Source organism: Aquarana catesbeiana, linkage group LG09 (genome assembly GCF_042186555.1).
Source record: "Aquarana catesbeiana isolate 2022-GZ linkage group LG09, ASM4218655v1, whole genome shotgun sequence".
In the NCBI taxonomy this organism is placed as follows: domain Eukaryota; kingdom Metazoa; phylum Chordata; class Amphibia; order Anura; family Ranidae; genus Aquarana; species Aquarana catesbeiana.
This window is the reverse complement of record NC_133332.1, coordinates 293,130,223-293,343,140: the sequence shown is the minus strand read 5'-3', so window position 1 is coordinate 293,343,140 and position 212,918 is coordinate 293,130,223. Positions and strand designations below refer to the sequence as shown.

Here is a 212,918-nt window from a genome sequence, read left to right as displayed (position 1 = left end):
ATTCCATCACATTCTGCAGCTGTTATCTCCCGGCCCACTCCCCAAAGCTCAGCTGTCTGGTCCTTTTTCAACACACCTGCAGCAGATCGCACTGTTGCTATCTGCATACTGTGTCTCAGGCACATCAAACGTGGCAAAAACACCAACCATTTGGGTATCACATGCTTAACAAGGCATTTAAGGTCCAACCACTCAGCCCGTTGGCAAGAGCACCTAAAAGCCACACAAAAGGGGCACAAATCTGTCCCTCCTCCTCCTTACCCACTTCAGTCTGCCCCTGCGATACCGAGTCATTACCTTTCAACAGCCTCCACTGACAGGGATGATGGTATAGCACAGGGTGTCCCAGGTCCTAGCAGCACATCTGCCAGCAGTACACCACCAGCTGTAGACTGTAGCCAGAAAATTTCTCTGCCCCATCTGCTGCAGCGAAAAAAAAAAAATACCCTGCCACCCACATGCCCAGTGTCTGAATGCAAGCTTGTCAAAGCTGTTGGCTCTCTAACTTCTGCCTTTCAGCCTGATGGATTCTGCCCCCTTCCGTGAATTTGCACAATGTGTTGTACCACAATGGCAGGTTCCCAGTCCCTACTACTTTTCACGTAAGGACATTCCATCTCTCTACCATCACATGGAAGGGAATGTTCTGGCATCGTTGGGCAAGGCAGTCAGCTGTAAAGTCCACCTTACTGCTGACACGTGGTCCAGCAAGCATGGGCAGGGACGATATATTTCGTTCACAGCACACTGGGTAACACTGCTTGCAACTCGAAAGGATGCAGGACAGGGCTTGGTGCTGCAGCTTGTTGTGCCCCCACGTCTCCATACAGCTGGTGGTGATGATGCCAGACCTGTGAGCTCTACCACCTCCTCCTCCTCTGCCACCTCCATACCCTCCTCTTCAGAATTGTCCTATGAACATCAGGTACCCCCTAAGCGTTCAAAGGGCTATTCCCAGAGTCAGGCTAAAAGGTGCCATGCAGTGTTTCAGCTGGTGTGTTTAGGGGACAGGAACCACATCAGAGCAGAGATTCTTGCAGATCTGCAAGGACAGGCCCAGAGGTGGTTCACTCCACGCCAGATGGAGCCAGGAATGGTGGTGTCGGATAATGGCTCAAACCTCCTGTCTGCCCTTAGACGGGGAAAGTTGACACATGTGCCATGCCTGGCACATGTCCTTAATTTGGTGGAATTTGGTGGTGGATTCTGCCCCCTTCCGTGAATTCACACAATGTGCTGTACCACAATGGCATGTTCCCAGTCCCTACTACTTTTCACATAAAGAAATTCCATCTCTCTACCATCACATGGAAGGGAATGTTCTGGCATCATTGTGCAAGGCAGTCAGCCGTAAAGTCCACCTTACTGCTGAAACGTGGTCCAGCAAGCATGGGCAGGGATGATATATTTCGTTCACAGCACACTGGGTAATGCTGCTTGCAACTCGAAAGGATGCAGGACCGGGCTCGGTGCTGCAGCTTGTTGTGCCCCCACGTCTCCATACAGCTGGTGGTGATAATGCCAGGCACATGACCTTAATTTGGTGGTGCAGCGTTTCCTAAGTATGTACCCAGGGTTGCAAGATGTACTACAGCAGGCCAAAAGAGTCTGTAGCCGTTTCAGGCGGTCATACACAGCCAGTGCTCGGTTGGCTGAAATTCAGCGGGAATTCCACCTGCCCGTAAACCGCCTGATTTGTGACATGCCCACCAGGTGGAACTCAACTTTGGGATGCTGCAGCAGCTATATATGCAGCAGAGGGCCGTCAACGAGTACCTGTGCCAGTATGGCATGGCAACAGGCTCAGGCTACCTCTGCTTTTTTTCCCCACGCCAATGGCTGATCATTAAGGATGCATGCACTCTATTGTCACCATTTGAGGAGGCCACAAGGATGGTGAGCAGTGACAGTGCATGCATCAGTGACACAATCCTTGTTGTGTTCCTGCTGGAGCAGACTCTGCATGGCATTATGGACAGGGCACTGGAGGCAGAGCAGCAGGAGCAAGAGGAGGACTTCCTTTCCTCTCAAGGCCAAATTTATCCAGACACCATCATTCCTATGTCACAGAACACACAGGAAGAGAGAGGGGAGGAGAATGAGGAGGAGGATCTGTCACTTCCATAGGCTTCGAAGAAGAGGAAGACATGTGTCAATCTGTAAGTGATGGCTTTCCAACCCCAGGACCCTTGGGAGTAGTACGTGGTTGGGAGGAGGAAGTTCCAGATGCTGTCATCCTGAGTGACCCAGAGGAGTCTGCTTTTCAAGCCTTGGCAAATTTGAGGAGCATGGGCAACCTCATGCTTCAAAGCCTGCAAAAGGACCCAAGAATACGTGGCATAAAGGAGAAGGATGATTACTGGTTGGCAATCCTCCTTGACCACCATTATAAGGGGAAGGTCTCAGAACGCATCCCATCCCCACAGAGTGCAGAAGATAAAATCTCTTGAGGACACGTTAAAGAGGATTTTATTGAACGTTTTTCCTGACTCCAGTAGGTTACAGTATCGTGGAAAACTTAGTTTTGAATCTTCTCTTGGTCAAGAGAGGAGCGTTGGAGAAGGCGGCCGCCTAAGTGAGGCATTTATGAAATTTTTTAGTCCTCGCCGCCCAGGGCTGTCAGCTTCCACATCCTATCGGTAGCGTCTGCATCATATGGTGGAAGATTACCTCAGGGCCAAGACAGAGATGGAGAGCTTTCCAGCTGACAATCCACTGACTTACTGGGTCATGAGAATAGACCACTGGCCAGAACTTGCCCAGTATGCTATTGAGTTGTTGGGCTTCCCTGCATCCAGCGTGCATTCAGAATGGGCATTCAGTGCTGCAGGAGGTTTTGTTACTGTTCATAGAAAGTGTCTGTCCACAGACTCCGTGGACCGTTTGACTTTTATAAAAATGAATCAGTCCTGGATAACCAGCTATGAAGTCCCTGATGCCAATGTCACTGATTAAAGCGGAGGTCCACCCTAAAAAAAAACAAAAAAACATAAAAACGCTCCTTTAAATACATTAAAAAACATTTGAAAAAAAAAATTTTTTTACTTACCAGAAATGCCTGTTGCTAGGCAGATCGTCCTAATCTGCCACTTCCTATTCTGCGGTGATTTTACGGCTGGAACACCCCTTTAAGTCTTTTTGGGATGTGGAATCTCTGCAGGACTTCGCGGCTCCCTAGCTTTGAGGGTGTTCAATCATTTCATCTGGAAGAATGTTTTTGGTATAGGTTTCATGGGCACAATTAACACCCAAAGACCAATTTTTCTGCACCTGTTTGACAGGTGCATATCATTGCAATTTTTTCAGCAAGCCCAATTCTTGCTTTCATCAAGAGTACCTCTATAGGGTTACGGTGGGAAGGCGCCACCGACACCCAAAGAACAATTTTTATGCACCCGTTACTTCTATCCAAAGTCAAAGTGACACCAGAATGTATCCAAAAAAATCTTTAATCTTGTTCCCAGTGCACTACATTGTGGCCTCTTCATACACACTGGCTCCCCAGCTGTTGCTGAACAAAATAAAGGCAGCTTGTAGGGAAAATGTCATTTTTTTTTTGGCTTTATAAATGCAATTATTGCTGCAGCAGATTGTAGACATGGTACAGATCTGCCACTTTACAGGTAGACTAAGGTAACCCCCCTGGCATTATATTGTAAGGAATTTTTCCTTTTTATGCTTTCACTTTAAAAATGAAAAAAAAATCACTGCTCATTTAAAAATTAAGTTTTTCACAAACTTTGTTTTTATTGATACATGTCCCCCAGGGCAGGACCTGGGCCCCTATAACCATTGTATGTCCAATTACTTGCATATAAGCCTAGAAAATGGGCACTTTTGATTTTTGACGTTTGAGTCCCATTGACTTTAATGGGGTTCGTTATTCGGGTCCGAACTTTCGAGGTGTTCGAAAGTTCTGGTGCGAACCGAACAGGGGTCCATTCGGCCCATCCCTACTCCGTGCCCTGCCTGTCAGTTTAGGTGGATGGCCATGTCTTGGTAGGTTTGCAGTTGTGCCATACTTTTTTCATTTTCAGATGATGGATTGAACAGTGCGTAGTCAGGTCTAGGCTGGTGTCTTAGCACTTTAGCCCTTAGGAGTCAGGTCACTCCAGGTAGGCAATAAACAGGCAACTGGAACACAGGGAACATGTCCAGCATAATTTCTGGGAACTTTGGAAGAGCTAAAGGAGGTCAAGGAATCCTGGAAATCCTGCAAAACCCAGCACGGATCTAGTGAGTACTGGAGGTCCTAGTAATCTTGGAAATCCCGGAGGACCTAGCAGGGATTCTGTGAGTACTGAAGATCCTACGAATTCTCAAAGTCACAGCTTGGATCCTATAAGATTGGGCAGGGATCCTGTGAGTATTGGAGGTCCTATGAATCCTGAAAGACCTTGCAGGGATTGGACTGGAGGTCCTAGGAATCTTGGGAGACCCAGCAAAGAATCCTGTAGGTACTGAAGGCCATAGGAATTCTGGAAGTCTCAACTGGGATCCTGTGAGTACTGGAGGTCCTAGGAATCCTTGAAGTCCCAGCAGAGATCACGTGAGTACTGGAGGTCCTAGAAATCCTGGGAGACCTGGCAGGGATCCTGTATGTACTGGAGGTCCTAGAAATCCTGGGAGACCTGGCAGGGATCCTGTATGTACTGGAGGTCCAAGAAATTCTAGGAGACCCTGCAGGGATCCTGTGGGTACTGGAGTGCTTAGGGATCCTGGAAGTCCTAGCTCCAAGCCTGTGAGTACTGGAGGTCCTAGGAGCACTGGAATACCTGCCAAGGATCCTCTGTGTACTGGAGGTCCTAGAAATCCTAGGAGACCCAGCAGAGATCCTGTGGGTACTGGAGGTCCTAGAAATCCTGGAAAACCTGGCAGGGTTCCTGTGGGTACTGGAGGTCCTAGAAATCCTGGGAGACCTGGCAGGGATCCAGTATGTACTGGAGGTCCAAGAAATCCTAGGAGACCCTGCAGGGATCCTGTGGGTACTGAAGTGCTTAGGGATCCTGGAAGTCCCAGCTCCAAGCCTGTGAGTACTGGAGGTCCTGGGAACACTGGAATACCTGCCAAGGTTCCTCTGTGTACTGGAGGTCCTAGAAATCCTGGGAGACCCAGCAGGGATCCTGTGGGTACCGGAGGTCCTAGGAACACTGGAAGCCCTGGCAGGGATCCTATGGGTACTGAAAGTCCTTTTTTTTTTTTTTGAAAGCCTATGGCGTGCATAACACACCCAAAAAACTTCACCCGGTGCCAAAAAAATGTGCACACACATAAAGAGTGAAACACAAAAAAGAGCAAATGGGTACACAAATGTGCCTTTCCCTGAATCCCACGGGGCGTTAGGCTCCAGACGGGGACAAGGGTACCTACAGTTGGTCCATCTGGCTGAAACCAGATGGACCCCATTCTCTGGAGGGCCTGCCGAAACAGACCCACACAAGTACTAGGTGAGGCTCCCCCGAAGGGAGACCCCATGAGAGAGGGTGAACTAAAGGCCATGTCCATCCCTTCCCAAGACTTTCAGGGCTGGCCTGAGGACCCGCTACCCTACTCATCACACAGTGCAACAAACCGTGTACAAACACAAAAATACAAAAAGTGACAAACATAGGCTTAATAAATAAAATAAAGTGGGGAAGGAATTAGTAAAGAGGAGAGTGAAAAAGTGACCATTGTGTGAAACAATGACCAGGCCCTCCGGCCAGGAATAAAAAATTCCTCTGGTCCCAGCCAAAAGGCCCGGCCCAAGAGGCAGGTGCTAAAAAAGCGTGTTCTATGGTGCAGTGACCGTGGTGCCTCAAATCAAAGTGACTGCCACTCACAGTGATTTTATGGCACCCCTGGACTGCCACTCCAGGGGCACATACTCCATAGGCTTTCAGGACCAACCCTGACCAACGACCCAGACCACAGCCGCCCCCATTCCAGACAGAAAGGCATGAAGTTCAGGGAGCTTGGTGAGAGCCCTTTCCCATCAGGTTCCACCGTCGCTCCCATTACTCCTTCCTAATTACATTTGGAATTACTAACCGCTCCCCCCCCCCCCCCCCGCTAGAGAGGAGCCAGTGTTCTGTCCGTAGCTAGAGCTACCGCAATCTAGGCCAGAAGGCCAGGGACCCAACCCTCTGGATCAGACCCAGATGCAGCACCCATTTCACCAGGAGCACCATTCCGGACGGCTCAGACTCGAACATGCACATGCCCCCAGTATTCTGTCGGGCAGCATGGAGTGAACCCTAGCGAAACCGTCCTTCCAGGTGCAATGACACCATTGGATTTGCATCTGCTTCTCCCCCACTCATGGGAGAAGCATAGTGCCTCCTCTGGCAACTGATAAGAACAGATACTACACTTGATCTTAGCCAAAAAGCCAAGAAGCGGTACTGAAAGTCCTAGGAGACCCGACAGGGACTCTGTGAACACTGTAACACAGTGACAACTGGAAATTTTGGATTTCCCCTCACTTTCAGTGCTACTGGAACGATTACAGTGGGTGACTATCCAGTGAGGATTGAGACAACCCTGATAGCCTGACACCCACCCTATGTCTAACTACGAAAAGTTTTTAAAAGCAGTTTAAATAAAGCAAAGCACATGCTGGTGGAGGGATAGGTATGGCATAGGGAGGAGTCCAGAGTTGGGCATTATAATTCACTGGACTCTCATCGGTCTTTCAGATTTCACTTTCTAGCTGTTTTTAATAGGTGATTGTTTGCTCTGACATATTACAATTTGAACATACAACGTCTCTGCTAGCATCTCACAGGAAGCTGGTACAGGCAGAACTAAAACGGAAGGAAGATTAGCACCACCGCAGACTTTGTAAGATGTAATAGATGAATTTAGCCATAGAAAATAGCAAGAATTGTACAAAAAGCAGCATGGACTGCAAGATATGCCACGGCCAATCAGCTGCCCAAAACAAAAGGTCAAAGGTGACAGAGATGACACATAAAGGGACCTTTTCAACATCAAAAGATTTCCACCTTACAGATAGACATAATTACCAGAAAGCAGCTCCTCCCTGCACAGTTCATCTTGTGGTTGAATAGCTCGGCCCCAAAACCACACGAGAGTAGTCAGATAGCAGCATGGTGCAGAAAGAGGACTTTTTGCTGAGGAGGGAAGCTGCACCCTGGGAGAAAAGTTCAGAGTTATTGTGGCAAGGAAGCCGCATGTAGTAACACGGATTAGACAATCTTCAGAACATTCGTCTCAGGACTTTAAAGGTGGCACCATGGGCGACAACACAAAGAAATCCAACGCCAAAAAATTTAGTGAGTATTCAATGATCTGCAGTCATTGGTTGTTTATTGCAGTGGATGTCTCGCTGACCTTTATTTCTATTACGGCTGGCTAGGTTAGTGTGAACTTCAAGAAGCTTATTTACAAGGTGGTTGACTTGATATTTGAGTAGTAGGTAGACCCTGATGAGATGAGGAAACCCCTGGGAACTTTTTATGTCTTAGGATAATCCATCAATAAGATCCCTCCATTCTATAGCAGTATTAAACCCAACATCAAAAGTTTAATATATAGGAAGCTCACCAATCCTTAACCACTTCCAGTCCGGGCCAATTCTGATATCTCTCTCCAAAACATAATTTCTTTGCTAGAAAACTATTTAAAACCCACAAGCATTATGTATATTTTTTAGGCAGAGACACTAGAGAATAAAATGATGGATGTTGAATGTTTTTGTCAGATGATATTTGCTCAGAAGGTCTCAAATGCACATTTTCTGGAAAAAATACACTTTAATGAATGTTAATGCACAAATAACATAGTATAATATCCATTTTTTTTTGTAACATATAAAAGATGATGTTATGCTGAGTAAATAGATACCTAACATGTCAAGCTTTAAAACTACATACGCCCGTGGAAGGGCACCAAACTACGGTGCATAAATATCTCCATAGGTGACACTTTAAAAGCCTTTACAGATTACAGTTTAGGGTTGCATGGGAGGTGTGGAGCTAGAATTATTGCTCTCGCTATAACATTCATGGCAATACCTCACATGTGTGGTGCGATTGCCGTTTACATAAGCGTGCAGTAGAGCTGCAAGATTAATCATAAAGAATCGAGATTTCGATTCTTTTTCCCTCGCAATCTTAACAAAGCATTTTCACGATTCTATGCAGAGTTCTCTGTTCAAGCCGACAGCTGTCAAAAAAATTAAATAGAAACAGGCAGTCTGCCAAGTTTCACAACATTCTATAGCTGAGCTAACTATGAACATTGTAACATTTTGTTCTTTAGTTTAAAGCAGGGGTAGGCAACCCCCGGCACTGGTGCCACAAGCGGCACGCAAAGCCTCTTTTGCCAGCACCCGACTCCCTCCCCATCAGCAGAGCAGTGCAGGGAAGTGTCAGTGAGACACTAATGCATTCCAGTTTCAGAATTCCCCACACTGCACCTGCACTGAGGGGGAGGCACTGTACCCCCCCACACATTGCAAAAGATGGGAAACATTGTTAGGTTTTCTAACTTGGCTGTATCTGCGATCGTCAGCTTTTGTGATGGGGAAGAGATTGGGTGCAGCTTTGCTGGGGGGGGGGGCGGATCCCTGATTCCAGGAGGATGAGGACTGTCATTGGCCACTGCTAAAGCCAAACACAGTCCTGCTAGTCCCGCCAAAATCTGGAGGAAGATGACTCGCTTGGTTGCCACGACCAAACTCAGAAAGAAGGGATTTCACTGTGATAGAGAAAACCAATCAGGTGACAGTTTGTGGAATTACTGTTGAGCTTCTGGGAACTTTGTTGAAATTATTCCTGAACCTTTGTGTCACTTACTACTGAACCCCGGCACTCTGTGTCCCTTTTAGGCCACAGCCAGAACTCAGTGCAATGAAAATCACACCCAACTTTTCCTGTAGCGCAGAGCGCCAAACTTTTTATCAGCTGCGGGAGCCCAACTTATGATCCTGCACACAGGCCCACTGCTTTCAGAGAATGCACATCCATTCCATATGTTTGTATGTGACATCACATACATCCCATACATCACATACATCCCATACATTCCATACATCCCATACATTCCATACATTCCATACATCCCATACATCCCATACATCCCATGCATCACATGCATCCCATACATCACATACATCACATAGATTACATACATCCCATACATCACATACATCACATGCATCCCATACATCCCATACATCCCATACATTTGTTGTTGGAAAATCCTATCGTATGTACAGGGCATAAGTGCATAGCTGCCAACTGTCCCGGATTTCCCGGGACATTCCCGGGACTTGGACTTCATTCCCGGATTTGTGGTGTCCCGGGAAATGTCCCGAAAAATCCGGTTCCCGTTTTTGAAACCGCCGCCGCCGCCGCCGCTAGAGGTCGGCGGCCGGCGGAGACATGTCTCCGCCGGCCGCCATTTTGTGGAAGTTCAGGAAGACGGCTGGGGGGGCTAGACGAAGCTTCTGCGTCGCCGCCCACCCCCTGCCCCGCTCTGCCTCGGCCCGCCCCGCTCCGCCTCGCCCCGCTCCGCCTCGGCCCGCCTACCCCCCTCCCCGCTGCCAGTCTGATATGGAAAGGGGCGGGGGTTCTAGGTGGGGGGGAGCGCGCGCACCGCTGTGGGACACCTGATGTGAGTGGGGGGGGCACTGGGGACACCTGATGTGAGTGGGGGGGGCACTGGGGACACCTGATGTGAGTGGGGGGGCACTGGGGACACCTGATGTGAGTGGTGGGGGGGGCACTGGGGACACCTGATGTGAGTGGGGGGGGCACTGGGGACACCTGATGTGAGTGGGGGGGGCACTGGGGACACCTGATGTGAGTGGGGGGGGCACTGGGGACACCTGATGTGAGTGGGGGGGGGGCACTGGGGACTCCTGATGTGAGTGGGGGGGGCACTGGGGACACCTGATGTGAGGGGGGGCACTGGGGACACCTGATGTGAGGGGGGGGCACTGGGGACACCTGATGTGAGTGGGGGGGGCACTGGGGACACCTGATGTGAGTGGGGGGGGCACTGGGGACACCTGATGTGAGTGGGGGGGGCACTGGGGACTCCTGATGTGAGTGGGGGGGGCACTGGGGACACCTGATGTGAGGGGGGGCACTGGGGACACCTGATGTGAGGGGGGGCACTGGGGACTCCTGATGTAAGGGGGGAGCTCCGCCGGGGACTCCTGATGTGAGGGGGAGCTCCGCCGGGGACACCTGATGTAAGGGGGAGCTCCGCCGGGAACTCCTGATTGTGAGGGGGGGCTCCGCCGGGGACACCTGATGTGAGGGGGAGCTCCGCCGGGGACTCCTGATGTGAGGGGGGGCTCCGCCGGGGACTCCTGATGTGAGGGGGGGCTCCGCCGGGGACTCCTGATGTGAGGGGGGCTCCGCCGGGGACTCCTGATGTGAGGGGGAGCTCCGCCGGGGACTCCTGATGTGAGGGGGAGCTCCGCCGGGGACTCCTGATGTGAGGGGGAGCTCCGCCGGGGACTCCTGATGTGAGGGGGGGCTCCGCCGGGGACTCCTGATGTGAGGGGGGGCTCCGCCGGGGACTCCTGATGTGAGGGGGGGCTCCGCCGGGGACTCCTGATGTGAGGGGGGGCTCCGCCGGGGACTCCTGATGTGAGGGGGGGCTCCGCCGGGGACTCCTGATGTGAGGGGGGGCTCCGCCGGGGACTCCTGGTGTGAGGGGGGCTCCGCCGGGGACTCCTGGTGTGAGGGGGGGCTCCGCCGGGGACTCCTGGTGTGAGGGGGGGCTCCGCTGGGGACATCTGAAGCAAGGACGGACGGCTGGTGGCAGGCGACGTGGCTGGTGACACGCTCAGGGATCCCACTGATTCTGCATTATGGTGAGTTGAATGATTTCATTTTATATTACAATATAATAATAGAAATAATGCGCTTCAATCATCCTGACACCATAACAACCATGGTGCCGGGATGATTGAAGTGCTAACACCAGGTGTTTGGAGTATCTTTATCTGCTGATTGTTAAACTTTCTAGAATACACATATTTCTATTGTGTAGGATCTGGGGCTGCTGTCCCGTCATTTCCCTCTCTCTCCCCCTCTCTCCCCCTCTCTCCCCCTCTCCATCCCTCATTCATTTCAGACTCTAACCACACCCTCTAGAGCCACGCCCATTTAAGCCACGCCCACAATTCCGCGTAAACCACGCCCATTTTTCGCCGCGGCGCGCTTCACGCGCCGCACTTGTCTATTTTTGCTAGGCCACGCCTGCTGACGAATGCCCCACCCCCTAATTATTGGACAGCTCCGCCTACAGCCACAAAAGTGTCCCACATTTTTTTTTTTACAATGTTGGCAACTATGTAAGTGACACTTTTTGGGGACCAGTGACACCAATATAGTGATCAGCACAGTGTACAGAGTGAATCGGTGACATATATAGAATGTACAGCACAGTGTACAGAGTGAAGCGGTGACAAGTATAGAATGTACAGCACAGTGTACAGAGTGAAGCGGTGACATATATAGAATGTACAGCACAGTGTACAGAGTGAAGCGGTGACAAGTATAGAATGTACAGCACAGTGTACAGAGTGAAGCAGTGACAAGTATAGAATGTACAGCACAGTGTACAGAGTGGATTGGTGACAAGTATAGAATGTACAGCACAGTGTACAGAGTGAAGCAGTGACAAGTATAGAATGTACAGCACAGTGTACAGAGTGAAGCGGTGACAAGTATAGAATGTACAGCACAGTGTACAGAGTGAAGCGGTGACAAGTATAGAATGTACAGCACAGTGTACAGAGTGGATTGGTGACAAGTATAGAATGTACAGCACAGTGTACAGAGTGGATTGGTGACAAGTATAGAATGTACAGAACAGTGTACAGAGTGGATTGGTGACAAGTATAGAATGTACAGCACAGTGTACAGAGTGGATTGGTGACAAGTATAGAATGTACAGCACAGTGTACAGAGTGGATTGGTGACAAGTATAGAATGTACAGAACAGTGTACAGAGTGGATTGGTGACAAGTATAGAATGTACAGCACAGTGTACAGAGTGAAGCGGTGACAAGTATAGAATGTACAGCACAGTGTACAGAGTGAAGCGGTGACAAGTATAGAATGTACAGCACAGTGTACAGAGTGGATTGGTGACAAGTATAGAATGTACAGCACAGTGTACAGAGTGGATTGGTGACAAGTATAGAATGTACAGAACAGTGTACAGAGTGAAGCGGTGACAAGTATAGAATGTACAGCACAGTGTACAGAGTGAAGCGGTGACAAGTATAGAATGTACAGCACAGTGTACAGAGTGAAGCGGTGACAAGTATAGAATGTACAGCACAGTGTACAGAGTGAAGCGGTGACAAGTATAGAATGTACAGCACAGTGTACAGAGTGAAGCGGTGACAAGTATAGAATGTACAGCACAGTGTACAGAGTGGATTGGTGTGCCATACAGAGTAGATGTACAGCTCAGGGGAGAATAGTCTCCTGGATGGGGTATATGAAAGTGATTTGATGATATACATCACAAGTATAAATCTGTTATTTTGAAGACATCTCACTCACCACCATTTATAATTAGAATATCTTGCTGTGTTCTGGACAGATAGATAAGATAGATAGTCAGGCTTTGTCTCTGATTAGTTCTCTATTTCAGATCATTTTTGAAGTACATTTGTAATATAAATGATAATAAAAGGTTGGCAGCTAATGTATGTAGACAGTAGAAAGACTGAACTGGGGGGTGATGGAGAGAATCAATGGACAGGCAAACCAGTAAAACATATTGATTGTCTCCCTTCCACACATTGGACTTTCCGCTGTGTCATGTAAAATGTGAGCTCTGCCCTGCTTTGTATTCTCTCCGGAAAGCCTCCGTGTTCTCTTAGCAATATACATGTGTAATGTAATCCCCCGGGGACATGGCTCTGATCTCATCCTCCCAGTCTCTACTATTCGATTCTGATCAAATGCAGAGCTGAACATTTCTCTGTCCTCGGCTGTAGGAAGACGACATTTTTTGTATTCACAATTTTAACCATTTGTATACCAGTGCAAAGTGCAGGCGGCGTGCGTTGTGCTGCGACCAAGGAGAATCCTGCAACACTGTCAAGGCCCCTATAGACATTGGATGGTAATCTCCATTACTTTATTGGCCTGATTTTAGTTTTTTAATATTGTTTTTACTAGTGATTTTAGCGGGACTGCGACAAATCTGACACTAATGCCCCATACACACGGTCAGATTTTCCGACGGAAAATGTTCGATGGGAGCTTGTTGTCGGAAATTCTGACCATGTGTAGGCTCCATCGGACATTTTCCATCGGAATTTCCGTCACACAAAATTCGAGATCTGGTTCTCAAATTTTCCGACAACAAAATCCGTTGTCGTAAATTCCGATCGTGTGTACACAATTTCGACACACAAAGTTCCACGCATGCTCAGAATCAAGCAGAAGAGCCGCACTGGCTATTGAACTTCATTTTTCTCAGCTCATCATACGTGTTGTACATCACTGCATTCTTGATGTTCGGAATTTCCGACCAACTTTGTGTGACCGTGTGTATGCAAGACAAGTTTGAGCCAACATCCGTCGGAAAAAAAACATGGATTTTTTTGTTGGAAAATCCTATCGTATGTACAGGGCATAAGTGACACTTTTTGGGGACCAGTGACACCAATATAGTGATCAGTGCTAAAAAAAAAAAAGCACTGTCATTGTATAAATGACACTGGCAGGGAAGGGGTTAACACCAGGGGTGATCAAAGGGTTAGGTGTGTGCCTAGGGAATGATTTCTAACTGTGGGGGGAATGCTGACACTGGTGGAAAACAGAGATCTGTGTTTCTGCTTAGCAGAAACACAAGATCTCCATTTTCCTCTCTGGCAGAACGGTGGTCTGCCTTGCTTACATAGACCGCCATTCTGCCTCTCCTCGGAACAATCCGTGGGTCTCAGCGGACCCACTGATGGGCTCCCGCCATGTCCAATCACAGTGGAAGCGGGTCTCTGGCGGGGCGCACGTGCGTGCCCCAGAGCAGGAAGAAACAATGTCGTACAGGTACGTGAATTTGCACTAAAGGGCCGCCCTGCCGCAGTAAATGTATGTGGGGCAGGCCTTAAGCAGTTAAATGTGATTTCCATTTGGGAGTATCTCATCAAAAATGACATTTTTGTTGCAGGAGATGCCCAAAATCTGACTTGTATCTTAGTGCAGACTTGTGGGAAAATCAGTAAGCCAATCACACAAGCAGTAATTGACATATCTGGGGGGGGGGGGGGTGCTCTGTAGACCCTCCACGGAGCCATATTTCATTTACAGAAAATGACAGCGGCTGCAGATTGAAAAGGAAAGGTCATTTTTAACATTTAGTTACAATACAGTTGTGCTCAAAAGTTTGCATACCCTGGCAGAAATTGTGAAACTTTGATATTAAAAATCTGACCGATCATGCCAAAAAACTGTATTTTATTTAAGTATAGCAATCACATGAAGCCATTTATTATCACATTGTTTTTTGGATTCTTTTTAAATCATAATGATAACAGAAATCACCCAAATGGCCCTGATGAAAAGTTTACATACCCTGGAATGTTTGGCCTTGGTACAGACACAGAAGGTGGCACACACAGGTTAAAATGGCAATTAAAAGGTTAATTTCCCACATTTGTGGCTTTTTTTTTTTAAATTATTTTTATTGTGTTTTATACAATACATAATATAACAAGCCACACAACATGGGCTGCAACCGGCCATAAACTTGCCGGTACACTACAGAAAAACACTACAACATAAACATTATCACAGAGTCCCCCATGTTCTATCAGATATCCTCCATGGGATGGTTACACTCTCCCCCCCCCCCCCCCGCTCTCCCAACCCCCCCCCCCCCCCCCCGCTCCATAGTGGCAAAGCCCATCCCCAACTGTGCAGTATGCAAATTCTACAACCACTCACTAATCTTATAGCCTTTCAAAACAATCATCCTTCCGTGTTACCATATCTACAAAGGATCTTGGGTTATGTCTCAGTGTGGTTAATCTGATACCGTGTCCATGGAAGCCATCCACCCCCCCACCCAAACCTTCTCAAATTTGTTCAGAGCCCCTCTGCTCAAGTATGTAGCCTTGTAAAAGGGTACTGCCTTGTTGGCCAATGTTTTCCAAGACTCCAAGGTTGGTGGCACAGAGCTCTTCCATGAAAGGATAATACGCTTTTTAGCGTAGAACAGTAACAGGGTAAGAAGGGTTCGTATGGCCCTGGTAGTGGCCAAGGGCTCCACTAAGTGTAGAAGACATACTTTGATGGACATAGGGATAGAAATTGAGGTGATCGACCTTATACAGGAGGCAATGGCTTGCCAATAAGATTTAATTAGTGGGCATTATTTGTGGCTTTTTAAATCACAATCAGTGTCTGTGTATAAATAGTCAATGAGTTTGTTAGCTCTCACATAAATGCACTAAACAGGCTAGACACTGAGCCATGAGGAGGTAGAAAAGAACAGTCAAAAGACCTGCGTAACAAGGTAATGAAACTTTACAAAGATGGAAAAGGATATAAAAAGATAGCCAAATCCTTGAATATGCCAGTCAGTACTGTTTAATCACTTAATAAGAAGTGGAAAATTTGGGGATCTCTTGAAACCAAGCCAAGGTCAGGTAGATCAAGAAAGATTTTAGCCACAACTGCCACAGGAACTGTTCGGGATACAAAGAAAAACCCCACAGGTAACCACAGGAGAAATACGGGCTGCTCTGGAAAAAGATGGTGTGGTTGTTTTTAAGGAGCACAATACAATGATACTTGAACAAAAAAGAGCTGCATGGTCAAGTTGCCAGAAAGAAGCCTTTACTGTACAAGTTCCACAAAAAAGCCTGGTTAAAATATGCCCAACAACACCTTGACATGTCTCATTGGGCTTTTTTGTGGCATTAGAGCAGTAAAGAATTCCTTCTGGCAGCTCAACCATGCAGCTCTTTTTTGTTTAAGAATTGTTGAATTGTGCTCCTTAAAAACAACCACACCGTCTTTTTGGAGAGCAGCCTGTATTTCTCTTGCGGTTACCTGTGGGTTTTTCTTTGTATCCTGAGCAATTCTTCCGCCAGTTGTGGCTGCAATCTTTCTTGGTCTACCTGACCTTGACTTGGTATCAAAATAGCCCGAATTTTCCACTTCTTAATAAGTGATTAAACAGTACCGACTGACATATTCAAGGCTTTGGATATCTTTTTATATCCTTTTCCATCTTTGTAAAGTTTAATTACCTTGTTACGCAGGTCTTTTGACTGTTCTTTTCTACCTCCTCATGGCTCAGAGTCTAGCCTGCTTAGTGCATCCAAGTGAGAGCTAACAAACTCATTGACTATTTATACACAGACACTAACTGAATGTAAGTTTACATTCCAGGGTATGTAAACTTATTATCAAGGCCATTTGGGTGATTTCTGTTATCATTATGATTTAAAAAGGATCTAAAGAAATGTGATGAGAAATGACTTCACGTGATTGCTATCCTTAAATAAAAGACAGTTTTTTTTGGCATGATCAGTCACATTTTCAATATTAATGCCAAAATTTCACATTTTCTGCCAGGGTATGCAAACTTTTGAGCACGACTGTATGACTTGTGTTGCGGTTGTTTATGCTGTATTATTATTATATTATTATTGTGCTGTTTTTTCCCCCACGAAAGTGGGGTTTCCCTTTAAGTTGGATATGAGTTGGAGTACTTCCAAGGATGCTCATTTTGGTCACTTGAAGTGCCAATGCGTACATTTGCGGTTTAGGGTGTGCGCTGCTGAGAAAAGTCGCTTCTCGTTTCTTCATTTCACAAAGCATAAGTGGGAAGGTTGAGTATAGCTCTGTTCTCACACACTCGGGTCATTGAAGGGGCTGGCATGCTTCCTTATTTCTGTCACCACCAGCCACTTTGTAGAGGAACTGCATCCAGCACGATGTGTACTCTACTTCACATATTATCACATAACTGACTTGTGTGGGTGAGGTCTCCTCAGTTCTGAAGGCCTGTCCCTAGATATGTTGTCCCCGAAAGTGCCTTTGATTCTTAGTACCTACTGTACCAGAAATCCCGTCTTTTCTTGACTGTTCCATTCAGTGCTTGCCGTTCGTTATACAGAATGTACATTCCTTAGATCAAATCAGCTGGATGTACATATTCTTCTGAAAATATGTTAAAGTGTATAACCAGTCCTTATTATTTTTAGTTGTCGATGGGTGGTGAAATCCTGTTGCAATTTACTGCTGTATGAGACAGCATCCTTCACCCTCTCAATCAACACTGACTAATTTTAACCCTTTCATGCCCTGTACACACGAGCCGAATTTCCGTCGGAAAAATTTTGGATGGTTTTTCAGACGGAATTCCGCTCAAGCTTGGCTTACATACACACGGTCACACAAAAGTTCGCTGAACTTTCGACCGTCAAGAACACGGTGATGTACAACACTATGACGAGCCGAGAAAATGAAGTTCAATGCTTCCGAGCATGCGTCGAATTGTTTCCGAGCATGCGTAGGAATTTTTGCACGTTGGAATTGGTACAGCTGATCGGAATTTCAGATCAGAACTTTTTCCGACTGAAAAATTGAGAACCTGCTCTCAATCTTTTGCTGGCTGGAATTCCGCCAGCAAAGGTCCGATGGAGCATACACACGGACGCATTTTCGGACCAAAAGCTCACGTCGGACTTTTGTTGGCGGAATTGCCGCTCATGTGTACGGGGCATTAGCCTATTTCTGACATTTGGTGTTTACAAGTTAAAATCTATATTTTTTGCTAGAAAAGTACTTAGAACCCCCAAACATTATATATATATTTTAGCAGAGAATCTAGAGAATAAAATGGCGATGTTGCAATATTTTATGTCACACGGTATTTGTGCAGCGGTGTTTTAAACGCAACGTTTTGGGAAAAAGGGACACTTTCATGATTTTTAAAAAAACAAAACAGTAAAGTTAGCCCAATTTTTTTGTATAACGTGAAAGATGATGTTATGCCGAGTAAATAGATACCAAACATGTCACGCTTTATAAGTGCATGCACTCGTGGAATGGCGACATACTACGGTACCTAAAAATCTCCTTAGGCGACGCTTTCAATTTTTTTTACGGTTACCAGGTTAGAGTTACAGAGGAGGTCTAGTGCTGGAATTATTGAACTCGCTCTGACGATCGCGGCGATACCTCACATGTTTGATTTGAACACCATTTACATATGCGGGCGTGACTTCTGTATGCGTTTTCTTTGCAGTGCGAGCTCACGGGGACTGGGGGGCGCTTTAAAAATGTTTTTTTTTTCTTATTTATTTTATTTTTATATTATTAAATTGTGTTTTTTTTTTTTAAATTGATGACTTTTATTGCTGTCACAAGGAATGTAAACATCCCTTGTGACAGTAATAGGTGGTGACAGGTACTCTTTATGGAGGGATAGGGGGTCTAAAAGGCCTCCAATCCCTCCTTTGCACTTCAAAGTATTCAGATCGCCGAAAACGGCGATTCTGAATACTGTATATTTTTTTTAATCCGGCGCCATTGGCAGCCGAGTAAACAGGAAGTGACGTAGAAGAATTGTTTTCCCCATGGGGCTTTAAAACAGCAATGTGCAAAATCAAAGAAGAAGTTCTTAATAGTTATATAAAAATATTTTGTCAAATATCATGGTTTATTAAAATGCAGTATATAGAAAGACATCTGGTACAGTAACACAAATTATATTCCCCAGTGCAGTAACAAACACATATTAATACATATTGTTACATTAATAATGTTACATGAGTAGCAAGCCCCGACGCGTTTCGACCTATATGTGGTCTCTTCAGGGGGACAGTTGGATCTAAAGAATAATTGCAAAAATAAAATTAGGATACATAAATATGTAGTTGTGCATCACTTTGATTACACCAAAATATTATGTTTTTATCGCTCAACGGTGGATTAAGTGTTCTATGATCCAGGATAGGTACTGGGGGCCAATGGAAGCACCGGAGGGCTCAGGAGGCCACCCTCAATTCCCCAGGAGAGCCATCCCGAAGGAGCTTGCAAGGAGTCACACTTTGCGCGCCCCCAGGGGAGGGAAAGAAAGGGGAGGAGCACACACCTGCAACAGATACCCAAGAATAGCCATGTATTGGTTAAAGGAAGTTTGATAGTTAGCTTAGTAATATGATGAGTGTTTCTAAATATATATATGGAGACTGATGTTGGATTGGATTATTACTATGTAAGTATATTACGGTATTATTTTCGTCCCATAAATATGATCAACAAGGTTCAATGATCATATAGTCCAACAATACAGTGATGTAGTATGTCTTTGTAATTCATGGGTAGATAAAAAGGTAAAAAAAAGGGGGGGGTGGGTGGATGTATGTGTGGAAAATGACTTAGTCAGGAAAAGTGCTTGTGTTCAAGAGGATGATGTGATGTAGGATAGTGCATGGAGTGATAGAAACGTGACATGGTGCCTGTGTGGTGCAGACTATGTGGGAACAAAAACAAGTAAAAACTAAAAACTGAAAAGTGGTGAAATCTAAAAAATTGGTGAAAACCAACCAAAGTGTAAAAGTGTATGTGTAAGGTGATGTGAGGTGCTATGTGAAGTGATGTGATCATAGCAAATGATTTACCTTATCAATGTTGTAGATCGTGTAAACTGAAGGTTGTATTGGACTTGTAAGATTGGTGCGGTAGCATCCATCCTGGCCTACATGAGATCGTAATCTGATTCTCAGGCATCCAGTCCCCTAATATACCCGAATTAGGCAAGTGGGATAATCATGTGCAGGTGCCAGCCCCAACCGCCCCCCCCCCCAAAAAAAGGCATGGCACAGGGACCGCTATAAGAGCGGCCCACGTGTGGCTCCCTCGGTGTCCCGGAAGGCCGTACGGCCCCGACCACTGTCGTCATCTCCGCCGCAATAGGCGTGACATCATGACGCAGTGCGCACGCCGGACCCAGGCATGCGCACTGCGCCAAATAATCCGGAGATGAACACGGGACGCCGCCGGCAGGGTGAGGCTCACCTTGTCAGCAAAGATGAGCAAAAAGGGGGCATGCAATAATTGTTTACATGCCCCCCATCCTGCCGGGAAGCCGAGAGGGGCCAAACTCACCCCCAGGGGGGAGAGGAGGCCCGCCCAAACCCGCCAGTTCACAGCCCTCAAAACGGAACAAAAACCTTTTCATGCCCTGTACACACGAGCCGAATTTCCGTCGGAAAAATTTTGGATGGTTTTTCCGACGGAATTCCGCTCAAGCTTGGCTTGCATACACACGGTCACACAAAAGTTCGCTAAACTTTCGACCGCCAAGAACGCGGTGACGTACAACACTACGACGAGCCGAGAAAATGAAGTTCAATGCTTCCGAGCATGCGTCGAATTGTTTCCGAGCATGCGTAGGAATTTTTGCGCGTTGGAATTGGTACAGCTGATCGGAATTTCAGATCAGAACTTTTTCCGACTGAAAAATTGAGAACCTGCTCTCAGTCTTTTGCTGGCTGGAATTCCGCCAGCAAAGGTCCGATGGAGCATACACACGGACGCATTTTCGGACCAAAAGCTCACGTCGGACTTTTGTTGGCGGAATTTCCGCTCGTGTGTACGGGGCATTAGCCTATTTCTGACATTTGGTGTTTACAAGTTAAAATCTGTATTTTTTGCTAGAAAAGTACTTAGAACCCCCAAACATTATATATATATATTTTAGCAGAGAATCTAGAGAATAAAATGGCGATGTTGCAATATTTTATGTCACACGGTATTTGTGCAGCGGTGTTTTAAACGCAACGTTTTGGGAAAAAGGGACACTTTCATGAATTTTAAAAAAACAAAACAGTAAAGTTAGCCCAATTTTTTTGTATAATGTGAAAGATGATGTTACGCCGAGTAAATAGATACCAAACATGTCACGCTTTATAAGTGCATGCACTCGTGGAATGGCGACATACTACGGTACCTAAAAATCTCCTTAGGCGACGCTTTCAATTTTTTTACGGTTACCAGGTTAGAGTTACAGAGGAGGTCTAGTGCTGGAATTATTGAACTGATGATCGCGGTAATACCTCACATGTGTGATTTGAACACCGTTTACATATGCGGGCGTGACTTCTGTATGCGTTTTCTTTGCTGCGCGAGCTCGCGGGGATGGGGGCGCTTTAAAAATGTTTTTTTTTCTTATTTATTTTATTTTTATATTATTAAATTGTGTTTTTTTTTTTTTTTTATGATGTTTTATGATATGATGATATTATTTTTTATTGATGACTTTTATTGCTGTCACAAGGAATGTAAACATCCCTTGTGACAGTAATAGGTGGTGACAGGTACTCTTTATGGAGGGATCGGGGGTCTAAAAGGCCTCCAATCCCTCCTTTGCACTTCAAAGTATTCAGATCGCCGAAAACGGCGATTCTAAATACTGTTATTTTTTTTAATCCGGCGCCATTGGCAGCCGAGTAAACAGGAAGTGACGTTGTGACGTCACTTCTGTGTTTACATTTAGGAGACTGGAACGAAGCCATTTCCAGCTTTGATTCAGTCTCTCTCTAGCCTCCAGAAGTGGCGGATCGTGGATCGGGTCTCCCGGTGGGACGGGAGGCCCGGTCAGAGCAGCGGAAGGCAGCAGGAGGGGGGGATGTCCCCTCCCGCTCCTCCAGGATAACAATCAAGCGGCTTTTAGCCGCATCGGTTGTTATCCCTGGATAGCCAATCGCCCCCACTCTAAAAAACAGTACCAGGATAATGCCTGCAGCTGCGGGCATCATCCCGGTATAACCCCCGAAAGCCAAGGCTGCATATCTGCATATGCTCGGCGGGAAGGTGTTAATCCTTATGCTACTAGCATTAGTAAATAGGAAAACATATCTGTAGTACCCTCTAGTTATTGAGTACTAGAACTGAGGGTTTTTGAAGGTGTAGGAAAAATTGGGCAGGTCTAGCTGGTGGCTAGGCCTGTTTGTTTTCATTCTGGGCTGGGAGTGGCTGAGGGAGAGAGTTGGGTGACTGACAGGTGGCATCACCATCACCTTACCCCTTCCTTCTAGAAGGTCCTGGAAGGAGAGGAGGAGAGGTGGAGCTGCCTGAGGTATCTGGGGAGCCTTGACCAATCCCCAACCTGTATTGGCAGGGGGCCAGGCCTCCTTAAATACCTGTGGTCAGCCCAGCTGAAGAGGAGTTGTCAGGTGGAAGAGATGGAGTGTGAGGTTTTGGAAGCTGTTGGGCCTACGGGGAGCTCCCCAGTCTGGGGGGGTGACCCTGGGCTGGGGCTCGGGTGCATCCAGGAGGAGTGAAGAGATCCCGGAACCAGAGGCACATGAGAGAACAAGAGAGAGGACAAAGGGAGACAACAGGCTAAGAGTCTCCAGGAGGACTACAGGTCACAGCCAGGAGGGCTGGTGAGTGAGCATAGTCGGGAGGCACACCTGAGAGAACTGGGAGATTGCAGTTTGAGAGATGGGTGCAGAACCAGTGGAGAGAGGACTGTGGAGAAGGGCAGTGGAAAGGGGTCTTTGCAGGCTGGCTGGCAGGGCCTGAAGAGCACTATCTGGGAGTGGTAGCTGAGCAGAGGACAGCTGAGCAGAGGACAGCTAGCACGTGAACTAGACATGTGCACAGCCAAAAAATTTGTTCATTTTCGTTTTCGTTTCATTAGTTTATTATTTTTTTTTCGTTTTTCGGGTCATTCGTTATGATCGCGATTCGTAAATTCGTTCATTCGTAAATTCGTAAATGCATTCATTCGTACATTCGAACATTCGTTCATTCGTACATTCGTTCATTCGTACATTCGTACATTTTTACATTTGTACATTCGTAAAATCGTACATTTGTAAATTAGAAAATTCGGAAATTTGTAAATTCGAAGTTTGAAAATCCAAAAACCCGAAAAATTCAAAAATTTGAAATAGTAACTAACTATTAAATTATAGGTATTGTAATTTCCTTTAAAATATGACTGTCAGTAAACGTAACAAATACGAATGTATCCGAAGTTACGAATTATCCAAAATGAATGCTGCATCTAAACAAATGGAACGGAACAAATTAATAATAAATAATAATAATAAAACGGTGTTATTATTATTATTTATTATTATTAATTCATTACGTTCTATTCCGTTTTTTCGGATCATTCATAACTTCGGATAAATTTGTATGTGTTACGTTCACTAAGGCCCCTTTCACACTGGGGCGGTTTGCAGGCGTTATTGCGCTAAAAATAGCGCCTGCAAACCGCCCCTAAACAGCCTCCACTGTTTGTTCAGTGTGAAAGCCCGAGGGCTTTCACACTGAAGCGGTGCGCTGGCAGGAGAAGAAAAAATCTCCTGTCAGCCGCATCTTTGGAGCAGTGAAGGAGCGGTGTATTCACCACTCCTACACCGCTCCTGCCCATTGAAATCAATGGGACGGCGCAGCTATACCGCGGTAATACCGCGGCTATAGCCATGCTATACGAGTGGATTTAACCCTTTTTCGGCTGCCAACGGGGGGTTAAAACCGCACCACTAGCGGCCGAATACCGTGGTAAAACAGCGCTAAAAATAGCGCTGTTTTACCACCAACGCCCCCTACCGCCCCAGTGTGAAAGGGGCCTAACAGCCAAATTTGAAAGGAAATTACAATACCTATAATTTAAAAGTTACTAGTAATTACTAATAGTTAAGTTATTATTAGTTAACTATTATTTCAGATTTCCGAATTTTCGAATTTACAAATTTACAAATTCACTAATTTACTAATGTACGAATGTACGAATGCCCGAATTTACGAATGTCCAATTTTATCGAATTTACGAATATTCGGAAAAAATTTGTTAAACGGGTTTTCGTTAATTCAGATATTCCCGAATTAACGAATTTGTCGAAATTCGTTAAAAAACGAATTCGGAACTAAAAGAATTGCACATGCCTAACGTGAACTATTCTACACCACAGGGGTCTGAGGTCCCTGCCCACAAAAGGCAGTTCAGTCACTTCAGTGAGGCCTGGCAGACGTAGCGTCAGACCTACCCATGTGGTGCTAGCTGATCCGGAGGAGTGTTAGTCTGCAGCAAGTAAAGTGCTGGTGGAGGAAGGGTCTGCATCAAGGGAAGTGCTAGTGGAGGAACAGTCTGCAGCAAGGGAAGTGTTGGTAGATGAACAGTCTACAGCAAGGGAAGTACTGGAGGAGGAACAGTCTACAGCAAGGGAAGTACTGGAGGAGGAACAGTCTGCAGCAAGGGAAGTACTGGAGGAGGAACAGTCTGCAGCAAGAAAAGTGCCAGTGGAGGTACAGTCTGCAGCAAGGGAAGTACTAGTGGAGGAACAGTCTGCAGCAAGTGAAGTGCTGGAGGAGGAACAGTGTGCAGCAAGGGAAGTACTGGAGGAAGAACAGTCTGCAGCAAGGGAAGTACTGGAGGAGGAACAGTCTGCAGCAAGGGAAGTACTGGAGGAGGAACAGTCTGCAGCAAGGGAAGTACTGGAGGAGGAACAGTCTGCAGCAAGAAAAGTGCCAGTGGAGGTACAGTCTGCAGCAAGGGAAGTGCCGGTGGAGGAATAGTCTGCAGCAAGTGAAGTACTGGAGGAGGAACAGTCTGCAGCAAGGGAAGTACTGGAGGAGGAACAGTCTGCAGCAAGAAAAGTGCCAGTGGAGGTACAGTCTGCAGCAAGTGAAGTACTGGAGGAGGAACAGTCTGCAGCAAGGGAAGTTTAATCCCCTCAAAAAAACAAAACAAGCTATAGACTGGTCTGTGTTACTGAGTGACTGTAAGATGGACTTTGGGCAGGGTGACGGGTGAACCGCAACTTTCAGCAACTTGTTTTAAACTTTTTTTTTTATGTTAACTTCCTGGTTTCTGGCCTAGGCAAATCATGTCATACACCCCAAAAGTGTTCAGGAGGGAAGAAGAGGATTTTCTCAGCTAAGAGCATCCTCCTGCCTGCCTGCCGGAGTTAAGGGCAGATGGATCCCAGGAAGTAAATGCTACATGAATCATCTGCCCTTACTTAGGATGGCCATTTCCAAAAAATGCTGGTGTTTTTCAAACTAATTTCTCAGCAAAATAAAGCATGGAGACACGGATGGGGGAGTTTGATTTGAATATTAAAAATGAATTAAATGGCTTTTTTGGTTTGTGGTGCTCAGATGTAGTGTAATTCCTCTTTAAAGTGTAAGCTTACCTCTACAGAAAATCTCTAAGGTGAACTTACACTGGACCCCCTGGACAGACTCCTGCCTGTCAGGTGAGAGCATTTGGGTGGCAGCGCTATTGCCCGTTTGCTCTCACACACCCCAGGTACTGGCGAACCCCCCACCGCCGCAACCCGCCATGCTTACTAGGCTCCACATGTTACATAACGCTGGAGTGACAGCCATAATTCTAACACCAGACCTCCTCCGTAACACTAAACTGATACCTATAGTAGGCTTTTGAAGCGTCGCCTATAGAAAATATAGGGTACTGAAAGTGGTGTTCTGGCCGAAATGATACTTTTTAAATAAAAATACCCCTATAATACACAAGCTTAATGTATTCTAGTAAAGTTAGTCTGTAAACTAAGGTCTGTTTTGTTAGTTTATAGGAGTAGTTTGTTATTTTATAAACTTACAGCAGGCCGTGGCCATCTTAAGTGTGGGCATCTGAAGCCAGACTGCATTTCTTCCTAGATCTCATCCTTGCAGATCTCGCACATGCTCAGTGCAGCACAAGCAGTGTAATAGGATTCAGGTCAGGTTTCCATAGCAACGGCAGTTTCAGAAGAAGTTGCCGCCCCTTCCCAGAAGGCATTGCAAACAGGAAATGATGCGATGGGCCGCGGCCAGGGAGGAGGAAGTGAAAAATGAATACAGCAGATATACAGTAAGTGCTGAGAAAAAATTTTTTAAAATATCCAATTTGTTTACAGTGCACAGTTTAGTGAGGGATGCTGAAGAGTTGTAAAAGTGGGTGGAACTCCACTTGAAGTTTGTCGCCATTTCACGGGCGCACATAAATTTAAGGTTTGGCATTTTGGGTATCTATTTACTCGGTACAACCTTGTCTTCTATATTTTACCAAAAATATGGGTCATTTATTGCATTTGTTTGCCCTAAAATTTACGTTAGTGTGTTTTTTTACTGAAATTTTACGTTTCCTAGACCTTTGCGGTAATATCGTGTGACATAAAAAATTGCAACTGCAACAATTTTATTCTCTAGGGGTGTCTGCTTTCAGAAGATGTATAATATTTGTGGGTTTTGTGTAATCTTCAGGTCTAAAATGATTTTTTTAAACATGTGTGCAAAACAATGCAAAAAATGGCTCTGGCAGCGAAAGGGTTAAAGAGATTTCCCCTCACTTCCTGTTGCGGCTGACAATGGCAGGAAATGAAGGAAATAAGGACACAGACAGCAACAAAAATCTGACGGGGATACTAGCCTTCCCCTATTCTGCCAACTAAAGACATTTTTTATCTCTGTCTTTGTTGCCCTTGGAGATTTACGCTCACTTCCTCTCTGGTAAAACCATTTCCAGCAGTGTGGAATGTGATGGGAGATCCCTGTAATGGAATCCCAGATATAATATCAGTAAAACCCTACAGGGGTTCCAACCCTTCCCATAAAAAAGCTTAGGCTGGACATACTTTAATTTTCTAAAAAACTTGGTCTTGTGTATACTGTGACATTTACTTAACCCTTTCATGACTAAGCCTATTTTTGAAATTTGGTGTTTACAAGTTAATATCCGTATTTTTTGCTAGAAAATTACTTAGAACCCCCAAACATTATATATATTTTTTTAGAAGAGAGTCTAGAGAATAAAATGGAGATTGTTGCAATATTTTTTATCACACGGTATTTGTGCAGCGGTGTTTTAAACGCAAATTTTTGGAAAAGTGACACTTTCATGAATTTTAAAAAATCCAAACAGTAAAGTTACCCCAATTTTTTTGTATAATGTGAAAGATGATGTTACGCCGAGTAAATAGATACCAAACATGTCACCCTTTATAATTCCACGCACTCGTGGAATGGCGACGAACTACGGTACCTATGAATTTCCATAGGCGACGCTTTAAAAAATTTTTACGGTTACCAGGTTTGAGCTACAGAGGAAGTCTAGGGCTAGAATTATTGCTCTCGCTCTGACGGTCGCGGCGATACCTCACATGTGTGGTTTGAACACCGTTTACATATGCGGGCGCAACTTCCGTATGCGTTTTCTTCGCTGCGCGAGCTCGCGGGGACGGGGGCGCTTTAAAAATTTTTTTTTTTATTTATTTATTTTATTTCTTTTTGTACTTTTATAAATTGTGTTTAAAATTTTTTTTTTTTTTTTTACTTTTATTGCTGTCACAAGCAATGTAAACATCCCTTGTGACAGTAATAGGTGGTGACAGGTACTCTTTATGGAGGGATGGGGGGTCTAAAAGACCCCCCATCCCTCCTTTACACTTCAAAGTATTCAGATCGCCGAAAACGGCGATTCTGAATACTGTATACTTTTTTAAATTCGGCGCCATTGGCAGCCGAGTAAACGGGAAGTGACGTCATGACGTCGCTTCCGCGTTTACAGTTAGAAGGCTGGAACGAAGCCGCTCACAGCTTCGTTCCAGCCCGCCCCCAGCCGCCGGAGATTCCCGAATGGACACCGGGCCTCCCGATCGCACGGGAGGCCCGGTAACAGCGGCGGGAGGCGGCGGGAGGGGGGGATGTCCCCTCCCGCTCCTCTGGTATAACAGCCGAGCGGCTTTTAGCCGCATCGGTTGTTATACACGGGTAGCCGATCGCCCGCTGAAAACAACGGTACCGGGATGATGCCTGCAGCTGCGGGCATCATCCTGGTATAACCCCAGAAAGCCGAGTACGCATATGTGCGTTCGGTCGGCGGGAAGGGGATATATATGTATATGTAAATGGCGGCCTCCCAATTTGTTCATTACATAAATACAGTGCTTACCAATTTGCATTACTGCACAATGATTTTGCTTTACTGCTGCTTGTCTCAATGCAAGCCGATGGGGTTGATTTACTAAAACTGGAGAGTGAAAAATCTGGTGCAGCTCTGCATGGTAGCCAATCAGAAGCTAACTTCAGCTTGTTCAATTAATATGGTTGTAAAGGCACAAGGTTCTTTACCTTCTATGCATGAAGATAAAAAACCTTCCATGTGTAGCAGACCCCCCCCCCCCATACTTACCCGATCCCCCTCTGGATCCAGCGACGTCCACAAGTGCCTTGCCTCTCCTGGCAATCACAGCCAGTGAGCCAATCAGGACACAGAGGGGGCGGGGCCAAACCGTGGCTCCGTGTGTGAATCGACATACAGAGCCGCCCCCACAGCTGCACAGAGCAGGTAAGTACAAGATGTTTGTTATTTTTAGAAAAAATAAACTAGTATAACTTTAAACTTTAAAAACTCAGGAAAGCTGATTGGTTTGTTTGCAGATCTGCACCAGATTTCGCACTCTCCGGTGTTAGTAAATCAACCCCTATAGGTCAGTCATATAACTGAAAAACAATGCACTTTCTATGTGGCTGATATACCTCAAAGTGGAACTTCACTGCATCTCAGCACCACAATCTAAAAACACTGTTTAATACATTTTTAATATTTAAAGCAAAGTCCTTCCATGTCTTCGTGCTTTATTTTGCTAAGAGGTCACTTTGAAAAACACCCCTTGGCATTTCTGGCTGTGGCCATCTTGAGTAAGGGCAGATTATTCATTTAGCATTTATTTCCTGGAATATATCTGCCTTTAGCTCAGACATTTAGGCAGGAGGGTGTGCTTAGCTAAGAAAATCCCTGCTCTCCTCCTGAAGACTCCTGGGATATATGACATCATTTGCCTAGGAAGTAACTGAAGAAATGTAAAAAAAAAGTTTAAAATAAGTAAATATTATGCAAAGGATGCATTAAGGTGAAAAAACACGAGGGTTTACAACCCCTTTAATGCATAGAATGCATTAAGATAAAAAACCTTCTACCTTTACAACCCCTTTAAGCCTACATTTTGAAATGAAAAACAACTCTGTGTATGAGGGCCCCCCCCAAGTCTGAAGTGCCCTGAGACCCCCAAGGTCCAAATCAAGCCCTGAGTATGCCAAAAGCGTCTCCTAAAATTAGGTCTACACGGTTCAAGACCTATCATAATCATATGTAAGTTGTATTTCCAACTGCAGGTACCTGGACATCGGGCCAGTTGTCCTATTTAGTGCTTTGGTGCCCAAAATCCCAGCATGCTCTGGTAAACAAATGTCTACCTTGTTTTGTTTTTAATTGGCAACTCAATGGAATTTAGTGAAGCTTAGAAGGTGGGAGGAAACATGTCCAAGAACTCAAGGTCAATCTTTGCATATCAGACACCACAGGCTTCAGAGCACCTCAGGTGCTGAATTTGGTCTATCTGGGGGACTAATCTGACATATAGGTATCTGGATGCACATGGTATTTGCTGTCAGTGGTGGTTTAGTCATGTTTTAATTTTTATTTAAAAAAAAAATAGGTAGATTTCAATTAGCCATCAGCTGTCAGCATCGCCTTTTCAGACCAAGCAATGAAGCACAACCTCTGGTATTGCACTGCAAAGCAGAAGTCACAACTTTAAAATGTAATGAACAAATATGGACGACTCCACTGTATAACTACAAGCAGCATAGATCATATTTTCACTTTGTTTTCCTTTATGGTTGTAAAATAACAGTCAATTTAGGTTACAGTCTCACCTCTATAGGTTCAGGTAGACATCTGAAAACCTACTCCAAATTACATATAGTAGGCGAGATTGAAAAAAGACACAAGTCCATCCAGTCCAACCTATGTGTGTGATTATATGTCAGTATTACATTGTATATCCTTGTATGTTCTGGTCATTCAGGTGCTTAGCTAATAGTTTTTTGATATTATTGATGTTTCCTGCTGAGACCACCGCTTGTGGAAGGGAATTCTACATCCTTGCCACCCTTACAGTATAGAACCATCTACGTAATACGAGGTTAAACCGCTTTTCTTCTAATTTTAGTGAATTGCCGTGTGTCTTATTAAATTCCCTTACACGGAAAAGTTTTATCCCTATTGTGGGGTCACCAGTACGGTATTTGTACATTGAAATCATATCCCCTCTCAAGCATCTCTTCTCCAGAGAGAATAAGTTCAGTGCTCATAACCTTGAGACTAGAGGAGAGTGAATTGTATTCAATGGAATTCTTAAAAGACAAAAGTTTATGTTTTAGATCTTTCATCTCCCTATCAAGGACTGACAATCTATTTCTCTTCCGTGTAATTAGAAAACTGAGAAACTTAGTCCCTGCCTCATTAGAATAGTTGAACCAAGGTTCAAGATCTGTGTCCCCTTGTTGGGGATGTACATTCCAACGGAGGCTTCTCCTCTAGTCTCCAGAGCCACCTGGAAAAAGAGGATAGAGACCAATGTAATAAGAAACACAAAAAATATTCCAGAGATGTGGGAGACTACAGGTTGGGATTGGTCTTTTCATGGCAGAAATCTACCACTCCAGAGAATGTAGCAGACACCTCAGTAGCCCAGCCGGGTTCCAGCAATGGACCAGCTAATTTGGGACAAGTTGCAGGATCTGTCTATAGGCCTACATTGAGAGGATCTGACCACAGAGACCAATCCCCCCATCATAGGGAAAGACACTCCAGTGTCCATACCCCCACGGGACCACACAGAGGTAGAGGGAATATTTCTTACAGAAGGGGTAACAGGGGTCACCCTAGAGGCAATCGACATAACTCTAGACCATATAATCAACCAAATTCTTATAGTCAAACCGAGCATCATCAGAGGGGCTCCCCTGAAAGACACAATGACTACCCCTCCCAGTATTATGATCAACCCTCTGTGACTACTTATAATCGCTATTCTCCCCTTCGAGAACCCTATGCCGATGGTCAGTATACATATGGTGAGAGAAGTTATGATCAATCTCCATAGAGATACAATCAGCCCAATCCCAATCCACAGACCAACCAGGTTTTTTACGAGGACCATCTTACAAGAAAGAGAGGCCTAAAACCAAGAGAGGTAGTGGTGGAGGGATACAAAACAAAAGGAAAAAGGATAAGAACATAACAGCACATGGAGTTTTTTATCTTAGTAAAAAAGCATTGACCCCGGAAGAATTAAAGGCTTTAGATAAGGGCTTAAAATTTGCACCTCCTAAAACTTGATAAATGTAGTACTTTTATAGAAGTTCACAAGTATATTAGGTAAATTATTATACAGAGATACCTAATTACCAACCCATATCGTAATCCATCAAGAGCTGCCACCTCAGGAACAAGTTCATTCAGGACTTTCAAATTCCTCTTTGTTTAATCCCCCAGCTCAAATGGCTCCGCCATTAACATGTTTAAGGAATTAGTACTTAAAGATCTTGCCACACTTCCTCCTAAAAAGATGTATAACCACACTTTTTCCAAGGCAGGTCTTAAGTCTCTGTGTGAGAGACAAGATCTTGTTATCCGTCCAGCGGCAAAGGTGGCGGTATAGTGGTGTTAGACAAAGTTGATTACAAAAAGGAAATGTATAACATCTTAAGCGATACAGAAACATATAAGGAATTACCTAATAATCCCCCGACCATTTAAAAAAATCAATTGATAGAACTTATTAATAAAGGTTTTTGATAATTTTATTCTTAATAGAAAAGAAAAAGACTTTTTAATACCTAATACATCCCGCATTCCAACCATTTATTATTTGCCTAAGGTCCACAAAAATCCACTGTGCCCTCCTGGACGTCCTATCGTGTGTGGCATAGACTCTGTCACTTCAAGAATTTGACGTTATGTGGACTTTTATCTACAACCCCTAGTGAAGAAGACCTTGTCATATCTCAAGGACACTAGAGATACCATCAAGGTGTTAGATACTATAACTATACAGGGAGATTACATCATTGCCATGGCTGATGTTGCCTCCCTGTACACATGCATTCCGCAAGATTGAGGTATAGAAGCAGTTAGCCACTTTTTAAACCAAGAGGAGACTATTACTCAAACTCAAGGTAGAAATATCATTAAATTATTGAAGTTTGCTACACAGCATAACTATTTCTGGTTCAACAGTCAATATTATTTACAGCAGAGAGGCGTGGCAATGGGGGCTAAGTTTGCCCCTAGCCTCGCTAATCTCTTCATGGCCAAATGGGAGGAGGATGTCATCTATGCCCAAGGTGGATCTAAATTGATCCTTTGGGTTAGATACATCAACGACATCCTCCCCCTATGGGATGGTGGATCAGAATCGTTGACAGATTTCTTTTCACAGTTGAACCAGAACGATCGAGGCATATCCCTAACATATGAGTATAGCAGACAGAAGGTCCATTTTTTAAATCTGGAGATAGAGATTTGTGACAGTCATTTCAAGTATAAAATGTATTTCAAATCCACCGACCGTAATGGTTTTATACTGATTGACAGTTGTCACCATCATTCATGGTTACGATCAATTCCACTGGGCCAATTTTTAGGGTTACGTAGGAATTGTACCGACCTCGATACCTTTAAATCACAGACTGCGGTTTTACTCAAGAGGTTTCTTGAGAAGGGTTATAAACAAATTGATGTTGATTCACAGATTGATAGTGTCATGGAAATTGATAGAGGAACATTGCTGATTGAAAAACCTTCCTCTGAACCGAATGACTCTTTCAAATGGTCATTAGTCACGAGATACTCTGTACAGCATAAACAAATTAGGTCTATTATAAACAAACATTGGGGTATATTGAAGAATGACCTATCTTAGGCTTTTTATTACCCGAACGTGCGAGAGTGGTATACAGAGGTGTGTCCAATTTGCAGAGCAAGTAGCACCTAACATTATCAATCCACCTGTCAGACCTTCCTTTTTCGGTAATTTGACAGGCTACTTTCCATGCAAAAGGTGTAAAGTCTGCAAATATAATGCTTGTGGCAGAAGTAAAACCACAGAGTTCAGATCCACTATTACTAATCAGTCCTACCCCATTAAAAGGTTCTGCACTTGTTCAACAAAAAATGTTGTGTATTTACTCACTTGCCCTTGTGGCAAGCAGTATGTAGGCCACACTATCAGGTCCTTTACGACCAGAGTCAGTGAACATATAACCAAAATCAAGGAGGGTAGCATTTCCCTCGCCACTATCGCCAGTTCCATAACAGAGACCCTAGTGGCACAGAGTTTTTAATTATAGATTCATACATCCCTCCCTGGAGAGGAGAAGCTATTATCAGGGGAGTTTTTCGTCTTGAGACCTACTGGATTTATGAATTACAGTCCCACTCCCCCCCAGGGAATCAATGTGGAATAGGACATTAATTCTTTTATAAACACAACTTAGAGGTTGATCAACACACCTTACTATTTATATAGAGATAATGTTCATGGGGGCATAATATCAATTTTTTAATTTTGATATTTTATTTATTCTATACCCTCAGATGACTGGGTGATGTCATCTTTTTAATATATTTGGTTGAGATTCCACTTTTTTATACATGTCTAATGATTCTACTTGTAGTATGGTTATTATTGTATAGTACTGTCATTTGATTTTCTGTTTTGCATTGTACTCAATTCTGCCAGGATTCAACCAGGTGCGTTAAAATTTTAAGTCTAAAATTTAAAATTTAATAAAATTTAGCAATTAGGATATATATTATATATTTTTTACATTTTTATCTTTACTTTTATTAACATTGACCATTCAGGTCATATATATGGTACATATATAATTATTATTATTGTTTCCATTTTTCCATATTTATCCATTCAGTTGGATATATGACTGCCATAATATATTAATTGGGCTCACCAACCAATAAAATAAAATAAAGTATATTATTTATATATGCTATTTGCATGCATATATTTTTTATATATATTTTTCATGTGTTTACATATATATATATTTTATATTCAGATGTTGTTGGCGGATGCTTTAGTTTGAATGTGTTGCGTTTTTTTACACTTTCGATTCAAACTGGGTCTCACTATTAATTATTTATTTTTAACATAGTTTTTATTAGCAATATTCTGGTCTTTGTTTATATGTTTTTCTGTTTGAATCTATGATAGATATAACGAGGCTTGAAGAGGAGCATTTCATTTCTGGCCCATGTTCACTTTTGTTATCCAGATTAATTTTAACACGCCATTTTATTCCTTTTCGGTCTTAAGATCCGCCCACACTTCATTTATTCAAAGTAAGTGAGTCTTGAAGCGCTGTAAGACCTGAAGTGGTGCGTTTCATTCTTTCTCCTTTTTTAGCTTCCGGGTTTGACCTCATTATGTCATTTGTGGCTATTCACCAGGTCCGCTCAAATCTCGGCTACCCGCGGTGTGTTCCATTTCATACGTCCGGATTTTCCCCTATACGTCACTTCCGGCTTTTTATTTATTAGGTCCGCTCCAACCCCAGCTATTCATAGCAAGGTTTGGAGCGGCCCGCGTCACTTCTGGTTTTCGTTGCAGTACATCTGGATGTTATCAAAGCGAGGCTTGCAGTGCAAACCATGCCACCATCTTTGTTTTTTATGGACATACAACTCTAATCAGGACAACCATGCACAGGTTTGTTTCCTAAAACTATGGGATATTTCATATATATATACGCAGTGGGACGACACCCCAGACGATACCTTTGTGGATGAAACGCGTCGGATCAAGCCCACTGTTCACATTGCGTCACATTACTGGATAAACAAGCACTTGTTTTACTTCTCAAAATGTGAGTGTATTTATTTATTTTTACAAATAAATTCTTTGTTATGTGGATTCACGCTATGTGCGCTTTTTATTCCTTTTTGGCCATTTATACATGAGTCCACACCACGATATATACCCTTGGAGCCTCCTTTTCTCTTATTGACTGTAGCCATTGTGACGAGAGTGGGATTGCTACATATCCAATTGTTCCATTGTCCATATCCGCTGAGGTGCTTTGACCTTTGGTGTGTAATCACCGACAAGCCTGAACGATTCATGGGGCGTAGGTCCTATTGAATCCGCACACTCCGGTAAGCCTCAGTGTTATCGGTGGTGGTGTTCCATTTTTACTCTTTATGCACTTTTAGTGGTGGTTTGAAAGTCAACGTTTGGGCCAGCAAGATTTATATACTTTAAGATATATTCATCTATCAACACTTTTTTTCACAAAGTGGACTTTTTTTGTTTGTTTTATTTCACAGCACTATTGTTCCTTATAGTTCATTTTCAGTTGTTTCCGGGGCTTTTTTTCTCAAACAATAGGTGCTGGAACTCAACCACGACCCCCAAAAAACCCTCCCCCCACACACACCCTCCAAATCACATCAAATAGTGGGTGTGGTCAGTCAAATTTCACGAACAGTAGGAGGGTCTTTAAAGGGCATTAAATAGCAGGATTGCATTACATACAGGGTGCAGAGTTCAGGTGGGTTACGCACAGAGTGCAGAGCTGTCACTTGTAAACATAGAAACCGGACTTCTTTGTATACAAGTGATTGTGCTGAACAACCCCCCACCCAAGGGTCTGAGCCAGAGGTGGTGGAGCTGAGTTCCACCAAGTTCCCCCTGAAAAAAGGCCTGGTTGTTTCATTCCATTTTTACTTTTCAAGTACTGTGATATTATTGTATTTGTTTCACCTTTGGAATTTCTGAATTTTTTCACTTGGATATTCATTTATTATCATTGTGATTTATTGTCATTATCACTATGGGTTTTTATTTATTTTAAAATACCTAGATTTTCATTTGATTCACTTCTTAATGATAATGATTAGCGCTGCGCCATTATTTTCTCACACTATTTGCAACTGTCATCTGCGGTGCTAGCAGCTGCCTTTGACAGCGTGGTATTTACCACATTTTTTTCACTGTTCAATCTATGTACTCACCCCATGGTCCATGCCAACAGACCTTAGTTTGTACAGTAAATGTTTATGGGGAACTGTGTGAAATGCTTTTGCAAAATCAAGATACACCAAAAATGCTTTTTTAAATTTTTTTCCCTCAGTAGTATCAGGAGCCCCCCTTTCACTTCCCTCGCAATTATAAAAAAGGTGAATTATCCGCCATTGCATTTATTTACAGGCCATGCGGCATCATGGCCGGGAAGTCAGATTGTGCCTGTATAGCTGTAGAATGGGCCCTGCCTGACCCTGTGATCCAGGCACACTTTGATTGGCGCTGTATTAATTGCGGTTTTCATCGCTCAGCTGCCAGCCGTCATGTCGTCCCTTTGTGTACATGGGCTGAAGCATGTATCTATTCTCAGTCTAATCACATAATTGCCTCTGATTGGCAGCCTAGCCCACTGTAGTTATACGACCCTCACTGTATCACTGATAAGTGATCAGCGCTCCTCTTTTTTGTTGGCGGTGGCTTTTGTTTTGGGTGCGGTGTCACATAATTCTCCAGCATCAATTTGCTATCTTACTGATTGCAAACATATGTAAATGGCTCCTTTTTGAAGAGTAAGTAGCCTTATCCCGGGGATATACAAATGCTAATCACTGGGTGTCTGCCTACTGAAAGAAGCCTCATTTTCATATATGGATAAGAATTTCAATTGCAAAGCTGGCTTTTAGATCAGAGTCACTCCATCCATTCCTACACGTGCCCTGCAGGATGCTTTTCCCTTCATCAACACACTTGGGCATACATTAACCACTTCAATACCAGGCACTTAGACACCTTCCCGCCCAGACCAATTTTCAGCTTTCAGCGCTGTCGCAATTTGAATGACAATTGCGCGGTCATGCTACACTGTACCCAAACAAATTTTTTATCATTTTGTTCCCACAAATAGAGCTTTCTTTTGGTGGTATTTGATCACCTCTGCGGTTTTTATTTTTTGCGCAACAAATAAAAAAAGACCGAAAATTTTGAAAAAAAACAAGTTTTTCTTTGTTTCTGTTAAAACTTTTTGTAAATAAGTACGTTTTCTTCTTCAATGACGGGTACTGATATGGCTGCACTGACGGGCACTGATACGGCGGCACTGATGGGCACCGATGAGGTGGCACCAATGAGGTGGCACTGATGAGGTGGCACTGATGGGCACTGATGATGGGCACTGATAGGCGGCACTGATGGGCACTGATAGGTGGCACTGATGGGCACTGATAGGTGGCACTGATAGGTGGCACTGGTATGCGGCACTGATGGGCACTCATAGGTGGCACGGATGGGCACTTATAGGCGGCACTGATGGGCACTCATAGGTGGCATTGATGGGCACTCGTAGGTGGCATTGATGGTTACTTATGGGTGGCACTGATAGTTGGCACAGATGGGCACGGATGGGCACTGATAGATGGGCACTGATGGGCACGGATGGGCACTGACAGGTGGCATGAACGGACACTGATGGGTGGCACTGATGGCATTTCTTGTTTGCAGTGATGCCCCTAAGGGTGGCATTGCTGGGCATCACTGCAACATAATTGTGCCAATCAGTGCCCATTTGTGGGCACTGATTGGCACAGATTTGGCACACTGGGCACATGTGGATGGCCATGGGGTACATACCTGGCCATCCACATGTTGCCCCTTCCCTGGTGGTCCTAGTGGCGATCCCTGGTGGTCCAGTGTGGTGATCTGAGGGGGGGCTGCGCTGATAAACAATCAGCACAGACCCCCCCTGCCAGGAGAGCCGCCGATCGGCTCTCCTCTACTCGCGTCTGTCAGACGCGAGTGAGGAAGAGCCGATCAACGGCTCTTCCTATTGACAGCGTGATCAGCCGTGATTGGACACGGCTGATCACGTGGTAAAGAGCCTCCGCCGGAGGCTTTTTACCAAGATCAGTGTAGCGGTGTGTCAGACTGACACACCGCTCCACCGATCGCCGCGATGCGCGCCCCCGGGGGCGCGCTGCGGCATGTTATCCTGCTGGACGTCATATGACGTCCAGTCAGGATAACACAACCACTTCCCGGACGTCAATCCGCTATAGGGCGGGCGGGAAGTGGTTAATGAGGCCAATAAGTCTTTTTAAAGTATAACTAAAGGCAATTTTTTTTCTTTTTATTGTGGACAGAATGGAGATAGATTAGAACACCTATTAGGTTTTTATTGTTGCCTGTGTCCCCATTAGGGAGATTCACCCTCTCCAGTAGTCCTGCTTACTATTATCATTGAAAGTAAAAGAAAATTGCAATTTTTGGGTTGTCCCCAGATAGGTAATAGAGGTGAAATCTTCCAATGGTGACACTAGTTCAGGTCACCTGGGGGAGCCCCAAAGGATTCCCTTAACCACTTCAGCCCTGGAAGGTTTTACCCACTTACTAACCAGGCCATTTTTTTGCGATGCGGCACCGCGTCGCTTTAACGGACAATTTCGCGGTTGTGCGATTATTGATGTCTTAATGTCTTTTTTTTCCCCCACAAATAGAGCTTTCTTTTGGGGTATTTGATCACCTCTGCAGTTTTTATTTTTTGCGCTATAAACACAAAAAAGAGCAACAATTTTGAAAAAAAAACTATATTTTTTACTTTTTGCTATAATAAATATCCAAAAAAAAAAAAAAAAAAAAATTTTTCCTCAGTTTAGGCCAATATGTTTTCTTCTACATTTTTTTGGTACAAAAAATCCCAATTAGCGTATATTGATTAGTGTGCGCAAAAGTTATCGCATCTACAAAATAGGGGATAGATTTGTGGCATTTTTAATATCTTTTTTTCTTTTTTACTAGCAGTGGCGGTGATCTGCAATTTTTAGCGGGACTGCGACATTGTGGCGGACAGATCGGACACCTTTGTCACTTTTTTGGGACTGGTGACATTTATACAGCGATCAGTGCTATAAAAATGCACTAATTAATATATAATTGACACTGGCAAGGAAGGGGTTAATACCAGGGGCGATCAAAGGGTTAAATGTTCCCTAGGGAGGTGCTTTCTAACTGTGGGGGGAGTGGACTGACAGGGAGTAGAGAGAGATCGCTGTTCCTAATCACTAGGAACAGACAATCTCTCTCTACTCTCCTGACAGAACGGGGATCTGTTTGTTTACACTGAAAGATCCTCGTTCTGCCCCTCTGTGGAATAAACGGCTCCTCCGCTAGTGTCCGACGTACAATGACAGCGATTCTCATACCTGTCGCAGTACAGCTGCGGTGCCTGGTCAGGAAGTAATTAATTTGCAGGGATTTCCTCTCACTATGGGACAGGAAGTGAAGGTAAATCTCCTCAATGGGACACAGATGGCAAAATAAATCTGAGAGGGGTTATAGCCATCCCTTACTCTATCCAAAATGAAAAAAGTTTTGCCTATTGCACACATGGGCACTGACTGGCACCATTATATAACATGTGATATCAGTGATGCCCAGCAATGCCACCCATCAGTGTCATCAGTGCCACCAATCAGTGTCATCAGTGCCACCTATCAGTGCCCATCTGTGCCACCTATCAGTGCCACCCATAAGTACCCATCAGTGCCACCCATAAGTACCCATCAGTGCCACCTACGAGTGCCCATCAGTGCTGCCTATGAGTGCCCATCAGTGCCGCCTATGAGTGTCCATCAGTGCCGCATACCAGTGCCACCTATCAGTGCCCATTAGTGCCACCTATCAGTGCCCATCATCAGTGCCCGTCACTGCCACCTCATCAATGCCACCTCATTGGTGCCACCTCATCGGTGCCCATCAGTGCTGCCTTATCAGTGCCAGTCACTGAAGAAGAAAATGTACTTATTTACAAAAAATTTTAACAGAAACAAAGAAAAACTTGTTTTTTTTCGAAATTTTTGGTCTTTTTTTATTTGTTGCTCAAAAAATAAAAACCGCAGAGGTGCTCAAATACCACCAAAAGAAAGCTCTATTTGTGGGAACAAAATTATAAAAAATTTGTTTGGGGACAGTGTTGTATGACCGCGCAATTGTCATTCAAATTGCGACAGCGATGAAAGCTGAAAATTGGCCTGGGCAGGAAGGTATCTAAGTGCCTGGTATTGAAGTGGTTAAGGTTAAACCTCTTTTCTTCTAATTGTAATGAGTGGCCATGTGTCTTGTTAAACTCCCTTCCGCAAAAAAGTTTTATCCCTATTGTGGGGTCATCAGTATGGTATTTTTAAATTGAAATCATATCCCCTCTCAAGCGTCTCTTCTCCAGAGAGAATAAGTTCAGTGCTCGCAACCTTTCCTCATAACTAATGTCCTCCAGACCCTTTATTAGCTTTGTTGCCCTTCTTTGTACTCGCTCCATTTCCAGTACATCCTTCCTGAGGACTGGTGCCCAGAACTGGACAGCATACTCTAGGTGAGGCCGGACCAGAGTCTTGTAGAGTGTGAGAATTATCGTTTTATCTCTGGAGTTGATCCCCTTTTTAATGCATGCCAATATTCTGTTTGCTTTGTTAGCAGCAGCCTGGCATTGCATGCCATTGCTGAGCCTATCATCTACTAGGACCCCCAGGTCTTTTTCCATCCTAGATTCCCCCAGAGGTTCTCCCCCCAGGGTATAGATTGCATTCATATTTTTGCCACCCAAATGCATTATTTTACATTTTTCTACATTGAACCTCATTTGCCATGTAGTCGCCCACCCCATTAATTTGTTCAGATCTTCTTGCAAGGTTTCCACATCCTGCAGAGAAGTTATTGCCCTGCTTAGCTTAGTATTGTCCGCAAATACAGAGATTGAGCTGTCTACCCCATCCTCCAGGTCATTTATGAACAAAATAAATAGGATTGGTCCCAGCACAGAACCCTGGGGAACCCCACTACCCACCCCAGACCATTCTGAGTACTCCCCATTTATCACCACCCTCTGAACACGCTCTTGTAGCCAGTTTTCAATCCATGTACTCACCCTATGGTCCATGCCAACGGACCTTATTTTGTACAGTAAATGTTTATGGGGAACTGTGTCAAATGCTTTTGCAAAATCCAGATACATCACGTCTACGGGCCTTCCTTTATCTAGATGGCAGCTCACCTCATCATAGAAGGTTAACAGATTGGTTTGGCAAGAACGATTCTTCATAAATCCATGCTGATTACTGCTAATGATACCGTTCTCATTACTAAAATCTTGTATATAGTCCCTTATCATCCCCTCCAAGAGCTTGCATACTATTGATGTTAGGCTAACTGGTCTGTAATTCCCAAGGATGTATTTCGGGCCCTTTTTAAATATTGGTGCTACATTGGCTTTTCTCCAATCCGGTGGTACCATTCCAGTCAGTAGATGTTAACATTTGATTTTGAAATGAATGTAATTTCCTGAATGAAAACCGCATTCACTGTTAGAAATTCATTCATTTAAGAATTTTCTCGTCTCTGCAGTCGAAAACAAACACTGATTTGATGCCACTAACCATTAAACAATCAAACTAACGTTCTCAGAAAGAAAAATTCTAAATTAATTTCTACAAGGCCATTTTTAGACTGCCTTGAAGGTGAATGTGCACATGAACGCTCAGGTCAGACATGGTAACACTGTTATCTGTGTATTACAGATGAAGAGAGATATTTATGTTTGCGATATATTCACATATCCTCAGTGGCTCATAACAGACTTTGTGGTTCCATCATCACAAGGAGATAAACATCTTTTTATAGTGGCCTAAGTCTCGTGTGACCGAAACCCTTTTAAGGCAGGAAGCTTATGAAAGATTCATTTTGCCATTCGGAATGTGGAACTGTCCTTTTCTTTGTGTTTTACCGCACGTCTTCTTTAGGGACCTAAGTCTGCCTATAGATGGGCAGATATTGTCATTGAGAATGACAGTAGATGAGAGGCCTGGCCGCGGGGTTGACATGCACACATACATGCAATGTCTGTAAAAAGGAAGCATACTATGCTATTCCTCATGTTTTTTTTTTTCAATGCCAGTGTACTTAATGGCACTTTGCAGAACGCTGTGTACATTGCGTTATAGATTTTAGCTTTGATCAAAATATCCAACTAGGGTAATATATTACTTATTAGTAAAAAAAATTAAGTGGATTGATCATAGGTTATCTTTACATACTGTCATTTGTAAGTTGTTTTATTTAACCACTTCAGCCCCGGAAGGTTTTACCCCCTTTCATGACCAGGCCATTTTTTGCAATACGGCACTGCGTTGCTTTAACTGACAATTGCGTGTTTGTGCGATGCTGTACCCAAATCAAACTGAAGTCCTTTTTTTTCCCCACACATAGAGGTTTTCTTTTGGTGGTATTTGATCACCTCTGCAGTTTTTATTTTTTGCGTTATAAACAAGGAAAGACTGACAATTTAAAAAAAACAAACAAAAAAAAAAAACAATATTTTTTACTTTATGCTATAAAACATATCCAATAAAAAAATTAAAAAATCAAATGTATTCATCAGTTTAGGCCAATATGTATTCTGCTGCATTTTTTTGGTAAAAAAATCCCAATAAGTTATATTGATTGCTTTGCACAAAAGTTATCGCGTCTACAAACTATGGGATATTTTTATGGAATTTTTTTTTTACTAGCAATGGCGGTGATGAGTGATTTTTAGCGGGACTGTGACATTGTGGCGGACAATTCGCACACCTGACACCTTAGACTTTTTGAGGACCAGTGACACATACAATGATCAGTGCTAAAAAAAGCACTGTCACTGTACTAATGATACTGACAGGGAAGGGGTTAACATCAGGGGCGATCAAAGAGTTAAATGTGCTTCTAGGGAGTGCTTTCTAACTGTGTGGGGGATGCTTTGACTAGAGGAAGACAAAGATCTGTGTTTCTGCTTGGCAGGAACCCAAGATCTCCATTTTTCCCTCCCACAGAACTGCGGTTCTGCCATTCTGCCTCTCCTGAGAACGATCGGTGGGTCCTGGCAGACATCGCGTCAACTGGACCTGCTGATTGGCTCCCGCTGTGTCCAATCACAGCGGGAGTGGGTGCTTCCCAGACCCCTGGGAAGTTTTTGCTTCTCTCCCCCCCCGGCACAGTCTTCTCTCCCCCCCAATAGCTGATGTGCACAGTCTTCTCTTCTCCCCCCCCCCCCAATAGCTGATGTGCACAGTCTTCTCTTCTCTCCCCCCAATAGCTGATGTGCACAGTCTTCTCTTCTCCCCCCCCCAATAGCTGATGTGCACAGTCTCCTCTTCTCCCCCCCCCCAATAGCTGATGTGCACAGTCTTCTCTTCTCTCCCCCCAATAGCTGATGTGCACAGTATTCTCTTCTCTCTCCCCCCCAGCTGATGTGCACAGTCTCCTCTTCTCCCCCCCCCCCAATAGCTGATGTGCACAGTCTTCTCTTCTCTCTCCCCCCCAGCTGATGTGCACAGTCTTCTCTTCTCTCTCCCCCCCAGCTGATGTGCACAGTCTTCTCTTCTCTTCCCCCCCCAACAGATGATGTGCACAGTCTTCTCTTCTCCCCCCCCCAACAGCTGATGTGCACAGTCTTCTCTTCTCTCTCCCCCACAACAGATGATGTGCACAGTCAGGGGCATAACTACCACCATAGTGACCCATGGGGGTGCTATGGGGCCCGCAGCCGATTGGGACCCAGTGAGGATAAGAGCACTGCCGGCACAGTCTCCCAGCCAGGGGAAGAGAGAGGAAAGGAAGAGGTGACCTGTCCGTATCAGCAGAGAGCTGAATTGCCCGATGTAAGAGCTTTCATTACAACTTCCAGTGTTCCCGGGGCTCACGTCACATAGCTCCACCTTTTGGCCCGGTGCCTTTGATAGACAGAACGCCGATCCAATGCGGGACATGTGACGTCATCAAAGGCGTCGGGCCAAGAGGTAGGGCTATGTGACGATGAGCCCCGGGAAGACGGGAAATTCAAATGAAAGCTATTACAGCAGGCAATCCCGCTCTCTGCTGATCCGGGTGGCTTGCCTCTTCCTCTGCATAGGTGGGGCTGTATGGGGCACAGGCAGACCACGCTGTATTGGGCACAGGTCACGTTGTATGGGGCACAGGTCACGCTGTATGTGGCACAGGTCACGCTGTATTGGGCACAGGTCACGCTGTATGTGGCACAGGTCACGCTGTATTGGGCACAGGTCACGCTGTATGTGGCACAGGTCACGCTGTATGTGGCACAGGTCACGCTGCATTGACATTAGGGCAGCTGTGGGGGGGGGGCTGTTTGCAGGGGGGCCCCATACAACATTTATTGCATTTTGAGTTTTTTCGAATATTATTGGTATACTTAGATTAGCGCCACATACTTTTGATTATCATCACGGTACTTTTTAGGGTGGGTGAGGCCACCTCATATGTTGGCAGCTTCTCTACTTTTGTTCCATTGCCTAGGACCCTCTGAGAGGGTGGTTGTGCGCATTAGTAATTTATTATTTTAGTCCATACAACATTTTGCTATGGGGCCCTGCTATTTCTAGTTATGCCCCTGCCCCCAGACACTATATTTAAAGGAATTTTTTATTTTTATTGTTGCACTTTAAGCATAATTAAAATCACTGCTCCTGAAAAACTATTGTTTAATAAATATTAAATAAAATTTATTGATACATGTCCTGCGGCTTCGGCCTAGTCCGCGGTGACCGGCCTCGCAGACTAGGCCGAAGCCGCGGTCTTGCCTAAAAACTCCTGCCCGCAGCTCCTCAGGACCGGTGCGGTGTCAGCGCCAGTACTGGTGGGAAAAAAAATCTAAAAAAAAATCGATTTGCTGAAAATTTGAATCGATTTGACCTCTCAACTCGATTCTAAACGATTTTTTCCAAAGCCCTATCACTAGGTCAATATACTGTAGCTGTTAGGAATGAATTTCATTCACGACAGCTCAAAACATTGCTGTCACAGAGATCATCACAAACAACGAAGTGTAAAAAAGAAAAAAAAAATAATCCCTGATCACCCCCTCCAGAATAGTACAGTGTCACTACAGTGACAATGATCTACTCTGAGACAGGCCATCATAGTTTGTAGATTCTATAACTTTAATTCAAACCAATGAATATACACTATGGCTCCATGCACACTGGACGTTAAAACAACATTATAAAAACGCCGGTAGCTTTGCAGTGAGTCTTTCAACGTTTAACGTTTTTGCAATAGCGTTTTTTTTTTGTTCAATGGATCAGAAACTTAAAAAAAAAAAACGATGGTGAGGTTTTTGAGCGTTTGGCGTTTTTTGTGGTTAGAAAAAACGGCGCGATTTTATGCCATTCAGAAAACGGCCCATAAACTCCACTGCTGATAAACATCCAAAAATGTCCATGTATGCATGGACACATAGGATAACATAGAGGGGAGTTCATGGGCTGTTAGAAAAAAAAAAAAAAGCCAAAAAAACAGCCGTTTTTTGAGCTTCAGTGTTCATGGAGCCTTACTGGGATATTTTTTTTTTTTTTTACCAAACACATGTAGCAGAATACATTTCGGCCTAAATTTATGAAGAAATTTGATCTTATTGGAAATGTTTTAAACAGGGCTTGGAAGATTGGCGGTGGGGACACCCCGTTGTTTGAGATCTCCCAAGGTACCCTATCAGGGTTGGGGTTTGGCTCCACTGTTGAGTCCCCAGACAAGGGATACCTCATAATACTGGAAGGCTTCTCTGAATTGATTGGCCATTGGTTTGAATTATAAAAAGGGTTAGTTCTCAGGCATGAGAGATATTCTGGCTATCCATGTCAACTACAAGTAAAATCGTCTATTTGACTCGTCTACCCTCGGCATTTAAGTTTATAGTGATTCATCCCATTCCACCATACTTGGTCCACTTAAAGGGGTTGTAAAGATTTGCGTTTTTTCACTTTAATGCATCCTATGCATTAAGGTGAAAAACATCCCACAATACTGGCCCCCCCAGGCCCCCCGTTTCACTTACCTGAGCCCCTAAACTTGCTTCGCCGGTCAGCCTGGCCGTTGATCGGCTAGAGTGGATGGATTGAAAGCAGCGCAGCCATTGGCTCGCGCTGCTGTCAATCACCTCCAATGACGCGGCGCGCCGGGGCCGAGTGATACAGTGAGCAGCTATAGCTGCCGGCTGTATCACGGGAGCGCGCCCGCAAGAACTAACCACCACTCGCATGAAAGGTGGTTATTTCTTGCGGGGGAGGAGCTGGAACAGCCACCGAGGGACCCCAGAAGACTAGGTTCGGGGCCACTCTGTGCAAAACGAGCTGCATAGTGGAAGTAAGTATAACATGTTTGTTATTTTAAATAATAATAAAAAAAAAAACCACAGTGAGAAAAAATATTTGTATAAATGTAGAAGTTTTATTACAGAAAAACACATATCAGAAAGAAAAATATATATAATAAAGATACATGGATACTAGTTGTGCAACGGATCGTCAACGATCCGTGATCCGAAGGGGTCAACCTTTTAAGATCGGCACACCACAGAATCCGCTGCCTCGGCTTTAGGAAAGGCCACGGCTTCGGCCTAGCTCCGGAGAGGCGGCCATCTTGGTACACCCGGCGGCGACGGTGGTAGAGATTGTGGATATTACAGCAGTGGGGGAGATGATGTGGATATTACAGTGGGGGAGATCAAGTAATTTAAAAGTGTTAATAAACAAAAAGACAAAGCTTATGTTTATTTGTCGTTTTTTTTTTTTTGCTGATCCGAAAATAATCCGATCCGTGACTCTGATCTGAGGAACGGTCCGAACCGTGAGTTTTTTGATCCATTGCACCCCTAATGGATACAGATTAAAAACCCATCAATGATAATTGCACATATCTCTCTGAACCAGATGGTTCAGAGAGCGATCTGAATACTTTAACCACTTCAGCCCCGGAAGGATTTACCCCCTTCCTGACCAGAGCACTTTTTACAATTTGGCACTGCATCGCTTTAACTGCTAACTGCGCGGTCATGCAATGCTGTACCCAAACGAAATTTGCGTCCTTTTCTTCCCACAAATAGAGCTTTCTTTTGATGGTATTTGATCACCTCTGCCGTTTTTATTTTTTGCGCTATAAACGGAAAAAGACCGAAAATTTTGAAAAAAAATGATATTTTCTACTTTTTGTTATAAAAAAAAATCCAATAAACCCAATTTTAGTCATACATTTAGGCCAAAATGTATTTGGCCACATGTCTTTGATAAAAAAAATGTCAATAAGCGTATATTTATTGGTTTGCGCAAAAGTTATAGTGTCTACAAACTAGGGTACATTTTCTGGAATTTACACAGCTTTTAGTTTATGACTGTCTGTCATTTCTTGAGGTGCTAAAATGCCAGGGCAGTAAAACCCCCCCAAATGACCCCATTTTGGAAAGTAGACACCCCAAGGAAATTGCTGAGAGGCATGTTGAGCCCATTGAATATTAATTTTTTTTGTCCCAAGTGATTGAATAATGACAAAAAAAAAAAAAAAATACAAAAAGTTGTCACTAAATGATATATTGCTCACACAGGCCATAGGCATATGTGGAATTGCACCCCAAAATACATTTAGCTGCTTCTCCTGAGTACTGGGATACCACATGTGTGGGACTTTTTGGGAGCCTAGCCGCGTACGGGGCCCCGAAAACCAATCGCCGCCTTCAGGATTTCTAAGGGTGTAAATTTTTGATTTCACTCTTCAATTTTCAAAACTTTGTGACAAAAAGTGAGGTCTGCAAAATACTCACTATACCTCTCAGCAAATAGCTTGGGGTGTCTACTTTCCAAAATATGGTCATTTGGGGGCATTCCATGGCCTCCGAAACTGTGATAGGCAGCGAAGAGTGAAATCAAAAATGTACGCTCTTAGAAAGCCTGAAGGCGGTGCTTGGTTTTCGGGGTCCCGTACACGGCTAGGCTCCCAAAAAGTATCACACATGTGGTATCCCCGTACTCAGGAGAAGCAACAGAATGTATTTTGGGGTGTAATTTCACATATTCCCATGGCATGTTTGAGCAATATATCATTTAGTGACAACTTTGTGCAAAAAAAAAAAAATTTGTCTCTTTCCCGCAACTTGTGTCACAATATAAAATATTCCATGGACTCAACATGCCTCTCAGCAAATAGCTTGGGGTGTCTACTTTCCAAAATGGGGTCATTTGGGGGGGTTTTGAACTGTCCTGGCATTTTATGCACAACATTTAGAAGCTTATGTCACACATCACCCACTCTTCTAACCACTTGAAGACAAAGCCCTTTCTGACACTTTTTGTTTACATGAAAAAATTTTTTTTTTTTTGGAAGAAAATTACTTTGAACCCCCAAACATTATATATTTTTTTAAAGCAAATGCCCTACAGATTAAAATGGTGGGTGTTTCATTTTTTTTTTTTTACACAGTATTTGCGCAGCGATTTTTCAAATGCATTTTTTGGGGAAAAAACACAGTTTTTAAAATTTTAATGCACTAAAACACACTATATTGCCCAAATGTTTGATGAAATAAAAAAGATGATCTTAGGCTGAGTACATGGATACCAAACATGACATGCTTTAAAATTGCACACAAACGTGCAGTGGCAACAAAATAAATACATTTTTAAAAGCCTTTACAGGTTACCACTTTAGATTTACAGAGGAGGTCTACTGCTAAAATTACTGCCCTCGATCTGACCTTCGCGGTGATACCTTACATGCATGGTGCAATTGCTGTTTACATTTGACGCCAGACTGACGCTTGCGTTCACCTTAGCGTGAGAGCAGGGGGGGGGGGGGGGGACAGGGGTGCTTTTTTTTTTTTTTTTTTTTTATTTATTATTTTTTTGCTTTTTTATCTTATTTTTAAACTGTTCCTTTCATTTTTTTATTTTTTTTTAATCATTTTTATTATTATCTCAGGGAATGTAAATATCCCCTATGATAGCAATAGGTAGTGACAGGTACTCTTTTTTTAAAAAATTGGGGTCTATTAGACCCTAGATCTCTCCTCTGCCCTCAAAGCATCTGACCACACCAAGATCGGTGTGATAAAATGCTTTTCCAATTTTGCAATGGCACTGTTTACATCCGTTGAAAACTAAGTCATAAAATGCTCGTAGCTTCCGGTTTCTTAGGCCATAGAGATGTTTGGAGCCACTCTGGTCTCTGATCAGCTCTATGGTCAGCTGGCTGAATCACCGGCTGCATTCTCAGGTTCCCTGTTGAGACAGGAGACCCAGAGAAAAACACGGAAGATGGTGTCATCATTCCCTCCCACTGCTTGTAAAAGCAGTCTAGAGGCTAATTAGCCGCTAGGATTGCTTTTACATGAAAGCCGACCGCTGGCTGAAAAGAATGATACCAAGATGATACCTAAACCTGCAGGCATCATTCTGGTATAACCACTCAAAGTCGTGAATGGCGTACCTGAAGACAAAAAAATGGTTAGCAATAAAACACAGTAAACGGTAAAGTATAAAAAATTGCATACATACCTTAAAAGCAAACATGATAAAACATAATAACAATAAAATATTGCAGAATAGAATACAGTAAAAAAGAGCAGAACAAGAGAGAGAGAATAGAGAGAGAACAATAAAACGACAACTATTTTATATATATATATATTTTTTTTTACACTTTTTTTTGTAACTAACTTTTATAACTGTAACCGGTTCCAGGTTCGGGTCTCTCAAAATGCGATGGCATCTTGGGAGACCCTGTGAAAGTGTGCCTAGTCTGTGCAATGCTGTACCCTACGCTAATACTCAATTAGTGAATGGTAGCGTTCAAAACATTCACCAATGCAAAGACCAGGATTGTCAGGACAGGAGGGACAATAATAGCAGGTGTCACGCCTATATCCGCGCTTGCTGCAGACACAACATCTTTTTTGGGGGGGTTCGTTGGGTAGGGGTACTCGGGAGGACATAAAAATGCCTCTCATGCAGCCGACTGCATTTGGTTGGGGATGTGAATGGGGGAAGTACGGGCGCTGCAGAAGTTTTGGGTTCCCAATTAGGATTGGCGAATGCAGCAGGAAGGGCATTATGGGCACGACGGGCCTGTGTTTGTCTTCTTTTTGGTGGCAGCGGGACACTACTTTTGCTTGCCACCTCACCAGCTTGAACTGCACTTATGGGACTCGCCACGTCACCAAGTGTTACTGCAGTGCTGGTTTGACTACGACCGGGGTGTACTAGGCCGCTGGTGCTTGCCAGTTCACCAAAATGCTACCAAAAAAACTGTTAGCGATCGCAGGGATCAGGCCTGACTCTGCGAACGCTGCAGTTATGCGTTTAGTGTTTTGTAAGTGACAGTGATCGATCGATACTGCACTTGGGTGGGCTGGGCTGGGCCGGGCGGAGGGGCAAAATGCAGGTGCTAGCAGGTATCTGGGCTGATCCCGCTAACACTGCGTTTTTGGGAACCCTAAACTGCTTGGGACGCTAGTATAGATCTGATCGCATCAGATATTGATCCGTTCAGATACTATACCACTAAGGGAGGTGTACGGTGCGTGCGTGGGTGTTAGCGGTACTGGCGCTAACCTGACGCTGACTGGGGCAATGCATATCACCACCGGGCAATCAGGGGACTAAACCTTTATTAGGTAATAAATGGCGGGTGCCCTGACACTATAAAAAATAAACGAACTAACCAGCGTCACCCATAATGGTTATACAGTGATCACTGGTGAAGGGTTAACCAGGGGGCAATCAAGGGGTTAAAACATTTATTAGGTAGTATATGGGGGTCCCTGATGCTATAAAACGCTGATGGCGAACCTAAATATTTACCTCCCTAACTAGCGTCACCAGTGACACTAAAACAGCGATCAGAAAAATGATCGCTTAGTGACACTGGCGAAGGGGGGTGATCAAGGGGTTAAAACTTTATTAGGGGGGGTTAGGGTGTACCCTAGATCTAAAGGGGGCTAACACTAACTGCCCTACCACACTAACTGTCACAAACTGACACCAATGCAGTAATCAGAAAAAAAGATCAGGGGAATGATCTGATTGGCTGGGAGCGATCGCGAGGGGGGCCACGAATGGATGGCCTCCCCCTCACCTCTCATCGCTCCCAGACAGAAGCCGACCGCCTCGGGCACGTGATTCTGCCTGCCCGTGCCATTCTGCTGACGTACATCGGCGTGAAGCGGTTGGCAAGTGGTTAGAGTGTATAGGAGGGATTTGGGGTCTTTTAGACCCCCGATTCCTCCATAAAAAGAGTACTTGTCACTGCCTATTACTGTCACAAGGGATGTTTACATTCCTTGTAACAGCAATAAAACCGATCGGAATTTTTTTTTTTTTTAAAGTGACAATGTAAAAAAAAAAAAGTTTTTTTTAAGCGCCCCCGCGTGCTCAGACAGCAAAGAAAACGCATGCGTAAGTCGCTCCTGCATATGTAAACAGTGTTCAAACCACGCCTGAGGTATCGCCGCGATCGTTAGAACAATAATTCTAGCACCAGACCTTCTCTGTACCTCTAACCTGGTAACCGTTAAATGTTTTTAAAGCGTCGCCTATGGAGATTTTTTAAGTACCGTAGTTTGTCGCCATTCCACGAGTGTGCGTAATTTCAAAAGCGTGACATGTTAGGTATCTGTTTACTCGGCGAACATCCATCTTTCACATTTTACAAAAAGGAAAAAATTGGGCTAACTTTACTGTTTTGTTTTCATAAAAGTCCCCCCCCCCCCCTAAAAAAAAAAGTGCATTTGAAAGACCGCTGCGCAAATACCATATTTTATTTTATTTTTGGGGGGGGGGAGGGGGTTCTAATTAATTTTCTAGCAAAAAAAATACAGATTTTAACTTGTAAGCAACAAGTGTCAGAAATAGCCTTTAGGCATGAAAGGGATATTTGGGGGGAGGGGTAGAACAGGCACAGACCATTCTGTATAGATGTTACAGGCATCTATAGCACACACATAGTCCATAGCGCTGTTCAAAGTGAGGAACTACAGGTCCCCCATTATAATATCATTGCTCCTGGTTACCGCTGGCTCCCATGGCACCAACATACACCATAGCGTTGTACAATTAGAGGACATACAGGTCTATGTGAGCTCCCAGTATATCATCGCTCCCTGCCGCCTTCTATAGCGCCGACACTCTCCATAGCGCAGTACAAAGCGAGACCCTACAGAGGTGATGAGATCATTAGAATATCATTGCTTCTGGTTATTACTGACCTCTATAGCACCTGCATAGACCACAGCGCTGTACAAAGGGGGGGGGAGGTCACACAGTAATTGGGCAGTCGTGTTCTTTCTAATGATTAGGCACGCCCCCTATAGCACCTGCACAGTCCATAGCGTTGTACAAAGTGAGGACATGCAGGTCTATGGGGGGGCTTCCATTATAATAGTTTTGCTTTCTATAACACCAACAGTGTCTGTAGCGCCTGTCCTGCCCCGTCCCATCCCATCCCATCCGGTGAAGCTCACCCCGATGAGGTAGACCTTGTCCAGGCTGAAGTTGGGGATGACGGTCACCATCTCCTTCTCCGCCAGGAACTCCACCTCGCAGGCGTCCATCACACAAAAAGCTCTTTTTTTTCCCGCGCTCACCTCTCCAGCCAATCACTGGCCGCGTGCGTTCCAGGGCAGGAGCGGGCTCGGCGAGGCATGGAATGCAAAAAACACGGAAGCCGGGGTTGTAAAAATGTCTCCGTCACTCACACAGCTGATGGCGGGGCATTAGCGCACAAGCGCGACTTCACTGGCCTTAATCGCGCATGCGCTGGAGATATTCGCAGTCCAGAAATATTATGGTCACGAGCGGGCGGAGGCGGAGAGATGGTTAGAACATCAACACCAGCCCCGCCCACCCCACCCCTCTAACACACCCCGAATTGCGCATGCGCAAAGTTTATGTTTATGGTCGAGAAAATTTATGGACTCAAGTGGACGGTCAGAGGCGGAGAGTTGGTGGGAGGGGGCGGGCCTTCCGTGCATAGCACTGTCTGTATACATTGTTCTGTCATCAAACACTGCAAATGTGCCCATCTCCACTGTGCCCATCAAATGCTGCAACTGTGCCCATCTGCCACTGTACCCATCAAATGCTGCAACTGTGCCCATCTGCCACTGCGCCCTTCAAACGCAACTGTGCCCATCAAACGCTGCAATTGTGCCCACCATATGCAGACACTTGTGCCCGTCGTACGCAGCCACTTGTGCCCCTAAAATGCAGCCATTAGTGCCCATCATATCACACCTTACGGGATAAATGTAATTATTTATTTACTAGTTTTTATTACCATTTTCTCAGATGACCAAGGGGCAAGGGGCCTTTTGAACCCACGGTGATATTCCTCAGTGGTAGGACGCCCCAGGGCCGATCCCAGACAGGGTGCACGGGGTGCAGTGCACCCGGGCGCCAGAGAGGTGGGGGTGCTGAAGCACCAGAGTGCTCCCCTCCCTCCTCCTCCTCTCTGTGTCCAGAGGCGGCTCCCTCCGCAGGTCACAGCCGCCGCTGTAGTTTTTGAGGCTCAAGCGGCAGCCCGTCCCCCCCTAACTCCTCCTATCAGGGGGGGTGGTTTGTCCTGGGAGGGGTCTACACCCAGGAAAGTACACCCAGGACACCAGAGGGAGAGGGCAGTGCTGGGAGAACACCATCAGAGAGAGAACCCCGCTGCCCTGCGCCACCAGAGGGAAAGCCACACAGCCTAGCGCCATCCCTGGTGGAGAAAGGAATGGAGTAATTGCAGGAATACAGATCTGGGTGCTATCCAGCGGAGTCACCACGGGGAATTCAGAGTGAGCTGACTCCTGATCAGAGGAAGCATTGCTGTATCGCTGGGTCAGGTGAGAGGGCCGATCGGCCATTATCTACTAACGTCCATAGGAACTGCAGTCTCTGACCATCTCCTGTATTATATCTGCAGTCTCTGACCATCTCCTGTACTATGTCTGCAGTCTCTGACCATCTCCTGTACCATGTCTGCAGTCTCTGACCATCTCCTGTATTATGTCTGCAGTCTCTGACCATCTCCTGTACTATGATTGCAGTCTCTGACCATCTCTTGTATCATGTCTGCATTCTCTGACCATCTCCTGTATTATGTCTGCAGTCTCTGACCATCTCCTGTATTATGTCTGTATTCTCTGACCATCTCCTGTATTATGTCTGCAGTCTCTGACCATCTCCTGTATCATGTCTACAGTCTCTGACTGTCTCTTGTATCATGTCTACAGTCTCTGACCTTCTCCTATATTATGTCTGCAGTCTCTGACCCACTCTTTTATCATGTCTGCAGTCTCTGACCATCTCCTGTATTATGTCTGCAGTCTCTGACCATCTCCTGTATTATGATTGCAGTCTCTGACCGTCACTTGTATCATGTCTGCATTCTCTGACCATCTCCTGTATTATGTCTGCAGTCTCTGACCATCTCCTGTATCATGTCTGCAGTCTCTGACCATCTCCTGTATCATGTCTACAGTCTCTGAATGTCCCTTGTATCATGTCTACAGTCTCTGACCTTCTCCTATATTATGTCTGCAGTCTCTGACCATCTCCTGTACAATGATTGCAGTCTCTGACCGTCTCTTGTATCATGTCTGCATTCTCTGACCATCTCCTGTATTATGTCTGCAGTCTCTGACCATCTCCTGTATCATGTCTACAGTCTCTGACTGTCTCTTGTATCATGTCTACAGTCTCTGACCTTCTCCTATATCATGTCTGCAGTCTCTGACCATCTCCTGTATCATGTCTGCAGTCTCTGACCATCTCCTGTATCATGTCTACAGTCTCTGAATGTCCCTTGTATCATGTCTACAGTCTCTGACCTTCTCCTATATTATGTCTGCAGTCTCTGACCATCTCCTGTACTATGATTGCAGTCTCTGACCGTCTCTTGTATCATGTCTGCATTCTCTGACCATCTCCTGTATTATGTCTGCAGTCTCTGACCATCTCCTGTATCATGTCTACAGTCTCTGACTGTCTCTTGTATCATGTCTACAGTCTCTGACCTTCTCCCATATTATGTCTGCAGTCTCTGACCGTCTCTTGTATCATGTCTGCAACCTCTGACCATCTCCTGTATTATGTCTGCAGTCTCTGACCATCTCCTTTATCATGTCTACAGTCTCTGACTGTCTCTTGTATCATGTCTACAGTCTCTGACCTTCTCCTATATTATGTCTGCAGTCTCTGACCGTCTCTTGTATCATGTCTGCAGTCTCTGACCATCTCCTGTATCATGTCTGCAATCTCTGACCATCTCTTGTATCATGTCTGTAGTCTCTTACCATCTCTTGTATCATGTCTGCAGTCTCTGACCATCTCCTGTATTATGTCTGCAGTCTCTGACCATCTCTTGTATCATGTTTGCAGTCTCTGACCATCTCCTGTATTATGTCTGCAGTCTCTGACCATCTCTTGTACCATGTCTGCAGTCTTTGACCATATTATGTCTAGGGGCTCTTTCTAACAGACAGCCCTCTGTGTGTGCATCAGAGAGACTCCCCTCCAGGTCCCATTAGTGTACTCCTCTTTCTGTATTTTCTTTATTGTTAAGAGATCATGGGAGGATCCCAAGGTAACGAAGACTTCTAAGGGGAGCATCTCTGTGTTTGAGTCATTGCCATAGAAACATTTGTAAAGGGGAGGGGTTGGTAAGATGACCACTCCCCTTTTGTGGGGGCACCAGAAATATTTATGCACCCAGGCGTCTGTGACCCTAGGATCGGCCCTGGGACGCCCTTTGTGTTCAGTCCTGGTGTTGGTCCTGTGTGTCCCCTGATGTGAAGCTCTGGCCTGTGGATCCGATCTCTGGCGGCCAACTGTTCATTCCCATTTTTCCTGAAGCTGGATGCTACCTTGATGTTGGCTCAAAAGTGATACGGTCAGAATATTTCAAATGTGCTAAACTAGGTTTTTTGCAAGTTTAATGTATATGACCATAAAATTGCTCTGTAACAGTTATGTCCGCTTACTCTGTAATTTTTGTAAAATACTTTCATATAAATACATATTTCACCATCATCCCCTGAAGAAGAGGTCTAACTACTTACAACCTTGAAACGCGTCGGACTTTCTGTCCCAGCCCATTGCTTGGACAGCTGTGTGTGGTGCCTTTTTAGTATTGTTGTATCAGATCTATATACACATCTTGTTTGCTAACATCCGACTCTACCTGCATCCATCTCTTTTATTATTGTCATGTTTTAACTTTTTGTAATAAATTTATATTTTTGAATTAATTACTGCTGGAAGACTCCTGCCCTTTAAAGTCCCACAAGAGGAAAAAATCTTTGCTTTTTGCAAAAACGCATTAAGAACACGCATGCAGAAACGCACCCGGAACAGATCTGTAGTGCGTTTTTGTGGCGCGAACACGCCCCAAGTTACAGATATACCGTATTTATCGGCACCCTAGTTTAGGAGGGAATTTCAAGGAAAAAACCTTACATTTAAATGCCCATCAATGCAGCCTTGTCAGTGTCCATCTGCAGCCTTGTCAGTGTAGCCTTGTCAGTGTCATTGCAGCCTTGTTATTGCAGCCTTATTATTGCAGCCTTCCAGTTTAAAAATGGCGCCACCGAGATACAGAGCCAGATGTCCTGTGTATCTCGGCGGCGCTCGGTGGCTCTCGGCTCCTCTCGCAGTCCTACCTAGTCCCGCCCTATGATGGACATAACACAGGTCCAATGGCGGGACTGGGAGTGACTGTGAGCGGAGCCGAGTGCCGCCGAGATACACATAGCCGAGTGTCCTCGGCTAGGCTCCGCTCCGCTCACAGTCACGCCCAGTCCCTGTGTTATGTCCATCATAGGGGCAGGACTGGGCGTGACTGTGAGCCGAGCCTAGCCGAGTACACTCGGTTATGTGTATCTCGGCGGCTCGCTCCTCCGCTCACAATCAGCGGGGGATCGGCGTAAAACACGCATCCACGATTTTCCCCTGATTTTAAGGGGAAAAAAATGCGTGTTATACGCCAATAAATACGGGTATATCTATCTATCTATCTATCTATCTATCTATCTATCTATCTATCTATCTATCTATCTATCTATCTATCATCACTTTAATATACTAGGAGTGTGTTTTATTAGCTCCCCTGTTGCTGGCAACTCCAGGTTCTGGGGTAGATCGATATCCTGAGGTCCCCCCCATGTAATCCTCCATAGCTAGTTATAAATAGCGCAGTTTGTCATTTTGTTGTGTTTTTTTTTTCCCCCTCGGATTCAAACATATCCCGGCTGATTCTCCAACATCACAATCAGAAAGGGAAGAAAAGACACAATGCAACAGTTGTGAGGAGTGCGAGCGCGCCACCCTCGCAGGATAATTCTGTAGACGCCGCGCACACATAACATTGCACAATGAGAACGCGCAGTCGGAGATGTGACGCGCTTGCCTGCGAGTGATCCGGCGTACAGAGAAACTTTTCTGTTGTCTTTTGCCATCTGCTGTTCTCATCATTAAATCTGAACACCCATCTGCTGCGCAATCTCATCTCCCCGCCGCCTCTGAATTCCCAGCGAACGCCGTCACTCGCTATAATGCGCCACCATCTTCACATGCGGCGCATTACAAATGATCTCTTAGCACTAGAATCCTGAACTACATTAACCTCTTCAGCTCTGGAAGGTTTTAACCCCCCCTTAATAACCAGGCCATTTTTTGCGATACAGCACTGCGTTATTTTAACTGACAATTGCGCGGTCGTGCGACACTGTACCCAAACAAAATTGATGTCCTTTTTTCCCACAAATAGAACTTTCTTTTGGTGGTATTTGATCACCTCTGCGTTTTTTTATTTTTTGCACTATAAACAAAACAAAAAAGCACTATTTTTTTACTTTCTGCTATAAAACACATCCAATAAAAAAAATGTAAAAAATCTAATTTCTTCATCAGTTTAGGCCAATATGTATTCTGCTATATATTTTTGGTAATACAAATCCCAATAAATGTGTAGTGATTGGTTTGCACAAAAGTTATAATGTCTACAAACTATGGGATATATTTATGCAATTTTTATTGATTGATTTATTGATTTTTCTTTTTAGTAATGGCGGCAATCAGCAACTTATACCGCTATAAGTCGCTGATCGCCACCATTACTAAAAAAAAAAAAATCAATAAAACAATCAATAAAAATTCCATAAATCTATCCCATAGTTTGTAGACGTTATAACTTTTGCGCAAATCGATCCATACACATTTATTGAGATTAGTATTACCAAAAATATGTAGCAGAATACATATTGGCCTAAACTGATGAAGAAATTAGATTTTTTTACATATTCTTATAATGACTGCGATATTGAGGAGGACAAATCAGACACTAAGTGACACTTTTTTGGGGACCTGTGACACCAATACAGTGATCCGTTCTAAACAATATGCACTGTCACTGTACTAATTACACTGGCAGGGAAGGGGTTAACATCAGGGGGTGATCAAAGGGTTACATTTGTTCCTAGGGAGTGCTTGCTAACTGTGTGGGGAAGGGGCTTGTACTGTAAGCAGTAGCAGAAACACAGGATCTCTGTCTTCTCCTGTCACACAACGGCGATCTGCCTGGTTTACATAGGCAAACTGCCATTCTGTCCGCCTTGGGAACGACGGAGACCAGGTCCAATCACAGGATTCGCCGGCGTGCGCGCCCCAGGAAGGGGGTGTTGCTGAACACAGCTATAATATATATGTATATATAGTAGCTGGGCTGCCTACCCTAAGCTGGTCTACTAATGGGAGGGTTGGAAGGGGGAAGGATGGGGGTGCAGCTGGACACAGCTATTTTATATATATATGAAGTCGGGTCTTTACCTTCTTTGGGGATAAGCGATATGTGGGCCTTTAGCATGTCTCTGGGAAAAGTTGCCTCTGCTCCAACTTTATTAAAAAATGCTACCATACGTGGGCCCAAAAGGGGAAGGAAATTTTTGTAATATTGGGTGGTGTACCCATGGGGTCCCGGGGCTTTTCCTGGTTTCATGGCACCGATGGTGTTTTGGAGTTCTTCTAGAGTGATTGGTGAATCTAGCTCCTCACTTATTTCCATGGCGATAGAGGGAATTTGAGAAGATTGTACGTAATCGTCCATAACAGTTTGGGAGGCTGGGTTGTGTGGTATGTTATATAGTTTGTCATAGAAGTCTCTAAACACATTTGATATTTGTTCTGGCAGTGTAACTTTTTGGGAATCCGGCCCTACTATGTGTGGGATGTAGGCTGCTTGTTTCTGTTCCCGAACTGCTCTGGCTAGAATCTTCCCACATTTGTCGCCGGACTCGTAAGTGGTTTGTCGGCAGCGTTTCAACGCTGCTTTGGCCTTATAATGTAGTAAGTCTGTAATTTGTTTGCGTAACGTCCCAAGTTCTATCGCTGAGGTCTGGGATGGGGCATGTCAGAGGCGGCTCTCTAATTAGGCAAATAAGGCGGTCGCCTAAGGCCTCGCGCTCATAGGGGCCCCGCAACCGCCTCATTGAAGAGCCGCCTCTGCTGACAACAATGCCACTGCGGGCGGTGTTAGGCTCCGGCCAGCAGTGGTTTAACAGGCAGAGGAGAGAGAGGACGGAGTGTGGCTCTGTCTTGAGGAGGAGGCAGGGCCAGTGCTGTGTTGTCAGGGGTAGGAGAGGGGGAGGAGAAGGGGAGGAGGTTCCAGCAACTGGAGCAAAAAGTTTCCTGCTGCTCCGGAGACGCAGATCGCGCCCCCCCCGCCCGTCACCCCCCACCACTGGAGTGCTCAGCGGAGCGGTCCCCGCACACCCGGGCTGGAGGAGGAATCTGGCATGCAGTGGGGATGACAGGAAGAGGAAGGTCCCGCGGAGGAAGTCCCACGAGCGCTGTATGGAGCAGATGGAAAGGGAGGTAGGAAACAAGAGGTGTCCGGCCGGGCCACCTCTCTCTCTCTGGGGTTGTCAATCAGTGCGGGGAGGGGGGAACTGAGGCTCCAGCTGGAGGGAGAAGCACAGCTACAATGCCACAACCCCTTCTGGTTTTTATATTCACCCCCTGTCCTGTCCCATGCACTCCACTCCCTTCCTCCTGATCATCAGTGTCACAAACAGTAAGGGCAGCTCAGTCCCACTGTGCCCACCTGTGATTGGTAGCCCCTGACCCTTCCCTCTGCCCTGCCCTTACCCCCACCTATGCGGGACTCCACTGGGGGGGGGGGTTGGGAGGTCCCAGTCCAGTTCTGATCCTCAGCCTTGGTGGGCCAGGGGCTCTGCATCCTGCGCTGGCACTGCTTGCTGATTGGCTTCTCCGCTGCTATCTCCTTCACTGACACCAGCACCGAGATAGAGAACGCAGACACCAGCACCGAGATAAAGACACTGACACCAGCACCGAGATAGAGAGCGCTGACACCAGCACCGAGATAGAGAGCGCTGACACCAGCACCGAGATAGAGAGCGCTGACACCAGCACCGAGATAGAGAGCGCTGACACCAGCACCGAGATAGAGAGCGCTGACCCCAGCACTGAGATAAGGACGCTGACCCCAGCACCGAGATAAGGACGCTGACCCCAGCACCGAGATAGAGAACACTGACCCCAGCACCGAGATAGAGAACACTGACACCAGCACCGAGATAGAGAACACTGACACCAGCACTTTAAAGCTCTTAATATATGTAATTTATACAGTTTATTTTTTTGTCGCTTGAATTATTTTTCCCATTATGGGCGTGAGTGGGGCCTCATGTCTAGGTTTTGCCTAAGGCCTCACAAATCCTAGAGCCACCTCTGGGGCATGTTTATGGCATGCTTCCACAATAGACAGGGCATCGAGGAGCTTTGTCAACTGTTCATTTCTTTCCCTCTTTATGCGCGGTCCATGTTTAATCAGTAGGCCCCTAAGGACTGCTTTATGGGCCTCCCACAAAACACCGGGGTCACATTCCTGTTGATCGTTTTCCCGAAAGTATGAGGTCAATGTTTGTGTCGCCTCAGCTAAAACTTCGGGAATCTGGAGGAGACTCTCGTTCAGTCGCCCGACCCTTGACCTAGACACGGATGTCCCGGTGAGAGTGTATGTGAGGGTGATAGGAGCATGGTCTGACCATGTGATGAGGCCTATGGATGAGTCTACCACCGAGTGTAGTTGATTATGGGGTATCAAAAAGTAGTCTATTCTGGAGCAGAGTTTGTGGGTTTGCGAATAGAAAGTATAGTCACGCTCTCTCGAGTGTTGGAGTCGCCACACGTCAACCAATTGCGCTTTATGTAGGGAGTTAGCTATGCGCTTTCTATGTGTCGGAGGTACTGAGGAGTGTCCAGAGGACGTATCCAAGGATGGGATAAGGGGGATATTAAAGTCCCCACCTAGGATCAGCTGGCCAGCCGTAAACTCCCCCAGTTTGTCTAAAATGCATGTGATAAAGGTGTCCTGATGTTCATTAGGGGCGTAAATCGACGCCAATGTGAGTGGGGTGTCGCCGACTAGCCCTCTTAAGAACACGAAACGTTCTTCCGGGTCTTTGAGCGCTGCTTGGCACTGCCATGGAAGTCTACTCGAAATTAATATAGATACTCCCTTAGTTTTGGCCGCGGGGTCCGTTGAGTGATATGCCACCGTGCTTAAAATGGGTTTCCTGGATAAAGGCAACATCAGCCCGGGAGTTCCGGAGGTCAGTTAAGAGCATCCGTCTCTTTTCTGGTATATTTAAGCCCTTCGCGTTGAGCGAGACTACTTTTATGGAATCCATCGCCCTGGCTGCCAACGGGGTAGGGAAGGGAAAAAAGTAGGGAGTGGAAGAGGGAAGAGGGGAGTAGAAAGAAGAAGTGGATACTGAGGAAGATTAGAAAGAGAAGGTCCACCCAGAAGGGGAGAGAGAGTGAGTCTCGCCCCCTATGTGAGGACGGTAGTACAGAACAGGTCACAACTCAAAGACCTGAATCTACTAAGTTAACAAGCAATGACTTGAATATACACGTCACCACCCAAAAGAGCCCTGGGGATGCGTGTGGGCCTAGTTGGGGGAGGAGTTAGATCGTGACTGGAAGAGAAAAGTCCCGACTCTCCCACCCAAGTAGGAACTTGGAAGTAATTATAGAAGCAAAATGAATATAAAATGAACAGTGATGACATAGAACATAAAACATTAAATCAAGAACTATCACTGAAGGATCACAAATACAAGTAAAGGAAACCATTAACATTTTCCCAGCCAATCTGTAACACCCTGTAACTTACTCTCCCACTACCACTCCTGTTAATGTGTCCTCAATACATCTCCGTGCCCGAACCTGCTGCAGAGGAACTCCTCTAGCACATCTGGATAAGGGATAAGGGTTATTCCCGGTGCTTCCTACTCATCCCATCTACCTCTCTTAGGGGACGCCCACCCCCCCTACATTAGGATATCCGTCAGGCTCTTCTCCCCTACTCCCCTACATACAACAGAGCCCCTCCCGTAGATGGCCCCTGCTTGGGATCTATCTAGACTAAACCGGAACCTCTCTTCTCACTGTCGGTCTCCCAATGCTTTACCCAGAATACCAGTAAAGTGTTACAGCACATATGTCCCTCCGAGTAGACACCCCACATTATGGAATGATAGGAAGTAATACTACGGATCTATGTAGTAGATTAAACAGTAACCTCAGCTTGTCTCTTAATCTTTTGGGAAGACTAGTGTTTAGCCACAAAAATAAACATCATAGTTTCTAACACCATTAGTAATATATGACCGTTGTCTACACCGTATTCAATATGAGTTCTAGCGACTGTACCAGGAGAGAGTCAACCTTCTCAGGGCATGTAGGTGGTCCGGCATCCACAACTGTCCTCCGGATAACAGTGATTTGTTTTGTGTCTCCTCTGAAATTTTACTATTCCCACCTCCGAAATCATTCTGACCATAGACAGAAAGATAAGTGTCCAGCGTATTGGTCAAGTTATTGTATTCCCACAAAATAGAAAGCAAGATGCCCGTCGTAAGTCAGGGATGTACCGGGGGAAGAGTTTGGGCGCTGTCAGTCCTAATTTAAATGATGTTTGCATCGGGGGTGGGGAACCGACTAACCATCATGCCAACTGGGCAGTACAAGGTGTAAAAAACCCGGTTGCTCGGGGGGGGGGGGGGGGGGGGGGGGGTAGGGTGGCTTGTTCCAAAACCAGTGTCTAAATGGGCGATCCACGTCAAGACCGCGTGTAGGTGAAACCCCATAGCATGTCGGGCATCAGGGGGAGACCAGGGATCCCCGGGGGGGCAAAAAGGCTCTCACTCATAGCCAGAAGGGAATTCCAGTCGAGTCCAGCTGAGGCACAGGCGGGAACAAAGGGATCCGTGGAAGGAGATCCTCCTAAACTTTGGATCCCGGGAGCAGGAGCTCACTATGAAAAAACTAGGCAGTGGGAGAGAAACCAAAAAAAAGGGTGCTATGGCGGGTATGTGTAAAGGGAGCAGATACTCACGCTTCCTTAATGTCCTCAGGAGATACTACACGGGAGCGTCGCCTATTTTCAGAGGTCTCGGAGGCAAGCCACCGCTTGGTGTGGAGTTGTTTCTACGACTCTGAAATCTCGGTATGAAGCCCAACCAGTTCGATCGGCTCCGCTGTCAAGAAATCGAACAGAGCAGGCAGCGAGTCTGGTGAGCGGAGCGTGAAGGAGCGCTGATCTTTCCGAAAAGTAACCGATAGGGGGAAGCCCCACTGGTAGGTAGCATTGTGTCTCCGTGCCAAATCCAGGAGAGGTTTCAAAAGTGCCCGGCGTTGACGCGTTGCCCTGGAGATATCTGGTAGGATTGTAAGTGCCGCTCCGTCTAGCTCCAGGTCTTGTGTTTCCCATGCCTTACATGTGATAATGTCTTTATGGGCATAATGGTGAAGCCGGCATATGACGTCCTGGGGTCTGGCGGGATCCTCCGATCTGGGACCCAGTGCCCTATGTATGCGATCAAACTCCAGACGACCTTGTATTTGGTCGCCCGCCACCCTCCGGAAAATGTCAGCCACAGTGTCTGCTAAATCCGCTGGCCCCGTTGCCTCAGGGAGGCCGCGGAGTCGTAGATTATTCCTGCGACTCCTGTCCTCCATTTCTTCCATGTGCAATTGTAAACACAGCGACATCTCAGCCTGGGACCTGTGTTGTGCTTCAAGTGCCGTGACTCTACGGTCGATCACCAACATAGAGGTCTCTCCCGCCGTGAGTCTATCAGACAAGGAATGTACCTCCTGTTTGACCGTGTGGAGCTCTTTGCGGTGCGCCGCCTCCACACGACCTATCAGGGTTTCAATGTCAGCCTTCGTTGGTAAGGCCTGAAGAATGGCCCTCAATTCCTTATCTGCTCCAAACATCAGGGGTGGCTGAGGCGACATCCGTGGATCAGTCGATAGGGATGGCGGAACGTTGGAAAAGATCTCCGGGCTTTGAGATCTTGTAGGTGAGTTTAGTTGAATGTTGTGCATAGGGCTTGAAGAATGGGAGGCATGTGCTGTCGCCATCTTGAGTTCCGGAGATCCCGACTGCAGATGTTGAAATATCCTCAGTATTTCCCCCTGTGCCGAGACTGAAGGAGTCGGTTTGTTGGTCTTTTTGTTCTTCTTTGATGTATGTTTCTTAGAAGAGAGCATTATGCAGTCAAAGGAGCTATACTAGCTGGGTGAGATAGGAGAAGGTCGGGAGCTTCACTCAAACGTGTCTCTACTCAGCCATGTCCAGACCACGCCCCCCCCCTTTTTTTTTTTTATATATATAATTGTAGTTTATATTAAAGTTTCATCCAAAAACAGTATACAATACAAGACAACTACCCCACGATTTTTTTTTTATAATTGCAGTTTTTATTAAAGTTTTGTGTAAAAACAGTATACAAAACAGGACAACTACCAGAGTTTTTTTATAAATTGTAGTTTTTATTAAAGCTTTATTTAAAAACAGTATACAAAACCGGACAACTAACCCAGTTTTTGTTTTACAAATGTAGTTTTTATTAAAGTTGTATCTAAAAACAGTGTACAAAGCAGGGCAGCTACAGCAGTTTTTAACTAGCTTTTGAAGTAAGGTGCACATGGAAGGGCTTTGCACAGCAAAAAAACAAAAGATTTCCCAGCACACTTACCAGCTAACCTGCAAATAAATCAAAAAGGCACAATCTAACACTTGGCATTAAAAACAGAGGTCTTAGTTGCATACATTTGCATATGGGGAAGCCACACTTCTTCACCAAGGCTCCTCTGGAGAGTGCGGGCCTAAGGTCTCATTCACACAAGGCGTATGAATCCATACCCCGTGTGAAGGCGGTGGGTACAGGCGCTCCGTGCATCCCCCATACAGGCAGTCACATTGCACACATTTGCAAATGTATGTGGAAGCTGCACTGCCTCGTCAAGGCTCCTCTGTACAGTGCAGTTTTTTTTTGTTTTTTTTTTTTGTATGATTATCCAGACCCCACAGTTGATGTAGAGGAAGGCGAAAAAAACCCTCATGAAGCATGGTGTAAGTTGCTCCAACAGGGAAAAAATTCCTTCCTGACCCCCGAAGGCGATCGGATTGCTCCCTGGATTATACATCTGTGGGTGGACATCACGTTTTTCAGTTTAAAACTGCTTGTTTGATGAATATTAAGAAGTAAAGTCCAAAAATGAGGAATCTTTCTTCATCTGGATCTTCTGAAGATGATATCAATGTCTTTACAGATGAACTGTCCTCTCCAAATTTCTCATGAATATATCGGTATTTACGTCCAATACAGGTAGTATACCTGGCTGCTCGGTCCCCATAGCGTAACATAAGCTGACAGCACCCTGCTGTTGGTGGGCTTGATGGTTGGCATCCTGCTGTGGGTGGCTTGCTGGTTGGGACCCTGATGTGGGTGGACTTTTTGGCTGGCACCCTGCTGTGGGTGGCTCCTCTGTACAGGGCAGTTTTTTTTTGTTTGATTTTGAATATTTGTTCATCTGGATCTTCTGAAGATGATATCAATGTCTTTACAGATGAACTGTCCTCTCCAAATTTCTCATGAATATATTGGTATATAGGTCCAATACAGGTAGTATGTCACATCAAGAGCTATTGTCCAAATATGAGGAATCTTCATCATCATGTCCATCTACCCCTTTAAGGGGACGCAGCGGCTGGACAAACACAGCCCTAATTTGACAGGTGTGCAGGAGTGGGTGAGTGGCCCTGAATGCACACAAATTAGGACCTGTGTTCCCCGGCTGCCTGGCTGCTCCGTCCCCATAGCGTAACATAGGCTGACAGCACCCTGCTGTGGGTGGGTTGCTGGCTGGCACCCTGCTGTGGGTAGACTTTGTGGCTGGCACCCTGATGTGGGTGGACTTTGTGGCTGGCACTCTGCTGTGGCTGGCTTGCTGTCTGGCACCCTGCTGCAGGTGGGCTTGCTGGCCGGCACCCTGCTGTGGGTGGACTTTGTGGCTGGCACCTTGCGAGTGCACCAAAAAAAATTTCAATGTGTCCTCACTTCCTCTCTATAGGATCACAATGTCTTCTATGAAGCTCTTGAAAAGAACTAGCTCTGGTATATTTTTTCTGAAAATTGCTTTGTCTCCCCATTGGCTTAACAAGAGGTTGGCAGCACTGGGGGCATATTTGGTTTGTCATAGCTAGTCTTAGTGTTCCTCCCTGTAGTCCCAGTATTATTCGCCCTAGGGTGGGTGGGTGTTTCCACCACATCCCCTTCTATGGCCTCTGACAGAGCCTCTCTATTTGGTGATGTTCCCTGGAGTCAATAACCTGATTGATGTTTAATTCCTGCCACTTATATACTTTGTTTTCTCTATAGTCGTTCCAATCCCTTTGGTATTTTTAATTTTTGTATGTTTGATGTCTTTATCAGCTTTAGCTAAAAACTTTTGTCTTTGAGCAGATTTTTCTTTGTATCCTGACGTATCTTTGAATGGACTAAATTTTTCTTTTAATTCAGCTATTTTTGCGGCTATTTTTTGGAGTTGGAGCAGTGTGACCGCATGCAAACGAAGGTGTGCCAGAGTCGCAGGGTCTAAGGAGCCACCTGGTCTTCAGGCCTCGCAGTCATAGGGGCCTCGCACAGCTGGCTAGTTTACCTAATTAAGAAAGATGTATATAAATAACACTGCGCTAACCCAATATGCAAAAAGCAGCTACATAGAATATGACCAATATTAAAAACACAAATACAAATAAAAATGTAGTGCTAATGATAATGACCAATGGTGGAAAACACATCAGTGATGGTGGCCATTAGAGAGGGCCCATGAATGAAGCACATGTGACGTGATATCAATTAGAATGTGATGGGAAAAATACAATAAAGTCCCAATATGTAGCCATAAACCAGACAATGAAAAGTCCCAGAATCAAGTTATTTGATCAGTTCTTGCTGAACTGGCCGTGATTCGAGGCAGGGAAGATGGTAACCCATGAAGTGGGGGAGAGGTTTACTAGAACTGGAGCACTCAGAATCTGGTGTAGCTGTGAATGGTAGACAATCAGCACATGTGCTTCATTCATGGGCCCTCTCTAATGGCCACCATCACTGATGTGTTTTCCACCATTGGTCATTATCATTAGCGCTACATTTTTATTTGTATTTTAGTTTAACTAATTACCTAAATACCTTTTTTTCCTGCCATCTTTCTTTCTTTCCTTCCATCTTTCCTTCCATCTTTCCTTCCACTTCCATCTTTCCTTCCACTTCCATCTTTCCTTCCGTCCATCTTTCCTTCCATCTTTCTTTCTTTCTTTCTCTTTCTTTCTTTCTTTTTTTCTTTTTCTTTCTTTCTTTCTCAGGCATCATATTACCTAGTTTCAGGTATTATTGTGTCCAGAGGCGGCTCCCTAATTAGGCGAAATAGGCGGTGGCCTCAGGCCTCGCAGTCATAGGGGCCTCGCACAGCTGGCTAGTTTACCTAATTAAGAAAGATGTATATAAATAACACTGCGCTAACCCAATATGCAAAAAGCAGCTACATAGAATATGACCAATATTAAAAACACAAATACAAATAAAAATGTAGCGCTAATGATAATGACCAATGGTGGAAAACACATCAGTGATGGTGGCCATTAGAGAGGGCCCATGAATGAAGCACATGTGACGTGATATCAATTAGCATGTGATGGGAAAAATACAATAAAGTCCCAATATGTAGCCATAAACCAGACAATGAAAAGTCCCAGAATCAAGTTAATTGATCAGTTCTTGCTGAACTGGCTGTGATTCGAGGCAGGGAAGATGGTAACCCATGAAGTGGGGAAGAGGTTTACTAGAACTGGAGCACTCAGAATCTGGTGCAGCTGTGAATGGTAGACAATCAGCACATGTGCTTCATTCATGGGCCCTCTCTAATGGCCACCATCACTGATGTGTTTTCCACCATTGGTCATTATCATTAGCGCTACATTTTTATTTGTATTTTAGTTTAACTAATTACCTAAATACCTTTCTTTCTTTCTTTCTTTCTTTCTTTCTTTCTTTCTTTCTTTCTTTCTTTCTTTCTTTCTTTCTTTCTTTCTTTCTTTCCTTCCATCTTTCCATCTTTCTTTCCATCAGTGGCATCAGACTGGATAGCTGGTGGTTTATCAGGCTGGTCAGTGGGTAAAGGATCAGTGGAATCAGGGTGCTGGCTGGCACCCTGCTGCGGATGGCTTGCTGGCTGGCACCCTGCTGTGGCTGGCTTGCTGGCTTGCACCATGCTGTGCATGGGCTTGCTGGCTGGCACCCTGATGTGGGCTTGCTGGCTGGCACCCTGCTGTGAGTAGGCTTTTTTGCTGCCACCCTGATGTGGGTGGCTTGCTGGCTGGCACCCTGATGTGGGTGGGCTTGCTGGCTGGCACCCTGATGTGGGTGGCTTGCTGGCTGGCACCCTGATGTGGGTGGGCTTGCTGGCTGGCACCCTGATGTAGGTGGTTTGCTTGCTGTCACACTGATGTGGGTGGGTTTTCTGGCTGGCACCCTGCTGTGGGTGGACTTTGTGGCTGGCACCCTGCCGTGGGTGGACTTTGTGGCTGGCACTCTGCTATGGCTGGCTTGCTGGCTGGCACCCTGCTGCAGGTGGGCTTGCTGGCTGGCACCCTGATGTGGGTGGACTTTGTGGCTGGCACCCTGCTTTGGGTGGACTTTGTGGCTGGCACCCTGCTGTGGGTGGACTTTGTGGCTGGCACCCTGCTGTGGGTGAGCATCTTATGGCTGGCACTCTGCTGTGGCTGGCTTGCTGGCTGGCACTCTGCTGTGGGTGGCTCCTCTGTACAGTGCAGGTTTTTTTTTGTTTGATTTTCAATCTTTGGTCATCTAGATTTTCTTTAGATGATATCAATGTCTTTACAGATGAACTGTCCTCTCCAAATTTCTCATGAATATATCGGTATATAAGTCCAATCCAGGTAGTAGGTCACATCAAGAACTATTGTCCAAATAGGAGGAATCTTCATCATCATGTCCATTCACCCCTTTAAGGGGACGCAGCGGCTGGACAAACACAGCCCTAATTTGACAGGTGTGCAGGAGTGGGTGAGTGGCCCTGAATGCACGCAAATTAGGACCTGTGTTCCCCGGCTGCCCGGCTGCTCCGTCCCCATAGCGTAACATAGGCTGACAGCACCCTGCTGTTGGTGGGCTTGCTGGCTGGCACTCTGCTGTGGGTGGCTCCTCTGTACAGTGCAGTTTTTTTTTGTTTGATTTTGAATCTTTGTTCATCTGGATCTTCTGAAGATGATATCAATGTCTTTACAGATGAACTGTCCTCTCCAAATTTCTCATGAATATATCGGTATATAGGTCAAATCCAGGTATTTTGTCACATCAAGAACTATTGTCCAAATATGAGGAATCGTCATCATCATGTCCATCCACCCCTTTAAGGGGACGCAGCGGCTGGACAAACACAGCCCTAATTTGACAGGTGTGCAGGAGTGGGTGAGTGACCCTCAATGCACACAAATTAGGACCTGTGTTCCCCGGCTGCCCGGCTGCTCCGTCCCCATAGCGTAACATAGGCTGACAGCACCCTGCTGTTGGTGGGCTTGCTGGTTGGCATCCTGCTGTGGGTGGCTTGCTGGTTGGGACCATGATGTGGGTGGGCTTGCTGGCTGGCACCCTGATATGGGTGGCTTGCTGGCTGGTACACTGATGTGGGTGGCTTGCTGGCTGGTACACTGATGTGGGTGGCTTGGTAGCTGGCACCCTGCTGGCACACACTGTCAACTAAACACTAAACACTAAAGAATACACACAAAACACACACTACACACAACACACTACACACCACACACACTACACATTATATGTTGACAGGCGTCCTCAGGACCAGTCGATGTTTAAGAATCCAGGAATGTATATTTTCTTTCCTGGAATCTCCAATGCCTTTACATCTATCTCTGATTGAGGAAGTTGACAGTTTGTTTCCATGTCCAAGGGCTGCAAAATGAAAAAACAAATATGAGATTCTGTATTCATAAATCTCTGACCTGAGTAAATATCAGAATATTGCTTAAAGCCCAATTCCAGAAACAAGTATAAATTACCCTTGCAGTATTTGTGTGTGTGTGTGTGTGGGGGGGGGGGGGGGAGGGGGGGTTTGCCTAGGGGTAGAGGAATAAGGCTTAATAATTTATTCCTTGCTTTGGACGGCCTTCATCTATGCAACCGATCCCTCACAGACCCTCTCTAAAGCTTTCCCAGCCACGGTCACATTTTTACCCCCTCACATACAACGTAGGACTGATAGGCCTGTATTGTACATGATGACACAGAGGGGTTAGGGCTAGGTCCCTCTTTCTCTGCCCCTAGAGTTTACAAGCAATAAAGCATTAGAGTGCAGGGTGGGGTGGGGGTGGTGGTTGCCTACTGCGCAATTTATTTATTTTTTGAGTTGGGCTTTAACATCAAACAACTTCTTGAATACAACCTAGAACCTTCTTCCTCTTTCCATGCAGTGGAGGAGCAGATAGGATACAAATCTAGAAGCAAACAACATGTCTGGTCCCATGCCTTCCACCACATCATGATGGTCGAAGCCAAATGTCCTAGACACCCCAGATGTTGTATTATGAACCATTGCACCTTCTCACTTCAACTATCACTCCCAGCTGTGCACCATTGGGGTTTATTTACTAAAACTGGAGAGTGCAAAACCTGGTGCAGCTCTGCATGGTAACCAATCAGCTGACCTTTTTTTTTGTCAAAGCTTTATTGAACAAGCGGAAAGTTAGAAGCTGATTGGCTACCATACACAGCTGCATCAGATTTTTCACTCTCCAGTTTTAGTAAATCATCCCCATTGTGTCTGATGCATAGAAAGTTTCAATCTTATTTACTTCTCCTGTAGAAAATGAAATATTGACTGATTAATCTGTGAGGTTTTCCTACAGGCTGGGATATGTCTGTACCCCCTTACATTAGCTGCAAGGACACAGCAATGCTCTTACAGTGTGTAACAATCTTCTTTTTGAATCCTCATCCTATAAAGATTTGTGTACTTACCTGGCATACTGAGAAAGGGGGCCGTCCTTTCCCTTGTTCCAGCGACTTCCAATCAATACGCCTCATGAATGAATGCTGTCTTATGTCTCTGCCGACTCCAAGCCTCTTGTCCGGACATTTGCATAGCAGCTATAAAAGAGAAATTAAGTTATTTTGAGTTAATTTTGCACTTTTTAGAAAAGAAAAAAAAAAAAAAAACTTTGATTACACTGCGTCTCCTCCTGGGCAGTCCTTTCACCCATTGGAGGATCATAGCATGTGAAGACATATATATATATAGCCAAATACAGGTGCTGCATGTCTACTGATATCTCATATTATATTCCAGCACAACAAATGAGTACACATTATGATGTGCCGCCATTAGATCACTTCTAACTGCCTGAGCTCTTTAGATTGGCGGTGATACTTAAAGTAGAATTACAGCCACAAGCAAAGGGATGAGATTGGATATATTTAAAGATCTTTTTTTCTTCTCATTAACATAATTTATCAGCACAGGGCGATAAAAGCAGTTTGATGAATGGAGTTGGAAAGGTATTAGAACCTCTCTGTTAGGTTGTGGTTGCTTTCTGTGTCCCCCCTTGCTGAGATTTCCGTGTCCCCAGGACAGGATATGAAACAAAATGTCCACAACAGGGACACAGACAAGATTAAAATGACGGCAGGTGATCTAATCCTCCCCACTATATTCAAAACAATAATACATGGGGGGGAGTTCTGCTTTAATAACCTCATACAATGTGCACATCAGTGATTGACCCCATGTGGCATCATCTTCTGAGCCCTCAGCCCCAGGATGAAGTATTCCCATTGGATCTTCACCATGGGATGAAGAAGCCAAACTACCCAACAATCCAGCTGACAACCAGAATTTGCAACACTCCTACATTATACCCCTAAAGCAGCAGTAGTAGGCCTAGAAACCTTCCCTGTGCCTCTTCAAAATTAGAAAATGTCTTGTACTTACTCCGTCTATGAAGTCCTTCAGGTGTGGATCCATGTCCGCGGGGTAAACAGGATCTTCGTTATTCACAACCTTCATATATGCCTCCCTGTTAGGGGCACGGAATGGCATAGTGCCGGTAGCCATCTCGTATATAACAACCCCCATTGAAAACCAGTCGGGTTCAAACTGGTAGAAGTCGCCATTGATAACCTGCCAATCAGAGAAAAGAAATCGGTTACTTAGTTCCTACAAACTTACCATCCTTTTATAGGGGAAATAATAATATGTATTCATTGAACGTGTATTCTAAGGGAGGCATTTACAAAGCATCAGTATGTCCTTACTGTGGCAATAGCGCAATTTCAATAAAAATTACATTTATAAAGCACAGCGGTGGAATTGGGACTTTTGAGTGCTATTACAGGGAATGGGTGTAAACATAAAAAAAAAACTTGAGCGAGAGCCTAGTCATGTGACTCACCCTAATCAAATCAGAGTTCTCTTTGTTATGCTAAGTATATAGAACTTCAGAGGATACCACAGGCTCTACACAGTGGCATGCATTTAATGAATGGGCCACAAAGAGAAAAAGAGAGCAGGTAGTGATATCTGCTCTCCAGTAGAAATCATTGTAACATTAACCTTGATGTAGCTTTTTACATTTTTATATGTTTACTATTTCATATGTCCATTATTATAGATATTGTAGCTAGGCTTGCTTTAAGCAAGAGAAATGGCAAAGAACAACCACTGTGCCCAACAGCTAAACCAGGAGGCAGAGCCGGCATACGCAATGGCTGCCCCCCATGGACATATATTAACCACTTAAGCCCCGGACCATTTGGCTGGCCAAAGACCAGAGCACTTTTTGCGATTCGGCACTGCGTCACTTTAACTGACTGTTGTGCGACGTGGCTCCCAAACAAAATTGACGTCCTTTTTTCCCACAAACAGAGCTTTCTTTTGGTAGTATTTGATCACCTCTGCGGTTTTTATTTTTTGCGCTATAAACAAAAAAAGAGCGACAATTTTGAAAAAAAAAAAGCAATATTTTTTACTTTTTGCTATAATAAATATCCCCCAAAAATATATAAAAAAAATACATTTTTTCCTCAGTTTAGGCCGATATGTATTCTTCTACATATTTTTGGTAAAAAAAAATCGCAATAAGCGTTTATTGATTGGTTTGCGCAAAAGTTACCGTCTACAAAATAGGGGATAGTTTTATGGCATTTTTATTAATAATTTTGCGACATTATGGCAGACACATCAGACACTTTTGGCACTATTTTGGGACCATTCACATTTATACAGCGGTCAGTGCTATAAAAATGCACTTAAATGTGACTGGCAGTGAAGGGGTTAACCACTAGGGGGCTAGGAAGGGGTTAAGTGTGTCCTAGGATAGTGTTCTAACTGTTAGGGGGCGTGGCTACAAGCGACATGTCACTGATCGCTGCTCCCGATGAGAGGGAGCAGACGAACAGTGACATGTCACTAGGAAGAATGGGGAGATGTTGTGTTTACACTGACATCTCCCCGTTCTTCAGCTCCGTGACACGATCGCAGGACAACGGCGGACTTCGAGTTCGCGGGTCCCGTGGGCACGATCACAGAGCTTGCGCGCGACCACACAGCGGCAAATTTAAAGGGACGTACCTGTACGCCCATTTGCCTGACCGTGTCATTGTGTCGACGTATATGTTCGTGCGGCGGTCGGCAAGTGGTTAACAAATTATTAAAAAAATTTTAAGAGCTCAATGATTACCAATCAGGTGATTTACATTGCAGTGTGCTGTATGCAGTCTAAAATGTTCATATTACAAGTATCAGAGGGATAGTGATCGGATTGTGATCTACTGAATAGATGAGGCCTAATGATGGGTAAACCGAGCGTGGCTTACTTCTGGCGCCATGTATCCACGTGTTCCGACTACACCCGTCACCTTCGTATTACCGAACAGATCCATTACTGCCAATCCATAGTCTGCAATACGGACATGACCTTTGTTGTCCATTAGGATGTTGCCTAACTTGATGTCTCTATGGACGATGCCACGCTTGTGGAGGAACTCCAATCCGCAGGATATTTCTGCTGCAATAAATCTATAAAAGAGAAAAAAATTAGATTATGAAGGAATTACATTTTACATTAGACTTAAGTAGAAACATTATCCATGGGCAGGGGGAGGGAGTACCTGGCTCTATCCCATTACCGGTCACACCTTTGAGGTTAGTTAGGTGACTATACGGTCAGAGTTCTGGGTATGGCATCTGCTCACCATTTCTGGTTTTATCAGATCCCAGATTCTGGAGTCTCCTTGGAGAACCCATTGGTAGGATCCAGGCCGTAAACATGCTTGTCACAGCAATAGGCATGTGACCGGTATTATAAGACCCCAAGTCTCTCCTCTGCCCTTTAAAAGCATTCACAACACCGAAATCTGTGTTTTTGAATGATTTTGATTCCTTAAAAATGTCAGGTCACAATGTCATCACATCCGGGTTACCATAGCGGAGAGCCGATCAAAGCCGATCACAGCTTTGTTCAGCTGTCTGACCAGCCAGTAGACGTGCCGGCTGGTCATCCCGGTAGGATGAGAGCGCTTGAGAAAGCTGTGGTAGGTGCCGGGAGTGGAGGAAGTCTCCTCCTGCTGCATATAAAATGAATCCAGCGGGTAGTTAGACCGCCACCTCTAAAAAACAGTACCAGGGTAATGAGGTACCGGTACATCACTGGTCCAGAAGTGTTAGCCCCTTCATGCTGGTGGTATGGATATATGTGGCCTCTAGGTGGGTGGGTCTTAATGCTGAGAGGCTGCATATATGTGTACCAGAATGTAAACAGAGCTGTCCTGAGAATGCACTCCTGGCACAATTACCGGTGGCTAAAGGAAAGCCCCCAATCGTTACATGCGATTAGGAGCTCTCTGATCATGTGACCACTGTGACAGCCAATCATGGCGGTCACATGGTCAGAAACCTCGCTCCGTCTCCCGGCATCAGAAACCTCTTAAAGAATGTTACTAGGTGACTCTGGACTGTCTCCATCTCCTTCCCCACATGGTGCAATCACTGCCCGCTTTGGGGAAACTGGGATTGCAGAATGGCATGTGTATGAACAGTCTACTTTGAACCCCAACCCTACTATGATAATATAGAGTATCTAAGCTTGGGAGAGGTGCGTTGTCCCCAATTTATGGGGGATGGAGTGACATTACTGATGTAGCTACACATTCTAATGGAGTCCAATGTAATTCTAAACTCCTAAAAGCCTGGATTGTAAAACGACATATCTTATAAAGATTGCTTTCTATTCTATTATCATTGTGGTGATGAGACTTACCTTATGATGGAAATTGGAAGAGGGGAATAGTTTCTGGTGAAATCAAACAGATCCCCTCCAGAGATGTACTCCATAGCGAAACAGGCAGAATGGCGGGTCTGAAAAGTGGTGTAAAGCTGGGTGAGGAATGGACACCCTGCCGCCATTTTCATGACCTTCAGCTCTGTTTCAATGTCGTCACGTTGATCTGGAGTCTTCGCAACTGACTTGATGGCAATGATCTTCTTGGTTGGACAATGTGTTGCCAGAAAGACCTGAATGACAGAAAAGACAAAAATCATTTGTGTTATAGGAAAGAACAGTTCTTCATTATTGGGAAAGGATGTAACTAGCATTGGGGAGGAATCAGAAGTAGTTATTGATGAAGGCTGCGAGGCTCGATGACGGACTGTCTTCTGATATCTATGACAGGGAGAGCTTTAGAGCTGCACAATTAATCATCAAGAATCGTTATCGCGATTTTTACTAAAGTGTTTCACGATTCTTTCTATGCAAAGAATTCTCTCTGCTCTTCTGAAGCCACAGCCCTCAAAAGAAAGGAAGTAACAATTTGGAATAGAATCAATGGAATAGACTGTGTGTGTGTGTAAGTGAAAAAAGTTTAACCACTTAAACACTAAACCTTTTTCTGACATTTGTTGGTTTCAAGTTAAAATCATTTTTTTTTTTTTTTTGCTAGAAAATTATTTGGAACCCCCAAACATTATATATATTTTTTTTAGTAGACACCCTAGAGCAGTGAAGGCGAACCTTGGCCCTCCAGATGTTTCGGAACTACATTTCCCATGATGCTCCACTACACTGCAGAGTGCATGAGCATCATAGGAATTGTAGTTCCAAAACATCTGGGGTGCCAAGATTTGCCATCACTGCCCTAGAGAATAAAATGGTGGTGGTTGCAATATTTTATGTCACACTGTATTTGCGCAGCGGTCTTTCAAATGCAATGAATTAAAAAAATTAAAAAAAAAATAAAAATCTAACCAGTAAAGTTAGCCCATTTTTTTTGTATAATGTGAAAGATTTGACATTGCGAGAATCGTCAGAGAATCGTGATCTTTTTATTCTAAGCAAAAAAATCGTGATTCTCATTTTGGCCAGAATCGTGCAGCTCTAGAGAGCTTTCCTAATTTTGTTTTCCCAGCTCCTCCCCTCCATAAGGCAGAGTGACATAATTAAGTCTACCAGTAGCTCAATCAGTTTTGGGTGGCTGGTACACATTGGCTAGTTACTGGGGAGGGATTTGTTTTGTGGGTGGAGCTACTAATCTAGTTATAGGTGAGAAAATTTGAACTTACCTGTCCGTATCCTCCTTCTCCGAGCAGACGGTGTAATATGAAGGTTGACTGGCTGTCCCAGCGTAGAGACCCTGCATTGACAAGTTCTATGCTCTTTCTAGTGTCACAGCTCGGGGGTGTGACAAGAGGTGGAACTTCTGCTGCTGCATTTCTCATAGGCTTTCTAGCTGGTGGGGCATTTTTCAAGATCTTTCTAATAGCTGCAACACTTTCCCTGCTCTTTCTATTGTCACAGCTCGGGGGTGTGACAAGAGGTGGGATTTCTGCTGCTACATTTCTTAGAGGCTTTCTAGCTGGTGCGGCATTTTTCATGATGTTTCTAATAGCTGCAACATTTCCCCTGCTCTTTCTAGTGTCACAGCTCGGGGGAGTGACAAGAGGTGGGATTTCTGCTGCTGCTGCATTCTTCATGGGCTTTCTTGCTAGTGCGGCATTTTTCATGATGTTTCTAATAGCTGCAACATTCATGGTGTTTTTAGTGTCACAGCTTGGGGGAGTCACTACAGATGATATTGTGTGGACTGCATCCCTATTTTTTTTCATAAAGCCATTAAATGGCTCAGGTCTTATTTTTGGAATCATATTTTCCATCATCAGTTTTCTCATTTCACTGGTTAAAAACACAGAGAAAATCAGAAACTGCCAGAGAAGAAGAAATCTCAGGAGCTCAGAACAAACAGATCTTCACTCCAAGAGAAGTCAGACTCTTCTGAGCTCCTCACAGGTGTGACTGATCAGTTTATAGCTCACTAACTGCCGATGACATCATAGGTGATATTCAAACTGGCCAATCACATCACAGGGCTGGTCACCATGGCAACTCCCCTAAGTTGGCAACAAGCCAGGATGTTATTCATAGCTGCACTGCCCAATCACATCACAGTGCTAGTTACATGACTCCTCCCCTAAGTCTCCCCTAAATTGTAAACAAGTCAGGCTGTATATTCTCATGTCAGAGATGTGAGGCTGCTGGGTCACATGACCTCAGCCAGTACATTTGTGGATTTCAACTGTCAAGTTTCAAATTTTCTCTATTCTGTGGGGGAGGGGAGGGAAGGATGGGATGACTGTTGAGATTTCAATTTCTGGAATAAACCAGTTCAATCCTGTTTTACTTCCCATTGATAAATGTCAAATTCAGATGTGTGGCAAATTACAAGAAACACGACCCCATCCATGAAATGTGCCGTCCTCATATTGACAAATTTCACAAAGATAACACACCAGAATAAGGATCAGTTTATTTATTTATTTATTTATTTATTTATTTTTACCATGTCAGCTCCAGGAGGTTTTAACCCTTTCATGACCAGAACATTTTTGCTATTTAGCACTGTGCTACTTCAATTGGCAATTGCGCCATTATGCAACACTATATACAAATGAAATTTACAGTTTTTTTCCCCACAAATAGAGCTTTATTTTGGTGGTATTTGATATCCACTGGGATGTTTTATTTTTTATTATATAAATAAAAAACAGAAGATTCAAATAAATGTAAAAAAGACCAAAACATTTTTTTTCAGTTATAAAACATATCTAGTAAAATATTTAAAAAAAAAAAAAATCTTCATAAATTTAGACCAAAATGTATTCTGCTACATGTCCTAAAAAAAAGTGTATATTGTTTTCTTATAGGGTTTACAATCTTTTTGTTAGAAAAAATAAATAAATGAAAAAAAGACCAAAAATGAAAAAAAAACAATGTTATGTTAAAAAATGTTATAAAACATATCTAATAAAATAATTTAAAAAAAATCTAACTTCTACATAAATTTAGGCCAAAATGTATTCTGGTACATGTCTTTCTTAAAAAAAAAAAAAAAAAAAAGTTTATATTAATTGGTTTCTTTGTTATAGCGTCTAGAATCTTTTTGGTAAAAAAAAAAAAATAAATAAATATTAATAAAAACAACACCAAAAATTAAAAAAAAAGGAATATTTTTTATTTTCAGTTATAAAACATATCCAATAAAATAATTTAAAAAATCTAATTTCTACATAAATTTAGGCAAAATGTATACTGGTACATGTCTTTGGTAAAAAAAAAAAAAGTTTATATTAATAGTTTTTTTTTTGTTATAGCGTCTACAATCTTTTTGGTAAAAAAAATAAAATAATGAAACACCAAAAATTTTTAAAAAAGGAATATTTTTTATTTTCAGTTAGAAAACATATCCAATAAAATAATTTAAACAATCTAATGTCTTCATCAATTTAGGTCAATATGTATTCTGCTACATATTTTTGGTAATAAAATAATCCCAATAAGCGTATATTAATTGATAATTAAAACAATTTAATTAATTAAAATTAATTGGGGCCAAAATGTATTCTGCTACATGTCTTTGGTAAATAAAAAAAAGTACATTAATTGGTTTCTTAGTTATAGCATCTGCAATCTATGGTATATACTCTAATATATTTGAAAATTGATCAGTACTAACAGCCTATTTTATTTTTTGAGGCCCTTAACCACTTTTAACCAGATTTAACCCCCCTAATGACCAGGCCATTTTTGCAATACGGCACTGTGTTACTTTAACTGACAATTGGTCGTACGACGCTGTACCCAAATAAAATTGATGTCTTTTTTTCCCCCCACAAATAGAGCTTTCTTTTGGTGGTATTTGATCACATCTGTGGTTTTTATTTTTTGGACTATAAACAAAAAAAAAGATCACAATTTATTATTTACATAATATACACGTCACAATACACAATATACAAAACAATATTTTTTTACTTTCTGCTATAAATCATATGCAAAAAATAAATTTGACCATAACAAATTGCTTCATTAATTTAGGCCAATATGTATTCTGCTATATATTTTTGGTAAAAAAAAAAAATTATGAAAAAAGACAAAAAATTTGAAAAACAATATTTTTTATTTTCGTTTATAAAACATATCTAGTAAAATTATTTTAAATATCTAATTTCTTCATCAATTTAGGCCAATATGTATTCTGTTACATATTTTTGGTAAAAAAAAATCCCAATAAGCGTATATTGATTGGTTTGCGCAAAAGTTATAGCTTCTACAAACTATGGGATATTTTTATTTAATAATTTATTTTTACTAGTAATGGCGGCGATCTGCGATATTGCGGCGGACATTCGGGACATATAACTGACACTTTTTGGGGACTAGTGAGACTAATGCAGTGATCAGTGCTAAAAAATATGCACTGTCACTGTACTAATGACACTGGCTTAGAAGGGGTTAAACATCAGGGGTGATCAAAGTGTTAAATGTGTGCCTGACCAGAGTTTTACTACTGTGGGGGAGGTGCTTGTAGTAGGGGAAGGCATGGATCGGCGCCCCTGCTTAGCAGAGACACAGGATCCATGTCTTCTGTACTGACAGACCGCCGTTCTGCCCGTGTACAGAATCATCACAGCAGAAGCGGGCCGGCGGCGGTGCCCACGCACCCCAGACCCGGAAGTACAGGATCATGTATTAGGTATGTGATCCTGCACAGAAGAACTGCCTTGCCGCCGTATATACACAGTGTATGGTCGGCAAGCGATTAAAATGCCAGGACAGTCCAAATATCCCCCAAATGACCCCTTTTTGAAAAGTAGACAGTCTGAGGTATTTAGTAAGAGGACAAAAAAATAAATTGTATTATAATTTTTTTTTTAACACACTTTGACCAGAGCAAAATAATGTACCATATTAACATTGTACTACTCTGGGGAAGTGATCATTATTATTTTTTTTATTCTTTTACACATTATGGTTGCATATAGCAATGAATTTGGTTACTATAAGCAAGCATTTTACTGAATGAAATGGATTCATTTCATTTATTTTGTTGTGATTAGCTGCGATTGGCCCAGTCTGTACCATGTGATCACTGTGACCAATCACAGCAAACAACACAATTGTACACAATGTATGGCTTGAAAGGAAGCCATCCATCAACTGTCATGTGACCTGCTGTGATTGGTTACAGCGGTCACATGGTACTGACAGCGGGCCGGTACAGTGATCAGTCATCAGCTGTGTCTGGTAGAGACAGTCGGTGACCGATCGCACCACAGCACGGCCCCGCGTCATATCATGTCCACCCGGAGCAAAAAATAGGCGTCTTTCTGCCATAGGCCGGGCGGCAACAGATTGCGCAAATCCTTTTGTGTGAATCTTTTTGTCGATTTTCTTACCTGGAGATCCTGCCAGTAACAGCAGTTTTATTAAAATGGAACTAAACCCTTCTCTCCTCTACAGCCAGGGGAGCTGCCATCTTAGCCTCTCTTTGATCTGCAGCTGCCATGATGCTGCACATGTGATCAGTTATGGCACCAGCCATTTGATGGCTTAACAGTTCGGTTGAGAGCACAAGCAACTGTGTCAGTTACCATTATTGGCATGCTTTAAATGTTACTGTTGGGAATCCGTTAAATTGATGGGTTTAGGCCATTTTAAGCAAATCCTTTTGTGTGAATATTTGTAGAGTTTCTTACCTGGAGATCCTGCCAGTAACATCACTTCCTGATGGGGGCTTACAATGCAAAGTCACTGCTTTGCAATTAGCAGCAGTGTTGTCAGCCTGCTGTGTGCACTCTGCCATTTGGCCATTGGGCTGTCTATCATGTATACAACCCAACAGCCAACTGAAGTAGCTTCCATGGCAGGGTGACAACGCTGATGTAAATTGTGTCTTAGGGTTGTCATCCTGCAACAGGAAGTGCTGCTGCTACTGGCAGGGCCTCCAGGTAAGAAACTTTGTAAAATACAGGGCATCCGGAAAGTATTCACAGTGCTTCACTTTTTCCACATTTTGTTATGTTACAGCTTTATTCCAAAATGGATTACATTCATTATTTTCCTCAAAATTCTACAAACAATACCCCATAATGACAACATGAAAGAAGTTTGTTTAAAATCTTTGCAAATATATTAAAAATAAAAAACAAAAAAATCCCATGTACATAAGTATTCACAGCCAATTAAGCTCAGGTGCCTCCTGTTTTCACTGACCATTCTTGAGATGTTTCTATAACTTGATTGGAGTCCACCTGTGGTAAATTCAGTTGATTGGACATGATTTGGAAAGGCACACACCTGTCTATATAAGGTCCCACAGGTAACAGTGCATGTCAGAGCACAAACCAAGCCATGAAGTCCAAGGAATTGTCTGTAGACCTCCGAGACAGGATTGTATGGAGGCAGTTTCCACAGCATTGAAGGTCCCAATGAGCACAGTGGCCTCCATCATCCATAAATGGAAGAAGTTTGGAACCACCAGGACTCCTAGAGCAGGCCGACCGGCAAAGCTGAGCGATCGGGAGAGAAGGGCCTTAGTCTGGGAGGTGACCAAGAACCCGATAGCCACTCTGACAGAGCTCCAGTGTTTGTTTGTGGAGAGAGGAGAATAGACATGTGCAATTCGTTTAGTTCCGAATTCCTCTTTTAATGAATATCGACAAATCCGTTAATTCGGAAATATCCGAATTAACGAAAACCCGTTTAACGTATTTTTCCGAATATTCGTAAATTCGAATATGCAAAAATTTGTCAATTCGTACATTCGTAAATTCGTACATTTTGCACATTCGTAAATTAGTAAATTTGTAAAATCGGAAATTTGTAAATTCGGAAATGCGTTAATCTGAAATAATAATTAACTAATAATAACTTAACTATTACTAACTATTAAATTATAGGTATCGTGATTTCCTTTCAAATTTGGCTGTTAGTGAGCATAACAAATACAATCGAATGCCATATCCAAGTGAATGGAACGTAATGAATTAGTTTCCTTCCATTTGTTTAGATGCGGCATCATTATTTCGAATATTTCATAACTTCGGATAAATTTGTATTCGTTACATTCACTAACAGCAAAATTTGAAAGGAAATTACAATACCTATAATTTAATAGTTAGTTACTATTTTAGATTTTCTAATTTTTCGGGTTTTCGAATTTCCAAATGTTCTAATTTACGAATATACAAATTTTTCTAATTTACAAATGTACGAATTTACTAATTGCGATCATAACGAATGACCCCGAAAAATGAAAAAAAAAAACAAAAGAACGAATGATACGAAAACAAACAAAACGAAAACAAACACATTTTTTGGCAGTGCACATGTCTAGAGAAGAACCTTCCAGAAGAACAACCATTTCCACCAATCAGGCCAGACGGAAGCCACTCCTCAGTAAAAAGCACATGACTGGAGTTTGCCAAAAGGCACCTGAAGGACTCTCAGACAATGAGAAACAAAATTCTCTGGTCTGATGAAACAAAGATTGTACCCTTTTGCCTTAAAGGCAAGTGTTATGTCTGGAGGAAACCAGGCAATGTTCATCGCCTGGCCAATACCATTCCTACAGTGAAGCATGGTGGTGGCTTCTGAAAATGCTGATTACCTGGCTGTGACCCAGAACAAGCATGGAACCAATGAAAGCAGATCTCCTCCTAATCTGTGTACTTATTCTGGGTCAGTGCAAAAGAAAGGCTCAGAGCCAGAGGATCAGCATGACAGCCAGGCAGCTGGCTTTTCCAGGAGGAGAGGTTAGCAGTGGAGGACTGATGGTGATCCTAGTTCCTTGAATGTGTATGTAATCCCCAAATCTATATTTATTATGTCTGGCATCAAATCTCTCTGTATACAGTTTTCTCAAAGTGGAACTAAACCCTTCTCTCCTTTACAGCCAGGGGAGCTGCCATCTTAACCTCTGTTTGATCTGCAGCTGCCATGATGCTGCACATGTGATAAGTTATGGCACCAGTCATTGGATGGCTTGACAGTTCGGTTGAGAGCACAAGCAACTGTGTCAGTTACCATTATTGAAACGCTTTGAATGTAACTGTTGGGAATCCGTTAAATTGATGAGATTAGGCCACTTTAAGCAAATCCTTTTGTGTGAATCTTTTGCCGAGTTTCTTACCTGGAGATCCTGCCAGTAAAATCACTTCCTGATGGGGGCTTACAATGCAAAGTCACTGCTTTGCAATTAGCAGCAGTGTTGTCAGCCTGCTGTGTGCACTCTGCCATTTGTCCATAGGGCTGTCTATCATGTATACAACCCAACAGCCAACTGAAGTAGCTTCCATGGCAGGGTGACAACGCTGATGTAAATTGTGTCTTAGGGTTGTCATCCTGCAACAGGAAGTGCTGCTGCTACTGGAAGGGCCTCCAGGTAAGAAACTTTGTAAAATTCAATTTGTTTTTTTATAAACTGTATACAATGAGATATGATGCCAGATATACTCAATCATTGATTTTGGGTTTCCATACACTTAGAGCCCTTTAACACTGATCAGTTTTTGATTCAGTTTTTTTTGTTTAACCCCTTGGCGCCAACTCCCGCCAGTCCTTCAAAGGGTTGGAACTGCCGGGAGGCGAGGCGGGGCTTATGGTCATGTGACTGCTGTCCTCTGCTCCCCAAGCCCACCCTTTTTTGAAGCCAATTAGAGCCTCAGGCTCTAATTATGTGCTTAAAAAAAACCCAAAAAAACATTGAAATCCACGCGTCTGGCACCCTGCATTTAAATTAGCATGGATGGGGGGTGCGGCGCCCCGGGGGGGGGGGTAAAGCCAGATAGTATGTAACTGTACTGCCTTATCAGCAGCCCCAGTGACAGCTTTAGCTGTCAGAGCAGACATGAAGGACAGGCCACTGCTGGAGCATGGGGGAAGGGCCATCCACTGGGAGGATCAGGTAAGTAAAAATGCTTCCCTTTAGACTAAACGAGCAATAAACCCTCACGGTGTGGACGCAACCCCGCTGCAAGGGATCAAATTTCCCAGAGTCCGGCTTTAAAGTAAATGTCACTTTATACAACAAGTGCTCATACCTCTTGAGATGGGAACGAGGGACAACTGTTAGCAAAAGTATTTAGGCATAGGACACACCCCCTGCCACACCCCCTTAAAGGAGAATTATACAAAAAAATATTAGTTAAACCCACAAGTGCTTTTTTCCCCCTCTACTATTCCTTTATTTTGGCTTCTGAAATGTACAAATGCAGCAATTTTGAAGTTGGATGAAAGGTTTAGCACTGGGAAACACGTTTTGAAAGAAAAAAAGGTACCTGTTATATATAACTGCATAGATCAGAGCAAAATGAGGGACAAATGAGGAGGAAAGAGGGACAGAGGGACTTTATTCCAAATCAGGGACAGTCCCTCGAAATCAGGGACAGTTGGGAGCTATGCGAGTGCTGCTGACGGGTATTACATGAAGGCAAAGAGAGGAGTTTATACTTGGGTGCTGCAGAGTCAGTCCCTTCAATCCATTTGAATCCTGGACTTCTCTGATTGTGATGGTGTTATTGAACTAGGTATAGCAAGGTTATATTTAAATAGAAGGTAGGGGGCGCTATTAGTGTGCCAATACAAAGTGCAATGGGGGTGTCCTCTGCTGCCCGAACCCGAGGTGAGCGGCTGTGATAAGTGGGGGGTGGGGGGTTGATATGGTGTCTGTCCACCTGAGCCGCCCAGAGTTGGTGTGCTAACAGGGGAAGAAAAAAATCATGTACAGGTAGGTGATTTTGTGCTAAAGTGCCGCCCTGCCGCAGTATATGTACGTGGGGGCGGTCCTTAAGCGGTTAAAGGAACACTTGGGTCTAGTTTAACCACTTGACAACTGGGCACTTAAACCCCCCTCGTGACCAGACCAATTTTCAGCTTTCAGCGCTCTCACACTTTGAATGACAATTACTCAGTCATGTAATACTGTACCCAAATGAATTTTTTGTCCTTGTTTTCATACAAATAGAGCTTTTTTTAGGTGGTATTTGATCACCTCTGGGTTTTTTATTTTTTGCGCTATAAATGAAAAAAGACCGAAAATTTTGAAAAAAAAAACGCATTTTTCTTTGTTTCTGTGATAAAATTTTGCAAATTAGTAATTTTTCTTCATAAATTTTGGCCACAATTTATAATGCTACAGATCTTTGGTAAAAATAACCCAAATTAGTGGATGATATTTGGTCCGTGTGAAAGTTAGAGAGTCTACAAGTTATGGTGCAAATTATAAAAAATTGATCACACCTGATGTACTGACGGCCTATCTCATTTCTTGCGACCCGGACAAGTCAGGAAAGTACAAATACCCCCCAAATGACCCCTTTTTTGAAAGTAGACATTCCAAGGTATTTAGTTAGATGCATGGTGAGGTTTTTGATGTTGTCATTTTTTCCCACAATTCTTTGCAAAATGAAGATTCCCCCCCCCCCCCCACAAAATTGTCATTGTAATAGGTTATTTCTCTCACATGGCATGTGTATACCACAAATAACACCCCAAAATACATTCTGCTACTCCTCCTGAGTATGGGGATACCACATGTGTGGGACTTTTTCACAGCCTGGCCACATAGAGAGCCCCAACATGCAGGGAGCACCTTCACATGTTCTAGGAGCATAAATTACACATCTAATTTGTTGACTACCTATTACACTTTTGAAGGCCCTGGAGAACCAGGACAATGACATGTGACACGAACGTGGCACTGATGACAAATGGCACTGATACGTGGCACTGATGTGGCACTGATGACAGATGGCACTGATACGTGGCACTAACACTGATGTGGCACTGATGACAGATGGCACTAATAGGTGGCACTGATGACAGATGGCACTAATATGTGGCACTGATGACAGATGGCACTAATACGTGGCATTGATGACACGTGGCACTGATGACAGATGGTACTAATACGTGGCACTGATGACAGATGGCACTGATACGTGGCACTGATGACACTGATGACAGATGGCACTGATACGTGGCACTGATGACAGATGGCACTGATGACAGATGCACTTATACGTGGCAGTGGGGACAGATGGCACTAGGGACAGATGGCAGGGACATGACAGCAGGGACAGATGGCAGTGGGGACACTTTTTTTTTTTTCTTTTTTTTTTTTTTCTTTTCACTAACCACCGCAGCGGTTCGCTCTCCCTCCTCACACGCTGTCTCTGTGTGAGGAGGGAGAGCCGGCGATGAGAGATGATCTCATATGTTTACATATGAGATTGTCTCTCATTGGCACCACTGATCGCGCTGAAAACGGCTGCTATGATTGGCCATTTTCAGCGATCGGTGACTGGCTGTGTCCAAGGGACACGGCCAGCACAAAACTTCCCCGATACGCGCCGCCTGCAGGAGCGCGCAACGCGGAAGTAAACAGGAGGACGTCCAGGGACGCCCTCCCGGCAATTGGAGTCTAGTCTGAGATGATGTCATCGGTTTGCTGCAGGCAGGAGGAAGCATTTCCTCAGTCTCCCCTCCCCCAGTGATCAGACTGTACATCCGTGATTGTCAACCTATGAGCTAAAGGGGACCTCAAATGTGGCCCCTGACATTGTCAAAGGGCCGCACGTAATGTTCAATATATGTAATACTTATAAGTACCAACAGAAACTGTACATCAAATCAGGGCTTTTTTTTCTCAGAGAATAAATGCAGGTACTCCGCCCTTCTGAGTCACTCCTTGTCTCCGCCCCCTACCCACCTCTGAGCACCGTCCCTTGGTTCCACCCCCTACCCACCTCTGTGCACCGTCCCTTGGTTCCACCCCCTACCTACCTCTGAGCACCGTCCCATGGTTCCATCCACCTTCCAGTACCGCCCCTTTTAGAGAATACAGGGCCAAGTATATTTCTGTGGTGTTAAGAAATTTGATAATGATTACAATAAAAGCAGTAAAATAGATCCCCTGCAGGCAGCAACAAAAGACCCCCCCAGGAACATTAGACCTACTGTAACAATGAATGCCCTCCCAGCAACAATACACCCCCCTAGCAACAAATGATCCACCCCAGCAACAATAGATCTCCCAGCAGCCAGCAATAATAGACGCAACCTCAACAGTAGATCCCCAGCAACAATTGACACCCCAGCATATATAAGACACCACCAGCAACAATAGACTCTACTTCGCAATGATAGACCCCATGCAACAATAGGTCCACCCCAGCAACAATAGACCCCAAATTCAACAGTAGATTGACAACCCCCACAGCAACAATAGATCCCCCAGCAGCAACAATAGACTCTGCTTTGCAACGCTAGACCCCCCCCACCCGCGACAACAGATCCACCCCAGCAACAATAGATCTCCCAGTAGTCAGCAACAATAGACCCCTAATTAAACAGTAGACCCCAGCAACAATTGATCCCCACCAGCAGTAATAGATCCCCCAGCAGCAACATTTGACAACCCAGCAATATAAGACCCCACCAGTAACAATAGACTCTACTTTGCAAAGCTAGACCCTCCACAACAACAGATCAACCTCAGCAACATTAGAGCTCTGATGCCCCGTACACACGGTCGGACATTGATCGGACATTCCGACAACAAAATCCTAGGATTTTTTCCGACAGATGTTGGCTCAAACTTGTCTTGCATACACACGGTCACACAAAGTTGTCGGAAAATCCGATCATTCTGAATGCGGTGACGTAAAACACGTACGTCGGGACTATAAACGGGGCAGTAGCCAATAGCTTTATTTATTCTGAGCATGCGTGGCACTTTGTGCGTCGGATTTGTGTACACACGATCAGAAATTCCGACAACGGATTTTGTTGTCAGAAAATTTTATAGCCTGCTCTCAAACTTTTGTGTGTCAGAAAATCTGATGGAAAATGTGTGATGGAGCCCACACATGGTCGGAATTTCCGACAACAAGGTCCTATCACACATTTTCCGTCGGAAAATCCGACCGTGTGTACGGGGCATAAGCGTTTTTATGCGTGACTTGCGCATTTTTATAAAGCATTTTTTTTTATTAGCCAGTAGAGAAAACTGGCTGTACGACTTTGGGGGCGACTTGCATTGACTTCTATACAGAAGTCGTTTTGCAAGTCGCCGCTGAGTCGTGTCCTGGGTCGCCTGAGGCCCAGGGGCGTAACTACCACCATAGCGACCCATGCGGGTGCTATGGGGCCCACAGCCGAGTGGGGCCCAGTGAGGATAAGAGCACTGCCGGCACAGTCTCCCAGCGAGGGGAAGAGAGAGGAAAGGAAGAGGTGACCTGTCCGCATCAGCAGAGAGCTGAATTGCCCGATGTAAGAGCTTTCATTAGAACTTCCAGTGTTCCCGGGGCTCACGTCACATAGCTCCACCTTTTGGCCCGGTGCCTTTGATAGACAGAACACAGATCCAATGCGGGACATGTGACGTCATCAAAGGCGGTGGGCCATGAGGTGAGGCTATGTGACGATGAGCCCCGGGAAGACAGGAAATTCAAATGAAAGCTATTACAGCAGGCAATCCCGCTCTCTGCTGATCTGGGTGGCTTGCCTCTTCCTCTGCATAGGTGGGGCTGTATGGGGCACAGGCAGACCAGGCTGTATTGGGGCACAGGTCATGCTGTATGGGGCACAGGTCACGCTGAATTGACACTAGGGCAGCTGTGGGGGGGGCTGTTTGCAGGGGGGCCCCATACAACATTTTGCTATGGGGCCCTGCTATTTCTAGTTACGCCCCTGTGCAAAGTCTTCTCTTCTCTTCCCCCCCCCCCAACAGATTATGTGCACAGTCTTCTCTTCTCCCCCCCCAACAGATTATGTGCACAGTCTTCTCTTCTCTCCCCCCCAACAGCTGATGTGCACAGTCTTCTCCCCCCCCCCCAACAGCTGATGTGCACAGTCTTCTCTTCTCTCCCCCCCAACAGCTGATGTGCACAGTCTTCTCCCCCCCCCCCAACAGCTGATGTGCACAGTCTTCTCCCCCCCCCAACAGCTGATGTGCACAGTCTTCTCCCCCCCCCCCAACAGCTGATGTGCACAGTCTTCTCTTCTCTCCCCCCCCCAACAGCTGATGTGCACAGCCTTCTCCCCCCCCCCCAACAGCTGATGTGCACAGTCTTCTCCCCCCCCCCCAACAGCTGATGTGCACAGTCTTCTCTTCTCCCCCCCCCCAACAGCTGATGTGCACAGTCTTCTCTTCTCTCCCCCCCCAACAGCTGATGTGCACAGTCTTCTCTTCTCTCCCCCCCCAACAGCTGATGTGCACAGTCTTCTCTTCTCTCCCCCCCCAACAGCTGATGTGCACAGTCTCCTCTTCTCCCCCCCCCCAATAGCTGATGTGCACAGTCTCCTCTTCTCCCCCCCCCCCAATAGCTGATGTGCACAGTCTTCTCTTCTCTCTCCCCCCCAGCTGATGTGCACAGTCTTCTCTCCCCCCCCCAACAGATGATGTGCACAGTCTTCTCTCCCCCCCCCCCCCAACAGCTGATGTGCACAGTCTTCTCCTCCCCCCAACAGCTGATGTGCACAGTCTTCTCCTCCCCCCAACAGCTGATGTGCACAGTCTTCTCTTCTCCCCCACCAACAGCTGATGTGCACAGAAAATTTAATGAACATTCTTAAAATTTTCATTTTCATTTGAAAATCTAGTAGTATATTTCCAGCTTAACAGAGGTAAGGGGGATCATTATGTAGGGGGATCTGATGGTGGCACTGATCTACGGGGAGCTCTGATGGAAGGGAGACTGAAGTAAGGGGGGCCTTTGACTAATATATGGGGGGGCTTTAGTATACCAAATGGGCCACACTTATATTGTCTTTTATATCAAATAAAATCATATGTGAAACAGAAAAATAAAAAACTTGTGAAACCAAACAAATCAGTTTACCATGAGTATTGTTCACATAGATGATAGGCTCAGCAATGGCATGCAATACCAAGCTGCTGCTAAGAAAGCAAACAGAATATTGGCATGCATTAAAAAGGGGATCAACTCCAGAGATAAAACGTTAATTCTCCCGCTCTACAAGACTCTGGTCTGGCTGCACCTGGAGTATGCTGTTCAGTTCTGGGCACCAGTCCTCAGGAAGGATGTGCTGGAAATGGAGCGAGTACAAAGAAGCGCAACAAAGCAAATAAAGGGTCTGGAGGATATTAGTTATGAGGAAAGGTTGTGAGCACTGAACTTATTCTCTCTGGAGAAGAGACGCTTGAGAGGGGATAGGATTTCAATTTATAAAAACCGTACTAGTGACCCAACAATAGGGATAAAACTTTTTTGCGGAAGGGAGACATGTGGCCACTCATTAAAATGAGAAAAAAAGAGGTTTAACCTTAAACTACGTAGAGGGTTCTTTACTGTAAGAGCGGCAAGGATGGGCGGTGGTCTCAGCGGTGGGCATCGATAGTTTCAAGAAACTATTAGATAAGCACCTGAACGACTGCAACATACAGGGATATACAGTGTAATACTGACATACAGTATAATCGCACACATAGGTTGGACTTGATAGACTTGTGTCTTTTTTCAACCTCACCTACTATGTAACTATGTAACTATATGTAACTATCCCATTCACCAAGGTGACCACCACCAGGAAAACACAGTAGAGGCTTATCAGAGAAATATGACTGTCAAGTTATAGAGAAGTCATATTAGACATTATGTCACAGTTACACCAGTATATGGGTAAGTTACAAGCTATATTCGGGATATCAGCCAGCAAGAAGCATCACCAGGGTGGAAAATAGGCAGGACACAGGATCCAAGAAAGGTTTCCAAGAAAGCATCCAGCACCACAAGGGAAATTGTCAACAATTTTGCAATTAAAGGACCATCATGCTCAAAGAAAGAAGACCACTGCTCCACATAGTGTAAAACCCAATGCATAAATGTATTAAAACATATATATCACACTCACATTAATACTAAATAGTAACAGCACTATATATGATATAAAAAACTGGCTGATTCTCGGTGCTAGAGACACTTCCGGTAGATTGATGACTTCACATAACGTGACTGCATCCTACACGTTTCGTCACAGTTGACATCTTCCGGAGTGTCTTCCTACCCATGCACAAAAGTGTAACTATGACATCTTGTCTAATATGACTTCTCTATAACTTGAGAGTCATATTTTTCTGGTAAGCCTCTGCTATTGTTTCCTAGTGGTGGCGCTGTATGAAGTTGTGAAAAATACTCACGGGAACTGATTTGTTTTGTTTCATACGTTTTTTTTTTTATTTTTTTGTTTCACATAAGATTTAGTTTGAAATTATTAACACCCCAAGCGCCGCACATTTGGTATACTAAAGTTGCTTACTATGATACATATCTCATAGCGTGCTCACAGCTATTTATTTTTCACATAAGGGTCCACATGCATGGTTTTCATTATATGGGGGGCTTTGATGGGGACACTGATGTAAGGGGGAACTCCAATAGAGACACTGATGAAATTGAAAACTCTGATGGGGACTTTGATGTAAGAAGTCACTCTGATGGGAACACTAATGTAAGGGGAACTTTGATGTAAAGGGCAGCTCTGATGTAAAGGTGACTCTGATGGTAAAGGTACAGGAAAATGTATTTTTCTTGAATCTATAATAATGGCTCCCATCTACTTGGAATTGCTTTGCTTTGTTTTACTGAAGTTCTTTCTTTGTTGTTTTAAATCATATTTTACTTACAAGAAAAGCTCCATGTAAAACTTAGTTATTCTCATTTTTTTGACCTTTGAATATTTGTAAAATATACAATATGGCCCTCATACTACAAAGTTTGGCACCCCCTGATTTGAAGTATAACTTCATCCAAAGCTTTTTTCAGTCTTGGATAGGGAGGGAAGGGCAAGTACCCATGCCAGGTTTTTATTGCTGTCTTTTGGCCTCATCAAGGAAACTTATCCTCATATCCTGCTTCAGTGAAAGCTTCATCACCAAGGCAGGCATGGGCGTCCGCAGGTAGGGGCAAGGGGGGGGCGAGTGACCTCCCTGAAATTGGCAAGGGTCCCCCGAGGCCGCATCTGTAGCTGTGCTGGCTCTCTGTGCTTGTGTGAGTTGGCTCCACAGCTGCTGCAGATCTGTGTCATTGAGCTTACAGAGCTCTTTACTGCCACCTCTGGCTGCTTCCTGTATGTGCACCCCTCGTTTTTGCTTTGCTGCCTGTTGTATTTTCACAGGGACATGTGGAAACAGGACTTGGGAGAAGGAAGACCCCCTTACAAGTGGGGGCTGTGAGTACAAGTGAAGGGAGGAGGTTGTTTGTGTACAGGGGGGGGGGGCAGAGCTGTGTGTGTGGGGGCCTGACATCTTCCTTCCTGTATTCCTCCATCATCACTGACTGCAGATATACATCATCTGTCCTGTATACAGCTATATACACCCACCTTCCTTCCTGTATATAATAATACCATCCACCCCCTCTATATACACATACTGTACATGCTCCATACTGTACAGGCCACATTTGATGGGCACATGAAGGCTGCAATTGATGGGCACAGTGAGGCTGCATATAATGGGCACATGCCTGCGCTTTATGTGATAATGACTAAGCCCCTTACTCTTCATAACATTGTCTAAAAGGAGTGGAGCATGGGTTTTCTTAAAATGATGCCCCCCCCCTGAAAAAAGTTCTGCGGACGCCCATGAAGGCAGGAAGTAGAGTGAAAGCTCCACTGGAGTTATAATGTGTATTAAAAGTGGTTGTAAACATCAGCCATGAAATATGAACAAAGCATATCCCTCTATAGTGTGTACTTAAAATAAATAAAACAAATAAAAGCACTAAGTTTCATCTCTGTCTGCTGCCTTATTCTTCTGCTATCAGCATGAATCACTCCAGACAAGTTTTCCTGACACCAGGAGAAAAATGGAGACAGGGCAGGAACCTCCAGCAGATTGACAGCCTCAGCTCTGTTCCTATGTGCCACCACTAGGAAAAAACAGCAGAGGCTTACCAGACAAATATGACTCTGAAGTTATAGAGAAGTCATATTAGACAAGATGTCACAGTTACACTTGTGTATGGATAGGAAGACACCCCGGAAGACTTTAACTCCGACGAAACATGTAGGGCGGAGCCACACTATATGAGGTCCATCAAGCTACCGGAAGCATCCCTAGCACAGAGAATCTGCCATGTTTTTATGTGTGAAGGGGGGGGGGGTCCCTTCCTCCAATTAGCTCTCAGAGCTCTCCTCACTGAGCCCTGCAGAGAGTGACTTCAGCTCTCTGCCCATTTTTTTTCTGAACTCTCAGACAACCTTAGAAATTCAGCACTTTGAACAGATGTAGAGAATAATAGACTGCAGATAAACAGACGCAGGGGGATTTATGTAGGGGGATTTGTTTCATCTCTGTGTATCACATGAGGCCAGTAACTTCACTTGGTATATGTAAGGCTTTACAACCATTTTAAAAAGCAGATAGGGTTAGGATAGGGGGTAAGGAGGAGTCTAACCAAAGGAGCCCCAGACAGCAGTAAAAACCTTGCAGAGGTTCTTACCCTTCCCCACTCTATTCATTCTATATATGTCTTTAAAAAGGAACTAGAGTTTGCATAGGGTTATAATCACTATTCCCTCCTAGCCTTCTGCAAAATATGGAAGATTTGTGTCAGCCATAAAATACATCATTGCGCTGAAGTGTGAGTTATTTAATATCATTTTATGGTAGTCATTTTTATTAATTGGATTGCAATACTGGAAAATTCTTCTTCTCCTGAGCTCTTTATAGATAGAAGAACATTTTGCATAATGCAGCTCTGTAATCAATAATACTTCAGTGTAAGGACCTGAATGTGACTTGATATTTATCTCTTGCAGCAGAGTGTATGAGGAAGAGCAGTACATGGAACCAACAGGTTCATCTGCTGACAAGAGTCATGCTGATAGGAAGAGAAAACAGAGTGACAGGGAAATTAGCTCATTATTGTGCTGCTTTCCTTTTAACTGTCCAGTCACAGGCTGGGATGGGTCTAGAGGGACCTGGGCTTGTGTTCATGGTGATGTTTTTTTTAAACCTAATGTAAAGAACATTTGTAAAGCTACACCCTATAACTCAAATGTTGTTATGTCGTTTACAGAACTATTTAAATTAAGTGTGTTTGGAAGCCTGAGTAACCTTCCACGGGCTTTCCGTAGACGGGAATCTCAAGATACAAATCTGAGCAGTAATTCCAGCTTCAACAACATTTTGGAGACGACTCAGGATGACCTCACCTCCATACCCAAGAGTCCTTCCTATGCTCGGTCTAGTGACATGTACAGCCATATGGGAACAATGCCTAGATCCAACAAGAGAACCAAATCCAAGAAAGAGAAAAGCAAGGGCGTGCCTTCTGCCATGATGTCACAATCAGCAAATGACCTATTGGATGACGAATCCAATGAAATTATAGTGGTTCCATCTGTGATGGCGGCCAAGAGAGCAACAACAAAAGCACAGAGTTCAAACCTGAGCGCAACCAATGTAAAGAATGATGAGAACGATCACAAGACGGAGAATCTAAAACCTGACCCAACCGAAAGCCCAAATAATCCTAACTCAAAAACTCTTGTTGGTGACAACCACAAACCAAACTACGTTGAGGAAGATAATCCTGGAAAACCAAGTCAAGAGTTGGTTGAGAAGAACATACAAGAACAAAACACAGTAAACTGTGACGAAAGGTAAAATGCTGAAGTCTAATTTTATTATCATTATTATTATGCATAGAAAAAAGTAAAAACCACCTTTAGAGGAAAGTCTGTATTATATTTGTAGCTGTACAAGACATGCTACATTGGTCACATACCTTCCTGCACAGTTGTGCACTTCTCTTCTAACGAATTTCCTGATCAACCACAGACCCCATAGTTGCCCCATCCACCTCTGACATCATTCTGTTAATCATTGTATAACTGACAGTTAGGTTCTCACACCCCCAATGTCCTCTCTTCTGTCCTCTAGGGTGTGGCATACCATACAGTATCGTGTCATTGTGCTGTCTGACAATCACTTAATGGAAAATAAGGTGAAGTTGAGTGGGGGTTAAGGTGTGCACTGGGAAATTTACACTTCTAGGTCCCCACAGCTCTCATTGGTTCCTCCTGCTGACCTCATTAAAGGAGCTAGCAATGACCTGGAGGTCAGCAGGAGGAACCAATGAGCTGCGTTCCCACAGCTCTCATTGGTTCCTTCTGCTGACCTCATTATAGGAGCTAACAATGATCTGGAGGTCAGCAGGTGAAACCAATGGGCTGCGTTCCCACAGCTCTCATTGGTTCCTTCTGCTGACCTCATTATAGGAGCTAACAATGATCTGGAGGTCAGCAGGTGAAACCAATGGGCTGCGTTCCCACAGCTCTCATTGGTTCCTTCTGCTGACCTCATTATAGGAGCTAACAATGATCTGGAGGTCAGCAGGAGCAACCAGCGAGAGCTGCGGGGACCCAGAAGTGTCAATTACCCAGTTTCAATTTCCCTCATTGGTTCCTCCTGCTGACTACTAACTCATGTAATGGGGTCAGCAGGAGGAACCAGTGGGAGCTCCTGGAAGTGTGGGTTTTCCAGCAGCCTTCAGATGGAGATTTCCACTGAACACAGAAGCATTCTAGCAGCACTGACTGTAGGAAAGGTAAGTATTCCCTTACTTTTACAAGTACACTTTTATTTCATGACAGGGTCACATTAAAGGAAACCTGTACTGAGACAAATACAGAGGCTGTTGTTGCTGTCCACCCTCTAAAAATGTCTGGCTTTCTATTGTCATTACTTTTGGAGTATTGAACAGGAACAAGCAAGCAGCTAGTGAAGCTGGAGGAACATTAGAACTCCTGATCTGCATACTAATTCCAGGACAGTGACTTGAAACGAATGGAACAAGTATGGTACTCTATAGATCTATAGAAAAGTGGGAATTTTCATGGTACTCAAAAATATATAGACTAGCATATCCTGGTAAGGGCATGTGCAGTCTAAATGTGTTTCACAGAATATACAATATGTCCACTTCTTCAGGACATAAGTGGTGGCTGTATTGTACATCAACATAATGCATTGTTATAATCTGTGCAGCATCACCTCCAAAATATCATCTGTAACACGTGGGCCTTGATAAGGCTGCAATTGGTGGGTACTGGTAGGCTGCAATTGGTGGGCACTGATAGGCTGCATTTGATGAGCACTGGTAAGGCTGCATTTGGTGGGCACTGATAAACTGCATTTGGTGGGCACTGATAAGGCTGCATTTGATGGGCACAGATAAGGCTGTATTTGGTGGGCACTGATAAGCTGCATTTTTTGGGCACTGATAAGGCTGCAGTTTGTGGGCACTGGTAGGTTGCATTTGGTGGGCACTGGTAGGCTGCAATTGGTGGGCACTGGTAGGCTGCATTTGGTGGGTACTGATGAGGCTGCAATTGGTGGGCACTGGTAGGCTGCATTTGGTGGGTACTGATGAGGCTGCAATTGGTGGGCACTGGTAGGCTGCATTTGGTGGGTACTGATGAGGCTGCAATTGGTGGGCACTGGTAGGCTGCACTTTTTGGGCAATGATTAGGCTGCATTTGGTGGGCAATGATAAGGCTGCATTTGGTGGGCAATGATAAGGCTGCATTTGGTGGGCTATGATAAGGCTGCACTTTTTGGGCAATGATTAGGCTGCATTTGGTGGGCAATGATAAGGCTGCATTTGGTGGGCTATGATAAGGCTGCATTTGGTGGGCACTGATAAGGCTGCATTTGGTGGGCAATGATAAGGCTGCATTTGATGGGCACTGGTGAGGCTTCATTGATCTCTTGTATCATTTTCCCAGTTTCTGACCATCTCCTGTACTATGTCTGTAGTATGTCTGGAGGCTCTTTCAAACAGAATCTCTAATAGAAGCCCTCTCTGTGCTTCTCTTCCTGTATTTTGTTTATTGTTAAGAGATCATGGGAGGATCCCAGGGTAACGAAGACTCCTTAGGGGAGCATCTCTGTGTTTGAGTCGTTGCCATAGAAGCATTTGTAAAGGGGAGGAGTTATTACAACGACCACGCCCATGTGGGGGCACCACAAATATTTCTGCACCCAGGCGTCTGTGACACTAGGCCCTGTGTAACAGTATCACAATTAACATGAAGTGTCAATCCAGATTGCTTGAATTCCAGTTAAAATCTTCAGCTTTGTACAACCACAGAGGCCAACCCAGCTCCAATGTATTCAGGGGGACTGCAAGAGAACAGCGGAAGCTGGTATTGGGGCCCTTTCACATTAATGCATTTTTGCTGCACTTTTACCTCACTAAGAACGCAAGAAAAACAAAATAAAAATACTTCCCTTTAAGGGTGAAATTACACCAGAATGCTGTGCTAGAAACCCATGTTTTTTGTGCGTTTCCCGCACCACGTTCAAAGCGCACTGTTACAAAGCGCACGTGTAACGACACCCAAATGCAGGTCGCAAATGCAGTGCGTTTGCCTGCACCGTATCTCACGGTTCAGCGCGATTTATTTGCTGTGTGTTTTTTAATGTATTGCATGCACTACCTTTTGTGTGGTCCAGCGCTAAGCAGCCCATTCAACTGAACGTGCTGAAACGGAATTGTTGCCCGCATAGCATGTGAACTGCACAGGAACGCACAGCACGTTCCTATGCGATTCGTGGTGTAAACCGCCCCTTAATCCTATGGGACTCTTCACACCACTGCTCTGCAGGTGTGGTGGGTTTTAAAAAGTCTTGAATGCTGTATTTTTGGTGCGCTTTTCAAAAGCGCAACACAAACGCAGCTCACTATTACAATGAATGGAAAACGCAAAAACATTCTTTTGCATTTTTGGTGCGTTTTTTTTTTAGTCACGTGTCCATGGGTTAAAGGTGCATGCTGGGAGTAAGGCAACCAGAAAATGCACTGCAAACACTTTAAAAACGTAAATGTGTTTTTAGTGCGTTTTCAATGGAGTAGTGTGAAAGCACCCTAATTCCTTACACTACAGCCGATATTAAGGACAGTCCCAGTAAAAGCACTAAACTTCCCGAAGGATACGATGATATATCTTCAGCAACATTCCATAACATTCGACCCAAGTGTACCCAATATACTCACCTATAATGCATGAACAAGGTGAAAAAAAAGCATCCTCTGCGTTTTCTCACCAACATCAGAACTCGATAGTCTGCAATGAGACATGCATCTCCTAATGTCCCCACATTCATCTATTGTACAATTCCCAGTGTTATAATCTGGTATACATTGGCAATATAAACAGTATATACTCTATTTATCTCAGTACGTGTGTATTCCAATCAAAAGAAGGTATACTCATATATGCTCAGAGTGAGTAGGGATCAGCTCACATCCTGGGCTGCTGTGTCATAAAAGTCACAAGACACACAAGTGGAAATATACAGTATCTCACAAAAGTAAGTACACCCCTCACGTTTTTTTAATATTTTATTCTATCTTTTCATGTGACAACGGTGAAGAAATGACACTTGTCTACAATGTAAAGTAGTGAGTGTACAGCTTGTATAACAGTGTAAATTTGCTGTCCCCTCAAAATAACTCAACACACAGCCATTAATGTCTAAACTGCTGGCGACAAAAGTGAGTACACCCCTAAGTGAAAATGTCCAAATTGGGTCCAATTAGCCATTTTCCTTCCCCGGTGTCATGTGACTCCTTAGTGTTACAAGGTCTCAGGTTTGAATAGGGAGCAGGTGTGTTAAATTTGGCATGTCATTTTTTTGGGGGGGGGGGGGGGATATACTCTTTTTAGAGGCATCCAGCTTCCACTCCCACGGTGCTGGAAGGAAGTTCATCTCTCCCCCCCCCTCCCTCCCTGCAACCTTCTGGGACACGTGACAGGTCCCAGAAGATTACCCGACCATTCAAATCGCGCAGAGTGTGCATGCGCAGTGCGTGCCCAGCTGTGAAGCCACAGCCGTGCGCCCACATTAAGAATGCCGGTGCCGTTGAGAGGAGGGGGGCTTCGTACGCCCGCATCGCTGGACCGTGGGACAGGTAAGTGTCGGATTATTAAAAGTCAGCAGCTACGCTTTTTGTAACTGCTGACTTTTCTTTTTTTTTTTTTTTTTTTCGGCAGAACTCTGAATAATAATAATTTTTTTTTTTTTGCAAAAAAAATTAAGTTACACCCAAGCACATAAAATCCCCCCCCCCCCAAAAAAAATGTTGAGCCCCCCACCCCCACCCCCCCCGAGGGTAAACACATTAACGCACAAATGTATGTGCATGTAAATGCACGAACATAAATGCATGCGTCGGGGCGCCTACGCGTGAAAACGTTGATTGCGATACACATGTTACACATCGCCACGCACGCCGGAGTGAGAGCAATAATTCTAACACCAGACCTCCTCCGTAACACTAAACTGATACCTATAGGAGGCTTTTGAATCGTCACCTATAGAAAATATAGGGTACTGAAGTTTGTCGCCATTTCACAGGCGCACATAAATTTAAGGTTTGGCGCATTGGGTATCTATTTACTCGGGGCGACCTCATCTTTTGTATTTTAATGCGTTTGTTTGCCCTAAAATTCACGTCAGTGTGTTTTTTACTGAAATTTTGCGTTTCCTAGACCTTCGCAGTAATATGGTGTGACATAAAAAAAACTGCAACTACCACTATTTTATTCTCTAGGTTGTCTGCTTTCAGAAAATATATAATATTTGTGGGGTTTTTTTTTAATCTTCAGGCCTAAAATAATTTTTTAAACATGTGTGCAAAAAAAAAAAAAAAAAAACAAAACGCAAAAACGGCTCTGGCAGCGAAAGGTTTAAAGCTTGCTTTCACATTGTGAGCTTTTATTAGAATTATGAGAGAAAAACAATGTGTGAAATAGCAGAGGGCTATATTGGCCCTTGACAATTTGCATGTTATATATAAAAGCACATTTCAGTCTATTGTTACCCTGATTTGCACATCCCTATCTTTCCATTGCATGGTATTATGCTTGCAGTGCTTATGCAGATGGGCTTTTGAACTGCCAAGCTTCAGCCTTGACCGAAACATAACATGACTATCTATGTGACAGTACAGTGCAGGCACAATGCCCATTCAGCACTGGCGGTATAGCTCTATAGTAGAGCCTTGTAGAATAGGAAAATATGCTGTTTAAAGCAACCCTTTCCTTTATTAACCACTTAAGGACCAATCCTCTTTTTCAGATTTGTTGTTTACAAGTTAAAAACTGTTTTTTTTTTTTTTTTTGCTAGAAAATTACTTAGAACCCCCAAACATTATACATTTTTTTTCTAACACCCTAGAGAATAAAATGGCGGTCGTTGCAATACTTTCTGTCACACCGTATTTGCGCAGCAGTCTTACAAGCGCACTTTTTTTGGAAAAAATACACTTTTTTTTAATGAAAAAATAAAACAGTAACGTTAGCCAAATTTTTTTTTTTTTTTATTGTGAAAGATAATGTTACGCCGAGTAAATTGATACCCAACATGTCACGCTTCAAAATTGCGCCCGCTCATGCAATGGCGACAAACTTTTGCCCTTAAAAATCTCCATTGGCGACATTTAAAAAATTCTACAGGTTGCATGTTTTGAGTTACAGAGGAGGTCTAGGGCTAGAATTATTGCTCTTGCTCTACCGATCGTGGCGATACCTCACATGTGTGATTTGAACACCGTTTTCATATGTGAGCGCTACTCACATATGCGTTCGCTTCTATGTGCAAGCTCATCAGGACGGGGCACGTTTACATTTTTTTTTTTCCTTATTTATTTTACCTTTTATTTTTTAGTTTTACACTATTCTTTTACAAAAAAAACTGTGTCACTTTTATTCCTATTACAAGGAATGTAAACATCCCTTGTAATAGAAAAAAAGCATGACAGGACCTCTTAAATATGAGATCTGGGGTCAAAAAGACCTCAGATCTCATATTTATACTAAAATGCAATAAAAAAAAAATTGTCATTTAAAAAAAAAAAAAAATGGCCCTTTAAGAGCTGTGGGAGGAAGTGACGTTTTGACGTCGCTTCCGCCCAGCAATGGTATGGAGACGGGTGGGGGGCCATCTTCCCCTCACTCATCTCCATACCCAGCATAGAAGAACATGAGATCGCCTCCGCCGCTGCTGATGGCTCCGGTAAGCGGCGGAGGGCACCGGAGCGCAGCGGGAGGGGGGGCCCTCTCCTGCCGCCGATAAAAGTGATCTTGCGGCGAATCCGCCACACATAACACTAGTTACTTTAACTGACAATTGTGCGGTCGTGCGACACCCAAATAAAAATTGATGTCCTTTTTTCCCACAAATTAAACTTTCTTTTGGTGGTATTTGATCACCTCTGCTTTTTTTTTTTTTTTTTTTGCGCTATAAACAAAAAAAAGAGCGATAATTTTGAAAAAAAAAACAAAAACAATATTTTTTACTTTCTGCTATAAAACATATCCAATAAAAAAAATAGAGAGAAACATAATTTCTTCATCAATTTGTATTCTGCTACATATTTTTGGTAAATAAAATCTCAATAAGCATATAGTGATTGGTTTGCGCAAAAGTTATCGCGTCTACAAACTATGGGATCCTTTTATGTAATTTTTGAATTATTATTTTTACGAGTAATGGTGGCATTCAGCGACTTATAGCGGGAATGCGACATTGCAATGGACAAATGGGACACTAAAGTGAAACTTTTGACAACTTTGTGAAACTTTGGGGACCAGGGACACTAATACAGTGATCAGTGCTAATAAAAAAATGCACTGTCACTGTACTTATGACACTGGCAGAGAAGGGATTAACATGAGGGGCGATCAAAGGTTTAAATGTGTCCCTAGGTAGTGCTTTACCTGGTGGAAGACAGAGATCCATGTTCCTGCTTAGCAGAAACACAGGATCTCTGTCTTCCCTTGTCACAGAACAGCGATCTGCCTCTCGCAAAAAATCTGCCGGTCCCAGCGGACATTGGGAGCTGGTCACCGACGGCAGACCCAGAAGAGCAGACCGTAAGAGAGAAATAACATACCTGTATGTATACGTGGGGCAGTCGGTAAGAGGTTAATGTATACAGAAAATGCTACCAAATATGAATTATAACTCCAGTTCCACAAAAATTGGGACGCTCTCTAAAATCTACATAAAAACAGAATGCAATAATTTGCAAATCTGATAAACTTGATTTATTTTTCTTAAAATTGTACATTTTCTCATTTTAAACATTTGATTCGTTTTCTGTTAAGACTGGCCAAAGTCACAAAACATCAAAGTCATATGAAAAGGAAAGGTCATTTTTTAATAACATTAAATCGCACCTCCCAACTTTCTGAGATGGGAATGAGGGACACCTATCAGCAAAAGTATGCAGGCATAGGACACACCCCCTGCCACGCCCCCTTAAAGGAAAATTGTACAAAAATACAATATTTGTTAAACCCACAAGTGCTTTTTTTTTACCACTACTATTCCTTTATATTGGCTTTTGGAATTTACAAATGCAGCAATTTAGAAATCAGATGAAAGGTTTAGTGCTGGAAAATACTTTTTGAGAGATAAAAAGTGCATTTTATATACAGCTATATAGATCAGACCAAAATGAGGGACAATTGAGGAGGAATGAGGGACAGAGGGACTTTGCTCCAAATCAGGGACAGTCCCTCAAAATCAGGGACAGTCCCTCAAAATCAGGGACAGTTGGGAGCTATGCATCTTTCATCTGACATGTGCAAACAAAAACCGGCCATAGATGGATCGAATCTCGGCAGGTTTAGTAGGGACCAACCGAGATTTGATCTATCTATGGGGAGGCTGGTTGTACTGAAGTTGATCCATCGATTGACTTCATTACAATCAGCCTGTCTGATTTTTTTTTTCAGGCTATAGCTGCCAGCAGGGATCATTGTGTTCTGCAGGAGGGATTACCAGCAGAATACAATAGCACTGCAGGAGGGATTCCCCCAACAACACTGACTGTGCTGATAGGGGAATGGAGCGATTTTTCTTTTTTTTTTCCAACCCTGGTAGAAGGAAAGAAAATTGTATAATCTATGGTTTGCTTTAGTCAGAGTGTAATTTCAGGGATCAAAAAGGTCCCGATCCGGCCAAAAGATTGCCGGTCCAGAGCAAAGATGGGCCACCTACCCTGGAGTGGGTGAACATAGACAGGAAATGTAGGAAAGAGGCTGTGGAGTGACCAGCAACACTGAGATTAAAATACAGGATAAAATGGTGGAAACAATATTACATGTTACATAGTAGGTGAGGTTGAAAAAAGACACAGGTCCATCAAGTCCCACCTATGTGTGTGAGTCCCACCTATGTGTGTGCTTTAGCAAACTGAATGACATCCAGTTATGGTTTAGATCTTTTTTAAAGGGTCAGTTCACTTTTTCAGAAAAAAACTTAAAGGTGGACTAACACCCTACATTCTCTCCACCCCCTGGTCCCTGCTGTACTTACCTCCGTGGATGATGAGATGTCAGTGCCCATGCAGATAGTGCAACAGTCCATGGATTTGAAATCCCTGCTCTTCTCCATCTTCTCTTTGTAGCACTTCCTTCCAGGATGGATCAGTGTGATACTCTGTGACCAATCAGAATCATACATACATAGTTACATAGTAGGTGAGGTTGAAAAAAGACACAAGTCCATCAAGTCCAACCTATGTGTGTGATTATATGTCAGTATTACATTGTATATCCCTGTATGTTGTGGTCGTTCAGGTGCTTATCTAAAACTTTCTTGAAACTATCAATGCTCCCCACTGAGACCACCAACTGTGGAAGGGAATTCCACATCCTTGCCGCTCTTACAGTTAAGAAGCCTCTACGTAGTTTAAGGTTAAACCTCTTTTCTTCTAACTTTAACGAGTGGCCACGAGTCTTATTAAACTGCCTAATGCAAAAACGTTTTATCCCTATTGTGGGGTCACCAGTACGGTATTTGTATATAGAAATCATATCCCCTCTCAAGCGTCTCTTCTCCAGAGAGACCTGCCCTGAGCCCTTCCAGAAACCATGCATAAAGAAGAGTTAGAAGAGTGGGGGATTTCAAATACACAGACCACTACAACGGCTGTGTGGGCACTCACATCTCATCACCCACAGTGGTGAGTACATCAGGAACCGAAGAAGGGTGGGGAGGGTTTCCTTTGTTAGTTCACCTTTATATATATCTTTTTTTTGGATGTGAACTTACACTTTAAAGCAGAACTTCACCCAAAAGGGTAAGTTCCGCTTGATTGCATCCCCCCCTTCCTCTTTAACAATTGGCACTTTTTGGGAGAAAGGGGGTGTACCTGGTTTTGAGAGGTACCTGCTCCCATTTCTGGTCAGGTCGCCGTGGTGCTCCAAATGGAAGTTCGGCCCTCCCTCTTCCCCTGCAGCCTTCACGTCACAGGTCCCAGAAGACTGTGGGACCATTCACAAAGCACAGCTTGGTTCGCGCATACACAGTGGGAAGCTGGCTCTGAAGCTTAGACCTGAAGCCGTTTGAAGAATTGGCTTGGGTGAAGACAGTGCTGGATCCCTGGACACGTACCGTATATACTCGATTAAAAGTCGAATTTTTCAGCACATTTCTTTGTGCTGAAAGTGCCCCCCTTGACTTATACTCGAGTCAAGCACTTTTCTGCAGCAAAAAATGTCATTTTCCGAACCGAATTTGGGGCCCCGTATCTCAGGGCCACTTGGAGCTAGGAATCCTAAATTTGGTGTGCAAACCCAGTGGAACCACAACATATCCAAAGCTGGAGTTCCTAGCACCAAGTGGCCCCGAGATACTGGGCCCCAAAATCGGTTCGGAAAAATGTCATTCTCTGTTGCAGAAAAGTGCTTGACATTTTCTGAACCAACTTTGGGGCCCCATATCTCAGGGCCACTTGGTGCTAGGAACCCCAAAATTGGTGTGCAAACCCAGTGGAACTGGTACCATAACATATCCAAAGCTGATGTCATTCTCTGCTGCAGAAAAGTGCTTGACATTTTCTGAACCGATATGTGGGGCCCTGTATCTCGGGGCCACTTGGTGCTAGAAACCCCAGCTTTAGATATGTTTTGGTACCAGTTCCACTGGGTTTGCACACCAAATTTGGGGTTCCTAGCACCAAGTGGCCCTGAGATACGGGGCCCCAAAATCAGTTTGGAAAATGAAATTTTTTGCTGAAGAAAAGCCACTTGGTGCTGGAAACCCCAGCTTTGGTTATTTTATGGTGCTAGTTCCACTGGGTTTGCACACCAAATTTGGGGTTCTTAGCACCAAGTGGGCCCGAGATACAGGGCCCCAAAGTCGGTCAACTGTGTCCATCTGCAGCAATGTCATTTCGGGACCCTTTGGGTTCAGAGACCCCAAATTTTGGCTGCAGCTAGGGGGCATCTAGGAACCCTTAAATACCGAGTTTGAAGTTCGGGGGACCTATGGCTGCAAATGGGCACAGTGAGGCTGCAAATGGGCACAGTGAGGCTGCAAATGGGCACAGTGAGGCATGCAAATGGGCACAGTGAGGCATGCAAATGGGCACAGTGAGGCTGCAAATGGGCACAGTGAGGCATGCAAATGGGCACAGTGAGGCTGCAAATGGGCACAGTGAGGCTGCAAATGGGCACAGTGAGGCTGCAAATGGGCACAGTGAGGCATGCAAATGGGCACAGTGAGGCTGCAAATGGGCACAGTGAGGCTGCAAATGGGCACAGTGAGGCTGCAAATGGGCATTGTTGACCCTCTTTTCCACTTACAGTAGCTGTGCATTTCTCACCCTCGTCTTATACTCGGGTCGATAAGTTTTTCCCATTTTTTTGTGGTAAATTAGGGCCTCGACTTATACTCGGAACGACTTATACTCGAGTATATACGGTAAGTCTCCTTATTTTAAACTTTTAATATTTTGGGGGTAGACTGGAGCACCTCTTTAAGGTTTTTTAGATGTTCTCTATACTGACATCTCATCTAGAGGCATTCTTGTATGCAAACCTTTCATTTCTGTATCACTAGCTACGAATATTTCACGTTGTATGATGGCAATCACTAAAGAATAGTTTTTCTTTGTATGATGAGAATGGGAGGAGGCCAGGGAATGCCCAGAGCATGCTAATGACCTGGATTTCCATCACTTAGAGGAGCCATCCCCTTGTACAGTTCTGCATTCCATACAGGGCAGAGGAGGGAGGGACACTTAGGATGAGGAGGAGGGAGGTTGATGGGGTCCAGTACAGACTTCTACCAAGTTCACAAACGGTCGCTGTTCAGGAACTGAGAACTTATCCTGAGACATGAACGTGGATTTCAGAGCCATGACAGATATGGGGAGGAGAGTGCACCCCTGGGGCTACTGGTAAGGAAGGCTTCTATCAGTCCTATGGGCAGAGGTGGACATTCAGGTTATCTAGTGATTGTGGGGTGGAATGCAACCATTCTTTACAACAAGATGACTCTTTCGGATCCTTCTACTTGGAATCCGTTGAGTAACACAGCAGAATATAACTAAACCCAGTGTGTTTATGTTATAGCGGTGATGACATATTCCTGTAGGAATTCAGATTTTAGAACATCTCTCAATGGTTGGTGTAATGTAGGAGATGTAGACCCTCTTTGTGTGAGTTTCATTCTGGGTTTATGTGCAAAAAAAAAAAGCGAAAGCTCAGCGAGATTTCAGCCGTTTACATGGGCTGTATATTTCTTTTATGCAGAGGCTACAAGAGCCTCTCTGGGCTTCTGGCCAACACAAGGGGGATGCAGTTCAGAAGATATGAGAAAGTACAGTACGGTAGACGACATACACAGCCAGATGAATAGCAAGCAATGCAATATATTTAAGGATTGTTTGCGGAGAGAAATAAGTTTTAGATTTTATCATTGTAATACTGAGACATTTATACATGTTGGGATACTTTTTATGAGTGAGTGCCCATCTGTCTCAGTTCCTTAACTTTTGCCTTGGAAGCACCACATATCAATCAGAATTGATGACCAATCAGAATTGCTATGATCTGTCCCTGAAGCCTTGCAGAGAAAAAAAATAGAAGAGTGGGGTGTCATTGGTCTGATCGAACCTAGCAATTGTCTGTTAGTTTCCGCTGCCAGTTTGATCAACTTTGCAGGACTGAATTGAAGACTAGGACCTGGTTAAGGCTGGATTCACACCTATGCATTTTTAGTGCTTTTTGCATTTTGCAGATTTGCACCACAGAATAAGTTCCATAGGAAACCATGTTAAATCGACTGTAGTGCAAATCTGCAAAATGTAAAAAGCACCAAAAATGCATAGGTATAAATCCAGCCTAAGGCTAGATTCACACCTATGCATGTTGCTTTTGAGCGTTTTTGGAGTTTTTTTTGTCATGCTTGCCACGTTTTTGAGCAGCGTTTTTACACGTTTTTACAGCATTTTTGCAGCGTTTTTTTTTTTTTTTGTTTTTTTTTTTACCGTTTTTTTTTTAGACTGTCAGTCTAAAAAAAAAAAAAAAAAAAAAAACCCAAAAACGCTGTAAAAATGCTGCACAAACGCTGTAAAAACGCTGCAAAAACGGTGCACTTGCGTTCTTGATGCTGGTCCATTGAATTCTATTACATGCAAAACGCTGCATTTTGCATGAAAAAAAGTCCCTGACCCTTTCCAAAAACGCAGAGGTACAAAAAAGCATTGATGTGAACATGTTCAATAGGAACCCATGTTAAAAAATTCCCATGCATTTCTGCAAAATGCAAAATGCATCAAAAAATGCGCTAGTGTGAATGGAGCCTTACACTTATAAATTTTTTAGTGCGTTTTCTGTTTTGCAGAAACACACTACAGTCCATTTAACATGGTTTCCTATGGGTCACGTTCACATCTGTGCATTTTATGGAAAGGGCCAGGGACTTTTTTTCTGGTTTTTGGTTCCATAGACTTCAATGGATCAAAAACGTGTATTTAAAAATGCAAAATGCACCCGGAATATGCAAACTGCAACCTGCATAGGTGTGAACCAGGACTAAAACCATTTTTTTGTCAAGATGATTGGAGTAGTTGTTGAATTCTGAAGTGCAGGGCCGGGACAAGGGGTGGGCAGGAAGGGCAGCCGCCCTGGGTGCAACGGAGCAAGGATGCAGAGAATAGACGCAGGGTGGTACACTCACACTATAGCTGTAGGTGGGGATGGGGGGGTTGGCAGTTCTACAACCTTGCCCTGGGCGCTGGATGAATCAGTCAAGGTATGGCTGGGAAAACTACAAATGCTAGCAAGGGAGTAGTAAAGAAGAGACATCTCACTGGTCCAGCAAGTAACAGCGTGACACCACAGGAGATGTTGAAAAGACTACTAACAATTATACCACTGGCTGTTTGTTACCAGCGACTGGTTTTCTAGTGTGGCATGGCTATTTAGCTGTTCCTACTCTAATCAGTTACTCTTGTGATCAGCCATTCGATTCAATCATTCTAATCGTTTGGACGTCTGAAACAATCTTTTCGTGCAACAGACACTGAACATTTGCACTTATCTAATCACTTTCAATGTCAATAGCCTATTGGAAAATGCTTTAAAGTGGTTGTAAACCCAAGACAAAGGCATAATGAGCTAGTATGCATAGCATACTAGCTCATTATGAATTACTTACCTGAGATCGAAGCCCCTGCAGCCATCCTTGTACCCCGCTCCAGCGGCCGACATCGCTCCCGGAGTTACTTCCGGGCATCGTGGCTCCGGCGCTGTGAATGGCCGGAGCTGCGATGACGTAATTCCCGCGCATGCGTGCGGGAGCCGCCGGTAACGGCACAGTCTAACTGAAGCAATGGCACATACTGCCATTATTCAGTGCACATGTGCCGATGACGTCAGCACATACAAATATAGGGGATATCTCCTAAACCGTGCAGGTTTAGGAGATATCCAGTGTAGCTACCGGTAAGCTTCATTATAGGCTTACCTGTAGCAAAAAGTGGTTGTAAAGGGCTTACAACCACTTTAAGGCTCTATTCATACTAATGGGTTTTTTGATGCAGTTTGCAAAAATGCAGGGAATTTTTTTAACATGGGTTTCCTATAGAACATGTTCACATCAATGCATTTTTGTGCCTCTGCATTTTTGGAAAGGGTCGGGGACTTTTTTCCCGCAAAATGCAGTGTTTTGCACGTAATAGACTTCAATGGACCAGCATCCAAAACGCAAGTACCGAGTTTTTACCGCGATTTTGCCGCTTTTTTTTTGTTTTTTTTTCTTTCTTTTTTTTTACGCAGTATACAGTATAAAAAAAACACTGTAAAAAAACAAAAATGCGGCAAGCACCGCAAAAAGCACTGCAGAAACGCTCAAAAGCAATATGCATAGATGTGAATCGAGCCTTAGGCTGGATTCACACCTAGGCATTTTTTGTGCTTTTTGCATTTTGCAAATTTGCACTACAAGAACATGTTCCATAGGAAACCATGTTAAATGGACTGTAGCGCAAATCTGCAAAATGCAAAAAGCACAAAAAATGCCTAGGTGTGAATCCAGCCTAAGGCTGGATTCACACCTATGCAGTTTTAACGCTTTTTGCATTTTGCAGATCTGCACTAGAGTCCTTTTAACATGGTTTCCTATGGAACACGATCTGTAGTGCAAATCTGCAAAATGCAAAAAGCACAAAAAATGCGTAGGTGTGAATCCAGCCTAAAAGTCCAGAGCGATAGTTTCTGGAGCATTAAGGCCTGATTCACACCTATGCAGGTTGCCCTTTGCATATTACAGGTGAATTTTTCAATACACGTTTTTGATCCATTGAAGTCTATAGAACCAAAAACACAACCTGCTGGTCCCTGGCCTTTTCCATAAATTGCACAGATGTAAATATGACCTATAGGAAATCATGTTAAGGCCTGATTCACATTCATGCATGTTGCTTTTGAGCGATTCTGCAGTGCTTTTTGCGGTGCTTGCCGCGTTTTTGAACATGCGTTTTTGCCGTGTTTTTTTTTTTTTTTTTTTTTATAGTGTTTTTTTTATACTGTATACAGTGTTAAAAAAAAATGGAAGGAAAAAGAAAACGCAAAACGTGGCAAAAACGCGGTAAAAACGCGGTACTTGCGTTTTTGGATGCGGGTCCATTGAATTCTATTACATGCAAAACGCTACATTTTGCATAAAAAAAGTCCCTGACCCTTTCCAAAAACGCAGAGGCACAAAAATGCATTGATGTAAACATGTTCCATAGGAACCCATGTTAAAAAATTCCCATGCATTTCTGCAAAATGCATCAAAAAAACGCGCTAGTGTGAATAGAGCCTAATGCCGCATATACACGAGCGGACTTTACGGCAGACTTTGCCCGGCGGACTTTTCGACGTACTTTACGACGGACTTTCTGAATGAACGGACTTGCCTACACACAATCCACCAAAGTCCGACGAATTCGTAAGTGATGACGTACGACCGGACTAAAACAAGGAAGTTCATAGCCAGTAGCCAATAGCTGCCCTAGCGTGGCTTTTTGTCCGTCGAACTAACATACAGATGACCGGACTTTTCAATCGGACTTGAGTTCGACGGATAGATTTAAAACATGTTTCAAATCTAAGTCCGTCCAACTTTTAAGCAAACAAAGTCCGCTGGAGCCCACACACGATCGAATTGTCCGACGATATCCAGTACGCCAGGCAAAGTCTGCCGTAAAGTCCGCTCGTGTGTACGCGGCATTAGGCCTGATTCACACGTATGCAGGTTGCAGTTTGCATATTGCAGGTGCATTTTGCATTTTTCAATACACATCTTTAAATCATTGAAGTCTATGGAACCAAAAACCAGAAAAAAAGTCCCTGGTCCTTTCTAGAAAATGCACAGATGTGAACATGACCCATAGGAAACCATGTTAAATGGACTGTAGTGTTTTTCTGAAAAACTGAAAACGCACTAAAAAATGCATAAGTGTGAACCAGACCTAAGTTGCACCATACATCACACAATTAGCTTGAAATTGATCAGAATTTTTCAAAACCAATCGATGGCTTTCATTTTTGCTACCATTGATAATGATGACAATGTCATTGATAACCAACTGATTGCTAGGTTTGATCAGAAAGTTGAAGCAGCTGGCTCATTGGATAATTCAAACAATGTCGGCTCTTGTACGAGCCTTGTTTTACCTTTGCATTCCTTAGCAGCTACTCACAAGTCCTGAAAGCTCTGCTTTCTGGGATTCCCTCTTTCCCAGGAACATATCTCTCTCACACATCATCTGGATTTAGTTAAGAATTGGGTTATTTATAGGGAGGTCGTGAACCTCTTGTCAAAGAGGACTAGATCTGAACTGTATGACTTCACTCCTTTCTCCCCCTGGTACATTGCAGGGGGGGGGGGGGGGGGGGGGGGGGGTTGGGGGATAACTTCCTTTATAGTTAAGTAGAGGAGTTGCTCAACTAATCAGATTCCATTAGTCAGTCTTCTAAGGGAGAATTGAACCAAAAAGCTGGCACCTGATTGGTCGCCATGCCACAGGTTTGTACTACTGCATAGCTCCCGACTGTCCCTGATTTCAAGGGACTGTCCCTGATTTGGAACAATGTCCCTCATTCCTCCTTATTTGTCCCTCATTTTGGTCTGATCTGTATAGATGTATATAAAATCACTTTTTATCTATCAAAAAGTGTTTTCTAGCGCCAAACCTTTCATCTGATTTCTAAATTGCTGCATTTGTAAATTCCAAAAGCCAATATAAAGGAATAGTAGTGGTAAAAAAAAAGCACTTGTGGGTTTAACCAATCTTGTTTTTTTTTGTACAATTCTCCTTTAAGGGGGTGTGGCAAAAGGTGTGTCCTATGCCTGCATACTTTTGCTGATAGGCGTCCCTCATTCCCATCTCAGAAAAATTGGGAGGTATGCTTATGTACTATTTGCTTATCTGCTGCTGGCTATATGGAGGTTTATGGCTCATTCATATCTACAGCATGTGTTGACCTGTGAAAAATACATCATTTGTAGAAATCAATTTGTTTTAGTAACCCAGGGGTGCTCACCCTTTGAAAAGAGAGGGCCTCTTAAACGATTTGGTAACCGGTCACGTGCCACAAAGAACTATGGGGTTTAACCGCCCCCCCCCCCCCAAGCCGCAAATGTAAACTAGCCCCTACTGTCCTGAGCCCCCATAAGGCTCCATTCACACTAATGCGTTTTTTTGATGCATTTTGCATTTTGCAGAAATGCATGGGAATTTTTTAACATGGGTACCTATGGAACATGTTCACATCAATGCATTTTTGTGCCTCTGCGTTTTTGGAAAGGGTCGGGGACATTTTTTCATGCAAAATGCAGCGTTTTGCATGTAATAGAATTCAATGGACCCGCATCCAAAACGCAGGTACCGCGTTTTTGCTGCTTTTTTTACCACCGTTTTTGGAGCGTTTTGCGTTTTTTTTCTTTCTTTTTTTTTTTACACTGTATACAGTATAAAAAAACCGCAAAACGCGGCAAAAACGCATGTTCAAAAACGCGGCAAGCACCGCAAAAAGCACTGCAGAAACTCTCAAAAGCAACATGCATGAATGTGAATCGGGCCTAAGGCTGCTTTCACACTGATGTGCTGCGGTTTACCCTCAGCTCAGTGTGCCTGTTACGTTTCCTGCAGGTTAGCTGCGCTTTACCATAGACTTCTATTACATCTTGCAGGTGTGATGCACTTTCTGAAAGCATACCAAACCCACAGGATATAATAGATGTCTATGGCCCAGTGCAGGTGACCGGCAGAAAAGCTGCAAGTGCACTACTTTGCACCCGCGGATCAATGTGTAAGCAGCCTAACAGCTGTTAATCCTTTTATAGGTGCTAATATGCCCATTGCAAAAGTTATTATGCCCAGTGTATGTATAACTCAACTGTTCCTGATTTGGAGGGACTGTCCCTGATTTGGAGCAATGTCCCTCTGTCCCTCATCCCTCCTTATCTGTCCCTCATTTTGGTCTGATCTCTATAGTTGTATAGAAATTGCACTTTTTATCTATCAAAAAGTGTTTTCCAGCACTAAACCTTTCATCCAATTTCTAAATTGCTGCTTTTGTAAATTCCAAAAGCCAATATAAAGGAATAGTAGTGGTAAAAAAGCACTTTTAGGTTGACCCAATCTTTTATTTTTTTGTACAATTCTCCTTTAAGGGGGCGTGGCAAGGGGTGTGTCCTATGCCTGCATACTTTTGCTGATAGGTGTCCCTCATTCCCATCTCTAAAAGTTGGGAGGTATGCATGTATGTGTTGTTTACTACACTGACCTTCTTTTCCTCTTGCTGTTGCTGCTGGCATAGTTTTCCAGGCTGCTAGAAAGGTTTAGAGGCGGAGTGCAATTTGGTTTTACCCCATCTGGTACAGGAGCCGGCGCTACAGAGGAAGCATCATCTCTCCTGCTTCCTCCACTGCCGGTGCTGGCTCACTGCACTCTGATGCTCTGGGATGCCGGGTCGGCAAGCCCACATCACAATCAATGGTTACTGACCCCAGGTTTGAGGTCACGGGCCACAGGTTGAGCGCCCCTGTTGTAGCCTGTTAACATCAGTGTGATGCAGCTAATTGTGATTTTTAGGTGCATTGATTGCGAGCCCCTCGGAATGCACAAACAACAATCCACACTTAGCACATCTGCATTAGATATATTTTAAATTCTGAGTGCATGAAAAAAAGCAAAGCAAAAAGGTGCATGTGACAGCAATACATAGGCGTGCGCACAGAGTGTGCCGGGTGTGCCTGGGCACACCCTAATCACCTCATGTGCATTAGCATTATCCAGGAGCAGCATCAGGTGGGTGGTTGGGGGTGCCAGTGGCCAGTGTAAATGCCCCCATTATATTAAAGTCTAGGTTCAACTTTAGGAACATGTTACACTTGTATTTAGGGTGTACTGTAATATGCTCTCAATCAACTGTCTCCCACCATCAGAGCCCCCTTCCTGTGACAGCAGGTGGCATTCATGTGTGTTTGAACTTTGGGGTGCACACCCTAATGCAATAGGCTGCGCACACCTATGCAGCAATAAGGTGTGTTATAAACATACGTGATCATAGGTGCATATGAGCTTTATGCATGGTGCCGTTTGGTGGACATTCTGCACAATACAGTATAAAGCTGAACTCCAGGCAAGCCGGTAATTACACATATGAAATCTCTATACTGTATGTAAACCATTAGTCTCGGGGCTTCCACCCCAGGAGTTTCTCTGTGGGATCAATCTTCTCTAGGGCTGAAATGATTAATCGATAAAATTGATAATAATCGATAATGAAAATCATTGTCAAAGATCATCGATTAGTTGGTCTAACGACACGCACCTTCCTCCCTGCCAGTCCCGCCTCCGTCCCAGTGTTAGAATCCTGTGTACAAGGTGGCGGCGCAGCCGTATTCTCATGAGAATACATCGCCACTCATGTGACCAGGCACGTCCGCCTCTCTCCTCCTCGCTGACGTCAGCTCCCCCCCCTGATATTCTCAGCTCCGCCCCCTGCTATCTTGAGGGAAGAGAGAGAGAGAGGTAAGAAGCAGCCGTGAGCGCCGACCTGCACCTGTGAAGTGATATAATGTCCATATATGCCCCAAAATCTTAAGTATTACTGGGGGGGGGATAGTGCCCCATCATTGGTGTTCCGGGGGTGGGTGGAGTAGTGCCCCATCATTGGTTTTCCTGGGAGGGGGGAAATAGTGCCCCATTGGTGTTCCTGGGAGGGGGGGGTAGTGCCCCATTGGTGTTCCTGGGAAGGGGGGGAATAGTGCCCAAGCAGCCATGAGCGCCGACCTACACCTGTGAAGTGATATAATGTCCATATATGCCCCAAAATCATAAGTATTACTGGGGGGGATAGTGCCCCATCATTGGTGTTCCGGGGGGGTGGGTGGAGTAGTGCCCCATCATTGGTGTTCCTGGAAGAGGGGGAATAGTGCCCCATTGGTGTTCCTGGGAAGGGGGGGAATAGTGCCCCATTGGTGTTCCTAGGAGGGGGAGGGGGGGAATAGTACCCCATCATTGATGTTCCCTGGAGGAATAGTGTCCCATCATTGGTGTTCCTGGGAGGAATTGTGCCCCATCATTGGTGTTCCCAGGAGGAATAGTACCCCATCATTGGTGTTCCCGAGAGGAATAGTGCCCCATCATTGATGTTCCTGGGAGGAATAGTACCCCATCATTGGTTTTCCCGGGAGGAATAGTACCCCATCATTGATGTTCTCGGGAGGAATAGTGCCCCATCATTGGTGTTCCTGGGAGGAATAGTGCCCCATCATTGATGTTCTCGGGAGGAATAGTACCTCATCATTGGTGTTCCCGGGAGGAATAGTACCCCATCATTGGTGATCTAAGGAGGAATAGTGCGCCATCATTGCTGTTCCTGGGAGGAATAGTACCCCATCATTGGTGTTCCTGGGAGGAATAATGCCCCATCATTGTGGTTCCTGGGAGGAATAGTGCCCCATCATTGGTGTTCCTGGGAGGAATAGACACGACAGGATACCTGTATATGACAAGGGACTCTGTCATGCATTATAATATTACAGTCCTGTCTGAAAAACTGCAGAATAGTATTTTAGGTCTTTTTTATATTTTAAATTTTTATGATTTTATCCAATTAATCAATTAATCAAAACAATAATCGGCCAACTAATCAATTATGAAAATAATCGTTAGTTGCAGCCCTAGTATTCTTTGTAGCCATCAACTCAGGAACCCCTGCCAAACAGCACCCCACTGATGAGATCATACCTCTATTCTTCACACTTCTTTGCTGGGCATATTCACTGTTTCTTTGGGTATCAATACTTCATGGTCTGCCCAACTGTGCTTACATCCTTCCTGCAAAATATGTCTCTCGTTTCTATCACATTAAATAGGGAGGTTTGTAAATTTAAAATGGAAAATCTGCTATTCAATTTTCTTTTTAATGTACTAGATACATTATGGTTCTACATTTTGGCCTTGGCATGACAAACCAGAATATGCAATATCAATAAACTGGTTACTTTAAAAATATTGGCAATGTTAAGGAGAGACAAACATCTGGGAGATGGACCATAGGTCAAAAAAGAAGGACATCAGGCAGTTCTGTGGTTTCCAGTACTGACCCACAACCAGCACACTGTAATTAAGAAAGTAGAAGCAATTCTAGAAGACTGAACTTGGTCGTTCTTGTGAGATTTGTCTGAAATCAGGTAATGCGTCTATTTGTGCGTTTATGTTTCCTTCTGTGTAACACAAGAGGATGCAGGGAGAAGAGAGAGGAAGCCTTGCATTGTCCTAAAACATGGATAGAGCATCTGTTTCCTGTGCAGCGCCTGTACCCAGGCCCCGTCACACCCTGCCACTTGACCCTTCACCACCGCCAGTGATTCACCTCGGCCAGGAAACCTGACTGAGAACACAATGTCCGCCAGCCTTCCAGAGCCGCTCCTCTGGGAGATCCAGATTTAGGAGAATGCTCATAGTCACAAACATCGTATGACAGATTTCCTGCATGGAAAACCCAGGACTTGTCCCAGCAAGGTGACTGTTATCTCATGGTTTACTTCCACTGATCACATTGCTTAAACATAGCCATTCATATATGAAGGATTTCACCAGAAGGTTGTGGCACCATGTAGGTTTTATTGGGTCAGGTTTTCCATGTGTTATACTTTCTCTGTATATTATTCATTTATGTAATGTATGTAACAGACAATTCACAAAAGTCATTTCCCCCCTTAAAGGGCAAGTGCAGGCAAACAGCTACCCCAGTGGGGGGGCATTATACCAATTTTACCAATGTCTCTGTAGGGACTTTTCCCCCTTACTCTCATTCCAGTACCAACAGTAAAAGAGTGTAGAACTTTCTCTCGTGGTGGCAATAGTCACCAGAAAAAAAATTTTGTCTGGTGTTCCCAGGGCTTTTTTTTCTCAGAGAGAAGGTGCAGGTACCCCTCCCCTTCCGAGTCACCCCTTGACTCCGCCCCCTACCCACCTCCAAGCACCGTTCCTTGGGTCCAACCCTTACCCACCTTCCAGTACTACCCCTTTAAGAGAATACAGAACCAAGTATTTTATATGGAGTTTGTAATGATAACAAAAAAGGCAATAAAATAGATCTAGCAACAATAGACAGCCTAGCGATAATAGATCCCCTCCAGCAACAATGCATACCCAACAGCCAGCATCAATTGACCCTTCAGCAGCCGGCAACATTAGACCCCTCCCTCAACAGTAGATCCCACCCAGCAACGATTGACCCCCGCAACATAAGACCCACTCCCGGCAACAATAGATCCCCCATCAGCAACAATAGACCCCCCTGCAAAAAAAAAAGATTCCATCCAGCAACAATAGATTCCCCAGCAGCCAGCTACAAGGACCCCTTCCTCAACAGTAGATTCCTCGAAGCAATGATTGACCCCTCCTGCAGCATAAGACCCACACCCAGCAACAATAGAACCCCCACGAGCAACAGAAGTCCTCCCCAGCAACAGTAGACCTCCTTCCTTCCCAAAAATAGATCCCCTCCAGCAACAATAGATTCCTCAACAGCCAGCATCAATAGACTCTCCAGCACACCCCAGCACCCCTTGCCATTCAGTTCTGGAGGTGCCGGAACTGTGTTCCCCCAAGTTCCTGCTGAAAAAAAGCCCTGGGTGTTCCACTGTAAGATTTGCATTTTAAAAGTGCGATGGACAGCAAAAATGACTGGCATTCGTTGTTCAGTATTGGGGAATAATGCTCTTAGGAAAAATGAACACTTATTTGGCACTTACTGAACAACCTTTCCTCTTAATGCCGCGTACACACGACCGGACTTTCCAGCAGAAAAGGTAAGACGGAACGAATCCGTCGGACATTCCGATCATGTGTGGGATTCATCGAACCTTTTCTGTCAAAAAATCTGACGGACCTTAGAAATAGAACATGTTTCAAATCTTTCCGACGGACTCGATTCCTATCGAAAAAAACGTTCGTCTGTATGCTAGTCCGACGGACTGAAAACGACGCAAGGGCAGCTATTGGCTACTGGCTATTGAACTTCCTTTTCTAGTCCGGTCGTACGTCATCACATTCGAAACTATCAGACTTTGGTGGGATCGTGTGAAGGCAAGTCCGTTGCGTCGGAACTCCTTTGAAAAGTCCTTCGGCGTTCAGTCCGATGAGAAGTCCTCTTGTGTGTATGCAGCATTAGGGGAACTCATTAACACATGTGTTTAGGGGCAGCCCATGAAGTCCTGTGGGACAGCTGTGGGCAGGAAGCCCAATACAAAGCAATGAGAAGCTTATGCCGCGTACACACGGTCGGACTTTTTGGCTACAAAAGACCGACGGACGCCGACGGACCAAGTCTGGCGGACAATCCGATCGTGTGTGGGCTTCCCCGGACTTTCAGCGGACTTTTCCAGCCACAAATCCGACGTACTTTAGATTTGGAACAGGCTTCAAATCTTTACATCGTAACTACGCCGGACCCAGAAATCCGCTCGTCTGTATGCTAGTCCGACGGACAAAAACCGACGCTAGGGCAGCTATTGGCTACTGGCTATCAACTTTCTTATTTTAGTCCGGTGTGCGTCATCACGTACGAATCCGTCGGACTTTTGTGTGATCGTATGTAGGCAAGTCCGTTCATTAGAAAGTCTGTTGAAAGTCCGTCGAAAGTCTGCCGGACGGGCTGTCGGACTTTTGTAGCTGAAAAGTCCGACCGTGTGTACACGGCATAACAGTGCCTGCAACCAAATAGCTCCCAACTGTCCCTGATTTCGAGGGACTGTCCCTGATTTGGAGCAAGGTCCCTCTGTCCCCCTTTGCTCCTCATTTTATCCCTCATTTTGGTCTGATCTATATTGTTGTATATAACATGCACTTTTTATCTATCAAAAAGTGTTTCCCAGTGCTAAACCTTTCATTTAATCTCTAAATTGCTGGATTTGTAAATTCCTTAAGCTAATATAATGGAATAGTATTGGTAAAAAAAGCACTTGTGGGTTTAACCAATTATTTTTTTATTGTACAATTCTCCTTTAAGGGGGGCGTGGCAGGGGGTGTGTCCTATGCCTACATACGTTTGCTAGTAGGTGTCCCTCGTTCCCATCTCAGAAAGTTGGGAGGTATGCAACCATTCTCTGCCATTCACTTGTAATTATACATGCAGTGATTACCAGTCAATGCTCAACCTTCAATGCAAACTGCATCCAGGGCCGATCAACCTCAAAGCTTCTGATTAGTTCTTAACCACTTGTCGACCAGCCGCCGCAGTTGTGCTGCGGCAGAATGGCACGGCTGGGCGAAACAACGTTATGTAACGTCACTTCGCCCTGTGGCACGCGCACCCTTTGCTCGCCCCCTGAGCCGATGCGAGTGCCCGGCGGTCAAGATCACCATGACACACGGAGGACCGGGATCTGTGTGTGGAAACACACAGTTTCCAGTTCTCTGAGGGGAGAAGTGACATCATCTGTTCATACAGAGTATGACCAGCGATCTGTCATCTCCCCTACACAGTCTCCTCCCCCCTTCAGTTAGAACACACTCTAGGGAACACATTAACCCCTTGATCGCCCCCTAGTGTTAACCCTTCACTGCCAGTGACATTTTTACAGTAATCAATGCATTTTTATAGCATTGATCACTGTATTAATGCCAATGGTCCCAAAAATGTGTCAAAATTGTCTGACGTGTCCGCCATAATGTCGCAGTCCCAATAAAAATCGCAGATCGCCATCATTGCTAGAAAAAAAAAATGAATAATAAAAATGCCATAAAACTATCCCCTATTTTGTAGACGCTATAACTTTTGCGCAAACCAATCAATATAAGCTTATTGCAATTTTTTTTTATCAAAAATATGTAGAGGAATACATATCGGCCTAAACTGAGGAAAAAAATTGTTTTTTTATATATTTTTTGGGGATATTTATTATAGCAAAAAGTAAAAAATAATGCGTTTTTTTTCAAAATTGTCTCTTTTTTTGTTTATAGCGCAAAAAATAAAACCGCAGAGGTGATCAAATACCACCAAAAGAAAGCTCTATTTGTGGGGAAAAAAGGACGTCAATTTTGTTTGGGCGACTGCACAATTGTCAGTTAAAGCGACGCACAAAAAGTGCTCTGGTCAGGAAGAGGGTAAAATCTTCCGGGGCTGAAGTAGTTAAAGAGGCCAGAAATGTTGCCAGACCATTCATTTCAACAAAAAATTTCCAATAAGATTACACAGGAATTGAATGTATTTTATGCATGTTATCTATAAAAAAAACCTTCCATGAATAGCCATCCCTAAGCCCCGAGAATGCAGCTGTTGGCCGCCATCTTGAATGTGATGTCAGCAGCCCCAGAAGATTCAGAGCTGCCACTCAAGTGGCGCTCTATAGTATTTCCCCATTGCTTCTCCCCCAGGTGGAGAGGTTTGGTGGGGGAAGAGATTAGCTGGGCCAGCACAGACAGAAATGTAAACGTTCCCAGAAGAGGAGAGGGCTATGATGTGCAATGAGGGAGGGGACTGTGTAAAGGAACTGATTAGTCATTTGTTCTAGCAAGTTGAACGGCGCATTGCAAGCAAATAAAAAAGAATGTCTGGAAAAGAAAAACATAAGTAGGCATTTCAAATATTTCATTATTCTTCTTTTTGCCAAAAAGGTGCACCTAGTTATCATTATTAATAATCATTTCATAACACCATCATCTTTTGTGTATTAAAAAAAAATGATACTGATGGTAAGAGAGAGAGAGATAGCTGCACGCCTCAAATAGAATATAAAGAAAAAAGGAAATTTTCCCCGTGGGGTTTTGAATTGCAGCCAAAAAATTAAAGAGGTAAATGGAATATATTTTATTGAAAAAATTACCGTACAATATAAGTTATGTTAAAACATGAGCTCTATTCAATTCATTATGTATATACAATGGATTGAATAACAGAGCTCATGATAACTTATATTGTACAATAATTGTTTCAATAAAATATATTCCATTTACCTCTTTAATTTTTTGGCTGCAATTCAAAACCCCACGGGGAAAATTTCCTTTTTTCTTTATCTTTTGTGTATAATGTAAGCACAAACAAGAGCAAATATTATGGATTATACAAATGCATGAAATATTTCTTCTGACAGGTACATGCAGTTGTATAGCAGAACATATACAGCAAAAGGAACATACAATAGAAGTGAGAGGGCGGCCTGTACACAATGACAGCCTGTACAGGAAAGAACATTGCTCGATTTCCCCATCAACACAGTCAGTGCTGATTGGGGGAATCCCTTCTACAGGTGGGGAGCCGTCCCTGCTGGCAGAACACAATAATCACTGCTGGCGGCTATAGCCACCAGCAGTTATCCCTAGCTCCCAACTGTCCCTGATTTCGAGGGACTGTCCCTGATTTGGAATTAAGTCCCTCTTCCCTCCTCATTTGTCCCTCTTTTTGGTCTGATCTACATAGTTGTATATAAATTGCACCACTTAAGTGTTTTCCACTGCTAAATCTTTCATCCAATTTCTAAATTGCTACATTTGAAAATGCCAAAAACCAATATAAAGGAATAGTAGTGGTAAAAAAAGCACTTGTGGGTTCAACCAATATTGTTTTTTTTGGTACAATTCTCCTTTAAGGGGGGCGTGGCAAGGGGTGTGTCCTATTCCTACATACTTTTGCTAATAGGTGTCCCTCATTCCCATCTCAAAAAGTTGGGAGGTATGGTTATCACATGCAAAAAAAAAATAATCTAACAGTCTGGTTATACTGAAGGCAATCGATGGATCAACTTCAGTAAAACCAGCCTGCTCATAGGTGGATCAAATCTCGTTCCTGCTGAACCTGCTGCCGAGATTTGATCCATCTGCGACCAGCTTAATTCTTTCCAACAAGTCTTTTCATCCAGACAGCACAACTAGGTTGGTTGGTGACCTTGCTTTTCTTTGCCTAAAGTGTGTATATAGCTAGAATGTTTTATTTTAGGTTTTGAATGGAGTTGGGAAGGATTTGTCATGGTTTTTATTAGGGTTGCACCGATACTAGTATCAATATCTGTGCCGATACCGAGTATTTGCACAAGTATCGGTACTCTTGCAAATGCACGATACCTGAAACCGATACTTTCAGGCTCAGCTCTTTGAGCTGTCAGTGGGTCTCCCCTGTGTTAAAGAAGTTCGGTAATTGGAGCTGTCAAAAAAAAAAAGCCGCAATGTTTATTACCAACATTGCTCAGCCCTGAAACACTAAAATAAAAAGAAACATTGTTTCTTTTTTGTATATTTCTGTTTCTTCATCTGCAGATCAAAGGGAAGAACAAATGTTCCTCTGTTTAACCTCCCTGGCGGTATGATTATTTCGGATTTTAGGTGCTGAAAGCGGTACAATTATTTTGCATGGAAATTTGGCGTTTTATATTTTAGGTCTGTAAATCTTAACAATAACACACTTAAATCTGTCCAAACCAGAGTCTAGTAGATATCCCGGGTATGATAAAGTTTGAAACACAAAAACATAAATTATAATATAATAAATAAAAATAAATAATTTTAAAAAATTAAAAAAAATAGTAATAAAATAAATTTCCCCACAATTCACTATCGCTCAATTCTGCAAGTGTTCTAATTTACTATCGCTGTTTTCTAGCTGGTCTAAAGCCACTTTTGACGTAAAGGGACACGTTTTGGTTGCTATGGACAATCTCCAGTTTCCAGGCAGAAAGAACAGTGTATATCATGTAAAACTGCATGCAGGGCATGGGCCAGAGCACTGGGGACAAAAGGGATGTGAAATCATTTCATACAGTACTGAAATCTGTAAGATTACAGTACTGTATGTGTTATGATTTTGACATTTTTTTGAATTTGCCGCCAGGCTCCGCCCCCGTGCGTCGCGCCGCTTGCAGGGAACGGAGCCTGGCACGGAGAGGCTTCGGAGGAGGACGGAGCCCTCGGATACTGCGGGGGACATCGCAGGATCCCGGGGACAAGGTAAGTAACGCCGCCCCAGGATCCTGCAATGCGATCCCGAGTGTGGCTCGGGGGTTACCGCTAATGGTACTGAATTTTAACCCCGAGCCACCCTCGGGAAAACCGCCAGGGAGGTTAACCCCTTCATAACCCTCATTTACTCTAATCAGCCTTAATTAACTCCCTATTCTCCTCCATTTAACCACTTAAGGACCAGCCTCGTTTTGGATTTTAGGTGTTTACATATTTAAAACAGTTTTTTTTGCTAGAAAATTACTTAGAACCCCCAAACATTATATATTGTTTTTTTTTCTAACACCCTAGAGAATAAAATGGCGGTCATTGCAATACTTTTTTTTTTTTGCACCGTATTTGCACAGCGGTCTTATAAGCGCACTTTTTTTGGAAAAAATTCACTTTTTTGAATAAAAAAATAAGACAACAGTAAAGTTAGCCCAATTTTTTTTATATTGTGAAATATAATGTTACGCCAAGTAAATTGATACCCAACATGTCATGCTTCAAAATTGCGCCCGCTCGTGGAATAGCGTCAAACTTTTACCCTTAAAAATCTCCATAGGCAACGTTTAAAAAATTCTACAGGTTGCATGTTTTGCGTTACAGAGGAGGTCTAGGGCTAGAATTATTGCTCTCGCTCTATCGGTCGTGGCGATACCTCACATGTGTGGTTTGACCACCATTTTCATATGCGGGCGCTACTCACGTATGCGTTCGCTTCTGCGCGCGAGCACGTTGGGACAGGGCGCTTTTAAAAAAAAAAAAATGTATTATTATTTATTTTACTTTATTTTATTTATTTTTTCACTGTTTTTTTAAAAAAAAAAAAAATTGGATCACTTTTATTCCTATTAGAAGGAATGTAAACATCCCTTGTAATAGAAAAAAGCATGACAGGACCTCTTAAATATGAGATCTGGGGTCAAAAAGTCCTCAGATCTCATATTTAGACTAAAATGCAAAAAAAAAAAAAAAAAAAAGTAGTTTAAAAATATGACACAAAAAAAAATGTGCCTTTAAGAGAAGTGGGCGGAGCCGACATAATGACGTTGCTCCGGCCGTCCTATGGTATAGAGACGGGTGGGCGCCATATTAGCCTCACTCGTCTCTATACTGAGGAAGAGAAAGGACCCGATCGCCTCCACCGCTACCGACGGTTCCGGTAAGCGGCAGGGGGCGGGAGAGCGGCGGGAGGGGGGTGGCACCTCTCCCGCCGCCGATAACGGTGAACTCGCGGTGAACCCGCCTCAGAGACCACCATTATCGTGTACAGAATCGCCGGCCCTAAAGATGGATACCTCGGTTGTGGCAGCAGCTGCGGCCGTTACTGAGATATCCATCTTTAAAGTAATGACGTATATATACAGTGGCCGGTCCTTATTATTTTCCTGCTTTTTTTCTTTTGTTCACGTCTATTTTATAAACCATAAACGATTAAAACTTTTTTTTTGTTGTTTGCTTTGTTAGTGAATATTTTTACACATATATATTAACATATATTTACACATTTCACATTGAAAATGCGCAAAATTAAAAAAAAGATCAGTTTATTTCATTTGTAAATAACTTTTCAATGCTTTGTACCATTGCTGACAGCTGAAGTTAAAACAAAACAGTTGCGGTAGGTATCGGTAATTGGTATCGGGCGAGTACTAAAAAAAAACTATCGGTACTCATACTCATTGTAAAAAAAATGGTATCTGTGCATCCCTAGTTTTTATTGCTGCATGTGTCCCAACTGGGTAGATTTACCCTATTTGTCTTCATGACCACGCTCCCCCCCCATAGTTGTCACCAATCTCTGGGGGGAAATGTGTCCTTGACCGTGTGGCTGAAAACTAAGGGGTAGTATGGGCCACATCTAGGCCAGAAGTTATGCAGCAGCCAAAACTTTACAGGAAGATTCAAATTACAGTTCATGGAGCAGAGAGGATAGAGAAGGAGAGCAGCAAGGGAGCACCTTTCTAGCCAGGGAGCACCAGTCTAATCAGAGCAGTGGCGTCGCTAGGGGGTGGCTTTTGGGGCTATAGCCCCGAATCTGGGCCCCATAGCCCTGAGTCTCTGCAGGGGTCCCCAAGGGGAGGCTCTCTGGGGACCCTGATGTAAGTCGGAGGCTCTCTGGGGACCCTGATTTAAGGGGGAGGCTCTCTGGGGACCCTGATGTAAGGGGGGCTCTCTGGAGACCCTGATGTAAGGGGGGCTCTCTGGGGACCCTAATTTAAGGGGGAGGCTCTCTGGGGACCCTGATGTAAGGGGGGCTCTCTGGGGACCCTGATGTAAGGGGGGCTCTCTGGGGACCCTGATGTAAGGGGGGCTCTCTGGGGACCCTGATTTAAGGGGGGCTCTCTGGGGACCCTGATGCAAGAGGGGGCTCTCTGGGGACCTTGTTGTAAGTGGGGGGCTCTCTGGGGACCCTGATGTAAATGGGGGGGCTCTCTGAGGATATATACGCACACACACATATATTACTGTATATACATGTGTATGCCCGCCCAAGCGTATGACTTTCTTTACTGCTCTGCTATGGGCTGTAGCCCCAGATCTTTTGTAGACCTAGCAACGCTCCTGAATCACAGTTACCTTAACATACTGAGGCCGGGGTTTCGCATTAAGAAATACATACCTGGACATGTTTTATTCTGTCCGGAATAACCCTGACACTCAGCTGCAGAGAGGGTTGCTGTATTGATCTCTGGGAGTTTTTACTTATGAGCCTACTAGATGATCAGACATTAAAAAGTTGATAAATAATTGATCATTATTCTATACAGTATCTAATGTGAACACACAGCTAGTAAACAAACAGGAAGAGGTCCTCATACAATGGTTCTGTTGCTCTATGTGCTCTCCTATGGCGTTTGTTTCCCTATGCTCCTCCTGTACCCGTGTCCTAACTCTTCCATCTTCTCTTGCAGCACCTGCAACACCTTGGATGCTGGAAGCGAGTATGTCAAGGTAAGGTTCAGATATTACCTCTTTACTCTTTGTTTTCTATCTGGCTCATCCTGGAGGATAAAAGAGTACCTTTCACATTAAAACAATTCTACATTTTCCCATATGTGCTTGTAACGACACCCCGAGTATGAAAGGGGTTAAAGCCGTTTAGGACATTCCATTTCTGAACACAAAGGCAGCTACCGAACACTCCAATCAGCCGAAGAAACCCATACGAATAATTCTTCCCCCCAAGTACGAGACGAGGCTCTGTACGGAGGGTCAAACAGGAATCAGACTCTTTATTGAAAACGAATGCAGGCTCTCTTTATACACTTGAGAATACTGCAGGCGCCACACGAACAATGACCCGGATCCACCCACAACATTACACAATGGTTACATAACGAGCCCCCAATACACATTATTCTGAGTGTCAATACCTCCCCTAGCGGACAACAGGTGAGCACACTTAATAATAGGTGAAGGGAAAATTGCCTCAGACAAGATTAACACGATTTACTTATCCAGACAAAAGCAACATAGTTAAGCAATAGACAGTCGGATTCTTACATTGAACTTCCTGGAATGTCCATATTAGGAGTTATACTTCCTGGCCATAGACCTCACAGTGTACAGGGGATAAAATCTTCATATTTCTTGAGAGATATTGTTAATGAATATTACTGTCCCATTTGAAGTAATCCAATCATATTCTCAGGGTTCATTCTTTTCTTGCTCACCCTGCGCCCAAAAGAGACTCCCGTCACAGTGCTCATTCAGTAAGCCAAAGAGCAGAGAGCAAAGTATAGGAACCAAACATAAACCATTCTAAGCGCATTCTAGACATTATATTGTTACTCAGTTCAGGTGTTTTTTTTTAGGCTAATTAATGGAAAACTGTAATTTTTTTGGGGTCAATCTCAATTATATTTTTTCTTTGGCATTGATTTTTTTTTTTGAACAGGTGTTTTTTTTTTACTTTATTTCTGGGGTCTCCAAACTGTGGCCCGAGGGCCAGATGTGGCCCTTTGCTAGCCTTTATATGGCCCTTGGAGCAGTATTGCTCCCACTGATATGAGGCACTATTCCTCCCGCTGACACCAACAAGGGGGGTACTATTTCTTCCACTGATACCAATGATGGGATACTATTCTCCCTACTAATAGGGGCACTATTTTCTGCCACCCCACCCCCGTTGGCCACAATCCAGCCCTCCTAAAGCCTGAAGGACAATAAACTGGTCCTTTGTTTGAAAAGTTTGGCGACCCCTGCTATATTGCTTTTACAAATAATTTTTTAAGTCATGAAAAAGGATTCTCAGAGTAATATGAGTTATCTAAATCAGGGGTCTTCAAACTTTCTAAACAATGGGCCAGTTTACTGTCCTTCAGACTTTATGGGGGCTGGACTGTGGCAAGCGGGAGTAGAAAATTCCCTGGCATCAGTGGGAGTAAACCATGCCTACAACTCAGTGGTCAATGGGAGTAAAACAAATTACATAGCACCTTTGGTCAGTAGGAGGAGGAATAGTGCCCTACTGGTGGTAGGAATAGAGCTCCATTGTTGGTGTCAGTGGGAGGAATCGTGCCCCATTGTTGGTGTCAGTGGGAGTAATAGTACTCCATCATTGGTGTCAGTGGGAGAAGTTATGCCCCATCATTTATATGTGTTGGGGCGAATAGTACCCCATTCTTTTTGTCAGTGGGAGGAATAGTGCCCCATTGTTGGTGTCAGTGGGAGGAATAGTGCCCCATTTTTGGTGTCAGTGGGAGGAATAGTGCCCCATCGTTGGTATCAGTGGGAGTAATAGTACTCCATCATTGGTGTCCTTGGGAAGAATGGTGCCCCATTATTGGTGTCAGTGGGAGAAATTATGTGTGGGGGGGGAATAGTACCCCATTGTTTGTGTCAGTGGGAGGAATAGTGCCCCATTGTTGGTGTCAGTGGGAGGAATCGTGCCCTATTGTTGATGTCAGCGGGAGTAATAGTACTCCATCATTGGTGCCAGTGGGAGAAATTATGTCCCATCGTTGATATGTGTGGGTGAGAATAGTCCCCCATTGTTGGTGTCAGTGGGAGAAATAGTACCCCATTGTTGGTATCAGTGGGAGTAATAGTACTCCATGATTGGTGTCAGTGGGAAGAATGGTGCCCCCTTATTGGTATCAGTGGGAGAAATTATGCTCCATTGTTGATATAAGTAGGGGGGATAGTACCCCATTGTTGGTGTTAGTGGGAGGAATAGTGACCCATTATTGGTATCAGTGGAAGTAATAGTACTCCATCATTGGTGTCAGTGGGAGGAATAGTGCCCCATTACTGGTGTTAGTGGGTGGAATAGTGCCCATTTGTTAGTGTAAGTGGATGGAATAGTGCCCCATTGTTGGTGTCGGGGGTCAGTGGGAGGAATAATGACTCATTGCTGGTGTCAGTGGGAAGAACAGTGTCCCAAAGGAAAGCAAAGGGCCACATCTAGCCCATGGTTTGCAGTTTGAAGACCACTTTTTCAAAGAGAGAGCATAGCAAAAGCAATTTTCTTTCACATGCTCTGGAAATGAGCCATCTAAAGGGAGGGAGGGGGAGATATCACTGCGCATTCACTGGTGCATGCTAATTTCAGCTTGAACTACTGAAGTCTGTAAACACCAGGGTTTTTAAAGGAATAGATAAGGTGAAATCGGAAAAACATGTTGCCTGCTGGCTGGTTATAAAACTGTGTAATGTATTGAACTGACCTGAAAAGAAAAACTATTTGTACAAATATTATTTTTCTTTAGTCCTGGCCATAAAACCAACCGTGCAAAACAAGTATCCATTCCCTTTAAACGAGTGGTTCCCATGCCACTTTTTTCAGTAACCTAGTCTGATATTTTCCTTTGCTGGAAATGTCCGTATTTAGCAAGGAATACCTCGAAATTCACTCAGCTCCTCCCCACCAGAGAATACATTTCAGTGCACCCGAGAAAGCACGCAATCAGCGCACATTAGGAACCCCCAGGCAGGAAAATCTAGGCGTAGACAAGCGATTAGTCTGTTTTTCACAAATCCATTTGCTTCTTCTCCTAGTAAATGACCTCTAATGAGTTAATTATTGTTTTCGAATGATCAGTACATAAGAGATGGAAGCGGATGGAGGACCAGATGTCATCATGGTGAAAGGTTGTTTCAAGCTTGCTGTGTCACTTTTGCAAACTCTGCACATCTGAACCACAGAAAGAATCCCACTATGATTGAGTGGAAGGAGAATGAGTCGGCTCTTGGGAGTGTGAATATATTTACACTCCGTACCTAAAAATAGCAAAAGGGGAACATGAAATATATCTTTTTTTTTCCCCATAAATTACACTTACTACATAGGTTGGCTTCCTCTGCAATTTAAAAGGCAGATGATGCTGGAAGACGGCATCATTTGTATCGCTTGCTGCAGGTACTCTTAGAAATCCCCAACTGCGGGGAAGCTTTGATCTCTTCCCCCACCCAGAAACTGGGTCACCCACTTTGCTTCTAGGGAAATATTGGGAATCATTCATTAGCTGGGCTCCTTGCTCTATGTTTTTGAGGACGCGGTTGTACATATCTGTCTAATAAATATACAGTAAAACCTTGGTTTGAGAGTAACTTGGTTTGAGAGAGTTTTGCAAGACAAGCTAAATTTTTTTAGAAAATTTGACTTGATATACAAGCGATGTCTTGATATGCAAGTACCGTCAAGTCACAACTGAGTATAAAGGAAAAGAGAGGCGCCTCTAAGGCCCCTTTCAGACGTGCGGATCCGTATTCAACCATCCTCTTGCTCAGCAGGGATCGATCCGTTGATCCCTGCTGAGCCAGCGGATGACAAGTTTGTCTCTGCACTGTGCAGGGACAGACCTGTCAGATCTCCACTCTCCTTTATGGGGGGAATTGGATGATTACGGACCACCTGTCCGATTTCTTCCGATCCGGTCTGCCAGACAGATGGGAAATAGGGTTTCCATCCGTCTGGATTTTTTATGGAGCGGATCGGGGCGGAATGGATGTCAGCAGACATGTCACCGCTAACATCCATCGCTCCATAGAGATGTATGGAGTAGGGTTGCACCGATACTAGTATCGGTATCGGTGCCGAGTATTTGCACAAGTATCGGTACTCAAGCAAACTGATACTTTCAGGCTCGGTTCTTTGAGCTGTCAGTGGGTCTCCCCTGTTGACAGCTAAAGTGTTAAAAAAGTCCGGTAATTGGAGCTGTCAAAAAAAAAAAAAGTAGCCGGCAATGTTTATTAACAACATTGATCAGCCCCTAAAACATTAAATAAAAAAAAACATTGTTTCTTTTTGAATCTTTCTGTTTCTTCATCTGAAGATCAAAGGGATAAACAAATGTTCCTCTGTTTAACCCCTTATAAACCCTCAAAGTGACACTAAAGGTTCGATTTTAATTTTTTAAAAATAACAAACATGTCATACTTACCTCCACTGTTCAGCTTGTTTTGCACAGAGTGGCCCTGAATGGCGTTTTCTGGGGTCCCCCGGCGACTCTCCTAGCTCCTCCCCATTTCAGATAACCCCCTGGGAGAAGCGCTCTCCTGGGGGGTTACCTTGCAGGCGCATTCCCGAGTCCTGCATTCGGCGTCCATAGCCGCTGAGTTCAGGACTCAGCCCCGGCCCCCTTCCCGTTGCCCGCGTCATTGGATTTGACTGACAAATGGCCAATGGCTGCGCTGCTATCAATCTATCCAATGAAGAGCCGAGAAGCCCGGGCGACGATCGAGTGCGGGATCAAGCGCAGGACTTTTGAGGGCTCAGGTAAGTAAACTGGGGGCTGGGGGGCCCGTAATCATCAGATGTTTTTTCACCTTAATGCATAAGATGCATTAAGGTGAAAAAACATGAACCTTTACAACCCCTTTAATTTACTCTAATCAGCCTTAATTTACTCCCTATTCTCCTCCATTTAATTAATCTCCTGCTTTTTTTTTTTTTGTTCACATCTATTTTATAAACGATAAACAATTAAAACTTTTTTTTTGTTTGCTTTGTTAGTGAATATTTTTACACACATATATTAACATATATTTACACATTTCACATTGAAAAAGCACAGCATTTAAAAAAAATCTATTTATTTCATTTGTAAATAATTTTTCAATGCTTTGTACCATTGCTGACAGCTGAAGTGAAAACAAAACAGTTCCGGTAGGTATCGGTAATTGGTATTGGCGAGTACTAAAAAAAAAGTATCAGTACTCATTGTAAAAATAAATGGTATCGGTGCATCCCTAGTATGGAGCGACCGTTCAGGTCCGCTAAAGAAAACTGACAGGCAGATCTGAACGGTCCACAGGTGTGAAAGGGCCCTAAATGTAGCAATATGGTTACATTGAATGAAGGTACAACATTTAGCAACATATTGCTACACTTAGAGGCACCTCTCTTCTCTTTTATATTCTGTAGCTCCTGCTGGATTTTGCTTCTAATCCCCTTGTGGAGGCTTCCATTTGTAAATGGACATTTTATGGTTACACAACCTATCACATTGCTATATTCTTTTTATATGGACTATAAACTGAAGGAATTATGAATAAATGGTTGTAGAACGAATCATCTGAGTTTCCATTATTTCTTATGGGGAAATTTGCTTTGATATACAAGTGCTTTGGATCACAAGCATGTTTCTGGAACAAATTATGCTCGCAACCCAAGGTTTTACTGTATCTTCAAATATTATCAGTACGTGGACCATCGCTGGTGGTAACAGGGTAAGGGTCAGCTTCCCAGTGGTGTCCATCACTTCCAACCCTCAAAGGTTTAGGAAATCCCTGCAACTGATAAATGATCATTCCTTTTTATGGTCAAAAAGGGAGCTGCCACTTCTCTTTTTGAATGCCCCATCCATTCACAATCTTCAAAGCAAGTCCATAGGGTTTTTCAAACAAAAAAGATTTCTAACAGGAATTAAGAAAAAAATGTCTCCAAAGTTAAAGCGGTAGTAAACCAAAAAAAACAAAAAAAAAAACCTACAAGACAATTGCATAATGTGCTAATATGCATTGCATACTAGCACATTATGCATTACTTACTTTAGAACGAAGCCCTTCCAGCAGCTTCTGGTCACCGCTAAGATGGCTGACATGTTCCCCCAGCCGGGTTCCGGGCTCTGGTGCTGTAAGATGTCACTCCCCTGCATGTGCGCGGGAGCCCTCAGTTCCGACAAGAAGCTCTGAAGATCCGGCATGGTACGCCGGACCTTTGGAGCCCATCTCCGCTAATGTCAGCGGCTGCTTGAAGAGTGAATATCTCCTAAAAAGGTGCTTGTTTAGGAGATATTCATTTTACCTACAGGTAAGCCTTATTATAGGCTTACCTGTAGGTAAAAATAACAAAGCGGGGTTTACAACCCCTTTAAAGTGTTACTAAACCCAGGACCCTGCATTCACTTTATCTGGTCTCCCACAGTACACAGAACATGGAAATGCAATTATTTTTGTAAATATAAACTGCTAAATACCTTTTCTCATCAGCAGTATATAGCAGTCTTGTGACTTCTTATCAGTGTTTGGTTAAAGCTGCACGTCACTGGGCTGTCTCACGCCGCTTGTACGGCCAGTGGACTGAGCGCCATGCGGAGGGGGAGTTGTCGATCCCGCCTCCCTCCTCCAGCTTAGTACGCAAACCCCGTTTCTCTCCCCCCCTTTAGTTTGGAACGCAAACACATTGGCGTGCGTTCCTTCTTGGCACAGACACGCTGCAGCTTCCGGCCCGCTATGCAGTTGATGCGGAGGCGCCCTACAAGCACTGACCCCCCGCAATATTAGTGTAAGTACACATATATTTCCATCCATCTTCATAGCCCTTATACACCCTTATACATCTTGTGATCGGATGAGTGATGTTTTGAGTGGGCGATTCCCACTCACCATGGTTGGTAATGTCCACTGTGATCTACATCTGGTATGTTTTAGACACCACATGCTGTTTGTTGCCTCTGCAGTCTGTTTACACAGCACGCCACAATTCACTACCCATCAATTAATCAATCCATTATTTAATTAATTATTGATTTGTTTATACATGTATGTATGTGTGTGTATATATATACATGTATATATGTGTGCACGTGTGTATATGTATATATGTATATATATATGTGTATATGGTTTGTATACCAATTGGAATTTTGCACGCATGATTAGAGGACCCAGGAGGGAGGGATTTCCAAAGGGGGAGGAGCCCCGTACCCCATCCCTGTGTCACTGGCATACAAGCACTTATAAGTGAGGTCTGCTGAGGGAGGTTGCACTGCATAGCTCTGATGAAGAGGGGACTCTCCCTTCGAAACGCGTTAGCTGATTGTGACGTCTGTGCGTTCCTCCACGACACTTGGAAGGTTTCGCTCATCCTAAATCGCAGGCTGTCTGTTGGTGCGATTTTATGTTGTGCCTCCTCCACCAATTGCTTGTGAGTTGTTTCTTTTACTATTTTTATTTAATAAATGTTTTAAAAGTTAATGCACAAGGCTGGTGCGCCCCTGTCTTCTTTTTATTTCGGTTTGGTTAAAGCTTGTAGGAGGAGTCTTTATTCTACTCTGACTGTCCTATGAGGCTGCAGGACCCCTGACCCTCTGTCTGGACAGTGCTTATTGGCCCTGTGCTGATCACATTCACTCTCCCAAGAAAAAAAAAAGAAAAAACTCTCTAGCAATACACACCAAACTGAGCGTGTGCAGCTTGTCGCCCGGTGTGGGGTGGGAGACCAGAGAATGTTCCCTAGCCAGTAAGAACCCAGAAACAACAAGGATTTTTTCACTTTCCTGGCCACTGTAGCCAGGGCAGAAGTTAATGGGGCACGATCTGTGCTCCATTAGCTTCAGTGGAGTGCAGGGTACACATCAGGACTGTAATTGACCCTTGATATCTAAATAAAGAGAACCTGTCACAACAAAATGCTATCACATAGGGGACTTGCCAGTCCCTCTTTGTGATAGCATGAAGTTAAGTGACAAAAGTATAAAAAATGAAGGTTACACTCAAAGAAATAATTCAAATTTCCCCTGCCCCCATCAACATGCACATATAAACATAGACAAACATAGGGCGCCTACATACAAACCATCAGCTGCATTTCACATATTAGGTACCACCACGCACACCAGAATGAGAGCAATAATTCTAGGGCCCTCAATTATGATTAACCCTAAACTGATGACCTGTAAAGGCTTTTAAAGTGTCGCCTATGGAAAATTTTGCCTACCATAGCTTTTTGCCGTTACACGCATGTGCGCAACTTTAACCACTTAAGGACCGGGCCTCTTTCTGAGATTTGTTGTTTACAAGTTAAAAACAGTTTTTTTGCTAGAAAATTACTTAGAACCCCCAAACATTATACATTTTTTTTTAACACCCTAGAGAATAAAATGGTGGTCATTGCAATACTTTCTGTCACACCGTATTTGCGCAGCGGTCTTACAAGCACACTTTTTTTTGGAAAAAATACACTTTTTTTAATTAAAAAATAAGGCAACAGTAAAGTTAGCCAAATTTTTTTTTTTATATTGTGAAAGATAACGTTATGTCAAGTAAATTGATACCCAACATGTCACACTTCAAAATTGCGCCCGCTCGTGGAATGGCGACAAAATTTTACCCTTAAAAATCTCCATAGACGACGTTTAAAAAATTCTACAGGTTGCATGTTTTGCGTTACAGAGGAGGTCTAGGGCTAGAATTATTGCTCTCGCTCTATCGGTTGTGGCAATACCTCACATTATTCCTATTACAAGGAATTTAAACATCCCTTGTAATAGAAAAAAGCATGACAGGTCCTCTTAAATATGAGATCTGGGGTCAAAAAGACCTCAGATCTCATATTTACACTAAAATGCAAAAATAAATAAATAAAAATTGTCATTTAAAAAAATTATTTAAAAAAAATGGGCGGAAGTGACGTTTTGAGATCGCTTCCGCCCAGCAATTGTATGGAGACGGGTGGGGGCCATCTTCCCCTCACTAGTCTCCATACCCAGCTACTGACAGGACACGGTCACCTCCACCGCTGCCGACGGCTCCGGTAAGCAGTGGAGGGCAGGGGGAGGCCCTCTCCTGCCACCGAAAAAAGTGATCTCGCGGCAAATCCACCGCAGAGACCACTTTTATCTTATAGCGGTCTGCCCGCTGAAGACGAGGATACTGGGGTTATGGCAGCTAGCTGCTGCCATAATAACGATATCCTCCTTCAAACAGCCGACGTATAGCGACAGCGGGCGGTCCTTAAGTGGTTAAAGAGGAAGGAAACCCTGATAGGTTTTATGTCCTCTTTTTTCCCCTGCAAAGTAGAAGCGTAATGGGCTAGTATGCATCGCATACTAACCCATTATGTGCCACTTACCTGCAAACAAAGCCCGCGATGTCCACACTGGTGGCCACACACATCTTCACCCCTCTTCCTTCTGGGGCCGTGGACTCCGGCCCCGGAAGGAAGAGGGTATGCACGCGGGAGCTGCCAGTCACGGCACAAGCCCCTTAGAAACGGCACGATCTTGCCCTTTCTTCTGTGCGCATGCGCCGATGACGTTGGCGCAAGCGTATATGGTAAATATCTCCTAAACCGTGCAGGTTTAGGAGATATTTCCAGTACCTACAGGTAAGCCTTATTATAGACTTTACAACCACTTTAAAGCTTGACATGTTTGGTATCTATTTACTCAGCACAACCTCATCTTCTATACTTTACCAAAAAATGGCTAATAAATTGCGTTTTTGTGCACTTAATTAACTTTAGTGTATTTTTACTGAAAATATGGGTTTGATTGAACCCATAATATCGTGAGACATAAAAAAATGAAACTACCAACATTTTAAGCTCCAGGGTCTCTGCTTTAAAAAAAAATGTATAATGTGTGTGTGTGTGTGTGGGGTGGGTTAACTAATCGAATGTCTTTTTAACATTTGTGCAAAACCGTTTCTGGCAGCAGAAAGGTTAAATGCCAAATGCAGCCAGAACTGCTGTTTCAGGTCCTGGTGAACTGACCTCCCAATTGTCTTCTTCTATCTTCTGGAGGCTCTTGGCAAGATTGGCGCAGTATTTTTTTTTGTTCTGCCACTGCCCAAACATAAATCCATCAGTGATTTATAGTATGTTATGTGAACACTCTATGGTGCGAATACAGACTCTATCTAAAAGAAAGACATGGAATTCATTTAGTAACTGCAGTACAATCTGGTTATTTCAAGTCATCTGTAGATAGAAAACCCTTTCAGGGTAAAACGTTCTGCTTTCAAAAGCCACATTCTGGCCGCATGTCTGTCTACAGCTTCAAACAAGGAAGCTTCTGTCAAACAAATGAGTGCCAAGAGGGACACGCTTGTCCATGGCTTAATGCTTGCCAGATCATCTGTCCTCCAAATCTGCTAGGCATGGTGTTAAGCTACAGTCCAATGTCCTAGTAAGTGAGCCTATCGGGATGGAGGGCTTTTTTATGATTGCAAAGGATCACCAAAATATAATAACAAATAAAATGATTTTATTGTATAAAGATTGTTCTCATGTGGGGGTTTCAGCTACCTTAGATCTCATGCACATGGGCAGTTTGGTCTATCAGTGTCAAATCCTGATGTTTCCGGCTCCTTGGGAGACACAGGTCCCCAAAACCAAGAATATTGTATACATCCTTAACCACTTCCTTACTGGGCACCTAAACCCCCCTCCTGCCCAGACAAATTTTCAGCTGTTAGCGCTGTCTCTCTTTGAACAACAATTGCGCGGTCATACAACACTGTACCCAAATGACATTTTTATCACTTTTTTCCCACAAATAGAGCTTTCTTTTGGTGGTATTTGATCACCTCTGGGTTTTTTATATTTGTTAAAAAAATTTAAAAAATACCGAAATTAAAGAAAAAAAAATACAAAACCGTTTTATATTTTGTTAATAAATTTTGCAAACAGGTAATTCTTCTCCTTCATTGATGTACGCTGATGAGGCTGCACTGATGGGCACTGATAGGCTGCATTGATGGACATTGATAAGGCGGCACTGATGGGCACTAATAGGTGGCACTGGTGGGCACTGATGAGGTGGCACTGGTGGGCACTGATAGGTGGCATTAGTGGGCCCTGATGGGTGGCACTGATGGGCGGCATTGATGGGCATTGATAGGTGGCACTGAAGGACACTAATAGGTGGCACTGATAGCTGGCATTGATGGGCACTGATAGGTGGCAGTGATGGGCACTGATGGGTAGCAGTGATGGGCACTGATGGGTGGCAGTGATGGGCACTGGTAGGTGACACTGATGAGCAGCACTGCTAGGTGGCACTGATGAGGCACTGATTAGCATCATTGGTGGGCATTAATAGGTGGCGCTGATTACTGGCACTTATGCACTGGTGGGCACTGATTTGTGGCACTGGCAGGCTTTACTGGTGGGCACAGATGAGGCGTCTTCGCCTCTTCCTCTTCGGGACCGATGTCCCTTATACTGAAGCCAGTGAACGGCTTTTTTTTCTCCTCACGCTGTCAGCATGAGGAGAAAAAAAAACTATTACCGATCTTCTTTTTACATCATGTGATCAGCTGTCATTGGCTAACAGCTGATCACATGGTGAGGGGCCGGGATCTCATTGACTGGGTGATCACAGCACGCGCCTTGCAAGGGGCTCGTGGGGAGTGTGCAACGGTGAGGCCGTCTATTGACGGCCTCCCGGCAAAGTAGATCTGTGGTGTTGCCGTCATTCGGCTATAGCGTGGCTCTGAAAAAGTTAAGGGCATACGGCCCTCAACGTGAGTACTGCTCTGTACAGCATCCAGCTGTGTCCGGCCACCACATATTTCAGCCTGTCATCAATTTTATCAAACTGCTGGCAGTGAGGGCCGGATGCTGCACCTGTGCCTCCCGTGTACCTGAAAATGGCAGGATTTGACACTACCGCTTGTGTGCATGCAACCTTACTGTTTAAAGTGGTTGTAAAGCTACGTTTATTTACATGAAAATAACAAATGTTATGACCTGCTCTGTGCAAGGGTTTTGCACAGAGCGGCCCCGATCCTCCTGTTCTGGGGGCCCTTGCTGGGGCTACCTGCTCCTCCTCTTCTTTGAGTGCCACCATAGCAAGCCACTTGCTATGGGCGCTTCCGAGCCAGGCTGTTTCTATAGACACACACAGCGCCACTTGTCCCTACCCTCCGCTCCCTCCTAACAGGACTCGACTGACAGCAGCAGGAGCCAATGGCTGCCGCTGCTGTCAGTAAAGGCCAAAAATGCAGAAAGAAAAGAGAGCAGGGCGGCCGGCAGGGACAGCAACCCCAACCAGCCAATCAAGAGGTAGAAAACTCGGCACTCGGGGAGAAGAGGACAGTGGCTGGCGAGGGGTGTAACCGCTGCATTGCTGGAAGGTTGAGTATCTTTGGGGGGTTTAGTTCCGCTTTAAAGCTGTGCTCGAGGAACAATAAAAGTCCTCCCTTGCAGTAGGTCTGTACCATGGGGACTGGGACAAGCAGTTTGACCCAACCCTCTGCTCCTTCAGGCTTTTTTGTGCTTCTAGACTGGTCCTTGCAGCCTCTTCTTCCCTACACTCTGGTGATCTAAGGTCCTCTGACATCAGCAAGACTGATACAGGGACCATTGCAGCTTGTTTATGCCAAGAGAACTAAGAAAAGCGGATTGACTTACCTGATCTATAATAAGACTTACCTGTATGTACAGTGAATATCTCCTAAACTTGCACTGCTTAGGAGATATTCACACTGTATGCAGCTGGTGATATCACTGGCACATGCGCTCTGAAGAGATGGCATACCTGTGCCGTCCCTTAAGAGCCCCGTGCCACTGTCCATGACTCCCGCGCGTATGCGCAGGAGTGACGCCTTAGCGGCGCGGCCAATCAGATGGCCAGGGGACGCAAACCCGTAAGGAAGACCGGTGAAGATGGAAGCCCTGCCAGCAGTGGCAGTGTGCCACTGGAGGGCTTCGTTCTAAGGTATTTCATAATGTCTAGTATGCGATACAAACTAGCACATTATGCCATTGTCTTGCAGGGTTTAAAGTGGTTGTAAACCCTTTGAAAAAAATAAATAAAACTAACACCTTCAAGACAAAGGCATAATGAGCTAGTATGCATAGCATACTAGTTCATTATGTAATATTCACCTGAGATCGAAGCCCCACGCAGCGGTCCTCGTTCACCGCTCCAGCCGGCGACATCGTTCCCGGAGCTACTTCCGGGTATCGCGGGCTCCGGCGCTGTGGTTGGCCGGAGCCGCGATGACGTCACTCCCGCACATGCACGTGGGAGCCGCCGGTGTTCTGCCGAAAAAGTTCCCCCCCCTGTGGATAAGGACTCCCCTGTACTGCGCAGGCGCAGCGCTTGCGCAGTACGAGCCGCCAAAAATAGCCGAAGCTGAACACCTGTGAGTCAGCTGTAAACGGCGCGCCTGTAACAGGGCCCCTCGCGGGCTCGCTTCGCTTGCCACGCTTCGGGCATGGCCTCGCTTCACTCGGCATATTTTTATTCTAACTCTATGTCCACTTGGATGGTGGGGCTTGATCCTGGACTCAGTGCGCAGGCGCCGTGTAGAGCTTATGATCAGCTGTTCAACTTCCGAGACCTTTGGCGGCTCGTACTGCGCAAGCGCTGCGCCTGCGCAGTCCAGGGGGGTCCTTATCCACCGGGGGAACTTTCTCGGCAAGACACCGGTAACGGCACACTAACTGAAGCAACAGCACGTACGCGCCATTGCTTCAGTTTGCTTCCGTGAGCATGTGCCCATGATGTCAGCACATGCAAATACAGGGGATATCTCCTAAACCGTGCAGGTTGGCTGGTGTCATATCTGATCACATGTGCAGCATCATGGAAGTTGTAGATTAAACAGAGGCAAAGATGGCAGCTTCCTTGGCTGAAAACAATAGGGGGGTTTACTTACACTTTAAGTGGTTAAAGTGAACCTGTGCCATACTAGCATACATAAACCTGAACTGGATGATATTTAGTTTTCTAAAATGTATCATAAATCATTGCCATGTTTTCATACAATTTTCACCATGTTTATCCCTCGTTGTATCTATGTGATGCTGATCTCCTTCAGCCTCTTTCAGCCACTTCCAGTCTACATACACCCACACCTTCATCATCTTCATCATCGTTGTTCTGGGCCGGCTTCCTGTACCTAGAAGTGGCAGTTCAGTATTTTCTGGTGTGTGTATTTCGCAAACGTATCATTTGTCATGCAAAATCACTCGTGTTAATGCGTTGATCGTTCGCACAAAACTACGAGCGAAAAATGGTGTATGAATCTGGAGAGCGCAGATTGATGCCTACAGCCAGCATTAGGTGACCTGGGCGGCTTCTCGAGGTTCTCCTGATGACCTCGGATTCCTACCCTGCCCCCACCCAGCAGAATCTCATTCATTCACAGACTAAGCAGCCCCCTTTCCCTTCCAAAAAACCAAGGAAAAAAGGGGAGGTGTGATCCCAGGGAGGCAGAAAGGGAATTGGGAGATAAGAGCGCGGTAGGAGGAGGGAGGGGGAGGTGAATTTCTATGAGGACCAGGCTCCTCCCATGATGCTCTACTGACAAGAGATGAGGTAATGCATGAACCATCAGCCTGCAATCCAGCAGCAGCATCAGCACCAGTAGGGAGCATCAGCTGTACAGATTGCTAGACACAGACAGCAGCTGACGGCCACCAGACCTGGGGACGGGGAAAGGCTGCAGGATCCCGGCTTCTCTGTGGATTTGGATGGAGGATCTGCTTTTACAATGACTGAGAGGTGCAGTTTATGGAGCGCCCTATCAGCGGCTGCATGCTGCTTCTACCGGGGCTCTTTTATGCAGGTGCAGGTAAGGAGCTCGGCGCAGACAGACAAGCTTCATATCCACTATTAAAAACCTATGAGCTTCTTTAATAAGGCAACCAAGCCATCTGTAAAGTGCAGTCACCCCTATCAGCCAATCAAAATTCATTTTTTTTAAGGCTAGAGGAAACAGAAAGCTGTTTACTATTAGTTACAGCACTTTGCACGGCAATGGTTTTTCCATCAGCTTTATGAATACGTCTAAATGACATGGGCGACTTTATTCTAACGAGCATCAATATTGGCAATAGAGTTTCAAAAAAATGTAATTATTTTTTTTCTAGGGTTAAAGGTGGTTTACATGTGTCTATAATATGATAGGTTGGTGGCTCCTTTAACTAATTGGCGCCGGTGGCGTTTGTTGCGAACATGCGTGTTAGACATGAAGTAGGCAAGAAGCCATGTGCAAAGTGCGGTAAGCCGTGACAACCAATCGCATGTAATCTTTTATTGTTCTGAATGTTCGAAACAGACAGAGGTGATATCTGATTGGTTGCAGAGGCTTTGCGTGGAAACGTGGCTCTTTTGCGGCTTGCAGGGAAAAGATTCGGAATAAGACCGATGATAGCTGAGTTGTATGACATCACCCAGACAGATCCATCTTGGTGGATTCATGCTCTAATATCAATATTATCAATAGCTTATCAATATCTAATATCAATATCTAATATATTATCTAATATCAATATCTAATATATTATCTAATATCTAATATCAAATAACAATATCTAATATGTTATCTAATATCAAATATCAATATCTAATATCAATAGCATTGTGGATTCATGCTCTAATATCACTAATATCAATAGCTTATTAATATCTAATATCAATATTTAATATATTATCTAATATCTAATATCAAATATCAATATCTAATATCAATAGCATTGTGGAATCATGCTCTAATATCACTAATATCAATAGCTTATTAATATCTAATATCAGTATTTAATATATTAGCTAATATCTAATATCAATAGCATTGTGGATTCATGCTCTAATATCAATATTATCAATAGCTTATCAATATCTAATATCAATATCTAATATATTATCTAATATCAATAGCACTATGGTTTCATGCTCTATTATCACCTGTGTTATATGTGGAGAACTTTCTGGGCTGGGGGTAGACCGCGGGATCAGAGGCAGCGCACTATGACGTCACTCTGTACCCCTGGCAAGCTTGGGAAGCGTGAAAAGAGTTAAACACGTGTGTTTCGTCTTTTTTTTATCTGATGGGTTTTGCGTTCTTCTGATGTAACTGTGGTGTGTTACTAGTGAAATGGACATTATTGGGTTATATAGACGTTCCTATCAGGGGTGGTGGGTGTGCTCCTCCACCCCCCCCACCCCCCCCCCAACCATTTTTCTTTCCTTACAGCCATTCTATTTCACCAGCATTGCTAATCCAACGCTGTAGCAAAATGATTTTTTTTTTTTTTTTAAATAGATTGTAAGCTCTGCTGGTTGAACTTGTTAGGCTCTAAAGCTGATAACGGAGCGGGAGTTGTCATGTGGAACCGGTGAAAATTGGTCTTGTATGTCGAGGAGTAAATCTGCGATCCTGGCACGGCAAGGGTTACAGAGGACGAGAGACAGAGCGATATATATGAATGACTGGGTGTAGCAGTGGTGACGGCACCATCCCTGCACCTCCACCAACTGCTTATTACACGATTCTAGGAGCAATGACATCATTTCCAGCCAATGGGAAAGCAGACAGCATATGCAGCACCCACAGAAGGAGGGGGGGGGGGAGAGCCCCCAAATTAAAATGGCTAGGTATAGAAGACTAAGGGTAATATCAGCAGTATTGTGCAAGGATGGGAGAATAAAATATGAGATCAGATAGGTACATGATAGGTACATTGTGCTGCATCAGTGGAGGAGACTAAAAAACACAGATGATGCTTCATTAGTGACACCTGCTTCCATCAGATGTCATTTCCTGGTCTAATGAGCCTTTTTATTGCAAGGAAAGAGAACATACCAGGAATGGTAATGAAAAACATAACGTAGGAATCAAAGGTAGACACTATTGCAAAGATAAATGGAGGTATTGCCTCTACTAGCCGGTCAGTTTTTACCTGCTGTATTTCTACCGCAGGTAAGAGGATGACAGCAAGCAGGTACATTGGCTGACATGAGCTACACCGCTATTTGCTGCGATTTTTTATAAATGAGACCCAGTGTGTGTGTGTGCAGTCACAGTGACAGCCGTCCTCCGGGGAGAAATCAGACACTGCGTTCCCCCAGGACACAGGCGGAGGTGTAAAATGAAATGGTACAGAAAAATATCAGGCGTTTACAAAGAGCGTGACCCAGAGGGGATCCGCGTTATTTAGCATCCCGCTGGATGTTTTTGGAGGAATTTTGATTCAGAGGATCGTAGGCGAGTTGAACAATACACAGCACGCTGGCTGCTAGGAAACTGCAAGTCCCAGCAGACTCTGTGCTACATGCCCCAAAGGGCAGGCTGCATTAATAAATAGCACGGCAAATTATATGGAAAGTGAAATAACAACCAATCAAATTTCAGTCAAATTAGTGGTATGGAGGTTCTGATGGGTTGCTATGAATCGTTGCTCTTTAAGTTGTGAAATAAGCCTGATTGTGCTCTGTGTAGCAGAGAGTCATATGTACTATGTTATAATGGAGTAGTACAGTCATATGTACTATGTTATAATGGAGTAGTAGAGAGTCATATGTACTATGTTATAATGGAGTAGTAGAGAGTCATATGTACTATGTTATAATGGAGTAGTAGAGTCATATGTACTATGTTATAATGGAGTAGTAGAGAGTCATATGTACTATGTTATAATGGAGTAGTAGAGTCATATGTACTATGTTATAATGGAGTAGTAGAGAGTCATATGTACTATGTTATAATGGAGTAGTAGAGTCATATGTACTATGTTATAATGGAGTAGTAGAGAGTCGTATGTACTATGTTATAATGGAGTAGTAGAGAGTCATATGTACTATGTTATAATGGAGTAGTAGAGAGTCATATGTACTATGTTATAATGGAGTAGTAGAGAGTCATATGTACTATGTTATAATGGAGTAGTAGAGTCGTATGTACTATGTTATAATGGAGTAGTATAGAGTGGTATGTACTATGTTATAATGGAGTAGTAGAGAGTCATATGTACTATGTTATAATGGAGTAGTAGAGTCGTATGTACTATGTTATAATGGAGTAGTAGAGTCGTATGTACTATGTTATAATGGCGTAGTATAGAGTGGTATGTACTATGTTATAATGGAGTAGTAGAGAGTCATATGTACTATGTTATAATGGCGTAGTAGAGAGTCGTATGTACTATGTTATAATGGAGTAGTAGAGAGTCGTATGTACTATGTTATAATGGAGTAGTAGAGAGTCGTATGTACTATGTTATAATGGAGTAGTAGAGAGTCGTATGTACTATGTTATAATGGAGTAGTAGAGAGTCGTATGTACTATGTTATAACACCCCCACATAATCTGATTAAAAAGCAACCCTGTCGTCAAGTGTATAGACATAGAGCACGGTTGGCTCAATGGTTGGCACTTCTGCCTTGCAGAAAAATAAAGGCCTCAGGTCCAATCCCATCCATTACGCTACCTGCATGGAGTTTGCACGTTCTTCCTGTGCTGAGTGGCTTTCCTCTAGGTCAGGGGTCTCCAAACTTTCTAAATAAAGGGCTGGTTCATTGTCTTTTAGTTTTTAGGGGGCCAGAGAATGACCATTGGGAGTAAAAAATGTCCCGACATCAGTGGGTGCAAAAAAAAGGGTAAAATAGTGCCCCATCATTGGTGTCAACAGGAGGAATAGCGCCCCATCCTTATTATCACTGGGAGGTAGTGCCCCATCACTGGGAGAAATGATGCCCCATCGTTGGTGTCAGTGGAAGGAATAGTGCCCTACTCTTGAATAGTGGGAGGAATAGTACTCCATAGTAGGTGTCAGTTGAAGGAATGGTGCTCCATATTAGGTGTAAGTTGAAGGAATGGTGCCCCATAGCAGGTGTAAGTTGAAGGAATGGTGCCCCATAGTAGGTGTCAGTTGAAGGAATGGTGCCCCATAGTAGGTGTCAGTTGAAGGAATGGTGCTCCATATTAGGTGTAAGTTGAAGGAATGGTGCCCCATAGCAGGTGTAAGTTGAAGGAATGGTGCCCCATAGTAGGTGTCAGTTGAAGGAATGGTGCCCCATAGTAGGTGTAAGTTGAAGGAATGGTGCCCCATAGTAGGTGTCAGTTGAAGGAATGGTGCCCCATAGTAGGTGTCAGTTGAAGGAATGGTGCTCCATATTAGGTGTAAGTTGAAGGAATGGTGCCCCATAGTAGGTGTCAGTTGAAGGAATGGTGCCCCATAGTAGGTGTCAGTTGAAGGAATGGTGCCCCATAGTAGGTGTCAGTTGAAGGAATGGTGCCCCATAGTAGGTGTCAGTTGAAGGAATGGTGCCCCATAGTAGGTGTCAGTTGAAGGAATGGTGCCCCATAGTAGGTGTCAGTTGAAGGAATGGTGCCCCATAGTAGGTGTCAGTTGAAGGAATGGTGCCCCATAGTAGGTGTCAGTTGAAGGAATGGTGCCCCATAGTTGGTGTCAGTGGAAGGAATTGTGCCCCAAAGGCCGAATACAAACAAGCAAAGGGCCGCATCCAGCCCGCGGTCCACAGTTTGGAGACCACTGCTGTAGGTCATCTGGTTTCCCCCCACACTCCAGAGACCTGCTGGTAGGTTATTTGTGTCCTGTCTGAATTGGCCCCAGTATGTAAGATAGGGACCTTAGATTGAAAGCTCCTTGAGGGTACTGATATCAATGCATAGTATGTAAAGTGCTGTGTATCTGTAATAAATAAGGTAAGTAAAGCAGCAGTCCCCTGTACAAGAGGATCCTTTCTGCTGACCTCTCCGCCGGGTGGTATATTGAGACTTTGCTCCCTTGAAGAGCACTGGGAAACACTGTTAGCTGATACTTCCCGGCGTATCAGATGCCAGGTCCCCTGGTGCCCTCTGTGGTTCTGTCCGCCGGTCTCCAACCACACTACAGGACACAATAGTGATGTTGGGGCCAGCGGATCGAACCACTGTGCTCAGCAGGGGAAACCAGGTATCCGACACCCTTCCGGGATCCTGAAGACACTTTACCCAAAGATCACCGGCACAGGCGGTGGGGCAGGTAAGTATTCATTCTTTTCTTTATGGACACAATTTTTGTTCCAAAGACAAGAGAAAGTAAGGCATTCAGCGGTGAAATTTCCCCATTATCGCTCGTTCTCCAGTTTATTAGTAACCCAATTATTACAATGGGCGCTTAGATCACCTGCAATAATCTCATAACTAAGGCGATCAATCCGCAAGCTTTCAAGGCAAGATAATGGCAGTGAGGATATGCAAAGTGCAGCAATCCAAAGCAGCCAATCAGAAATCATTTCTCATCTGAGTTCTGATTGATATAAGAAGGTAGTCTTTATATAACATGTTTTTCCTTTATTTTTACCTGGTAATTCTGCCAGTGACACCCTTCCGTTCCTGTGCTAAGGTGACAACGCTCATTTACTCCACTGTATCTATGGAGGGAGCCATAGGTGTCACTCCAGGACAGGACTACAGAGACCCCCTCCCGCCCTTTCTATATAACATAGATTGGTGTGGTTCTGTAGTCTTCAGAGCTAACTAGGAACAATATAACTGATAACAATGCAGCACAGGCAGAGAGAACAGGAAGTTATCAGCTGACAAGATTTCTGGCAGGATCAACAGTTTGTTTTTGCACTTATCAAACAGATCTAACAAAACACTTTCAATGGTATATTTAACAAACCAAAAAAGGATCGAATGAGAGAAGTTTATTGTTAGTGTTTGCTTCCACTTTAACTTCGACCTCCAAGAAATCTCTGAGATCACCGCTTGATCAAACAAAAGCGATCAAATTTGACAACCGCCATCCATGTGTAGACGGGAATTCTGGTCAAATGAAGCTTATTCCATTCGAACAGCAAAGCTCAAACAAATGTTCAAATAGAAAATCCAACGATTAATAAGAAAAGCCTGGGCCTGACTTGCTTCGCCTGCAATTGCACCCCAATAGGACATGCTGGGGGGGAATCTGGAGCAGTTGTATATTGGACGACCAATCAGCTTCTATCTTACATTTTAAACACTTAACTGTACAAGCTGAAGATAGAAGCTGATTGGTTGCCATGTACAGCTACTCCAGATCCTGTTTGCCTCAGTTGATAAATTCCTTTGACTGTGCCTGGAGAAATACAGCGCAAAGCAGGTCAAATGCTGCCTCTGAACTGTTATCTACACTACTACATTGAAGCCAGAGGGCATTTCATGACCCGCATCAGACAAAAAGAAAAAACACCAGTATATGTGGGCTCTTATGCTGGTCACATATGTTTTGATTTATAATTGGTTTATTTTCCAATCAATCTCTGCTGATAAGAATAATTGATCTGTAGTCAACAACCAATCCAATTGATACACTATATTACCAAAAATATTGGGACACCTGCCTTTACACACGCATGAACTTTAATGACTTCCCAGTCTGATGCCCCGTACACACGGTCGGACTTTGTTCGGACATTCTGACAACAAAATCCTAGGATTTTTTCCGACGGATGTTGGCTCAAACTTGTCTTGCATACACACGGTCAAAGTTGTCGGAAAATCCGATCGCTCTGAACGCGGTGACGTAAAACACGTACGTCGGGACTATAAACGGGGCAGTGGCCAATAGCTTTCATCTCTTTATTTATTCTGAGCATGCGTGGCACTTTGTCCGTCGGATTTGTGTACACACGATCGGAATTTCCGACAACGGATTTTGTTGTCGGAAAATTTTATAGCCTGCTCTCAAACTTTGTGTGTCGGAAATTCTGATGGAAAATGTGTGATGGAGCCTACACATGGTCGGAATTTCCGACAACAAGGTCCTATCACACATTTTCCGTCGGAAAATCCGACCGTGTGTACAGGGCATTAGTCCGTAGGGTTCAATATTGAGTTGGCCCACCCGTTGCAGCTATAACAGCTTCAACTCTTCTGGGAAGGCTGTCCATGGGAATGGTTCACCATTCTTCCAGAAATGCATTTGTGAGGTCAGGCACTGATGTTGGACGAGAAGGCCTGGCTCACAGTCTCAGCTCTAATTCATCCCAAAGGCGTTCTATCAGGTTGAGGTCAGGACTCTGTGCAGGCCAGTCGAGTTCCTCCTCCATCTGTCAAATCTTTTGACTGGCTGCAAAAGTTTTGACAGATCACAACATCTGTCAAATCTTTTGCAGCCAGTCATTGATCGTTTTGCTGCAGGAATGATCCTTTCACTGTGCACATGCTGATCATCAGTGGGGGTCAGTGCATACGCTTCCTGATGGCGGTATAGACGGGGCAGACTTCATAGGTGTCTGTTTTATTTATAATCCCCTCTTGTTGGTGTGATCAGTGATCTGCATGGCTGGAGGCACCAAGGCTGCATCTTCATTTGGGAGTGTATTAGGCAGGAGGCCCTTGTCTCCGGTTGACTAGTAAAATCAATGCATGGAGTGTGAGGTTTGGCGGCTGGGATGGGATCCTGTACATCAGGGAAGTTGTCAGGCCTCATAGAGGATGAGCAGCCTTGACAGGAGCGGTTGTCATGACAACAGCATCTACTTAAATCCGGGGTCCCTCCAGGGAATATTTAGGCTGAATGTCCCCACCAGTAATTAGACTTGCCCTCCCCCTCCTGTACCCCCCTCCCTCTCCGCACCTATTCACAACACGGTCAGAAAAGCAGGATAATTGCGCTAGGCTGTGCAAAGGTCTGTACTGGCAGTAGGCAGGGGGTGCGCTTAGACGGAAAATGCTTTTAATGACCTCGACCAGGTTTGCCAGTCTAAAATGCATTCAATTTTTTTTTGGGCTGCTGGACAAAATAATTACAACTTTAAAATTGTTGTCACTAGCACGCTAAATTAAAGCTGAACTCGAGGCAAAAAAAGCTTTTATTTATATGTATTCCTCAATAGTCACAAAGGATATAAATCCACATTATGAATGTGCAAACACAGGTATAACCTTGTAAAAGAAGCAGTGACTTCATTGGTGTGCAGAGAGCAGAGCTGTGGGAGGGACCCAGCAGGCTCCACCCACCACAGGCTACCTACAGAAAACTACAGGAGGGGCGGAGACAAGACCAGTCATCCTGCGCAAGGAGCGAGAGCAGCAGTGAGCGGTCTTCATTATAGGAAGCAAAGTATCACACTGGATTACTGCACAGATCTGGAAGAAAATACACAAAGCACACCCAAGGTTCAAAGAGTACACATGCCTCGTGTGTAGCCAGTGTTTAATAATCCTGGAGTTCAGCATTAAGCTCACCACACATTTCAATCTGATTGTACAAGCTTCTTTAAATCTACCAACAACTATGTAGCGTAAAGGACCTGCTTGACTGGGTGTAAATTGATTGGATGATTTATGTAGGTATTTGCATCATATATCCCCTGATGAAGCTAATAGGCGAAACATGTCGGGCTTATATGAAAAGACAACTTTTGTCAGAACTAAATATTCGCCAAATGACCACCTTCAAATGTTGAGTACCTGTGAAAAAAGTGGCCCTGTTCTGTTTTAACTTTATTCTCATTAAAATTACAATACTTTTTAAAAATAAATGGTTTCCATTATTATCTGTAAGCACCGCAACAATCCCCCTTTTTCCTCTTCACTCCATTAATTAACTATTTGGGATGAGGTGCCAATTACTTGGGTGTTCTACCTTAGCCGGACATACTTTATATAAGATTTTATTGCATGGTTTTGTTAAATTTAAAGTTAATTGTACAGTCAGATTGTAACTTGTACCACGTATTTTTTTTTTTCTATTTTTTGCATTTTCCCATCTGCTATACTCATGTTTACGTGTTTACGATAGCTCCGCCGTATACCGGTGTACAGCAACACACAGCCATCCTTGTCTATAGGAGGCTGTATTGTGTACCTGGGCTGCTTAGCTGGAGGCCATCATTTACATTGAATGGTCTCACCCGCCTGTGTGCAAGGACCTTAAAAATCTTGAAAGCAACTTTTGGAAGCACATTAACATATTAAAGCATTATATATATATATTTTTTATATAATCAGATATTTATTGAGATTTTACAGTACAAAGGCATGATGAGATTTTAATAATTAGGTTTAGATGTACAGTGCTTTGAAAAAGTATTCATACCCCTTGACGTTTTCCACTCTTTGTCATGTTACAACCAAAAACGTAAATGTATTCTATTTGGATTTTATGTGATAGACCAGGGGTCTCCAAACTATGGCCCTCCAGTTCTGCAACAGCTGGAGGGCCGTAGTTTGGAGATCCCTGTGATAGACCAACACAAAGCGGCACATAATTGTGAAGTGGAAGGAAAATGATAAATGGTGTTCAACATTTTTTACAAATAAATATGTGAAAAGTGTGGGTTGCATTTGTATTCAGCCCCCTTACTCTGATACCCCTAACTAAAATCTAGTGGAACCAATTGCCTTTAGAAGTCACCTAATTAGTAGAGTCCACCTGTGTGCAATTTAATCTCATTATAAATACAGCTGTTCTGTGAAGCCCTCAGAGGTTTGTTCGAAAACCTTAGTGAACAAACAGCATCATAAAGGCCAAGGAACACACCAGACAGCTCAGGGATAAATTTGTGGAGAAGTTTAAAGCAGGGTTAGGTTATAAAAAAAATATCCCAAGCTTTGAACATATTACGGAGCATTGTATAATCCATCATCTGAAAATGGAGTATGGCACAACTACAAACCTACCAAGACATGGCCGTCCACCTAAACCGACAGGCCGAGCAAGTAGAGCATTAAGCAGAGAAGCGGCCAAGAGGCCCCATGGTAACTCTGGAGGAGCTGCAGAGATCCACAGCTCAGGTGGGAGAATCTGTCCACAGGACAACTATTAGCTGTGCACTCCACAAATCTGGCCTTTATGGAAGAGTGGCAAGAAGAAAGCCATTGTTGAATGAAAGCCATAAGAAGTCCTGTTTGCTTTTTTCAAGAAGCTATGTGAGGGACACAGCAAACATGTGGAAGAAGGTTCTCTGGTCAGATGAGCCCACAATTGAACTTTTTGGCGTAAAAGAAAAACGCTATGTGTGGCAGAAAATGAACACAGCCCATCAACCACCACACTATCCCCACCGTGAAAAATGGTGGTGGCAGCTACATGTTGTGGGGATGTTTTTCTTCAGCAGGGACAGGGAAGTTGGTCAGAGTTGAGGGGAAGATGGATGGAGCCAATCTTAGAAGAAAACCTGTTAATCTGCAAAAGACTTGAGACTGGGGTGGAGGTTCACCTTCCAGCAGGACAACGACCCTAAACATACAGCCAGAGCTACAATGGAATGGTTTAGATCAAAGCCTATTCATGTGTTAGAATGGCCCCGTCAAAGTCCAGACATAAATCCAATTAAGAATCTGTGGTGAGACTTGAAAATTGCTGCTCACAGACGCTCTCAATCCAATCTGACAGAGCTTGAGCTATTTTGCAGAATGGGCAAAAATGTCACTCTCTAGATGTGCAAAGCTGGTAGAGACATCCCCAAAAAGACTTGCAGCTGTAATTGCAGTGAAAGGAGGTTCTACAAAGTATTGACTAAGAGGAGCTGAATACAAATGTACGCCACACATTTCACATATTTATTTGTAAAAACATTTGAAAACCATTTATCATTTTCCTTCCACTTCACAATTATGTACTTTGTGTTGATCTATCACATAAAATCCCAATAAAATACATTTACGTTTTTGGTTGTAACATGACAAAATGTGGAAAATGTCAAGGGGTATGAATACTTTTTCAAGGCACTGTGGTTTATTTATTGTAAACTAAAATACAGTTGCTTACTGCACCTTAAAGTACACACAGGTCGATTGTTTTTAAAATTGCACCAAACGCATGCGCACATTTGCTAGATGCGTGGCTGTGCCATTAACAATTAGGGTACTTTCACACTGGGGCGGTGAGGGCTTTTAGCGGTGCTTTACCATCATTTTAGCAGCGCTTTTCGGCTGCTAGCGCTGCGCTTTTAACCCCAGCTAGCGGCCGAAGAAGGGGTTAATACCGCCCGTGTAGCGCCGCTGCCAAAGTGCTTTGCAGGCTCTTTGCAGGCGCTTCGTCAGCGCTGCCCATTCATTTCAATGGGCAGGGGCGGTTTAGGAGCGGTGCATACATCTCTCCTAAACCGCTCCAAAGATGCTGCTTGCAGGACTTTTTCTAACGTCCTGCAAGCGCACCGCCCCACTGTAAAAGCACTCGGGCTTTCATAATGGAGTGACAGGAGAGGCGCTTTACAGGCGCTATTTTTAGCACTAAAACGCCTGTAAAGCGCCTCAGTGTGAAAGTGGCCTTATACAAACGGCGTGTTTCTGTGCGGTGCAGGAAACGTGTGTTTCAGTGCAAGTGGTTGAGAACAGGCCCTTAATCTGTACTAGAAAAAAAAAAGTGGATTGATTGGTTGCTGTGGGCGGAACAGAGACCGATAAGAAAAGGGGTGACAGATATGTGATGCCAGTAGAGGATTCATGGGGGATCTACTGGTATAAATCTGGCGGTGTGAGCAGCTGTGCGGCAGAGACCCTTGGATTTACTGTAATTAATATGAAGAAGGGAGGGACTAAGTCATTACCGTTCCCTTTAATTTCCCAGTGGACCTAGCAGCAACAAATAGGTTACATTTAAGTGATCTCCAGCTTGCCTTAAAATTGCTTGGATTGTGCTGCCTCCCCGGCATAGATGTGTATTAAGGTTAATAAATTAGATGTGCTGATGAGTCCTTTTATCTAAGATCTGGAGGTTAAATGGTAGTGAAAATGTGATCTATCTATCTATCTATCTATCTATCTATCTATCTATCTATCTATCTATCTATCTATCTATCTATCTATCTATCTATCTTCAGTGTTTAAAATCCCCATGCATGAAGTTTGCCGAAAGCGCTGCAGATGCTTGTTGGACATACTGGACATTATACATTATTCCCGCTTAAGCTTGTATGAACAGGGTCTTATGAAACTGAAAAATAGTTGTGCTTTAGAAGACAAACCTTAAACCTTTCCAGGCAAATCATGCAAATTTGTAAATATATTTTTTTTCCTTTCTCTAGCTGTCCCTGGAGAACTGAGCTGGTATCATCTAAGGTCCTGCCAGTTTGAATGTCCATCTATTTTCTGATTAAAATCCTCCAGCAGACACATTAAAGAAGACCCCCTCGGGGTGTTCCTACTTCATGAGCCATCTCACATTGGCTGTCAGGGATCAGCCATGGCAAATTGCATATCTAAAGGGATGTTGGGGATGCTTTGTTCCATATGACACGCAGCAAATTTACTTGCACTTAAATGAGGACGTGTGCTGTAGAAAAGTAATGATTTTAGAGCTTCTGAAAGTGAATTGAATTCAGTATTCCATGTCAACATAAAAGCAAATTTTATTTTTTTTACCAAAAAAGTTTCTATTTTTTTAAAGGAAACTTGTAATTTGCCTATTTAGGGCAAAGTAATAGGGTGACTTTAGAGCAGGAAGGAAGAGGAGCACTTACATTGCATGCAATTTCCTGCTCCCCAATGGAAATAATTCTCACTGTGTAAGTTCTAAGGCAACACTGGGTCAGAGCTTACACTGAGCTAAAGACCCTCCCACACACACTCACATGGCAACACACAGGCCTATGATTGGCCGCTGCAGAGCCAGACTACACATCACTGTGAGACGATCCACCATTGTCTGCAATCTTATGGGTTTTTCTGTCGGTATTATATCTCAACCTCGTGGACTCCAACGTTCTGTTGCGCACTTTGGCCTCCAGGATGATTCCTGGTGATTGTTGCCATTTTGTCATCAGTATTTTTGACTCATGTAACTTCCCCTAAATTGATATATTCCCAAATACCTACCATTATCTAATCCTGGTTGACATGTTTGGTGGCTACGGAGAGGAGAGTCGCACCAGCCCTGAGAGCAGCTCTACATGTGCATCCATATATTGCATGGTCATTACCAATTATACAGCCTATCTTCAACCCCTGAAGAAGGAATTTAGCAATTAACTCCGAAACATGTTGGGTCTTCTGAAAGCCATATGATTGACTTGGGCCTCTTACCCTGAGACCTTCTATTATGATTCAGAATTTAGCTGTATATCAAATTGTATATATGACCATTATCATTGTTTTTATAATAATGTTTTCTATGTATATTATATTGTTTAAATAAATTTTCAAGATTTTTCTATATACTCGTCTTCTCACCACTTTACTCTAAACTAACCCTATACGACTTGTCCCACGATTTTGTACTGCAAATCGTATGACAAGTCATTCTCCATGATTTTCAATGACTATCATTCATATTGGCACGACTTTAAGTCGTGCCGACTTCAAAGTAGTCCCTGCACTACTTTGGTCCAACTTCCATGCCAGTTGATGTCCATAGACCTCAATGTTAAACCCCCAAGTAGCATGAATTGAATTTCTTATGATTGGCCACTCAGACACTAAGCATTATACTGTGGTAATATAGCAGAGAAAAACCATGTGGGCAAACACATACCAGGTTTTTGTCCATCCCTGGAAGGCTAACAGGACAACGCAGACACACATAGGAGGTAAGTATGCGCTTCCTACTGTCCCTGCTCTAAAGTAATACTTTGACTTTATCCTTTATGGGTACAGTACAGGTTCCCTTTAAAATCCAGAATTACAACACAACATGAGTTGGTACCTAATCCATCCATCCCTCTTTCCATCCATTGTCTCAGACTCTCGGAAATAGCCTTGATTGCAGCTCTGGAAGGGAATGCTTGCCTCTTAGGGCTTCCAATCTAATGATTGGGCTGTAGAGCACATTCAGACTGTAGCGTAGCCATCTAGCTGACTCTAGCTGGCTATTACATCAGTGCTTTAGCGGCAGGCAGGGAAAGAGGGGGCCTTGTAGGGCTCATCGGCTCAGGTGTTCCCCTGGCCGCTAAAGCTCATTACAATGCAGACGACGCCTCTAAACCGTCTGTATTATTCAAGCAGGCCAGGCCAGCTTTGATACGATTTTGTGCGGAGGGTGGATTATCTCATTCTGGCGTGGGCACTGTCATACAGACTAAGAGCTGCCACCTGGACTGATAAAAAATGAGTGCGTTAATTCCCTTTCCCTGCAATCCTTTCTATTAGCGTGATGCTTCTGATCTGAATCCTCCATATGTGGAAGAGCATTACCAGACAGATTTAACTGCCTAACACTGATCCTGTTAAACAGTCATCATACAGCTTTCCGTGCGTAAAGAATGACACATTTTTTTTTGGGAGCATAACCGTCTCATGTCAATGTTGTAATAGACAATAATGGACACCTTTAGGCATGACACTTTGAGATTAATCCAGAAAAATATTAAAGGTGAAGGCAGCGGTTCACCAGAGGGGTTACAAGACTCTCTGCTGCAGAGCTGTATTTACCTTAAGGCCAGTGCCTTGGACAGTGGGATTAAGAGGCATCACAAAGTCTTAAAATGTACAAATTGCGATATCTTCTTCCTTACTTAGGTTCCATGCATGCTGTGTTTGTGTTATATTTGAATGGGCTGATGTACCTGCAGGAAATGCAGGGAGAAGGTCCCTGATCCTTTTTCCAAAATGGATCTGCAGCTTTTGCACCATGAGATTTTGTGCCACCAAAACGCACTGCATTTTTAGATGCATGGGGGTGCCAGTAAGAATTAATGGTACCCCCTAAAGCCTAGTACACACGGACCGAATGTTGGGCGACACTGTGCGGCCCCTGTGTATGGCAGCCAGACCGGCTTCTGTCAGACGTGAATGCTGGAAAACCAGCAGCTGACCAGCTCCCGATTAGCCAATGGCTGAGAGCGCTGACTGGAGTGTTCTGGCGGGGGGCCCTGTCAGAACACAATAGAACATCAGGGGAGATTGCTGTACTAACATTGGATTGTTAGTACTGCAGCTCAATCCTGAGCTGTCAGTGGTGTGTACTAGGCTTAAGCATCTTCTAAAGAGTAACATGCTTTGGCTGCAGGTGTGAAAACCCATGCGATTTACACACATCCCCGCACCTGCAATAGTGTGAACCTAGACTTACCATTCATTATCATTCAGGGAACATGAAATCACCTCTCTTCTCTTGTTAGGTGTTCTGTACAGCTGAAACGTAGCTCTGCATATAAAGCAGATCCTATGCTACCTAGTACATAGTAGCAGTTTTTATTACAATGATCACATGACAAGGGGCAGCACCTGTACTAAAGGGCATTATCAATGAGGAGTGCCTAGGGTAGTATAATGTCTAAATACAGGTCTGCCGGTCTAAACAGGAAACCTCTAGTCTTCCTAGACAAGCCATTTTCAACTAGGGTTCCTTCGGTTGCTGGAGGTTCCTTGAGCTGTGACTGACTGACCTCCCATCTGATGATGCCTTCATAGTTCCAGGGCCAGCCCCACTAGGTAGAGCCAGTGACTCCTGTGGATGCCAATGATCTTTATAGCTGTCCATAAGTGTGGCATTCTTTCTACTGACCATCAATGTAGGTGCATTTTCCCAAAGACTCCTGATTGATTTATTCTACCAGGGGTTCCCTGAGACCTAAAAAATTATTTTAGGGGTTCCTCTGGTGTAAAAATGTTGAGAAGGACTGCCTTGGGCTCTTGATTAGTGATCTGTATTGTCCAAAGTTACCAATACACATAAAGATTGATACCACTAGTAGTGTATTCCAGTATTCATTTCAGCAATACTGATCGCATAACAAAAGGTGTGGAGTCTTACAAAAGTGCTGTCGTAATTCAGAAATGCCTGGAGCTACTGTTTCTTTTAAGACATCTCTATGCTATTGATGTCACTATTAATTGTTGGCCACTGGAGATATTGGGTCACACGTGCAGTATCAACAGAGCAGGGAGGAAGGGGAAATCAATGGAGGAACTTCACTGGACCTTCACACTGTGGCAACAAATGTATTACATACAGATTGGCCAACTTCCTTTTTCTCAGATTTAGGTGCAGATCTCCTGTATGCATGGGGGTTAAAAGGTTGAGTTCTTGGTTATGTATAAAGCTGGAAAGGGGGTGGATGGCAGGACGAATATATAGAGGTGTGGATGTACAGTTTTTCCATTTGTTTGACATTAGACAGAGTGTATGTGATATTACTGTATGTCGATATGTTGGTGCCAAGGCCCAATGTGCATGTTTCCATTTGTCTGAAAACACGTTCCCAAGAATACGGAAACAACCAGGAATATTTTATATTTGCTACCGAGAGCAATAGTTAAATGTTAAATAGAGATGGTGGATTGATCAGCCTAGAGTTTATGGGAAATGAGGTGGGAAAATGGTCTTTTGTGATTTTACAGGACTTATTGAAGTGTCAGTCTTAACTAATTTTTTCAGCTTTGCATGAATGTTCGAGTGTTGAATTACTCACTGGATTGGTATATTTCTTGATAACTTACATTGTGTTTGTAGATGCTTATGCAAGCGGCCATTGTGAAGGAGTATTTAAAGTATTTAAGAGCAATCATTATTCACAACAAACAAGAATTTTGATGTATATATATATATATATATATTTTTTTTTTTTTCTAACCAACAGTTCTCAAAGGAAAAGTACATCTTGGATACTCCACCAGAGAAGCTGCACAAAGAGTTGGAGGAGGAATTAAAACTTAACAGCTCAGACTTGCGCAGTCATGCCTGGTACCATGGTCGCATACCTCGAGAGGTGAGTGATGTACCCGAAGACGTGAGAAAAAAAAATAAGAAATACTTGTGCTCAAAATCCAAATAGCCTTTACATATATATATATATATATATATATATATATATATATATATATATATATATATATATATATATATGTAAAGGCTATTTGGATTAAAAAAAAAAATATATATATATATATATATATATATATATATATATATTTTTTTTTTTTTTTTTTTTTTATTTATATATACCCATCAGGGTTAACACTACAAATCCTGACTGGACCCTTTGCACACTGCTATACACCCTTTCTAGCAAACTGCACAAAAGGGGATTTTTAGTTTACATACATTGTAATATATGTTTAAGCCGGCCAACTGCATCAAAGTAATCCCTCTCTGACTAGTCCCTGCTCTGCTCTGCAAAATGCATGTGCTCCAGTGGATGTAGTACCAATATGGGGCAATTAGACACAGGTTGTAGGAGAGTTACAGGTTCGGGTCTGCTCACTGACTTGCAATGTAATATAAATAAGATATACCTGTGTTCAAATCCCAATAGCTTATACATATATAACCCATCAGGTGCTAAAGGAGTATGACTACATGTTAACACTAAAAATTCTGAATGAACCCTCTGCACACTGCTATGCACCCTTTCTAGCACACTTTGCAAAAAAACGTGGATTTTTTTGCTAACGTGCATTGCAATACATGTTTAAGCTGGCCAACTACATCAACGTAATCCCTCTCTGGCCAGTCCCCCCTCTGCTCTATACAAAATGCAAATGCTCCAATCTATATAGTGCCAATATGGGGAAAATAGTCACAAGTTGTAGGGGGCTGCAGGCTTAAGGTCTAGTCAGATGTGAGAACTGTTTTAGTCTAACCTCAATGTAAAAATTTAATGAGTGCACATTTTCCTATTGCCACAGGTGTCAGAGACTTTGGTCCATAAAAATGGGGATTTCCTCATCAGGGACTCACTGACCAGCCTGGGTGACTACGTCCTAACCTGTCGATGGAAAAACGAGCCTCTACATTTCAAGATCAACAAAGTAATGGTGAAGACTAGTGACAGCTACACGCGGATACAATACCTGTTTGAGCAGGAAAGCTTTGACAATATCCCTGCCCTGGTCCGCTCCTATGTGGGCAGCCGGAAGGCTGTGTCAGATCAGAGCGGGGCACTCATCTACTGCCCAATCAACCGCACATTCCCACTACGATACCTAGAGGCCAGCTATGGGCTGTCACCCGGCCGGCAGGGGTCACACAGCCCACAGAAAGGACATATGAAGAGAAGAAGCATTACCATGACTGATGGGCTCACCGCAGACAAGATTACTAAGGCCAACGGGTGCCCAAACAGGTAGAAACTGAACTTCAGTACAAAAAGCTTTAGTAGTCATATACTGTATATTTCTACTACTTCAGTAAGTGCAGTGGGCTTATCTAATTCCCAGTCCTCCAGCAATCTCAGAGAGTCATGGAAGCCCTCAGAAACAGCTTCCTAAGACAAAGGACAGTTTGCTGCAGAAGAAGTGTTCATCAGCCAAGCAAAAGAAAGATATGGCACACAAGCCACAAGCATCCATATTGTGTTCAAATCTCCAAATGGTTTTTTATTGATGTCCCCACTTTCCCTCACTTCTTGTTTCACTGTTACTAGGACAGAAAGTGAGCGGGAAGCCCCCAGTGGAGATTTTGGCAACACTAAAAACCTGACACAAGTTCTACCAAGCCACCACAGATTTTTATTGCTACTGTATCTTTGTTGGAGAGATTGGCCCTCACTTCCTATCTTGGTGACCACCAGCACTGGGATCATAAAATATGGGTATCCTCCTTAAAGTAGAATTATAGGCAAAACTATTTTTTTATTTTTGGATAGAGTAAGGGAGGTTATAAACCCTGTCGGTTTTTTGCTATCGGTGTCCCAATGAGGAGATTTACCTTCACTTCCAAGTGAGAAGAAGTCCCTGTAGATTAAGGGAATTCATGGGACCCCCAGATCACCAGAATTAGTCTCCCATTGGAAGGTTTATTCTCTTTTACTGTTCTGGGGACAACCCAAAATTTGCAGTTTTTCTTTTACTTTCCCTACCATTGATAATGGTAAATGGGACAAATACAGAGGGTGAATCTCCCTAATAGGGGCAAGGGCTAGCAATAAAAAGTTAGCAGGTGTTCTAATTTATCTCCACTCACCCAGGAAGTGAGAAGAATGTCTATCCAGTGTGAGAGGGAATCCCCATACGAGTGTTTTGATTGCAAGATGTCCCATCTATTCATTATACATTGACAACTGTTACAATTTGGAATTCCTATAAGGCCCCTTTCACACGATCGGACCGTTCAGGTCCGCCTGTCAGTTTTGACGGCGGACCTGAACGGGCGCTCCATGTTAGTCTATGGAGCGTCGGATGTCAGCGGAGACATGTCCGCTGACATCCGACCCCGTCTGATCCGCTAAAAGCAGACGGATGGCTCTACGTCCAGGTCCGTCGCTGGCGGATCGGGTGAGATCTGATGAAGACGGACATGCTGTCCGTTTTCATCCGATCCCTCCATAGGCGGCAGCGGCGCCTGACAAGCCCCTCCCCGCTCAGTGAGCAGAGAGGGACCTGTCATCCGCCGGCTCAGCGGAGATCAACAGACTGATCTCCCGCTGAGCCGGCGGACCGAGGCGGGCTCCATAGAAACGGAGTCCGCCTCGTGCGAAAGGGGCCTTACTTTCTGTCCCAGTGATAATGGTCACTACAACACATAAAGAGTGACTCTCCGAAGAGGTGATACATAAATCAATAAAAGCCTAATGGATTATTACAAAACTGCCACATCCTACCCAAAACCATAAAAAAAAAAAAAAAAGATTTTGGCTTTAGATATACTTTAATTAAGGCAAGGAAAAGACTTGTATAAAACCTAGTACACACGGGCCGAATGTCGGGCAACATTGGAAGGTTCAATAAAAACCAGCCGACAATCGGCCCATGTGTATTATGCTTTATACAAGTCTTTTCTTTTTTCTTAATTTTTTTTTTTTTGTCAGACCCAGCCGGTCTGACAAAAGCTGGCCGAGCATGCTGGAAAACCAGCAGCTGACGGGCTCCCGATCAGCGCTCTCAGCCAATGGCTGAGAGTGCTGACCTGAGTGTTCTGGTGGGGGGGCGCCCCCCTATCAGAACGCAAAAGCACTGCAGGGTAGATTGATGTACTAACATTGGATTGTTAGTACAGTGGCTCTGATCTGAGCTGTGAGGTTTTTTTTTTTTCGTTCAACCCAGCGAAAAAAAATAGTGGTGTGTACTAGGCTTAAATGGTAAGAATTGCAATTGATTAGTGACCAGGAATAGATACAATTAGAGTAACAAGTTTCCAGGGCCAGATCTCCAGAACAGTGAGCTGTACAGGCGATATGAATTCAATCATAGTTATTGTGCTGTGAATAAGGAATTGATGGCTTCATTCATAAAATTTGTTCTATTTTTTTTTCTCCTAGCACGTCCTCTCCACATCATAGAGATATCATCAGGAGCTGTGCAGTCAGTGTGGACCAAATCCAAGACTTGCACTCCCCAATGTCCCCTATTTCTGAAACCCCTGGATCTCCAGCCTATAGTACAGGTAGGAAAAAATTGCTGGTAATGTATGGTGGTGGTAATCCAGGACAAGTAGGGACCGATGTGAGTGTGCACTATATGGGTACCTTAAATAAATAATAATATCTATAATAGATGAGCATCTTAATGAGATGCAATTTACAGGGATAGGGATAATTGTAGACACTCACACTCACTCAGGACTCACTCAGGTTGAACTGGATGGACTGGTGTCTTTATTCAACCTTACTAACTATGTAACTATGTAAGCCCAAGCAAACTGCCCTTTAGGCTAAGATAACACTGGCATTAAAAGCAGGTGTTTGAGGGGTGTTAAAAACACCCCTCAAACGCCTATGCAAATGATACAATGGACAGCATATAGTGCTGTTCACACTATCAAAACATGAAGCACTACGGTTGCGTCGCTTCAAAATTGAAGCCTCATGTCGAGTCAAGAGGGGTTTGAAGCCATTTTTACCCCTCCCATTCAAGTCTATGGAAACGCTTCGGTAACACTCTGGCAGGCAGTTGCGGTGCAGTTGCGGGGCGTTACGATTAGTATATTAACTTTAATGGAATAGGCATTTGTGAAGCAGTTTTAACACGCTTTAACGCTCATCAAACGCATCAAAACTGACCACAGGGCGTTGGGGAGCATTTTCAACTCTTGTAAAACACTTGTAAAACACGAGTCTAATGCCCATACTAAAGCTCATTAATGCGAGTCTAACGCCCATACTAACGCTATAGGAGTGTTTGTTAAGCATTAGAAATGTAGTCAATTGTGAACAGGCCCTTAGACTTCTTTGGGTAAACTACAAAAATATCAGTGATTCCTTATTAATGGCATTTTTTTTGCGAAAGTCAAAAAAAATTCAATATGGTTGAAATATCTCTATGGTAAACATCCAAGTCAGAAAGTTGATCTGAAATCTATACATCCAGAAAACCACATCATTAAAAGAGATTATTTTTGTGCATTGCTTTGTGTTTATGGTGGTTTCCCTATTAACATAATACATAGAGTTAAGGCATAAAGTACATCATAAGAGCTAATAAGAATTCAGCATTTAAGACTAGAGAATAGTTAAAGCTGATTTCTGATTTTTTGCACCATGTTAAGCAATATTACTGATACTCGATATTTATTGATCATAATGAGACGCATAAAACATATCAATGATGGAAACCACATATATAAAAGACATTGTAATAAATATCATTTCATAAGTATTTACAAGCACATGTGTATGCGCGTATGTAATACGGACATCAAGGGTACATCAAATATATATCAACTTGGCACCACATAGTGGTCTCAATTGATGAATTATACATACAAAAAATTCCATATATGTACATGTAACATTACAGCAGTACTTGTGGAGGGAATAAAAGTATAGAAAAAACACAGTAAAACCATAGTTAGAAGGTGAGAGATGTTCTGAATTGATGGTATACTATAAACATATGTCTGCATCCCAAATTGTCCGACGCGTTTCGTGTGAAAGACACTCATCAGGGGCGGATGATCAGGGACGTCTAGAAGATATGATAAAATGTGATTAATCTAATTGTAACTGATCATAACAGGGAAAGGCGGGTGAGCCCACCCTGAGTACTTACATAGAATCAGTGCAATGAGGTATAGCTGGTATAGAGCCAGGGCCAAAAAAGGTGTCTGTCCCGGGAGCTGAGGTATTTTGGGTCCGCGTGCTAGCGAGGAGCACACACAGAGCCCCCCCTGGACACAAGGACCCAGGTTGCTGGTATTCGTAGTAAGATAAGGTGCCATGCTAGTGGTGACTACCTAAATTAAAAGGATGCATAATCAGTGTATCAAAATATGCTAGTAAGAAGAAAAAAGAAAAAATTGTATCTGTCTATTGGTAATGTTGAAAAACAGAAGTCTGTGCAGATAAACAGAATGGGATGGAAGGGTAATCACATCCTAGACATAGTAGAGTCTGGTAGGTAAAAAACTGCAGGGACACTTCTGATTTCTCTGAAGCCAATCAGTAGAAAGAAAAACTGTCTAGCAGGGTGATGGGTAGGATAACTTCCAGGTGGGAAAGAAAAGAGCCAGGAACTATGTCAGGGAGGTTTTATTGCTCTTCAGAAGTTGCAAGTAATCAGCAAGTACCCCAGCTTAACAGACTCCTAGCTCTGGAATATCACTTTTCGGTAGTCTGGACCTTTAACATAATTTGGTGTTTAATAATAAGACTTTTTTCAGCAATAATAAGACTTTTTTCAGCAATATGTGTAGACATTTATTTATACATTTTACTCCCATGCTATACAGCTTGTAATAATTTTCTTGTTAATGTATGCAGTTGTCCGGGTGAAGCCCCAAGGAGCTCCGGTAGTTAATAATGTGACCCCTGGCTCTCCTGTGCTGAGACGGTCCAGTGAACCCTACGTCTGCCCGGCAAACAACAAAGCTGCTTTAAACATGGCTGAAAACAACCATTCTTCACCAAATCATGGGTACCCACAGATTTCTCCTTCCCCCTCCATAAACAGTTATAGTGACCCGGACAATGCACATTACTGTCAGCTTCGCCCAGCTTCCCCAACACATGACACCCCCAGCAAAACTCTTCCACCCAAGAGCTATGTCGAGAGGTTAAAAGTGGACGAGGGTGCCCGGGCAGGGGCAAACCGTGGGGTGGAGGACCCCGATAAGGACAAACTGTGCTTTACTATCCCTACAGTAGAGGCCAAATCTTCCTTCAACCCAACAAGTTTCAAGTCCACACTGATCCCCCCAGACAACAAGCCCCTGGAGATGTGTATACTAAAGAAGGTCAAGGAACTCTTCTCTGAAGTTGATGCCAAAACCATTGCCAAACATATTACCAAAACCGACTGTGAGGTAAGAGTGATGCCAAGAACATTGATATTGAATATACAGAAGAGGGCTTGAAGTCTATTTAAACCTTAAATATTAACAGTCTTTTTTGCACCATTTTGGTCTCTTGAACACAACATTAGGAGCATTTTGTTGTATCCCTTTCCATAAAGGCAAAAATTGTAACTGTTCATCCTGCACGAAAAATTGTTCAGTTCTTTGTGGAATACAGAAAGCCTCATCCCTATGTTATGAAGATGGGGATGTGTTTTGTAATCCAAATCAGGAATGAGCAACCTAGGGTGACAACACTACTTCATGGTTACAGTACGTTTAGTGGATGTTGTCACCCTAGGACAGGAAGTGTATCACTGGTATGATCACCAGGTGAAAATAAAGGAAAACAAGTCTTAAAAAGCTAATGCAGCCACAATATCTAAGTACTTATATATGCTTTAGTGGGCTAACAAAGGGTGTCTAGAATGCAGTAGATGTGATGTGGGACCAGTGATTCCCAGATATTTCTTCTATTTTGGTCACAATGACAGCATTGTTACCAGAACAGGAGGTCACAAGAATACTCAACAGTAAACAAAACAAAAAAAAGAAACAATAATAATAATAATATTAATAAAGATTCTAACGCAGTCCTTCATAAGCCTGTCCAACACAGGCGAACCCTTGAAATAACTTTCCAGTCATGGGGAACCCCTGCTCAACACTACTATATCTACAACTCATGATACATTAGTGCGATGGTCGGTGGGAAGATGTTTCCTTACACTTGTGGTTATTGGGAAGAATTATCCATTATGGATAACTAAAAAAATCAGTGGTGTCTTTAAGTGGGAACTTATCTAAGAGGCAGAAATTGCTCATTGCTCAAGGAACCACTGATAACCTCTGGAGGAACCCTTGTTGAGAAACTCTGTTCTAACCCTTCCCATTATACCCCCAGAATCCAAAACTAAAGAAAAAAACATTTGGCTGGGGGATACTTTGAATTAAACCTGTGCTTTGTTCATTCATATCAATGTTCAGAGACAAACATCATCCATTCATGACACCCCTTTCCAACATGGCCCCAGGAGACCAATCTTTGGTTTATATATCTGGGCCCTCTCTAGTGTCTGTTGTCAGTAGAGACTTCCTGCAACCCTGGCACACATTTTTATTACTGATAACAACCCAGTAATAAAAGAAAGCAAGCCTCTGGTGGTCCCAGTCTCTGCATAGGATTATTGTAGACTACCAATTTCATATCTTCATTTGTGTAATTTCTCCTTCTAGCATTCAGTAGTAGTAAAAAATGTCCTGGACTATGTTTGGGGTTTACATACAACCAGCAATACAAATTATTTAGCCATCAAAATGAAATTAAGAATGCCAAATGATATATAGTAGTAGGTTGTCTGTTGATTACAGAGGAATCCACCTAATGTTCTAGAGCAAATTAGAAATACAACACAAGTCAACAGCACTCTTAGATTTCTAAATTTTCAGGGTTCAATTATCAGATCCTGTTGACATTACAGTTCATTATAGGTACAGTAGGATCAACAATTGTCCATATAGCTCAGTATTGGTGGTATAAGGGCTGCAAAAATTTCTTTATAGATCTACCTGTTATGAGGTTAGCCGTCGAATGCCTCGTTTCCACTGAGCGGATCGGTTCAGTTCCGTACGGTACGCTATTTTGGGTGTTTGCATTATGAAAGTGGCCCATACAACCGAACCGTACCACTCCATTCAGGGTCCTGCTTCAGATGTGGGGCTATAGAAAATGGAACGGTTCGGTTAGGGCGGAGCTACGATACATTCCACTGATTGGCTGACAGAAAACCCTCTGCTGTGCTATGCTGAGGCATTTTTTCTAAACCCTGTATGGCCCCTTGTGGTCCCACTTGCAGTGGAAACGCTCACCAGAATAGACCGGACCATTCTAGGCCATTCAAACTGTACCGACCCGAACCAATCCGCTCAGTGGAAATGAGGCATCTGTTGTGTTTAATGGTATAAAGAGAAATTTATGGTATACAACAGGGATATGCAATTAGCGAACCTCCAGCTGTTGCAGAACTACAAATCCCATGAGGCATAGCAAGACTCTGACAGCCACAAGCATGACACCCAGAGGCAGAGGCATGATGGGACTTGTAGTTTTACAACAGCTGGAGATCCGTTAATTGCATATCCCTGGTATACAAGTTCAGTCAGGTTCTGTTTCCCTTCACTGTTGTTGAGCAGGGAGGCTGAGAGATTGCAATGAATTTCAGGGTGAATCTACTAATCTATGTGTTACAATTCAGGGAATATGGTACAGCACGCACATAACAAAGTAAAAGTTCAAATGAACATTTACTTTTAAGGAACCCTGTACTGAAAGGAGTACAGAGGCTATTATGGTAATAGCTCATAATATCTGCTCGTTGGAAAAGCACAATAATCTTCCTTTAATAATAGCCTAATTGTTTTTCATATAAGCCAGCTTATGATCCATAGTTAGGGGGGCTTTTAAATTAGAGTAGAGTCCTTTTTTACATATATAAATTATTACTCAAAGTGGCATCGTGGCTTCAGGCTGACAGATCTTAGTTCCAATCTGAAATAAAGGTTTAACACTAATGAAGACTCAAAGTGCTGAGATATTTTTGGCCGCTGCAATGATGTCACCATGACATCACCTTATTCTCTTGCCAGTACGGCCAGATTAAAATGCCTGCCATTAATGTGTTTATTGCTGTGTCCTCCGGGGACTCTTCCTTCAAAATGTGGCGAGAATCTATTTCCAATTAGGAAAGATTAATCTCCATCTTCACGTTACTTTCAGGTTGCCAGGATACTCGGTGTTACCAAGGAGATGCAGAGGATCATGGGAGTCAGCTCAGGCATGGAGCTCCTAACACTGCCGCATGGCCGCCAGCTGCGACTTGACCTTCTGGAAAGGTGTGTGGAGAACAGACGTAGAGGCTTTTGTCATCAGTGACTGCAGTGACACGCTGGATGCAAATGTCAAAACAAAAAGTCAACCCCAATTAAACTGAACAGGCCGTGGGCATTAGCACAACTAGAACATGACTATACCAGTGGACTCAGCTTATGTTCATATGCGGAAAAGCAACAGGTTGACCCCCAGTTTCTAATACTGATCCCACTTGATCCCCACACTGCTCCATTCAGACTAAAGAGAAACACCCGGTACATATGGGCATGAAGGAGCATTGTGACTGTCTTCCCCATGACATGACTTTGGGTGCCTAAGGCCAGGCCAACTTTGGGTGCCAATGGCCAGGCCAAGGAGAGAGTCCTTGGCCCTGTGTAAGCTCCCACAGATTGACTTGATGCCCATGGGGCTCTTTGCAGGTGATAGGGATAGCAGAATATACAGTATTGTATATCATGCATTGGTACAAATTACCAAGTTGGATCTGGATTACTGGAGACAGATACAGAGAAATTAGGAGAGAGAGAATGCAGGAGAGCCTGTTATTAAATGCAAAAATGAACTGTTTATTCTCAGAAACTCTGCCTAATTCTTCTCCGTGGGCTACAGGATACGTCACCTCTATGTTATGGCGATGGGAAGGTGTTTCGTAGTCCAAATAAAAAAAAAACTTTTAGCTAGAGATATACTTTAATATAAAACTATGCTTTGTCCATCCACATCAGTATTCAGACAGAAACAACATGACAGCCCTTTCCAACATGGCCCCTGCAGACCAGGATGGTGGACTCTTCCAGACTTTGGTTTATATAACTGGGTCCCCTCTATTGCCTACTGTCAGTGGAGTCACACACACATGCTGAGGTTTCACAATCAAATTTTAGGATGTGTGGTGAGCTTAAGTTCTCAGCCTGTGCATATATTCCCATATGGACCTAGATCAGTGATGTTGCATATATTCCCAAAGTCACCGATTCTCAGAGGAAGACCCGATTACATAGGAAGGATTTTTTTTCTGGTCAGTCAGTATCATTCATTGGGATAAACACAGCGCTGGGGGGGGGGGGGGGGGCTCTGTAGATGATATAAGCATACTGTATATGTGATTGTCCATAGAATCCTGTGCAGCCATTTTATTTTCTGATTATCAAGCAAATGTTTGTTGTAGTTTATAACATGGAACACCATTATTCTACCCAATGATTACAGGAAACTCACCTGTGTGGCAGATCGTTCTAACCTCTCTGCATTGCTCCACAGATTTCACACCATGTCTATCATGATCGCTGTGGACATCCTGGGCTGTACAGGCAGTACGGAGGAAAGAGCCGCTCTGCTTCACAAGACCATACAACTGGCAGCTGAACTGAAGGGCACTCTGGGAAATATGTACAGTTTTGCGGCTGTAATGAATGCCTTGGAGATGTCACAGGTACAGAGAACATAAGCCTAAACCTAGTACAAATGATGAGATTATCGGCCGAATGATCATCCTTTTTTTTTTTTTATTTTCCATGCTAGTCTCATATCACAAATGAAGAGGTTACTAAAGTACGAAAAATTATCATACAACAGAATAAAAATTCGGAAGTGATGTAATGTATTGTATTGTATTTTCGGACGAAAAATGTACAGATTAAACGAAAATCGTACAATCTAATCATACCTGGTATCGTACAAGAAAAGTGTTTGTTTTTGTCCCTTCGGACAAAAGCTGTGTACTAGCAATCAGATTATCGTACGATCGCTTTGAAAGCGGTATTTTTTGTACAATTTTCTGATTGTGTGTACAGGTCTTTAGTGTACAAGAAAAATAAAGCCCAATTCCTAGAACTAGATATGCAACCAGACATTGTACCACTACCAACAACCTCTATTTTCATAATCGTATCTCCACTTACCTGTTACAGCAGTTGTGCAGGGTGTCTAAATATGACTGCGCAGTCCAATAGGCACCAGAGTTAGATATTTTGCACTCAGTAACAGAGCTGGTCAGATACACTATTCTCCTCTGCATTATTAGCTGTTGTTAGGACACTTGTGCTGATGGGTGTGCCTGTTACTCAGCTCTGCCAGGACAAAGCACTGTAGTGTGAGATTTGAATGCACTGTTTCATTGAGAGTAAAATATATTTTAAGGTATTTTTAAGGCAAAGAAAAAACAAATAATAACATGGACTATACAGGATTATAAAAAGCAGAACCCCAGGCAAACAGCTGAACTACTCTTATGTGAAGCGCTTTGCCTGCCAAATATATTATAATTCTGATCAGGCAGCTTTGTGATTCTGGCAACCCTTACCAGATAACACATATAGGTCCTGGACTTAAATTGCAGTTGAGCAGTGCACTGGTTTGAGACCCGTCCCAGCCTGTGAATGGGCAATCAAGGAGCAGCAGAAGCAGATCTATGGGGTGATTACTCCACTCTTTTGTCCTACTGGGTATCTACTATGCATTGTAATAGAGTGCTGATTGTCATGGAGTGTAGGTAGGGGCTGGCTACAAACCATCAGCTTTTTTTTTTTTTTTTTTTGCTATGTTCCTCTTTTTTCCCTCATTTCTTATCTGGACGACAAATGAATTAATGAGTTTCTATGATCATGTCCCAAGTCTCACATGCTTTCAATATAGGTGCCTAGGACTGTCCTTGGCTTTTTAGGAGCCTAGCAATGCCCATAGCCCACTATCCAAGACTCCAGTTTTGGCTGGAATTGAACTTTCACCCCATAGAATGTCTAATTATGTAAAGCAAACCATAGATTGCTCCCTTCTCTTGGGATAGCTCCCATCTTGGAATTGCAGATATCAGATCGTGTCAGGTTCTTCTTCTTCTCTCTTCTTAGCCAGATCTGACAAATAGTCATATTTTGCTGTCTTTAGCCATGGGAGAGCTGGAGCAGAGCCAGGATAAAATGTGGCTCTTCATTTGGTGTCACATTTGTAAACTGGTGAAGGAGGGACACGGGAGGTTGTCCACACATAATGAGGCCTCCTGCCTCTATTATTGCCTGGAAGGAAATGATGCTATAACATAGCTAGATTAATTTATCTTTTTACACACAGTGTTATAAAGTGTTTGCTTCTCGCTCTACAGATCTCAAGACTGGAACAGACATGGGTTACCCTGAGACAGAGGCACACAGAAGGGGCCATCTTGTATGAGAAGAAGCTCAAACCATTTCTGAAGAGCATGAATGAGGGCAAAGGTAATTACATAGTCACCTTGGTCCAAGGCCCCCCACATATGACTACATTTAAAGCTGAGCTCCAGCCAAAGTATTTTAATAGGCAAAGGGATTTGTAATTCTCCAAAGCTAGTCTTTTCTTACCCTGCCAGATAGCAAAGAGAGGTCCTGGATCTCCAGGACAGTTGTTCACAGAAACCAGTCAACTGCTCCTTTTCTTTTTCCCATAATACAGTGGCAGAAAGAAATCTAGCTTTAAGATTAATTATTATTTAGGAATTCTGACCAAAAGTGGTCTGATTTTTTTTTTTTTAACTTAAAGTGATGTTAAAGGCTGAGTTTTTTTCACAATATAATAAAGGATTTTATACTTACCTGCTATATGAAAAGATATTGCACAGGGTGGTCTCTTACCTCCTTTTCTGGGGACCCCACCAGTGCTGCCCACTCCTTCTCATTTGAATGTGCCCCCATAGCAAGCTGTGTGCTATGGGGGCACACTTCCGAGACAGACTGTGTGCGTTCATAGACACAAACAGCGCAGCTCGGCATCACACCCCCTGCACTCTCCTCACTGGATTTGACTGACAGCAGCAGGAGCCAATGTCTCCCGCTGCCATCAGAGCCTCCAATGAATACAGGAAAAGGAGTGAAGAGTTACAACAGAAGGGCACAGTGCTGGGTCAAGAGTTGACTTAGGTAAGGGTTTGGGGGGGGGGGGGGGGGCTGGGGGAAGCTGCTATTAAAGTTTTTTTTTTGCCTTAATGCAGACAATGCAGTGAAAATGTGCTGTGTGCTTCATTAACTTTAGGACTCGATAATATATAAGCTATACCTGTGGTCAAATCCCAATAGCTTATACATATTTATAACCTATCAAGTGCTAAAGGGCTGTGATTACATGTTAACACTAAATTCTGAATATACACTCTGCACACTACTATAGACCCTTTCTAACAAACTTTGCACAAAGCAGGGATTTTTAGTTCACATACACTGCAATACATGTTTAAGCTGGTCAACTGCATCAAAGTAATCCCTCTCTGGCCAGTCCCTACTCTGCTCTGCAAAATGCTCCCCTGGGTATAGTGCCTTCATATTTTGTTACCTAAAGTAATTTAAGCAGAAAATCTTCCCTTACAGAATCACGGAAAACAATAGAAACCTGACAAAAGTTCTGACTCTTCCATATTCTATCCAAAACTGAATAAAAAAGTTTTGGCTGGAGCCAAGGCAAGGGCATGCTGATACCTTCCGTTTTATGACTGCGATATTGAAGTGTTCAAAATGAAAGGGATATGTAATGTCTGTGCTCCAGAAAGTCTTTGTACATAAGGGAAATTTTGAACAAGCCACAGGTTTTACTTACACCTTTCCTTCTAATGGCGTGATCATAGTTTTTGTAAATCCACAGCATAGTGACACTGAATGATCAAGATGAGTCATTCTGCAACCGTTTCTATAGAGAACTGACTTGTGTACATTATAATAATGAGAAGTAGGAAAACTTTGTTTGGATCTTTGAGATTCTCCTCTTACCATAATTACAATAATTTTTTGATTTCTTGCAGAGAGCCTCCCGTTGAGCAATACAACCTTCCCGCACATTATCCCTCTAATCACTCTTCTGGAGCGAGATGGCCCTCTGCTAGATGGAGGAGAACCCTGGGATAGCATTGACAGCGGTGTAGAAGTGGTGATGGCTCACCTGGAAGCAGCCAGGATGGTGGCACATCATGGAGGCCTTTACCGGACCAACGCTGAGATGAGGCTACAGGGTAAGCCAGCATAGGTGCATTCTTCAAAAACTCAGCTGGTGGCACCCAGAGGGGTTCATTGTTCTCCATGTACTGTAGTAGGCCAAGCAGGTGTGAACATCCTGCTGTGTTCCTTTCTGTTTTAAATCTGATGGCCTGTCTGCACTAATCAGTTAGCACAATGTTTAGAACATAGCCAGTAATGTCGTATGTTAGGATATTAAGGGCTAAACTAAGTTTGACTTAACTCTACTATTAATAATGCCATAACCAAACAGTGGAACATTTTGAGGCATTGTTAGGTGCTACACATCTTAGAATATATACACTTACCAATAGCAGAAAAGGCCTAGTTTAAATCATAGAGGAACACATTCAAGGGAGGTGTAGGAGTAGTAGACTGGTGGAACAAACTCCAGTGGAGACATCTTACTGGTGGAGCTACCAAGATATATAAGAGAGCAGTGGGTTATGCAACATACTACAATCCACACAAGACAAGGCCAAGTAATATCTACTTAGATATTAAATGGCCATGATGAAAGATAGAACTGCCTGTGGACCACGTTAGCTCTCATTTCACTGTTCCTGTTGTCTCCTCTTCTCCTAAATATATGAAAGTACCCTCCCACAATGCTTATCTTTGCGAGATCCATTACCATTGATTGGCTACTGTAGATCAGACCAGCAGTAAACAGAAAGTCTTGGGTGTCTCAGTCTACCCATGCACAGACAGGTTTAGTCTCATCCATCAAGCAGAGTCTTAAGCTGGCCATACAATTTTAGGAGTTCGGCAAATTCAGAAGAACGGTTCAGCCGATACAGGCACTGATTGGGCATTCTGACAGCCAGCACCAGCAGCTCTCAGAATACAATAGTCTGGTAGGGACATTTAGGCCATCCATGCTTGTATTAGATTTCTATTGCTCAGCCCACAGGTCAGCTTTATTTAACCCCTTCGCGCCTAAGGGTAAAATAAATCTTAATGCCTAAGCACAATTTTGCAACTTTGACACGTGTTAGTAAAACCGAACATATCATCAACTACTTTGTGCATCCTGGTGGATTATACCTTGTTTTTTTCAGGACAAATTGGGCGGTAAATGGTAATGGATATCTCCTGATTTTATTTTTTATTATCAAAGGAAGACTTGCCCAGCATAGTAAAAAAAAAATAATTTTTTTTTAATTTAGCTGTATATTTCTTGCTATTACCATAATCTTCCACCAAGGAACAACCCACAATAAATTATCTTGCTCCTGACAATTGCAGCTATACCATATATGTATGTTATTTGTTGTTTGTACCCGTAGTACAGCCCAGAAACAATAGTGCGTATTTTACTTTTTTTTCTTATCCTACCTAAAACACAACGACACTGACACCAACTGACACAGATACTAACTTTAAAAAAAAGATGAACCCTGACCCAAACACTAACCCTGGCACTGACCTAGATCAAACATTGGTATCAATACATCTAGGTATTATTTTTTAAATGTTTTTTAATTTTATTTTATTATTATTGTTTATTTTTATTTTTTTACGCACATTTTTTTTCTCTCTCTGCAAGGATAGAGAGAGATACTATGTATCTCTCTCCTCCATTCACAGAGAGAGAAAACACGGGGGGCAGGCTTCACAGTCAATAGTGTATTTAGATTTTGTGTTGCCCTAGACCTGACTAAACTTGTGTACCCCCTAATTTAAATATGACCCACCCCTTCCTGTCAATGCCACACCCCTTGCTGTGTAAGACCTGCCCTGAAATTTTCGAGTGGGGACACTAGTTCTGAGAGACTGGGGGGGGGGGGGGGCGATGGATTCCCTTAATTTGCATAGCTTTCCTCTCACTTCCTGATTGGCTATGGGGCAGGAAGTGAAGGAAAATCTCTGCAATGGGACAGGGATTGTAAAAAATAAATTAACAGGAGTTATAACCCTCCCTTGTTCTATCCAAAATGAAAAAAAAAAAGTGTTGCCTATAGTTCTAGTTTAAGCACAAATTTCTGATAATTTTATGGAGAGGACTAAGAAGATATAACCCTGCCAATGGTGCAGCAGGAAACATATAGCACAGTGAGGAAGGTTTGTGGTACAGGATGATAGGACAGTCAAAATTAGAATCGGCGCCCCCCCCCCACAGTTACGGAATGCTGGCCGCCCGCATACCGGAAGCAGTGCGGCCACTTTATGGGGGCGCCAGAATAATTTGCCTCTCAGCCCAATCCGCCTCATAAGACTGGTGCTACACTAATAGTTAGCGCAAGCCGGCGGGGACTCTCTCCGTGCTGCCCCCCTGCAAAGTGCTGCCCTAGGCTTGGGCCTTGTCGGCCTAGGCCAGGATACAGCATTGTTCACAGTGACTGATCACTATAATAGCTAATCAGAGGCTATCACAGCAATCAGGTGACCCAGAATTCGAAGTTCCGGGTCCCGATCATTAGAACAGTTCATATTTTTAGAAAGAGGCCTAGGAGGTCTAAGTCTTTCATTTACATCCAATAGTGTGCATTGAACCCCATCAAGCACCATCATCCAGTTGTCCTAACTATACAACTATTTATATGTACTAGAAATATTCTGTTCCTTGAACACATTACATAGGTATCTGAGCATGTCACTTTTCTTCTGTGTCTGGGGCTTCACTTGATAAGCCTTAAGGTACCCATTAAGCTAATGCATCTCTGCAGCTCTCATTAATTATTGATGATTATCATGCTGGCTGCTGTGACACATACATGCATAAAGTCACTTTATCAAGGCTGCTCAACAGACTGACTCATGCCTGTATAATCAGCTATGACATCATGCATGGCCGCAGTGTATTAAATAACCTGCCCTCCCTGCCAGCACAGGATGAATGCACAAATCCAGCTTTGACTGGTACAATAATGGTTTATAGAAGGAAGGCAAGAGAGCCATAAAAACCCATCAGATGTCAATCCCTTCCCAGCTCTACTAGTGTTCTTGTTGCAGAAATTTTCCATCATTGCCTGTCCCAGTTGTAGGATGTCACCAGAAAAGGAAGTGGGCAGATATCTCTCCAACAAGTAAAATCTGACTGAGGTTTCTAATCATTCCTCGGTCTACACAAAACAACATTTTGTAGCATGTATTTGTCATTTCTGGTGTAGACTCTTTCCTGATTGTGTGTTTTCCACCCCTGAACAGGTTTCCACCCCAGATCGGATCTCCTGGAGGTCTCCAGCACAGAGTTCCAAATGCGAATGCTGTGGGGTAGCCGAGGAGCAGCGGGCAGCCAATCCGAGAGATTTGACAAATTTGACAAAGTCCTGACCGCGCTGTCACACAAACTGGAGCCCTCGGTGCGTTTCAGCGAATTATAACACAGCATCTGTAGGTGGACACTGAAACGCTGTAACAGAAGGACGTCAAAAGGGATAAACACGCCCAAAGCAATGCATCTCAGAGACTTCTTTGAGCAAAAAAAAAAAAAAATAGCACTTTTCAGTGGCTTCCATCATGGGGGCTAATATTTGTAGCAGTGCATGCTGGATCCTATCAAATTCCAGAAAAAAAATGGCTGCACTGTATGTATTCATTTAAGGATCATTATATGTGGGTTAGCCCTGACCAATATTTGACATTTTTTATTATAAATCTGAATGTTTGGCCACTTCGGGGGCTCTGATGTAAGACTGGAGGTTAGCCCTGGACAAGTGCAAGATCTCATTGTACATAGTACTATAATGTCCAGTGCAGGGACAAGGTTATCCAGCACCCAGGGCAAGGATGCCAAACTGCACCCCATTCCCTTAGGGTTAGGCTCAGGACGCCCCCATTCCTGCAATAAACCATTGCGCCCAGGGCAGCCGTCCCTCCTGCCAACCCCTTGTCCCGGCCCTGATAATGTCAGAGAGTAAAGGGCTTTTGATTGATCATACCTGATTGGAGATCATCCAATCAAATTGAAAAAGCTTAGGTGGAGGGGGAGGTGCTTGTGGGCGCTGCGGGTTCTAGGTATGCGCAAATAGTGACGAGCCTCATTCCTGTAAGAGACAGCACTTGGCATTCCTCTCAACTGACCATTATTTTTGAGGACTAAACTCATTTTTGAAGAGTTGGTGGCTTCTTAAATGTGGGAATCAATTTAAGGTGGAGTGTAAAAATGATAGGCACAGAAAATCAGACTGCCTAGCTACTGTGAAAAAAAAAAATGATCAGGTCATCCTGGGACTTGTAGTTCTACAGTGCCTGGGTACCCATAGACTGCTCAAGCTGCCATATCCCTACTGAATGCCAAATATGATACAAAGCTGTAGAATCTCTGTATTCTAATATACTACTGACAGCTGTCAGAAATACATTCTCCCTATACAGGATCAAAGCCGTCCTAGGTTATATAGAGCTCAGCTGTACCAGAGATCTTTTTTTAATTGCTTAGTAACAAGACTGAGCACTTGTTAACAGTGGCCATACATGTAGAACACAATTTCCAACTGCCATGAAGGGGATAAAATAATATATCTGTCACCCCATACAGTTAACAAATAGACTACTGTACTACATCTGGTCTGTAGGTGCATGAAGTTAGAAAAATGGATTGGGCGCCATCTAGTGACTATAAAAGAGATGACAAGCATACAGATGACACTTGTTCTACGCTGGGTTTTAAAGTAGACTTCCATATTTAATTTCACTTTAAATACCCTTCTACAGTTCAATAGTCATTTTCAATTTACCACAATTAAACGGGTATACAGATGAAGGCAGAGATTATGGGATATTGTGATGTCCATCAGCATGCCAGCCAAATATAACATGGAAGTTTAATAAAACTGTCAGTAAAATGATTTTGCTTCTACTATTGTTTATAGGATGGCTGATGGCACTTGAGTAGAATAAAGAATCTATTTTTTTTGTATACAGATAGCAGCAGCTAAACCTCATTAGTGACCAGTAAGACATAGGACTAGCTTATCTATTACTGCAGAGAGTGGCGATATCCACCTGACCTCCAGCAGCCAATCACATCAGAGCTTTCAGCACTATAATAGAAGCAGACATAAAAGATGATTTGTCAGCACTTTGCTGTATTTACATAGCTCCCAACTGTCCCTGAATTCGAGGGACTGTCCCTGATTTGGAGCAAAGTCCCTCTGTCCCTCTTTCCTCCTCATTTGTCCCCCATTTTGGTCTGATCTATATAATTGTATATAAAATGCACTTTTTATCTTTCAAAAAGTGTTTCCCAGGGCTAAACCTTTCATCCAAATTTTAAATTGCTGCATTTGTACATTTTTAAAGCCAATATAAAGGAATAGTAGTGGTAAAAAAAAGCTCTTGTGGATTTAATTAACCTATTTTTTTGGTTAATTCTCCTTTAAGGGGGTGTGGCAGGGGGCGTATCTTATGCCTGCATACATTTGCTAGTAGGTGTCCCTCATTTCCATTTCAAAATGTTGGGAGATATGTATTTATAAAAGTGATGAAAACATCATCCAAACAAAATGTTTTTTTAGTTTTGGATAGAGTGGGGGATGATCAGAACCATTGTCAGATTTTTGTGTCATTCTCACTTTTCCGGTGATCATTGTTCCCAGGAAAGGTAGTGAATGGAAATGAAAATGTTACCATTGTCACAGGTACGGGAATTGAGTGGAATTCGGGGATACCTGCCAAAGGCCAGATTATCACTTACTTTGCAGAGATTTCCTTTGACTTCCTTGCTGTGTGTCTGGGGCAGGGAATGTGACAAACTCTCCCAGTAGGGATGCAGGCAGTGATAGGAACCGGACAAATATTCCAACCCTTCCCAACTCTATCCAAAACATGAAAAAAAAATGGCTGGAGTTCTGCTTTAAAGTAACCAGCATTATCGTATTATAACAGGGACAATCAGCTGCCTCAGTTTGTGTAATGAGAGCTTTGATGCACCTTGGAAGGCCCGAAATATTGACTTTGAGGTCCAAAGCTTGCCCAATTCCCAACACATTCCAAAATGTAATGTGAGTGCCTATCAGCAGTGGAGTCGCTAGGGGGTGGCTTTTGGGGCTATAGCCCTGAATCTGGGGCCCATAGCCCTGAGTCTCTGCAGGGGTCCCCAAGGGGAAGGGAGGCTCTCTGGGGACCCTGATTTAAGGGGGGCTCTCTGGGGACCCTGATGTAAGTGGGGGCTCTCTGGGGACCCTGATTTAAGGGGGGCTCTCTGGGGACCCTGATGTAAGGGGAGGCTCTCTGGGGACCCTGATTTAAGGGGGGCTCTCTGGGGACCCTGATGTAAGGGGAGGCTCTCTGGGGACCCTGATTTAAGGGGGCTCTCTGGGGACCCTGATTTAAGGGGGGGCTCTCTGGGGACCCTGATGTAAGGGGAGGCTCTCTGGGGACCCTGATTTAAGGGGGGCTCTCTGGGGACCCTGATTTAAGGGGGGCTCTCTGGGGACCGTGATGCAAGGGGGAGGCTCTCTGGGGACTCTGATGTAAGGGGGGCGCTCTCTGGGGATATATATACACACACACACACGTATATTATATACATGTGTATGCCCGCCCAAGCGTATGACTTTCTTTACTACGCTGCTATGGGCTCTAGCCCCAGATCTTTTGTAGACCTAGCAATGCCCCTGCCTATCAGTAAGTTGCTAAGGCACCTGCATTGCACTGTAATTGGGTGGGAGGGTTGTTAGTATCTACACAATATGAGCCCTAGATTAGGATCTTCATTTACAGGAATGTAAAGCTGAACTCCAGAAAGACGCACATTAATTCAACTTTTTGTATCCTTTTTTGCATTAATAAATGTAAATTTTAAAATGCAGGCAGTGAAAGCACCCGAGATACCTGCAATCCCTGTACAGCAGAGCTCAGACTGGGAGAGGTAGAGGCCACACATTGAGCCAATCAGTTGTACCGCTGTACTCATGTGCTAAGAATGGGCAGTCTGATAGGAGGAGAGAGAAAAGAGACAGAGAGGTGACCTTATCAGTCTGCTGATTTTGCCTTTTACTGTCCAATCACAGCCTGGGGGAGGGACAAGGCCTGTATGTGTTAGTAATCTGCAGTACACAAATATGTCTCCTTACTTGCCAGACAGGGCTGTACTGCTTAACAGGGCTGAGTAGATAGATGGAATACAAATCCTTTGCCAAGTAAATCAACGGTATTTCACAGTATATCTGGAGTTCAGCTTTAAAGTATTTCCAGACATATTATCGTACTTGTTATAATATATTAATGCTGGTTTACCAAAGTACAGGTTCACTTTCAGGAAACCTATAGTGAGGAATATGGAGGCTGCCATTGCTGGCCTCTCACTCTGGAAATAATAGTTCCCTGGCTGTCATTGTGATCCAACAGATTCAGCACCTTCTAAGTCACTGACAAGTATGTAGATCAGCCATTCTCAACCAGGGTTCCTCCAGAGGTGGCTAGGGGTTCCTTGAGCTGTGGCTGATGTACCTCCTGTCCTACATAGTTCTAAGCCAATGCCACTTGGAGGAGCCAGTGGTATGACAACAATGATCTTTATAGCACTCTGTAAGGGGGCTATTCTTACACTGACCACCAAAGTAAGGGGCATTGTTCCCACTGACCCCCAATGAATGGGTTTTATCAGGGGTTCCCCGAGACCTGGAAATAATTTTAAGGGTCCCCCTGGGTTAAAAAGGTTGAGAAAGACTGATGTAGATCATAGGTGTCCGCAGCCTATGGCATTAGGGTGTCTACCCAAAATTTAAACACATATGTTTGTGTATGTATGTATGTATGTATGTATATATATATATATATATATATATATATATATATATATATATATATAATATACTGACGCTGTCACTAGAGCAGTGAATGGTGTCATAAGGGCAGAGATTGGTGTCAGTAGTTATCATTTTTATTATTTTATTTTTTTATTATTTTTTCCATTTGTTTTAAATATTTTTTTTTTACGATTTTTTTAGGAGAACAAAGAAAAAAGGGTAAGCGTTTTTTTAATTGGTGAAATGTTAGGGGTCTAAACGGGGGGAAAAATGCACCACACGGGGTGATTAGGGTGTGCCCAGGCACCCCTGGCACACCCTGTGTGCACGCCTATGATGTAGATTAGGAGCTCTGCTTCAACTACCTCTCAGGGTCTGCTCACTTGTCCTCCTGGGTCAGGAGGTCAGCAATGGCATCCTTTGTAATTCTCCCAGTAGAAGGCTCCTTAAAGGAGGTGGTGGATGGTAGTTTAGCGGGGAAAGTAGGATTGTAAAAGGACACAAAAGGAACATATTTGCACAAATGTACATAAATATATTGCCAACCACTGTACCATTGAAGGGTCTCAATTATACATTGTCCTGACAGAGCTGTGAAGGTTGTCTTTATTTTACTAGCAAAAGTTGAATATACGGACTGTACAGATAATCCGGCTTCCCTCCTCGGGGACAGAAGTTATGGATCCGCAGTAGGAGTGCCATGTTCAAACCTCGGTGTAAAGGAGAAGTAGTGGCCCATCTCTAGTTTTTCTTGTCTGATTGGGTCGGAATGGGCAATACCTCTTCCTTTATCCAAGTTTCTGAATATACCCGGGATAGAGCTGCAGAATGATGAATGTCAGTTACTGTGTGTGTAGAGTAATGGTGTACATAGAACTCGGCGCTCCTATGTAAATAGTCATGCACTGTCTGGTTGTACAGTAATTCACACCATCACATTGTACATAGCCATGTGCTCTTCATATCCATGTAAATAAATGTATTGATGTAAACAGTCTGTGTGCTTGTACTTCTTATAAACTGGATTGTAAGCAGAATTTCTAGATGGATTGGTAAGGAAACCTGTGCTGCATCCACGAGGGGAAAAGTAAAATGTTCACTTGAACCCACTCTCCATTGCCCAGCAGGATATTCACTTTGTATAATAAATTCAGGTGCGCTACTAGTGTCCCAATAATTAAAGTTAATCTTCCACCCAAACTTCTTGATATTTAGTATTACTTAGTAACAATCATAATAAATAAATAAATACACATATGTGAAGTCCCAAAAAAGTGAATCAAAAGTTGTCAAAACAATGTGTCAAAAAGGAAAAGAAAGAAAAATATGTGTTGCTATAAGATAGTCCTTCTTTTTGCTAGTGGGATTGCTGATCCTTTAGTGTCTGATCATGCTGACAAAGCGGTAACATAAGGGGGGGCCGCTTACCAGATAAGTTGGACCCCTATTATGGGGGTCTTTAGAGCCTCACAGGTGCCAGATCTTGTAGACAAGAACAGCTGCTTTCCCTTGCGGCTTTGGATCCACCTTGGCTTCTTATCAAGCACCCGGATGATCTCACCTTAACCGATGCCGCTATGTGATCTCAGATGTCTTCAGGGCTTCACCGGTGCCAGGGCTTAAGGACACGAACAGCTGATTTTAACTGCAGTCGCAAATCCGCCCTAGGTTCCTCTCAAGCACTGGGATGCCGTATCTTGGGCTGTACTCCTGTGTAATCCCTTGTTACCATATTGGGAATAAGACAGAAAAATCCTCCATTTTTTTATTTAAAACTGATGGATGGCTGACATCAAGGTTAGAGCAGAAATTTCAAAAACGGACAGCTTGGCTGCGGCGAGGCTTGCCCAGCTGATGTGTGGTGACGTCAGGTCCCATAGCTCCGTCCAACGCGGCGTTTCTCTGTAAGAAGCTTCGACAGGGAAAGGAGACTTCCCTTTCCCCGTCGAAGCCTCTTACGGAGAAACTCCGTTTTTTTTTGTACTTCACCATGGAGGATTTTTCTGTCTTATTCCCAATATGGTAACGAGGGATTACACAGGAGTACAGCCCAAGATACGGCATCCCAGTGCTTGAGAGGAACCTAGGGCGGATTTGCGACTGCAGTTAAAATCAGCTGTTCGTGTCCTTAAGCCGCGACACCGGTGAAGCCCTGAAGACATCTGAGATCACATAGCGGCATTGGTTAAGGTGAGATCATCCGGGTGCTTGATAAGAAGCCAAGGTGGATCCGAAGCCGCAAGGGAAAGCAGCTGTTCCTGCCTACAAGATCTGGCACCTGTGAGGCTCTAAAGACCCCCGTAATAGGACATTGAAAAAATAAAATTTCCTCTAGGTGGGATATTTGGAAAGGGATAAATAGTGCAATGAGGTATGAGAGTAGTGTAAAAAGTATATACATTTTTATTAGGAAACATAGGTTTAAAATAATGAGCACATATATACACTATACATATCACAAAATATCATGAATGAATACTGGACAGGACTAATCATATAATAACATTACAAAAAAAGACAGCTAGTAAATCGCAAAGATCTGTTATGTTGGAGGTGAGCACAACAGAAAAGACCCAACGCGTTTCTAAAATGCTATTTCTTCATCAGGGGTGTATGCGATTTTATCACAGAACCTACAACCGTCGTATGAACTGTGTAGTACTAGAGTGGATTTTCTGTCCAGATTTTGACGTTTAAAAGCAGTTTAAATGTTGCAGCTGTCAGCCTGTGGGGCCCAAAGCCAGACGGGGTGAGTAAATGCACCAGCGCAAATAGAAGGGTCCAATGGTGGCACGAGGGGAAACATGGGCAGAGTCCCACACAAAGGACAAACCAGGCTGGCCCTCCGAAATGTATCCCTTACTAGGGGCGGTCGGAGTGGAGAAGGAGGAAAAGATACCAGAGCCAAGGCAAACGAGGATCTATACCTCCACAGATCCTTGAATCAGGAGACCAAAAGTGGCGCCCAAGAGGTTAATCTGATACTTGTATGGGCTCTATGGCGATGGATCCTCACCAGTGCCCACCCTCACAGCAAGCAGACGAAAGACCCCCGTAATAGGGGTCAAACTTATCTGGTAAGCGCCCCCCCCCCCCCCCCCCCCCCCTTATGTTACCGCTTTGTCAGCATGATCAGACACTAAAGGATCAGCAATCTCACTAGCAAAAAGAAGGACTATCTTATAGCAACACATATTTTTCTTTCTTTTCCTTTTTGACACATTGTTTTGACAACTTTTGATTCACTTTTTTTGGGACTTCACATATGTGTATTTATTTATTTATTATGATTGTTACTAAGTAATACTAAATATCAAGAAGTTTGGGTGGAAGATTAACTTTAATTATTGGGACACTAGTAGCGCACCTGAATTTATTATACATGTCACAGAACTAGATAGTCGAGTTTATTTTGGTTGCAGCACTTTTTGTCCATAATTGTTTGTTCACATTTATTGAGTTACAGTATCGCTGTAGCAGAGCGGGTATAGCGCAGATTGTGACGGGTTTTAGGATATTCACTTTACCACCCTCACCAGAATTGAAGAAGACCATTGATGTGTCCTTCTAGATGATGCTTCCAATGGGTTGAGGACTGTCTCTCTGCTTCCGTGTGATGGCCCTGGGGCAATCCGAGCTAACATTGTCACATATGATAAAGAAAATCAACAAATCTCTGCTCATGGTGAAAGGTTTTAAAAGTTACAAAGAAAAGTAAAAATTGGAAACTAGAGAAATTAATGCTCAAATCTCGTGTCTAGGATCTGATGTCTTCTTAACCCCTAGCCGACCAGCTCACGCAGATATACTGTGGCAGGGCGGCTCTCCTGCGCAAACCGACGTACCTGTACGTTGGCCCGTGCAAGGAGGATAGCATGTGCGCCGCGAGAGCGTGCCCGCGGGTCCCCGTGGACTCAATGTCTGCTGGCGACCAGCGATCGCGGTGAGGGGAGGCAGAACGGGGAACTGCCTATGTAAACAAAGCCATTCCCCATTTTGCCATAAGACATGACAGAGATCTACTGTTCCCAGTGATTGGTAACAGTGATCTCTGTCATGTTCTAGTAAGCCCATCCCCCCTACAGTTAGAACACACCCAGGGAACACACTTAACCCCTTGATCGCTCCCTAGTGTTAACCCCTTCCCTGCCAGTGTCATTTATACATTGATCAGTGCATTTTTATAGCACTGATCAATGTAATAATGTCACTGGTCCCCAAAAAGTGTCATTTGGGGTCAGATTTGTCTGCTGCAATGTCGCAGTCCCGCTAAAAATTGCAGATCACCAGTAAAAACAAAAAGATAAAAGTCCCTAAATCTATCCTGTAGTTTGTAGATGCAATAAATTTTTACCAAAAATATGTAGAAGAAAATATATCGGCCTAAACTGATTAAATTTTACTTTTATATATATATTTTTTTGGATATGTATTATAGCAGAAAGTAAAAAAAAATAGATTTGTTTTTTAATTGTTGGTCTTTTTTTGTTTATAAACCGCAGAGGTGATCAAATACCACCAAAAGAAAGCTCTATTTGTGGGTAAAAAAGGATGTCAATTTTGTTCGGGTACAACGTTGATCGACCGCGTAATTGTCAGTTAAAGCGACGCAGTGCGGTATCACAAAAAATGGCCTGGTCATTAAGGGGGCTAATCCTTCCAGGGCTGAGAGTTTTTTTAAACCCCAGTGTTTATCTCCTAAAACATCTTATATGTTAACTCATTAGGAATGTACACAAGCCACACATCAACAGTTACAAGAAACATTCATTTCTGTTATTATAGAACACCTTATCTGCTTAAAACGGTAGTAATCCGATGCAAAAAAAAAAGCAACATTCCCCTGCAAAATAATATCATAACCTTAACACGAAGCCCTCCAGAGGTGCGCTGTCACTGCTGAGAAGGCTTCCATGTGCCCCCGGTCTTCCTTCTGGGTTCGTGGACTCCGGCTGTGTGAGTGGCCAGAGCCGCGATGATGTCACTTCCGTGTATGCATGTGGTGGGTGGGTGCAAACTGTCCATTTACATCAGGCTAGCTCCGATTTGGTAAACAGAAAAGAACTATTCCTTTGCCTTTTTTTTTTTTTTTTTTTTTTTTTTTTTTTTTAGCGGACCTGATGGTGGGTGGGTGTAAATAGATAAAAGTCCATGTACACCCACCTGTCCGTAGGGCTCTATGGACTTTCTGATCAGGACTGCCCGAGAAACTGACAGGCAGACCTGACTGTGTGAAAGGGGCCTTAATGTGGTCATAGATGGATCGAAAATATGACAAAAGGCTTCAGTTCTATTTAATCATTACCCTTTAAACCACTCCCACTGCTAAATGCCATGACAAGGGTAGCTAAGAGCTTACCCTGCTAAGACCACTTACTTATTTATACCTTAACATACCTTTACCATAACTTAAATAACCACCCAACACCTGAGGTGGGTTAAATGGCCAACATGGCCTTTATTAATAAAACCAACTTTTATTTAACATCGCACATCGCACCTAAACTTCACTATTCTCACTGAAATGTATAACTTTTAAGATCCAAGGTGGTACCAGTGTATCCACAACCCTCTTTGTTTGTGTCCGAGGCCCATCTAACTGAGTTGCCACCCCAGCCGCTATTTATAAAGACTCAGGGCCTAAATCCAGATGACCTCAGCCACATCAGGGTCTTTAAGCTACATGGTCACTAGCCAGTGAACTGTTCCCACTCGAGGATACCATACCTGATGGTTCCCCACCGCTTACCCAGAATGCACCACATTCTACCACCGCCAAGGATCCCAAAATGCACCCCCCACTCTACTCAACCCTAAACGAAACAACCCACTCCACTTTACCAAGATTAAGGGCAGGAGGGAGGGATGCTCTTGACCAGTTTCTCAAGGACTGTTACAGCCCCACCCTCTTATCCTTATTTTATTACCTACAAGCTCCCCCCCTTTGCACCAAATTCTGACCAATAATGCCCATCTAACTAAACATATGCCACACCTTTAACCCTTACCTTGCTGGCTTGCCTTAACACCCTGTCATGTTCCCCTCCGCTGACTACGTTCCTTCTCAGCTACGAGCTTCTCTTGACAAGGGTAGCTAAGAGCTTACCCTGCTAAGACCACTTACCTATTTATACCTTAACATACCTTTACCATAACTTAAATAACCACCCAACACCTGAGGTGGGATAAATGGCCAACATGGCCTTTATTAATAAAACCAACTTTTATTTAACATTGCACACTGTAAACACCCACCTAAACTTCACTATTCTCACTGAAATGTATAACTTTTAAGATCCAAGGCGTTAATAATGTATTCACAACCCTCTTTGTTTGTGTCCGAGGCCCATCTAACTGAGTTGCCACCCCAGCCGCTATTTGTAAAGACTCAGGGCCTAAACCCAGCTGACCTCAGCCACCCCAGGGTCCTTAAGCTACATGGTCACTAGCCAGTGAACCGTTCCCACTCGAGGATACCATACCTGATGGTTCCCCACCGCTTACCCAGAATGCACTACATTCTACCACCGCCAAGGATCCCAAAATGCCATAGCACAGCAGGTATGACTCCTTATACCTGCGCGCTCCGCCACACCTGAAAAGCCCTCTGCACTCCGTCTTCCAAACCCAAAAACCATAAGTCTGTACCGACTGCATTAAGGTGAACGCCATCACCTATGAGGAACCTCCACGTCTCGGACTCCAAATCCAAGTGCCTTATGACCAGACCTCCATTTCTAATAAAAAACCTCCCCACCTCCTTGTTGACCTTAACCCAGGCTTTATTGATTCGGTCCACAGATCTGGCCTCTCTCCAAACAGTGCGTGCTACGATCTCCGACCAAATCAACGATCGACAAAATACGACCCTTGCCATCTACAGCCCAATAGGTGCATGCTATCCGGATGTACCGGAAGCAGACGAAATGCTGCCTCCACGTCAACTTTTGCCAACAAAGTACCCCGTCCATACCTCCTTACCCATGTTACATCAAATGAAGTATAGGTGACCGCACAGGCCTGCGGGTCCATACCATCCTTTACTGATGCCCCTTTGGGATAAGAAAGATGGTGAATCAAACAGAATATGCCAGGATCCTTTTTGGGAACCACACCCAAAGGGGACACTATTAACCCCGGAAGTGGCGGGGAAGAAAAAGGACCGCCCATCCTACCCAAAGAAACTTCCCTCTGTAGTTTCTCCATTACCACCTCCGGGAAAAGGCGAGCAGACTGCAAATTAGCAGGAATCGAGGGAACCGTAGACAACGAGCACGGGATTCTAAAACCTACCGAGAATCCCTCCCCTAAGAGTCGAGCCAACGCCCTGTCCGGATACCTATTTAGGAAAGGAAACATCCTTCCCACCATCACTGGCGTCTTCCCTTTTTCCAGACCCATCTCCTGCCTTGTGCTTTCCGGCCTTAAAACACCTGGTGAAGGCATGACTGCCCCCGCATCCAGAGCATTCATGCTTGAAGCGACAGGACCCTCCGAAACGGCAAGAGCTGTCGTTGAATTGCCAGCAGACCCCCTTTTTTCTAATGACCGAAGAACCTGAGGTGGAAGCACCGCCAGCCCCCCCTGGAAAAAACTGGCTCCTGCTCCTAGCCGGGGTCATCAGTTTCATCCAAAGCCCTATGTCTTTGTGGTCCCAGCGTATAACCGGTCTGATCGCCTTCCTTTGCCTAAACTGCTCGTCATAGCGTAGCCATGCCATGCCACCATAGATCCTATTAGCCTCCCCTATCGCGTCCAAATAACAGAACAAGGCCGAGCAGCTCGCCGGCTCCTTCTCGCCAATCACACTGGCCCAAATTGCAAAAACTTGCAACCAATTATTGAACGTGCGAGGAATCAGACGATACCTCTGTTTTTCCTTGTCCTCCTTTTTACTCTCATCTGGTTTAACGCGATCCAAATTAAATTTTTCAAGGGGGAGTAAAGAAAATATTTCTACGTACTCCCCCTTCCAAATCCTTTCCCGAACTTCCGCTTTGAGGTGTGCGCCTAGGGGCCCTTCGAAGCATACATATACTTCGCACTTCGCTGCGTCAGCCAGTCTCACCTTGTCCACCTCTTTGTCACTTTTATCCTTCGGCTTCTCCGCCGCATCCTCACTGCTAGCTCCTTGGGGCACATCCACCGCTTTCACTACTGCCGGAGGGGCAGAGGGGCTAGTCACCGACTCCACCTGTCCCACTGACTTGTCCCCCGCAGCAGCCGCCCCCCCCCCCGGCACCCCCCCCCACTGCCAAGCCTTTGCAACAACTCCTTCAACCCCTGAAGCACCTCCCTCGTGAGCACATCCGTCCCATGACCCCCATAAGTCACCCCCGCTTGTCCCTGGGCCCCCATCCCTGACAACACAGAGGGAGAAAGAAAAGGAAGAATAGCAGCATCACACTCACCAGGCTGCATGGGGCCAGTAACCCCTCCAGCCGCCGGACCGACTTCCCCCATGGCGTCACCGATGTCCTCCTCCAGTTCTCCTTCTTCTGCGCTGCTGCCATCTGCTCCCCGCTGCTCCACTGGCCTCCTGGAATCCGCAAGCTGCCTCAGCGTCGGCTGTCCTCTCTCCTCTCCAGCCGCCGAAGCTTCACGGGTCACCGACAAGCTCACCGTCCTGCGCCGCTCCGACCGTCTCCCCCCGTCGCCTCTGACGTCATCCGCCTGTGCCCCGGCCTGACCCGGGCTCGCAGTCGCCACCTGTGGCCTGGAGGTGCGCATCGCAGCTGTAGCTCCTCCACAGGCAGATGTGCCCTTCCTCTCCCGCCGGCCATCTGATCCTCTGGTGGGGCCACCGGCCGCCTCCTGTTCCAGGCCGGCGCCCGCCGCTCCGTCTCTCCCTCGCCGGGCTAGCGTGCCGACCGGAACATGGCCAGTCACGCCAGCCGCATTGTCCCGGATCCGGACGATGGAGGATGGGGAGGCGCGGACCGCTGAGGAGACCCCATCCCCCTTAGGCTCCGCCTAGGATGGGGATTCCTTCCAGGCTCACCCCCGTCCAAGGCAGGCATGCGTTTGGCAGGGGGCCTGAAGGTTCCGCTTGCGGGCTCCCGGTGCGGCGCTGAGCCTGAGGGGTCCTATCGGGGGTGAAGCGCTCAGGGGGTTTAGACCTCCTAGCGCGCTGAGGCACAGGTACCGTCCTTGTAGAACTCTGCTGGACCCCCTGCAGCGAAGCCGAGACTTGGCTCTGTATCCAGTCCGCTCCATGTATATCAGCAGCTGCTCTAAGCTGAGCCAAAAGTTGTTCTAACTCGCTCATTATTAAGCAGGAACTCTACCCCTAATTAAAGATGCTCTTGATGCTCTTGACCAGTTTCTCAAGGACTGTTACAGCCCCACCCTCTTATCCTTATTTTATTACCTACAAGCTCCCCCCCTTTGCACCAAATTCTGACCAATAATGCCCATCTAATTAAACTTATATTCCACACCTTTAACCCTTACCTTGCTGGCTTGCCTTAACATCCTGTCATGTCCCCCTCCGCTGACTACGTTCCTTCTCAGCTACGGGCTTCTCTTCTTGTCAACTGTTTGCCGTGACCCATGTAGAATTGCTTGTTGCTTTCCTCGACATGCCCCATGGTGCTCTCAGTCTTTTACAATCCTTGTAAACTTCAACTTATACCAATATGTACAATTGCATTTACAAGCCATAAAGGGAGCTGTTTACACATATTTAGTAATTTGGTTTACATAAACCTGAAAGGGTTGGTCCACTTTACCCAAAAATTACCTATGCAGGTAATGGGCACCTGTATATAAAAACAAACTGTGCAGTTTTGACCTGTGAAGATGGATTATGCCCTTGCTATATGTGTAGTCCATTTACTGTATATACCTCCTGAATCCTGCCCAAAAAACTCCCAAAGATTTCAACATCCTGTTCTGCTTTGTTGCTAGGACGTTGCTTCAGGGGATACAAAAATCCTATAGCAAAGACATTATTCAACTTTGGTCTAAGCTGCACAGTTTGTTTTAATCTCTTGGGACCCCTTACCTGTACAGGCAATTATTTTGTAAAGGTGGACTACCCAGTAACCCTTTAAATCAGAGTTCTGCTTTAAAAAAATAAAGGTCAGCAGCTACAAATACTGCAGCTGCTGACTTTTATTAATCGGACACTTACCTGTCCCAGGGTCCAGCGATGCAGGTGCAGGAAGCCCCGCTCGTCTCCCCCTCCTCTCTGTGGCGCCGGCATTGTAACTGTGGGTGCCCGGCTGTGGCTTCACAGCCGGGCACCCACTGCGCATGCACGAGCCGTGCGCCGTGACTGGCCAGGCAATCATCTGGGACCTGTAACGTGTCCCAGATGATTGCCAAGAGGGAGGGGGGAGAGGTGATCTCCCTTCCGGTGCCGTGGTGCACTTTAAATTTTGTTAGTAGGACAGCAGAGACTGGTGGGATTGGTGGTTTAGCATCCAGAAGTACAAGTTCAGGGTTTCATCAGCCTATACAATTGTCAGCCTTGTTTACATATGTAGCGCACCTCCGTAGGAGCCACAAGTAACTGGGATCCCCCACCCTGCACAGCCAGGCACACCAAATTTTTACAGTCACTTCAGAGTCAGGAAACAGTCCAGTACTTGGTTTTTGTTATTTTATTGAGGGATTAGAACTTGGATGGGGATCGGAAATTATGGGATGCCCACTTGACTTCAAACAAACTTCTCCAAAATACAGTCTATATATACTCACTCTTCTGCTTCCTCCAGCACCCACTTTCTTGCAGAACTCCATCAGTATCACCTTGTTGCAATTTGGTAGCAAAGGCCACTTACAGGCAGGGACTCGCAGCCCCTATACTTGGAGATAGGATGACACAGCTCACACTTTCCCAGCACTTCCTCTTTGTGGTCACTGATCCCAGCACCACCTCTTCAGGCACTGCCAACCCACCTGGCTGCAGCTGCCCCCTTTGCCCTCCTGGCTAACGTCTCCACAGTCCTCCCAGACTGACACTCTCTCCACAGTCCTCCCAGACTGCACAATCACAAGCCCACCAGCCCACCCGGCTGACTTCTCAGGAGATCTCCCGGAAGTGCTGACCTGCTCTTGCTGTCCTCTCACTTGCTCCCGTGCCTCCAGGAAGGGCTTCCTCTGTGTGTTGTGAGGGATCCTTCCAGCACCCGATCCCCAGACCCGAGGTCAACCCCCCCCCCCAGACTAGGGGGCTTCCTGCGAGGGCCTCCGGCATCCCCAGCACTCCATCTCCATCTTCCACCTGACTGCCCTTGCTTGCATTACTCATGCCCATCTATTAGGTGGCCTGCTCCCTTCCAGCCCATTCGCTGGGGACTGACTGGGGCCCTCATAAATATGCCAAGCAGCTCCTCCTATCTTCCACCCACTACATCTGGAAGCTTCTCTAAGGTTCCAGAAAACAGGGGGAGGCCCCAGAGATGCTGCTTGCTGAGTCATCCAGCCTCCCTTAGTCACTCAACCCTGACTCAATTTCAGCCCATACCTGGCTCCCAGCCAAACCAATTTACCTACACCAACAGCTAACTATATACAACTAGCACACTAGCTAGAGGGTGCAACACATACATTTGTGACAACACTGGCTGAATTTGGAGAGAGGACACTGCTGACTGTAACTGCCATTGAATATGTGCAACTTCCCTTCCCTGTTGTCTTTACTGTGCCTTAACCAAGTTTACTCAAACCAAAATTTGTCAGATTTTCACACCGCAATTACTAAGTAAGTCTATGAAAAGAAAATAATTCCTCTTACACCCAGAGTCATTTTGAGTCCTCCCGAGACATGACACCCAGGCATTCAAGCTTCTGGCAGTCTTCTGGCTATAATTTTGAAAAAAAAATTCTGAGTGAACCCTCTGCACACTACTAAACACCTTTTCTAGCACGAAAATGGGGCTTTTTAGTTCACATACATTGCAATACATGTTTAAGCCGGCCAACTGCGTCAAAGTAAGCCCTCTCTTGCCAGTTTCTACTCTGCTCTGCAAATTAGAAATGCTTCAGTGGATGTAGTGCCAATATGGGGCAAATAGGCACAAGTTGTAGGAGAGCTACAGGAGCAGGTTTGATTACTGACCTGCGATGCAATAAACCATAAACCATGGTCAGTAGGGTGCTACCAGATTTCCCCTAAGTCAAGAATTGTCTTTAGGAAAAATGTTCTAACATCTAACAACGAAGGTTAACAAGAGTGTTTGGTCCACATAAGCAAAAACTAGAAAAGTGGCCCCATGGTATTAACAACGCTATTACCCATTTGTTGTTTAAGTGAATTATATTCTTAAAAGGGGGCATGATGATTGTTGAAGGGGTGTTCCAGCCGTAAATTTTTTTTTTTAAAAAGTCAGCAGCTACAAACACTGTAGCTGCTGACTTTTAATAAGGACACTTACCTGTCCAGGGCACCCGCGATGTCGCCCCCCCCCCCCCCCCAGGCCGATCCGTCCCTCGTATCGTGTGCCAGCGCCGCCATCCTCACTAAGGGAAACAGGCAGTGGAGCCTTGCGGCTTCACTGCCCATTTCCTACTGCGCACGCGCGAGTCTCCCAGCGCTTTCTGAATGGGCGGCTGTCTTCTGTGACAAACACAGGTCCCAGAAGACACCGCGCCCAAATTTCCCAGAAATCAACGCGAGGAGGAGAAGACTGAAGATCACCGCGGAATAGGAAGTGTCAGATTAGGACGATCTGCCTAGCAACAGGCATTTCTGGTAAGTAAAAATTTTTTTTTTTCAAATGTTTTTTAATGTTTTAAAAGGAGCGTTTTTATGTATTTTTTTTTTTTTTTTTTAGGGTGGACCTCCGCTTTAAAGCAGAACTTCACCTAAAAAGGGAAGTTTCACTTAACCTCCGATCTCTCCCCCTCCATTTTTTTAAACTTTTTTTTTCCTTGAGCGGATACCTAGTTTTGACAAGTACCCGCTCCCACTTCTGTTTGGATTGTCTAGGAGGTGATCGGAGCAGAAGTTTGTCCCCCGCCCTACCCATCACAGGTCCCAGGAAGCTGCAGGTCCATTCACAGAGTGCAGTGCGACTTGCGGAGGCGGCTGCAAAGCTGCAGGAAGTCAGAGACGGCTTCACACAAGCAAGATGGCACTACCAGGGACCCGAAGACTCTGGATAATCTTTAGCCTTCCTTTTGGATCTTTTGACCCATTCCTCACCCACCCTCTCCTTTGTTATTTTCCTTCCTCGCGGTCTATCTCTTTGGGGTCATGTTGCCCACTTTGTGGGTGGACAGTGGTTGGTAAACTGTTCTATCATAGGTGTTGCTGCTTAAGTCGTAGTGACTAAGCCTTTGGTCTGTTAATGTTTAACATTGGTTCTGTTTGATATTGAAGGTTACAATTTAATTTTATAATCAACGACTTTAGCCCCGGAAGGTTTTACCCCCTTCCTGACTGGGCCATTTTTTGCGATATGTCGCTGCTTTGCTTTAACTGACAATTGCGCGGTCGTGCGACGCTGTACCCAATTAAAATTTATGTCCTTTTTTTCCCACAAATGGAGCTTTCTTTTGGTGGTATTTGATCACATCTGCAGTTTTTATTTTTTCGCTATAAACAAAAAAAGAGTGACAATTTTGAAATAAAACACAATATTTTTTACATTCTGTTATAATACATATCAAATAAAAAAATGTTAAAAATCAAATTTTTTCATCAATTTAGGCCAATTTCTATTCTGCTATATATCTTTGGTAAAAAACTTAATAATTGACACTGGCAGGGAAGGGGTTAACATCAGGGGTGATCAAAGGGTTAAGTGTGCTCCTAGGGAATGCTTTCCAACTGTGTAGGGGCAATGCTGTGACTGGAGGAAGAGAGAGATCTGTGTTTCTGATTAGCAGGAACACAAGATCCCTGTCTTCCTCTCTGTTCTGCCTCTCCTGTAAACGATCGCAGGTGGCTGGTGACCATCGCGGCCGCCGGACCCAGCTCTGGAGCGCACGCCCCAGAGTCGATCCGAGGAATCACGTACAGATATGTGATTTTGCACTTAAGGCCCGCCCTGCCGCAATATATATACGTGGGGCGGTCCTTAAGTGGTTAAAATTGATTTAAACCCAATAAAGGGGCCGTGGCCTAAACTTTCCCACAATCCTTGTTGTGTGTTTACTTTATTATTTAAGTATGTTGTTATGGTATGATGGTTGATTATGAGGCGTAAACTCCCATGATAGCTGAACACCAAGTCATGTTCCCACTTACCTTTTAGTCCAAGCACAAGTCAAACTCTACAATCAAGTGTCAGTGGAAGGAGCTTGTGCAGAAGGCGTTTTGACTAATAAAGTTAATGTTGCCATTCTTGTGGTATCAATGTATGTGTCTGGAGGTGATCCCTGGAAAACCAGCAACTGAGGTGACCTGGTGTAAAAGTTCAATATGCCAAGAGATTCCCCTTATCCCACAACTTTTCTAATAACACCAATTAACAATTAGTAAGAAAGAAAGAAAGACAGACCTAGCAAATCATTTTTATTTGATTAATATTTTATTTAAGTGAGAAATAGTCAATTAATCAACACTGATAGGGGCTAGCATGATCCAGAGGAATACAAAAAACCCTTAGCTACAAGGAAAAAATTCCTTTCTGACCCCCGCAGGCGATCGGCTACTCCCTGGATTTATGATTTTAAAGTGCTAACCCTGATAAAAATGAACACCCAGTTAAACCTGTTCTTGAGCATTTTTTGCGCATTTTTGAGCATTTTTCTGCATAAATATTAATAAACATATGCACACATAAACACACACAATAAGTAAATATTAAATACTACATAAATATTAATGAATAAATGCACACATTAACACACACAATAAGTAAATATTAAACACTACATAAATATTGGTTTGTAGCAAGAGATATACAAATAAACCGCCCCTGAATCTCTCTTACTCCACTGCGCCAAAGAAAAGTGCAAAGCTATAAAAAAGATGTGTAAATGAATACAAAATGTGTGTACATACACAGTGTACAGTGAAAAAAGCTGCCACTTAAATATATACGTAAACTGATCAGAATCCTAAAACTATACCTCTCACACGTGTACAGATAGAGGCAGCGGCGCTAATATAAATTGTGTAAAATAATGGGTCAGAGCAGCATAATGCCTATGACCCTCTACTTAGACATAAAAATATTAATAATAATAGTGTCATGAAAAATATTAATTTTATCATGAAAAGAAATTTCTTTAACACCCAGTGAAAAGTGTCACTATAAATAATCAATTACAAGAAATGAATGATCAAGTTCAACAGTTGTTTTTCAATCTTCTTGTGTGAAAAATCTTCTCCTCTTCCACCACACCACCGTGATAGTGACACCACTCTCTCTGAAGAGCGCACTCACCAGATTGTATAGCCTCCCACTCTCGTGTTTGGCAAAACAGCAATTGAACCACATCTGGGTTGCATGTGATGAACCGTGACTCCAATCAAGCCAGCTCCATATGTGAAAAAATGAATAAAGTGCTCCACATAGCGTGATACCATTTTGACAGATTTATTAAAATCACTTCAAACACACTTCAATGGTTACACTCACTTTTAAACTGAAACATGAAAGCCTTTAAAAAAATCCACAGCAAGCACAGCAAGCAACAGGATCAATGATCCAACAGTGCACCGCGGTCACAGCGGACCTGAAGTGTAAACTGGTGTATCTCTCACCCAACCTTCTAAGGCCCAGCCATCCGATCGGTGTAGTCCTCCTCAGACAGCGGCATCTAATGTCAGTGCGATGGAATGCCGTGTAACCATGCCCAAGACATCTTGTAATTGATTATTTATAGTGACACTTTTCACTGGGTGTTAAAGAAATTTCTTTTCATGATAAAATTAATATTTTTCATGACACTATTGTAATTAATATTTTTATGCATAAGTAGAGGGTCATAGGCATTATGCTGCTCTGACCCATTATTTTACACAATTTATATTAGCGCCGCTATCGCTATCTGTACACGTGTGAGAGGTATAGTTTTGGGATTCTGATCAGACTACATAAATATTAATGGTACTGGCAGTAGGCTGGTATAGTGATTAGTCAAGAAAATGGTGACCATAATTCAATTGATTTCAGACTATAAATATATCTGAGCTGTTACTAGGCCCCTATTGTGAGCGAAATTCACCTGAGACCATACTCTGAATCCAGTTAAGAAGTGTTCTTTATTTGACTCGTAGGAGGAGACAAGTTACAGCAAAATGACAGATATTTGCCTATTGGTTCTGACTGCCTGCATAGACAAACAGCCAGCCTGATAGACGCCTATCTGCTTGACCCTGTCAAACTTAAAGTACTGTACATAACTTTCCCGTATTCCACATAATTATTTTAACCACCTGTTATAAGATGTTCTTATCTTATCTCTCTGATTTATATGCATTTCAAGGACTTGAGATAATTCTATATAACTTGAATCTATTCTAAAGAACTTTCACCCAGTAAACTATAAAAAGTATGAGAAAGAAGCAGGGAGGTCATCTAAAGTGCAACATTTTCTATATCTACGAAATAACATATATTGGTTAATATGAAATTCTACTACTTTTAAGCAATCTTTTGCAAACAAACATAAATGATTATAAAATAAGAATCTAAATTCTCTAACACCTATCCCTTGAGAAAGTCACGTGATTGGTGACTAAACAAGTCGGAGCGGAGCCTGTGACCTTACCATGCACCACCAGGACAGGGACCTGATGGTGGTTTGCAGCCAAGTATATACGGACATCTAGGTGTTCTGTATGGATGTTGCACCCCTGATGTATCAAACACATTGCCCGAGTGCACCGGAGGCTGTGCACATTCAAATTTTGAGTTTTATTGCTTTCTTTTAATAAATGGCAAGTTTTTAAAACAATAAAGCACCATATGAGTTCCTTTCATCCACATGTGATTATCGGGATTATCGTGGTTTGATGTGTATGGGAGCCTTATGAGCACCTAAGCAGCTGACATCCAGAAGGATTTATACCCCTGTGGGGAAGGTGCGACTAGACCCAATTGGGGTCCTATGGGGAGGTGAGCGCATTGGTTGACTGGTGGAGGGTTTATGTCACTCTGAAATTCACCCATTTAGTCACTGACGAACTTCGCTAGTGCCATACAATTGATCCGCATTGTTCACTTTGACTTTTTATTTGAATTATTATTGCACGAGTTTCATTAGGTGTTAATGCTCACTGTGATTATTATTTTTTTTTCATTTACATGAGATTGTTTTGTATTTATATGACTTTCTCAACTTAAGTGGTATACACATATGAAGTATATAGATATTTTGTTAGCCACTGGGTTTCATTTATTCATCAGCACGTGAGAGAGTTAAGGTGTCACGTTTTTTATTTAAATTTTTTTCATAGTTTATGTGGGAACACTATTTGTGTCAAGCAGCTACTTCACTTTATAAGCACTTTATAAATAATTAATATAGTAGCGCAGACTTTTTTTTTATTGATTTAGTCATCCACACAGCCGGTGACAGATTGCCCCATAGCGCGTTCCGGTAGGACGTCACATGATTTCCACCTAGAATGATGAACCACTATCATTTGACTATAGGCTGGGCAGGAACTGGTTAAAGGAGTTGTAAAGTCCCAAGGTTTTTCACCTTAATGCATTCTATGCATTAAGGGGAAAATTCTTTGCTGCAGCTCCCCCCAGAGCCCCCCTTTTTCTTACCTGAGCGCATTCGTTGCAGCGATGTGCACAAGCCCAGAAGCTCCAACCGCTGTCTCTGTCCTCATTGGATAGATTGATAGCAGCAGGAGCCATTGGCTCCCGCTGGTGTCAATCAAATCCAGTGATACGGAAGCAGGGGGGGACAGGGCCGAGTCCTGCTGTCTGTGTCAATGGATGCAGCAGTGGGACTCGGGAACGTGCCTGCATGGGTGCTCCCCTGGAAAGTGGCTCTCCTAGGGGGCAGCTGAGGAAGGTTGAGGGGCCAGGAGCGCCGATGGGGCACCTTAGAAGAGGAGGATCAGGGCTGCTCTGTGCAAAGCCCTTGCACAGAGCCGGTAAGTATAACATGTTTGTTATTTTTATTTAAAACCCCTTTAAGTATAATCAGGTTGAAAAGCAACCCTTGTACCAACTCATTACATGATGCTTAGTACCTTCAAAGACTAATACAGAGCAAAAATAATGTGCAAAAAACCCTTATATAATCAATTATCTATAAAGTTATAATTATGTGCTAAAAAAAAAATTGATTATTAGTTATATAAGATATTTCTGCAAATAAATAGCACTTTATTGATAATTGATTGTATTAGGTTTTTTGCACAAACTTTGTTATTCTATATTAGTCTTTGAAGGTATTAAAGTAATTTTAAAGGTTAGTTTTTTGTTTTGTTTTTTGTCTTTTTTTAATAACAAACATGTTTTACTTACCTGGTGTGTGCAAGGGTTTTGCACAGAGCAGCCCTGATCCTCCTCTTCTGGGGTGCCCGTTAGCGCTCCTGGCCCCTTTATCGGCTGCCCCCACGGAGGGCCGCTTTCCACGGGGGCACCCGTGCAGGTGCGCTCACAAGTCCCGCTGCTACATCCATTGACACAGACAGCAGGACTCGGCCCCGGCCCCCAGCTATCTTGTCACTGGATTTGATTGACAGCAGCGGGGGCCAATGGCTCCTGCTGCTATCAATCTATTCAATGAGGACAGTGACAACGGCTGAAGCTACTGGGCTTGTGCTCGTCGCTGGAACGATGAGGTTCAGGTAAGAAAAAGGGGGGCTCTGGGGGGCAGCTGCAGCACAGACGGTTTTTCACCTTAATGCATAGAATGCATTAAGGTGAAAAGCCTTGAGACTTTACAACCCCTTTAAGCATCATGTAATGGTACATGAGTTGGCAATGCCCAATGGCTGCTTTTGTCTGACTTTATGGAGTAAATGACTCTGTATTGTGTATATATATATATATATATATATATATATATATATATATATATATATATATACACAATACAGAGTCATTTACTCCATAAAGTCAGACAAAAGCAGCCACTGGGCATTGCCAACTCATGTACCATTACATGATGCTTAAAGTGGTTGTAAAGTCTCAAGGTATATATATATATATATATATATATATATATATATATATATATATATATATATATATATTTTTTTTTTTTTTTTTTTTTTTTCATAATCTGTGTTTATTGTTTTAAATCATGTAATTTAAGGGCACAGAAAAGAGGAGAGGGTACATCAAATGCCGAATGAGTGTGATCTCAACAACAGAGATAGGCAGAAGCTACTAAATATGTTAAATAAGTAGAACATATATGAAGGAACATCACTGTGTCAGAGGGGTGAATGTACATAATAATGGTAATTTTTTCCTCCATCCATGTGTTCATATGAGAAATAAAATCTGATGTAAGGAGGCCAAGCACAGGGAAAAATGAATCAAAGCAACAATAATAGATGTAATAAAATGTGGGGAGAAACGATCCTATCAGATATAAAATAGGGAAAATAGTTTGGCAGGTATGAAGAGGGAAAAAGGGGTGAAAGAAGGGGAACAGGAAAGGGAGGTTGAGGAAAGGGGGAGGAAGTCCATAAAGTAAAGCAATGTGTAAAAAAGCAATTGGGAAGCTCATCTGACGAATTGATGAAACCCATCCAAAGCTTCCATTTCTCCATAAATGTGTCATATGTGTCATGATACTGGGCTACTCATTGTTTTATTCCCATGTTACGGCAAAGCTTAGATACCCAAGCAGTAATAGGAGGGGTGGTAGAAGCATTTCCGATATCTAAATTTCATCCCAAAATCCAGGGGGATTATCAGACGACATCCAAGAAGCAACACAGACTAAATACATACGGATTAAAATATTTCCAGATTTATTAATCCCAGCACATGTATACAAAAATAAAATTACACATGGTAGATACCATACACTAATTTTTCCTGGATATTTGAAAATGACCATATATATTTTTATTTATATTAGGTATTCCATTCACAAGTAGCAAGTTGCTGTCAATGCATTTCAAAGATATATCCACTTCATCAGGACTGGCAGTGAAAGGGTTACAAAGACATCTGTACCATTCCATTGAACCTCAATAGAGTGGTCCCAATTGGTCTATAGCACAAAAAAATACAAAATTGACATTAAAGGAAAAAAACACATATTTTCCCTCTCACAAATAATACAACAGATAGGGACTGTTCCCCCGCCACACACTATAAAGCATTAAAGGTTCCATCAGTCTATAGGGAATAGATAAAGCCGTGTACACACGAGTGGAATGTCCGACAGAAAAAGTCAGACGGAAGCTTTTCATCGTCTATTCCGATCGTGTGTATGCCTCATCGGATGTTTTTTTTCGAAAATTCTGACGGACCTAGAAATAGAACATGTTCTAAATATTCCTGACGGAACCAATTCCTATCGGGAAAACCGATCGTCTGTATGCTGTTCCGACGGACCAAAAACGACGCATGCTCTGAAGCAAGTACGAGACAGAAGCTATTGGCTACTGGCTATTGAACTTCCTTTTTCTAGTCCCGTCCTAAGTGTTGTACGTCACCGTGTTCTGGATGGTCGGACTTTGGTTTGACCGTGTGTATGCAAGACCGATTGAATGGAATTCCATTGTAGTTTCGTTGGAGATACCTTCGGAGTTTATTCCGGCGGCAAAACTGCTTGTGTGTACGCGGCATAACAGGCTACTCCTATAGAGGACTAAAAAGATGAAGAATCCTTCAAGCCCAAATACAAAGACACTTGCCAGTTGTACTGTCCTGTCACAGGATGGTAATGGTAGGAGAAACGCTTTCCCCTCCTAGTCCAACAAACAGGAATGTGTCCCCCCCCAGCCCCCCATTCCATTGGATAATGGAGGGCCCTGCAGAGGGAAGTTATAAGGACAGAATGCCGTCCTTTGGGGCACGTTCCCGTTGGGGACTAGGACTAGGAGGGAAGAGGGTTTCTCCCACTATTCCAATCCTATGACCGGACAATACTCAGTCCTGGGAAGTGTTTGGTCTTGGTAGCCTTGGATCTATGTATATCAGTGAGCAATTGGTATCATATGCTTCCTTTCCCTGATCTGTCTTTTCTTTTTCCCCCTTGCAGAATATTGCCTACCTTGCATCTTTTTTTCTATTATGGAATGTTGTATTTTGTCTTAATATAGACCAATTGAGACAAACTGTGCATCTTTGACCAAAGATGAATAATGCCCTTGCTATAGGTGTAGGCCATTTATGTACCTCATGAAGGCTGACTGGAAAACTTCTAGGACATCGCTAAGAGACTCCAAGCTATTATTGTTCACCTTCGCCATCACAGGAGGGAGCTCTCTAACACTGAGCTCAGAGCAACTACATAAGGGGAGAGAAAGGACATGTGAGGAGGTTTGAATCATGGTAAGAGCTTGCTCCTGTGATGGTAGAGGTGAACAGTAACAGCTTGGCTTCTCTTAGCAACGTCCTAGAAGTTTTCCAGTCAGGCTTTGTGTGGTACATAAATGACCTATGCCTATGCCATGGGCATTATCCAACTTTGGTGAAAGCTGCACAGTTTGTTTTCATCTATAAACGTCCTTTATCTGCATAGGCCGATTTTTTACATAAAGTTTAACTATGCCTTTAAGCTGTTAGATTTAACTTCATCAGATAGGGTGACACCCAGTTCCTTTTAACAATCTTTAGGGAGATATAGTCCATTCAGGAGTGCAAGAAAAGAAATGGGCTTCGTACAATTTAGATATAGTATAATTTAGGATTTCCCCATAAAGACCAATTTGTTCAAGAAGGTTGGTTGGTACACTAATGCCGCGTACACACGAGCGGACTTTACGGCAGACTTTGCCCGGCGGACGGGATTTCGTCGGACAATTCGATCATGTGTGGGCTCCAGCGGACTTTGTTTTCTCAAAAGTTGGACGGACTTAGATTTGAAACATGTTTTAAATCTATCCGTCGAACTCGGGTCTAGTCGAAAAGTCCGCTCGTCTGTATGCTAGTTCGACGGACAAAAAGCCACGCTAGGGCAGCTATTGGCTACTGGTTATGAACTTCCTTGTTTTAGTCCGGTCGTACGTCATCACGTACGAATTCGACGGACTTTGGTGGATTGTGTCTAGGCAAGTCCGTTCATTCGGAAAGTCCGTCATAAAGTCCGTCGAAAAGTCCGCCGGGCAAAGTCTGCCGTAAAGTCCACTCGTGTGTACGCGGCATAAGTCTGTTTGTGAGACCCTAGAGTGAAGATATTGCATCCACACAACTCTATGGGGACAAGTAGCTTCAAAAAGTTGAATAAGAGGTCTAAGAGATCCATTACGTAGATACTGAGTCAAGTACGAAGGCTGAGTGGCATCCCTATTGAGGAAGCTAAGGACTCCTAGTGCATGAAGAAACTATGGGCTGTTAATGACAGGTACAGTGGGTATAGAAAATATTTTGTTGCTTTGCAGCCTGAAATGAAGACAGATGTAGTTTTTGTTTACTGCAGTTGTATTTAAAACTTATAACATCCAAGTGAAAGATATAACATCAACATGTCAGAATTTTTTTTTTTTTATTTAAAAACAGAATCCCTGAGTTAGAAAAAGGATCATCCCCTTCTAAAAATGACTTGTAAACTCAATCAGGTGTAGCTATCACCATCTCAATGTCACACAAAGTAATTTGACTTTCAACTGTGATCAGTTGTGGTCATTTTGATTCGCTCAGGATGAAAAGAGCTTTCCTGGGGCATTTCAGTCCCTGGCAGTGCAACTGAAGCAAACAATTATGGGTGGCAAGGCGCTGTCAAAAGATCTCCGGCATAAAGTTGTGGACAGGCACAATTCAGGAAATGGATACAAAAAAAATCCAAAGGCTTTATCAATGCCAAGAAGCGCAGTGAAGTCTATTATTGAGAAGTGGAAGGTATTTGGTACAACATAGACCCTCCCTGGATCAGGACATCCCTCCAAACTGGATGAAAGAGCCAGGAGGAAACTGGTCAGAGAGGCTACCAAGACGCCTACAGCAATTCTGAAGCAGCTGCAAGAATTTATGACAAAGAGTAGTCATTGTGGGTATGTGACAACAATATCACAAATTCTTCACAAATGTGGCTTGTATGGGAGGGTTGCGAGAAAAAAAGCAACTCCTCAGGAAAGGCCACATAGAGTCATGACAGATTTGTCACAACGCACCTTGAAGATTCTGAGGCCACATGGAAAAAAGGTGTTATGGTCAGATGAGACTAAAATTGAATTATTTGGAATCAACACCAAATGATATGTCTGGCTCAAATCCAATACAGCTCACCATCCAAATAATAACATTCCTACAGTAAAGCATGGAGGTGGTAATATCCTGTTATTGGGGTTGTTTCTTTGCAGCACGGACTGGAGCACTTGTCAGGACAGAAGAAAAATGGATGGGGCAAGATACCATCAAATTCTTGAGGAAAATCTGCTGCCCGCTGCCGGAAAGTTGTCTATGGGAAGAAGGTCTACCTTCTAACATGACAATGACTCAAAACACACAGCAAAAATGACCACACAGTGTTTGAAGAAGAAAAAGGTGAATGTCCTTGCATGGCCTAGTCAGAGCCCAGAATTAAACCCCATTGAAAATCTGTAGAATGACTTGAAGACTGCAGTCCACAAAAGTTCACCATCAAATTTAAAGTGGGGTTCCACCCAAAAAAACAAAACTACCTGAAAAATTGTAAAAAAAAAAAACAAAAAAAATTTGAATATTTTTTTTTTTTTTACTTACCTCTAAATGCCTGTTGCTAGGTGGTCCCTCATAGTCTGCCTCTTCCTTTGCCTGGGCTGGTGACATCACTTCCCCTCAGGCACAGGAAGGGCTCGGCTCTGCTCCCTCCCTCCTGTCAATCATCTGGGACTCATTACAGGTCCCAGGTGATTGAGCGGCCAATCACGGCGCGCGGCGCCGCTCGTGCATGCGCAGTGGGTGCCAGGCTGTGAAGCCACAGCCTGGCGCCCACAGTTGAAATGCCGGCGCCGACGAGCAGAGGGGGGGGACGAGCAGGGCTTCGATCCCCCGCATCGCTGGACCCAGGGACAGGTAAGTGTCCAATTAAAAGTCAGCAGCTGCAGTATTTGTAGCTGCTGACTTTTAATTTTTTATTTTTAATGGAGCCCCTGGGTGGAACTCCTCTTTAACTAAACTTGAGCAGTTCTGTAAAGAAGTGTGGACAAATATTGCAAAGTCTAGATGTGGAAAGTTAGTAGAGACATATTCCAACAGACTAAAGGCTGTAAATAAAGCAATATAGAAAAAAAAAAAAAAAAAAGCACGCCCCTGAAGATGCATGTTTGTGACGAAACGTCGGGTTGAGCAAGGGACGAGTGACGTAGTGGTGTGGACAGAGGAGTGGCCGCTATCTTGTGGATAGGAAGCGTTGGACCCTTTTCCTATGTCTGTATTGCACATATCACATGTGAGTTTTATATGTACCTTTTTAATAAATTTGCCCTTCTGTTAGATGTCTGCGCAATGAGAGTGTTCCTTTGATTCCCTATATATGTGACCATCATAGTATACCACTGGAGCATTCTTTTTAGCCAAGGTTTTGCTGAGAATAAGTTGTTTATATCTGGTGGATCAGTGGAAGATGGATCTCTTGCATAACTAGTGGATTGTTTGTTGAATAGGAGGGACCGTGGATCTGACCATTCAGTGATTTGTTCATTGTGTATATCCCATACACTGACGGTAAGAGTCAAGTTATATTGGGTGTTGGTGAAGGTTCTTTCTCTCTTCATCATATTGAATTCTCCAGATGGACTATAGTTTGATGAATAGATTATTTTTTTACCATTGAATTTATTTTGGTGTCCGTTTATGAAGCAGTGAAATCTATTCACTGCTTCGTTCTCCGGCATTCACAGTGAAGATCTTTCTCCTCTGTGTGCCAGTTTATGAAGCTTTATAGATCGCTTCACCTTCTGATGAGTGAAGCGATCTACAAACGCTTCCAAAAGTGGAGAATGGCCCCCGATACTGGAATCTCGTGAGACTATATGAGATTACAGCACCAGAAATTCACTGAAATACAGAGATGTCAGTTTATTAAGCAGTGATAAATTATCACGGCTCAATACACGGACAGACGGCGTGGATTAATGTTAATAAAATAATGATACATTATATACATATGTATACACACATACACATTATATATACATGTATATACACACACATTATATATATATATATGTATACACATAAATATGACAGGGGGACATGCTTACAGTGTTGGGGGGTCTAAACGAGGCATAAGGAAGTTAAAAATCTTCCTCTTTCCTCCTCAGATCCCCGGGATTCCCTCTTCACTCCCCAATTCACCACCTCTGAGCTGGTGAACCTGGGAGTGTGAATTCTGACTCAGATCGCCAGTGAATCGGTGAGATCACTGCTTCATAAACTGGCCGTTACTGTGTCATTCAATGAGGATTCTCCATGCGTAGAGATAATCGGCGGGAGAACAAGTTCAAACATGTTCTCCCCCGATTATCACTGTTTCATAAACTGTTTATGGACTGTGATCAGCGGCGATCCTTGGGATCACCGCTGATTACTGCTTCATAAACGGACACCTTTATATGAACTTTTTGTTTATTTACCACTAGGGATGAGCTTCGAGTTCGAGTCGAACTCATGTTCGACTCGAACATTGGCTGTTCGCAAGTTCGCCGAACAGCGAACAATTTGGGGTGTTCGTGGCAAATTCGAATGCCGCGGAACACCCTTTAAAAGTCTATGGGAGAAATCAAAAGTGCTAATTTTAAAGGCTTATATGCAAGTTATTGTCATAAAAAGTGTTTGGGGACCTGGGTCCTGCCCCAGGGGACATGGATCAATGCAAAAAAAAGTTTTAAAAACGGCCGTTTTTTCAGGAGCAGTGATTTTAATAATGCTTAAAGTCAAACAATAAAAGTGTAATATCCCTTTAAATTTTGTAGCTCGGGGGTGTCTATAGTATGCCTGTAAAGGGGCGCATGTTTCCCGTGTTTAGAACAGTCTGACAGCAAAATGACATTTCGAAGGAAAAAAGCCATTTAAAACTACTTGCGGCTATTGCATTGCCGGTCCGACAATTCACATAGAAGTTCATTGATAAAAACAGCATGGGAATTCCCCACAGGGGAACCCCGAACCAAAATTTAAAAAAAAAATTACGTGGGGCCCCCCTAAATTCCATACCAGGCCCTTCAGGTCTGGTATGGATATTAAGAGGAACCCCTGCCAAAAAAACCCAAAAAAAACGGTGTGGGGTTCCCCCTAAAAATCCATACCAGACCCTTATCCGAGCACGCAACCTGGCAGGCCGCAGGAAAAGAGGGGGGGACGAGAGAGCGCCCCCCCTCCTGAACCGTACCAGGCCACATGCCCTCAACATTGGGAGGGTGCTTTGGGGTAGCCCCCCAAAACACCTTGTCCCCATGTTGATGAGGACAAGGGCCTCATCCCCACAACCCTGGCCGGTGGTTGTGGGGGTCTGCGGGCGGGGGGCTTATCGGAATCTGGAAGCCCCCTTTAACAAGGGGACCCCCAGATCCCGGCACCCCCCTGTGTGAAATGGTAACCATTTCACTAAAAAACTGTCAAAAATGTTAAAAATGACAAGAGACAGTTTTTGACAATTCCTTTATTTAAATGCTTCTTCTTTCTTCTATCTTCCTTCATCTTCTTCTTCTTCTGGTTCTTCTGGCTCTTCTGGTTCTTTCTCCGACGTTCTCGTCCAGCATCTCCTCCGCGACGTCTTCTATCTTCTTCTCCTCGGGCCGCTCCGCACCCATGGCATAGGGGGAGGCTCCCGCTCTTCTCTTCATCTTCTTCTCTTCTTCTCTTCTTCATTTTCTTCTCCGGGTCGCTCCGCATCCATGCTGGCATGGAGGGAGGCTCCCGCTGTGTGACGCCGTCTCCTCGTCTAACGGTTCTTAAATAACGGGGGGCGGGGCCACCCGATGACCCCGCCCCCCTCTGACGCATGGGACATGACGGGACTTCCCTGTGGCATTCCCCGTGACGTCACAGGGAAGTCCCGTCAAGTCACCGTGCGTCAGAGGGGGCGGGGTCACCGGGTGGCCCCGCCCCCTGTTATTTAAGAACCGTCAGACGATGAGATGCCGTCACACAGCGGGAGCCTCCCTCCATGCCAGCATGGATGCGGAGCGGCCTGGAGAAGAAAATGAAGAAGAGAAGAAGAGAAGAAAAGAAGAAGATGAAGAAGAAGATGAAGAGAAGAAGATGAAGAGAAGAGCGGGAGCCTCCCCCTATGCCATGGGTGCGGAGCGGCCTGAGGAGAAGAAGATAGAAGACGCCGGGGAGGAGATGCTGGACGAGAATGCCGGAGGAAGAACGAGAAGAGCCAGAAGAACCAGAAGAAGAAGATGAAGGAAGATAGAAGAAAGAAGAAGCATTTAAATAAAGGAATTGTCAAAAACTGTCTCTTGTCATTTTTAACATTTTTGACAGTTTTTTAGTGAAATGGTAGGGGTACTTTTGTACCCCCTTACCATTTCACACAGGGGGGGCGGGATCTGGGGGTCCACTTGTTAAAGGGGGCTTCCAGATTCCGATAAGCCCCCCGCCCGCAGACCCCCACAACCACCGGCCAGGGTTGTGGGGATGAGGCCCTTGTCCTCATCAACATGGGGACAAGGTGTTTTGGGGGGCTACCCCAAAGCACCCTCCCAATGTTGAGGGCATGTGGCCTGGTACGGTTCGGGGGGGGGGCGCTCTCTCGTCCCCCCCTCTTTTCCTGTGGCCTGCCAGGTTGTGTGCTCGGATAAGGGTCTGGTATGGATTTTTGGGGGGACCCCATGCCGTTTTTTTTTTTTTTGGCTCAGGGTTCCCCTTAAAATCCGTACCAGACCTGAAGGGTCTGGTATGGAATTTAGGGGGGCCCCCACGTCATTTTTTTAAAATTTTGGCCGGGGTTCCCCTTAATATCCATACCAGACCTGAAGGGCCTGGTATGGAATTTAGGGGGACCCCCACGTAATTTTTTTTTAAATTTTGGTTCATGGTTCCCCTGTGGGGAATTCCCATGCCGTTTTTATCAATGAACTTCTATGCAGGGGCGGATCCAGGGGGGGGCAACAGGGGAATTGCCCCCTCCGAGAATGTGGGTGAGTGGGTGGGCAGGCATCGCTGTGGGTGAGAGAGCCGGCAGACGGCTCCACGGCTGAGAGCACGGGCGGCTCCGTTGGTGAGCGTGAGCAGCTGTGCGGCTCAGTGACAGTGTGAGCGGCTGCTGGCCAATCAGGGAGCCGGCGGGCGGGGGAGCAGAGAGATAACATCATCTCTCACCACCGAGCGCCGCCCTGCATCCCTGCAGTTCCGCCCTCACTGTAGAATGCACAGGCAGCCGCAGCAGCAGAGAGATTACATCATCTCTCTGCTGCCCCTGGGGTGGGATGCAGCGCTGACACATCCACTCAGGATGAGCCCTTTGTTCGCTCTGCTCCCATCACTCTCCCAGCAGCAGCAGCCAGCCCATTCCTCCCTGCCCTGCACTGATGACAGCGGGGTCACCAGTTGAATAAGCCTGACTCTGGGACACAGCAGACAATTATAGCAGGCAAGTGACAATCCGCAACGTGTGGCATGGGACGTGGCAAGTTACAATCTGCAACGTGTGGCATGGGACGTGGCAAGTGACAATCCGCAATGTGTGGCATGGGACGTGGCAAGTGACAATCTGCAACGTGTGGCATGGGACGTGGCAAGTGACAATCTGCAACGTGTGGCATGGGACGTGGCAAGTGACAATCCGCATCTAGTGGCATGGGACGTGGCATGTTACAATCCGCAACGTGTGGCATGGGACGTGGCAAGTGACAATCTGCAACGTGTGGCATGGGACGTGGCAAGTGACAATCTGCAACGTGTGGCATGGGACGTGGCAAGTGACAATCTGCAACGTGTGGCATGGGACGTGGCAAGTGACAATCCGCAACGTGTGGCATGGGACGTGGCAAGTGACAGTCGGCATATAGTGACAGGTGATGTGGCAAGTGACAAACCGCAACATGTGGCAGGTGACAGTGGCAAGTGACATGCTCGGGGCTCCCACTGATTCTATGGTGAGTTGAACCATTTCATTTTTTGTAACCATGTAATAGTAATAATGCGCTTCAGTCATCCTGACACCATAACAACAATTTTGCTGTGATGATTGAAGCGCTAACACCAGCCATTTCCCCGTTAAATTTACCTCCAAAAAAACGTATTTTCTGGCAGTGCCCCTCCTGAAACTAGGCTCTGGATCCGCCCCTGCTTCTATGTGTATTGTCGGACCGGCAATGCAATAGCCGCGAGTAGTTTTAAATGGCTTTTTTCCTTTGAAATGTCATTTTGCTGTCAGACTGTTCTAAACATGGGAAACATGCGCCCCTTTACAGGCATACTATAGACACCCCCCAGCTACGAAATTTAAAGGGATATTACACTTTTATTGTTTGACTTTAAGCAATATTAAAATCACTGCTCCTGAAAAAACGGCCGTTTTTAAAACTTTTTTTGCATTGATACATGTCCCCTGGGGCAGGACCCGGGTCCCCAAACACTTTTTATGACAATAACTTGCATATAAGCCTTTAAAATTAGCCTTTTGATTATTCATGTTCGTGTCCCATAGACTTTAACAGTGTTCGCGTGTTCGAACTTTTTTCCTGTTCGCATGTTCTGGTGCGAACCGAGCAGGGGGGTGTTCCGCTCATCCCTATTTACCACCATTGGGCAATAGTGAGGTTGCTCTAATGAGGCAGCACTGACAAGTAGTATAAATCTCAATGTTTACTCATTTATAAAGCAGAAAAGTGCAAAGCCAATATAATATAAAAATGTTATAGGAGATGGTCAGAGATTATACAGGAGATGGCCAGAGACTGCAGACATGGTAGATTAGATGGTTGGGGGCTGCAGACTTGGTACAGGAGATGGTTGGGGACTGCCGACATGGTAGAAGAGATTGTTTGGGGACTGCAGACATGGTAGAAGAGATGGTTGGGGACTGCAGACATGGTAGAAGAGATTGTTGGGGACTGCAGACATGGTAGAAGAGATGGTTGGGGACTGCAGACATGGTAGAAGAGATAGTTGGGGACTGCAGACATGGTACAGGAAATGGTTGGGGACTGCAGACATGGTACAGGAGATGGTTGGGGACTGCAGACATGGTAGAAGGGGTGGTTGGGGACTGCAGACATGGTAGAAGGGGTGGTTGGGGACTGTAGACATGGTAGATTCGATGGTTGGGGACTGTAGACATGGTAGATTAGATGGTTGGGGACTGTAGACATGGTAGAAGAGATGGTTGCGGACTGCAGACATGGTAGAAGAGATAGTTGGGGACTGAAAACATGGTAGAAGAGATGGTTGGGAACTGCAGACATGGTAGAAGAGATAGATGGTTGGGGACTGCAGACATAGTAGAAGAGATAGATGGTTGGGGACTGCAGACGTAGTAGAAGAGATAGATGGTTGGGGACTGCAGACATGGTAGAAGAGATGGTTGGGGACTGCAGACATAATACAGGAGATGGTCAGGGACTGCAGACACGGTAGATTATATGGTTGAGGGCTGTATACAAGATACAGGAGATGGTTGGGGACTGAAGACATGGTACAGGAGATGGTTGGGGACTGCAGACATGGTAGATTCGATGGTTGGGGACTGTAGACATGGTAGATTCGATGGTTGGGGACTGTAGACATGGTAGATTAGATGGTTGGGGACTGTAGACATGGTAGAAGAGATGGTTGCGGACTGCAGACATGGTAGAAGAGATAGTTGGGGACTGCAAACATGGTAGAAGAGATGGTTGGGGACTGCAGACATAGTAGAAGAGATAGATGGTTGGGGACTGCAGACATGGTAGAAGAGATGGTTGGGGACTGCAGACATAATACAGGAGATGGTCAGAGACTGTAGACACGGGAGATTATATGATTGAGGGCTGTATACATGATACAGGAGATGGTTGGGGACTGCAGACATGGTACAGGAGATGGTTGGGGACTGCAGACATGGTAGAAGAGATGGTTGGGGACTGTAGACATGGTAGATTCGATGGTTGGGGACTGTAGACATGGTAGATTCGATGGTTGGGGACTGTAGACATGGTAGATTAGATGGTTGGGGACTGTAGACATGGTAGAAGAGATGGTTGCAGACTGCAGACATGATAGAAGAGATAGTTGGGGACTGCAAACATGGTAGAAGAGATAGATGGTTGGGGACTGCAGACATAGTGGAAGAGATAGATGGTTGGGGACTGCAGACGTAGTAGAAGAGATAGATGGTTGGGGAATGCAGACATGGTAGAAGAGATGGTTGGGGACTGCAGACATGGTAGAAGAGATGGTTGGGGACTGCAGACATGGTAGAAGAGATGGTTGGGGACTGCAGACATAATACAGGAGATGGTCAGAGACTGTAGACACGGGAGATTATATGATTGAGGGCTGTATACATGATACAGGAGATGGTTGGGGACTGAAGACATGGTACAGGAGATGGTTGGGGACTGCAGACATGGTAGATTCGATGGTTGGGGACTGTAGACATGGTAGATTCGATGGTTGGGGACTGTAGACATGGTAGATTAGATGGTTGGGGACTGTAGACATGGTAGAAGAGATGGTTGCGGACTGCAGACATGGTAGAAGAGATAGTTGGGGACTGCAATCATGGTAGAAGAGATGGTTGGGGACTGCAGACATAGTAGAAGAGATAGATGGTTGGGGACTGCAGACGTAGTAGAAGAGATAGATGGTTGGGGACTGCAGACATGGTAGAAGAGATGGTTGGGGACTGCAGACATAATACAGGAGATGGTCAGAGACTGTAGACACGGGAGATTATATGATTGAGGGCTGTATACATGATACAGGAGATGGTTGGGGACTGCAGACATGGTACAGGAGATGGTTGGGGACTGCAGACATGGTAGAAGAGATGGTTGGGGACTGTAGACATGGTAGATTCGATGGTTGGGGACTGTAGACATGGTAGATTAGATGGTTGGGGACTGTAGACATGGTAGAAGAGATGGTTGCAGACTGCAGACATGATAGAAGAGATAGTTGGGGACTGCAAACATGGTAGAAGAGATAGATGGTTGGGGACTGCAGACATAGTGGAAGAGATAGATGGTTGGGGACTGCAGACGTAGTAGAAGACATAGATGGTTGGGGAATGCAGACATGGTAGAAGAGATGGTTGGGGACTGCAGACATAATACAGGAGATGGTCAGAGACTGTAGACACGGGAGATTATATGATTGAGGGATGTATACATGATACAGGAGATGGTTGGGGACTGCAGACATGGTACAGGAGATGGTTGGGGACTGTAGACATGGTAGATTCGATGGTTGGGGACTGTAGACATGGTAGATTAGATGGTTGGGGACTGTAGACATGGTAGAAGAGATAGTTGGGGACTGCAAACATGGTAGAAGAGATAGATGGTTGGGGACTGCAGACATAGTGGAAGAGATAGATGGTTGGGGACTGCAGACGTAGTAGAAGAGATAGATGGTTGGGGACTGCAGACATGGTAGAAGAGATAGTTGGGGACTGCAAACATGGTAGAAGAGATGGTTGGGGACTGCAGACATAGTAGAAGAGATAGATGGTTGGGGACTGCAGACGTAGTAGAAGAGATAGATGGTTGGGGACTGCAGACATGGTAGAAGAGATGGTTGGGGACATGCAGACATAATACAGGAGATGGTCAGAGACTGTAGACACGGGAGATTATATGATTGAGGGCTGTATACAAGATACAGGAGATGGTTGGGGACTGCAGACATGGTACAGGAGATGGTTGGGGACTGCAGACATGGTAGAAGAGATGGTTGGGGACTGTAGACATGGTAGATTCGATGGTTGGGGACTGTAGACATGGTAGATTAGATGGTTGGGGACTATAGACATGGTAGATTCGATGGTTGGGGACTGTAGACATGGTAGATTCGATGGTTGGGGACTGTAGACATGGTAGATTAGATGGTTGGGGACTGTAGACATGG

At 44.0% G+C, this 212,918-nt stretch overlaps 1 protein-coding gene and 1 pseudogene across 3 annotated transcripts; one reads left to right on the top strand and one right to left on the bottom strand.

The window, feature by feature from the left end:
• Window positions 1-6,270: 6,270 nt before the first annotated feature.
• On the bottom strand, window positions 6,271-6,382 carry LOC141109069 (U2 spliceosomal RNA; annotated as a pseudogene).
• A 687-nt stretch (window positions 6,383-7,069) lies between these two features.
• SH2D3C (SH2 domain containing 3C) lies at window positions 7,070-180,875 on the top strand. 3 transcript variants are annotated; one of them, XM_073600449.1, is made up of 12 exons: window positions 7,070-7,277; window positions 94,543-95,128; window positions 126,195-126,234; window positions 157,698-157,826; window positions 158,746-159,182; window positions 161,316-161,440; window positions 163,755-164,296; window positions 167,103-167,218; window positions 168,477-168,648; window positions 170,314-170,425; window positions 171,976-172,182; window positions 175,337-180,875. In XM_073600449.1, the coding sequence occupies exons 1-12, from the start codon at window positions 7,238-7,240 to the stop codon at window positions 175,510-175,512; spliced, it is 2,682 nt and encodes an 893-aa protein (XP_073456550.1). In that variant the 5' UTR covers window positions 7,070-7,237; the 3' UTR covers window positions 175,513-180,875. The 3 variants fall into 3 exon arrangements, with proteins under 3 accessions (XP_073456550.1, XP_073456551.1, XP_073456552.1); XM_073600450.1 differs by lacking the exons at window positions 7,070-7,277; window positions 94,543-95,128 and adding an exon at window positions 106,577-106,728; XM_073600451.1 differs by lacking the exons at window positions 7,070-7,277; window positions 94,543-95,128; window positions 126,195-126,234 and adding an exon at window positions 140,741-141,036.
• The last annotated feature ends 32,043 nt before the right edge of the window (window positions 180,876-212,918 follow it).

Coding starts and splice junctions, on each gene's coding strand:
- SH2D3C (XM_073600449.1), top strand. CDS start 7,238: ATGGGCGACAACACAAAGAAATCCAACGCCAAAAAATTTA. Junction 164,297..167,102: donor TTACCAAAACCGACTGTGAG/GTAAGAGTGATG, acceptor CGTTACTTTCAG/GTTGCCAGGATACTCGGTGT. Junction 170,426..171,975: donor GAGCATGAATGAGGGCAAAG/GTAATTACATAG, acceptor GATTTCTTGCAG/AGAGCCTCCCGTTGAGCAAT.